This window comes from Salmo salar, chromosome 15, assembly GCF_965601325.2.
Source record: "Salmo salar chromosome 15, fSalSal1, whole genome shotgun sequence".
In the NCBI taxonomy this organism is placed as follows: domain Eukaryota; kingdom Metazoa; phylum Chordata; class Actinopteri; order Salmoniformes; family Salmonidae; genus Salmo; species Salmo salar.
This window is the reverse complement of record NC_138305.1, coordinates 103,216,061-103,504,418: the sequence shown is the minus strand read 5'-3', so window position 1 is coordinate 103,504,418 and position 288,358 is coordinate 103,216,061. Positions and strand designations below refer to the sequence as shown.

At 43.4% G+C, this 288,358-nt stretch overlaps 8 protein-coding genes across 14 annotated transcripts in view; 5 read left to right on the top strand and 3 right to left on the bottom strand.

Annotated features, from left to right (window-relative positions):
* The window catches only part of k2c8 (Keratin, type II cytoskeletal 8), a 6,269-nt gene extending 2,225 nt beyond the window's left edge, over positions 1–4,044 (top strand). Inside the window, 8 exon segments of the mRNA NM_001140215.1 lie at positions 172–380; positions 1,089–1,149; positions 1,240–1,335; positions 2,044–2,208; positions 2,381–2,506; positions 2,670–2,890; positions 3,014–3,057; positions 3,217–4,044. Coding sequence (NP_001133687.1) covers positions 172–380; positions 1,089–1,149; positions 1,240–1,335; positions 2,044–2,208; positions 2,381–2,506; positions 2,670–2,890; positions 3,014–3,057; positions 3,217–3,482 — 1,188 coding nt within the window. The 3' untranslated portion in view covers positions 3,483–4,044.
* A 5,937-nt stretch (positions 4,045–9,981) lies between these two features.
* On the bottom strand, positions 9,982–10,836 carry LOC106572766 (uncharacterized). Its single transcript, XM_014147234.3, has one exon. It carries the CDS (start codon positions 10,787–10,789, stop codon positions 10,544–10,546), a length of 246 nt encoding a protein of 81 aa, XP_014002709.1. The 5' UTR covers positions 10,790–10,836; the 3' UTR covers positions 9,982–10,543.
* A 43,378-nt stretch (positions 10,837–54,214) lies between these two features.
* LOC106572750 (keratin, type II cytoskeletal cochleal) lies at positions 54,215–59,725 on the top strand. Its single transcript, XM_014147199.3, has 8 exons — positions 54,215–54,910; positions 57,111–57,319; positions 57,403–57,559; positions 57,659–57,823; positions 58,083–58,208; positions 58,330–58,550; positions 58,714–58,787; positions 58,905–59,725. The coding sequence occupies exons 1-8, from the start codon at positions 54,332–54,334 to the stop codon at positions 59,162–59,164; spliced, it is 1,791 nt and encodes a 596-aa protein (XP_014002674.3). The 5' UTR covers positions 54,215–54,331; the 3' UTR covers positions 59,165–59,725.
* Positions 59,726–66,000: 6,275 nt separating this feature from the next.
* On the bottom strand, positions 66,001–74,079 carry LOC106572761 (mitogen-activated protein kinase 14A). Its single transcript, XM_014147224.3, has 13 exons — positions 74,017–74,079; positions 73,241–73,424; positions 71,305–71,434; positions 70,833–70,891; positions 70,192–70,303; positions 70,058–70,087; positions 69,909–69,956; positions 69,558–69,672; positions 69,331–69,402; positions 68,247–68,326; positions 68,039–68,117; positions 67,386–67,559; positions 66,001–67,192 (listed from the first exon to the last, which is right to left on the bottom strand). The coding sequence occupies exons 2-13, from the start codon at positions 73,357–73,359 to the stop codon at positions 67,131–67,133; spliced, it is 1,080 nt and encodes a 359-aa protein (XP_014002699.1). The 5' UTR covers positions 73,360–73,424; positions 74,017–74,079; the 3' UTR covers positions 66,001–67,130.
* Positions 74,080–77,302: 3,223 nt separating this feature from the next.
* On the top strand, positions 77,303–177,502 carry LOC106572747 (plexin-B1). 4 transcript variants are annotated; one of them, XR_014380707.1, is made up of 40 exons: positions 77,303–77,722; positions 141,642–141,711; positions 141,796–142,909; positions 143,755–143,937; positions 148,167–148,295; positions 148,616–148,716; positions 148,849–148,981; positions 149,181–149,337; positions 149,449–149,557; positions 149,648–149,756; positions 150,550–151,251; positions 152,119–152,217; positions 152,295–152,417; positions 152,587–152,680; positions 152,763–152,929; positions 153,025–153,176; positions 153,283–153,388; positions 153,510–153,646; positions 153,815–153,991; positions 154,078–154,312; positions 155,636–155,878; positions 155,986–156,162; positions 156,375–156,523; positions 157,278–157,378; positions 160,724–160,941; positions 161,126–161,304; positions 161,452–161,518; positions 163,028–163,174; positions 163,348–163,516; positions 163,729–163,832; positions 164,168–164,252; positions 164,641–164,807; positions 164,933–165,093; positions 170,495–170,642; positions 170,838–170,902; positions 172,729–172,804; positions 172,952–173,026; positions 174,846–175,569; positions 175,723–176,578; positions 177,328–177,502. XR_014380707.1 is itself a non-coding variant. In XM_014147187.3 (38 exons), the coding sequence occupies exons 3-38, from the start codon at positions 141,806–141,808 to the stop codon at positions 175,825–175,827; spliced, it is 6,453 nt and encodes a 2,150-aa protein (XP_014002662.1). In that variant the 5' UTR covers positions 77,306–77,722; positions 141,642–141,711; positions 141,796–141,805; the 3' UTR covers positions 175,828–177,502. The 4 variants fall into 4 exon arrangements, 1 of the variants encoding a protein (XP_014002662.1); XR_006759311.2 differs by having other exon boundaries at positions 175,723–177,502; XR_006759312.2 differs by lacking the exon at positions 141,642–141,711 and having other exon boundaries at positions 175,723–177,502.
* A 15,932-nt stretch (positions 177,503–193,434) lies between these two features.
* On the top strand, positions 193,435–210,839 carry LOC106572758 (SRSF protein kinase 3). Of its 2 annotated transcripts, none has more exons than XM_014147219.3 (12): positions 193,435–193,584; positions 202,748–202,851; positions 204,515–204,623; positions 204,725–204,812; positions 205,105–205,192; positions 205,425–205,531; positions 205,664–205,832; positions 207,586–207,662; positions 208,103–208,210; positions 208,782–208,851; positions 208,962–209,054; positions 209,603–210,839. In XM_014147219.3, the coding sequence occupies exons 1-12, from the start codon at positions 193,544–193,546 to the stop codon at positions 209,827–209,829; spliced, it is 1,281 nt and encodes a 426-aa protein (XP_014002694.3). In that variant the 5' UTR covers positions 193,435–193,543; the 3' UTR covers positions 209,830–210,839. The 2 variants fall into 2 exon arrangements, with proteins under 2 accessions (XP_014002694.3, XP_014002696.3); XM_014147221.3 differs by having other exon boundaries at positions 193,436–193,584; positions 209,645–210,839.
* A 25,625-nt stretch (positions 210,840–236,464) lies between these two features.
* LOC106572755 (cytochrome P450 2K1) lies at positions 236,465–248,874 on the top strand. 2 transcript variants are annotated; one of them, XM_014147217.3, is made up of 8 exons: positions 236,465–236,766; positions 239,507–239,669; positions 241,305–241,454; positions 241,548–241,708; positions 241,838–242,017; positions 242,144–242,285; positions 244,277–244,603; positions 245,818–248,874. In XM_014147217.3, exons 1-8 carry the CDS (start codon positions 236,560–236,562, stop codon positions 246,003–246,005), a joined length of 1,518 nt encoding a protein of 505 aa, XP_014002692.2. In that variant the 5' UTR covers positions 236,465–236,559; the 3' UTR covers positions 246,006–248,874. The 2 variants fall into 2 exon arrangements, with proteins under 2 accessions (XP_014002692.2, XP_082818359.1); XM_082962233.1 differs by lacking the exon at positions 245,818–248,874 and adding an exon at positions 245,272–245,384.
* A 13,983-nt stretch (positions 248,875–262,857) lies between these two features.
* On the bottom strand, positions 262,858–285,847 carry LOC106572763 (LHFPL tetraspan subfamily member 4 protein). 2 transcript variants are annotated; one of them, XM_014147231.3, is made up of 4 exons: positions 284,656–285,847; positions 268,210–268,449; positions 267,419–267,447; positions 262,858–267,168 (listed from the first exon to the last, which is right to left on the bottom strand). In XM_014147231.3, exons 1-4 carry the CDS (start codon positions 285,047–285,049, stop codon positions 267,109–267,111), a joined length of 723 nt encoding a protein of 240 aa, XP_014002706.1. In that variant the 5' UTR covers positions 285,050–285,847; the 3' UTR covers positions 262,858–267,108. The 2 variants fall into 2 exon arrangements, with proteins under 2 accessions (XP_014002706.1, XP_045552349.1); XM_045696393.2 differs by having other exon boundaries at positions 267,431–267,447.
* Between the last annotated feature and the right edge of the window lie 2,511 nt (positions 285,848–288,358).

Sequence of the window (288,358 nt, the reverse complement as noted above, 5' to 3'; positions counted from 1 at the left end):
TCATGGATGAGTCATGTTAACCCACCATCGATGTTCCTTTTATGGTGCCCTTTTATGGTAGAACAAAGAAAAGTCCAGAGTTGGAACAATATATTGTGATAATGTGATAAACTGGTGATCAATGTGCTTATCAAATGAATCAACATCTACCCCCTCTTGCACAACACACAGGTACGCTTCCTGGAACAGCAGAACAAGATGCTGGAGACCAAGTGGAACCTCCTCCAGGGACAGACCACCACCCGCTCTAACATCGACGCCATGTTCGAGGCTTACATCTCCAACCTGCGCAGACAGCTGGACGGCCTGGGCAACGACAAGATGAAGCTGGAGGCGGACCTGCACAACATGCAGGGCCTGGTGGAAGACTTCAAGAACAAGTGAGTTCGCTATTCATGTCTCTGCCTTTAATTAGCAGATGTCGTCAGCCACATTTTCAGAAATGACTTTGCTTGTGCCTCTGCCTGGCCAGGTTCATAGTACCATTGGAGGGGTGCAGTAAAGGATCAGGGAAAGCCTGTTAGTAGAGGGAGTTTTTGATTTAATCAGTAACACAGGACACACCAGTATTGTGTAATCTCAGTACTATAGATGGACAACACCCAACTACAGTCCATTCTCTTCACATCGTAGGGATTACTACACTGAACTGGCATGTCCTGGAGGAAACATTAGATTTTACTTGACTGGAGGTGAAAGTCATTTAGATGACTGGATGTCTTTCAGCTTCGCTTACACAGATCGCTGCATCATGGCAACGGAACACACACCAGTGCCGCCAATCTGTCAGTCCTGACAAATGATATGAGCACATTTGCAGTCTGTGTCCTCAGGAGGAAATAGCACAAAATAAAGAAACACCTCACAATCTCCGCCCAGATTGAAGAGTGCAGAGTAGAAAATGATTCCCAGGCATAGTTGTTGTGAACGTAGCACTCATGCCCCCTAGTGTGAAAACGGTATATTAACTCTATTACTATACCATAATAATAAATAGTTACAATTATGACATTGAAATATATAAAATCGAATGTTGAATATATTCATATCTGAACTAAAGCTAACATTGCTCTCAATCTTCTCCCCAGGTATGAAGATGAGATCAACAAGCGCACCGAGTGTGAAAACGACTTTGTGCTCATCAAGAAGGTTAGCTACTTAAGATTTTATCCCATCAGTTTTTCTGGCTTTCTCTTGTTGTCATCTTGTTAACATATGGATTGTGGATGTTCCTCTCAGGATGTGGACGAGGCCTACATGAACAAGGTTGAGCTGGAGGCTAAGTTGGAGAGCCTAACAGATGAAATCAACTTCCTGAGGCAGATCTATGAGGAGGTATGGCACTGAGCTCATCACTTAGCTACTTCCTGTTTACATTACTCCATAACAGTTGAGTTCAAAATAAATACCTCAAGCCATAACCTTATATAATATACCTGACTCCATCTATCTACCTTACCTGCTAGGAAATTTTTACAACAACTATTCAGTCCTTAATTAGGAAGATATTATTGACTCTTCAGTTCTTAATTAGACACTCATTCATTATAACCAGATGTGTTGTTGGCAGCTTCCAACAACCGCCTGGATTTGTTTTTTTGCTTTTATTTATTGAGTTATGGCATATGGTGTTGTTTGTTGTATACACTGGAATGGGTCTCTCTCTCTCATGCTGGATCTGCAGTTTTACTGACATCTGTTAGGCATCTTAACTTTGAAGTCAAACTGCTGGAATCAATCTGGTTGGTTTTTCATCTCTGAGGTAGGCTGAAAGTCTTGTCTGTAATAGGCCAAGTGTTTTATGGTCTCTCTATCTCTCCTTCTCTCTCTCTCAATCTCTCTCTCCTCTCTCTCTCCTTCTCTCTCTCTCAATCTCTCTCTCCTCTCTCTCTCCTTCTCTCTCTCAATCTCTCTCTCCTCTCTCTCTCCTTCTCTCTCTCTCAATCTCTCCTCTCTCTCTCCTTCTCTCTCTCTCAATCTCTCTCTCCTCTCTCTCTCCTTCTCTCTCTCTCTCCTTCTCTCTCTCTCCTTCTCTCTCTCCAGGAGCTGCGTGAGCTGCAGGGACAGATCAAGGACACCTCAGTGGTGGTTGAGATGGACAACAGCCGTAACCTGGACATGGACTCCATCGTGGCTGAAGTGCGTGCCCAGTATGAGGACATCGCCAACAAGAGCCGGGCCGAGGCTGAGACGTGGTACAAGAGCAAGGTATAGTAATGGGTTCCTCTATAGTAGCTAAACATGTTTTCTCCCTTTGGCCGCTATGTTCAGGGCTGCTAATAGCCTTTCAGTACACTGAAAAAGTTGATGTAAAGTCACGTGTTTTCCACACCGACCACCGACTAACGAACCCTCTGCTTTCTTCCTGTTGGATGTTTAGTATGAGGAAATGCAGACATCTGCCACCAGATATGGAGATGACCTGAGATCCACCAAGACAGAGATCGCTGATCTGAACCGCATGATCCAGAGACTGCAGTCTGAGATCGACTCCGTCAAGGGACAGGTACACAACCAAGACTCTCAGTGCTAATAAAGTACCATCTTAAGTGTTAGATTTGTGACATGTAGACTCACGTGATGTTGACAGAATATACTATTTTCCAAAGGCATTAACAATTTGATTATGAGCAGAAATGATGACATGCCGTGTCTTCGTCTTGTGTTAGCGTGCAAACCTGGAGAACCAGATCGCTGAGGCTGAGGAGCGCGGGGAGATGGCGGTGAAGGACGCCAAGCTCCGCATCAGGGACCTGGAGGATGCCCTCCAGAGAGCCAAGCAGGACATGGCCCGGCAGATCAGAGAATACCAGGAGCTGATGAACGTCAAACTGGCCCTGGACATTGAGATCGCCACCTACAGGAAGCTGCTGGAGGGAGAGGAGGACAGGTGAGATATTGACATCCATGAAAATAGTACACGTCAGCTTGAAAGTACAGTATTATATAGCAATGGAAATACTGTACATTACCAGAAACTAACATTTTCAATTGGTCTTATTTTCACAACCAGGATAGCAACTGGTATCCAGTCCATCAACATCTCCAAACAGAGCTGTAAGTACATGCCTTCCTCACACCATTTAGCAGACACTTTTGTCAAAATAAAACCCAGTGTTTTTCCCCTTCTGTTTTGTGGTGCATTTAAAACATCCATGATATTCATGTTTAGCCAACCTGTATTTACCAGTTGTCTCTCTCTGTGTCACCTTACAGCAAGCTACAGCTCCTTCCCTATGGAGAGTGCTAACAGCACCTACAGCAGTGGCTACTCCAGTGGTTTCGGCGGTGGATATGGCGGTGGATACGGCAGTGGATACGGCGGTGGATACAGTGGCAGCAACTACAGCTCCGGTAGCGGCTACGGTGGCGGCAGCACCTCCAACGTCACCACCCAGAACAAGAAGAGTGTCGTCATCAAGATGATCGAGACCAAGGATGGAAAAGTTGTCTCTGAGACCTCCGAAGTGGTTGATGATTGAGCGGCTGGATAATGCCCATTTGTCTACCCTCTTGATCACCATTCCACTACAGTGTAACAATTAAAGTCAAAGGCAAACAATGTTACATGAGCACAAATATAAATGTGGCTGTTAAGCAATAAACAGTTTTAATCCAACCAAAGATTTTAAGGGGACCACAGAATATTTTTCTTGTTCATACTGTATGTCTTATGCCTTTTCTAATTCTGTACTAAAACTAAATGCTTGCAGGAAATTAGCAAAAAATGAAGTTGCAACTTGTAGAACATTCTGTCCAAACCTCTGCAACCCTGTTAACTGTAAAGAGGGCCATTCTCTGAGTTCAGTTGCATGAAATGGATGATAATGTGTACTGTCCATGACAAGCGTTGCTCAGAGTGGGTGTGAATGTGACAGTGCAGCACCAGTGTTCTTGGTCAACCTGTCTAAAATGTCTGCTATGCTAGATAGTAGTGCATGTCTTCCCTGTTGTGTTCTGTTGGACCCCAAAGAAGCTTCCCACTGTTGCCTGAGGTGCTGTTTTTGCTACCAAACAATTAAATGTGTTTTTACTGAAAACTTATTTTGTTGTGTGAGTTTCACGTCTTTATTCCTGCAAAATCAAATTCTTGTAAAAGTTTCTCCCAACATGGGTTTCATACATAGTCTCAGTCGGTATGAAGTCAGTACTGAGATAATGCTGGTAAAACTGAAAAGGAAGGAGACAGAGAATCATCTGGTGGTAGAAAAGGAGAAGACACACGTTGAGGGTGATATGCACAGCACCTAAACAAACTACTTCACACCTGCACACAAGCCTTTCTTCAGCTATCATACTGTATTGCATTTCATTCCTTTCTTCGGCTTTAATACTGTATTGCATTCCTTTCCCTTGGCTGTTATACTGTATTACATTCCATTCCTTTCTTCGGCTGTTATACTGTATTGCATTCCATTCTCCAGGTGTTATACTGTATTACATGCCATTCCTTTCTTCGGCTTTAATACTGTATTGCATTCAGTCCTTTCTGCAGCTGTTATACTGTATTGCATTCATTCCTTTCTTCGGCCTTAATACTGTATTGCATTCCATTCCTTTCTTCGGCCTTAATGCTGTATTGCATTCCATTCCTTTCTTCGGCCTTAATGCTGTATTGCATTCCATTCCTTTCTTCGGCCTTAATACTGTATTGCATTCCATTCCTTTCTTCGGCTGTATACTGTATTGCATTCCATTCCTTTCTTCGGCCTTATTACTGTATTACATTCCATTCCTTTCTTCGGCTTTAATACTGTATTGCATTCCATTCCTTTCTTCAGCTGTTATACTGTATTGCATTCCATTCCTTTCTTCAGCTGTTATACTGTATTGCATTCCATTCCTTTCTTCGGCTGTTATACTGTATTGCCTTCCTTTTCCTCGGCTGTTAAACTGTATTACATTCCATTCCTTTCTTCAGCTGGTATACTGTATTGCATTCCATTCCTTTCTTCAGCTGGTATACTGTATTGCATTCCATTCCTTTCTTCAGCTGGTATACTGTATTGCATTCCATTTCTTTCATTGGCTGTTAGTCTGTATTGCATTCCATTCCTTTCTTCAGCTGTTATACTGTTTTGCATTCCATTCCAGCATGCTCAAGTGTTCTGGAAAGAAAGAAAGAAAGAAAGAAAGAAAGGATACAGATCTATAGTTTTTGACGTCAGATGAGTTGAGTGTTGGTTTCTTGAGGAGGGGAGCAAAAGCCATTTTGAAGTCAGAGGGTCGCAGCCATTGGTCAGGGATGAGTTGATGAGGGAAGTGAGGAATAGGAGAAGGTTTTCAGAGAGGGTCTGGAGAAGGGAGGTGGGGATAGGGTTGAGCTGGCAGGTTGCCGGGTGGCCAGACCTCACTAGTCTCAGAATGTCATCTAGAGAGAGGGTAGAAAGAGGTCAAGGCATATGGTAGTTCTGTGTGAGTGAGACCAGTGGACTCAATAGGCTGAGTGAATGAGTAGCGGATGTCGTCAACCTACTTTTCAAAATGGTTGACAAAGTTGTCCGCATAGAGGGAGGAAGGAGGGGGAGGGGGTGGAGGATTAAGGAAGGAGGTGTAACGGCTGTCGTCGCAAGAAAACCAAGATGCAGCGGAGGTTGTGGATTCATTATAAATATTTAATAAAATGAACCACTAATAACAAAACATCAAACAGCAACGAAAGCTAACAGTCCTGTCTGGTCAAAACGAACGAGACAGAAAAGAATCACCCACAAAACCCAAAGGGAAAACCTGCTCCTTATGTGTGACTCCCAATCAGCAACAACGAACTTCAGCTGTGCCTGATTGGGAGTCACACACGGCCCAAAACAAAGAAATACAAAAAACCTAGAAAAAGAACATAGAACGCCCACCCAATGTAACACCCTGGCCTAACCAAAATAAAGAACAAAAAACCCCTCTCTATGGCCAGGGCGTTACAGTACCCCCCCCCCAAGGTGCGGACTCCGGCCGCAAAACCTGACACTGAAAGGGAGGGTCCGGGTGGGCCTTCTTACGGCGGCGGCTCAGGTGCGGGACGTGGCCTCTGCCCCACCCTTGGCGTCGCCCTCTTAGGTGGCGCACGTGGCCGCGCCGAAGGTCTGGTGGGCGACCTTGACTTTGCCCGGCTGGCGGGCGACCCTTGTTGTGCCTGGCTGGCGGACGACCCTGGCTGCGCCCGGCTGGCGGGCGGCGATGGCTGCGCCCGGCTGGCGGGTGTCCCTGGCTGCGCCCGGCTGGCGGGCGGCGATGGCTGCGCCCGGCTGGCGGGCGGCGATGGCTGCGCCCGGCTGGCGGACGACCCTGGCTGCGCCCGGCTGGCGGGCGGCGATGGCAGATCCGGACAGGCGGGCCACTCTGGCAGATCCGAACAGGCGGGCCACTCTGGCAGATCCGAACAGGCGGGCCACCCTGGCAGCTCCTGACAAGCGGGCCACCCTGGCAGCTCCTGACAAGCGGGCCACTCTGGTAGCTCCTGACAAGCGGGCCACTCTGGCAGCTCCTGACAAGCGGGCCACTCTGGCAGCTCCTGACAAGCGGGCCACTCTGGCAGCTCCTGACAAGCGGGCCACTCTGGCAGCTCCTGACAAGCGGGCCACTCTGGCAGCTCCTGACAAGCGGGCCACTCTGGCAGCTCTTGACAAGCGGGCCACTCTGGCAGCTCCTGACAAGCGGGCCACTCTGGCAGCTCCTGACAAGCGGGCCACTCTGGCAGCTCTTGACAAGCGGGCCACTCTGGCAGCTCCTGACAAGCGGGCCACTCTGGCAGCTCCTGACAAGCGGGCCACTCTGGCAGCTCCTGACAAGCGGGCCACTCTGGCAGCTCCTGACAAGCGGGCCACTCTGGCAGCTCCTGACAAGCGGGCCACTCTGGAGGCCTAGTCCTGGGAGGAGGCACAGGACGGACCAGGATGGGGAGACCCACTGGAGGCCTGGACCTAGGAGGAGGCACAGGACGGACCAGGATGGGGAGACCCACTGGAGGCCTGGTCCGAGGAGGAGGCACAGGATAAACCGGGATGTGGGGGAGCACTGGAGTTCTGGTACGGACGCTCGACATGCTTACTCCAGGCTGAATGCCCACTTTGGCCCGGCACGGGCGGAGAGCAGGCATTGGGCGAACTGGACCCTCCCAGCGCCCTGGAGACCCAGTGCGCAACGCCGGCGCAGGATAACCAGGTGGCGAATCGCATCTCTGCATGTCTGGCAGACATATCAGTGTGGATGACGGATCACCACCTCAAGCTGAACCTCGGCAAGACGGAGCTGCTTTTCCTCCCGGAAAAGGACTGCCCGTTCCATGATCTCGCCATCACGGTTGACAACTCCATTGTGTCTTCCTCCCAGAGTGCTAAGAACCTTGGCGTGACCCTGGACAACACCCTGTCGTTCTCCACTAACATCAAGGCGGTGACCCGATCCTGTAGGTTCATGCTCTACAACATTCGCAGAGTACGACCCTGCCTCACACAGGAAGCGGCGCAGGTCCTAATCCAGGCACTTGTCATCTCCCGTCTGGATTACTGCAACTCACGGTTGGCTGGGCTCCCTGCCTGTGCCATTAAACCCCTACAACTCATCCAGAACGCCGCAGCCCGTCTGGTGTTCAACCTTCCCAAGTTCTCTCACGTCACCCCGCTCCTCCGCTCTCTCCACTGGCTTCCAGTTGAAGCTTGCATCCGCTACAAGACCATGGTGCTTGCCTACGGAGCCGTGAGGGGAACGGCACCTCCGTACCTTCAGGCTCTGATCAGTCCCTACACCCAAACGAGGGCACTGCGCTCATCCACCTCTGGCCTGCTGGCCCCCTACCTCGCAGGAAGCACAGTTCCCGCTCAGCCCAGTCAAAACTGTTCACTGCTCTGGCACCCCTATGGTGGAACAAACTCCCTCACGACGCCAGGACAGCAGAGTCAATCACCACCTTCCGGAGACACCTGAAACCCCACCTCTTTAAGGAATACCTGGGATAGGATAAAGTAATCCTTCTAACCCCCCCCCCCCCAAAAAAAAGATTTAGATGCACTATTGTAAAGTGGTTGTTCCACTGGATATCATAAGGTGAATGCACCAATTTGTAAGTCGCTCTGGATAAGAGCGTCTGCTAAATGACTTAAATGTAAAATGTAAATGTAATAACCTGGACCGAGGAGGCGCACTGGAGGCCAGACGCGCTGAGCTGGCACAACCCGTCCTGGCTCGATGCCTGCTCTCGCATGGCACTTGCGGGGGCTGGCATGTAGCGCTCCGGGCTATCAACGCGTACTGGGGACACCGTGCGCTTTACCGCATAACACGGTGCCTGACCAGTACTGCGCTGCCTCCTGTAAGCACGGGGAGTTGGCTCAGGTCTACCGCCTGACTCCGCCAATCTCCCCGTGTGCCCCCCCCCAAAAAAAATTGTGGGGCTGCCTCCCGTGTCCGTTGCACTCCCTCTCTTCGTACCAGCGCCTCTCAGCTCTCGCCGCTTCGATCTCCCACTGCGGGCGGCGATAATCCCCAGCCTGAGCCCATGGTCCACCTCCATCGAGCAATTCCTCCCATCTCCAGGAATCCTGAACGATCCTCTCCATTTTTTCAACGTCCATGAGTCCCGAAAGCTCTTCTCCTTCCTCCGCTGCTTGGTCCGTTTCTTGGTGGGGGATTCTGTAACGGCTGTCGTCGCAAGAAAACCAAGATGCAGCGGAGGTTGTGGATTCATTATAAATATTTCATAAAATGAACCACTAATAACAAAACATCAAACAGCAACGAAAGCTAACAGTCCTGTCTGGTCAAAACGAACGAGACAGAAAACAATCCCCCACAAAACCTAAAGGGGAAACCTGCTCCTTATGTGTGACTCCCAATCAACAACAACGAACTTCAGCTGTGCCTGATTGGGAGTCACACATGGCCCAAAACAAAGAAATACAAAAAACCTAGAAAAAGAACATAGAACGCCCACCCAATGTAACACCCTGGCCTAACCAAAATAAAGAACAAAAAACCCCTCTCTATGGCCAGGGCGTTACAGGAGGAGAAGGTGGAAAATAGTTTATATTTGCTGATTGCCTAGGAGAGGTGAAACCACTCCCCCTCCAATACAGCCACTGATTACCAAAACAAGTCACAAATTGCCCTGCCCCTTAATCCTGGTTGATGTGTCAACAACTATCTGCAAATTACGAGCAGTCAGTAGTTAACACACTAAGTAGGCCGCTGGGAAAACAGGCAGCACTTAAAGTAGATGGCCCTAGCTAGCAAAAAATACAGTATTAGACCACAACAGTTAAATATATATATTTTTTTACTTATCACTCCTGGAGATATCAATGAGTTTTCTAGCTATAGAATGAAGGATGTTTTTAGACATTATTGGTCTTATTACGGCAATTATTTAATCAGTTATGGTCATGAAAAATAGACCTGTATCCTTTCTTTCTTTCTTTCTTTCTTTCTTTCTTTCTTTCTTTCTTTCTTTCTTTCTTTCTTTCTTTCTTTCTTTCTTTCTTTCTTTCTTTCCAGAACACTTGAGCATGCTGGAATGGAATGCAAAACAGTATATATTTGAAGAAAGGAATGGAATGTAATACAGTATAACAGCCGAGGAAAAGGAATGCAATACAGTATTAAAGCTGAAGAAAGGAATGGAATGCAATACAGTATAACAGCCAAGGGAAAGGAACGCATTACAGTTTAACAGCTGAAGAAAGGAAAGGAATGCAATACAGTATTAAAGCCGAAGAAAGGAATGAAATGCAATACAGTATGATAGCTGAAGAAAGGCTTGTGTGCAGGTGTGAAGTAGTTTGTTTAGGTGCTGTGCATATCACCCTCAACGTGTGTCTTCTCCTTTTCTACCACCAGATGATTCTCTGTCTCCTTCCTTTTCAGTTTTACCAGCATTATCTCAGTACTGACTTCATACCGACTGAGACTATGTATGAAACCCATGTTGGGAGAAACTTTTACAAGAATTTGATTTTGCAGGAATAAAGACGTGAAACTCACACAACAAAATAAGTTTTCAGTAAAAACACATTTAATTGTTTGGTAGCAAAAACAGCACCTCAGGCAACAGTGGGAAGCTTCTTTGGGGTCCAACAGAACACAACAGGGAAGACATGCACTACTATCTAGCATAGCAGACATTTTAGACAGGTTGACCAAGAACACTGGTGCTGCACTGTCACATTCACACCCACTCTGAGCAACGCTTGTCATGGACAGTACACATTATCATCCATTTCATGCAACTGAACTCAGAGAATGGCCCTCTTTACAGTTAACAGGGTTGCAGAGGTTTGGACAGAATGTTCTACAAGTTGCAACTTCATTTTTTGCTAATTTCCTGCAAGCATTTAGTTTTAGTACAGAATTAGAAAAGGCATAAGACATACAGTATGAACAAGAAAAATATTCTGTGGTCCCCTTAAAATCTTTGGTTGGATTAAAACTGTTTATTGCTTAACAGCCACATTTATATTTGTGCTCATGTAACATTGTTTGCCTTTGACTTTAATTGTTACACTGTAGTGGAATGGTGATCAAGAGGGTAGACAAAAGGGCATTATCCAGCCGCTCAATCATCAACCACTTCGGAGGTCTCAGAGACAACTTTTCCATCCTTGGTCTCGATCATCTTGATGACGACACTCTTCTTGTTCTGGGTGGTGACGTTGGAGGTGCTGCCGCCACCGTAGCCGCTACCGGAGCTGTAGTTGCTGCCACTGTATCCACCGCCGTATCCACTGCCGTATCCACCGCCATATCCACCGCCGAAACCACTGGAGTAGCCACTGCTGTAGGTGCTGTTAGCACTCTCCATAGGGAAGGAGCTGTAGCTTGCTGTAAGGTGACACAGAGAGAGACAACTGGTAAATACAGGTTGGCTAAACATGAATATCATGGATGTTTTAAATGCACCACAAAACAGAAGGGGAAAAACACTTTCACTTATATTGTATATATATCAATCAAATGTATTTATAAAGCCCTTCTTACATCAGCTGATGTCACAAAGTGCTGTACAGAAACCCAGCCTAAAAACCCAAACTGCAAGCAATGCAGATGTAGAAGCACGGTGACTAGGAAAAACTCCCTAGAAAGGCCAGAACCTAGGAAGAAACCTAGAGAGGAACCAGGCTATGAGGGGTGGCCAGTCCTCTTCTGGCTGTGCCGGGTGGAGATTATAACAGAACATGGCCAAGATGTTCAAATGTTCATAGATGACCAGCAGGGTCAAATAATAATAATCAAAGTGGTTGCAACAGGTCAGCACCTCAGGAGTAAATGTCAGTTGGCTTTTCATAGCCGATCATTCAGATTATCTCTACTGCTCCTGCTGTCTCTAGAGAGTTGAGAACAGCAGGTCTGGGACAGGTAGCACATCCGGTGAACAGGTCAGGGTTCCATAGCCGCAGGCAGAACAGTTGAAACTGGAGCAGCAGTACGGCCAGGTGGACTGGGGACAGCAAGGAGTCATCAAGCCAGGTAGTCCTGAGGCATGGTCCTAGGGCTGAGGTCCTCCGAGAGAGAGAAAGAAAGAGAGAAAGAGAGAAAGAAAGAGAGAGAAAGAGACAGAGAATTAGAGAGAGCAAACTTAAATTCACACAGGACACCGGTTAAGACAGGAGAAATACTCCAGATATAACAGACTGACCCTAACCCCCCGACACATGAAATACTGCAGCATAAATACTGGAGGCTGAGACAAGAGGGGCCCCGGACAGGGCCAAACAGGCAGGATATAACCCCACCCACTTTGGCAAAGCATATCTATCCTTTCAAATCGCCTGTAAAGAGCATGAGCATGTTGTGTCAAGTCACAATGTCTCAGAGAGAGAGAGAGAGAGAGAGAGAGAGAAAGAGAGAGAGTGAGAGGCTAATTCATTAATCAGGGGGATTATTCATGAGCATAACAGTATGACCTTTAATAACAGACATGTTTGGATTAACCTTTAAAGGTCAACTGCACCTTAGAACCAACTTCTCTGGTTTTAAACAGCCTATGTGGCATCAATATGAGTCAGAAACATGAAATCTAGTGTCAACATTGACTACAAAGTGTAAATAGAATAATTATGCTCATAAAGTCAGTCTCGACCGAAACTGAGTTTTATAAGTCAGTTTGTCACAATTTACTGGAGGGCTGGGTGTGGATTACAGTCATGCAAACTGGCCCAGTGCCCACTAACCTGAACGAAGCAGATGTGCTGATTGCCCTCTATCAGCTGCTAATCATAGCAGCCAGAACCTCCAGACAGTGAGACAGATCTGCCCATTACGCAGCGCCTCAGACTTGTTTACATAAGACAACATGTCGTCAATGTTATGTTGAAATAACCCTTGGCCCAAAGCCTTTTATGGAGCGGCCACTTGCTGATGTGGTGGATAGTGTCAATCACTCGAGTCTACCACTTTTTGAGGCAAAATTAGAATTGAGACGATTAGAGTGCACTTGTATTCCAACTGCAACTTGTCAATATTCCAAAACTCATTCACAAGCACCTTGTGTCCCCCGTGACCTGTTTTGTAACATGATTCCCTATGAAACTCTGCCAGACAAAGGCACACTGGTAACAGATAGTGAGAATGTTGTAAACAACTAAACGGCGTCGAAGCACACGTCGCCACTCGCCAGTGACTTGATAAGCTGATTGTGGCCTGGCTGCTCAATGTGCCTGCTAGTTGCTAACTTCATTGACAAACACAGAGTTGGAACTTAGCTACCCACTTGGCAAAAACTGGTTGAATCAATGTTGTTTCCACATAATTTCAACAACAAAAATTCTACGTGATGACGTTGAATCAACATGGAAAACTGATTAGCTTTGCAAAAAGTCATCAACGTAAGGTCATTTCACATTTATTTTACCTAACTTTTAACCTAAATCCAATGACAGGGTTTTAATCAAAACTTTAGATGTTGAACTGACGTCTATGTCCAGTGGGTAGCTTAGCCTGCAAATTATATTGGGAACTAATAAACAGTGTGTAGCTTGTGCTGTATTTACGATAGTTTGACAGCTTGCAGATCCTAAAGTTGTAGACGATTCTGTGCTTCCAACTTTGTGGCAACAGTTTGGGGAAGGCCCTTTCCTGTTTCAGCATGACAATGCCCCCATGCACAAAGCGAGGTCCATACAGAAATGGTTTGTCGAGATTGGTGTGGAAGAACTTGACTGGCCTGCACTGAGCCCTGACCTCAACCCCATCGAACACCTTTGGGATGAATTGGAACGCCAACTGCGAGCCAGGCCTAATCGCCTAACATCAGCGCCAGACCTCACTAATGCTCTTGGCTGAATGGAAGCAAGTCCCCACAGCAATATTCCAACATCTAGTGGAAAGCCTTCCCAGAAGAGTGGAGCCGCAAAGAGGGGACCAGTTCCATATCAGAGGTGACCCGTCATTGGCGACCCATCTTTTTTTGTTTGTGTGTCTGTGTGTGTGTGTGTGTGTGTGTGTGTGTGTGTGTGTGTGTGTGTGTGTGTGTGTGTGTGTGTGTGTGTGTGTGTGTGTGTGTGTGTGTGTGTGTGTGTGTGTGTGTGTGTGTGTGTGTGTGTGCCTGTTTTATATGTTATTTTGGTATTAATTCATGTCACACATCAATTTGCAAACAATGTAAAGAAATATACACTGCTCAAAAAAATAAAGGGAACACTTAAACAACACAATGTAACTCCAAGTCAATCACACTTCTGTGAAATCAAACTGTCCACTTAGGAAGCAACACTGATTGACAATAAATTTCACATGCTGTTGTGCAAATAGAATAGACAACAGGTGGAAATTATAGGCAATTAGCAAGACACCCCCAATAAAGGAGTGGTTCTGCAGGTGGGGACCACAGACCACTTCTCAGTTCCTATGCTTCCTGGCTGATGTTTTGGTCACTTTTGAATGCTGGCGGTGCTTTCACTCTAGTGGTAGCATGAGACGGAGTCTACAACCCACACAAGTTGCTCAGGTAGTGCAGCTCATCCAGGATGGCACATCAATGCGAGCTGTGGCAAGAAGGTTTGCTGTGTCTGTCAGCGTAGTGTCCAGAGCATGGAGGCGCTACCAGGAGACAGGCCAGTACATCAGGAGACGTGGAGGAGGCCGTAGGAGGGCAACAACCCAGCAGCAGGACCGCTACCTCCGCCTTTGTGCAAGGAGGAGCAGGAGAAGCACTGCCAGAGCCCTGCAAAATGACCTCCAGCAGGCCACAAATGTGCATGTGTCTGCTCAAACGGTCAGAAACAGACTCCATGAGGGTGGTATGAGGGCCCGACGTCCACAGGTGGAGGTTGTGCTTACAGCCCAACACCGTGCAGGACGTTTGGCATTTGCCAGAGAACACCAAGATTGGCAAATTCGCCACTGGCACCCTGTGCTCTTCACAGATGAAAGCAGGTTCACACTGAGCACGTGACAGACGTGACAGAGTCTGGAGACGCCGTGGAGAACGTTCTGCTGCCTGCAACATCCTCCAGCATGACTGGTTTGGCGGTGGGTCAGTCACGGTGTGGGGTAGCGTTTCTTTGGGGGGCCGCACAGCCCTCCATGTGCTCGCCAGAGGTAGCCTGACTGCCATTAGGTACCGAGATGAAATCCTCAGACCCCTTGTGAGACCATATGCTGGTGCGGTTGGCCCTGGGTTCCTCCTAATGCAAGACAATGCTAGACCTCATGTGGCTGGAGTGTGTCAGCAGTTCCTGCAAGAGGAAGGCATTGATGCTATGGACTGGCCCGCCCGTTCCCCAGACCTGAATCCAATTGAGCACATCTGGGACATCATGTCTCGCTCCATCCACCAACGCCACGTTGCACCACAGACTGTCCAGGAGTTGGCGGATGCTTTAGTCCAGATCTGGGAGGAGATCCCTCAGGAGACCATCCGCCACCTCATCAGGAGCATGCCCAGGCATTGTAGGGAGGTCATACAGGCACGTGGAGGCCACACACACTACGGAGCCTCATTTTGACTTGTTTTAAGGACATTACATCAAAGTTGGATCAGCCTGTAGTGTGGTTTTCCACTTTAATTTTGAGTGTGACTCCAAATCCAGACCTCTATGGGCTGATAAATTGGATCTCCATTGATTATTTTTGTGTGATTTTGTTGTCAGCACATTCAACTATGTAAAGAAAAAAGTATTTAATAAGATTATTTCTTTCATTCAGATCTAGGATGTGTTGTTTAAGTGTTCCCTTTATTTTTTTGAGCAGTATATATATATTGAGTTAATAAAGCCGCATACAAACATGGTCTCTTTCTTGAGTAAGGCAGCTCCAAAATGCAGGTGTTTAAGCCTAGCTCAGTGCTTTTTGTGGTGGACGGGCAGCCAGCAGAATATACCAAGTGTAGGCATTGGTAATCTTCTTTAGTTGCACTGTGATTTGCTCAGTGTTCTGTCACTCATGGGGATACTACACCACCACAGAATCTACAGGGCGATCTAGGCAGTTCAAGCCCCCTTGGGTACTGCTATACATTAGAAGTGCCCTTCCAAGAAGGCTCAAGGTCATTGGCCACAGATAAAATTATGTCAAATCACGTTATATCTATCGTAGTTTTGATTGGACTGATCATGTAACTTTCAAAATCTTAACTAGCAATCTCGACAAGCAGTCATCATCGTGAATCACATCGACAATTTACTGGCAAATCCTTTTCAATCGTTGTCATATCAAGATAAATTATAGATAAAACGTATTGGTGCTAATCGGCCATTGGACATAAACATTACACAAGTCGGAAATCGCGAATTCAACAATTAGTGATTTGGAAGGAATCAGTTGCTAACTGTGATGCAAAGCAATCACTATTTTGCTTCCCCTCCCTGCTATTCTGTAGAGAGGGTGTGTGGTCCAAGTCTGGGTTTAAGGATTAAAAACATCTGTCTGCAATGGTCTCTTAAAAGGATAAATATTCCCACACAACACCATAGGCCAGAAAAGGTTGAATTCATTGGCCGTGCTGTCAGTCCAGCATGACTTCTGCCGGGTTCAAAACAACTGGGAACTGAAAATAACAAGAAACTCAAGTCTTTTTCGAGAGCTCTGACTTTTTGACCTGAAGATCACTGAAGTCGTGATCCCAGTTGTCTTGAAAGCATCATAAATGCAGAGAATGACAGACTTTGATGACAAAGTTTGATGACAAAGTTTTCCCACAACGACTGCTGTTCCAACTTCCTGTTTAAGTGGGCACAGCACAATAATGGTAAAAAAAATTACTACAGTTAATAAGCCTATGTCTTGTATGCTGCTGCATAAATTATGTAATATGCCAGGGATATATGTATACTGTAGCTAAGAAAGTAATACTAAGTTTATGTTTTGTAGTAAGCTGTTAGTAGCCCATGTGTCTCACCCTAAGAATTTGGTCCTTTTCCCCTCATAACTTAGCCTACTGTTCTGACTTGGTGGTGCACATGTAGCCTATAGCCTGTTTTAGTGAAATGTCATCATCGAATATTGTAAAAGCTTTCATTGTCTGCTTATATGCCCCTGTTATTTATCCTACGTTTCTGACTTGGTGTATAGGTAGAATACTGTAAGAACGGCCCATGTTCTGAATTCTGTCACTGTCCATTTACAAAGTGCCCCACAAATAGGCATATCATCTGTCTGATTAATATCTTAATCAAAATTACGACTTGCCTCAAGGCCGGTCCAGATGGAACAAATCTGGACCAATCTTGGGCATCTATTTCTGGGCCAAATCAAGGCCGGTCAGTACAAAAAAGTATCTTTCTTCTCTTGTTGTTTCTCCAAAAGTAGCCTAGATATGGAAGAATGTTATTTGTGCTCACAACAGAAGGACTTTAATTAGCTGTCAAGAAAGAATAATTTAAAAGAAACTGTCCGTGTAGGCCTACCACAGAGGGCTCTCTCAGTATGTCCTCTTAGCCAGTAGAGGGAGCAGCATAACCTATGGTGTACTCTGTTTTAGAAGTCAGACTGACTTATTTTGCGTTGCCCACCAGGAGGCAGCATCGTATGACAATATCTCCCACTCCACCTCATCACCCAACACTACTATGTACAATATGTTCCTTGATAGGCTTTTGAGGGCTCACTCTATCAGACTGTAAAACACAAATAATGGCCCGGCACAAAAAATTTACTTTGTGATACTGATTCACAGAAGCAGCCAATAATTTAGTTGAAGCCATGATGACTAAACCTATTTCAATTTGTCTCTTAATTTTATTCTTGCCTATCTTCATTTTATATTTCGTCGCTGTCTGATGAAAATCTCATAACTACTTTTTACAATTTTTCATTTTTTTAATATATTTATTGAAAGCAGTAACTAACCTCAATGTACTCTAAACATTTCATGACTCTAGGAACAAGAAAATGTATTCAAAATAGCTTCTTAAGTTTCACAATTGTATGTTTGTTAATAGAAAAATATGGTACATTTTCAATTTCCTGAAAAGTATCTGTTTTGAAGATAAGAGGTTTTCATCAAGCAGTGATGATTTGTATCAAAATAAATTGTCTTTACAAACTGTGATTCTTCTATTATTTTATTTGATTTATTGTAAGAAATGTGCTGTATAAATAAAGTTTGATTGATTGATAACGCAATGAGGGTCTCAGTCCATGCTAAAACACTGACATGTATCACATTAGTAAATTCCAGAGTTCTTTTAACTCCATTGCTGTCATTGTTAAGCCAAACATTGACATGACAATGAGTGACAAGCAGTTGACATGATTACAGCTCAAAACATACTGGCACTCAGGCTAGCATTCCTTGGGATCTTTATGCAAACAATGTTTCTCATACAAACATACCTGGATAAGTGCATCATTTGCATCACTGTCACGTCCTGACCAGCAGAGGGAGCAATTGTAGTAGTTTTGGTCAGGACGTGGCAGAGATTTTTATGTTACGTGTGAGTTGGGTGTTGGACTCCCAATTGAAGGCAGGTGTGTTGAGTTGCCTTTGATTGGGAGTCCTATATAGTAGTGTGTGTTTTTCCTTGTGGTTGTGGGTAATTGTTTCTGTTTAGTGTGTTTCACCTGACAGGACTGTTTGGCTGTCAGTTTTCTTGTTTTGTAAATTGTATAGTGTTCGTTCTTTATTAAATGATGATGAACACTAACTCTGCTGCATTTTGGTCCACTTCCTCAGACAGCCCTTACAATCACTCATAAATAAATCAACATATACTCAAATATGGCATGATCAATGAGGGGATCTTTCCCTTACGGAGGATGGCCTGATACCAATGAGATACATGGCTAGTTCATCAAGATGTATAATCTATTTACTATGCATAAAACATAGAAGAGATGAGAATCATGCAGCTCTTCAACCCATATCTCATAGGAATTGTTAGATGTAAAGTACCCAATGTGATTTATTCTGCTACAAGCTAAAAAAAAAAAAAAGAAGGTTTGTTGAACCATAATCAGTGTGCCAAGCCAGATAGCTACTCTACCACGCCTACTTGTTGAATGTATACAGAATGTATGGATATGCACACAGTTGAGGAGCATGATGCTGTTAACCTTCATCTAGAAGATCTACCCCTCACCCCACAAAACACTTCTCTTTCACAATCTTTTCAGCACTTAAAGGGCGACTGCACTTCCTGATTTTGCCTTTTTTTTCTGAAGATTGCTCATTAAGAAATGCTAGCGGCCATGACTGAAGCCAAACGAGAGTTGTCTTGGGGGTGTGGTTTGATGTGGGTGTGTTATGTTCGTATATCATACCCTGGCAGGAACTGTTGTTTGTTCCTCCTGAGTCACCGTAGCAACAACATAGCCACTTCATCAAAATGGTCAAAAAGATAAATCAAGAAATGTGTCATTCATTTACTTGTTTTTGCCAAGGAGGTCTTGGTCATGCAATTTTACATCTAGCTGAGATGTTTGGTGCAGTATTTCTAAAGTTAAAACATTTGCATGAAAAACTAGTCAATGCACTGCATACAGTCTATTGAGTTGGGAACGTCTGGCTGCGTGCCCAGGACTGATTTTTGAGAACAATAGCATGTCTACAACTTTATCATCTGCAAGCTGTCAAACTATCGTAAATAAAGCACAAGCTACACACTGTTTATTAGTTCTCAAAATCACTTGCTAGCTAAGCTACCCACTCCAGTTTTGATTTACACCCTGTCATTTAGGTTAAAAGTTAGGTCAAATAAACATGAAATTCACTTATGTTGATTACTTTTTGCAAAACCAATCAGTTTTTCATGTCGATTTAACGTCATCACATTGTATTTTTGGGGTTGAAATTATGTGGCAACAACTCAAATCAAATCAAATGTTATCGGTCACACACATTTTTTTTCTCCAATTATTCAACAACAATACAGTAAGAGTGAGTACTACGACAAAAGGTATTTCAACCCTCCCCACCCCCCAAAATAAACAAATAAATTACAAATTACAAAATAAATAAATTAAATTAGAATAGAAATAATACTAATAATGACTAAATAAGACAAATGACAAGAGAGACCAACCTATACACAAAGCAATGCAAACAGTACATTACAGAGAGACCAACATATACACAAAGCAATGCAAACAGTACATTACAGAGAGACAATCGCTACATCAATCTACAAGCTCACATCCACCAACCCCAAATAGACCAGGAAGGGTTGCCATATTTTCACAAAGTAGTTGAATTTATGTCTTAAAGCGTAGGTAATCTTCTCCATATGAATACACTTATTAATTTCAGAGAGCCATCTTGTAATTGGGAGAGTGGAATCTGATTTCCATGTTGATTTCCAACAAATGTTCTTGCAGTGGCAATTTCTGTAAATTTAATGTTGAAGTTACTCCTCAAATTCACATTTGTGAAGTTACCCAGAAGGCATATTTTTTTTTATTTTATTTAACTAGGCAAGTCAGTTAAGAACCAATTCTTATTTACAATGACAGCCTAGGAACAGTGGGTGAACTGCCTTGTTCAGGGGCAGAAAGACAGATTTTTACCTTGTCAGCTCAGGGATTCAATCGAGCAACCTTTTGGTTACTGGCCCTATGCTCTAACAACTAGGCTACCTGCCACCCAAGGGACAAGTGGGGAAGGGATCTCCATAAATAACCCTTGGCTTCGGGCCAATGTTATTTCAACATAACATTGACAACATGTTGTCTTATGTAAACAAGTCTGAGGCGCTGCGTAATGGGCAGATCTGTCTCACTGTCTGGAGGTTCTGGCTGCTATGATTAGCAGCTGATAGAGGGCAATCAGCACATCTGCTTCGTTCAGGTTAGTGGGCACTGGGCAAGTGGGCATGACTGTAATCCACACCCAGCCATCTAGTAAGTTATGATGAACTGACTTATAAAACTCAGAGTCTGACTTCATGACCAAAATTATCCAATTTACACTTTGTAGTATTTGACTCATATTGATGCCACAAAGTTGTTTAAAACCATAAAAGTTGGTTCTAAGGTGCAGTTGACCTTTTATATGTCAATCCAAACATGTCCTAATACGTTACACTCATGAATAGTCCCCTTACTGTTGAATTAGCCTCTCTCTCTCTCTCTCTCTCTCTCTCTCTCTCTCTCTCTCTCTCCTCTCTCTCTCTCTCTCTCTCTCTCTCTCTCTCTCTCTCTCTCTCTCTCTCTCTCTCTCTCTCTCTCTCAGACATTGTGACTTGACACAACATGCTCTTGCTCTTTACAGACAATTTGAAAGTATATATATGTGCATACAAGCAGAGAAACCTGATAACAAGCCAAGAAGTCGCCACCTTAGTACATGCACTAATCGGCACAGAAAGAGGGTGTTCCGCAGACACACACACACCTTATTTTCCAGTTGGGACTGGTAGGCTTAACGAGTATGTTCATCCTATTCACTGATTACTAGATATAGAGACCACACACTCATGAGCTCCACCACATACCGTTAGTCACAAACAGACAGTGTTTCGATCCTGCAAGGATCTTCGTCAGGACATTTCCTCTTTCAGAGCCATAGCTTAGAGCCAGAGTGTAGGAGAGGGAGTCACAGACACCCCCTCTCTCTTCACACATTTCATTATAGTAGGGGAGTACTAGTGCCACTGCAGTATACTTACTGTATATTTTAATAGGGGGAGGAATAAAGAGATTCGCTTTTTGTCCCCATGCAGTCTGCAATCTGCAGTTCAAACAATAACATAGCGGTCACCCTGTCACTGATTTGGTAAAAAAGCTGTTGGATGGGCTGGAGAATTTTAACCACTCTCAAATTCATAGACAGAGCTATGTATGCAAGGGCTAATCATCCTCAAGATGAAATGTACAATTTTGCCCATGTTTTGAGTCAAAATATTGTTTGTTTACAATGACATTGTTGACAAACATTAGCGTGAAACAAGCTAATATTTTGGATTCTGATGGGGTACGCCAGTTGAACTAGACAAATGAGACAGTTTTAAGTTATGTTTTTCGAGTATCAACAGAATCTATTATAAATCCCAAAATGTATGTACTAATCACCCCTTTAAATGCATTACATTATTACTGTCACGTCCTGACCAGTAAAAGAGGTTATTTGTTAGTGTAGTTTGGTGTGGGCGTGGCAGGGGTGTGTTTGTTTTGTGTTGTCGGTTTTTTTGGGGTTGTGTTCTATGTTTTGTATTTCTATGTTCTATTTTCTATTTTTTCTATTTCTATGTCTAGTTTATTGTTTTGACCTTCAATTGGAGGCAGCTGTTCCTCGTTGCCTCTAATTGAAGGTCCTATTTAGTAGGGCTGTTTTTGTATGGGATTTGTGGGTAGTTGTTTCCTGTTTAGTGTTTGTTGCACCTGACAAGAGTGTTTTTGTCGTTCTTTTTGTTCAGTGTTCATTTTTGTTTAATAAAGAAGATAATGAGCATTCACGTACCCGCTGCATTTTGGTCCAATTCATACGACGCCCGTGACAATTACCATATGCACATTTTTTTTATTTTTTTATTTTTTTTATTTCACCTTTATTTAACCAGGTAGGCAAGTTGAGAACAAGTTCTCATTTACAATTGTGACCTGGCCAAGATAAAGCAAAGCAGTTCGACAACATACAACAACACAGAGTTACACATGGAGTAAAACAAACATACAGTCAATAATAGAAGTAGAAAAATAAGTCTATATACAAAGTGAGCAAATGAGGTGAGATAAGGGAGGTAAAGGCAAAAAAGGCCATGGTGGCAAAGTAAATACAATATAGCAAGCAAAACACTGGAATGGTAGATTTGTAGTGGAAGAAAGTGCAAAGTAGAAATAGAAATAATGGGGTGCAAAGGAACAAAATAAATAAATAAATAAATACAGTAGGGGAAGATGTAGTTGTTGGGCTAAATTATAGATGGGCTATGTACAGGTGCAGTGATCTGTGAGCTGCTCTGACAGCTGGTGCTATAGTTGGTGAACCAGGTGAGGCAATCATTTGAGAAACCAAGGCTATTGAGTCTGCCAATGAGGATATGGTGATTGACAGAGTCGAAGGCTTTGGCCAGGTCAATGAATACGGCACCACAGTATTGTTTCTTATCGATGGCGGTTACGATATCGTTTAGGACCTTGAGCGTGGCTGAGGTGCACCCATGACCAGCTCTGAAACCAGATTGCATAGCGGAGAAGGTGCGGTGGGATTCGAAATAGTCGGTAATCTGTTTGTTGACTTGGCTTTCGAAGAACTTAGAAAGGCAGGGTAGGATGGATATAGGTCTGTAGCAGTTTGGGTCAAGAGTGTCCCCTCCTTTGAAGGCTAGTAATAGGGGTTGCAACAATTTCGGCAGATAATCTTAGAAAGAAAGGTTCCAGATTGTCTAGCCAGGCTGATTTGTAGGGGTCCAGATTTTGCAGCTCTTTCAGAACATCAGCTGACTGGATTTGGGAGGAGAAATGGGGAATGCTTGGGCGAGTAGCTGTGGGGGGTGCAGTGCTGTTGACTGCAGTAGGGGTAGCCAGGTGGAAAGCATGGCCAGCCGTAGAAAAATGCTTATTGAAATTCTCAATTATAGTGGGTTTATCGGTGGTGATAGAGTTTCCTATCCTCACTGCAGTGGGCAGCTGGGAGGAGGTGTTCTTATTCTCCATGGACTTTACAGTGTCCCAGAACTTTTTTGAGTTTGTGTTGCAGGAAGCAAATTTCTGCTTGAAAAAGCTAGCCTTGGCATTTCTAACTGCCTGTGTATATTGGTTTCTAACTTCCCTGAAAAGTTGCATATCACGGGGGCTGTTCGATGCTAATGCAGAACGCCACAGGATGTTTTTGTGTTGGTTAATATATGAATGAGTGATGGCCAAACGGCATAGGCAAGATGCAGTAGATGGTATAGAGTACAGTATATACATATGAGATGAGTAATGTAGGGTATATAAACATTATATAAAGTGGCATTGTTTCTAGTGGCCAGTGATACATTTATTACATCAATTGTTCCATTATTAAAGTGGCTAGAGTTGAGTCAGAATGTTGGCAGCAGCCACTCAATGTTAGTGATGGCTGTTTTACAGTCTGGCCTTGAGATAGAAGCTGTGTTTCAGTCTCTCGGTCCCCGCATTGATGCATCTGTACTGACCTCATCTTCTGGATGATCTCGGGGTGAACAGGCAGTGGCTTGGGTGGTTGTTGACCTTGATGATCTTATTGGCCTTCCTGTGACATCGGGTGGTGTAGGTGTCCTGGAGGGCAGGTACTTTGCCCCCGGTGATGCGTTGTGCAGACCTCACTACCCTCTGGAGAGCCTTACGGTTGTGGGCAGAGCAGTTGCCATACCAGGTGGTGATACAGCCCGACAGGATGCTCTCGATTGTGCGTCTGTAAAAGTTTGTGAGTGTTTTTGGTGACAAGCTGAATTGCTTCAGCCTCCTGAGGTTGAAGAGGTGCTGCTGCGCCTTCTTCACCACGCTGTCTGTGTGGGTGGACCATTTCAGTTTGTCCGTGATGTGTACGTCGAGGAACTTAAAACTTTCCACCCTCTCCACTACTGTCCCGTCGATGTGGATGGGGGGCTGCTCCCTCTGCTGTTTCCTGATGTCCATCTCCTTTGTTTTGTTGACATTGAGTGTGAGGTTATTTTCCTGACACCACACTCCGAGGGCCCTCTCCTCCTCGCTGTAGGCCGTCTCGTCGTTGTTGGTAATCAAGCCTACCACTGTAGTTTTGCCTGCAAACTTGATGATTGAGTTGGAGGCGTGCATGGCCACGCAGTCATGGGTGAACAGGGAGTACAGGAGAGGGCTGAGAATGCACCCTTGTGGGGCCCCAGTGTTGAGGATCACCACTTGGGGGCGGCCCGTCAGGAAGTCCAGGACCCAGTTGCACAGGGCAGGGTCGAGACCCAGGGTTAAATGACGAGTTTGGAGGGTACTATGGTGTTAAATTCTGAGCTGTAGTCGATGAATAGCATTCTTACATATGTATTCCCCTTGTCCAGATGGGTTAGGGCAGTGTGCAGTGTGATTGTGATTGCGTCGTCTGTGGACCTATTGGGGTGGTAAGCAAATTGCAGTGGTTCTAGGGTGTCAGGTAGGGTGGAGCTGATATGGTCCTTGACTAGTCTCTCAAAGCACTTCATGATGACGGAAGTGAGTGCTACGGGGCGGTAGTCATTTAACTCAGTTACCTTAGCTTTCTTGGGAACAGGAACAATGGTGGCCCTCTTGAAGCATGTGGGAACAGCAGACTGGGATGAGGATTGATTGAATATGTCCGTAAACACACCAGCCAGCTGGTCTGCGCATGCTCTGAGGACGCGGCAGGGGATGTAGTCTGGGCCTGCAGCCTTGCGAGGGTTAACACGTTTAAATGTTTTACTCACGTTGACTGCAGTGAAGGAGAGCCAGCAGGTTTTGATAGCGGGTTGTGTCAGTGGCACTGTGTTGTCAGCAACGCGAGCAAAGAAGTTGTTTAGTTCGTCTGGGAGCAAGACATCATGGTCCGCGACGGGGCTGGTTTTTCTTTTGTAGTCCGTGATTGACTGTAGACCCTGCCACATACCTCTCATGTCTGAGCCATTGAATTGCGACTCTACTTTGTCTCTATACTGACGCTTTGCTTGTTTGATTGCCTTGCGGAGGGAATAGCTTCACTATATGTATTTGGTCATGTTTCCGGTCGCCTTGCGCTGATTAAAAGCAGGGTTTCGCGCTTTCAGTTTTGCGCGAATGCTGCCATCAATCCACGGTTTCTGGTTGGGGAAGGTTTTAAAATTCGCCGTGGGTACAACGTCACCAATGAATTTGCTATTAAACTCGCTCACCGAATCAGCGTATACATCAATGTTGTTGTTCTACGCTATCTGGAACATATCCCAGTCCACGTGATTGAAGCAATCTTGAAGCGTGAAATCAGATTGGTCGGACCAGCGTTGAACAGACCTGAGCACGGGAGTTTCCTGTTTTAGTTTCTGTCTATAGGCTGGGAGCAACAAAATGGAGTCATGGTCAGCTTTTCCGAAAGGAGGGCGAGGGAGGGCCTTATATGCGTCGCGGAAGTTAGAATAACAATGATCCAGGGTTTTGCCAGCCCGGGTTGCGCAATCGATATGCTGATAAAATTTAGGGAGCCTTGTTTTCAGATTAGCCTTGTTAAAATTCCCAGCTACAATAAATGCAGCCTCGGGATGCATGGTTTCCAGTTTACATAGAGTCAAATGAAGTTCGTTCAGGGCCGTCGATGTGTCTGCTTGGGGGGGAATATACACGACTGTGATTATGATCGAAGAGAATTCTCTTGGTAGATAATGCGGTCGGAATTTGATTGTGAGGAATTCTAAGTCAGGTGAACAAAAGGACTTGAGTTCCTGTATGTTGTTATGATCACACCACGCCTCGTTAATCATAAGGCATACACCCCCGCCCTTCTTCTTACCAGAGAGACGCTTGTTTCTGTTGGCGCGATGCGTGAAGAAACCAGGTGGCTGTACCGACTCGGATAGCGTGTCTCGAGTGAGCCATGTTTCTGTGAAACAAAGAACGTTACAGTCTCTGATGTCTCTCTAGAAGGCAACCCTTGCTCCGATTTCGTCTACCTTGTTGTCAAGAGACTGGACATTGGCGAGTAGTATGCTCGGGAGCGGTGCGCGATGTGCCCTTCTATGGAGCCTGACCAGAACACCGCTCTGTCTGCCCCTTCTGCGGCGCCGTTGTTTTGGGTCGCCGGCTGGGATCCGATCCATTGTCCTGGGTGGTGTGCCAAACAGAGGATCCTCTTCGGGAAAGTCATATTCCTGGTCGTAATGTTGGTGAGTTGACGTTGCTCTTATATCCAATAGTTCCTCCCGACTGTATGTAATAAAACCTAAGATTTCCTGGGGTAACAATGTAAGAAATAACACATAAAAAAAGAAAATACTGCATAGTTTCCTAGGAACGTGAAGTGAGGCGGCCATCTCTGTCTGTTATTATAAATAACTGTAAGATAATGTCTAGTGCAAACATCATCAGATTGTGAGACCATATTGAGTTAAATGACTTTGGACATGTATGGAGCATGTCTTTAAGAAATGTACTGGAGCATGTTTTTAAGAAATGCATGAAGCATGTATTTAAGAAATGTATGGAGCATGTCTTTAAGAAATGTATGGAGCATGTCTTTAAGAAATGTATGGAGCATGTCTTTAAGAAATGTACCAGAGGGCGGCCTCCCAAGTGGCACTGCATCATAGTGCTTGAGGCATCACTACAAACCCAAGTTCGATCCCAGGCTGTGTCACAGTCTGCTGTGACTGGGAGACCCATGATTCGGTGAATAATTGGCCCAGTGCCGTGAGGGTTTTGCCGGTGGGATTTCCTTGTCCCATTGAGCTCTAGTGACTCCTTGTGGCGGGCCAGGCACCTGCAAGCTGACTGGATCACCAGCTGGACGGTCTTTCCTCCGACACATTTGGTGCAGCTGGCTTCTGGGTTAAGTGAGCAGTGTGTCAAGAAGCAGCGCGGCTTGTCAGGGTCATGGTCATGTTTCGGAGGATGCATGGCTCGCGACCTACACCTCTCCCAAGGCCGTAGGGGAGTTGCAGCGATGGGAGAAGACTGTAACTACCAATTGGATATCATGAAAAAGGTGTAAAATGACTATAAAAAATAATGTGATGTTCTTTAAGAAATGTACCTGAGCATGTCTTTAAGAAATGTATGGAGCATGTCTTTAAGAAATGTACCTGAGCATGTCTTAAAGAAATGTACCTGAGCATGTCTTAAAGAAATGTACCTGAGCATGTCTTAAAGAAATGTATGGAGCATGTCTTAAAGAAATGTATGGAGCATGTCTTAAAGAAATGTATGGAGCATGTCTTAAAGAAATGTATGGAGCATGTCTTAAAGAAATGTATGGAGCATGTCTTAAAGAAATGTATGGAGCATGTCTTAAAGAAATGTATGGAGCATGTCTTAAAGAAATGTATGGAGCATGTCTTAAAGAAATGTATGGAGCATGTCTTTAAGAAATGTACTGGAGCATGTCTTTAAGAAATATACCGGAGCATGTCTTTAAGAAATGTATGGAGCATGTCTTTAAGAAATGTATGGAGCATGTCTCTAAGAAATGTGTGTTAGAACTGCTTCTGTACTGGGTTGTTTTCATTGTCAGCTAAGAGCAGATAGACCGGACTCCATACAAAGAACATACGGCAGGCCGCTTGTTGATACCCCCAGCACAATGCAGGCTGGGACAAGGCGCACCAATCTCCTTCAACCTTTAGAACTATCACATTTTTCTACAAAAGGTTCTAGGATGGGCGTTGCCACCTGTTGGGGCCTGCCTTCCAGGAAGAATACTCGATTTGGTGCTGGAGGTGGTGTAGGCCAATCAATGAGAGACTATTTACTCCACACACAGTTTACAGTAAGTCATAAATCTGTCTGCGACCAGGGAGATAGCCTAATTCCACCTCCCCCACATCACACTGTAAAAACCCTTAACAACCTTACTGATATACAGTATGTCATGGTAGAAGCCAAAGGCATTTTTCTGCTTTTAGTTTAAAAAATGAGGACTCTAAATAGTACAGTATATACTTTATGTAACAGCTCAACCTGGTGTGGAATGAGGTCAATTGCAGAAAAAAAGTGAGCAACAATATTAGTCAGCTTCATGTAGAATTCTCCATCTTCCTTTCCATCCTAGTCTTATATTACAGTAATCATGGTATTACTCATCATCGATTCTGTCCAATATTGACTCCACCAACTCCTCACAGTGGCACAAAGGAGGTTTCTGGATTGCTTCCTCTAAATAGACTTCAGTGTATTATGATTTTACATATGCTCTGTGCTTTACAGTCAAAACAACAGCGCTAGTTCTGATCGGTCCACAGACAGATTGATGGACTAACACCATTGTCATCCAGCCAACGAGGCCTGGGAAATCAGCAACACTGGCCACTGGGATGCCAGGCTGCAGCCAACTAGATCATCTTACTCATGGCTTAGCTGTGTGAGTCATGCGACAGTGGTGTGATCGAGAGCGACTCATCTAGTCCACACCCATTTTGCCAGGCGCCGGCATCTCTACCATACTAAAGCCAACCAATGGGATGACACTGTCTTCTGGGCTTGTACCAACAGCTTCTCCATAAGCCTGGCAATGCAGGACTCCAACTGTACAGAGGAGAGACTGAAGCAGGTTGAGAATATGCGGTGAATACCTGTCACATAACGCCTCTGGAAGGACTCCACACTCTGGAGGTGTGGCTCTAGCCCACAGGCATTTGTGTTTTTGACTCACAATTCATTCAGAATGTATTCACACCCCTTGACATTTTCCACATTTTGTTGTGTTACAGCCTGAATTTAAAATGGATTACATTCAGATTTTGTTTCACTGACCTACACACAATACCCCATAATATCAAAGTGGAAGGATGTTTTTAGACATTTTTACAAATTAATAAAAATATTTGAAGCTGAAATGACTTGAGCAATCAAGTATTCAATCCCTTTGTTATGGCAAGCCGAAATAAGATCAGGTGTAAAAATGTGCTTAACAAGTCACATAATAAGTTGCATGGACTCATTCTGTGTACAATAATACTGTCTAACATTATTTTTGAATGACTACCTCATCTCTGTACCCCATATATACAATTATCTTTGAGGTCCCTAAGTCGACCAATGCTTCGCAAAAAAAGGGCACTTATTGGTAGATGGGTGTATCAATACACCCAGTCATTACAAAGATACTGGTGTCCTTCTTAACTTAGTTGCCGGAAAATAAGGACACCGCTCATGGATTTCACCATGAGGCCAATGGTGACTTTAAAACAGTTACAGAGTTTAAGAAAAACTGAGAATGGATCAACAACATTGTAATTACTCCACAATATTAACCTAAATGACAGAGTGAAAAGAAGGAAGCTGGTACAGAATACAAATATTCCAAAACATGCATCCTGTTTGCAATTTTTTTATTTTTAAATGTAACCTTTATTTAACTAGGCAAGTCAGTTCTTATTTACAATGATAGCCTACTGGAAAACAGTAGGTTAACTGCTTTGTTCAGGGGCAGAACGACAGATCTTTACCTTGTCAGTGCAGGGATTTGATCCAGCAACCTTTTGGTTACTGGCCAAATGCTCTAACCACTAGGCTACCTGAAGACCCAATAAAGCACTAACACGAGTAAAATGCAGGTAAATCTCTCATGGTTCAAGTGCAGGCTTCAGCAGTTACTTACTGAAATGAGTATGACCCCAGGGGGAGTTACAGCACAGAGTATGACCCCAGGGGAGTTACAGCACAGAGTATGACCCCAGGGGAGTTACATCACAGAGTATGACCCCAGAGGAGTTACATCACAGAGTATTACCCCCAGGGGAGTTACATCAGAGAGTATGACCCCAGGGGAGATACAGCACAGATTATTACCCCAGGGGAGTTACATCACAGAGTATGACCCCAGGGGAGCCTGTCAGTGAAGGGGTGTGGAGCAGAAGGTGAGAGTGGCTGAGGATTGTTCTGTGTAAAAGAAAAATAAGGTAGAGCTTCCAATAATAAAACAAGGTAAAGCTTCCAATAATAAAACAGTAAACACAGTTGTAGTTTTTCAGTCACTAGGTAGGCTATGCCAGCTCCTTGAAACCAATAAAACATGTAAAATAGAGTGATAACATGGTTGGAGAGTAACTGATTACATATAATCAGTTACATGTAATCGGATTACCAAAAAAAATGATAACTGTAATCAGTTACGTTAACATATTACATGCTAAATAATGTAATCAGATGACAAATACTTGTGAAAAACTAGATGATTACTTCTATGATTACTTTTACAGAAAAAAATACATTAAGACACCGTTCTGTTTTCTCAATGACATTCAGTTCAGCACTGAAAAAGGGCTCAAATTTAAGTTTGTTCCACCTGAGCGGTCGGACCACAAGTCAGAGACCACTATGATGAAACACCAAATGCGTTGGATGGATCCTTTTTGTTTTCTTGTAATTTCTCTTAAGGGGATGGTTATCCCAAAGTAACTGAAAGCAATCATATTTTGTTACATTTGTCTTCTTCGCATGCTTCTTAAGGGTGAGTAATCAAATTAAATTACTGAGTTTGAGTAATCCAAAAGTTACGTTACTGATTACAATTTTGGACAGGTTACTAGAAACTGTACAGATTACATTTAGAAAGAAACATACCCAACCCTGAGTGATAATACATATAAATACCCATTTTAGTTCAGTTTACTATATTGTCCTTTTTAGAGGAAGTATGTTTGTATCTTGAGCTCTTTGAGTTAAAAGACAATCCACATTTTCAAACCACACTGATATAAATGACAGAAAAGAGGTCAAAGACAGATACTGTTTCAGTGACGGTTGAACTATGCAGAGAGAAGTGTGAGAACCACTTTGAGAATGTAGAAGGTAAATGATCTTCTCTATTTGGTTTCGTCCCGTTGTTCTTGATTTCTTGTCTTTAAAAAAAACATTTTGTTTCTTGTTTGACATTTGACTGCATTGTTAGGTGCTAGTAACACAACAGCCTAGTCTTATAGACTAAACGTAACATAGTAAATGTAAATCCGTGACACTCAAATTATTATGGTATGTTATGTCTGGCGTGGTTACAGACAGAAGGCTACTTAAGGCAAAATAAACGAAAGTAGGGTGATTGGTCGGGGTGGATGGGTGGTTGAACGTCTAGCAACCCAAAGGCTGTGTTGGGATCTCATCACAGACAACTTTTAGCATTTTAGTTAATTAGCTACTTTGCAACTACTGGACACATTAGGGGTGTGCCGACATGGCCATACTAGTATTTGCAATCGTATCCGTATTCATAAATGTGTTTTAATATGTCTAAATAGATGTTGGCAAAATACCTCCCTGCATGTTCTCACTGCAAAAAAGCTACAAAATAGAAGCAGAGGGTATTTGGTATATTATTAAGATCCCCATTAGCTGTTGCGAAAGTAGCAGCTATTCTCCTGGCACCCACAAAAAACATAAAACATGACATAATACAGAACCTTAATACACAACAACAGAACTACATCAATTTAAAAAAGGAACACGTAGCCTACATATCAATAGATACACAAAAACTATCTAGGTCAAATGGGGGAGAGGCTTTGTGCCATGAGGGGTTGCTTCATCTGATTTTTGATACACGTTTGCTGTTTATTTTAGCAATATGAAATGGAAGGGAGTTCCATGAAATAACAGATCTATATAGTACTGTAGAGAATGCCAAGAATGTTAAAGCCTGTGCATGAGTAGACGTGTCCAAACTTTTGACTGGTACTGTATATGTTTTGAGCATGACAGTTTACAATCTAAGGTAACACCAAGTGATTTAGTTTCCTCAACTTGTTCAACAACCACACCATTCATTAGCAGATTCAGCTGAGGTCTAGAACTTAGGGAATGATTTAAACCAAATACATTGCTTTAAGTTTTAGAGATGTTCAGGACTAGTTTATTAATGGCCAGCCATTCCAAAAAAGACTGCAACTCTTTGTTAAGTGTTTCAGTGTGTATATGGTTGAATAATCAGTGTACATGGACACACATGACTTGTTTAATGCCAGTGGCAGGTCATTGGTAAAAATAGAAAAGAGTAGAGGGCCTAGAGAGCTGCCCTGTGGTACACCACACTTTACATGTTTGACATTAGAGAAGCTTCCATTAAAGAAAACCCTCTGAGTTCAATTAGATAGATAGCTCTGAATCCATGATATGGCAAAGATTGAAAAGCCATAACACATACACCACCATTCAAAAGTTTGGGGTCACTTAGAAATGTCCTTGTTTTTGAAAGAAAATCCATTTTTTTGTCCATTAAAATAACATTAAATTGATCAGAAATACAGTGTAGACATTGTTAATGTTTAAATCACTATTGTAGCTGGAAAGGGTCGATTTTTTATGGAATATCTACAAAGGCGTACATAGGCCCATTATCAGCAACCATCACACCTGTGTTCCAATGGCACGTTGTGTTAGCTAATCCAAGTTTATCATTTTAAAAGGCTAATTGATCATTAGAAAACCCTTTTGCAGTTATGTTAGTGTAACAGATGTATATCGTACTCTCCTTGCGTTGTGTTTTCTCCTAATAAATCACATCAGCCAGTGGTCCCAGTTGAGCATCATTTATTCGGTAGTTGTGGTAGTTGTGCAGGGCTTAATGATACTGATGGCTGTCGATGGCAAAAGCCCTTGCATCACATTTTCATACTGGGCCACAAAATACAAAAATACAATACAAAATATAACATGTGTAAATACCTGTTGTTAAATGAGAAACAGCACGGTAGTTGTGCAGGGCTTAATGATACTGATGGCTGTCGATGGCAAAAGCTGCAGCATGAAGACAACTGTGTTAGCAGTGGGTTTATGTGACCATTACAACGGTGTATGCTAGCTAACACTTATCTACAGCAATCATATGCCAAAGCACATTCCAGAAAGCCCCTCAATCCCTAACAGGTACCATATACCCACACATGTATAAATCAGTAACGTACAGCAAACTTGTACACATTGTAAAATATAAAATATAAAACAGTATTCAGAACGTGACCTACCCCTTGCATCACATTTTCATACTGGGAAGACCTGACGTTCGCGATCTCCCCCTATCTGCAAGCGGGGCCAATCACAACACACCTTATTGTCATCAGTTGAACCAACCAATACGAATGCTTGAACATTAAGTACACATTTCTTTAGAGGCAAGTGGAAACATAACCAACCCTGTTACATTCTCCCCTGCTGAATTACACTTGCACACTATAAAGAAACAAAATGAGGTATGCAATACCTTGCAATACATATGTCACCAAATATTCCAGTGCAAAGACTATTCTCCAAAGAGAATTAGGGGAATTCAAAGACCCCGTAGGAAAACATGCCTGTTACATGTTCAGCACACTCAGTGACAATAAGAACCTCACAGAAAAACCTTGGTCTACTTGACCTCTGACCCATGACCTCCATGGGGTCTCTTGAATGAGAAAAAATAAAAATAAAAAAAGGGGGAAAAATGGGCTACAGACTTGGATTCTAATCCTACACCCACACAGGTATTCTAATGAATTCTGTATGAAAAACCCTCTGTGTCTGCATAGTCTCTATGAGTCTCACCGGGCGTTTCTTAATAACCTCTTACATCTAGACGTTCCGCTAGCGGAACACCTGCTCCAATATCCAATGATGGGCGTGGCGCGAAATACAAACTCCTCTAAAATCCGAAAACTTCCCTTTTTCAAACATATGACTATTTTACAGCATTTTAAAGACAAGACTCTCGTTAATCTAACCACACTGTCCGATTTCAAAAAGGCTTTACAGCGAAAGCAAAACATTAGATTATGTCAGCAGAGTACCCAGCCAGAAATAATCAGACACCCATTTTTCAAGCTAGCATATAATGTCACAAAAAACAAAACCACAGCTAAATGCAGCACTAACCTTTGATGATCTTCATAAGATGACACTCCTAGGACATTATGATATACAATGCATGCATGTTTTGTTCAATCAAGTTCATATTTATATCAAAAACCAGCTTTTTTACATTAGCATGTGACATTCAGAACTAGCATACCCCCCGCAAACATCCGGTGAATTTACTAAATTACTCACGATAAACGTTCACAAAAAACATAACAATTATTTTAAGAATTACAGATACAGAACTCCTCTATGCACTCGATATGTCCGATTTTAAAATAGCTTTTCGGTGAAAGCACATTTTGCAATATTCTCAGTAGATAGCCCAGCCATCACAGGGCTAGCTATTTAGACACCCAGCAAGTTTAGCCCTGACCAAACTCCGATTTACTATTATAAAAGTTTGATTACCTTTGTTGTCTTCGTCAGAATGCACTCCCAGGACTGCTACTTCAATAACAAATGTTGGTTTGGTCCAAAATAATACATCGTTATATCCAAATAGCGGCGTTTTGTTCGTGCGTTCAAGACACTATCCGAAGTGTAAATAAGGGTCACGAGCATGGCGCAATTCGTGACAAAAGATTTCTAAATATTCCATTACCGTACTTCGAAGCATGTCAACCGCTGTTTAAAATCAATTTTTATGCCATTTTTCTCGTAAAAAAGCAATAATATTCCGACCGGGAATCTGTGTTTAGGTAAACAGACGAAAGAAAACATAGCATGGGGTCGACGCGGGCACGCGCCTGAGTCTCACAGTACTGTAACCAGCCACTACCCAAACGCGCTACTTTTTTTCAACCAGAGCCTGCAAAGCCACGATTCAGCTTTTTGCCACCTTCTGAGAGCCCATGGGAGCCGTAGGAAGTGTCACGTAACAGCAGAGATCCTCTGTAATGGATAGAGATAATCAAGAAGGGCAAGAAATTGTCAGACAGGGCGCTTCCTGTTTGGAATCTTCTCAGGTTTTGGCCTGCCAAATGAGTTATGTTATACTCACAGACACCATTCAAACAGTTTTAGAAACTTTGGAGTGTTTTCTATCCAAAGCCAATAATTATATGCATATTCTAGTTACTGGGCAGGAGTAGTAACCAGATTAAATCGGGTACGTTTTTTATCCAGCCGTACAAATACTGCCCCCTATCCCCAACAGGTTAATCACGTTGCTGCCTAGGATAAGCTCATCACGTTGGCCATCCACTACTAGAACAGGGACAGAGACACTGCTGCCATACACAGACAGATTCAATTCACACACACCTACAGGCTTGGTCTTCAACCCCCCCGCAGCCAACCAACACCACTTCAGTTGGACTGAGGGAGCCACTCTTGAGCACACCTGCTTTCTCAAGGCGTGGCACCACTGTTGAGCTCAATGTGCATGCCATAGAACCGCTGCCAATCATAGCGCTCACCTCTATAACATCCCCCAGTAACACACTAGTATAGAAGAGTTCATCGTTGTGGAGCACTCTCTGTGTATTTTGCATAACGACTTTTTCGTTCGACTTGACTTCATCACAAACATCTGAATATACTGACTCTAGATCTACACCACTAACTGATTGGGGCACCTCACAAGGCCCAGCACTTCCCCCCCATCCCGTGCGGGCCAGATAGTTTTCCTGCCGCTGTGTCGTGTCGCTGTTTGATGGAGCGACGGGAGTTACCGATGAAGTGCGAGGGCATTCTTGACGTGTGTGCCCAGCTGCATAACAGAGGAAGCATAGGTGGTTAGAATAACAATGATCCATTGTGCTGTCATTCGCATCACCACACACTTTGCATTGCAAAGACGGGTTCACCCTTCTCCTGGGCCTCCCCTGGAAACGGTTATCATAGCCGCCTACAGGTTGCTGTGGCCTCTGCTCCAAGACCCGTTCAAGCAAGCCAATCACCCGATCCAATGCCTCGGATGAGCCAGTTGTGGGCTGCTGCAAGGAGTCCGGACAGTTTGCAACAGCTGACACTGGCCTACTGACTTCCTGCGTCAGTGTGGTGACCAGTGGGGCCAGCCGCAAGGGACGTGGAGCCTTGCACTTCCTCTGGTACTCCTCCAGCCTGCCATGGACCTCCGCAACCGTCCACTCATGCAATGGTTTGCACATGAATATCAATGACAGCTCTGGGTTCGGACAGTGCTTGATGAACATGACAGTCAGAACACGTGATGGATTGTCTAGCTCCTTGTTCTGCCTCTTCAAACAGTCCTCTGCCACCTCTATAGCCCTGTTCAGTCTGATCCAGTAGTCAAATGGAGTCTCCCCTTCCATTGGCAACGTAGAATAAACATCAGCTAGGGGCATGTCGGAGTTGACTGTGTCGCTAAAGTGACGCTTCAGAATGTCAAAAACTGGTCTAGGGCCCTGGCTTAAGTCAACTGGGTTACTGCGTAGGCTTACTCTTACCACGTCACGTGCCCGCCCTGACAGTTTACCCAAAACTTCATCTGACCTCTCCTGCCCATCATAGCCCTTCCTCTGCATGTACGCTAACATGGTCTCCTCCCACTCATGCACTGTGCATTTCTCTGAACCATCCCCCCTGAAACACACTGGTTCCCTGACATCATTTTTCACCACTACATTTAGACTAGAGCTGGCCCCAGCCATGGTACCACCAACATAATCGACCTTCTGTCCTACCCCATCTCCCATAGCCTTTGATTCCAAACAAGAGGCAATATTTTCACCTATGGAGTGACCTATCTGCTTAACAATGTCTGCCAGGAAATCCATAGACACATCCTCCTTCCTAGGACTAGGTGAAACTGGCTCGAATGCACTGAGTTGAGGTAGCTCTAAATCACATGGAAAGCGCACACTTGCCTGTGCAGTTGGCCTGGCCAGAGGTGTGGAAGTAACTGGAGAAATAGCTGCCCCCTACCCACTGGCGGTGAAGGGTTAAACATGAAAACTCCCCTACCTCTCCCAAAACCTTCCATTTTTAAAATTAAATTAAACAATTTTTTTTTTTTTAATGTAAATATTTAGACAAAAAAAAAATCACAATCAATATGAACAATTCTATCAAATCAAAATGAACATAATCCACTCAAAACAAACGTTCAGTAGTAGATGTCTAACAAGACCAAGAATCAACACAGAAAAGTAACAAGAAACGCCATCATAAATAGTTGTCGCCACCGTGTGGTAGAAAATGGCGTTGCCCTCACGTTAATTAGCTTCGGAAGGTTACTAGCATAACAGCACAATTACATCACTAAATAATCATAGCATCACCACATACAAGTAATAACCAGTACATTATATTTCCCCCACTCACTCATGCTACCAGGAGCTCCCTGAGAATTCCACTTGTGCAGACTGCGAAACCTAGGCCTCTGGCGTGCATCAGCAACCACAGTACTTCTTGAAGCCGGGTCTCGGATCCCTCCACGTGACGTCCGGCGACAAGACGAGTCACGGCACCAGTGTAACAGATGTATATCGTACTCTCCTTGCGTTGTGTTTTTTTCCTAATAAATCACATCAGCCAGTGGTCCCAGTTGAGCATCATTTATTCCTGTTGTTAAATGAGAAACAGCACGGTAGTTGTGCAGGGCTTAATGATGGCTGTCGATGGCAAAAGCCCTTGCATCACATTTTCATACTGGGCCACAAAATACAAAAATACAATACAAAATATAACGTGTAAATACCTGTTGTTAAATGAGAAACAGCACGGTAGTTGTGCAGGGCTTAATGATACTGATGGCTGTCGATGGCAAAAGCTGTAGCATGAAGACAACTGTGTTAGCAGTGGGTTTATGTGACCATTACAACGGTGTATGCTAGCTAACACTTATCTACAGCAATCATATGCCAAAGCACATTCCAGAAAGCCCCTCAATCCCTAACAGGTACCATATACCCACACATGTATAAATCAGTAACGTACAGCAAACTTGTACACATTGTAAAATATAAAACAGTATTCAGAACGTGACCTACCCCTTGCATCACATTTTCATACTGGGAAGACCTGACGTTCGCGATCTCCCCCTATCTGCAAGCGAGGCCAATCACAACACACCTTATTGTCATCAGTTGAACCAACCAATATGAATGCTTGAACATTAAGTACACATTTCTTTAGAGGCAAGTGGAAACATAACCAACCCTGTTACATTAGCACAGCTGAAAACTGTTGTTCTGATTAAAGAAGCAATAAAACTGTCCTTCTTTAGACTAGCTGAATATCTGGAGCATCAGCATTTGTGGCTTCGACTATTAGCACTTGGTGACCTATAGCAACACCCCAAAAGAAAAGGCTTTAGATGTGCCAAGTGAACCTGCAACCACAACACTTCAATAACACTTGACATAAGATCTTCTCTAAACATTATAGGGATAGGGTGGGTGTGTATGTGTGTCTGTGTCTCCTCAGTGTGCAGCAGGCAGCCAAGTTTGCTGTCGCTCAGTCAGATTGAGCATCAGCTTTCATATTTTTTTCCTACCCTTACCACGCTTGTTAGATATTATGCACATTCATAGCTTGATAGCGAACATCCTCGCCATGTGATTTATCATAGTAGCAAGCAGCAGCAATCTAAATGATCAGACCAAAAACAAGCGAGTGGACAGAGAAATACAGCTTCACTCTATCCAATCAGAGCAGCAGGATCAACGTACATCCCACCCTTTTCTTTAACAGACTGGCAAACTAGCCAGTTGAGTTATTTAGACAACGCACATGACTGACTCAAAGACAGTAGAGTATGGTTTAGAAACTCTGTAGACTGACTGACATGAGAAAGACGCTTGCTGGCACTCTAAAATAACTTTTTTCGGCTCATGGGGGGGAAAAAAATACTAGGATCATAATCATATCCTTAAGATTGCCCATATCCGTTACAATACTTGTTTTGTCCGACTACTCGGCACACCCCTGGTACATATACAAACCAAAACACGATACAATACGCTTAAGATTTGGTAATGGTATTTTGTATTTATTAGGATCCCCATTAGTCGCTGCAAAAGCATCAGCTGGTCTTGGAGTCCACATGAAACATGACATAATACATAGTACAGAACTTTATTAGTCAGGGACTGAAATACATACATTTAAAACGCCACACATAGTCTACATATCAGTACAGACACACAATATCTATGTCTAATACAGTACCAGTCAAAAGTTTGGATACACCTACTCATTCAAGGGTTTTTCTTTATTTTTACTATTTTCTACATTGTAGAATAATAGTGAAGATATGAAAACTATGAAATAACACATATGGAATCATGTAGAAACCAAAAAAGTGTTAAACAAATCAAAATATATTTTATATTTGAGATTCTTCAAAGTAGCCATTCTCTGCCTTGATGACAGCTTTGCACACTCTTGGCATTCTCTCAACCAGCTTCATGAGGTAGTCTCCTGGAATGCATTTAAATTAACAGGTGTGCCTTGTTAAAAGTTAATTTGTGACTCACCACCTGGATTTGGTCTTATGTAACAAAATCTGAATTTCTGTTTTTTACATTGGATAAAAGTAGAGACTCAGAGCTACAAAATGGTATCATACACTGCATTTGAGGAACAATGGGAAAGTATTTCTGCTTTGAAAGTTGATAAACTTGTAACCTCACTTTTGAGAAAATGGCATTTTAGTGTTTTGATGAGAGAGCTCTTCTTTGTCTATACCCATTCAGATATTGTTCACATCCTCTTAAGATTTAGCCCCACCCATTTCCTTGCGTTCAGAGCGCAGACTTGACGCTCTGGCTGATGATTTGTTTACCTCTGGATAACATGAAAACAGCCTAACCAGCTCTGCTGGCAACAATTTCATTGTGCTTTTTTACCGACGTTTACTGACACCGGCCATATTCAACAGGTGTTGTACACTTTAGCTTAAGACATGTAGCTAGCTACCTAGGTAAACAATTAACCTAGCTAGGTAAACAACATGCAAGATCACACACATCACGTCACACCACCTAACGTTAGCAAGTGAGCCAGCCAGTTAACGCTAGCTAACAGTACACTTTAGCTTGAAATGAAATCACTTTCTGTCAAAATTAGAAACATGTAATATCTGAAAATGTAGCTAGCTAGACTATCTTACCCGTATACATCATCATGCATGATGGACGCGTCTCCCTGTCACGGATCCATGCCACAAATGCGCTTAGTTTGAAGACGTAATGTAGAAACAGGTGTTTTCCCATCTCTTTAGCTATCATACTCTAATTCCACTGATTTCAAAACTCGATCCTCCAGAAGGTGGAGAGCAACACTTATGCAGCTACATTTAAAAAAAAAAGCCGCATTCGACAGGATTACCAACACAGACTGACCAGCTCAAATAGACAGAAGCCTTCTATATGGCAGACCAATCCGAACTCATCTCTCGGCATGTCCAGCCCACTCATTATCTCAGCCAATCATGGCTAGTGGGAAGGTTGCTTTCTTTTTATGTGGCTTAACCAACAAGGCTCGTAATTTAACAATTGTATTCGTATTTACAGATGGCATACAAGTTTGTTATTAAGGCACATGAATGTTCACATATTCAAGAAGGCATTTCTGCTAAGAAATGCATTTTGATAAAAAAATATGTTTAAGTTGAAACTGCTCTCCTGTGAAGTTGTGACTTGCGACATAACGCAGAGTGGAATTTTTTTCCTTATTAATGCATTTTAGCCAATCAGTTATGTTGTGACAAGTTAGGTGTGGTATACAGAAGATAGCCCTATTTGGTAAGATATCAAGTCCATATTATGGCAAGAACAGCTCAAATGAGCAAAGAGAAACAACCGTCAATCATTACTTTAAGACATGAAGGTCAGTCAATGCGCAAAAGTGCTATGATGAAACTGGCTCTCATGAGGACCGCCACAAGAAAGGAAGACCCAGAGTTACCTCTGCTGTAGAGGATAAGTTCATTGGAGTTAACTGCACCTCAGATTGCAGCCCAAATAAATGCTTCATAGAGTTCAAGTAACAGACACATCTCAACATCAACTGTTCAGAGGAGACCGCGTGAATCAGACATTCGTGGTCAAATTGCTGCAAAGAAACCACTACTAAAAGACACCAATAAGAAGAAGAGACTTGCTTGGGCCAAGAAACACGAGCAATGGACATTAGACCGCTGGAAATATGTCCTTTCGGTCTGATCAGTACAAATTTGAGATTTTTGGTTCCAACTGCCGTGTCTTTGTGAGACGCAGAGTAGGTGAACGGATGATCTCTTCATGTGTGGTTCCCATCGTGAAGCATGGAGGAGGAAGTGTGCTGTGTGGAGTGCTTTGCTGGTGACACTGTAGGTGATTTATTTAGAATTCAAGGCAGACTTAACTTCTTTGGGCTAGAGGGCAGTATTCGGAAGTTCGGATGACTGACGTGCCCAAAGTAAACTGCATGTTACTCTTGCCCAGAAGCTAGGATATACATATAATTGGTAGCATTGGATGGAAAACACTCTGAAGTTTCTAAAACTGTTAAAATAATGTCAGTGAGTATAACAGAACTGATATGGCACGCGAAAACCCGGAGGAGAATCCATCCTGATTTTTTGTTGTTGTTGAGGTCACAGCCCATTAAAATGCTTGTTTATGGGATATTCAAAGGAATACCTCCCAGTTTGCAGATCCTATGGCTTCCACTAGATGTCAACAGTCTTTAGAAAGGGTTTCAGGCTTGTTTTTTGAAAAATTTGTTAGTTATTGTAATTTTTTAAGGTGGCTCTCATTTTGGACTATACTCTTGTGGCGCGCGTGGATGAGGGTGCGCCCTTCGTTATTTATCTCCGGTTTTGAACATACTACATTCCGTCTTAAATGTTATCGTTGATTTACATATTAGGGTACATGAGGATTGATTAGAAATATTGTTTGACTTGTTTGGTTAAGTTTATTGGTAACTTTTGGGATTCCTTTGTATGCATGTTGAACGAGTGGAACAGGTGGATAACTGAATCAAACGCGCCAACTAAACTGACTTTTTTGGGATATAAAGAAGGACTTTATCGAACAAAACAACCATTTGTTGTGTAGCTGGGACCCTTGGGATTGCAAACAGAGGAAGATCTTCAAAGGTAAGTGATTTATTTTATCGCTATTTCTAACTTTGTGATGCCTCTGCTGATTTGGAAAATGTTTTTAATGCTGGTGTATGCGGGGCGCTGTCCTCAGATAATCGCATGGTATGCTTTCGCCGTAAAGCCTTTTTGAAATCTGAAAAAGCGGCTGGATTAACAAGAAGTTAAGCTTTTAAATGATGTATGACACTTGTATTTTCATGAATGTTTAATATTACGATTTTTGTATTTTGAATTTCACGCTCTGCAATTTCACCGGATGTTGTCGAGATGGGGCGCTAGCGTCCCACCTAGCCCAACCAGCATGGCTACCACAGCATTCTGCACTGATACGCCATCCCATCTGGTTTGCACTTAGTGGGACTATCATTTGCTTTTCAACAGGACAATGACCCAAAACACACCTCCAGGCTGTGTAAGGGTTATTTGACTAAGGAGAGTGATGGAGTGCTGCATCAGATGACCAGACTCCACAGTCACCCGACCTCAACCCAATTGAGATGGTTTGGGATGAGTTGGACCGCAGAGTGAAGGAAAAGCAGCCAACAACACGTGCTCAGCATACGTGGGAACTCCTTCAATACTGTTGTAAAAGCATTCCTCATGAAGCTGGTTGAGAGCATGCCAAGAGTGTGCAAAAAAGCTGCCATCAAGGCGAAGGGTGACTACTTTGAAGAATCTAAAATATATTTTGATTTGTTTAACCTGTTATGGCTAGGGGGCAGTATTTTCACGGCTGGATAAAAAACGTACCCGATTTAATCTGATTATTACTCCTGCCCAGAAACTAGAATATGCATATAATTATTAGCTTTGGATAGAAAACACTCCAAAGTTTCTAAAACTGTTTGAATGATGTCTGTGAGTATAACAGAACTCATTTGGCAGGCCAAAACCTGAGAAGATTCTGTACAGGAAGTGCCCCGTCTGACCATTTCTTGGCCTTCTTTGTCATCTCTATCCATTACAAAGGATCTCTGCTGTTACGTGACACTTCCTACGGCTCCAATGGGCTCTCAGAGCCCGGGAAAAAGCTGAATGACGTAATTCAAAGCCCTGGCTGAAACACATTATCGCGTTTGTCAAGTGGCCGATCAGGGGACAGTGGGCTTAGGCGCGTGCACTGGCCGCCCCCGTCTTTCTGTTTTTCCCTCTATTTACCGAAACGCAGATTCCCGGTCGGAATACTATCGCTTTTTTACGAGAAAAATTGCATAAAAATTGATTTTCAACAGCGGTTGACATGCTTCGAAGTACGGTAATGAAATATTTAGAAATCTTTTGTCACGAAATGCGCCATGCGCACGACCCTTATTTACCATTCGGATAGTGTCTGGAACGCACGAACAAAACGCCGCTATTTGGATATAACGATGGATTATTTTGGACCAAACCAACATTTGTTATTGAAGTAGAAGTCCTGGGAGTGCATTCTGACGAAGAACATCAAAGGTAATCAAACTTTTCTAATAGTAAATCTGATTTTGGTGAGTGCTAAACTTGGTCGGTGTCTAAATAGCTAGCCCTGTGATGCCGGGCTATCTACTGAGAATATTGTAAAATGTGCTTTCACCGAAAAGCTATTTTAAAATCGGACATAACGAGTGCATAGAGGAGTTCTGTATCTATAATTCTTAAAATAATTGTTATGTTTTTTGTGAACGTTTATCGTGAGTAATTTAGTAAATTCACCGGAGGTTTGCGGGGGGTATGCTAGTTCTGAACGTCACATGCTAATGTAAAAAAGCTGGTTTTTGATATAAATATGAACTTGATTGAACAAAACATGCATGCATTGTATAACATAATGTCCTAGGGTTGTCATCTGATGAAGATCATCAAAGGTTAGTGCTGCATTTAGCTGTGGTTTTGTTTTTTGTGACATTATATGCTTGAAAAATGGGTAGTCTGATTATTTCTGGCTGGGTACTCTGCTGACATAATCTAATGTTTTGCTTTCGCTGTAAAGCCTTTTTGAAATCGGACAGTGTGGTTAGATTAACGAGAGTCTTGTCTTTAAAATGCTGTAAAATAGTCATATGTTTGAAAAATTGAAGTTTTCGGATTTTAGAGGAATTTGTATTTTGCGCCACGCCCATCATTGGATATTGGAGCAGGTGTTCCGCTAGCGGAACGTCTAGATGTAAGAGGTTAACACTTTTTTGGTTACTACATGATTCCATATGTGTTATTTTATAGTTATGTATTTCATAGATGTCTTCACTATTATTCTACAATGTAGAAAACATTTTAAATAAAGAAAAACCCTTGAATGAGTAGGTGTGTCCAAACTTTTGACTGGTACTGTACATATTACAGTAAAATTCACTCTACAATATATATATAAAATGGCTGTGTCTCTTCACAGTCCCCTTTGTGCAGTAAGGTGTTCTTTAATCTGTTTTTTGAAACTAGCTTGAGTTACTTGGGATGGCAGAGAGTTCCTTGTAGTTATGGCTCTATTTAATACTGTGCGTTTCCCAGCCTCTGTTCTGGACCTGGGGACTGTGAAAAGACCTCTAGCAGCATGTCTTGTGTTGTACAGATGAGTGTCCGAACTGTGTGCCAACTGCTTGAACAGACAGCTCGGTACCTTCAACACATCACTACCTCGCACAAAGACCAATAGTGATGCTGTCAATCTCTCCTCAACTTTGAGCCAGGAGAGACTGACAAGCATGTTACTGACACTTTCCCTCTGTGTACATTTAAGAGCGATACGTGCTACTTTTCTGGACCAACTACAATTTACCTATGTCCTTCTTTGCCACACATGACCACACAGTTGGCAAGTAGTCCAGGTGCAGCAAAACTAGGGCCTGTAGGACCTGCCTAGTCAACTGAGATGTCAAGAAGGCAGAGCAACATCCTATCATGGATAGATCTCTTTGCATTTTAGCAGCCATTGAGTCTATATGTTTCGACCATGAAAGCTTGATATCTAGGGTTACCCCATGCTATCTCTTCAACTTGCTCAATAACCACATTATTCAATAATAGATCTAAACGAGGTTTAACATTGAGCGAGTGATTTGCCCCAAAAATGATGCTTTTAGTTTTTTAGATATTTAGCACCAGCCTATTGCTAGTGACTCATTCTAAACCTGACTGGAGCTCTATGTTAAGCGTGTCAGTTATTTATTTTACTGTTGCAGCCGACGTGTATACTGTTGAGTCGTCAGCGTACATAGACACACAGACTTAATTCAAGATCAGTGGAAGGTCATTTGTAAAAACTGAAGAAAAAAACAATTTCTCTGGCAGACTACCCTGCGGTACACTACTCTCAACAGAATTTGCATGAGAGAGGCTTCCAATAATGAAAACCCTCTGTGTTCTATTAGATAGGTAACTCACAATCCATAATAAGCAATAGCTTATGATCAATGACATATAAATCTGCACTGAAGTCTAACAAAACAGCTCCCACAAGATACTTTTAATAATACAGTGCCTTCTCGAAAGTATTCATACCCCTTGACTTTTTCCACACTTTGTTGTGTTACAAAGTGGGATTAAAATCACTAGATTTTTTATTTCTTGTATTTTTTTTTATCTACACAACTGTAACTATGACTCAGTCAAATCTTTGAAATTGTTGCATGTTGAGTTTATATTTTTGTTCAGTGTACTTAGCAGGTTAGCTAACCCTTCCCCTAACCCAAACCTTAACCTAACTCCTAACCTTAATCCTAACCTGAACCCTAACCTTAACCCTAACCTTAACCCCTAACCCCTAGCCTAGCTCAAGTTAGACACCTAGCTAACGTTAGCCACAACAAATTGGAATTCCTAACCTATCATATGCTTTGCAAATTTGTAACATATTGTACGGATTGAAATTCATAACATATCATATGAAATGGATGACATCCACAAATGATTACATACCATACAATTTGTAACATATCATACTAATTGGAGTGTCCTGGATTTACGTTTACTATCTTACCTCTACCCCTGAGTCCAGGTTGAACATAAGCCTTTCCTGCACCGATATAACACCTGCTAAACTGTGTACATGACCATTACACTTTCATTTGATTTAGCCAGACACACACAAACAACCAACAGCCTGGAGCAAGTTAGGTGATGCTAATTTGCCTAAATTTGGAATCTCCAGGTGATCTGTCAGCGTTTGCTTTTGGAATGCAGTTTTTGTTGTGGTAAACTTACAATAGACAAAGCTTGGGATACACCCAGGTGAATGGACTCTCTGGCTTATCAAACACATTAACCAGTAGTACTACAGACCTTGAGGGGATACTCATAATGTGCCAAAGGCGACTTGACCGCAAGGCCACCCTCAGGCTGATGGTTGTCATGACTGGTTACTCATTAAACAAACTTTTCCCGTGGTGCCCCAGGTTACTGAGTTAATAGTTACCGGATTAATTTATTCACGTAATTGTAAACATAGTTAATCATTCAAAAAATAGCATGTCATCACATTAACGATAGTACGTCACGACATGGTCTAACATTCTACCCATAAAAAATGTAAAGCAGGTGCTGATGGGAAATGTTATATAATTATACAACTAGCTACGAACTAAGGACATGCCATTCGACCCTTATATCTAATGCAAATACACAAAGGAGACAGCTTTCACAGATGTTTTATCAATGAATCTCAGAATACTAAAAGGCCGGTAGTCAATCAATTGCAGATTCTGGATTTCGGGATAGCGCTTTCAGAAGTGTGGTTGTTATACAGTGTGAATTGCACACACACACACCTGCCAGTATTAATGCACATAATTGTAGAGAACACCAACAGGGTGTGGCAGGGCACTGCCGGCTTTCATCATTAATTTGTGGGACACTGGTCCTGTGCCAGTCCCAGGCACAGCTTTGTCTGCTCCATGCCAACTGCTGGGTGGGTATGAGTGGGTGTGGTCCCTTGGCACAGGTAATGGGACTTCATCAAGGTGATTTTTTTACACAGACTCATTGTAATACCAAAGAAATTGTTGTATGACCAGTCAACCTCTCCCCTTATGACAAATAAGAGTCAATCTTGCCCCATTCATCTCTCTACACATTACATTATGAATACTGAATGTATGTTCTCTTTTGTTCAATCCTTTACAGTCTAGCGTTCCCCAAGGGAGGATACCTTCAACCACCCCACTCCTTAATCATTCTATAATGAAATATATATCAAAGCTAATTTCAATGAGAAAGTGAACTGCTCAGAAAGGCGTTGTCTTGAAGCGGTTACATTTCATCTGAAGTACCTAGTCTTTACATCTACTGGGGTCTCTGCACCCAAATGTCCACTGTTAGTGCAGAAACAATGCAGCGTCATAAATGAGACATTAGCAGCACAAGGAAGGTGTCTTGAAACTTAGCAGCAAGAGGAAGGTATTCTGAACCTTAGCAGCATGAGGAAGGTATTCTGAACCTTAGCAGCACGAGGAAGGTATTCTGAACCTTAGCAGCATGAGGAAGGTATTCTGAACCTTAGCAGCAAGAGGAAGGTATGCTGAACCTTTTTAGCAGGTGGAAGGTATTCTGAACCTTAGCAGCATGAGGAAGGTATTCTGAACCTTAGCAGCACGAGGAAGGTATTCTGAACCTTAGCAGCATGAGGAAGGTATTCTGAACCTTAGCGGCATGAGGAAGGTATTCTGAACCTTAGCAGCATGAGGAAGGTATTCTGAACCTTAGCAGCACGAGGAAGTTATTCTGAACCTTAGCAGCAAGAGGAAGGTATTCTGAACCTTAGCAGCATGAGGAAGGTATTCTGAACCTTAGCAGCACGAGGAAGGTATTCTGAACCTTAGCAGCATGAGGAAGCTATTCTGAACCTTAGCAGCACGAGGAAGGTATTCTGAACCTTAGCAGCATGAGGAAGGTATTCTGAACCTTAGCAGCACGAGGAAGGTATTCTGAACCTTAGCAGCACGAGGAAGGTATTCTGAACCTTAGCAGCATGAGGAAGGTATTCTGAACCTTAGCGGCACGAGGAAGGTATTCTGAACCTTAGCAGCACGAGGAAGGTATTCTGAACCTTAGCGGCATGAGGAAGGTATTCTGAACCTTAGCAGCACGAGGAAAGTATTCTGAACCTTAGCAGCATGAGGAAGGTATTCTGAACCTTAGCAGCACGAGGAAGGTATTCTGAACCTTAGCAGCATGAGGAAGGTATTCTGAACCTTAGCAGCATGAGGAAGGTATTCTGAACCTTAGCAGCACGAGGAAGGTATTCTGAATCTTAGCGGCACGAGGAAAGTATTCTGAACCTTAGCGGCACGAGGAAAGTATTCTGAACCTATTCAGCATGAGGAAGGTATTCTGAACCTTAGCAGCACGAGGAAGGTATTCTGAACCTTAGCAGCCCGAGGAAGCTATTCGGAACCTTAGCGGCACGAGGAAGGTATTCTGAACCTATTCAGCACGAGGAAGGTATTCTGAACCTTAGCAGCACGAGGAAGGTATTCTGAACCTTAGCAGCACGAGGAAGGTATTCTGAACCTTAGCAGCACGAGGAAGGTATTCTGAACCTATTCAGCACAAGGAAGGTATTCTGAACCTTAGCAGCACAAGAAAGGTATTCTGAACCTTAGCAGCACGAGGAAGATATTCTGAACCTTAGCAGCACGAGGAAAGTATTCTGAACCTTAGCATTACGAGGAAGGTATTCTGAACCTATTCAGCACGAGGAAGATATTCTGAACCTTAGCAGCACGAGGAAGGTATTCTGAACCTTAGCAGCACGAGGAAGGTATTCTGAACCTTTCCTGTACTGCTCTCTCTGATGTCAAACAGTATGTGTCACTTACCACATTTAACGAGGGCTGCTTCTCCTTTAGTTGTAGCATTCTTACATCTACTATCATTTTAATATTTCATATTTATAAACGCCTAAGGCCTAACTCCTAGGGGGAAAGCACATGCCATAGTATGACAATACAAACCAACCATTTAAAATGTTTTTATCACTTCTATAGGGAGTGGCTTCACCTGTGTTTGATTGCTTGCAAGATCTATTAACGATAGTAACATACTTGTTTTCGTCTCTGTGGTGAGATTGACAAGACACTTCTATCTCAGCAGTAAGTCACTTTAACGACTCTGGAAAGACAACGCCCATCCACAGTTACAAGAGTTATAGCCGCCTGACTGAGGGGTATTTTTGCCCCTACAGAGGCTGATAGGAAGAAACATGCAGGAGAGGGTTTTTGTATCTAACCTTATACTTAATCCTGACCCTGACCTTCGTTGACATAAAGTAGTGGACTTACTTTCACGTGAACATAATGACACAATGCTCTGCAGAGATGTAGTACCACAGGTGTCCATGGTCTGAGACCATACAAATCCCTTTAGAGCATTTTCATGTGCCTTGTCCAACGGAAGTCGCCCATAATTTGAAGACAGGGTGGTGAAATGAAGTCAATCTGATCAGAATGTCTCCTTCACTAGAGTTGTAATTGTGGTTCTGAATCCAGATGCAATGTAGAGCTGATCTGGGATTACTCTTGTTCATGAGAGTGCAGGTACACTTAGGCCTATTGCAAGGTATTTACTACAGTCATTAGACATTGAGAAGGTAAACAGGGACATTAAGATGCTACAGTCATAAGACATTGAGAGGGTATACAGGCACATTAGGAAGTATTTGATGATTATTTACATTCATCCACATTAGACACAGTATCTCATGTTGAAGCCTGTAAAGTATCTGTACAACATGTATATGTACATTTTAGTCATTTAGCATATGCTCTTATCCAGAGCAACATACAGTTAGTAAACTCATCTTAAGATAGCTAGCTGGTACAACCACATATCACAGTCATAGTAAGTATATGTTTCCTTAATAAAGTAGCAATCAGCAAAGTCAGAGCTCGTAAGAGGGGAAAAAGTTAAGTGTGAATATTAGTTCACAAAAGGGGGGTTGCTGTGAGATGATTTAAGTTTCAGATGTTTTAGGAAGATGGACAGGGACTCTGCTGTCTTATCTTCAGGAGGAAGCTGAGTTCCACCATTGCGGTGCCAGGTCAGAGAATAACTTGGACTGGGCTGAGTGGGCGCTGTCCTCCCGTAGGGGTGGGAGGGCAAAGACACCAGAGGTGTCAGAATGGATTGCTAAGGATGGGGTGTAGGCTTTGAGCATAGCCTGAAGGTAGGGAGGGGCAGTTCCTCCATAGGCAAGTTCCATATTCTTGTATTGGAAGTATACCCTTGACTATTTTGAGTATAAAATATACCCAAATAAATGCCATTTAGTGAACGCTTTTATCCAAAGTGACCAGCAGTGTTACTTATTATCAGACCTGAACACCATGTGTGTACAGTAGGGCCTATGCTTTAGAATGTTCAGTTAACGGTAGAACTCCAAAATGCTGGCGCAGGTGTGAGATGCAATGATTCATTCAGACCGCAACAAAACAGTTCCTCCATTTTAATAGTACATATTCCGCCAGAGGCTCATTTTGCTCAAATAATCACTCTAGCTTTTCTCAGTAAAACCTGCCAAGTAGCTGGAGATGAACTGAATTTGAGCTGGGCCCTCAATGAAACAAGAGCAACATACCGTACCAAAAGGCCACCTAACTTGTCACATGTCATAGCTGAGAAGATCTTCTAAGATCCTGTGATAGTAGATGGGATTCAGCCTATCTTTGAAGAAGGTTAACAACAATAGGTGCACAGAGATAATGAATACAATTAAATAAAATGTTGTGACCTGATTGTGACGACCATGGTGCCAAACCTAGTGCCTCCACTACAGATTACGATTCTAGTCATTAGACATTGAGAGGGTATACAGGGACATTAAGATGATACAGTCATTAGACATTGATAGGGTATACAGGGACATTAAGATGATACAGTCATTAGACATTGATAGGGTATACAGGGACATTAAGATGATACAGTCATTAGACATTGAGAGGGTATACAGGGACATTAAGATGATACAGTCATTAGACATTGATAGGGTATACAGGGACATTAAGATGATACAGTCATTAGACATTGATAGGGTATACAGGGACATTAAGATGATACAGTCATTAGACATTGATAGGGTATACAGGGACATTAAGATGATACAGTCATTAGACATTGATAGGGTATACAGGGACATTAAGATGATAGTCATTAGACATTGATAGGGTATACAGGGACATTAAGATGATACAGTCATTAGACATTGAGAGCGTATACAGGGACATTAAGATGATACAGTCATTAGACATTGATAGGGTATACAGGGACATAAAGATGATACAGTCATTAGACATTGAGAGGGTATACAGGGACATTAAGATGATACAGTCATTAGACATTGATAGGGTATACAGGGACATTAAGATGATACAGTCATTAGACATTGAGAGGGTATACAGGGACATTAAGATGATACAGTCATTAGACATTGATAGGGTATACAGGGACATTAAGATGATACAGTCATTAGACATTGATAGGGTATACAGGGACATTAAGATGATACAGTCATTAGACATTGATAGGGTATACAAGCATTCAAATCAAATCCAATTGTATTTGTCACATGAGCTGAATACAACAGGTGTAGACCTAACCGTGAAATGCTTACTTATAAGCCCTTAACCAACAATGCAGTTCAAGAAATAGAGTTAAGAAAATATTTACTAAATAAACTAAAGTAAAAAATAAAATAAAAAGTAACACAATAACATTACATAACAATAACGAGGCTATATACAGTGGTTACCGGTACCGAGTAAATGTGCGGGGGGACAGGTTAGTCAAGGTAATTCGTACATGTAGGTAAGGGTAAAGTGACTATGCATAGATAATAAACAGGTACATTTGCATGCAAGCATACTGTAAAGACCATGCAGACCTTTTAAATTGACATGGCATTGACACTGATATGACATTGACAGTGTCTCTGATATCATGTTGCACTTTTCTGACAGTACCATGCTTGGGAGAAAAGCCCTGTGTAAGCCCTGTGTGCGTGACGGCATGAAGGGTGTGTCCCGCCCATAGTTCACTTGCACCCTGCGGACATTCTTGGTGTACTACGGAGAAAGGGATGTCTCCACCTATGGCTTAATAAGTCTGAACAAGTATTTCCCTCTCATTTTCACTACCGCTGTCCTTTCTTCTAAACTGTCAATGCGATACTCTGCCATGTTTAAGCTTCCCGTTTTTGCACAATAAACCAACAAAGTGCATTTAGTAACCCAGAAATAGCCTTTATGGTATAGGACTATTTACAGTATAATAACAAACCGCTGAATGTTGCATATAGTGTGACTCCCCCAAAAACTTTTCAAGATGTTAGCGTCTTTTGGCACCAAAGCGGTAGGTGGTATGCTTTCCCATTGCAGCCCATACAGTAGCAGGGCTAGACACAGAAGACAGACAATGCCAAAGCCATAGATCCCTTCAAATTCAACTCTGAACCTCCAAGCCAGTTCCACTAAATTTTTTTCATTGTTCCCCTCTAATCAGGGACTGACTTAGACCTGGGACACCAGGTGTGTCCAATGAATTATCAGGTATAACAGAAAACCAGAAGGTTCCGGACCTAGTAGGGTAAGAGTTGAACACCCCTTCATAGATGATGACTGGAAGGCTTGGGGCATGCTACCAGCTCACCTTATCATGCTAGTTTCTCTCCTATGCCTTTCACCAGGAGAATATGAGCCAATAAATAAATCAGATGTCTAATAGTAAGGTACTTGTCAGAATAAAAAACGAATCATAGCCTTGTTGTTATTTCTGTTATCATAATACTGTCAAAGTTCCAGTAAACTGCGCCAAAAGCACCTTCCTTACTTCATAAAAATGTATTCAGAACACCGACAACTCAATCACTCCCCCAGAGTAAATATTTTTCTCTATGCTTTATTTCCCTGGTTCTCTCAGTGGATCAAATGACTTACAGTACAGCTGTAGAATATTAATTTGAGCCAGTTTGCTACAGCAGGAAAATAATCCTGCAGCAACAGGAAATGTATATCATTATGTGGATTATAATTAATGGACAATTTTTGAAGGGATTAATACATTTTTCTTTAGGGCAAATCAAGTTTGATATTCTAAAGTGGAAATTTCAATGAAACATTTTTTATTTTTTAACTTTAGAAACCTTTTAAACCTTGAATACACTACAAGTTTGCAGTTCCCGCGGTGCAGAAAAATGATCAGGAACAAAATAGTGATCAAATTAAGATCCTACATCTGTATGTGTCCCCACAGCACTGAGCTTACAGTGTTTTGACTTCACAAGGTAACTATAGCAACACAAGGACTACAATTATAAATATATAACTCTTATATTGTCTAAGCCTACAATAAAGTTAGTCTTCCTCTATGCCTTTTCTGCATCCCCTCCTTATCTCCATTGCCCTCCCACAGTTCAGCTCTTTTTCAAACTTTTGTCATTCCCTCAACCAAGATCAAGAGTAACTCCAGAACAACTCCCTGTAACCAAGACAGTAAACATACAAGAGACAGGCTGAGACAGAGGCAGGCAGTTACATTCCTCCCAGCACTGTAACACCACCTACAGAACTTGTTGACCAGAATGTAGTGTCATACATTTCTGTCACCCCACTACGGTGTAAGAACAACCCTTAGGGTAGTGCTGCAGAGATGAAACCTACATTGTAGTTAGGGATTTATTAATCTGTAAATAAAAATGTCACAGATCCTAACAAACACTGATAAATGTGAACAAAACAGTGAACTATTCTTAGGCATTTTGATACGACCAGTCTCCCGGACGACCAATCCAGTCTGTGTATTCATGAGTGAGGCATTGAATAGAGGGAACAGAGAAGTGTTTGTGTTTTCCAGACAGTTTTAGTCTCTGTCTCCGTGGGGATGAGTGAGTTGATAGCCTCTTCTGATGAGAGATTAAGAAGCGTGGTACAGTCTCTTCAGCAAACGTTACACATTCAACAATTCCAACACAACCAGCAGGCTATACTATCCTATCCTAGTCCATGCAGATATTAGTCTTTGCTCAATCATGCAGAGTAGCTGACCTTTGGATATCACCATGAACAAAACCCCAGATTAAATTATGTGATGAACATTTAGTCTTCAATCCACATGAGAAAGTAATGACTCTGAGAAACCTCCCTTCCCCCTCTCCCCTGGAAATAACTGAATGGGTTTTCCATTTCTCTGTGTGTGCACCTGGGTGTGCCGGAAGCCTGATTAGTTTACAGCGGCTACCCGTCTGACGAGCTGGGTCGCTCCAACCCCTCAGCCTGCAGATGAGAGAACTAGGAGGCAGGCAGATGCTGGGGAGGAGCCCTGTGCCATGCAGACCCACCCCTTGAGAGGGAAATATAAGCCAGCCGCCTCCAGAGAGCAGTCACTCAGAGGGACTTGACTTTCCTCTTAGTGAGATCACCTGCACCACCAATCCTCTCTGTCTCACTCCATTTCTACTACCCCCCTCAGAGGACCAGAACAGCTGCAGCCATGAGCATCAGTTACAAGAGCAGTGGCAGCATGAGCGGAGGCTTCGGCTCCAGCAGAGGATTCAGCTCCGGCGGAGGTGGCGGCGGCGGGAGTGTGAGGAAGAGCTTCTCCAGCTTCTCCTCTTCAGCAGTTCCCATGGGCTCCAGCCGTATGAGCAGCTCGTCGGTTAGACGCTCTGTAGGCGGCAGTGGTGGAGGAGGCTTCGGCCTGGGCGGTGGTGGAGGAGTCTCCAGCTACAGCTACAGGAGTGGTGGTGGAGGCATGGGCGGTGGCATGGGCGGTGGCGGTGGAGGTGGAGGCTTCGGCATGGGCGGCGGCGGTGGAGGCTTCGGCCTGGGCGGCGGCGGTGGAGGCTTCGGCATGGGTGGCGGCGGTGGAGGCTTCGGCATGGGTGGTGGCGGTGGAGGCTTCGGCATGGGTGGCGGCGGTGGCTTTGCCCCAATCACAGCTGTCACAGTCAACACAAGCCTGCTAGCCCCCCTCAACCTGGCGATCGACCCCAACATCCAGACCGTCCGTACCCAAGAGAAAGAACAGATCAAGGGCCTCAACAACCGCTTCGCCTCCTTCATTGACAAGGTCAGTACTGTTCTATTCTCTGAAAGCCCTTTCGTCTAACAGGATGTTAAAAGTATTAAGTATGCCATAACTATGGGCCTGTCCAAGTAAATTAAATATACTGCATTGATCGTCATCTACCATATGCCAGCATAGACAGGATGCAGATACAGTATACTACAAATCAGATACTGCAAAGAGATACTGCAAAGTATCTGCAATAGCAATTGATGGCTGGGATATTGTTTTATGGTACAGGTTGCAAATAGCATGCTTGAATAGCTGCAAGACTGTGTCTGTTGTACGCTATTGTAGGGCTCATTAAATATTTCACAGCCACTCATTATGCAACACCCGGAAATCCTAACCATATAGGAACCAGTTAGGACTGGCTGTGAAAACAAATACACTGAGTGCTGTAGTGGCTGCATCCTTTGCCTTAAAGTTTTAACAAGGGGCTTATCCTTTACCTTAATGTATAGACGGGCGTATACTCTACCTTAATGTAAAAACAAGGGTGTATCCTTTGCCTTAAAGTATTAACAAGGGGCTTATCCTTTACCTTAATGTATAGACGGGCGTATACTCTACCTTAATGTAAAAACAAGGGTGTATCCTTTACCTTAATGTAAAAACAGGGGCATATCACCTTGTCACAGGTGGTCAAAGTTCCAATGTGCAGCCTGTTGCATTGAAACTGAAAGCACATCCCTGCTTAAGTAGTTTTGTTAGACTGTAATTGCCCTGGCTCTGTGAGTTAGAGGGGGGTGAGTTTGGAAACCCTAGCCCAGGCAGATCCTATAACCACGGGCCCACTCTGAGTGGAGTGAGGGACGGGATCAGGTTATAGCCCCATTCCCATGGCAGCAGGAAGGGACTCACTGGCTTTCAATAGAATGCTGTGTCTCTGATAGTGCACCTGAGAGTTTCTCCTCTCTCCCTCAGAACTGGCAGAGACCCACCTGCAAGAGTTTGAAGTTAATATGGCTAACAATATACTTTATCAATCTGTCTGAAACAGCAAGTTGTGTTAGAGGTTGTTCCTAAATACTTTAATATTTCAGACTACGATGGTATGGACAATAGTGAAGATCAAGACATCTTCTCAAGGGAGAGATAGAAATCACCTAGCCTCACCCTGTTAATGAAAATGCATCTTTTCACTGACACGGACCTGCTTTTTTTCTGGACGGTTGAACAGATCAATTTCAGTCATCTCATTTGTCTTTCTTCTGCAAAACATTTGTATTTAATAAACCCTTAATTCCGTAACTCAACCAAATGTAAATCAATGAAGACTTTGCCAAGTGGGTTGTTTTACCAAAACAGGACAGTAAATGCCCTCAGGCAGGTAATTCTCAGATTCTGTAGAATAATGTCTTATAATTACAGGGTGTGGCAGCAGGCAAGTTCATTCACTAGACCATTCCACCTCAGGCTAAGGTGGGGCAACCCAGCCATATCTGCTGGGGCTTGCCATTGGTGATAATAAGGGAGGATTGGCTCGGGTGTGGCAGGCTAAGACTCCCTCCCTCCTCAGGGATGTGCAGCCTCGCCCATGTACCTCACATGGAAGGAATCTTCTGTAAGCAGGAAACTGTTGAAACTTGTTCAGGTTAAGGCAAGTCAAGGCAACATGACCTCACTAGAACAGAACACACTTATAGTACAGAGAGATATAAAGTGGATGGATGTCTTCCTGTCTGCCCCAGCCCTGAGGGAAGAACTCAGCTCAGTACCTGCCAACAAGGGCCCACAGAGGGCTACGTGTGCAAGTCAGTCCTTTTATACAGAGGTGTAGGAGAACGGCCGCTTTGTCTGAGACCCAATAAACAACTACAAGCATACCGTCTTCATTAACTAAGTGAATGCAAGTCTTGAGACACGAAATAAATACACAAGTTAATATTGCCAGGGAGATGTTACCAAGGCAACTCATATGGCATTGCATATCAATCAAATCAATCAATTAAATGTATTTATAAAGCCCTTTTTATATCACCTGATGTCACAAAGTGCTATACAGAAACCCAGCCTAAAACCCCAAACAGCAAGCAACGCAGATGTAGAAGCACGGTGGCTTCTACATCACATGATACAAGGTGATATAATATTAGATAACACGGATTGGTATTCTGTAGTGGAAGACGTGTGCAACCCTGGTTGTAGTTGGAAATATGACACCTGATTGTAACTGTTCTATTTGCATCACAACACACAGGTACGCTTCCTGGAACAGCAGAACAAGATGCTGGAGACCAAGTGGAGCCTCCTGCAGGACCAGACCACCACACGCTCCAACATCGATGCCATGTTCGAGGCCTATATCGCCAACCTGCGCAGACAGCTGGACGGCCTGGGAGGAGAGAAGGTCAAGCTGGAAGGAGAGCTGATGAACATGCAGGGTCTGGTGGAGGACTTCAAGAACAAGTGAGTTGGCCCCCAACGTTGTATGGATGCTCTAACTGTCCTAAATGCTGGCCCCATATAACCATATGCAATGTGTTTTGTAGATATGAAGATGAAATCAACAAGCGTGCCTCAGTGGAGAATGAGTTTGTCCTCCTCAAGAAGGATGTTGATGGCGCCTACATGAACAAGGTTGAGCTGGAGGCCAGGGTCGACTCCCTTCAGGATGAGATCAACTTCCTCAGGGCCATCTATGAAGCGGTGAGGACCATGTCAAAATACAATAAGCTTTGCATTTGAACTTTTTTAATCCACATTATGGCTTTCCTGACTTCCTCCTATCTCCTTCTCTCTCTCCAGGAGCTGAGTGAGCTGCAGGGACAGATCAAGGACACCTCAGTGGTGGTTGAGATGGACAACAGCCGTAACCTGGACATGGACTCCATCGTGGCTGAAGTGCGTGCCCAGTATGAGGACATCGCCAACCGCAGCAGAGCTGAGGCCGAGTCATGGTACAAGCAGAAGGTATGAGGAGACTTCAGTATATTTCTATCACAGGAGGTTGGTGGCAACCTTTATTGGGGAGGATGGGTGCGTAGTAATGGCAGGAGCGGAATGAGTGGAATAGTATCAAATACATCAAATACATGGTTTGATGCCATTCCATTCGCTCCGTTCCCCTCAGCAGCCTCCACTGATTTCTATAGATTTCCTTTAATTAGGTACAGTACATAAAAACAAATAGGATTCACACTGACTCATGCCTGGGCCTCTATTCCTCCAGTTTGAAGAGATGCAGTCCACTGCAGGACAACATGGTGATGATCTGCGCAACACCAAGGCAGAGATGGCCGAGCTGAACCGCATGATCAGCCGTCTCCAAAACGAGATCGAAAACGTCAAAGGACAGGTACAGTAGGTTGGCAAATGACGGCCAATTCAGAATAGTATCAGGTCTGGCACGACACTAATATTCCATTAAGTGAAAATATCAATCTGATTTCTGATCTTGTCTTTCTTTTACCTTGTAGCGTGCCAACCTGGAGAACCAGATCGCTGAGGCTGAGGAGCGCGGGGAGATGGCGGTGAAGGACGCCAAGCTCCGCATCAGGGACCTGGAGGATGCCCTCCAGAGAGCCAAGCAGGACATGGCCCGGCAGGTGCGCGAGTACCAGGAGCTGATGAACGTCAAACTTGCCCTGGACATTGAGATCGCCACCTACAGGAAACTACTGGAAGGAGAGGAGAGCAGGTAATTACACGATCAAATAAAGAGATCGTGAAACAAAACGTACCAAATGCATGGATAGGAAAGCCACAACAGAAGTAATTGAAAATCTTTTAAATGAAGTCAGCTCTTTCACTGTAGCATATGCTTAGTGATCATGTCAACTAATCTATGAATCTCTTCAAAGGATTACCGGAGGTGGAACTGGAGGTGGAATTGCAACCATCCACGTACAGACCTCCAGCAGCGGCGGTGGTGGCGGTAAGAACCTCATACATATGCATTTAAATTCAGTTAGTCAAGAAAATGATAACAGTGAAGACAATCTGTCTGATTAGTCCAAGTACTGACTTCGCCCCTTCCATCTTCCTTTCCCAGGCGGTGGATTCGGCATGGGTGGTGGTGGTGGAGGCGGTGGAGGTGGCTTCGGGTATGGCGGTGGCAGTGGCATGTCCATGAAAAGCAGCAGCGGCTTCGGCATGGGCGGCGGTGGCGGCAGTGGATTCGGCATGGGCGGCGGTGGCGGCAGTGGATTCGGCATGGGCGGCGGTGGCGGCAGCGGCTTCAGCATGAGCGGCGGCGGTGGTGGTGTCTCCATGTCCCATTCCTCCAAGACCTCCTCATCCAGACGCTTCTAAACACAGAAGTCTGTCTGGCTGTCCCCACCTCCCCTTCACCTCCTCCTCTCCCTCTCTTCCTCGACAACCAAAGCAAGTTACAAACTCCTCCTGTCACATGCAGGCACAGAGCATCTATTGATCTACATTATAACCCAGGGTGGTTTGACCCCCTTAGCTGCATATGCCCCATAGTTACTGGCTGATAGGAAATACTAGATACACATCAGAGGATGCACTTTGAATGCAGCTGACAGATCTTTTCCAGCCCAATATTTCATGTGATTTATTCCTGCGCTGAGTATCCTGTCCCTCACAGATTCAGAACATACACTAACAAAGATGGAGGCAGAGAGATAGTAAGAACCGGCAGCAGAGAAGTGAGTCTGCTCACTCTACATTCAGCCTGGCTGTCTTTTAGTTGCTGGATGGTGCCTGTCATGGAGACACAATATTGGTTGACAGTGCTGTGACAGTGCATCTTCATAAGGCAACAGTAGGTTCCCTTTGCACACATAGCCTCCAAATGGGCCTGGCAGAGAGGTGCCTTGCTGTTCACTCAATGTTAACACAGCTGACAAGTACAGAGTACACCCTCCCCCCTCCCAACCCCCCACCCCCACTGCTTCGCTGCCCCCATATTGCTATGCATTGTGGGGAATGCCAGGAGATCAACATAAGCAGCCATACTAAAGTGTCGCCCTTTGCTCTGAGGTAAATAATCTAGCATTAACTCTTAACTCTCCCTATCATAGGGACAATGGGTTCTCCACTGATGTTTGCAAACAGTGTTTTTCTTTTCATTCTGACTGGTACATCCAGATTTATTGAATGTTATTGATCATGTACAACCAAAACATTGTGAATAAATCGGAGTTCTATAAAATACTTGTGTTCATTCTTTCTCTTCTTACTACATCTGTTCAACATAGACACAATGACATTACTGACAGGGCTGATAGCGTTACTAAAAGCAACCACACTTTTAAAGTCCACAAAGAGTTACCTTACTTGTAAATTAACTCTTTGTATTTGTATTGGTATTCACAGCTGATTTTGAAAAGGCCATTGATAAAGCACGACTAGAATTGATATATAAATGCCTGCACTATTTCAATTTTGGAGAATCTCTTATAAAATGGGTTAAAGTTATGTATAGTAACCCCAGGTGTAAAATAGTAAATAATGGCTACTTCTCAGAAAGTTTTAAACTGTCAAGAGGAGTGAAACAACGTTGTCCATTATCGGCATATGTGTTTATTATGACCATCGAAATGCTAGCTATTAGAATTAGATCCAACAATAATATCAATGGGCTAGAAATCCAGGGCTTTTTTCTTTTACTTTGCAAGTCAGTTAAGAACAAATTCATTTTTTCAATGATGGCGAGTAACTGCCTTGTTCAGGGTTGGAATGACAGATTTTTACCTTGTGAGCTCAGGGAAATGATCTAGCAACCTTTCAGTTACTGGCCCAACACTCTAACCACTAGGCTACCTGCTGCCACAGGCTTAAAAACAATATGGTCGAGTTCTCTTTTAAATCTGCAATTTGGAACGCTCAACAGCCTCAAAGAAGATCTAGATAATCTCACTCACCTGTCTGGATACACCTTAGCCAAATACATTTAAACTCAGTTTTTAACAATTCCTGACATTTAATCCTAGGAAAATTCCCTGTCTTAGGTCAGTTAGGATCACCACTTTATTTTAACAATGTGAAATGTCAGAATAATAGTGGAGATATTTCAGCTTTTATTACTGTCACCACATTCCCAGTGGGTCAGAAGTTTACATACACTCAATTAGTACTTGGTAGCATTTCCTTTAAATTGTCTAACTTGGGTCAAACGTTTCGGGTAGCCTTCCACAAGCTTCCCACAATAAGTTAGATGAATTTTGGCCCATTCCTCCTGACAGAGCTGGTGTAACTGAGTCAGGTTTGTAGGCCTCCTTCCTCGCACACAATTTTTCAGTTATGCTTGGGGTCATTGTCCACTTGGAAGACCCATTTGTGACCAAGCTTTAACTTCCTGACTGAAGTCTTGAGATGTTGCTTCAATATATCCACATAATTTTCCTACCTCATGATGCCATCTATTTTGTGAAGTACACCAGTCCCTCCTGCAGCAAAGCACCCCCACAACATGATGCTGCCACCCCCGTGCTTCACGGTTGGGATGGTGTTCATCGGCTTGCAAGCGTCCCCCTTTTTTCATCCGAACATAACGGTGGTCATTATGGCCAAACAGTTTTATTTTTGTTTCATCAGACCAGAGGACATTTCTCCAAAAAGTACAATCTTTGTCCCCATGTGCAGTTTCAAACCGTAGTCTGACTTTTTTTATGGAGGTTTTGGAGCAGTGGCTTCTTCCTTATTGAGCGGCCTTTCAGGTTATGGCAATATAGGACTGGTTTTATTGTGCATATAGAAACTTTTGTACCTGTTTCCTCCAGCATCTTCACAAGGTCCTTTGCTGTTGTTCTGGGATTGATTTGCACTTTTCGCACCAAAGTATGTTAATCTCTAGGAGACAGAACGCGTCTCCTTCCTGAGCGGTATGACGGCTGCGTGGTCCCATGGTGTTTATACTTGCGTACTATTGTTTGTACAGATGAACGTGGTATCTTCAAGTGTTTGAAATTCAAAAGCCACTTGCACATCTGAGCAATCTTTTTTGCAGGTGCATGGCAACAGTTGAACAAGGTGAAGGAAAGAGCAGTGTGCAGTTTCTTTTTTCCTTCACCTTCAGGCGTTTGGAAATTGCTCCCAAGGATGAACCAAACTTGTGGAGGTCTAGAATTTTGTTTCTGAGTTCTTGCCTGATTTCTTTTGATTTTCCCATGATGTCAAGCAAAGAGGCACAGAGTTTGAAGGTAGGCCTTGAAATACATCCACATCCACCTCCAATTGACTCAAATGATGTCAACTAGCCTATCAGAAGCATCTAAAGCCATGACATAATTTTCTGGAATTCTCCAAGCTGTTTAAAGGCACAGTCAACTTTGTGTATGTAAACTTCTGACCCACTGGAATTGTGATACAGTGAATTATAAGTGAAATAATCTGTCTGTAAACAAATGTTGGAAAAATTACTTGTGTCATGCACAAAGTAGATGTCCTAGCCGACTTGCCAAAACTATAGTTTGTTAACAAGAAATATGTGGATGGGTTGAAAAACAAGTTTTAATGATTCCAACCTAAGTGTATGTAAACTTCTGACTTCAACTGCATGAGAACTGTACCATATAACATATTGTATCGCAAAAGAAATTACATTTTTCATTACCGTGTAGTTTACCAATAAAATGTCCGACAGTGAAGTGGACATACTCGGTATTTATATCCGAAAAAAAGAAACGATCGAACAGCAATACATTCTTACAGAAATGTATCAAAAATGGATAGGATCTTGCTACCATGGAAAGGTAAATACCTGTCTATTTCTTGAAAAATCACCGTGATTAATTCTTTAGTCATATCCCAGTTTACCTATTTACTTAAGGCATGGACTACACCAAACAACTTGTTTTTTTTTAAATACTGCTCAAAAAAATAAAGGGAACACTTAAACAACACAATGTAACTCCAAGTCAATCACACTTCTGTGAAATCAAACTGTCCACTTAGGAAGCGACACTGATTGACAATAAATTTCACATGCTGTTGTGCAAATGGAATAGACAACAGGTGGAAATTATAGGCAATTAGCAAGACACCCCCAATAAAGGAGTGGTTCTGCGGGTGGTAACCACAGACCACTTCTCAGTTCCTATGCTTCCTGGCTGATGTTTTGGTCACTTTTGAATGCTGGCGGTGCTTTCACTCTAGTGGTAGCATGAGACGGAGTCTACAACCCACACAAGTTGCTCAGGTAGTGCAGCTCATCCAGGATGGCACATCAATGCGAGCTGTGGCAAGGTTTGCTGTGTCTGTCAGCGTAGTGTCCAGAGCATGGAGGCGCTACCAGGAGACAGGCCAGTACATCAGGAGACGTGGAGGAGGCCGTAGGAGGGCAACAACCCAGCAGCAGGACCGCTACCTCCTCCTTTGTGCAAGGAGGAGCACTGCCAGAGTCCTGCAAAATGACCTCCGGCAGGCCACAAATGTGCATGTGTCTGCTCAAACGGTCAGAAACAGACTCCATGAGGGTGGTATGAGGGCCCGACGTCCACAGGTGGGGGTTGTGCTTACAGCCCAACACCGTGCAGGACGTTTGGCATTTGCCAGAGAACACCAAGATTAGCAAATTCGCCACTGGCGCCCTGTGCTCTTCACAGATGAAAGCAGGTTCCCACTGAGCACGTGACAGACGTGACAGAGTCTGGAGACGCCGTGGAGAACGTTCTGCTGCCTGCAACATCCTCCAGCATGACCGGTTTGGCGGTGGGTCAGTCATGGTGTGGGGTGGCATTTCTTTGGGGGGCCGCACAGCCCTCCATGTGCTCGCCAGAGGTAGCCTGACTGCCATTAGGTACCGAGATGAGATCCTCAGACCCCTTGTGAGACCATATGCTGGTGCAGATGGCCTTGGGTTCCTCCTAATGCAAGACAATGCTAGACCTCATGTGTCTGGAGTGTGTCAGCAGTTCCTGCAAGAGGAAGACATTGATGCTATGGACTGGCCCGCCCGTTCCCCAGACCTGAATCCAATTGAGCACATCTGGGACATTATGTCTCGCTCCATCCACCAACGCCACGTTGCACCACAGACTGTCCAGGAGTTGGCGGATGCTTTAGTCCAGGTCTGGGAAGAGATCCCTCAGGAGACCATCCGCCAACTCATCAGGAGCATGCCCAGGCGTTGTAGGGAGGTCATACAGGCACGTGGAGGCCACACACACTACTGAGCCTCATTTTGACTTGTTTTAAGGACATTACATCAAAGTTGGATCAGCCTGTAGTGTGGTTTTCCACTAATTTTGAGTGTGACTCCAAATCCAGGCCTCCATGGGTTGATAAATTGGATTTCCATTGATTATTTTTGTGTGATTTTGTTGTCAGCACATTCAACTATGTAAAGATAAAAGTATTTAATAAGATTATTTCATTCATTCAGATCTAGGATGTGTTATTTTAGTGTTCCCTTTATTTTTTTGAGCAGTGTATATTAACAAAAAATATTACATTTGGTTTGGAACAGCAAGAAAGACCAAAAATTAAACGGGACAATTTATATAATGAATATGAATTCGGAGGGCCGAAATGATTAAATAAGAAAGCATTGACCCTCTCACTAAAGGATTCAGTAATACAAAAGTTGTACTTAAATCCTAACTGTTTTTCCAACAGATTAGTAAGAATGGCTTGCGCCGTGTTTAGAAATGGCCTTTTCCCCTATATTCAGATTACAACCTCTGGCATTCATCATTACGCGCACCTGGCATTCATCATCACACGCACCTGCGCTTCATCATTAGTCACACCTGGACTCCATCACTTCACTGATTACCTCCCCTATATCTGTCACTCCCTTAGTTCCAGTCCCCAGGCTGTATTGGCTATGTGTGTCATGTCTGTACATGACGCGTGGTTGTTATAGTGGCATTATGGTCTGTTTATTATTAAACTCACCACCTGCACTTGCTTTCTGACTCCCAGCGTACATGTTACAGATCTGTCATTCTCATTGAAAGCAAGTCTAAAAAGCGATAGATCTATGCTTCCTGAGTTTTGTTTTTGTGTCTTTTACATTCGGTTTTGTACACCAGCTGAAAATACAACATATTTGTTTATGGAAAATATATTTCAGTGTTTTATATGGTACAATGATTCTCAACACGATTCTTTCTTGTTTTGCCACATAAACTGAAATTAAGCAAACTATAAGAATTTTAGCAACCAGGAAAACAAGATGGCATCAGAGGTGAACGGCTCTTTGCAATGTCAAAGTGTGAGCTGACTTCTGAAGAATTAGATTTCAAACCACAAAATAGCCAAATGTAATGACACATCGTCAAGGCCTGTAACACAACATAGAGGAATCTATCCTCACTATAATCGAGTTAACCACCAAGTTATTAAAGGGATAGTTCATCCAAATTACAAAATGACCTTTTTTTCTTACCCTGTGTAAGCAGTCTATGGACAAGGTATGACCGCACTCCATGCATTGGTTTTGTTTACCTGGCCACTGTTTAAAAAGCTATCTTTTTAGCATTTGTAGCACAAATTAAATGCAAGTCAATGGTACCTATATTAGCATTTTTACTCTTCATGTCCGAATCCTGTAAAAATGTATCACAACTCATTGAAGTTTCTTATAGATGATATGTTCATAAAGTGCAACAATTAAAATATAGGTACCAATGACATGCATTGGATTTGAGCCAAAAATGCAAAAAACTTAGCAATTGAAACAGTGACCAGGTAAAGAAATAAACAAAGCATGATTGCTGTCATACCTTGTCCATTAACTGCCTACAGGGTAAGGAAAACAATATAATTTTGTAATTTGGAGGAACTGTCCCTTTAAATGGGATTTACAATGAATCTGACAGTATTAGATAGTGTGAACTTGTGTTATATCTCTTTACTATTAACAAATATTAACCATGTATGGATGTTTTCTGAGGAAATTGAGATAGCATTCATAGCACCCAAAACAATACAATCAAACATTCATATTGCCCTCTTTTCGGAATGCTAGTGAATCGTTACAGACAAAAGCAGTAGTACTGTATTAATTTAAATTAAATTAAATCTGATTCAGTTTAAATTCATTTAATCTACTTCAATTTCAGCAGGTGGGATACAGGCAGACAACTTTAACTAACGTAAGACACGCATACGTCTACTGTAACAGTGGTGAAAAAAGTACTCAATTATCATACTTACATTAAGCAGACCAGATGGCATAATTGTCTTCTTTTTTTATTTACGGACAGCCAGGGGACGCACTCCAACACTCAGACATAATTTACAAATGCAGTATTTGCGTTTGTGAGTCTGCAAGATCAGAGGCAGTAGGGATGACAATGAGTTATATTGATAGGCGCGTGAATTGGACCATATTGCTGTCCTGCCTGAACATTCTAAATGTAACAAGTACTTTTGGGTGTCAGGGAAAATTTATGGAGTAAAAAGTACATTATTTTCTTTAGGAATGTAGTAGAGTGAAGGTAAATGTTGTCAAAAATATAAATAGCAAAGTACGGATACACCAAAAAATTACTTAAGTAGTACTTTAAAGTATTTTTACTTATTACCTTAACACCACTGCTGTTACAGAACTGAAATGATAACTTGACCTATCTAACCCGTTCACAAAAAAAGGGCAGCATAAAAACATTATACATTATACTGAACATGTGCCGTCTACTGTACACAATGTAGATCTACTGATTGAGATTTAGTTTTCTGGCATCAAACATACTTTTTCAATTAAGATACCAAAACATGCTTAATTTTGGAAAATGCTAATTGAGTCAGAGATGAAAATGTGTTCATAGATGAGATTGATTTGAGGTGTGAGGTTTTACTCAGTCATGATAAAAACATTGTTCATACATAGATTGTAGCCAATTGGATAAACATGCAAATGGTGTGGTCGATTACCACGTTACTATATTTAATATTATAATACTACTACTATATTAAAAGTTTGTACATCATTCATATGCATTTACAAAGCGTTCTGAAAGTGTATACCTTAAAACAAGTTAAAACCGTGACCTACCCTTAAAACATGAGGGATCCATAAAAATTATGACATACCAAATCAAATTGTATTTGTCAAATGCACCGAATACAACAGGTGTAGACCTTACTGTGAAATGCTTGCTTACAAGCCCTTAACCAACAATGCTTTTAAACAATGGCACAATTACTTATGGGATCGTAAAACGACAGCCATCTCCTTCGGCACCATTCTTTCCAGTATCATGTTTCCTGAAGTCATAAAACCATGTTGTGAAATGTGATGCTTTTTACAAGATGGAGCAATGGTGGAGCCATGGGGGAGCTAGTGTTCTGTTGTGTCTGTCCGCTACATTGCAGTGGCACTGGGGTTTCTGGGGTCAAAAGTCATAATCTCCATGTGGATCAGACCTAACAGGAAAAGAGTACATATTTTTTTAATTTTACCACATGAAGCACATCATACAGTATTTTAGAATTTAATTTCCTAAAGGGGAAACTTTGCAGAACTGTAACTGTAGGGCTCTAAAAGCAGTGGGTAATTCAGGATAAATCCCATCAACATGTACAACAAAGTAATCAGTCAAAGGTAAGATATACTCACTACTCCATTCTCCCACGTCAAGCTCCATGCTTTCAAAGGAGTCGTCGTACGGTGGGGAGTTGGGCTCAGATTCTGGATCATGGAACTCAGAGAGGTAGGGGTGTGAGAGGCCCTCTTTAGCTGTCATCCTGGTGTCTGGGTCCAGCAGCAGCATGCTGTCCAACAGATCCACCGCTGGACAGAGGTACACACAGGACATGAAGAGAGAGAGAGAGAGAGGTAGGCATTTAAGCAGTAAGGCCCAAGGGGGTGTGGTATATGGCTAATATACCACGGGTAAGGGCTGTTCTAACGTACGACGCAACATGGAGTGTCTGGATACAGCCCTTAGCCGTGGTATGTTGGCCATATACCACAAACCCCCAAGGTGCCTTATTGCTCTTTTAAACTGGTTACCAACGTAATTAGAGCAGTAAAAATAAATGTTTAGTCATACCCGTGGTATACGGTCTGATATACCACGGCTGTCAGCCAATCAGCATTCAGGGCTCAAACCACCCAGTTTATAATAGGAAATAGAGCATGAAGTAGAGTTATCACAGCCCTCAACTGTTCTCAATACAAAGCAGAAAAACATCACTGAAGAACTGGATATTCATAACCACCATGCAGGACGTTCCATTGGCAAAATAATGATTGATAGACCAACTCACCATTTGCATCCAAGGAGGGAAAGACTTCCTTAAAGTTTTTCTTCTTTTGGATAGGGAGACCCTGCACATATGAACGAGCCTGCAAGACAATACCAACAATGTTCAACTGTCAATCCCATACTGACCATAACTTGTGACTTCAACACCAAGCTACATTGAATCATTGCAAGCTGAATAGTTGCCATTAGACTGATGACAGTACGCCTACATCTTTGCTCTGCATCTTCTGCAGCAGGGAAGACGGTGGTGTTCCTGTTATGTGGAGGATCTTCTTCAACTGGTCAATGCCTGAACAGGACAGTCAAGGAGCGGGTAGAGACACACAAGGCAGACAGTGGAAACCTTTTCAAGCAAAATAGTTACAGCAATGATCAGTGAACAGTCTGATTGCATGATTGGTGTTGTACTTTGTGCAACTGCACAATGATAACTACACAATAACTCCATCAGATAACTCCACCTGATAACTACATCAGATAACTACATGATAACTACACCTGATAACTACATCAGATAACTACACGCTAACTACACCAGATAACTACATGATAACTACATCAGATAACTCCACCTGATAACTACATCAGATAACTACATGATAACTACACCTGATAACTACATCAGATAGCTACATGATAACTACACCTGATAACTACAACAGATAACTACACGCTAACTACACCAGATAACGACATGATAACTACGTCAGATAACCACAATATAACTACACCAGATAACTATATGATAACTACACCAGAAAACTTTATGATAACTACACCAGAAAACTACATCAGATAACTTCACCAGATAACTAACTACATAATAACTACACCAGATAACTACATTCTAACTATACCAGATAACTACAGGATAATTACACAACATAACTGTATGCTAACTACACATAACTACACCAGATAACTGCATGATAATTACACCAGATAACTATACCAGATAACTTCCTGATAACTGCATCAGATAACTGCATGATAACTACACCAGATAACTACATGATAATTACACCAGATAACTACATAAGATAACTTCATGATAACTACACCAGATAACGTCATGATAACTACATCAGATAACTGCATGATAACTACATGCTAACAACACCAGATAACTACAAGATAAGTACATCAGATAACTAAATGATAAGTACATCAGATAACTAGATGATAAGTACATCATTAATATACACTGGATGGGGTACAGAATCTATGTGTTTGTGTTGATGTAAAATGAGTGAGTTATACAGTGGAAGTGTCAGAGGGAACATTAGAGGATACTGTCTTTGCCTGGGAACAGAACCTGGCCTGTGATCATCTCAGCCAAGATGCAGCCTGCTGACCACAAGTCCACTTGAGAGGGAGACAGACACACAGAATATATAACACATAAGATACCAATGAGCCAATAGTACAAGACTAAGATAACCCCAGAAGTGTTTGCAATGCAAGGAAAGTGAAGCCCAAATATATGAAACCGTCTTCATTGTGCGTTGGCGATAGGTCACCTGACTGGCTATAGTGCATCCAGTTGAAGATGACCTCTGGTGACCTGTACCAGCGTGTCACCACATAGCCCGTCATCTCACTCTCTGCATGTCTCGCTAGACCAAAGTCCAGGATCTGAGATAGAAAGAGAAAGCGAGGGAATGTGAAGTAAAAGTGAGGTAAAGGTTATTAAAAGAGAGGCTTATATTTAATCACAACAATCAAACAATAAAGTGTAGTCTTTAAACACCAGTGTGGCATCTTTCTAAATCAAGTACATTACATTTCCCTCACTGTCTGAAGGTTATAAAATGAAAAGTGCAGTATTATAACTACATGGACATGCAGGTTGTTGCCCAATTCTTATTTACCTTCAATTCACAGTTATCGTTCACGGCGAGGTTGCCAGGTTTTAGGTCCTAAAGAATAAAGCAAAGTATTGTAGGATGTTATACGATCTGGTCACTCAAATGTACTTAGAAATGTGTTTCATGTATATTGATAAGAACCTAATACAAACCCGATGGATGATCCCTGCAGAATGGATATACTAAGGGATAGAAAAAGATACGTTTTTGATGAATCATTTTCACATTGGTAATAGCATTATTTAAAGGCCTGTGTATAAACTTATTAATGAGTGGTAGTAAACACCTTGAGGCCACATAGAAGCTGGTAGAAGAGGTAAACGATGACGCGATCAGTCAATCTCCTCCTCTTCATGATGTTACCGAGATCCTCAGCAACGAAGGGCATCACCATGTAACTGTGACATGAAGGAGAGAGGGGGGGGGGGGATTGTAGCCAGATACAAACAGTATCACCATGTAACTGTGACATGAAGGAGAGAGAGAGAGGGGGGCAGTAGCCAGATACAAACAGTATCACCATGTAACTGTGGCAGAGAATACGAGCAGGGAAATGGAATGATACAAAACATAATGTACTAATTCTACCTCCTACAACTAAGTGCTACAGGTGTATAATAATATGACAAAACAATGCAGGGTACATCATATACTGTGTCTCATGGTAAGAATCCTAAACCAGACATCAAATCTATGTTTTATCTCAGATAAGAGAAGATATCACATACCCAAGCACAAACAAACATGAACAAACCTGCACGCCTGCAAGCACACACACACATACACACAGACACAGACACAGACACACACAAACACAAACAGAAAACACACACTATGAAACTAAAAGTCCAAGACACACTCTGAGCAGCCTGTCTCAACAAGCTGAGAAAACTGGCAGAGGAATGCTATTCACAGCTCACCACTCACAATGTCTGGAATTTCTCCAGGGAGAAATCAGGTGTGAAGACATTAAGGAGGCAGATCACCTTTAGGAAAACAACAGGGAGTAGGAGAGGAATGGAAGGGTTTATTCCCACGATAAGTGAGCACATTATACATTGCAGTAAGATGTATTCATCACCCGTAACAGAACAAGTAGGCCTGATGAACAGTTCTCTAGGTATATGTGCACTGTGAAGTGTTGAGTGAAAACACTGGCCCATAAGGGCCGCTACTCCTCTCCCCTAAACATAAATAAACACATAGGAAAGAGGCAAAGCAATACAACCGAATGCTGAATAGTGTCCATAGGACTGCAAATTATTCTGATGTGAAGTACTGTAGAATGACAATTACTTCATTGTAATGAAAAGCCGCTACATTTTTGAGTGACAGGAATCTTTGTCTAGGGGAGTGCATCTCAGATGTCTCACAATAATAGTAGGTAACAAGTACTTACATTGTCATGCTGGATGTGGCGCAACAGTCGTAGTTCCCGGTAGGCCCGTTTAGCATGGATCAGGGACTGAAATGGACGATAGAGCTTCTTAATGGCCACCTTCTCCTTGGTCTGCTGGTCAATAGCAGAACTAATAAATGAGACAAGGTCAAAAGTCAAAGTACATTAGTGCTGGATATAACAATTATGTCTCAGATGAGATAGAATGGTTTACTCTGAATAAAAACAGACTGTGGGGGATCTAGATAGAATGGTTTACTCTTGATAACAACAGACTGTGGGGGATCTAGATAGAATGATTTACTCTTGATAACAACAGACTGTGGGGGATCTAGATAGAATGGTTTACTCTTGATAACAACAGACTGTGGGGGATCTAGATAGAATTATTTACTCTCAATACAACAGACTGTGGGGGATCTAGATAGAATGGTTCACTCTTGATAACAACAGACTGTGGGGGATATAGATAGAATGATTTACTCTTGATAACAACAGACTGTGGGGGATCTAGATAGAATGATTTACTCCTGATAACAACAGACTGTGGGGGATCTAGATAGAATGGTTTACTCTTGATAACAACAGACTGTGGGGGATCTAGATAGAATTATTTACTCTCAATACAACAGACTGTGGGGGATCTAGATAGAATGGTTCACTCTTGATAACAACAGACTGTGGGGGATATAGATAGAATGATTTACTCTTGATAACAACAGACTGTGGGGGATCTAGATAGAATGGTTTACTCTTGATAACAACAGACTGTGGGGGATCTAGATATAATTATTTACTCTCAATACAACAGACTGTGGGGGATCTAGATAGAATGATTTACTCTTGATAACAACAGACTGTGGGGGATCTAGATAGAATGGTTCACTCTTGATAACAACAGACTGTGGGGGATATAGATAGAATGGTTTACTCTCAATACAACAGACTGTGGGGGATCTAGATAGAATGGTTTACTCTCATTAACAACATACTGTGGGGGATATAGATAGAATGGTTTACTCCAGTGGAGGCTGCTGAGGGGAGGACGGCTCATAATAATGTCTGGAACGGAGCAAATGGAATGGCATCAAACACATGGAAACTACGTGTTTGATGTATTTGATACCATGCCACTAATTCCGCTCCAGCCATTACAACAAGCCCATCCTCCCCAATTAAGGTGTCACCAACCTCCTGTGGTTTACTCTCAATACCAAGTCATCAAAGACTGCAAAATCTTTGATTTACTTTTATGTCAGAGTTTGACAAATTATTATCTGTAGTCCTACAAATAACATTTGATTTCAGACATTCCATTTGACCTATATCTGGCAGAGGTAAAACTGGGTTTCAAGATTACGGGGCTTGCTCCAGGTTGGGAAAGCAAAATTCTTGTCTTATCTCGAAACCTGCTTCAACTTGCTTATTTGCTTGAGGCAATACAGTAGTGCCTCTGTTAGCAATGACCAGTCTTTTCAGTATTGAACAAATTCAACAAAAAAACTGTCAAAATCAAATAATGTAGAGTTTTGCATTTTATTGAAAATAAATAAACAATTATAGGCTAAGGGAAAGTTGTTCCTTCCATTATGACTGAGATTGAGAACAACTGTATTTATACAGAGGTATATTCTAAAGAATACAAATACATGCTGGTTTGACATGAAGTTATTCCTGCAATGCCTGCCAATAATTACCCGTTCACCCAAAGGGTTTGTGCTATTCGGGATCCTTGGGATATCCCTACCCCCATTGAAGTTTACATTTTAAATGGTTAAGGTAAGGGTTAAGGATATCATTTGGTAAGGGATATGGTTAAGGTTAGGGTAAGGGTAGGGGTAAAGGTTAGGGTAGGGGTTAAGGTTAGGGTTAGGGTTTAGGGTAGTGACGTCCCAAGAATCCCGGAATGCACTGACCGTTCACAAAGTTCACTCACCATACTGTCCCGTAAGCACCTGAGCCAACAGCTTTCAGTGCAGTATATTGCTCCGGAACCTCCCATGTTGTTTTCTGTATTTCCAGTCTATGGAAACCTTTCTTCACGGGCGATTCCATTTTGTCAATACAAAATGTCCTTTTAGTTCAAACCAGTGGGGTACCTATTGGAAATCTGTAATGGCCTTAAGATTTTACATGACAGGTAAGCAAAGGTAGCTGGGAGACGCCCACCCTGAGGGTGCGTTCGTAAATTCACTCTGGTTATCTACTACGATTTGTGCCAGAGCGCAGAATAACTGCTGAATTTATGAATATGGCCAGTGTCAGTAAATGTTGGCAAAAAAGCGTAATTCAATTATTGCCAGCAGCACAGTTACAGTCACCAACGGGCTGGATAACATGAAAACAGCCTAATCATCTCTGCTAGGGCGAGTAAAATGGTCACTTCGAGAACCCAATGCTCTGAATTTAGGAACAGACAATCTGACAATGCTCTGAATTTATGAATGCCCAGAGCGCAATCTGAGCGCACTCTGGCACTCCAGATTGAATTTACAAACACACCACATCCTGTCCTTCCCGCTGCACTGCAATGTGAAAACAGTCACCTGTCAGAGGCTCTGTATACCTCCTCTCGCCTTGAATCATCAACATAAACTAATCTCTGATCACCCATACTTTTAAAAGCAACACTAAGTAAAGCAATTTGGGGGGGTAAAACAATGGAGGAATCTCTTTTAAAGCATTTCAAAAGTGCTCATTCATAATACTCACAAACATCACATCTATAGCCTTTAATGTTCCTCTCTTTTTGTAGCACCAGTCTTGTCACGTCTAGACCAGTATAAGGGGTTATTTGTTATTGTAGGTTGGTCAGGACGTGGCAGGGGTGTGTTTGTTTAGAGTGTTTCGGGGTTTGTTGGGCTATGTTCTGTTTAAGAGGGGTGTTTGTTTAGAGTGTTTCGGGGTTTGTTGGGCTATGTTCTGTTTAAGAGGGGTGTTTGTTTAGAGTGTTTCGGGGTTTGTTGGGTTATGTTCTTGTTAGTCTATTTCTATGTTAGTTCTAGTATGTTTATTTCTATGTGTTGTTTGTTGGGTTGACCTTCAATTGGAAGCAGCTGCTCCTAGTTGCTTCTAATTGAAGGTCCTAGTTAAGAGGGGTGTTTTTCTATGGGATTTTGTGGGTAGTTGTTCCTTGTTTAGTGTTTGTTGCATCTGACAGGACTGTTTCGTTTTGATCTTTTTTCTATACGTATTTAGTTGTTTCTCCTTCTTCAAAATAAAAAGAAGATGAGTATACATATTCCCGCTGTGTTTTGGTCCAATCCTTACGACGCCTGTGACAAGTCTAAATGCTACCAAAGGCTGCCAAATTCCTCTCGCTCTTCTGTTCAATCAGATGTGTAAGAAAAAGGTTTGTGTGTGAGATCAGGGATGAATAAGGCGTCTTGTTCCTGGTAAAATCGCTGTCATGCACAGATTGCACACTTATTAATGGAGTCACAAAGATCACAGGTACAGTTTTTGATTGGTCCGTGGTTGGTTGTACAGAAAGCAAAGGCTACTGTAAGGCTACTGTAAAATCCATACTGTACATTATAAACTGGATGGTTCAAGACCTGAATACTGATTGGCTGAAAGCCATATTTCTTTTTACCTTTATTTAACTAGGCAAGTCAGTTAAGAACAAATTCTTATTTTCAATGACAGCCTAGGAACAGTGGGTTAACTGCCTTTTAAAGAACAACAGATCTTTACCTTGTCAGCTCAGGGATTCAATCTTGAAACCTTTCGGTTACTAGTCCAATGCTCTAACCACTAGGCTACCTGCCACCCCATATCAGACTGTATACCACGGGTATGGCAAAACAGTTATTTTTACTTCTCTAATTACTTTGGTAATCAGTTTATAATAGCAATAAGGCTGCACAGGGTTTGTGGTATATTGCCAATATACCACGACTAAGGGCTGTGTCCAGGCACTCCGTGGTGCGTCGTGCGTAAAGAACAGCCCTTATATTGGCCATATACCACACCCCTTCAGACCTTGATTGCTATTGTAAGACCATTGTCTGAGCTCATTAAATTATTTACTATGGGACTTCTAACATGAACATTTGTGGAATATGGGCATCCTATGGACACTCCTGGAAACAAAACAAATACAACAAGTTATTGATTCAAAGCCAGCCCAGATTTTCTCATCTGAATGTTCAGATTGAATTGACCAGCAGCCGGAGTGAGGGAGACACTTACTGGTCATAAAGAATACTGCTGGACATTCTGTCAAATAGACCTTATTGGTCATAAAGAATACTGCTGGACATTCTGTCAAATAGACCTTATTGACCATAAAGAATACTGCTGGACACTCTGTCAAATAGACCTTATTGGTCATAAAGAATACTGCTGGACACTCTGTCAAATAGACCTTATTGGCCATAAAGAATACTGCTGAACACTGTTAAATAGACCTGATTAGCGTAAGGCCTACTGTTGTGGGACGGACTACAAGTGCAGGCACTTCTGAGACCGTTGCATTATTCATTTGAGTCCCTGTAATATGGTTATCTGAAAAGTCGTTTTCCAAGTTGTAGAGGCTAACCTATTCAAAAAGTTCCTGATAGCCGTTCTAGAAAAGGTGGGATTGCAACATGTTCATACGTGCAAAATAATCCCATTCCAAACATCCATCTATGGTCTTTTGTTTTGGCCATTTTTAGCAGCAAAGATAAAAACATACCAATAATTCCATACAGGCAGATATAATTACAGTAGACACATTGTGTAGATCTTCGACAACCTACTGTAGATGGAAAGGAAGGAACCATATAAACCCTACACCACCATGCACTTGTGGAGATCTGAGAGTATTGGATTGGTAGAAGCAATATGGTGAAACTTCCAGCAAGCCTATCGGAGTGCAAGGTGGAGCTGCTACCATATTGTTCACACCTGTCAAAAAAGAAAAGTGTATAGAGTGTAGGGCTTAGGGGTCCACTTGGGATTGGGTTGTATACTCTCTATGGGAGGATCTGAATTGGTTTTGCTCGACTCGTCGCATTCTCTCTTCTGTCCTCTCTCACCTCCTTTTGAAAAAGGTCAGTCTCCATTCGCGTGTCATTAGGCAAATTATGTTTACAGGGGTGGATCCCAAAATGAATGTATAAAGTGATCAAAAGGAATTAAGTTAGCTGTGGAAGACATTTTACAGATAAAACAATAAGTAGCATATTGTTTTTAAACGTGTTCATGTTTTTCTCCTCTGACAAAACAAAAGCTGATTCAAAGGGGGTGTGGCAGATCTGAAAACTGTTCTGTGGTTGGATACACATGAGTATCCTCGATGAACGGTGGCTATCGAGGAGGGGAGGAAACTCTTTCATTTCATTACTAACAAATTGACACACAGCTCGACCACTCGTCAACTTAACGGTTTCCGGGTCACTGAGGAGAGAGGATGGTCTTATGCCCAAACAAGAAAAGCCCATTCCCTCCAAACATGCGAACACATCATATAGTGGTACAACAACAACAGAACACAATCCACATTTAATTTAACTAGGCAAGTTAGTTAAGACTAATTTCTTATTTATCTACCGGGGGACAGTGGGCAGTGGCAGAATGACAGATTTGTACTTTGTCAGCTCAGGGATTAAATCCAGCAACCTTTTGGTTACTGGCCCAACGCCCTAACCACTAGGCTACCTGCACCCCAAAGGTAGACACATAGGTAGACAAAAATGTCTCATACACAATAAAGAATGAAAATCATGCTACACAATTATTAGTGGTAATCCAATCTGTTCTGTTTGTCTAAATGTGCTTTCAGTCCCACTGGCAACCACCAGAGGAGGCTCATCTAACATAGGCCTACATCACAGAAATTCTGAGAGAGGATGTTGTGAAACTATCAATGAATTGCCTCTTGTGTTACCACCTGGAACTGTGAAATCATACCGTTCTTTGTTGTTGATAATTAAATATGTCTGTGGTGGTGACAATTACTAATATTTTGGGAAGGGTATACGTAGCCTATTGGGAATCTGGTAAACCATTAAATAATTAAAAGTAGGGAAAAAATATGAATACTTTTTATTTATTTATTATTATTTAGCATGAAAGCTATTTGTAAAAATTCGACAAAATGTAGGCCTATGTCATACATTTACTGCGTTATCAAACCCCAAAAACAGAAGATGCCCACTTGTTATGCCTAAAAAGGATTCTGCCACTCAGCTGGAGCTTGTTCGTTGTGGTAACTGTTCCTCTGAACTCCTCGTGCGCACAGCCAGGCGGATGGTCAGCTGTGGGGATCCTTAAAGACACGACGAATGTACCCACACAACAACGGACGAAGTGCTGCCAGGTAAAGAATAGGAAGGAGCAACTGAGTAAAACAAACGCACGCACTTGGATTAAGTGGAGGTAACGGTCCTCCTTTTGGACAGAACAGAGACACTTTTTCTCGCTATTTAAGGTAAGAATACAGTTTGATTAGAGTGTATTTAAACAAATAATTACTAGAAAAGTTGTCTGAAGTGCCTAATAATAGTGAAGAAACAAACTTGACAATTCAGACTACTAAACACGTTTGAATGAAACTGCACTAGAATGGTTGTGCAACTAGCTGGTGGTTACAAATCTAACCGATTTCCACATTGAGATAGGAAGGTGGCATGATTTGTTATAGCAGTAGCGTTGCAAGAAATACGACGGTGGGTGGGTCTGCAGAAATGTGAGTAAAGAAACATATGATAACCAAAAATTCTACACATTTTGCCATGGTGCAAAAGAAAAAATTTGCAGTTCAATAGTTTATCTCATGCTATTCTACACATTTTGCCATGAGGCTTAGAGAAAGTGATGAATTAAAGCTAAAATATAGGTGTGTTGACTGTGATTAAGGCACTGGATCATGAACTGTCTTGTTTGCTAAATGAACAAATGAAGTAGGCGGTGGCATGGTGCGTATGTAACCGATGTGAAATGGCTAGTTAGTTAGCGGTGGTGCGCGCTAATAGCGTTTCAATCAGTGACGTCACTCGCTCTGAGACTTGAAGTAGGGTTTCCCCTTGCGTTGCAAGGGCCGCGGCTTTTGTGGCGCGATGGGTAACGATGCTTCGCGGGGTGTCAGTTGTTGATGTGTGCAAGGGTCCCTGGTTCGAGCCCAGGTTGGGGCGAAGAGAGGAACGGAACCTACACTGTTACACGGTTGTAGTTGTTGGGGGTGTGACTTTCTTTGTTATTTTGGCCACCCTTCCCATGAGAATCAGTGTCATTCCAGTTAATCTTAATGTCATTCCAATGCACTGCTTGCTATGAATTCTCTCTGATGGTGTATGCATGTTTAGGTAAAAAGACAAATAATGTCCCATTTTCAGATGTGGAAAACTACCCCCAGAGAATACATATTAAATCCACTTTTTTGTATTGAGTGAGAAATGCCTCTTTCATTTGTGTAGATCTTTGTTTTTGGTCACACTGTGTGAAGGAAGCTCTGTCATCTACTACATGTGGCCAAGTCACATTGAAACAACTAGTTCCTGCAAAGATGTTGGGAAATGCAAGATGTCTGGCAGCTAAAATGGCGAGGGAATTCCTCACTTGGCGCAAAAAGTGGATTTGATATCTTTCTGAATATATTTTTTGAAGTTCCGCCTGTAACTGGACACAGGCGTTTATGAGACAAGTTTCTTCCAAGTCGAGAACAAAGAAAGTATTGCCGATAAAAGGTTAGTTGAAAAATTGATGCCGGGATTTTACACTAGCTAAGGTGGAACAGTTCTATGGAAGAATTCACATTATCACTGTTACAATGTGTAACTAGCCATATAGGTCCATTCTACTTTCTTGATGCAGGGATTGATCGAACCCACACATTTGGGCTCCACTGTCACCTGTTATGCAGTACTGGATGTGTTGTGTGATGTTTCAAATGCCATTTTCACCTGCTGTCACAATCTCTTGGGGACAAACAGCCAACCTTTTCCTACTGTCTAAAGCTGAAGTTTGGAAATCGGTGGTGAGTATTGCAACCTAGGACAGACGATTTTTATGCCATTCAGCAATCCGCGTTGCCGTTCTGTGAGCTTGTGTGGCCTACCACTTCGCAGCTGAGCCGTTGTTGCTCCTGACTTGTTGGAAAGGTGGCATCCTAAGACGGTGCACGTTGAAAGTCACTGAGCACTTCAGTAAGGCTATTCTACTGCCAATGTTTGTCTATGGAGATTTCATGGCTGTGTGCTTTATTTTATACACCTGTCAGCAAAGAGTGTGGCTGAAATAACCGAATCCACTAATTTGAAGGGGTGTCCACATACATTTGTACATAGTGTATACACTAGCCCAAACCATTATCCTTAAGCCTTATCCTAATACTAAACTTAGCCTTTACCCTAAACCATATGGAACACCATTTGGGTCTTTGCTTGTCAAAAAAGATACAAGTCAAATAACATTATTTGACACATCAAATAAGCTTGTTGACCAATCAGGATCTGAATATGACTGCACGTCACATAATAATTTAACACGTTCATACATTTTTTACAAGTGCACACGGTCTGTGAATGTATTGTAATGTTTTTTAAATTGTATAAACTGCCTTAATTTTGCTGGACCCCAGGAAGAGTCTAGAAATTAATGGGAATCCATAATAAATACAAATGCATAGTGAATACACATTGATTACACTATCACTCGTATTTCTTATGTCACAGCGATTCACTGATACATATGCTATGATGCTGCAAAAGTTGTCTTGCGCACCTGCTGCTGCCGCATAAAGCAAACACACACTTCCCAAAGTGCTGGGACAGTGCTGGTGTCACACCCTGACCTTGGAGATCTTTTATTCTCTATTTTGGTTAGGTTGGGGTGTGGCTAGGGTGGGCATTCTAGTTTCTTTATTTCTAGGTTGGCCTGATATGGTTCCCAATCAGAGGCAGCTGTCTAGCGTTGTCTCTAATTGGGTATCATATTTAGGCAGCCTTTTCCCACCTGTTGTTTGTGGGATCTTGTTTTTGGTTAGCTGCCTGAGAGCAGCCCAGAACTTTACGTTTTGTTTGTATTCTGTTGGTTTTTCGGTGTTCAGTTAGTAAATTAAGATGTACGCCTACCATGCTGCACCTTGGTCCAATCCTTCCATCAACGAGCGTAACAGCTAGTCAGAAAAAAGCTAGCTAGCTGATGGATGCAAACAATTTCCCCCGCTAAACATAGCAAAACGACATCATATTTCAGTGGTGGAAAAAGTACACAATTGTCATACTAAGGTAAAGATACCTTAATAGAAAATGACTCAAGTGAAAGTCACCCAGTAAAATACTACTTGAGTAAAAGTCTAAAAGTATTTGGTTTAAAAAAGTATATGTATTTGCTAAAATATCCTTAAGTATCAAAAGTAAAAGTATAAATCATTTCAAATTCTTTATATTAAGCAAACCAGACAGCAGAATTTTATTTCCCTCATTAAAATGCAAATCAATTTATAACATTTTTGACATGCGTTTTTCAGGATTTTTTTGTTGTTACTCTGACTCTCACTTTTCAAATAAACCTACCATTAAAATTATAGACTGATCATTTATTTGTCAGTGGGCAAACGTACAAAATCAGCAGAGGATCAAATACTTTTTTCCCCTCACTGTATAACCCGGTCTGGTCGAGCCTCACTAGCCAGATGAAGCTAGCTGGATACTTCTAACATTAGCTTTGGGCAACAGGATTAAGTAGCTGGCTAGCTATTTATTTTCATGAACTGAAATTCAATTTCAATAGGCGGACAACAACAAGTGGCAACCTAGCTAATACTTACTCACAAGGATTCCTAAATCATTGCTAAGAATAATGAAAATGACTGCAGTTTCTACTGGTCATTGTTTTCAGGCTGGTTGTATTGGTGCTAGCTAGGTATCAAGCTAAAGCTAGCTACCCCAGAAGTTGTGGTCGAACAAATTATGCTTTATTACCAATGCGGTATTGTAAACACATCGTTCGTGGCCGGTGTTTGCTTGTTTGCAGACTTTTTTGTACAGCTTTGACAGTGCTACTGTATCTTTTTTGACACGTAAAGACCCAAACGGCGTTCCATATGTCCGTATGTCGTGAAGCTAATAGAATTGACGCTTTTACTGTGTAACTCCGGTAGGGCAACATCTGAAAAATAGAACACTTGGTAGTGTGCACCGGTGCTCAACCAGTCGGCGAAAGCCAACATCACCCACAACAGAGAATGGTTGATTGTTATGGGCAATGAATTTCATTATCTTGGCTTTAATGGTTTCGCCTTTGTGTTGTCTTGCTGAAATGTTGTTACTCTTTCAAATGACTGCTCGACTTGTTGACTGCTTGATCCACACAGCAGACATTGTGGGCTAGTTTAGGAATGCTGTGTTGCACATATAGCGCAACATTTTACGTGGCGTCATTATGCCTTGTACCTACGTTATATAGGTATGCACGTCAGCTTTGACATCGGTTTTGCACATCGACGTTAAACTAGACATCCCGATATGTTCACCAGTATATCGTGCATCCCTACCCAATACCCCATAATGTCAAAGTGGAATTATGTTTTTCGAAATTTTTACAAATTAATAAAATATGAAAACTGTAAAGTATTCAACCCCTTTGTTATGGCAAGCGTAAATAAGTTCAGGAGTAATAATTTGCTTAACAAACCACATAATAAGTTGCATGGACTCACTCTGTGAGAAATAATAGTGTTTAATATGATTTTTGAAGGATTTCTTTATCTCTGTACCCACACATACAATTTTCTGTAAGGTCCCTTAGTTGAGCAGTGAATTTCAAACACAGATTCAACCACAAAGACCAGGGATGTTTTCCAATGCCTCGCAAAGAAGGGCACCTGTCAGTAGATGGGTTAAAAAGCAGACATTGAATATTCCTTTCAGCATGGTGAAGTGATTAATTACATTTTGGATGGTGTATCAATACACCCAGTCACTACAAAGACACAGGCATCCTTCCTAACTCAGTTGCCGGAGACGAAGGAAACCGCTCAGGGATTTCACCATGAAGCCAATGGTGACTTTAAAACAGTTACAGGGTTTAATGGCTGTGATAGGAGAAAACAGAATGGATCAACAACATTGTAATTACTCCACAATACTAACCTAATTGACAGAGTGAAAAGAAGGAAGCCTGTACAGAATAAAATATTCCAAAACATGCATCCTGTTTGCAACAAGACACTAAAATAATACTGCAGAAAATGTGGCAAAACAATTCACTTTTTCTCCTGAGTACCAAGTATTATGTTTGGTGTAAATCCAATACAACACATTACTGAGTACCACTCTCCATATTTTCAAGAATAGTGGTGGCTGCAGTATGTTAATGGGTATGCTTGTAATTGTTAAGGACTGAGGAGTTTTTCAGGATAAAAAAGAAACCTAGAGGGAAACCTGGTTGTCTGCTTTCCAACAGACAAATAATTCACCTTTCAGCAGGACAATAATCTAAAACAGTTTTGACTTAAATCTGCTTGACAATCTTTGGTAAGACCTGAAAATAGTTACTTAACAATGATCAACAACCAATTTGACAGAGCTTGAAATATTTTGAAAAGAATAATGAGCATTTGTTGCACAATCCAGTTGTGGAAAGCTCTTAGAGACATGTAATCGCTGCCAAAGGTGATTCTACAAAGTACTGACTGAGGGGTGTGAATTCTAAGTGACCCCAAATTAGCTAACACAACGTGCCATTGGAACACAGAAGTGATGGTTGCTTATAATGGGCCTCTGTACACCTATGTAGATATTCCATCAAAAATCTGCCGTTTCCAGCTACAATAGTAATTTACAACATTAACCATGTCTACACTGTATTTCTGATCAATTTAATGTTATTTTAATGGACAAAAAATGTGCTTTTCTTTCAAAAACAAGGACATTTCTACGTGACCTCAAACTTTTGAACGGCAGTGTATGTAAATGAGAAATGTCTGTATTTCATTTTCAGTACATTTGCTAAAATGTCTAAAAACATGTTTTCACTTCGTCATTATGGTGTAGATGGGTAAGAACAAATTACAATTAAATCCATTTTAATTCCACTTCGTAACTCAAATAAATCTGGAGAAAGTCAAGGGGTGTGAATTATTATCAGTATCTGGTGTGACCCATTTGCCTCATGCCCCAGGATCTCGTCACAATATCTCTGTGCATTCAAATTGCCATCAATAAAATGCAATTGTGTTTGTTGTCCGTAGCATATACCTGCCCATACCATAACCCCACCACCACCATGGGGCACTCTGTTCACAACATTGGCATCAGCAAACCGCTCATCCACCAGAAGCCATACACATTGTCTGCGGTTGTGAGGCCAGTTGGATGTACAGCCAATTCTCTAAAATGACATTGGAGGCGGCTTATGGTAGAGAAATTAACATTACATTCTCTGGCAACACTACTGGTCGACATTACTGCAGTCAGCATGCCAATTCCACGCTCCCTCAAGACTTGAGACATCTGTGGCATTGTGTTGTGTTACAAAACTGCATATTTTAGTGGCCTTTTATTGTCCCCATCATAAGGTGCCCCTGTGTAATGATCATGCTGTTTAATCAGCTTTTTGATATGCCACACCTGTCAGATGGATGGATTATCTTGGCAAGCAGAAATGTTCATTGCACAAAATTTGAGAGAAATAATCTTTTTGTTTATATGGAAAATATCTGGGATAATTTATTTCAGCTCATGAAACATGGGACCAACACTTTACATGTTGCGTTCATATTTTTGTTGAATGTAGCTAGTTATTTTCATGAACTGAAGTTCAATTTCAATAGAACAACAAGTTGGTGCCTAGCTAATAATTAGTCACATGTATTCCTAAATTATTGCTAAGAATATTTACAATTATTGCAGTTTCTGGTCATTGTTTTCAGGCTGGTTGAATTGGTACTAGTTAGGTACCAAGCTAAAGCTAGCTAACTAGCTCCTCCAGAAGTTGCTAAAAACATTTGTGAGTGTCTTTGTCATACTGCAAACCGAAGTCAACTTAGTAAGGAGAAAACCAACCTCCTGTTTCAAAACTGTCATCAATGTTGACAAAATGCTTGACTACTATTCTGTATTTTGACTAGCTAGGATGAATCAGGTGCAACTGCTTGGGATATGGCTGGCTGGCAGAAGATGCAGGATCACCATCCTTTCTCCCCTGCCTGTAGTCTGGTTGTATGTCATGGAATATGTTGGACTACCTAGCTAACATTTTAGATTTTGCTCGTTTGATCCTGATCTTATTTCAAATGCTCACACAGACGTTTTGTCATTCGGTCGAACAAATAATGTTTTTTTTACCAACGCGGTATTGTAAACACATCGTGGCCGGTGTGCGTGTGCTTGTTTGCAGATTTTTTTGCTACTGACCGTAGTGGTGGCGCTTGGCTTGCTCATACAATTTCAGAGCAGACAACATTCAAACTAAAAGCTTATTTGACCCAAACGGTGTTAAATGAAACCTAGCCCTAACCCATACTTAACTCCTAACCTAACCCTTATTATAAACCTAACCCTTATTATAAACCTAACCCTAACAATTATTTTAAACCTAACCCTTATTATAAACCTAACCCTAACCCTTATTATAAACCTAACCGTAACCTTAGCAGGCAGTTGCTTATCTGTCACGTTCGTCGTAAGGATTAGACCAAAACGCAGCGGGAATGTGTATACTCATCTTCTTTATTTTGAAGAAAACCAAAACAAACACTTAATCAAAAACAACGATGAAAAACAGTCCTGTAAGGCACACAGCTAAACAACGAACAACTACCCACAAATCCCAATGAAAAAACACCCCTATTAAATAGGACCTTCAATTAGAGGCAACGAGGATCAGCTGCCTCCAATTGAAGGTCAACCCAGTAAACTAAGCATAGAAATAGAATAACTAGACACAGACATAGAAATAGACTAACATAGAATATTACCCCCACCTGTGGACGTCGGGCCCTCATTCCACCCTTATGGAGTCTGTTTCTGACCGTTTGAGCAGACACATGCACATTTGTGGCCTGCTGGAGGTCATTTTGCAGGGCTCTGGCGGTGCTCCTCCTTGCACAAAGGCGGAGGTAGCGGTCCTGCTGCTGGGTTGTTGCCCTCCTACGGCCTCCTCCACGTCTCCTGATGTAATGGCCTGTCTCCTGGTAGCGCCTCCATGCTCTGGACACTACGCTGACAGACACAGCAAACCTTCTTGCCACAGCTCGCATTGATGTGCCATCCTGGATGAGCTGCACTACCTGAGCCACTTGTGTGGGTTGTAGACTCCGTCTCATGCTACCACTAGAGTGAAAGCACCAAAACATCAGCCAGGAAGCATAGGAACTGAGAAGTGGTCTGTGGTTACCACCTGCAGAACCACTCCTTTATTGGGGGTGTCTTGCTAATTGCCTATAATTTCCACCTGTTGTCTATTCCATTTGCACAACAGCATGTGAGATTTATTGTCAATCAGTGTTGCTTCCTAAGTGGACAGTTTGATTTCACAGAAGTGTGATTGACTTGGAGTTACATTGTGTTGTTTAAGTGTTCCCTTTATTTTTTTGAGCAGTATAAATATATATATAAACCATCATTTTTTAACCTAGCCCAAAGACATCACTAGCAGAAGACTTTATAGTAAAATGGCCATGAGCATGACCTTCGATCTCTTACACACTCTTTCAGTTGTTTTGCTGTTCAAAACCCAGACGGACGTTCTTGAATAGCATGCCATCTGCTAGTCCAAGTGCAGAATATCTCATTACCCTCAGATCACTGTGCAATAGTGTGGGGCGATATGATTGGTTGGCAAGGGGGAACAGAGTCTCATTCCCTTCTTAGACACAATGTCTGGTAAAAATGTTTTTTTTACCCCCTTTTTCATCACATCCAAGTGGTAGTTACAATCTTATCCCATCGTTGCAACTCCCGCATGGCCTCAGGAGAGGCGAAGGTCGAGAGCCATGCATCCTCCGAAACACAACCCCGCCAAGCCACACTGCACGCTTAACCCGGAAGCCAGTCGCACCAATGTGTCAGAGGAAACACTGTACACTGGGCGACCATGGCAGCTTGTATGCGCCTGGCCGCCACAGGAGTCGCTAGAGCGTGATGGGACAAGGACATCCCGGCCGGCCAAACCCTCAATAACTCAGACAACGCTGGGCCATTTGTGCATCGCCTCATGGTTCTCCCGGTCGCGGCCGGCTGTGACACAGCCCAGTATCGAACCAGGATCTGTAGTAACACAGCTAGCAATGCAATGCAGTGCCTTAGACCACTACACCACTCGGGAGGCCCTGGTAAAAGGCTTTAACATTTGTGTGGGTAGCTTCTGCCCAGGCCATCTTTGCTTCCTCTAAAAATCCTGCCATCTGATTGGTTGAGAATTGTGGGCTCACTTTCCTTGGCTGGCAATGGGCACCACCTGGGATAACTCTCTGATTTGGATTGCTTTGTGCTTTTGATCATGTCTTCAAAACTGTCTGCCTATTTGGCCCATAAGCCTATGTCAAGTTTGCAGGTAACAGGGATGAAAAAAATCGAATGCTGTAGGCACTGGGACCTCTCAAACAGACTGCAGGCACTGGGACCTCTCAAGCAGACTGCAGGCACTGGGACCTCTCAGGCACACTGCAGCCACTGGGACCTCTCAGGCAGACTGCAGGCACAGGGACCTCCCAAGGGGAACTGCAAGCACTGGGACCTCTCAGGTGGACAGGAGGGCCCTAGGACCTCTCAGGAGGTCTGCAGGCACTAGGACCTCTCAGGCAGATGAAATTAAACACTTCAACAACAGTTCCTATATCAGTCTTGCTTTGTGACTGATGCTTTCTGTAAAAAGCTATTTTTACAAGCAATAGAAGGGTGGCTGTCATCTACAGGCAACATAGAGAGGGTGTTTTGATTGATAACAGTCACATGTTACGGATGTTGGCTAACCCCTTTGATTTTATCAACATGAGAACAAGCAGACAGAGGAGAGATTTGTCGGCCCTTTTGAAATAGGAATAGGGGGTTACCCAGAGTGACTGTTGCAAACAAGTATGTCCTGAGATAATAAAAAGTAGCTGTTCACATGTAACATGACCATTAATGGTGCTTTTGACATTTTTGGCTCTGCCCAACTGGTCTAGCCATTCCTCCTCATCCTCTTCAGACTTGTTGTGTAGACTTGTATGCTAGGCCCCAGAGACACAGGCGATTGACATCTCGGATTGGTGGAGATCCAAGCCACAGTACAAGTGTAGCATTGCAAAGGTGATTGACACTTGTCTTCCTCTGTAGCAGCAGTAGATGTATCTAAAGTAATTATTTTCACAGTGGAACAAACTAGCGCAGCTCTAGATGACAGAGACGTGGCAATAGAAAGAGAGAGGGTCAAAGAACTCCAAGCATATCTAGACAGAATGACACATCTTCTACTATTCTGCTTCAAGAAAGATTAGTTGGGGAGAAGATGGGCAACTTGATATTTGAGGGATGGATGGCAGATCTGAGAGGTTGGTGATTGGAAGGAGGTATTTGGGGCTTCCACCCCATCAGTCACTCTAGCAGCAGCTGCTCTGGTCTCATGGTGCATTCTTGTGCTGAGGGTGTGCTTTATGATGGTATGGAAGGTTGACCAGGGGGCATTAACCAGGGGGTACTAACCAGGGGGCTCTAACCAGGGGTATCTAACCAGGGGTATCTAACCAGGGGGCACTAACTAGGGAGCTCTAACCAGGGGGCACTAACCAGGGGTATCTAACCAGGGAGCTCTAACCAGGGGTATCTAACCAGGGGTATCTAACCAGGGAGCTCTAACCAGGGGTATCTAACCAGGGAGCTCTAACCAGGGGGCACTAACCAGGGGTATCTAACCAGGGAGCTCTAACCAGGGGGCGCTAACCAGGGAGCACCACTTTGGACATACTGCTCAGAACATCACCGTGAGAAATACAATGTCTGCTAATTGTTTGTAACACTTATGGTGTTTAACAGTCAAAAGGTTTTGATCTGATTTGATACAGTGACATAATATTATGTCCACCACAATGTGATGTCACTGATTATGATGAACATACATCCTGCTGCTTTGGTAATTACATCTGTCAGTCAGACCTGTAGCTAGATGCACTGCACAGAGGGAGTGTACATTACGGTTACCATGTAGAGCTCAGAAGCAGCCGACTCCCTGTCTGCTCTTCATCGCATCACTAAGCCCACCCAGGATGGGGTATTCATTTGCTAACGCTAACACAAGTGAAAGCCCTGCATAGTTTCCTTCTTGTTAGGCAAAAGGGTCTCTTCATGCCCTCTGCTTTCATGTCTCCCCTCTTTCATGGCGCCCTTCTCCCTCATGGCGCCCCTCTCCTTTATGGTTCCCCTCTCCTTCATGGCTCCCCTCTCCTTCATGGCTCCCCTCTCCTTCATGGCTCCCCTCTCCTTCATGGCTCCCCTCTCCTTCATGGCTCCCCTCTCCTTCATAGCTCCCCTCTCCTTCATGGCTCCCCTTTCCTTCATGGCTACCCTTTCCTTCATAGCTCCCCTCTCCTTCATGGCTCCCCTCTCCTTCATGGCTCCCCTTTCCTTCATGGCTCCCCTTTCCTTCATAGCTCCCCTCTCCTTCATGGCTCCCTTCTCCTTCATGGCTCCCCTTTCCTTCATGGCTCCCCTTTCCTTCATGGCTCCCCTTTCCTTCATAGCTCCCCTCTCCTTCATGGCTCCCCTTTCCTTCATGGCTCCCCTCTCCTTCATGGCTCCCCTCTCCTTCATGGCTCCCCTCTCCTTCATGGCTCCCCTTTCCTTCATGGCTCCCCTTTCCTTCATAGCTCCCCTCTCCTTCATGGCTCCCCTTTCCTTCATAGCTCCCCTCTCCTTCATGGCTCCCCTTTCCTTCATGGCTCCCCTTTCCTTCATGGCTCCCCTTTCCTTCATGGCTCCCCTCTCCTTCATGGCTCCCCTCTCCTTCATGGCTCCCTTCTCCTTCATGGCTCCCCTTTCCTTCATGGCTCCCCTTTCCTTCATGGCTCCCCTTTCCTTCATAGCTCCCCTCTCCTTCATGGCTCCCCTTTCCTTCATGGCTCCCCTCTCCTTCATGGCTCCCCTCTCCTTCATGGCTCCCCTCTCCTTCATGGCTCCCCTTTCCTTCATGGCTCCCCTTTCCTTCATAGCTCCCCTTTCCTTCATGGCTCCCCTTTCCTTCATGGCTCCCCTTTCCTTCATGGCTCCCCTCTCCTTCATAGCTCCCCTTTCCTTCATGGCTCCCCTTTCCTTCATGGCTCCCCTCTCCTTCATAGCTCCCCTTTCCTTCATGGCTCCCCTTTCCTTCATGGCTCCCCTCTCCTTCATGGCTCCCCTCTCCTTCATGGCTCCCCTCTCCTTCATGGCTCCCCTCTCCTTCATAGCTCCCCTTTTGTGTGTTTTTTGGGGGGGAATTGATTGATCAAACATAAACCTGCAAGCGTCTTCATCTTATCCATCTGCCAATTGAGTTAATGGATATGGGATTACTGCACTTGTACAGAGTGATGTATTGCAAAGTCAGCTTGGCTTCTCACAATTTTTTGGTTTCTCATCTTAATTAGTAGGGAATGAGATTTGGAGAGAGTCTGGGTAGATAGGAGATCGCTTTTATCCCCTTTACCTCAGACAATGAGATTGAGGAAGAGGAACTCTGCACTGGAAACAAAGGCTAAGAGTCTTGCACCATTGTCAAGCTGCTTTACTCTCTCGCTCTCTCTACTTCCCATATCTAACTGCCTGAAGCACATTGACAGGTTGTGATAAATCCTCCTCATCAATGACGTAGCTAGCTACCCTGTGGCTCGATATTGGAATATAGTGGTAATATTTAAATGAACTCCCTGCCTTGCCAAGTTGTTTTGGAGGGTTGTTTCAGTATTGTCATAGGAATTGCTATGAGATGCTCCACAGAGAGTTTATTGTTTAGATGTTAGTTAAATCCCTTGTCCCTTGATTAAGGAAAAAGTTAGAGTAATTCATTTTAAGTTGTACTCTGGCTTGGTTTAAAGATTAGATTATAATGCCACAGGCCTCCCAGTCCTGGTGCTCAGCCCAATCTGGCCCAAACTGGCTATGTCTCTACAACATTTGGGTCACCCAATAACTGACTGGCCAGTTTGTTTAGATATTTAGAGGGGAAAAACTCAGCAACAAGGAAAGCAAGATAACCAAAAATATTTAGATGTTTTTGTCTTTGCATGTTTTGAACGATTTTGACCTTAGGGCTCAAAGTCAAAGGCAAGTAATTGACATCACAAACATTCCCTTTTGATCTCAAAGGAAATGACATGGTTGTTCTGAAATGTCCACGTAGATATCAGCATTATAGTCCCCTGGTTTGTTTATCAATCCTGATAATGCACATGGATGTGCCACATTCAGAGACCAAAACTAGAGCCATTATGGTAGGAGCAGAGTAGAGGATCGCACGAGAGGCTTGTACTTAAAGGAACAGTTAACACCTTTATAAATCTAAGACCTAACTCGTGATCACAGCATCTTCCTTCCTCAGTCTACCCTCTATTGGAAATACTTCTTGGGGACCCTTGAGCGGAAGTCAAAGTTGCGGGAGAGGGACAGCAGGGGGGTATGGAAACAAGAAGGAGATTGTTATGTGTTTCTAATTAGGTAGCTAGGAATATAATAAAATGTGTTTTTCATAGAACAGTACAGTATTACAGTAGACAACACAGTCTTTGTCAAGGGGGAGGTACAATATTACAGTAGACCACACAGTCTTTGTCAAAGGGGAAGGTACAGTATTACAGTAGACCACACAGTCTTTGTCAATGGGGAAGGTACAGTATTACAGTAGACAACACAGTCTTTGTAAAGGGGAAGGTACAGTATTACAGTAGACCACACAGTCTTTGTCAAGGGGGAGGTACAATATTACAGTAGACCACACAGTCTTTGTCAAAGGGGGAAGTGAGCCACACAAAGCTAACAGATCCTCCAGCTCAGTCTAATACTTTAAACCTCTCATCTCTCTGTTCAGTCACAGCTCTGCCGCTTGCTTCTCTCTGTAAAACTTGGCAAAGATACAACTCTCTGGTGATCCAGCTACATGCTCCAGGGAGCCCTAGCCCTGTCAGCTCTCATTATCTGCAACGTTGTGTTGTCCTTGAGGATGTGTTATGGGTTAAGCGTTGAGTTATTTTCCACAACTTAAGTGAATAGTTGGAAAACTCCCATGGAAAGACAATGCCCAGTGTGTTCTGTCTTTTTTAGACTTGAATGTTAACCTAGGCAATTGTGTGTAATTGACCTTTCTAATTGCTGCTGTTTAGAAAGAGACTAGCCGCAAACCATCCATTTGGGTTTTAGATGACAGCATTTGAAGCTTTTAATGTGTTTCTTTTATTTCTAAGCACAATAAGGGAGTTTTTCCTAGCCACCGTGCTTCTACACCTGCATTGCTTGCTGTTTGAGGTTTTAGGCTGGGTTTCTGTACAGCACTTTGTGACATCAGCTGATATAAGAAGGGCTTTATAAATACATTTGATTGAATAATGATATAGGCCTAGTACCACAACGCTACTAGAGAAGGAATCAGGCATTTAAAAAATAAAAAGTATGTCTTGGCCTTTCCTCTTGACAGGACTATGTTGTCTGGATGCCTGAGGGTTTATGAAGATGGAAATGTGATCCACATAATAAAGTTATATCTAATCTATCTGCTCATCTTCACACAAAAACAGAAATACCTTATTACCATAAGTATTCAGAATCTTTGCTGTGAGACTCGAAATTGAGCTCTGGTGCATCCTGTTTCCATTGATCATCCTTGAGATGTTTCTACCACTTCACTGGAGTCCACCTGTGGCAAATTCTATTGATTGGACATGATTTGGAAAGGCACACACCTGTCTATATAAGGTCCCACAGTTGACAGTGCATGTCAGAGCAAAAACCAAGCCATGAGGTCTAAGGAATTGTCCGTAGAGACAGGATTGTGTTGAGGCACAGATCTGGAGAATGGTACCAAAAAAATGTCTGCAACATTGAAGGTCCCCAAGAACACAGTGGCCTCTATAATTCTTAAATGGAAGAAGTTTGGAACCACAAGATTCTTCCCAGAGCTTCCCTGCCAAGCTGAGCAATCGGGGGAGAAGGGCCTTGGTCAGGGAGGTGACCAAGAACCGATGGTCACTCTGACAGAGCTCCAGAGTTCCTCTGTGGAGATGGGAGAAACTTCCAGAAGGACAACCATCTCTGCAGCATTCCACCAATCAGGCCTTTAGGGGAGAGTGACCAGACGGAAGACACTCCTCAGTAAAAGGCACATGATGAAACCAAGATTAAACTCTTTGGCCTGAATGCCATGCATCACGTCTGGAGGAAACCCCATCCTTCATCCCTATGGTGAAGGATGGTGGTGGCACCACCATGCTGTGGGGATGTTTTTCAGCGACAGAGACTGGGAGACTAGTCAGGATCGAGGGAAAGGTGAACAGAGAGATCCTTGATGAAAACCTGCTCCAGAGCACTCAGGACCTGACTGGGGAGAAGGTTCACCCTCCAACAGGACAACAACCCTAAGCACACAGCCAAGACAATGCAGGAGTGGCTTCGGGACAAATCTCTGAATATCCTTGAGTGGCCCAGCCAGAGCCTAGACTTGAACCCGATCGAACATCTCTGGAGAGACCTGAAAATAGCTGTGCAGCGACGCTCCCCATCCAACCTGACAGAGCTTGAGAGGATCTGCAAAAAAGAATGGGAGAAACTCCCCAAATAAAGGTGTGCCAAGCTTGTAGCGTCATGCACAAGAAGACTCGATGCTGTAATCGTTGCCAAAGGTGCTTCAACAAATGACTGAGTAAATGGTCTGAATACTTATGTAAATGTAATATTTCCATTTTTTTATACATTTGCAAAAATGACTAAACAGTTTTTGCTTTGCCATTATTGGCTATTGTGTGTAGATGACAAAAAAAACTATTTCATCCATTTTAGAATAAGGCTGTAACGTAAAAACACGTGGAAAAAGTCAATTGGTCTGAAAACTTTCTGAATGCACTGTGACCTGCTGCTGCTGACTCTCAGGCAGTGAGGCAGTCTGTTGCTGAGTGAATGGTGGGATGGGTTGGAGGGTGGGCCGGAGGATGGGCTGGAGGTGTGTGTTGAGAACACTGCAGCAGGCAGCTTTGTCCACTATTGGCTGAGTCACGTGAGTGAGAGCTTTAGGTAGGCTATTTAGATTGTCATTATGGCGACGGCAGTTTTTTCCAACCCTTTTTCCATAAAACATTAACATGCTAAAACTGATGCGCATCAGGAAATAACGGCGACAAAACACTGGGAAAAGACTAGGCGCACAAGATACATTTGCTCGGTGGTGTTTTAAACTCCATTCTAATCTAATGTCGACTTTGCTTATGGAAAACGATATCAAGCTAAGTGTTCTTAGCGAGTAGAAATTTGAAATGGAAGTTATGGTACTCCCTCTCTGTTATGGGGGAAATTAATCTGACATTAAATGTGGAGAATGATAGGATACATTTGCATCTGTTGGCCATCAAGTAGCCTATTCATTTCTATGTCATTGTAGGCTACTGTAGGCTTCCATTTGATATAATAAATATGTTGAAAGAACTATATCATTGGAGTCATTGCAAATCAATGTGTAGCCTGCCTGGAGCTGGCAAACAGATTGCATAAATAGCCTGTATTGTTGTTGTAGCCTTGTGTTATTGTGCAATTATTAATGGCCATGTTTAGTTAATTATATTGGAAGTTATCAAAGCTCTATTGCAATTGCCGATCAGATGTTAGAACGCAATAGATTGACGATAACAGACAGACAGATTAGGCTACAGGTAAAAAATAAACACAGGCTGTTCTTGAAAAACATATCACGTTCATATATACAGTTGAAGTCAGAAGTTTACATACACCTTAGCCAAATACATTTAAACTCAGTTTTTCACAATTCCTGACATTTAATCCTAGTAAAAATTATTTCAATTGTTTAACTTGGGTCAAGCATTTCGGTTAGCCTTCTAGAAACTTCCCACAATAAGTTGGGTGAATTTTGGCCCAATCCTCCTGACAGAGCTGGTGTAACTGAGTCAGGTTTGTAGCCCACCTTGCTCGCACATGCCATTTCAGTTCTGCCCAAAAATGTTCTATAGAATTGAGGTCAGGGATTTGATGGCCACTCCAATACCTTGACTTTGTTGACCTTAAGCCATTTTGCCACTACTTTGGAAGTATGCTTGGGGTCATTGCCCATCTGGAAGACCCATTTGCGACCAAGCTTTAACTTCCTGACTGATGTCTTGCTTCAATATATCCACATACTTTTCCTGCCTCATGATGCCATCTATTTTGTGAAGTGCAGCAGTCCGTGCTGCAGCAAAGCACCCCCACAACATGACGCTGCCACCCCCGTGCTTCACGGTTAGGATGGTTTTCTTTGGCTTGCAAGCCTCCCCATTTTTCCTCCAAACATAATGATGGTCATTATGGCCAAATAGTTCTATTTTTGTTTCATCAGACCAGAGGACATTTCTCCAAAAAGTACGATCTTTGTCCCCATGTGCAGTTGCACACCGTAGTCTGGCTTTTGTATGGCGGTTTTGGAGCAGTAGCTTCTTTTCTGAGCGGCCTTTCAAGTTATGTCGATATAGGACTCGTTTTACTGTGGATATAGATACTTTTGTACATGTTTCCTCCAGCATCTTCACAAGGTCTTTTGCTGTTTGTTCTGGGATTGATTTGCACTTTTCGCACCAAAGTACGTTCATCTCTAGGAGACAGAACGTGTCTCCTTCCTGAGTGGTATGACGGCTGCATGGTCCCATGGTGTTTATACTTGCGTACTATTGTTTGTACAGATGAACGTGGTACCTTTAGGCGTTTGGAAATTGCTCCCAAGGATGAACCAGACTTGTGGAAGTCTAAAAAAAAATATGGGATTACTGCACTTGTACAAAAAAAATAAAAAATCTGAGGTCTTGGCTAATTTCTTTTGATTTTCCCATGATGTCAAGCAAAGAGGCACTGAGTTCGAAAGTAGGCCTTGAAATACATCCACAGATACACCTCCAATTGACTCAAATGATGTCAATTAGCCTATCAGAAGCTTCTAAAGCCATGACATCCTTTTCTGGAATTTTCCAAGCTGTTTAAAGGCACAGTCAACTTAGTGTATGTAAACTTCTGACCCACTGGAATTGTGATACAGTGAATTATAAGTGAAATAATCTGTCTGTAAACAATTGTTTGAAAAATGTATTGTGTCATGCACAAAGTAGATGTCCTAACCAACTTGCCAAAACTATAGTTTGTTAACAAGAAATTTGTGGAGTGGTTGAAAAACGAGTTTTAATAACTCTATCTAAGCAAACCATGGAAAAGTTTAATTACAATCATGAACCCAGATTTTAGTCTATAGCCTATGTCTATTGAAATGACAAGTCAATCTCGCAAATGGGCCATTTATAACTGTTTGTAGTCTCAACATCTGGCACATAATAATGGCACAATTGCCAAAAAATAGCCTAACATTCTTTTTTTAAGTTCATCCATGTTTCTTGCACAGAGATTTTGAGATCCTCTGTCCAACTCTCCTGTCAGATGTATCTATAGTTATGCACATGTACAAAAGGGATTTATTTAAGCAATAAGGCCCGAGGGGGTGTGGTATATGGCCAATATACCACGGCTAAGGGCTGTTCTTACGCACAACGTAATGCAGAGTACCTGGATACAGCTGTGGTATATTGGCCACATCACAAACCCCTGAGGTGCCTTATTGCTATTATAAACTGTTTACCAACGTAATTAGAGCAACAACAACAAAAAAGTTAAAATAACTGTTTTTTCATACCCGTGGTGTACGGTCTGATATACCACGGCTGTCACCCAATCAGCATTCAGGTTTCAAGCCCTGAATGCTGTCAGAAAGCCATGGTATACCAGGGGTATGACAATTTTTTTTATTTACTGTTTTAATTACATTAAGCAGTTTATAATAGCAATAAGTCACTCAGCGGGCTTGTGGTATATGGCCAATAAACCACGGCTCACAGCTGTATCCAGGCACCCCGCGTTGCGTCGTGCTTAAGAACAGCCCTTAGCTTTGGTATATTGACCATATACAGTGGTTGCTCCACTAAAAGTTTTGCAATTATGCTGCGGGGCTTAGAAGTAATTTATGGTTTAGTACGGTACCCTGCGTCCCTACTTCATTGCTCCAGACAAGCGCAAGGGGGCGTTAGAGCACTGCTTATGCGTTTAGGTCCCAAGGCACTACTGTGTCTCTGTAGTACTGTAGCCTACTCCCGACCAGTCACGTTGTACAGCGCCTTAGTATCTCAGCGGTCTAAGACACTGCATTGCAGTGCAAGGTGTGTCGTTACAGACGCTGGTTCAATACCTGTGCTGGCCTCGACTGGGAGATCCATGAGATGACTTTAGGTTTTTGGTTTCTCTCCCTCTAAAAACATAAATCATTCTAAATAACAAACTGGCTTTATTTACAAATTAGTAGCAATGTCTCACCCCATGTTCAATAATGGCTTTTTTCTCGCTCATTTTACATTATTTGAAAACAAAATAATCTCCAAAACATTGTTATTTTTTAAACAAAGCGATTTATTATTATTATTAATATTAATTTAGAAATATATATAAGCCCCTTGGATATTCTCACAGATATATTATTATCCCTGTTATTAGCAGTACAATATATATTGGTCATATTGGTCATGGCTCCCGAGTGGCACATAATGAAAAGCACACATTTATAAATCCCTAACTCTAAAAGTAATTGGAAAGGTAGATTCAAATTATTTGTGACATTGTGGTTACAATAAAGAATGTAAACAAGATGCTGTGTTTTTATTTACAGTAGTGATGGACAGCTGGTGGCATTTTGTAAACAGGTTTTCAAACACTTGTAGCCCGACTTAGCAGGAAAATAGACTCTTTATAGCCCGGCTACTGTAGGTGTGAAAGTCACACGTTTCCAGTACTCCTCACCCCTGCCCCAAACTCCACCCTCAACACAATTACCAATCAAAAACTAGCTGTTTATCTAATGAAAATGACATTGCGACCAAAGAGAACAGACGAAATGGACATAGTTTTCATGAAGCCACCTTCTTTCTATGGTGCTACCCGTTCCAGGGTTAGGACCGTAATCATGAGAGGACTTGAAAATGAGCCGGAGCTGAGAGGATCACCAGAACTAAAGGTATTTTGGTTTCAGTGCATTTTCTTTAAAAAAACATGTATATAGCCTATCAATGTTTAAGCATACTGTGTAATAAAATTGATAATTAAATAAAGGTTAAAAATAAAAATTATTCTATACTAAAAACGTGAATGTGTTCTTGCAGAGCATACAGCCTTGCCGACAACCATCCGTGGACATCAGTGGATAAAGGGCTGGACAACGGGCCGCAACGAAAAAACGCATGGTTGCCAAGGAAGCGGTTAGTTTTTCTAGATTCTTAAAATGTGTACACAGCATTTGTGTGCTGGAATTCATTATTGATCTACCGTTTCTATCATAGGTCACTGTAATCGATGGGGGCTCAGGGCGGTACCATTCTGCTCATCTGATGAAGGAGCACATGGATCAGATTCTAACTTTGAAGACCGAGATCGAGTCATTGAAGCCAGACCAGCAGAAAGATAAACATTCTCTGAGTGCAGAGATATGGGTAACAGCTGATGCATTGGTCCAGAGCCAGGCGGCATTGGCGGAGCGTCAAGCGGAGAATGACGTGTTGAAGAGGGCGAGGAACGAGATGGAGTCACAATCCATGCCAGGCACACCTGTGAGCTCTGGAACTTCACCTCAGACAGGCAGAGTCAACATACCTGGCGGGTTCATCAGGGCATTGGTTCACCCAGACATTTCCATTCCTCTTCTGACAACAGAACTTGACCAACTGCTCACCAGGCACAGCAAGGGCCGTCCGGATCGTTTTGTTCTACTATAGCCTAATAAACAAATGCAGGTGGCTTATATCTTCAAAATGCTTTATTATCCAAATGTAAAAGCATATACTGTACAGTACTGTATTTATTCATCAGCATCTTTATGCTTTCGTTAATAAAATAATTACAAAATACTCTTTCAAAATGCCGATGTTTATTTAGTTATGGATCCATAACGAATTACTATGGGAATAAATATTACTGAATTACAGAAATATTGGAACAAAGTTGTCTAATGAAGGAAAACAAATTGTTGCTTACTGGAAAATACTCTTTCAAACACACGGTCACGTTGTACAGCACCATTATGGCTATTAGCAGGTAGCTGGACAGTGGACTTGCCAAGAAGGAGGGTAGGGGGAGAATTCTATCGTCAAATGTTTTTCTTAGTTAGGTTGGCTGTATCACAAACGGCCGTGATTGGTTGCAATTTCAGTTTAATCCACCAGAAATGACAAAACAAATAATACAACACAAAGTATTATTATTATTGGAGTCCCATAGGGCGGCACACAATTAGCCCAGTGTTTCTCTCCCTCTAAAAAAAAGAAATAAATGTTTTAGCCTTAAGAAATATTATTTTGGCCTTCATTCAGATTACAATTGCTCACTTCTTATTTTTTTTTTAAATGAAATAACCTCCAAAATATCGTTATAAATGATCAAGTTGATGGCAGTCATATAGCCCGGCACCTACATAAAGCTGAGTGGCTCACTCGTTCATGGCTTTGGATCAAAATAAATAAGTACCAACATTCTTTTTTATAGTATTTAATGAAGAAATATTTGGGTTATCCTGACCTGGATACCATGTACAGTATTATAATAGCCCATTATAGTCTATTAGCAGGACAATATACCTTTACCAACACTTCTCTGTATTTCGATACTTTGTGGATGGGGCCTCCCGAGTGTTTAAGACACTGCATCGCAGTGCAAAATGTGTTGCTACAGATGCAGGTTCGATACCCGTGCCGGCCGCCACTGGGAGACCCATGAGGCAACTTTTGGTTTTAATTTACAATCCTCTAATCCTCTATGTGTAATTATTGGAGGAGAGTCACGTCATATTGTTCGATATACTGTAGGCGACATGAGTCTCACTGTTGAGCAATGTGCTGTTATAAGTGGTGTAGGTCTTATTTATTTAAAGAACATATTGAAGTTATAAGCAATTGGATTTGAAGTAATAGCCTACAGCTATTTTACCACCATTTATTTAACCTTTATTTAACTAGGCAAGTCAGCTAAGAACAAATTCTTATTTTCAATGACAGCCTAGGAACGGTGGGTTAACGTCCTTGTTCAGGAGCAGAACGACAGATTTTTACCTTGTCAGCTCGGGGACGCAACCTTACGTTAACTAGCGCAACGCTCTAACCACCTGCTTTACGTTGCCAAGGTAAGTTGCTAGCTAGCATTAAACGTATCTTATAAAAAAACAATCAATCAATCATAAACACTAGTTAACTACACATGGTTGATGATATTACTAGTTTATCTAGTCTGTCCTGCTTTGCATATAATCGTATATGCAGCAGTTTGGGCCGCCTGGCTCGTTGCGAACTGTGAAGACAATTTCTTCCTAACGAAGACAGCAGACTTCGCCAAACGGGGATGATTTAACAAAAGCGCATTTGCGAAAAAAAGCACAATCGTCGCACGACTGTAACCATAAACATCAATGCCTTTCTTAAAATCAATACACAGAAGTATGTATATTTAAACCTGCATATTTAGCTAAAAGAAATCCAGGTTAGCAGGCAATATTAACCAGGTGAAATTGTGTCAGTTCTCTTAGCAGTCAAATTAGTTAGTCCATCTATTGATGGAATCTGATCTGGCGAGTTTAATAAAGGCAAATTATATTTTCTCTTGCGACATTTTGAAATTTGTTTATTAAGTCAAGTCATAGTTCACAATAATTATTATTTTAATGAAAACCGAATTTTGCTTCTAACTTCGTTACAAGTTACGTAGATATTTTCTCTCAATTGGCTTGAAAATGTAATTGAAAAAGGGTTTATTGGAAAAATGTGGCTACTCCTCTCTTGCTGTGTGAAAACATTTTGGATGGGTTTTGAGTGGTCATTGTGCTAGTCCTGGCAACCCTGGCTGAGACCAAAAATACAACAGGAGAACAAGCAGACATAAACACTCATAAAAAAATAAAAATAATAACAAAACCATAGATACAGTTATTTGGAATATAAATTTGAATTAATAAAATGAATTTGTTATATCGCCCAGCCCTACTGCTAGGTCTCCCAGGCCTACCACTGTCTTGCCGTCGCCAAACTTGATGATGGTGTTGGAGTCGTGTGTGGTCACGCAGTTGTTGGTGAACAGAGAGTACAGGAGGGGGCTAAGCACGCCCTGTGTTGAGAGTCAGCGTGCCTGATGTGTTTTTGCCAAGCCTCACCACCTGGGGGCGGCCCGTCAGAAAGTCCAGTATCCAGAGGGAAGTGTTTAATCCCAGGGTCCTTAGTGATGAGATGGGAGGGCACTATAGTGTTGTACACTGAGCTGTAGTCAATGAACAACATTCTCACGCAGGTGTTCCTTTTGTCCAGCTGGGAAAGGGCATTGTGGAGGGCAATATCAAATCAAATGTATTTGTCACGTGGCGAATACAACGGGTGTAGACCTTACTGTGAAATGCTTACTTACTAGCCCTTAACCAACAATGCAATTTTAAGAAAATATATTTACTAAATAAACGGAAGTCAACTAAAAAAGTGACACAATAAAATAACAGTAATGAGGCTATATACAGGGGGTACCGGTATGGAGTCAATGTGCGGGGGTACAATGCAAATAGTCCGGGTGGCCATTTGATTCATTGTTTAGCAGTCTTATGGCTTGGGGATAGAAGCTGTTAAGGGCCCTTTTGGACCTAGACTTTTTGCTCCGGTCCTGCTTGCCGTGTAGTAGCAGAGAGAACAGTCTATGACTTTGGTGGCTGGAGTCTTTGACAATTTTCTGGGTCTTCCTCTGACACTGCCTAGTATATAGGTGCTGGATGGCAGGAAGCTTGGCCACAGTGATGTACTGGGCCATTAGCACTACCCTCTGTAGCGCCTTATGGTCGGATGCCGAGCAGTTGCAATACCAGGCGGTGATGCAACCGGTCAGGATGCTCTCGATTAGAGGTCGACCGATTAATCAGAATGGCCGATTAATTAGGGCCGATTTCAAGTTTTCATAACAATCTGTAATCGGTATTTTTGGCCACCGATTTGCCAATTTCTTTTTTTTTATATATATATATTTTTTATAAATATTTTTTAACTAGGCAAGTCAGTTTCGAACACATTCTTATTTTCAATGACGGCCTAGGAACGGTGGGTTAACTGCCTTGTTCAGGGGCAGAACGACAGATTTTTACCTTGTCAGCTTGGGGATTCAATCTTGCAACCTTACGGTTAACTAGTCCAACGCTCTAACCACCTGCTTTACATTGCACTACATTGTTACGCGAATGCAGTAAGAAGCCAAGGTAAGTTGCTAGCTAGCATTAAACTTATCTTATGAAAAACAATCAATCAATCAATCATAATCACTAGTTAACTACACATGGTTGATGATATTACTAGTTTATCTAGCCTGTCCTGCGTTGCATATAATCGATGTGGTGCGCATTCGCGAAAAAGGACAGTCGTTGCTCCAACTTGTACCTAACCATAAACATCAATGTCTTTCTTAAAATCAATACACAAGTATATATTTTTTAAACCTGCATTTTTAGTTAATATTGCCTGCTAACATGAATTTCTTTTAACTAGGGAAAATGTGTCACCTCTGCAACAGAGTCAGGGTATATGCAGCAGTTTGGGCCGTCTGGCTCGTTGCGAACTGTGTGAATACTATTTCTTCCTAACAAAGACAGCCAACTTCGCCAAACGGGGGATGATTTAACAAAAGCGCATTTGCGAAAAAAGCACAATCGTTGCACGACTGTACCTAACCATAAACATCAATGCCTTTCTTAAAATCAATACACAAGTATATATTTTTAAACCTGCATATTTAGCTAAAAGAAATCCAGGTTAGCAGGCAATATTAACCAGGTGAAATTGTGTCACTTCTCTTCCTTTCATTGCACGCAGAGTCAGGGTATATGCAACAGTTTGGGCTGCCTGGCTCGTTGCGAACTAATTTGCCAGAATTTTACGTAATTATGGCATACCATTGAAGGTTGTGCAATGTAACAGGAATATTTAGACTTATGGATGCCACCCGTTAGATAAAATACGGAACGGTTCCGTATTTCACTGAAAGAATAAACGTCATAGTTTACGGATTCGACCATATTAATGACCTAAGGCTCGTGTTTCTGTGTGTTATTATATTAGAATTAAGTCTATGATTTGATAGAGCAGTCTGACTGAGCAATGGTAGGCAGCAGCAGGCTCGTAAGCATCCATTCAAAACAGCACTTTCGTGCGTTTGCCAGCAGCCCTTCGCTATGCATTGCGCTGTTTATGACTTCAAGCCTGTCAACTCCCAAGATTAGGCTGGTGTAACCGATGTGAAATGGCTAGCTAGTTAGCGGGTGTGTGCTAATAGCGTTTCAAACGTCACTCGCTCTGAGATTTGGAGTAGTTTTTCCCCTTCCTCTGCATGGGTAACACATCTTCGAGGGTGGCTGTTGTCGATGTGTTCCTGGTTCGAGCCCAGGTATGAGCGAGGAGAAGGACGGAAGCTATACTGTTACACTGGAAATACTAAAGTGCCTATAAGAACATCCAATAGTCAAAGGTATATGAAATACAAATCGTATAGAGAAATAGTCCTATAATAACTACAACCTAAAATTTCTTACCTGGGAATATTGAAGACTCATGTTAAAGGGAACCACCAGCTTTCATATGTTCCCATGTTCTGAGCAAGGCACTTAAACATTAGCTTTCTTACATGGCACATATTGCACTTTTACTTTCTTCTCCAACACTTTGTTTTTGCATTATTTAAACCAAATTGAACATGTTTAATTATTTATTTGAGGCTAAATTGATTTTATTAATGTATTATATTAAGTTAAAATAAGTGTTCATTCAGTATTGTTGTAATTGTCATTATTACAAATAAATAAAAAAGAATTGGCTGATTAATCGGTACCGGCTTTTTTTGGTCCTCCAATAATCGGCATCGGCGTTGAAAAATCATAATCGGTCGACCTCTACTCTCGATGGTGCAGCTGGAGAACTTTTTGAGGATCTGGGGACCAATACCAAATCTTTTCAGTCTCCTGAGGGGGAAAAGGCGTTGTCGTGCCCTGTTCACGATTTTCTTGGTGTGTTTGGACCATGATAGTTTGTTGATGATGTGGACACCAAGGAACTTGAAACTTTCCACCCACTCCACTACAGCCCCGTCGACGTGAATGTGCGTGTTTTCGGCCCTCCTTTTCCTGTAGTCCACAATCATCTCCTTTGTCTTGCTCACGTTGCGGGAGAGGTTGTTGTCCTGGCACTGCACTAGAGATTGCGTCATCTGTGGATCTGTTGGGGCGATATGCGAATTGGAGTGGGTCCAGGGTGTCTTGGATGATGGTGTTGATGTGAGCCATGACCAGCCTTTCAAAGCATTTCATGGCTACAGATGTGAGTGATAGTCATTTAGACAGGTTACCTTGGGGTTCTTGGGCATGGGGACTATGGTGGTCTTCTTGAAACATATGGGTATTACAAACTGGGTCAGGGGGAGGTTGAAAATGTCAGTGAAGACACTTGCCAGCTGGTCAGGGCATGCTCTGAGTACACGTCCTGGTAATGGCCCTACGGCCCTGTGAATGTTGAACTATTTTAAGGTCCTACTCACATCGGCTACGGAGAGCGTGATCACACAGTCATCCAGAAAAGCTGGTGTTTTCATGCATGGTTTAGTGTTGCTAGCCTCAAAGCGAGCATAGAAGACATTTAGCTTGTCTGGTAGGTTTGCATCACTGGGCTGCTCGTACCTGGGTTTTCCTTTGTAATCCGTGATAGTTTGCAAGCCCTGACACATCTGGTAGCCTAGTGGTTAGAGTGTTGGGCTATTAACTGAAAGGTTGCAAGTTCAAATCCCCGAGCTGACAAGGTACAAATCTGTTAGTCTGCCCCTGAACAAGGCAGTTAACCCACTGTTCCTAGGCTGTCATTGAAAATAAGATTTTGTTCTTAACTGACTTGCCTAGTAAAAGAAAAAAACATCTGGCCAGTACAGTAGGATTTGATCTTAGTCCCATATTGACACTTTGCCTGTTTGGTGGTTCGTCGGAGGGCGTAGCGGGATTTCTTATAAGCGTCCGGATTTTTGTCCCGCTCTGTGAAAGGAGCAGCTTTAAATTTGGCTAATCAGAAAGTAGCACAGCACATGGCTCTGTTTCATTCTGCCACAGTGGACATGGCTCTGTTTCATTCTGCCACAGTGGACATGGCTCTATTTCATTCTGCCACAGTGGACATGGCTCTGTTTCATTCTGCCACAGTGGACATGGCTCTGTTTCATTCTGCCACAGTGGAGGAGACTGATGTGGAAAAGGAGGAACACACTGTACCAAGCAGCAGAAGGACGTGACAAGCTAGAGATTACCTGGGGAGGGAGGGTTGGGTGGGTGGCCATTGTTGCTGACCAAATCAGAGCCAATTAGGCTGGTAAATGTTTCCATATCACTTTTAAGACAGCATTAATTTCACACATTGTCAGAAATGTAACTTTGTACTTTCACACAGCTTGTTGCCTATCACCATTTTTAGACATTGGATGACATTTTGGAGATGTCAGACGTTTGCAAATATGGCAAAAGTGGAGTCTATTGGATGAGCATTAGCTGGCGACATGGACTCCCACCTCCAGCAAGAGGATATGATGCCAGATGCCAAAATAAAATCTGATTTGCTGTAGTACATGCACTGTACATGCCGATGCTGTAGCCCATCATGCATTGTGACCACACAGTAGCGCCATACAATCCATCATTGTGGCAACAGTCTGCTAACCAGGAGGAGTGTTTTCTCAGTGTTTATACAGATGAGCCTCCCCGTGTTGCGCTCCCTACAAGCAGCATATTGTTTTAATATCTTGCTTTCAGCTCAGAGTGTGTAATGGCAATTTGAGAAGGAGCGCAGCCCCCACGGTGGCTGTGTTTTAATTGGTCGCTCCAGGGCATTCAGTGGCCTCTCCTCTCTCTCCTGTTCTGAGACGTCAGTCTGACCAGGTCTGTTTCTCCAGCTGCTGGTTTACCCCCCACGCCCTTCTTACCCCCTCCACATTTCTCTCTTCCCTCTCAGTCTTTTGAATACATGTGCAATCACACACATGCATTCACGGCCACACACTCACTCAAAATCAAATCAAAGTTTACTGGTTGCCTACACAGTTTAGCAGATGTTATATCGGGTTCAGCGAAATGCTTTTGTTACTAGCTCCTAACGGTGCAGTAAAAATGTCAAACAAGTACACAAATAACAATTACATTTACATTTACATTTAAGTCATTTAGCAGACGCTCTTATCCAGAGCGACTTACAAATTGGTGCATTCACCTTATGATATCCAGTGGAACAACCACTTTACAATAGTGCATCTAAATCTTTTAAGGGGGGGGGGGGGGTTAGAAGGATTACTTTATCCTATCCTAGGTATTCATTAAAGAGGTGGGGTTTCAGGTGTCTCCGGAAGGTGGTGATTGACTCCGCTGTCCTGGCGTCATGAGGGTGCTTGTTCCACCATTGGGGTGCCAGAGCAGCGAACAGTTTTGACTGGGCTGAGCGGGAACTGTGCTTCCTCAGAGGTAGGGGGGCCAGCAGGCCAGAGGTGGATGAACGCAGTGCCCTCGTTTGGGTGTAGGGCCTGATCAGAGCCTGAAGGTATGGAGGTGCCGTTCCCTTCACAGCTCCGTAGGCAATCACCATGGTCTTGTTTCGGATGCGAGCTTCAACTGGAAGCCAGTGGAGAGAGCGGAGGAGCGGGGTGACGTGAGAGAACTTGGGAAGGTTGAACACCAGACGGGCTGCGGCGTTCTGGATGAGTTGTAGGGGTTTAATGGCACAGGCAGGGAGCCCAGCCAACAGCGAGTTGCAGTAATCTAGACGGGAGATGACAAGTGCCTGGATTAGGACCTGCGCCGCTTCCTGTGTGAGGCAGGGTCGTACTCTGCGAATGTTGTAGAGCATGAACCTACAGGATCGGGTCACCGCCTTGATGTTAGTGGAGAATGACAGGGTGTTGTCCAGGATCACGCCAAGGTTCTTAGCACTCTGGGAGGAGGACACAAGGGAGTTCTCAACCGTGATGGCGAGATCATGGAACGGGCAGTCCTTCCCCGGGAGGAAGAGCAGCTCCGTCTTGCCGAGGTTCAGCTTGAGGTGGTGATCCGTCATCCACACTGATATGTCTGACAGACATGCAGAGATGCGATTCGCCGCCTGGTTATCAGAAGGGGGAAAGGAGAAGATTAATTGTGTGTCATCTGCATAGCAATGATAGGAGAGACCATGTGAGGATATGACAGAGCCAAGTGACTTGGTGTATAGCGAGAATAGGAGAGGGCCTAGAACAGAGCCCTGGGGGACACCAGTGGTGAGAGCGCATGGTGCGGAGACAGATTGTCGCCACGCCACTTGGTAGGAGCGACCTGTCAGGTAGGACGCAATCCAAGTGTGGGCCGCGCCGGAGATGCCCAACTCGGAGAGGGTGGAGAGGAGGATCTGATGGTTCACAGTATCAAAGGCAGCAGATAGGTCTAGAAGGATGAGAGCAGAGGAGAGAGAGTTAGCTTTAGCAGTGCGGAGAGCCTCCGTGACACAGAGAAGAGCAGTCTCAGTTGAATGCCCAGTCTTGAAACCTGACTGATTAGGATCAAGAAGGTCATTCTGAGAGAAATAGCAGGAGAGCTGGCCAAGGACGGCACGTTCAAGAGTTTTGGAGAGAAAAGAAAGAAGGGATACTGGTCTGTAGTTGTTGACATCGACGGGATCGAGTGTAGGTTTTTTCAGAAGGGGTGCAACTCTCGCTCTCTTGAAGACGGAAGGGACGTAGCCAGCGGTCAAGGATGAGTTGATGAGCGAGGTGAGGTAGGGGAGAAGGTCTCCGGAAATGGTCTGGAGAAGAGAGGAGGGGATAGGGTCAAGTGGGCAGGTTGTTGGGCGGCCGGCCGTCACAAGACGCGAGATTTCATCTGGAGAGAGAGGGGAGAAAGAGGTCAAAGCACAGGGTAGGGCAGTGTGAGCAGGACCAGCGGTGTCGTTTGACTTAGCAAACGAGGATCGGATATCGTCAACCTTCTTTTCAAAATGGTTGACGAAGTCATCCACAGAGAGGCAGGAGGGGGGGAGGGGGAGGAGGATTCAGGAGGGAGGAGAAGGTAGCAAAGAGCTTCCTAGGGTTAGAGGCAGATGCTTGGAATTTAGAGTGGTAGAAAGTGGCTTTAGCAGCAGAGACAGAAGAGGAGAATGTAGAGAGGAGGGAGTCAAAGGATGCCAGGTAGGCAATAACAATAACAAATCATCAACAAGAAATCATGAATGTCAGGAGGAATCCAGTTAACAACCCACACAACTCACACACTCACTGAGAGTTTTCCAATATTCCTTTGTCACAACAGAAATAGGTTCTGTTTTTCACCTTCACACAGAGTGCCATGTCCAAAGGCCACGTCCGCCTGTCTCCCTCGGCCCCTCTCCTCTCTCCTTGTATCTTTTCTTTTCCAGGGTGCACAGTTTGACCCTGGTTACCCTGATCCAATCAATATGGCTCTCGGGGTCCAATGTCAGATGTCTCAGCACACTAATTGAATTCAACAACTCAGCTTATGCATGAATGGAGGGGCTATAGGCACATTAGGCAAATATGCAGCATTGTTGTTTTAATTTGGGACATTAGAAGAATTTCTATTAGTAGAATTTCTCCAACTTTATCATGAAAAGTGGATCGAATCATTTGTTTTGGATCCTGAATCTTGCTAACCTGTGAACAGAGGGAATATGTTAATTTAAATTCAGAGAGGAGAACCCACAGAGAGCCCAGAACAGAATCAACCCTGCTTCTCATAGGACTGAGGAATTGGTGGGTAGGAGTTATGGGGTTGGTGGTATGGGGGTGAAGGGTAGTGGGGGTAAGGGGATGAAGGGTAGCTAGCTGGCTTAATAACTGTGAGAACTAGTCGGAGCGCTCAGCCTGTCTTCTGCCTCAAAGGCCCCAGCAAAGATCCCTGGGCTCAAGAGGATATCCCCCCAGCAAGAGGAATTACATGTTGGCCCTATCATTCATAGCTATTGTATGGCATTACAGTAGTCAGCAGCACTTTGAAGAATTTAGATGTTCAGAAGATCTAAGTTATTCTGTCATTCATTGAATGTGTTCAGTTGTTTAAATATATATATAGATCATAGCAAATATACACTGCTCAAAAAAATAAAGGGAACACTTAAACAACATAATTTAACTCCAAGTCAATCACACTTCTGTGAAACAAACTGTCCACTTAGGAAGCAACACTGATTGACAATACATTTCACATGCTGTTGTGCAAATGGAATAGACAACAGGTGGAAATTATAGGCAATTAGCAAGACTCCCCCAATAAAGGAGTGGTTCTGCAGGTGGTGACCACAGACCACTTCTCAGTTCCTATGCTTCCTGGCTGATGTTTTGGTCACTTTTGAATGCTGGCGGTGCTTTCACTCTAGTGGTAGCATGAGACGGAGTCTACAACCCACACAAGTGGCTCAGGTAGTGCAGCTCATCCAGGATGGCACATCAATGCGAGCTGTGGCAAGATGGTTTGCTGTGTCTGTCAGCGTAGTGTCCAGAGCATGGAGGCGCTACCAGGAGACAGGCCAGTACATCAGGAGACGTGGAGGAGGCTGTAGGAGGGCAATAACCCAGCAGCAGGACCGCTACCTCCGCCTTTGTGCAAGGAGGAGCAGGAGGAGCACTGCCAGAGCCCTGCAAAATGACCTCCAGCAGGCCACAAATGTGCATGTGTCTGCTCAAACGGTCAGAAACAGACTCCATGAGGGTGGTATGAGGGCCCGACGTCCACAGGTGGGGGTTGTGCTTACAGCCCAACACCGTGCAGGACGTTTGGCATTTGCCAGAGAACACCAAGATTGGCAAATTCACCACTGGCGCCCTGTGCTCTTCACAGATGAAAGCAGGTTCACACTGAGCACATGTGACAGACGTGACAGTCTGGAGACGCCGTGGAGAACGTTCTGCTGCCTGCAACATCCTCCAGCATGACCGGTTTGGCGGTGGGTCAGTCATGGTGTGGGGTGGCATTTCTTTGGGGGGCCGCACAGCCCTCCATGTGCTCGCCAGAGGTAGCCTGACTGCCATTAGGTACCGAGATGAGAACCTCAGACCCCTTGTGAGACCATATGATGGTGCGGTTGGCCCTGGGTTCCTCCTAATGCAAGACAATGCTAGACCTCATGTGGCTGGAGTGTGTCAGCAGTTCCTGCAAGAGGAAGGCATTGATGCTATGGACTGGCCCGCCCGTTCCCCAGACCTGAATCCAATTGAGCACATCTGGGACATCATGTCTCGCTCCATCCACCAACGCCACGTTGCACCACAGACTGTCCAGGAGTTGGCGGATGCTTTAGTCCAGGTCTGGGAGGAGATCCCTCAGGAGACCATCCGCCACCTCATCAGGAGCTTGCCCAGGCGTTGTAGGGAGGTCATACAGGCACGTGGAGGCCACACACACTACTGAGCCTCATTTTGACTTGTTTAAAGGACATTACATCAAAGTTGGATCAGCCTGTAGTGTGGTTTTCCACTTTAATTTTGAGTGTGACTCCAAATCCAGACCTCCATGGGTTGATAAATTGGATTTCCATTGATTATTTTTGTGTGATTTTGTTGTCAGCACATTCAACTATGTAAAGAAAAAAGTATTTAATAAGATTATTTCATTCATTCAGATCTAGGATGTGTTATTTTAGTGTTCCCTTTATTTTTTTGAGCAGTGTATTTATATTTTCATCCAAGTTGGAACATTTACTACCTTACCAACCTGCACAGATATTGTATTCCTGAAAAGTTCTGTATGCACTTTTTCTGTAAATTGTCATTATGTTAACCAAATGGTCCCTCATCAAAACATTATTTGAGTACATCAAGAGAAAAGCAATCCCAGAAGGCTGTTCTATTCAGGAAAAATGCTTATGAATTGCCAGTAAAGATCTGTGTGGATTAGCTCTGAGAGTCCTGGCGAGGAGGGATTGTGGCTCAGAAAGAGTCTGCTAACTAAACTAATTAATCTCAGTCAGCACTCTGAGCATCCTCATTAATGAAGCATTCGGACTGGGTCACGACACAGTTTGGTGATTTGGATCGTTATTCAGAGGTTCAGCGGTGGCTAGGGCTGATACGGTGACCATATTACCGCCAAACCGGCAGTCATGAGTCATGACCGTTTAGTCTCGGTAATTAGGCTTCTCCAAGCTCTGATGCTGCTGATGGTCATTAGTAGCCTAACTAACTTGCTAACTGCCTGGTACTCAGCACTCTATTGTCCCTCTAATCACTCTGGCATCAATGCAAATGTAACTGAAAATCAAATCAAACACTTCATGAGAGCACATGAGCTCATGTTGCGCAGAATTTCAATGCAATTGCGTGAGGAAATGCGTGAGTTTTGAGAGCCTCTATTAAAAAGAGAAGGATCCTATCAGCTTTCTATAGGCTAGGCCTACTGTATTACATTTCTCAACTTTCCAAATATTAAGCACATTGCTTCTCTTTACAACAGAGGTATAGGCTACCTGGCTGGCATGAAAATGAACCACGGGGAAAGGATCCACCATTCACTATTTAAGTGCATAGATGACATGTCTTTTTTCCCCCTGCCCCTGTTCCGAGATGGGTGCATGATAATGGTCTATTCTAAATCAAAACTAATTCCACACTTATATTATTTAGTATATGTAAAGACTAGATTAAATCAAGAATAGTCTGATGGGTGAGAATACTAGCATATCACTTGTGAATGATATATTATCACTTGTGAATGATGCCCAGCTTGTGTGCAGTAAGGAAAGAAATAGTGCATGCCTTTTTTTGGTGACTTTTTCAAATCATAGTCACACACCTCCATGTAGCCTAGCCCATAGGCCAAATGTTTGATTGTGACTAAGGTTTGTATCACAATTTAAGTGGCCAAATAATTTCTTAAAATTAAGGACATAAATCCGCTTTACAACCGGAGTAGTGCCTAACTGGCATACATAGGCGGCCTGTTAGGGGAAAATAATTTTCCCCATAAAAATGCACCTTTATAATAAAGCATTACATTAACAATCACATTTGCGTTTACTTTTGAGAATGGTGTTTTCCTGTTAATTGATTGCATTTTGGAACAATCGCGCAGTGGTGTAAAGTACTTAAGTAGAAATACTTTAATGTACTACTTAAGCCATTTTTGGGGGTATCTGTACTTTACTTTACTATTTATATTTTTGACTGCTTTTACTTCACTACATTTCTTAAGAAAATAAAGATTACTTTATCCTATCCTAGGTATTCCTTAAAGAGGTGGGGTTTCAGGTGTCTCCGGAAGGTGGTGATTGACTCCGCTGTCCTGGCGTCGTGAGGGAGCTTGTTCCACCATAGGGGTGCCAGAGCAGCGAAAAGTTTTGACTGGGCTGAGCGGGAACTGTGCTTCCTCAGAGGTAGGGGGGCCAGCAGGCCAGCGGTGGATGAGCGCAGTGCCCTCGTTTGGGTGTAGGGACTGATCAGAGCCTGAAGGTACGGAGGTGCCGTTCCCCTCACGGCTCCGTAGGCAAGCACCATGGTCTTGTAGCGGATGCGAGCTTCAACTGGAAGCCCGTGGAGAGAGCGGAGGAGCGGGGTGACGTGAGAGAACTTGGGAAGGTTGAACACCAGACGGGCTGCGGCGTTCTGGATGAGTTGTAGGGGTTTAATGGCACAGGCAGGGAGCCCAGCCAACAGCGAGTTGCAGTAATCCAGACGGGAGATGACAAGTGCCTGGATTAGGACCTGTGCTGCTTCCTGTGTGAGGCAGGGTTGTACTCTGCGAATGTTGTAGAGCATGAACCTACAGGATCGGGTCACCGCCTTGATGTTAGTGGAGAACGACAGGGTGTTGTCCAGGGTCACGCCAAGGTTCTTAGCACTCTGGGAGGAGGACACAATAGAGTTGTCAACCGTGATGGCGAGATCATGGAACGGGCAGTCCTTTTCCGGGAGGAAAAGCAGCTCCGTCTTGCCGAGGTTCAGCTTGAGGTGGTGATCCGTCATCCACACTGATATGTCTGCCAGACATGCAGAGATGCGATTTTATTATTATTTATTTTTAATTTTGTACAAATTTTGTACACATTTTTTACACCTTCATTTAACTAGGCAAGTCAGATTAAGAACACATTCTTATTTTCAATGACGGCCTAGGAACTGGGCTTAACTGCCTTGTTCAGGGGGGATTTGGGGATTAGTTTTTGCAACCTTCCGGTTACTAGTCCAACGCTCTAACCACCTGCCTTACATTCCACTCCACGAGGAGCCTGCATGGCAGGCTGACTACCTGTTACGCGAGGGCAGCAAGAAGCCAAGGTAAGTTGCTAGCTAGCTTTAAACTTATCTTATAAAAAACTATCAATCTTAACATAATCACTAGTTAACTACACATGGTTGATGATATTACTAGTTTATCTAACGTGTCCTGCGTTGCATATAATCGATGCGGTGCCTGTTAATTTCTCATCGAATCACAGCCTACTTCGACAAACGGGTGATGTTTTAACAAGCGCATTTGTGAAAAAAGCACTGTCGTTACACCAATGTACCTAACCATAAACATCAATGCCTTTCTTTAAAATCAATACACAAGTATATATTTTTAAACCCTGCATATTTAGTTAATATTGCCTGCTAACATGAAATTGTGTTACTTCTCTTGCGTTCATTGCACACAGAGTCAGAGTATATGCAACAGTTTGGGCCGCCTGGCTCGTTGCGAACTAATTTGCCAGAATTTTACGTAATTATGACATAACATTGAAGGTTGTGCAATGTAACAGGAATATTTAGACTTATGGATGCCACCCGTTAGATAAAATACGGAACGGTTACGTATTTCACTGAAAGAATAAACGTCATAGTTTACGGATTCGACCATATTAATGACCTAAGGCTCGTATTTCTGTGTGTTATTATGTTATAATTAAGTCTATGATTTGATAGAGCAGTCTGACTGAGCGATGGTAGGCACCAGCAGGCTCGTAAGCATTCATTCAAACAGCACTTTCGTGGGGTTTTGCCAGCAGCTCTTCGCAATGCTTCATGCATTGCGCTGTTTATGACTTCAAGCCTATCAACTTCCAAGATTAGGCTGGTGTAACCGATGTGAAATAGCTAGCTAGTTAGCGGGGTGCGCGCTAATAGCGTTTCAAACGTCACTTGCTCTGCATGGGTAACGCTGCTTTGAGGGTGGCTGTTGTCGATGTGTTCCTGGTTCGAGCCCAGGTAGGAGCGAGGAGAGGGACGGAAGCTATACTGTTACACTGGCAATACTAAAGTGCCTATAAGAACATCCAATAGTCAAAGGTATATGAAATACAAATCGTATAGAGAGAAATAGTCCTATAATTCCTATAATAACTACAACCTAAAACTTCTTACCTGGGAATATTGAAGACTTGTGTTAAAAGGAACCACCAGCTTTCATATGTTCCCATGTTCTGAGCAAGGCACTTAAACGTTAGCTTACTTACATGGCACATATTGCACTTTTACTTTCTTCTCCAACACTTTGTTTTTGCACTATTTAAACCAAATTGAACATGTTTAATTATTTATTTGAGGCTAAATTGATTTTATTAATGTATTATATTAAGTTAAAATAAGTGTTCATTCAGTATTGTTGTAATTGTCATTATTAGAAAGAAAGAAGCAATCGGCAGCGGATTTTTTTTTGGGCCTCCAATAATCAGTATCGGTATCGGCGTTGAAAAATCATAATCGGTCAACCTCTACTTTTTACTCCATACATTTTCCTTGACACCCAAAAGTACTTGTTACATTTTGAATGCTTAGCAGGACAGGAAAATAGTCAAATTCAACCGAATATCCCTGGTCATCCCTCATGCCTCTGATCTGGCGGACTCACTAAACACATGATGTCTGAGTGTTGGAGTGTGCACCTGGCTTTCCGAAAATAAAAAAAATGGTGCTATCTGCATAATATAAGGAATTTGACATGATTTATACTTTTACTTTTAATACTTAAGTATATTTTAAACCGAATACTTTTATACTTTTAACTCAATTTTACTGGGTGACTTTTACTTGAGTCATTTTCTATTAAGGTATCTTTACTTTTATGTAAAATAAAAGTAAGTAAGTATGACAGTTGGGTACTTTTTCCACCACTGCATTCGCGCTTATAGCCTATTGTCGTGTGTGCATTGCTGCGCTTTTAATGTGAAGAAATAGCCTAAGAGTTTATCAACATTTTAAGCTAAACGTTCTGATCTGTTGCATCAGCCTCATTGCTTTTAAACATTTTTTTGATGCTAGTGGTTGTATTAATTTTGGATCTATTGCATCCCACAACTGTCCCAGACTATGTTTAGAATATGTTTAAAAAATAATAGGTCAACTTTTGTACTTAGGGGATACTAGATTGACATAGGCTAGTGCTTTTGCTGTTCGTTAGGCCTTTCATCTAGTTGGCTGACGAAAAGTAAATGTGGACAGTTCTTCCAACACCTTCAATATGCACCTCGGAATTCGATAAGAAGGACGTGCACAATTGGTTCCCCGATGTGTCTGTCTTCTCTTGTAGCCTACTTCAGAGCTGAGATGTGAGAAGGGCCCGATCATGTAACGGGCATTAGCTAATAAGAATTGAAATATCCGAGAGAGCCATGTGAGTAAGAGGTGCTTTGGAGCATAGGAGGACCTGTTTCTTTGTTAACCGCTCAACACAGAATAGCTGCATGTGCAGCTCCCATCATCGTTTTGGAGAAAATATCCTATTTTATTCAGCTATGTTCATTTTTATTCATCATACTATAAAATTATTTCATGGAACTCTAAGAAAATCTTTTATACTAAATGAACTAGTGTAGCACACAGCCATATGGCATAGCCAGATCCGGACCAAACATAAGGACAACTCAGTATGCTATTCTGTTCTTCTGAAATATATTTTGTTTCATATCATGTTTTTTTAGACCTGTCTAAAATAAATCATGGATTTATTGTGCAGGTGTAGGCTATATTACATGGATTTATTAGACTTTTTAAAATGTAGATGTTCCAAAGGTCTGCATCAGTGGCTTTTATGCTATGCATGGAAGCCAGGAGATGCTAAATATGTTTATGTTACAGTTTTTTCTGATTGCTTAGGCATTATCTTTAAAACTCTACACACTAATCACAAAACCTTACACCAAACCAGCAAAACATTATACATCTCTTGCAAAAGCAAACAATTCTTGCAAAACTCTTCAAACTCTTTAAAAAAAAAGTTTTTACGTCAATACAGTACACACAAACCATCATTTGAATAAGCACACGAAGCTCGAACTACGCACTGATAGTATAAATGAAAAACACTTGTGGCTTTTGCTTTTTCTGTGTGCAGGGCATAGCAGTTTGCAATAAAGAACAGAAAAACTGCATATGCTTTCCGTTCCTCCCATGTATTTTCCAGCGATTGAACGTTAGCTAGCAGAACAGAAGGCAAGCGCAGATTAGCAACTTGTCGCCTGATCCTCACAAGGCACCCTGATCTTTTGCCTCGAAATCTCAGTTTCCTTCTCCAGCGAATCATGGGGATCTGGGCCTGGTCGGGTGGCTGTAGTATATCCCTCGCATCAGACTAATTGAAGAAAAACTCCTCGTTCAATTTGAGGTGAATAATCCCAGATCTGATGTCCAGAAGGTCTTAACGGTCATAAGAGACATAAGAGACAAAACAATGTAGCACAGTACGAAAAAACAGGGATCAGTCAATATGATGTAGCTCCGTACACTTCCAGATCCAGTACCAATGATAGGATAGTATAGCTTACCTGCACATATTCATATCTCAGTTGTTTTACACTGTCTGAGTTTCTTTCCAAAGGGACTCTGTACAGCTGCTTCATCCTAATTCTATTGCGTTTCAGTAGACTCAGTGCAGAGACTCACTGTTGATGTTTTGGAATATGGTGTTATCTACCATTATGTGGTCCTGCAGTTCTCTGAGTCTGATGCAGTTATTTGCAATGACCATATTTACAATGTGGGTCTCCTGCTGTGGGGTGAACAGTACTGGTTTTCTTGCAGTTCTGTAAAAACATTTGGTTTTAGTGATAGATCCTTCTCATTATGAACGTACAGTACATATTACTGTACCAGTAAGACTACAGCACTTGCAGTTATTTACCGGTTCTCATTTCGAAATATCCGGATGATGCATGCAACAGTATAGCGGCTCAGATTTGGTTGAACCCGTTGCCCAGCCTCCCTCATGCTCATCCCATGGCTGACAACATGGTCAACCACAGTCGCTCTATTTCATCAGTTATTGTGTTCCTGACTCCCCTTCCTCTTCCCCTCCTCTCCTCCCCTGTCTTACTTCCTCTTCCTTCTCCTCCTCCTCCTCTTACTTCTTCACCTCCTCGTCCTCTTCTTCCTCCTCCTCGTCCTCCTCTAGTTCTCACCCCTCTTACTCTCCATCCAATATTGGCCTCCATTGTTGTCCAATCTAAATGCTTACCTGTGACCTATTTATAGTGCTCAATCTCTGATTTGTAAGTGAACTCATTATCTAAAAGTGTTTTCACATGTGTCGATGTGGAAAGGCAATTGGCGAAATAGTGTAGCAATGTAGAGACCAATGTTTACAGTTTTGCTAGAAGTGTGTTATTAAATTGCAAACTGAGTGTAAAGCAGTGAGTTGTGTTTACAGTTTTGCAAAAAGTCTGTTTATAAAATTACAAACTGAGTGTAAAGCAGAGAACATGCATTCAGTTTGGCACACTTGGTAATTGCATTGGCTACAAGTGTTAATGGTTTCAGAGATAGTGCTTCAAGAATCACAGCATTCAGAAAAAAAATGTGATTAACGGTCAATTACCGTGAGACCGGCAGTTATTTCCATGACAAGAACCAGCTGACAAAATGTAATGACCGCCACAGCCCTAGAAGTAACGCCAGCCCAGACCTCGCTCTGTTGTATTGTTATGGCCGTGGCAAAACTCTTCGTCAGCTCACTCTCTGCTAAAGTCCAGACACTGGTATGGCGCCTGGGCTTTCCCATGACCAGCCGCCCTAGAAGAATAAAGCAGGCTGACATTTTATTTTGGTCTTCCTCTACAATATTTTTACAGTACGTCATACAGTACGCTATAGCAGTGAAGGCGTAAAGAAAGAGTAGTACTATATCTTGCTGAGCTAAAGTTTGCTTACGCTGGGTGTTGTTTTGGAGAGGGGGGGCTGGGGAAGTGAAGAGGGCAGAGTGGCGTGGAAGAGGAGTGTACCTAACTAACCATGGCATTTCAGTCCCCGTGATGCACTGTTTATCTTTCACTGATCTGGCGTTGGCAGCATACCGGTATTTAGGGCTATGCTTTGATGTTAGTATCTACAGTATGCAGGGATTTTTTTTCTCAGACCATGTGAGTTTTGCTTGGCCTTTTTGTTTGGGTGGACTTGACTCACTGCCTTGATGATTAATACACCAACGTGGAGTTAAACCCTCTGCAAATCCCATTAAAGCCCATCCACTCCCTCACACTGGTCTGATCAATGGTTAATGCAGTCCCCAGGTGTCAGTCCTGTTAGCAGACTGTCTCAGCACCTCAGGGGGGTGAGCGCCCGGCTTGGTCTGACCACTCCCGACTCCATGCTATGTTTTTCAAGACTGATCATAAGACTTTGTATCATACATCTACAGAAAGCTGTTGATTTTTTTTATTGAAAGATGTGTATGTCATGGATTTCAGTGAAGGTCTTTTCGCTGTCTTCTGCAGGTTCTATCCTAGATTTCATCACCCAATTGTCCGCGCGTCACAATCAAGCACCTTTGCGTTAAACACAGCAAGCTCTGCACATTAATCATGAATGATTTTCTGTCAGGGATAAGAGAAAGGGGTTGTGTGTGTGTGTTTTCTGTGTGTTTGTGGCTTCTACTTAAGAGAGAAAGAGTGCACTCTATTAACCATTTGACAGTTGAAGACCTCCCACTCATAGAGACCTGCTCTGATTCTCTCCCAATTACAATGTGCCAGGGAAAAGGAAGGGGTGTCTTGAGGGCGGCCGTTATCGTTTAAATGAAGCTGTCTGTCACCTCGCACACGAACAGAAGGCCACAACAGCTCTCACCTGCCTGACTCTGCCCAAATTAAAACAGATTGGAAGGGGATCGATCCTTTTATGCTATGATTTTTATGAGAGCATAGACAATGAAAACAACGTCAAAATATGTATTTCTTTCATCAAAGCTGACCTTCTATGGCATCTTTACCATATTGAAACAACCCCTCCACTTTCAGTCACTCTTCAGTGTGGTATGTTTCTCCACAGTGTTACTGAATTATTGCCACGTTGTGAAGGTGTCAAGGTTCCATCGTGTGTAATGAGAGTATGTAGCTTAGTGTATTTTCACCTGAAAAAAAGGATGACAACGTATTGCATAGCTACATGATCATCAGTTTAGAAACATGTTTTTATAGTTTGACCAATATACTTGGTACATTTGATTACCACTGTGGGAAAGGAACGCAATCCTCCATGAGTAGTCCTATTTTGTGGGTCTCTAGTCCAAAGTGAAAAGTGAATTTGGAACGCTTCTCAAAGGACTTTTAACCATTAGAGATTATTTCTGCATGATGACTCTGGCAACCGATGAAACACGTGTGATGAAAGTAACAGTCTTTGCATACACAATCATGTCAATGAGGTAATCTGGCCAAGTTTTTTTTCTTTTGATTTAGCTACAGACCACTAAAGAGATTGGACTGTAGATCCAGAAGCTTCAGTTACTATGGGGCTTAAAGAAAGATCACTGTAGTTGGTCTTGCTTCTGTTCAGTTTCAGATTCAAACAGAAGTTTTAAAGCTGAAATATGTAACTTTTTGGTGACCCAACCAAATTCACATAGAAATGTGTGTTATAGGTCTGTCATTCTCATTGAAAGAAGCGGTAGCTCTGTTATGTGTGCGCTATTTCTATGCTTCCCGTTCTTAAGTTTCGGTTTTGTGCACCAGCTTCAAACACCTGAAAATACAATATTTTGGGTTATGGAAAATATATTTCACAGCAGTTTAGATAGTACAATGAGTCGATACACGATAATTGCTTGTTTTGTCACATAAACTGAAATTAGGTGAACTACTAAAATTATAAACACAACATGTAAAGTGTTGATCCCATGTTTCATGAGCTAAAAAAAAAGCTTATTTCTCTAAATTTTTGTACACAAATTTGTTTACATCCCTGTTAGTGAGCATTTCTCCTTTGCCAAAGTGTGGCAAATCAAGAATCTGATTAAACAGTAAGATCATTACACAGTTGCACCTTGTGCTGGGGACACAACACAATGCCACAAATGTCTCAAGTTTTGAGGGAACATGGATTTGGCATGCTGACTGCAGGAATGTCCACCAGAGCTGTTACCAGATAATTTAATGTTAATTTCTCTACCATGTCGCCTCCAACGTAGTTTTAGAGAATTTGGCAGTACATCCAACTGGCCTCACAATCGCAGACTACGTGTATGGCATTGTGTGGGCGAGCAGTTTGCTGATGTCAACGTTGTGAACAGAGTGCCCTGTGGTGGCGGTGGGGTTATGGTATGGGCAGGCATAAGCTACAGACAACAAACACAATTGCATCTTATCACTGGCAATTTGAATACACAGAGATACCGTGATGAGATGCTGAGTCCCATTGTCGTGCCATTCATCTGCCACCATCACCTCATGTTTCAGCATGATAAGCACAGCCCCATGTCACAAGGAAAATGTAAATGTCCCAGTTCTTCCATGGCCTACATACTCACCAGACATGTCACCCATTGAGCAGGTTTGGGATGCTCTGGATCAACGTGTACGACAGTGTGTTCCAGTTCCCGCCAATATCCACCAACTAAGCACAGCCATTGAAGAGGAGTGGGACAACATTCCACAGGCCACAATCAACAGCCTGATCAACTCTATGCGAAGGAGATATGTCACGCTGCATGAGGCAAATGGTGGTCACACCAGATACTGACTGCTTTTTCTGATCCATGCCCCTACCTTTTTTTTAAGGTATCTTAAAATCCATCGATTAGGGCCTAATGAATTCATATCAATTGACTGATTTCCTTACATGAACTGTAACTGAGTAAAATCTTTGAAATTGTTGCATATTGCGTTTTTATTTTTGTTTGGTATATTAGAATTTTAGCATCCAGGAAATGGCGGAGTGATTTCTGCATAGTGCATCTTTAATTACACTGCCTGGTTAACCTTCGCGAAGTAGAATGTCTTTCACGTTGAAATAACAGACCAGAAAAAAGTATTGAAACGCATACTGAAGGTAACTGAGGCTGGTTAAGCGAATGAATTATTAAATCATGCATTGAAATGTATAAACAGTGAGGTTTGACAGAGATGACTGATGTGAACATCTGAAATTAGTGCAAACACATGCACTGCACATACACTACCGTTCAAAAGTTTGGGGTCACTTAGAAATGTCTTTGTTTTCCATGAAAAAATCCATGAAATTAGTTGCAAAATGAATAGGAAATATAGTCAAGATGTTGACAAAGTTATAAATAATGATTTTTAATTGAAATAATAATTGTGTCCTTCAAACTTCTCTTTTGTAAAAGAATCCTCCATTTGCAGCAATTACAGCCTTGCAGACCTTTGGCATTCTAGTTGTCAATTTGTTGAAGTTCTGAAGAGATTTCACCCATGCTTCCTGAAGCACCTCCCACAAGTTGAATTGGCTTGATGGGCACTTCTTACGTACCATACGGTCAAGCTGCTCCCACAACAGTTCAATAGGGTTGAGATCCGGTGACCGTGCTAGCCAATCCATTATAGACAGAATACCAGCTGACTGCTTCTTCCCTAAATAGTTATTTCATAATTTGGAGCTGTGCTTTCGGTCATTGTCCTGTTGTAGGAGGAAATTGGCTCCAATTAACCTCTTACATCTAGATGTGCCGCTATCTGAACGCCTCGCCAATATCCAATGATAGAGCGTGGTGCGAATTACAAACACCTCAGAAATCCCAAAACTTCAATTTTTCAAACATATGACTATTTTACACAATTTTAAAGACAAGACTCTCCTTTATCTAACCACATTGTCAGATTTCAAAAAGGCTTTACAACGAAAGAAAAACATTAGATTATGTCAGGAGAGTACCCAGCCAGAAATAATCACACACCCATTTTTCAAGCTAGCATATAATGTCACCAAAACCACAGCTAAATGCAGCACTAACCTTTGATGATCTTCATCAGATGACACTCCTAGGACATTATGTTATACAATACATGCGTGTTTTGTTCAATCAAGTTCATATTTATATCAAAAACCAGCTTTTTACATTAGCATGTGACGTTCAGAACTAGCATACCCACCGAAAACTTCCGGTGAATTTACTAAATTACTCACGATAAACGTTCACAAAAAACATAACAATTATTTAAAGAATTATAGATACAGAACTCCTTTATGCAATCGCGGTGTCCGATTTTAAAATAGCTTTTCGGTGAAAGCACATTTTGCAATATTCTGAGTAGATAGCCCGGCCATCATGGCTAGCTATTTTGACACCCACCAAGTTTGGCACTCACCAAACTCAGATTTACTATAAGAAAAATTGGATTACCTTTGCTGTTCTTCGTCAGAATGCACTCCCAGGACTTCTACTTCAACACCCAATGTTGTTTTGGTTCCAAATAATCCATAGTTATATCCAAATAGCTGCGTTTTGTTCTTGCGTTCAAGACACTATCCGAAGGGTGACGCGCCGGCGCGTATCGTGACAAAAAAATTCCAAATATTCCATTACCGTACTTCGAAGCATGTCAAACGCTGTTTAAAATAAATTTTTATGCGATTTTTCTCGTAAAATAGCGATAATATTCCGACCGGGAGACCTTGTTTTCGTTCAAACACTGAAAATAGAAAATGGAGTCTTCACATGCATACGCGCGCCCGTGTCATTGTTCTCAGAACGACCACTTTCCAAAAGCCCTACTGTTTTTCGCCCAGGGACTGCAGAGTCATCATTCCCCGTTCTGGCGCCTTCTAAGAGCCTATGGGAGCCTTAGAAAATGTCACGTTACAGCAAAGATCCTCTATTTTCAATAAAGAGGCTATAGAAGGACAAGAAATGGTCAGAGAGGGCACTTCCTGTATGGAATCTTCTCAGGTTTTGGCCTGCCATATGAGTTCTGTTATACTCACAGACACCATTCAAACAGTTTTAGAAACTTTAGGGTGTTTTCTATCCAAATAAAATAATTATCTGCATATTCTAGTTTCTGGGCAGGAGTAATAACCAGATTAAATCGGGTACGTTTTTTATCCGGCCGTGAAAATACTGCCCCCTATCCTAAACCGGTTAAGCACTGTCCACAGGGTATGGCATGGCATTGCAAAATGGAGTGATAGCCTTCCTTCTTCAAGATCCCTTTTACCCTGTACAAATCTCCCACTTTACCACCACCAAAGCACCCCCAGACCATCACATTGCCTCCACCATGCTTGACAGATGGTGTCAAGCACTCCTCCAGCATCTTTTCATTTTTTCTGCGTCTCACGAATGTTCTTCTTTGTGATCCGAACTCCTCAAACTTAGATTCAAGATGGCGTAGCAGTGGGATATCTGTTTTGATTGTCTTGTCCCGTCCCTTGTATATAACGATTTTCTTCGTACATATTTTTATTATTTTTAATCTCATTGTCCATCTACCTGAACAAACTCTCCTGCAACCCGCCTCACCCAATGTGGTATGGATCTGCTATTTTTACACTTTTGAACCGGAACCCCCTTCAGAAGCTAGCCAGCTAACTAGCTACTAGCTAGTAGTCAGTAAGCCACTGCTAGCGGTCAGCCTCAGCCTGGGCAACTCCTGCCAGCTTGCACAGTGCGATATCTACTCAGATCATATCGGACTGGTTTTCTCTACCACATCTCCGGATTCCTACCGCAAGCTCTGAACCTTTACTCCGGATCATAGCAGCTAGTTAGCTGCTATCCGAGTGGCTATTCCTGTCTAACGTCTCTGTCCCGAAGCAAGCACCAGTTAGCCTGGAGCTTGCCTCAAACTAGGCCGAAGAGATCCATCAAGCAATTCCTGGGCTTCAATTACCTCTTTTGCCAATTGGCCTGGACCCTTTGTTGCCGACACGGAGCCCCGCCGATCCATCACGACTGGTCTACCGACGTGACCGTCCGAGGGGGTTTCTGTCCCGAAGCAAGCACCAGCTAGCCTGGAGCTAGGCCCTTCTTCCGGCTAACCAAAGAAATCCATCAGATAATTCCTGGGCTTCAATACATCTTCTTCCAATTGGCCTGGACTCTTTGCTGCTGACACGGAGCCCCACCGATCCATCATGACTGGTCTGCCGATGTAACGGTCCGAGGGGATTTCAACAGGCTCTCCCATTTGCGACGTCTCCCTGAGGCCCATCTGCTAGCCTGCTGCTAGCCCCGGCCTGCTAGCTGTCTGAATCGCTGTGCCTCCAGCTCGCCTAGCTACTCACTGGACCCTATGAACACTCGGCTACACATGCCTCTCCCTAATGTCAATATGCGTTGTCTATTGCTGTTTTGGTTAGTCATTTTTGTCTTATTTCACTGTAGAGCCTCCAGCCCTGCTCAATATGCCTTAGCTAGCCCTTATGTTCCACCCCCCACACATGCGGTGACCGCACCTGGCTTAAATTGTGCCTCTAGAGACAAAACCTCTCTCATCGTCACTCAATGCCTAGGCGTACCTCCACTGTACTCACATCCTACCATACCCTTGTCTGTACATTATGTCTTGAATCTATTGTTCCGTGCCCAGAATCCTGCTCCTTTTACTCTCTGTTCCGAACGCACTAGAAGACCAGTTATTTTAGCCTTTAGCCGTACTCTTATCCTACTCCTCCTTTGTTCCTCTGGTGATGTAGAGGTTACCCCAGGCCCTGCAGCCCCCAGCATCACTCCCATTCCCCAGGCGCTTTCATTTGTTGACTTCTGTAAGTGTAATAGTATTGGTTTCATGCATGTTAACATTAGAAGCCTCCTCCCTAAGTGTGTTTTATTCACTGCTTTAGCACACTCTGCCAACCCGATGTCCTAGCCATGTCTGAATCCTGGTTTAGGAAGGCCACCAAAAATCCAGAAATTTCCATCCCTAACTATAACATTTTCCAACAAGATAGAGCTACCAAAGGGGGCGGAGTTGCAATCTACTGCAGAGATAGCCTGCAGAGTTCTGTCTTACTATCCAGGACTGTGCCCAAACAATTCAAACTTCTACTTTTAAAATTCCACCTTTCCAGAAACAAGTCTCTCACCGTTGCCACTTGTTATAGACCCCCCTTGGCCCCCAGTTGTGCCCTGGACACCATATGTGAATTGATCACCCCCCATCTATCTTCAGAGTTCGTACTGTTAGGTGACCTAAACTGGGACATGCTTAACCTCTCTAGGCGAAGCGGGACGAATTCGTCCCACCTACGTAACAGCCACTGCTATCCTGTGGCGCGATTTTCAAAACCTTAAAAATCCTATTACTTCAATTTCTCAAACATATGACTATTTTACAGCCATTTAAAGACAAGACTCTCGTTAATCTAACCACACTGTCCGATTTCAAAAAGGCTTTACAACGAAAGCAAAACATTAGATTATGTCAGCAGAGTACCAAGCCAGAAATAATCAGACACCCATTTTTCAAGCCAGCATATAATGTCACCAAAACCCAGAAGACAGCTAAATGCAGCACTCACCTTTGATGATCTTCATCAGATGACAACCCTAGGACATTATGTTATACAATACATGCATGTTTTGTTCAATCAAGTTCATATTTATATCAAAAAACAGCTTTTTACATTAGCATGTGACGTTCAGAACTAGCATACCCCCCGCAAACTTCCGGGGAATTCGCTAACATTTTACTAAATTACTCACGATAAACGTTCACAAAAAGCATAACAATTATTTTAAGAATTATAGATACAGACCTCCTCTATGCACTCGATATGTCCGATTTTAAAATAGCTTTTTGGTGAAAGCACATTTTGCAATATTCTAAGTACATAGCCCAGGCATCACGGGCTCGCTATTTAGACACCCGGCAAGTTTAGCACTCACCATAATCATATTTACTATTATAAAAGTTTGATTACCTTTTGTTGTCTTCGTCAGAATACACACCCAGGACTGCTACTTCAATAACAAATGTTGGTTTGGTCCAAAATAATCCATCGTTATATCCGAATAGCGGCGTTTTGTTCGTGCGTTCCAGACACTATCCGAAATAGTAAAGAAGTGTCGCGCGCATGGCGCAATTCGTGACAATAAAATTCTAAGTATTCCATTACCGTACTTCGAAGCATGTCAACCGCTGTTTAAAATCAATTTTTACAACATTTTTCTCGTAGAAAAGCGATAATATTCCGACAGGGAATCTCCTTTTCGGCAAACAGAGGAAAAAATCCCAAAGGCGGGGGCGGTCGGGGTCATGCGCATAAGCCAGTGTCCCTTGATCGGCCACTTGAGAAAGGCGATAATGTGTTTCAGCCTGGGGCTGGAATGACGACATTCTGTTTTTTCCCGGGCTCTGAGCGCCTATGGACGACGTGGGAAGTGTCACGTTAGAGCAGAGATCCTTAGTAAATGATAGAGATGGAAAAGAAGTTCAACAAATGGTCAGACAGGCCACTTCCTGTAATGGAATCTCTCAGGTTTTGACCTGCCATTTGAGTTCTGTTATACTCACAGACACCATTCAAACAGTTTTAGAAAATTTTGGGTGTGTTCTATCCATATGTAATAAGTATATGCATATTCTAGTTACTGGGTAGGAGTGGTAACCAGATTAAATCGGGTATGTTTTTTATCCAGCCGTGTCAATACTGCCCCCTAGCCCTAACAGGTTAACACCCCGGCCGTCCTACAATCTAAGCTAGATGCCATCAATCTCACACAAATCATCAAGGAACCTACCAGGTACAACCCTAAATCCGTAATCATGGGCACCCTCTAAATCCGTAATCAACCTGCCCTCTAAATACACCTCTGCTGTCTTCAACCAGGATCTCAGCGATCACTGCCTCATTGCCTGCGTGTGTAATGGGTCTGCGGTCAAACGACAACCCCTCATCACTGTCAAACGCTCACTAAAACCCTTTAGCGAGCAGACCTTTCTAATTGACCTGGCCCGGGTATCCTGGAAGGATATTGACCTCATCCCGTCAGTAGAGGATGCTTGGTTGCTCTTCAAAAGTGCTTTCCTCTCCATCTTAACTTCTTGTGGATGATTGGGACGCTCCCATCTGGCCAACATCCGGTGAAATTGCAGAGCGTGAAATTCAAATTAAATTACTATAAATATTTAACTTTCATGAAATCACAAGTGCAATACTTCAAAATAAAGCTTAACTTGTTGTTAATCCAGCCACCGTGTCAGATTTCTAAAAGGCTTTACGGTGAAAGCAAACCATGCGATTATCTGAGGACAGCGCCCAGCACACAAATGCATAACAAATCATTTTCAACCAGGGAGTTGCGACACGAAAGTCAGAAATAGCGATATAATATATGCCTTACCTTTGAAGATCTTCTTCTGTTGGCACTCCAAAAGGTCCCAGTTACATTACAAATGGTCCTTTTGTTCGATATATCCATATTTTATATCCATAAAAACTCAGTTTAGCTGGTGCGCTTCAGTCAATAATCCACTCGGTTTCCCTCCTTCAAAATGCATACAAAATGAATTCGGGTCATGCATGTTTTGTTCAATCAAGTTCATATTTATATCAAAAACCAGCTTTTTACATTAGCATGTGACGTTCAGAACTAGCATTCCCACCGAACACTTCCGGTGAATTTACTAAATTACTCACGATAAACTTTCACAAAAAAACATAATTATTTTAAGAATTATAGATACAGAACTCCTTTATGCAATCGCGGTGTCCGATTTTAAAATAGCTTTTCGGTGAAAGCACATTTTGCAATATTCTGAGTAGATAACTCGCCATCACGGGCTAGCTATTTTGACACCCACCAAGTTTGGTACTCACCAAACTCAGATTTACTATAAGAAAAATTGGATTACCTTTGCTGTTCTTCGTCAGAATGCACTCCCAGGACTTCTACTTGAATAACAAATGTTGGTTTGGTTCCAAATAATCCATAGTTATCCAAATAGCGGCGTTTTGTTGTGCGTTCAAGACACTATCCGAAAGGTAACGAAGCGTTTCGTGACAAAAAAATTCTAAATATTCCATTACCGTACTTCGAAGCATGTCAAACGCTGTTTAAAATCAATTTTTATGCGATTTTTCTCGTAAAAAAGCAATAATATTCAGACCGGGAGTCGTTGTTTTCGTTCAAAGACTGAAAATGTAAACATGAAGTCGTCTCGTGCACACGCGCGCCAGTCTCATTGTTCTCAGATCGACCACTTACCAAATGCGCTACTGTTTTTCAGCCATGGCCTGCAAAGTCATCATTCAACGTTCTGGTGCCTTCTGAGAGCCTATGGGAGCGTTAGAAAATGTCACGTTACAGCAGAGATCCCCTGTTTTGGATAGAGATGATCAAGAAGGCCAAGAAATGGTCAGAGAGGGCGCTTCCTGTTTGGAATCTTCTCAGGTTTTGGCCTGCCAAATGAGTTCTGTTATACTCACAGACACCATTCAAACAGTTTTAGAAACTTTGGAGTGTTTTCTATCCAAAGCTAATAATTATATGCATATTCTAGTTTCTGGGCAGGAGTAATAATCCGATTAAATCGGGTACGTTTTTTATCCGTCCGTGAAAATACTGCCCCCTATCCATAACAAGTTAAATAAAGGTGAAATAAAAAAGATTTGTCTGTCCATAACACTTTTTTCCAATCTTCCTCTGTCCAGTGTCTGTGTTCTTTTGCCCATCTTAATAATTTATTTTTATTGGCCAGTCTGAGATCTGGCTTTTTCTTTGCAACTCTGCCTTGAAGGCCAGCATCCCAGAGTCGCCTCTTCACTGTTGACGTTGAGACTGGTGTTTTGCGGGTACTATTTAATGAAGCTGCCAGTTGAGGACTTGTGAGGCGTGTGTTTCTCAAACTAGACACTCTAATGTACTTGTCCTCTTGCTCAGTTGTGCACCGGGGCCTCCCACTCCTCTTTCTATTCTGGTTAGTGACACTTTGCGCTGTTCTGTGAAGGGAGTAGTACACAGTGTTGTATGAAATCTTCAGTTTCTTGGCAATTTCTCGCATGGAATAGCCTTCATTTCTCAGAACAAGAATAGACTGACGAGTTTCAGAAGGAATGTCTTTGTTTCTGGCCATTTTGAACCTGTAAACAAACCCACAAGTGCTGATGCTCCAGATACTTAACTAGTCTAAACAAGGCCAGTTTTATTGCTTTTTTAAAAAGCACAACCGTTTTCAGCTGTGCTAACATAATTGCAAAAGGGTTTTCTAATGATCAATTAGCCTTTTAAAATGATAAGCTTGGATTAGCTAACACAACGTGCCATTGGAACACAGGAGTGATGGTTGCTGATAATGGGCCTCTGTACGCCTATGTAGATATTCCATAAAAAATCTGCCGTTTCCAGCTACAATAGTGATTTAAACATTAACAATGTCTACACTGTATTTCTGATGAATTTGATGTTATTTTAATGGACAAAAAAAATAGCTTTTCTTTCAAAAACAATGACATTTCTAAGTGACCTCAAACTTTTGAATGGTAGTGTACATGCACACATACAGCTCTGCCACACTAATATTTCATTTCCCCGACCAACTTCCCTGTATTTGTTAATGGAGGAAAACAGAAAGGAGCCACTTTGTGTAATGGCGCTGGCCACACAATAGCCCCTTTATGAGACTGCAGAGGTGACCAATCCATCTAAGAGGACCAATCCAGTTGTCATCACATCAGGCCCCTCCCCTCCATCTAAGAGGACAAATCCAGATCAGTCATCACATCAGGCCCCACCCCCTATCTAAAAGATCCAATCCAGATCAGTCATCACAGAAGGCCCTACCCCTCAACATCTCTATCTAAGAGGACCAAGCATTTCTTGGCAGTCTGCTTCTCCTGTAGGGATAGGCTTTATGTCTGGTTGGACAGAACTGTTTTAAAAGCCCAGCGTGTCATTAAATCAACATTTTAAACAGCAGGTGTAGACTAACAGTGAAATGCTTACGAGTCCTTTTCCAACAATGCAGAGATAAAGATAAGATCAAATTAAATAGAAATAGTGACACAGTGAAAAATGAATAAAAATAACATGGCTGTATTCATATATAGGGAGTAGAAAATAACATTGCTATATCCATATATAGGGAGAAGAAAATAACATGGCTATTTACAAATATAGGGAGAAGAAAATAACATGGCTATACATATATAGGGAGAAGAAAATAACATGGCTATTTACATATATAGGGAGAAGAAAATAACATGGCTATACATATATAGGGAGAAGAAAATAACATGGCTACATACATATATAGGGAGAAGAAAATAACATGGCTATTTACATATATAAGGTGTAGAAAGTAACATGGCTATATGATGGCACCGAAGAGGATTGCTGATGTTTTACATGCTCCTGAACAATTGTGCTATTTTGTCAGTTTCTTTGCGTTGTTTGTAACTTATTTTTTGAACATATTTTGTATATAATGTTCCTGTTTCTCTTATGACCAAAAATAACTTCTGAACATCAGAACAGCGATTATTCACCATGAACTGGAAGAAGATTTTTACTTTAACTTCTTTGGGATAGGGGGCAGTATTTTCACGGCCGGATTAAAAAACGTAGCCAATTTAATCTGGTCACTACTCCTGCCCAGAAACTAGAATATGCATATAATTAGTAGATTTGAATAGAAAATACTCTAAAGTTTCTGAAACCGTTTGAATGGTGTCTGTGAGTATAACAGAACTCATATGGCAGGCCAAAACCTGAGAAGATTCCATACCGGAAGTGCCCTGTCTGATAATTTGTTGTCCTTCTGTTGCATCTCTATCGACATTACAGCATCTTGTGCTGTAACGTGACACTTTCTAAGACTTCCATTGCCTCTCTAAAGCCGCCAGAAAGTGGAATGGGGTGTCTTCCATTTTACATGTTAGTAATTTAGCAGATGCTCTTATCCAGAGCAACTTACAGGAGCAATTAAGGTTAAGTGCCTTTCTCAAAGGCACATCGACAGATTTTTAATCTAGTCAGCTCAGGGATTGAAACCAGCGACTTTTCGGTTACTGGCCCAACGCTCTTAACCGCTTGGCTACCTGCCACCCTAGTCGTTGAGGCCTCTATTGCCAGTAAACTAAAGCTTCCCCATTTTACATTCCCCAGTAGTGGAGTGTTTTGTTAAAATACACATTCATCCACATTGCTCTAGGCCAGAGCTTGGGAGAAGTCCTCACTGCCAAGCCTTAAACAAATAGTTGGCATTCTGATAGGCGCCTGTGATACCAGTCACTGAGGAAGAGGAGAGGGAGGAGTGCAATGTATCTCTGTTCTTATAGGCTTATGGGGCCCCTCTGCTGTTGCCTATGTTTACTTATGAATTGCTGAGCGCTTGTTTATTAAGTTTCCTCACTCCTCTATGAAAAATGTGTCTTGTTATTTTCAGTCCATCTCTGTAGATTCCCACATTACGGAAAACAAATAGCTATTGCTTGCATGGTGCATCGAAAATCATTCTTATTGGTGTACTTTTTGTTTAAATGTACTAATGTCTCGTCAAGTGAGGGGAATAATTCAATGCAGCACATGGAGCGTTTCTTACCATGACCTCTATTCTTAAATTATAATCCCATCAACCTAACCATGAATTATTTTGTCAGGGAAGCATCAGTGGTTGTACAGTTGCTACTAATTTAATTGCCTATGAGTTGACGCTAGGCTTTCTTTTCATCCAACCACGGGACGTCGTCAAGACAACCACAAATGACAAAGGGCTTTCTCAGTCTATTCAGCGATATGAAAGAGAGGCTGTTTTGTGTGACGGAGATCAGTGGAGGCTGCTGAGGGGAGGACAACTCATAATAATGGCTGGAATGGAGTCAATGGAATGGCATCAAACACGTGGTTTCCATGTGTTTGATACCATTCCATTGACTCCATTCTAGCCATTATTATGAGCCGTCCTCACCTCAGCAGCCTTCACTTACAGAGATGCAGTAGGTGGTAAGGTATGCAGCCAGGGTACAAACGCATGAATAAGCCTGTTTCTCCCCCTCTTCAGCCTCCTGTGATGGCAACACAAAGACGTACATTATCAATATCCTATTCACAGGATGATAATAACGCCATATGGTCTGAATAAAACATATTGACACAATCACACAACATAAATTCTTCTTAAATCTCACTTCCATTGTAGCTACTTCTGCTCTCCAGAACACTTGTGGCCGAACTGCTAAATGCCAACTATATTTCACTTGCAAATGGATTGGTCAACCTGATCATGTTGGTTTGGTCTTTAAAGTTCACAGCAGAGAAAAGAGGAAAGAGTGTAAAAGATAGATAGAAATCCAGGAAGACAGAATGTGTTTTTACTTTGTTATTTTCTGCATTCACGCGCTCCTCAAAAGTTCAAATTTTACTCAGATCATTCCCTGAAGAACCCCACAGTCAGTAGTGTTGTCTGTAATTTGGTTGGAGTAGTTGACTCCTGTCCTGGTGCTGTGGCCACAGCAGAGTCAACAGGACCTGTCCACCAGCCTCTCATCAGGACCTGAACCAGCCTCTCAACAGGAACTGACCACCAGCCTCTCAGCAGGACCTGATCACCAGGCTATCAGTCGGATCTGATCACCAGCCTCTCAACAGGACCTGACCACCAGCGTCTCAACAGGACCTGACCACCAGCCTCTCAACAGGACCTGATCACCAGCCTCTCAGCAGGACCTGATCACCAGCCTCTCAACAGGACCTGATCACCAGACCCTCAACAGAACCTGATCACCAGCCTCTCAACAGGACCTGACCACCAGCCTCTCAACAGGACCTGACCACAAGCCTCTCAGCAGGACCTATCACCAGCCTCTCAACAGGACCTGACCACCAGCCTCTCAGCAGGACCTGACCACCAGTCTCTCAACAGGACCTGACCACCAGCCTCTCAACAGGAACTGACCACCAGCCTCTCAACAGGACCTGCCCACCAGCCTCTCAACAGGACCTGACCACCAGACTCTCAGCAGGACCTGACCACCAGTCTCTCAACAGGACCTGACCACTAGCCTCTCAGCAGGACCTATCACCAGCCTCTCAACAGGACCTGACCACCAGCCTCTCAGCAGGACCTATCACCAGCCTCTCAACAGGACCTGACCACCAGCCTCTCAACAGGACCTGACCACAAGCCTCTCAGCAGGACCTATCACCAGCCTCTCAACAGGACCTGACCACCAGCCTCTCAGCAGGACCTGACCACCAGTCTCTCAACAGGAACTGACCACCAGCCTCTCAACAGGACCTGACCACCAGCCTCTCAACAGGACCTGACCACCAGACTCTCAGCAGGACCTGACCACCAGTCTCTCAACAGGACCTGACCACTAGCCTCTCAGCAGGACCTATCACCAGCCTCTCAACAGGACCTGACCACCAGCCTCTCAGCAGGACCTGATCACCAGCCTCTCAGCAGGACCTGACCACCAGCCTCTCAACAGGAACTGACCACCAGCCTCTCAACAGGACCAGACCACCAGCCTCTCAGCAGGACCTGACCACCAGCCTCTCAACAGGACCTGACCACCAGCCTCTCAGCAGGACCTGACCACCAGTCTCTCAACAGGACCTGACCACTAGCCTCTCAGCAGGACCTGACCACCAGCCTCTCAGCAGGACCTGACCACCAGCCTCTCAGCAGGACCTGACCACCAGACTCTCAACAGGACCAGACCACCAGCCTCTCAACAGGACCTGACCACCAGCCTCTCAACAGGACCTGACCACCAGCCTCTCAACAGGACCTGACCACCAGCCTCTCAGCAGGACCTGACCACCAGCCTCTCAACAGGACCTGACCACCAGTCTCTCAGCAGGACCTGACCACCAGCCTCTCAACAGAACCTGACCACCAGCCTCTCAGCAGGACCTGACCACCAGCCTCTCAGCAGGACCTGACCACTAGCCTCTCAGCAGGACCTTCTCTGAGAATTCCTTCGACCTCATGGCTTAGTTTTTGCTCTGACATGCACTGTCAACTGTGGGACCTTATATAGACAGGTGTGTGCCTTTCCAAATCATGTCCAATTAATTGAATTTACCACAGGTGGATTTCAATCAAGTTGTAGAATCATATCAAGGATAATCAATGGACACAGGACGCAACTGAGCTCAATTTCGAGTCTCATTGCAAACGTCTGAATACTTATGTAAAAATATATTTTGAATTATTATTTTAAACCTATTTTTGCTTTATCATTATGGGGTATTGTGTGTAGACTGATGAGAAAAAAAATGTAATTTAATCAATTTGAGAATAAGGCTATAACGTATCAAAATGTGGAAAAAGTCAAGGGGTCTGAATACTTTCAGTATGCACTGTATACTTTAGTTTTACACAACTATTTATAAGTATATTTATTCTGATATATAGATTATGTATGAATACATAATCCTTCAGCTGCCTCCATTCATCATTCTTGCGGAATAATCTCTCTCTTTATCTCTCTCCTGCTCTCTCTCTTTCTCACGCTCCCCTGCTCTCTCTCTCTCTCCCCTGCTCTCTCCCCTGATCTCTCTCTCCCCTGCTCTCTCGTTCTCTCTCCCCTGCTCTCTCGTTCTCTCTCCCCTGTTTTCTCGTTCTCTCTCCCCTGTTTTCTCGTTCTCTCTCCCCTGCTCTCTCTTTCTCTCTCTTCCCTGCTCACTCTCTCTCTCTCCCCTGCTCTCCCGCTCTCTCGCTCTCTCTCACCTGCTCACTCTCTCTCTCTCCCGCTCTCTCGCTCTCTCTCCCCTGCTCTCTCTCTCTCTCCCCTGCTCTTTTTCTCTCTCCCTCTCTCTTTACTGTCCATAAGGCAGACCAGTGTAGTGTTTGGCTTGATCTCAGACTCTAGAGCCAACTGGAATAAGTCTGTGTTAGTTCTGCTGCACCTTGATTCCCCCTGACAAACCACCATCAGAAACGTCTAGGCTTACATGAAGGATCCCGTTATAAGACCGACTGTGTGAAGCTCTTCACAAGGAAGTGGCTTTATTCTCCACCCGGTCAGAGAAGCCTCTTGGTCAGAGGACTGAAAGGGACACTATTCCCACCAACGGGCTACACAGACCCCCCCTTTCAACACTGGGGACATAGAGAAAGACCCTCTGTGTGTTTATGTGAGAGCTGTTTGCTATAGACCTATAGAAGTGGACGGAAATGGCAGAGGGCCAAGTGTGTGTACGTCCGCCATTGATATCAGCTCGTTTACATTGATCTTTGTCTATACCAACATTTTGTATTATATACTACAATAGAAGACATCTGTGACTGTGACTGGCCGGTGTTATTCCTTACAGAAAGACCCTCGAAGTCTGACAACTACACCCTATGCTGTGACGTTTATGCTTTCTGTAAAACAGAACATCTATGTGGTAGATTTAACTGTACTGTAGTTGGATACTGCCTTTGCCTCGTAGTCATGAAACTATGAACTATGATGGCTGTGTGTGCTCATCGGAGCCTGTCGTAAATCAAGCAGTCGGTACAGTACCATTTGGCCGTGTACCAAAGGGGGAGATGCCAGGAGCAACAGAACAATGTCAGGTCTCCGAGCCTGAGGCCCATTTCATTCAGACGGCGCCCGAAAATAATCGCACCCCTGTCTTTTTGGAGGCATTCGCTGCTGATCTCTCATTTTTATGGGGTCTTAGCCTTTAGAACCCTGTCACAAGTCATTAGGAGTTGAAGGTTCAAACATGCACTGCAGGCACTTTCAATGATTGATCAACATAGAGGAGAGTCTCTCTGTTTCTGAGGTCTCTATGCGTTGAGCAGTGGAGCTCAGTGGACTTGGCTGTCGTGTAGTGGGATTGTAAAACCCTGGTCAGACCACCAGTGCTGTTGACAGCCTAATAGTCTAGCAGTAGTTATTTATAGGTTCCTTGGACTGCACCAGGGCAGAGCCATGCATTCCAGACATGGCCCATGAACTCTGGAGGTTGTTGGCTCTGCGTGCCCTGTCCCAGAGCCCCTCTCCTCCTATTGTCTTTAATCATTACAAACTGTACTGTAGCAGTAGTAGTAGTAACAGTTAAGTGCTACATTCTTGTTACAATTTGGGCAGACACTCCACATTTCCAGAAGTACTTAGATTCAGATTGATGGTAGTAGTAGAAGTACTATAGTGGCTATTCAGCTGAAGAATCTTGTTCGGTCACTCCAGTTATGATCTAGAAGAGATAGGATGTAAAGAAAACATTGGAAATGAGGCTCCTTTTTATGTTAGTAAAAAGGAAATTATTGTTTTCCCAGTCCTGTCCTACGCTGCTACTCCTGTTACTAAGAGGAAGTTCCCATGACTATTGTTCCTGCTGCACTAAAAATATCTACAGTGGGACATCAGCCAGTCAAAGAGCAGGTGAGGACGGCAGACCAGTAGCATGGCTGTGTTCTCTATTCTTCCCAGGCCTCACAGTGCAGCTGTGTACCATGGGCCACTAGGTCTTCTTTGGGCCACAACCCCATATTGATATTTGAAAATTCTCATGACCCCAACCATGTGAAAAAAAGTATGTAATTAACAGCCAATGTTTACTTCTTTATGGGCTATGGCAGTCAGTTGAAAAACATGTTTTCTCAACTCACCATCACATACTTCTAATGTGGGGCTATAACAGTCAATTACAAATTAGTCTGACGTAATGTATCTTATCTCACCACCACTAATGAGATGGGTGTGGCTTGAGGTATGTCTCAAAGCCAGGGGGCGTGGTCGACAGTGCGCACCTCATCTCTGCTGTCACATCCAACCTGGATCGATATTTGGTTTTAATCCAGACAAGAGCAATGAATCCAGCTTCAAACAGATATGAGCTGTCGAAGGGTAGCCTACCCTGAGTTTTATGGTCCTTTCAAGACAACTGGTAACTCGGAAAAATGCGATGTCAAATCATGACTTCAATGATCTTTAGGTCTGAAAGTCGGCGTTCTAGAAAGAGGCCAGAGATCCCAAGTTAGAATTCCGAGTTGGATGACTTTTCGCAGTCGGAGCTCGTTTCTTTCAGGGTTCCCAGTTGTCTTGAACACACTGAAGTCGAAAGTCGTAGATTTATGAGTTCCCAGTTGTTTTGAACGCGGTATTAATGCTCAAAGGGAGATGGCAGGGTATTCCCTTTGAGTCAGGAACCAAAACTCCTCCGTAGTGACCTGTGAATGTGTTGTCTGTAGCATTCGGTATCGATTTCACTTACCGGCATGTCAACTGAGCCAGGATCACAGTCAAACGGATTGGGAAGTAAGTCCCAAAGTGCTCTTCCAAGCGTTGGAGGTCATCATTCGTGTGGGACATTTACTGATGCTGTTTTCTGTTAATTTATTTTCATTACACAGAAAGTCAACCAAGTCTTTTTTACATTTTTTACATCCATTGTGAATGACAACAGTTCCTCTTTGCAGCACTCCCCCTCGATAACCACCAAGCCTCACTATGAAATAGAACATTGTCATACTCTGATCCCATAACTCCACATAGTTTTGCAAACAGACGTGCACGCAGTGGATGTGGTTTAATGTAGTTTACAATCGAAGTTACTTGCTGCAGTATATCTCGCGAGTTCTGTGCTCAGCTCTTTTTTTCCGCCAGTTGCTCTCTGTGTATCATATAATACGTTCATATTGCAGAGGAAGACACTTTCATAACTACAGTGCAGAGGCCTGCCCGCAGTTCTGCCATAGATGGAGACCCGTCTTTGCAAAAGCCCACCATTCGATCCCATGGAATCTGTTTATCGTCAATATAGCCACGCAGCACACTGAACATCGCCTATGCTTTTTCATGCTCGGGAATCGTGAGACAGAACATTATGTCCTCGTGAATAGCATCCCCCGACATGTATATCGAACAAAAGCCAATGCATTGGCATCTCTGCCCTCACAGCTAACGTCCATTTGGAGAGCATAAGCTGGGGACCCAGCGAGCAATGAGGAATTAGTCCAGAAGCGACTCTCTTGGCCCAGAAGCGGGCCGGAACTGATTGAATCGGCCCAGAATCGGGTGTCGGACTTGCCCAGAATCGACCCAAGTACATCGGCCCGTTTCCGTCTACCAGAATTCTGGCATCTTACCAGAATCCCCCCAGAAGCGACCCGATTTATATTTAAATAAATGTTAAAAAAATTACCCGATTTAGTAGTTTTAAATATTACTATTATACATACAAATGATACCAATCCACAAAAAAACAAAACCATTTTGTCTCGGAGGAAACACCATAAACCTCACCATACACCTGGTGACCGTGTCAGCGTGCATGCACCTAGCCCGCCACAGGAGTCGCTACAAACTCTCCCCTAACTCGGACGACGCTGGGCCAATTGTGCGTCGCCTCATGGGTCTCCAGGTCGCAGCCGGCATGGATCTCAAACCAGCTTTTGTTGAGACGCAGTTTGTACTGCGATGCAGTGTCTTAGACCGCTGCGCCACTCGGGAAGTTCCATCCACAATGTTTTTAATGCTTATCAATTGCCTTCCACAAAGTAGCAAAATACAAAAAACCTACACAGGACTCTTAAAGAATTTCATTTAAATGTTAATTGTATTTTTTGATCACAGAAACAATGAGGAAGATATGGAAAAATAAATAAATAATGAATTATTAAATATATAAAGCAGCCTGTGTAATCATCTACCAGAGAGTTGCCCCAATTGGTCCGAGCCCCAAGTAATACATTTGGCCCAGATAACTCACACCGGAATTGGCCCGAGCTCAATCCCCGCATCCTAGCCATAAGTAATACTGCCGAAGGCTGCCCAGTCTTGGGCCACATGACGTCGGCCGAGTCTGACTCTCAGTCGAGTGCCCCGACTCTCAGCCGGAATCGGCCCAGATCCACTGTGCTAGCTGGGTAGTTTGTGAGTCATTCAGTCAGAGCATAAATTATTTGTTTAACAGTGTTATCTGACAAAGTTATTGATGTGAGTTTCTGTGCCTCTGCACATTGTTTTCCTCATATCAATTGCAGCCAGTAATATCAGTCTCTGTAATAGTGTGTGGTTTCATAGCGTAGCAGGCCTAGCCATTCACCCTGAGAATTATTCAAGTGCTGCCTTTCTCATGATCTAAGGGCTCTCTCTCGTTGAATTTTATCTTTTAGATTTGAATAATTTAGATTTTTAAGATTAACCACATTACAATGAGATACAGTACAAAGACGATATTATAATATATATATTTTGTAGATTATATATATTTTTAAGGATTTTGGAAATTCTCCAAATTTCATATCAGGCGCCCCCACATGGGTTCTCGACCCCTAGTTTGGGAACCGCTGGTCTAGACAGAAACTGAGCATCAAGGACAACAGTGGCAGGGTTTAGAGGCCCACAAATAGATGTATAGAGTGATCTTGATAGGGATAATGGCTCTATAAAGCAATTATAAAGTGACCCCCCCCCCCCCCCCCCCCCCCCCAATACTATTCTGGATATACAGGTAACTGCCAAAATAATGGGAACACTTGAATAAATGAGGGATACAGTATTTTGAAATCAGGTGCTTCCGCACAGGTGTGGTTCCTAAGTGAATTAAGCAATTACCATCCCATCATGCTCAGGGTCATGTATAAAAAATACTGGGCATGCCATTATTTTGGCTACCATAGCTATGCCTCCATAGGATGACAATGCCCCCTTCACTGAATGGTTTGATGAGCATGAAAATGATGTAAACCATGTGTCATGGTCGTCTCAGTCACCAGATCTCAACCCAATTGATTACTTATGGGAGATTCTGGAGCGGCCCCTGGGACAGAGCTTTCTCCAGTTCCAGACATGCTGTCACGACTTCCGCCGAAGTTGGTGCCTCTCCTTGTTCGGGTTGTGTTCGGCGGTCGACGTCACCGGCTTTCTAGCTGCCACCGATCTACGTTTCTTTTTCTATGTTGTTTTGTCTTGATTGTACACACCTGGTTTCCATTACGTTATAATTTACTCCCTATTTAACCCTCTGGTTCCCACATGGTTTTGTGCATGTTTGTTCGTTGTGAAGTGGTCAGTATTGGTGTGTTTCCCAGTGTAGAATATGTTTGGTTTATTTTCGAGTAAAGTTCCGTTTTTACTCAGTTCTGTGTCCTGCGCCTGACTTCGTCCGACCAGCTACACGCTGACACAAGGTGCATTGAAGCTGTTCTGACTCATGGTGGCCCAACACACTATTAAGGAACTTTATCTTGATCTTTCCTTTATTTTGGCAGTTACCTTTAGGTTTTACTCAATAAAATGTGATGCACATGGAATTGTATGTTGTATGTATTTTTCATGGACTACTTCAACCTCTTGGTGATTTCTTTCCACTTCCTGTGGCAGTGGGTGTGGAGTTACTGTCCAAGACGTGACCACCCCATGTGGCAGTGGGCCTGGAGGTTACTGTCCAAGACGTGACCACCCCATGTGGCAGTGAGCCTGGAGGTTACTGTCCAAGACGTGACCACCCCATGTGGCAGTGTGCCTGGAGGTTACTGTCCAAGACGTGACCACCCCATGTGGCAGTGAGCCTGGAGGTTACTGTCCAAGACATGACCACCCCATGTGGCAGTGGGCCTGGAGGTTACTGTCCAAGACGTGACCACCCCATGTGGCAGTGAGCCTGGAGGTTACTGTCCAAGACATGGCCACCCCATGTGGCAGTGAGCCTGGAGGTTACTGTCCAAGACGTGACCACCCCATGTGGCAGTGGGCCTGGAGGTTACTGTCCAAGAAGTAATCACCCCCTGTGGCAGTGGGCCTGGAGGTTACTGTCCAAGACGTGACCACCCCATGTGGCAGTGGGCCTGGAGGTTACTGTCCAAGAAGTAGTCACCCCTGTGGCAGTGGGCCTGGAGGTTACTGTCCAAGAAGTAATCACCCCCTGTGGCAGTGGGCCTGGAGGTTACTGTCCAAGACGTGACCACCCCATGTGGCAGTGGGCCTGGAGGTTACTGTCCAAGAAGTAGTCACCCCTGAGGCAGTGGGCCTGGAGGTTACTGTCCAAGACATGACCACCCCATGTGGCAGTGGGCCTGGAGGTTACTGTCCAAGACGTGACCACCCCATGTGGCAGTGAGCCTGGAGGTTACTGTCCAAGACGTGACCACCCCATGTGGCAGTGGGCCTGGAGGTTACTGTCCAAGAAGTAATCACCCCTGTGGCAGTGGGCCTGGAGGTTACTGTCTAAGAAGTAGTCACCCCTGTGGCAGTGGGCCTGGAGGTTACTGTCCAAGAAGTAAGCACCCCTGTGGCAGTGGGCCTGGAGGTTACTGTCCAAGAAGTAGTCACCCCTGTGGCAGTGGGCCTGGAGGTTACTGTCCAAGAAGTAGTCACCCCTGTGGCAGTGGGCCTGGAGGTTACTGTCTAAGAAGTAGTCACCCCTGTGGCAGTGGGCCTGGAGATTACTGTCTAAGAAGTAGTCACCCCTGTGGCAGTGGGCCTGGAGGTTACTGTCCAAGAAGTAGTCACCCCTGTGGCAGTGGGCCTGGAGGTTACTGTCCAAGAAGTAGTCACCCCTGTGGCAGTGGGCCTGGAGATTACTGTCTAAGAAGTAGTCACCCCTGTGGCAGTGGGCCTGGAGATTACTGTCTAAGAAGTAACAGACCTCTTATCCCTTCATGAATAAGTAAAGAGGGGTCTGACTGAGACCCACCTTCAGTATCAGAGCACACCTGCTTCAGGTCCACCAGCTAGGGCCCTCCTCACCCTCTTATGTCCCATCCTTATAACACTGGTTACAGTCACATACTGTAGGACTACTGCACTAAGTTCTTCGTAAGGGGGAGGACTGGGGAGAGCTGTTTAATTAATGAAGGGTTTCAGCTGTACTAGAGGACTCCCGGTGTCCCACTGGCCCATTGATTCACTGGGGTAGTGAGGTGACGAGTGACAAGTGTCTAAATGGAGAACGGGCTGCATCACTTTATTAAAGTGTCTGCATGGCAGGTTCTTGAACATGATCAAACCAATGTAACTCCTGATGGATTATTGGGTGATATTAGATTGTAATAATATTTTCAGGTTTTCTTTTCTCTACAGGTGGAGTGAACAAGAATGGTTTATGTTTGTGGATGAGGAGGAGACTTGAACTTAACGTCGGACACAAATGGTTAGACATTGTATAACTGTATAGAAATATATTTGTATAGCAAACATGATGTTGAGCGTCTTTTAACTGTCTTTGTCTTTGTAGAATATTTGCCATGCGACTTGGGATGTCTCTGATCTCAGCCCTGCTCGTCTTCCTCCTGGTCACCACCACATGCTCCCTCGCTGTCTGCACTTATCCCCGCTTCTCCAGAAATGACTCTTCATTTGAGCACCTGGTCCTGCACCCAGACCCCTCTGTAGGTACGGTCTACGTGGGGGCCAGGGACCATCTCTTCCAACTGGACGGGTTGGACGGCCTGCGTCTGGAGCAGGAGGAGAGGACCGGTCCAGTGACTGATAGTAAGGAGTGTCTTCCCCCTGTCACAGAGGCCAACTGCCCCCAGGCCCGGCATACCTCCAACCACAACAAGCTGCTCCTGGTGGACCCCTCAGCCATGGAGCTCATCACCTGTGGTAACGTCCACCAAGGCACCTGCCAGAAGCGCAGCCTAACCTCTGTGAAGGAGGTGCTGTTCTCCACAGAGAGACCGGTGGATACCCAGTACGTGGCGGCCAACGACCCGGTGGTGTCCACCGTGGGGCTGGTGGTGGGGCCCCGAGGCGAGGAGCGGGCCGTGCTCTATGTGGGCCGTGGTTACACAAGCAGCCATCCGCCCATCTCCACACGCCATCTGGCCCACGAGCCTGTGTTCTCATATGACGAGACCGCCAAGCTGGCCGTGGCAGAAAGGCTTTCGGAGTACGACCACCATTTTGTAGCTGCCTTCGCTCGGCTTGGGCATGTGTACTTCTTGTTCTATCGCCGTGACATTAAGGCTGTGACGCGGGAATACCGTACGTATGCTGCCCGCATGTGTCTGGATGACACCTCCTACTACTCCTATGTAGAGGTACCCCTGGTGTGTCACACTACCTCCTCCCCAGAGAGGAACTACAACCTTCTGCAGGCGGCCCAGGTGGGTCAGGGGGGCGGCAAAGAGGGGGAGAAACTGCTTGGGGTCTTCTCCACCCAGGCCAGCTCCTCCAACGGGCCCTCAGATGACTCGGCTCTGTGTGTGTACCCCCTGGACGAGCTGGACAGACACATCGACTCCACACGAGACCTGTGCTACACGCAGGATGGCCGGGTGGAGGGAGGAGGGGAGGTGGCCTACATCGAGTACGAGGTCAAGTCCAGCTGTGCCAACTTACCCACGGTAAGTTATTCAGAGGAGCAGATGTAACCTTTCACATGATTCCTCTGGTTCATCAGAATGAAATAAATGACAGTGTAGGTTTCCACTGCTCAATGTCAAGCATTTGCCTTATTTTTCCTAAGGTCAGGGTACTAGCAATGGAATGCCTTATCTAGTTAAATCCTACTTATTCTCTACCTTTGCCACTGTAATGCTTATTGGCTTCCGCATTCAGGAAGTGGACTAGATCCATGCTTAAAGCATGCCATAGAGAGAGGCAGGCCAATGGAACATATAGGGCCTTAACGAACCCTGTGTCAAACAGCCAAGAGATCCCTGATGCCTGTGAGTGAAGTACGACCCCGGGATGACCTCCAGTCTCGGCCCGGAGCCCAGAGCTCATCAGGCCTGCTTGCCTGGGGCATTTTAATAAAACAAACTGTCCCAACTCAGCTATCGGACTGTTAAATGAAGGCTGACAAGGATGGGGAGGTGCCTATTGAAGTCCAACGAGATGGACAGATGGATTGTAACAGAAAGTTAATTTGGTAAACAATGTGTCTTAAAGTAAACAAGTCCTGGAACAAAAGACATCCCAATTTACTGGAGTTAGCTGAAGACTTATTGGTAGGGATTTAAGGGTGTTACGCAAAATCAAAGGAGCAAGATTGCAGTTTTGGTATGCCTCTAATCTAATATTAATCCTCTTATTAGAACTAAGAGGATCGGTTAGATTGTGAGTCAATGATGTGAATAATTATTACTGAATGGAAGTAATACTGTTGAAATGACTAACCAGGTTCCGGTGATAATGTGAACGGAACATTCTCTAGAGAGAAGTCTATCGTTTGTTCTCTGTGTTCCAGAACACCCTGAAGGCTTATCCCTGTGGCTCTGACCATACCCCCAGTCCAATGGCCAGCAGGGTGCCCATAGAAGCTGAGGCGGTATTGGACAGCCCGTCCGCCCGTCTTACTGCTGTGGCTGTCAGTGTGAGGGCGGGGCACACAATTGCCTTTTTAGGAGACTCTAAAGGGAATTTGCACAAGGTATGCCAAGTTACAGTAGGTTATGATGCATGTTTGAGTTAATACATGAGATTTAGATCAAGATAGCAGTGTTTCAGACATACTTCTACTCAAATGGAGCTAGACATCGTCTAGTAACATTGTTAAAGCCGTTGCCAGGGGAGGTGGGGGAGCCCTCAGCCCTCCTCCCCTCGGCCTTCCTCATCCCTCCACCCTCAGCCCTCCTCCCCTCGGCCTTCCTCATCCCTCCACCCTCAGCCCTCCTCATCCCTCCACCCTCAGCCCTCCTCATCCCTCCACCCTCAGCCCTCCTCCCCTCGGCCTTCCTCATCCCTCCACCCTCAGCCCTCCTCCCCTCGGCCTTCCTCATCCCTCCACCCTCAGCCCTCCTCCCCTCGGCCTTCCTCATCCCTCCACCCTCAGCCCTCCTCATCCCTCCACCCTCAGCCCTCCTCATCCCTCCACCCTCAGCCCTCCTCCCCTCGGCCTTCCTCATCCCTCCACCCTCAGCCCTCCTCATCCCTCCACCCTCAGCCCTCCTCATCCCTCCACCCTCAGCCCTCCTCCCCTCAGCCCTCCTCATCCCTCCACCCTCAGCCCTCCTCATCCCTCCACCCTCAGCCCTCCTCCCCTCGGCCTTCCTCATCCCTCCACCCTCAGCCCTCCTCCCCTCGGCCTTCCTCATCCCTCCACCCTCAGCCCTCCTCCCCTCAGCCCTCCTCATCCCTCCACCCTCAGCCCTCCTCATCCCTCCACCCTCAGCCCTCCTCCCCTCGGCCTTCCTCATCCCTCCACCCTCAGCCCTCCTCCCCTCAGCCCTCCTCATCCCTCCACCCTCAGCCCTCCTCATCCCTCCACCCTCAGCCCTCCTCCCCTCGGCCTTCCTCAGCCCTCCACCCTCAGCCCTCCTCCCCTCGGCCTTCCTCATCCCTCCACCCTCAGCCCTCCTCCCCTCGGCCTTCCTCATCCCTCCACCCTCAGCCCTCCTCCCCTCGGCCTTCCTCATCCCTCCACCCTCAGCCCTCCTCGTTCAGCCCTTCTTTCCTCAGCCTCAGACAGAACAGAACAGAGGGCTTTGAGTCCCTCAGCATGCAGCCCACTGAAGTTACCCATTTTAAAAGGATTATCTCATCTGTGTACACCAAATTCCACAAACAGCATTCAGACACACACACGTGCAAATGCATGCGTGAACACACACACACACACACACACACACACACAATGTGGGTACCACCTGCAGGTTTCTAAACCATTGTGTCAGCTCGCTAAGATATTCTGAGAGTCCACTTGACAAGCCAAAGATATTCCTACAGCACTGCGTTCACTGGAGGCTTATGGAGGCCAACATCACATCTATGCTAATCTCATTAAACTCAGGTAACTTGAGAGTTTGAGGGTTTATGATTCACTTAGGAAAAGGTGTCTTGGTATCCTCCAGATTAGATTTACTGACTGACAATCAAATTAACTGTTCTCTTCCCAATGCAATCCTGTAGACAGTACAAATGCACCTTTAATTTGCTTTTAGCCACATATTCTAGCCACAAATGTCGCTTCTCTTTTTCAGTTGCCTTTCAGTCGGTCACTCTGTATAACATACTATGGGGAGTCAACGACCAATCCTATTCACCTGAAGCAAACGGAAATCACGGCCAACAGGCCATTGGATGCCGAGCCCGCCCTCGAAAGCCCCGCCTGGGGTCGCGAGAGAAACTCTGAAATAAAATAACTAAAATCGTACTTGGTTCATAGAACAGGGGTTATTGAAGTACTGTCAGACTGATTTGTAATAGACTGTCACATAAAAAAAGTAAACATTGGCCGTGGATTACATCACTTTTTAAATTTTATTTTACATGTTGTTGTCCTGAAATAATTATTTGATATCAAAATGGGGTCGCGAGCTAAAAAGGTCTTGGAACCCCCGCCATAGATGTTTCGAGATTTGGGTCTTGGTATCGGTTTTTGTGTTGGCTAAAAACCCACTACTTTCTGCTCTGCTTGTGTAGCCAATGCTTCCTTGCTTGACTAAGATGGCCAGTGGTAAGAATAACCAGCCAAGTTTGAACCTCCGACCGTGCCCTAGGGCATGTGGTTTTCACAATGAAAATGAAAAGATACGAGTGCGGTCCTATTTCCTGGGGTGGAAACACACTTAGGAGGCCTTGGCTCAGACCAGTTGTGTGACCATTGTCTCCGGCTGGGTCCAACTTCCATTGGGAGTCGGGCTGACTTTTTGTAGAAGATTGGTGGACAGAGTAGAGCCCTGCCAAGTGAAGCTCATTCCGGTTTCTCTGGCAGTGTTCAGAGTTAGGATTCCTAAGGATGATATACTATTCCTGAATGGCTCTGGAGGGTTTTCAGAGTGTGAATCGGATGACATCAGTCCGGGCCAACCTGAAGCCCTGGCTTTGGATTTGACAGGGGAGAGTGAACCATTTGTGTTGAACGTGGCTTTGATGGTGTTTTCTCCCCCGCAGTGGAGTTCTTCCAGTTCAACAGTTTGTTGTGCGTCCTCCTCCTTTTCGTGGCGTCACTCCGTCAATGGTCCATGTTTTCAACAAGCACCTCAAGGTTGCAAGTTTAAAATGATCACACTTCGCCGGCTATTGCAATAATTGGTTCATGTCCATAGATATAAAGGATGGATATTTTCATGTGCTATACTATATTTCATGTCCTCCCCATCTCTGCCACCATTTCTATAGTGGTGGAGGCGGCTTTGACACCGGTGTGGTACCAGGGGATCAGGGTATTGTTGGCTGGTCGTAGCGGAGTTGAGGGAACTTGTGGAGCTCCACACTGCTACGCTGGTTTCCCATATTCAGTCTCTGGGTTCATAGGGAATCATAAGACTCCGGCTCAGCGCATTGTTTCTGAGTCTCGCTCTGGACTCGGTTCTGAATCGTATTTTTGTCCCAACAAAGGACGGTCACATTCTGGATCTGTCTGGTACGGTTTCAGCTTGGGCACTCTGTGCCTTTTCTCTGTGCCTGTGGTTATTGGATCTGATGGCCTCTATGGTGCCTCTGGGACTTCTGTTGATGTGTCTGTTTCAGCGCTGGGTGATAACAGGATGGTGGTGGCTACATCAACATGCCGGAAGGGACGCGCTCACTCTCTCTGGCCTGTTATCTGCTCACATGGACCAGTGTGCATTTCATGTTGCTCAGGGCGACGTATCTTCCCAGATCTCTCAACGTGGGTATGGATCTACTTTCCAGGGGGGTGGTCCTATCTCTACAGAGTGGAGAGTGCACCGCTTGGTGGTGGCCCAGATATGAGACCGTCAGAGTCGACGTAGATCTTATGCATCGCGAGAACACACATTGACGTCTGTTCTTCTCAATAAGGGATCCAGGCACTCCATTGGGACTGACGCTTTGGCACATCACTGGACTCGGATAAGGCTCTATGCGTTTCTCCAGTGAACCTGATTCAGGCCATTTGAAGATAGGGTCCATCAGGAGGACCTGTTGTCGATTTTGGTGGCTCCCCGTTGCCCCAGACAACCCTGGTTCCCAGATATCGTCCGCCTGTTGGGCTGGGTTATTGGGATCTATTGTCCCAGGCGCACGGATCTGTGGGTTTGGACCCTGAATGGTTTTGTCAGCTTGGGGTTTACCCTTGAACGTGATTATGACTGCGTTTGAGAGTTGGTGTCAGGTTAAAGGAGTTTATCCTTTTTAAGAGATCTTTTGGTGGACATTTTGAAATTCTTTCAAGAGATTTTTGAGCAGGGCCTTTTTCCACATTGTGGCCAACTACAAGAAACGTCTGATCTCTGTGATTGCCAACAAGGGTTTTGCCACCAAGTACTAAGTCATGTTTTGCAGAGGGGTCAAATACTTATTTCCCTCATTAAAATGCAAATCAATTATAACATTTTTTACATTTGTTTTTCTGGATTTTTTTGTTGTTATTCTGTCTCTCACTGTTCAAATAAACCTACCATTAAAATTATAGACTGATCATTTCTTTGTCAATGGGCAAACATACAAAATCAGCAGGGGATCAAATACTTTTTTTCCCTCACTTTAGATGTTCTAAAGGTCTGCCTCAGTGGCTTGTAGGCTATGTGTGGAAGCCAGGAGATGCTAGATGTGTTTATGTTAATAAACAGTCAATTACCGTGAGACCAACAGTTATTTGCTTCACAATCACCGGCTGACTACATTTTGTGACGGCCACAGCCCTACTTGGAAATGATTGCTAGTTTACGACAGTAACCATCTGCTTCCCTCCAGGTGTTCCTCGGCTCTGGAGGTAGGGTGGAGAAGTACTCCTCCATACTCATCCAGCCCAACTCACCCATCAGCAGTGACCTCCTCCTGGACCAGATGGAGACGCACATCTACATCATGACCAGCACAATGGTTAGTCTGAGTGGACACCACACAGCAAAACACAGCTCAAACACATCACCACAAGCTACTTGACTCTCCTAATATAGGGCAGGAATCATCAACGAGATTTAGCCACGTGTCGTTTTTTTCCTTGATCGGGTTGGCGGAATGCAGTGAAGTAGATCAAGGGTAGGTACAGGTGTGTTTTTGCATTTTGTCCGTTGGCACTCTCCCTTTTAGATTAGAAAACCTGGCTAGGGAACACAATTATAGCACCTCTACGGCTTCATTGTCCATGTATATACTGTAGTACAGCTGTTCTTAAGAAAGGGATGTGGATAACGTTTCAGGTGGAGAAGCGGCCGGTGGCAGAGTGTGGAGATCACCTGGACTGTCAGTCCTGTGTCTCAGCCCGAGAGCCGTACTGTGGCTGGTGTGTTCTGGAGGGCAGGTGAGGAACCACCAACTGACCTTTCTAATTCTATACCACAGAGAGTCAAGTTAATAGAAGTTAACTTCTCACTTGTTCCTCTCTTTGGACCTGTGTTCCACCCCTCACCCCCACATCCCCCTGTGATGTCAGGTGTGGCCAGCGTTCCCAGTGCAGTCGGGGGGCTCTGCAGGGCCAGTGGCTGTGGAGCTTTGACCAGCAGCAGCAGTGTCTCAGTATCCAATCCCTGAGCCTGTATAACATCAGCCTTGGAGTGGAGACAGACGTAAGACATGAGAAGAGCAAGATACAGTGATTGTTTTGAGCTTGAAAAGAAATGATGAATACCCTTTGATACCTGTCTGTCTGTCTGTCTGTCTGTCTGTCTGTCTGTCTGTCTGTCTGTCTGTCTGTCTGTCTGTCTGTCTGTCTGTCTGTCTGTCTGTCTGTCTGTCTGTCTGTCTGTCTGTCTGTCTGTCTGTCAGATTGCTGTGTCAGTGAAGGGGTTGCCCAGTCTAGTGGAAGGCGAAGCATACAAATGTTTCTACCAGGATGTGGAAAGTCCTGCCAACGTCACAGACACTGGTGTGACCTGCTCTACCCCCGACGCCAGCAGGCTGCCTCTTATTGGCCAAGGAGAAGGTGAGTGACATTGGTGGGAGACCAATAAGACATTACAATGCAAAATGATTCTGCTCTCATTCTCAATTATCACCATAGTTAACTATCCTACTAATGTCCTCTCCTCCTCAGACTCCGTCACCGTCCCTCTGTCCCTTCGCTTCCTCAATGTGACAGTGGCTGCTTGGGAGTTCACCTTCTTTGACTGTGGCGTGGTCCAACAGCTCTCTGGAGGCATGCCGTAAGTTAAAATGCTGACATTTTACCTCAATACAATTGTATTTCTCTCCCTTTTAACCTCTCACTGTCTCTGTCTTCTCTCTGTTTTCAGGTGCAGAGGGTGTGTGAGCAGTCGCTGGGGCTGTAACTGGTGTATTCACCAGCACTTTTGCACCTGGAACATTTCCTGTGATGAGGGAGTCACAATTTACAACAAACACGTACGTCCACCTACAGGTTATCAGTCGGTGCAGTTACAGGACTGCTAACTGCTAAGTTCTATATCTTCTAACCAGCCTATTCAGGTTTGCTTTGTAGAGAAACTGGTAACTGCTACGTACTATATCTTCTAACTAGCCTATTCAGGTTTGCTTTGTAGAGAAACTGGTAACTGCTGCGTACTATATCTTCTAACCAGCCTATTCAGGTTTGCTTTGTAGAGAAACTGCTAACTGCTACGTACTATATCTTCTAACCAGCCTATTCAGGTTTGCTTTGTAAAGAAACTGGTAACTGCTAGGTACTATATCTTCTAACCAGCCTATTCAGGTTTGCTTTGTAGAGAAACTGCTAACTGCTACGTACTATATCTTCTAACCAGCCTATTCAGGTTTGCTTTGTAGAGAAACTGCTAACTGCTACGTACTATATCTTCTAACCAGCCTATTCAGGTTTGCTTTGTAGAGAAACTGCTAACTGCTACGTACTATATCTTCTAACCAGCCTATTCAGGTTTGCTTTGTAGAGAAACTGCTAACTGCTACGTACTATATCTTCTAACCAGCCTATTCAGGTTTGCTTTGTAGAGAAACTACTAACTGCCCTTGGGTAACTGTTAGTTTATTCATGTCTTGTCGTATTCTATTGTCTCTGTTTTTATTTTTTGTTGTTGTTGTAAACGTTTCGTTTTTTTTGGTGATGTCAGTCTTATTTGCATATATTTCTTGCCTATCCTCTCATTTTACTGTCGTTCCCTCCTCTCTCCTTCTCTGGACATTTTGTTACCATCTCAAGTTGAAACCACCAACAGCCACTCCCCCAGCAACCAAACAATCTGATACTGTAACTCCAACTGTCCTGGCTGCTCCAACACTCCCATACACAGAGGTATCTGATAGGACCACTCTCCCAGTCCCAGCCAGCATGGGGGTGCCCTTAGCCACTCCCCCCACCACACCTTTAACCACACTGGCCACCCAGGCTACGACTGCACTGAAAGTGACAGCCAGTCTGCAGGCAGGGGCCATCGCAGAAGAGACCAAAGTGGAGGGAGATGGAGACGGGAGTCTCCCCAGGACTACTGGTGGAACAGAGCAGACAACAGTCACCAGGGTTGAGCTGCTAGACTGGCCCGAGGCTCTAGAGACTGTGTTTCCTAGTAGTACTGCTGGACTGACTGGCCTCACTGGGACGGAGCCCTCATCCCCTGACACCACCTCAACCATCTCCAGTGGTGTCCCCCTGTTAGTGGACCTGCCCACTGGCTCTGACAGGGATGAGATCCCCCTGGCCCCCTTCCAAGGTACAGCCTCACCCCCCTGGACCAGGGAATGGGACAAGGGGGAGGGAAAGACCGAGACAAAGATGGAACCTGCAACATCCTCTGCCACAGTACCCTCTGGAGTTGATGACTCAAACCAGCCCTCTCAATCATTTACCCTCACACCTGACCCTGAGTCTTCACCAGACTACCAGTCTGACTCCTTTGCTCTGCAGGTGAGTGGGCCAGGGCTTCCACTGTCACTGGCTGTCTAGCTGATGCACCCAGTACAAGACGTGCGTTTAATCCGATAAGTGCATTTGCATCATGTAAAATAGGTTACTCTTAATTTGATCCCAAATTCCTACCCTCTTATTTATGTCATGATATGTGTGGTGTGTGTAAACAGCATCCCCATTATGTTGTGTGTTTTGAGTGTCATTGACGTTGTCAACTGGCTGTGTTTTGGAGCTCAAGCGATCAAAACATGGCTGTCTTCAGTTCATACTAAACCTGATGTTTTTTGTTTTACACCTTGTTTGTCAGTGTTTTTTTTGTTATTTTCCTCGATCTCATGTTATAGACCTTTAGACTATTGAGCAACATTTTGGAGTGGGATTTGCTTAATTGTTCTAATAGTAAATCTGGTTTAAAGCAGCAATTACAGTTTCAAACAATAACAAAGTGTCCCTGTTTTGGTAAACAGGGACACTGGAGAAATGTAACCACTCTCAAATTCATAGACAGCTATGAATGCATGGACTGACCATTCGTGATGTAAAAAATATAGTTTTAACCATGTTTTGAGGCTATATAGTGTTTTTTAAATGTACTTTGTTTAAAAACATTGGGGTAAAAAAAAGCTTATGTTTGAGTTCTGATGGGATACGAATTAAGTTCACGAGGCATTTATAAGTTATATTTTTCAAGAATAAAAGGGTACATATCATTAATTTATAAATCAACGAAATGTATGTAGCAACTGCAGAACGGCCATTTTAATGACTGAAATTGACGAGACATCACCTGGAGATGTAGGATGCTGTTAAGTTTGATGTCCCCTGTGTGTGTGTCCTGTAACATATGTCCTATAATGTGAGTAGGACTGCCCGTGTGTGGAGAAGGTCCAGGGCCCCTCTCTACTTCCTGTTAATGTGGAGCGGAAGATCACTCTGGTGGGGCGCCACCTTCACCTCTTCCAGGTGGGTGAGGAATGCAGGCTGATGGTTTACTTGACTTCAGGTGCGTGGTGTGTGAAATGTGGTCTGTGTGTGATCAGGATGAGGATCTGGACTATGAGTGTGTCCTGACCATCGAGGGGCGGTCAGTGGTGGTGGACGCGGACGTGGAGACAGAGGACACCCAGCCCTCTCTCTACATCATCACCTGCCAGCTACACCAGGTCACTCTATTCAATATCAGACTATGTGGTATTGTAAAAATGCTGTTAATTTGAGCAGTGTTTGTCTGTAGGATGTTTCATGTTTTTTGAAGAGTGATATTTCAGCTATGCAGGAAAGCTATGATTATGTTCACTGCTAAGACTGCCTTATTTTGTCATGTTGTTGCAGTATGCCTATACTGCCTCTGCGGAGGAGTACGATGCCGTGATCAATGTGAGGAGGAGAGACACCTTTCAGATTGATAGTGCTGACGACCTTCATGGTAGGTTACAAAGGAGAAGAACTATTGGTGTAGATCTGTGCTGTTGTTGGGTGGTTGACTTCTGGTATCCTCTTTGTTCCAGTGACGTTGTTTAACTGCTCTGTGGGCCGGTCAGACTGCAGCCGGTGTCGTACGGCTCATCAGAAGTACGGCTGTGTGTGGTGCGGTGGAGCTCGCTCCAGATGCAGTTACCGGGACTCCTGCGCTGGCGATATCAAGCAGTCCTGCCCGGGACCCGTCATCCACTTTGTGAGGCTTGATTTGTGTCATTGTCTTTTCATGTGTTTGCATCTTTAGACGGTGAAATAGACTCGTTTGTTGACTTCTCCATGACTGTGTTGCAGATGGAGCCTATCTCTGGACCAGTAGATGGTGGTACTGTGGTGACCATCTCAGGCTCCAATCTGGGACAGAAAGCTGAAGACATCCAGAACTCTGTCACTATAGCTGGTGTCCCCTGCACGGTCATCAACAGCAGATATGAGATCTCCTCAAGGTAATGTTCTTCTCATGCAAAAACGTTTATTTCTTCTATATTCTGCATCTCTACTTGTATCTGCATTCAGAGTAACAACCTGCTTTAATCCTCCATTGTCCTGTAGGATTGTGTGTGAGACCACAGCCAGTGGGGGACAGAAGAGTGGCCAGGCCTCAGTCGAGGTAAGAGGAGGAGGACTTGGATTCTCCGGTCAAAGGTTCAGCTTCCAGGTAACTATAACAGACTTTGTTATCTTCTATTAAAATGCTGATCTAGCCGAGTGGACAATACTGGCCCTCAAATGAAGTCTGATAAAGTTTTCTTTTCTAATGCCCTTTCTCTTCTCCTCAGGACCCAGTTCTGATGGAGATAGCCCCTCAGAAGGGGCCCAAGGCTGGGGGCTCTGCGTTGACCGTAATGGGCCAGAGCCTGAAGACTGGACACCTCAGTGAGGTCAGCGTGCTGATTGGAGGAGTCCCATGCCTCATGTGAGTCTCTTACGTATCTGTAACATTCAGTCACCAGATCAAACAGTGGTTTACAGTGGTGTCTGCGTTATGTGAGAGAATTCATAATTCATTTGTCAGTTTCCTCAATAAAAGCCCTGTAACATTCTGTAGCAGTAGTTGTGATATCTGGTTCAACTCATTCTCTAGCTCCTCGGAGGTCATGGATGACCAGATTACATGTATGACTGGTGGCAGCAACAGAACCGGAGCGCATAGAATCACTGTCCGATTTGGTAGAGCAGTGCGCCATCTAGAGGGAGATGTTTACTATTACACCTCAGACCCTAACGTAACCATGGCTACACCCTCCAAAAGCTTTCTCAGGTGGGTGGGACACTGTCACTCACAACACATTGTGTCAGAAATATATACCATTTTGTTCTTAAAGTCTTCTCTCTGTGTGTGTCCAGTGGTGGAAGACTGATACATGTGTCCGGACAAAACCTGGATGTAGTGCAGGAGCCCAGAATCCGGGTGACCCTTAGTCCTCTGGAGTCCCTCTCTCCGAGGAAGAAGAGGAGGATGAGGAGGAGCAGCAGAGATGGAGAGAGTAGAGTGAGATGTAAAGATATCCCACTCAAGAGGCAAAGACGGATAGTTCCTGAGCCAGACTGTCCTGAAGACATGCTCTGTGTTGTCAAACAGGTAAACTGGAAATGCGTGTTGAGTCCTCTAATATGATGTTCAGTTGTCTCCTTGTTTCCATTGAGGGACAGACACTCTTTTATTTGATAATGTCGTGTGATGTATCAGGGTAAAGTTGAGAATCATTCACTGCTTTCCCTAAATAGCAAATGGCAAAACATCCTTACTCTTTTTGCTGCAAAAGATGTCACGTTTCTATGTGCTTGATTTATAAATAAACTCCTGTGTCTCATCTCTCCACTTTATAAATCAACTCCTCTGTCTCATCTCTCCCTCTCCACTTTATAAATCAACTCCTCTGTCTCATCTCTCCCTCTCCACTTTATAAATCAACTCCTCTGTCTCATCTCTCCACTTTATAAATCAACTCCTCTGTCTCATCTCTCCACTTTATAAATCAACTCCTCTGTCTCATCTCTCCACTTTATAAATCAACTCCTCTGTCTCATCTCTCCACTTTATAAATCAACTCCTCTGTCTCATCTCTCCACTTTATAAATCAACTCCTCTGTCTCATCTCTCCACTTTATAAATCAACTCCTCTGTCTCATCTCTCCAGTTTATAAATCAACTCCTCTGTCTCATCTCTCCACTTTATAAATCAACTCCTCTGTCTCATCTCTCCACTTTATAAATCAACTCCTCTGTCTCATCTCTCCACTTTATAAATCAACTCCTCTGTCTCATCTCCACTTTATAAATCAACTCCTCTGTCTCATCTCTCCACTTTATAAATCAACTCCTCTGTCTCATCTCTCCACTTTATAAATCAACTCCTCTGTCTCATCTCTCCACTTTATAAATCAACTCCTCTGTCTCATCTCTCCACTTTATAAATCAACTCCTCTGTCTCATCTCTCCACTTTATAAATCAACTCCTCTGTCTCATCTCTCCACTTTATAAATCAACTCCTCTGTCTCATCTCTCCAGTTTATAAATCAACTCCTCTGTCTCATCTCTCCAGTTTATAAATAAACTCCTGTGTCTCATCTCTCCACTTTATAAATCAACTCCTCTGTCTCATCTCTCCCTCTCCACTTTATAAATCAACTCCTCTGTCTCATCTCTCCCTCTCCACTTTATAAATCAACTCCTCTGTCTCATCTCTCCACTTTATAAATCAACTCCTCTGTCTCATCTCTCCAGTTTATAAATCAACTCCTCTGTCTCATCTCTCCAGTTTATAAATCAACTCCTCTGTCTCATCTCTCCAGGTTATAAATCAACTCCTCTGTCTCATCTCTCCACTTTATAAATCAACTCCTCTGTCTCATCTCTCCAGTTTATAAATCAACTCCTCTATCTCATCTCTCCCTCTCCAGTTTGAGACGCGCTGTGCCGTGAGCAGCTCCTCTCTGATGCTGTGCCCTACGCCTGCCGTGGGGACGAAGGCCCACAATGCCCGGGTAAAAGTGGACTTCCTACTGGATAACCTGCACTTTGACTTCAGCGCTGTGGGCAGTGGGGCTTTCAGTTATGAGCTCAACCCCATCCTAATCCCACTGAACCAGAATGACCCCAGCAAACCCTACCAGCACAAACCTGGCAGCATCATCTCTGTGGAGGTCTCCGTTACATCCCATCTCTCCTACCATAACAGCTTCTGCAACAGTTTTTCAGAGCCTATGAGTGTTGTCTGTTTTTGTCTAATACCAGTATTGTTCTGAATCAGGGGGAGAACCTGGACCTGGCCATCTTTAAGGAGGAGGTGGTGGCTCTGATCGGGGATGGGGTGTGCTCGGTGAAGACCTTGACCCATAACCACCTCTACTGTGAGCCTCCATCCCAGCAGCCCTCAGTGATGGCCAGCAAGAAGCAGGAGGGCATGGATTCTCTCCCCGAGTTCACTGTACGTCCTCACTCCTTGGGTCACCACTGTTGGAATTGGAAATCAGAGGGCACGTGTTACATTTTGGAGGATCGTCACACCTGTAACTCTGAATGTGATGAGTAATGCTGTTGATGGATGATCTAGTGACTATAGTTGTGGCGATAGTAGGGTTGAGATGTATAAAACAGTTCAATCCTCCCACTCTAAAATCCATCGCTGTCTTGTCCCAGGTCCAGATGGGCAACCTGAACTTCTCCCTGGGCAGAGTGCAGTATGACACCCAGGTCCAGTCGACCTTCCCCCTGGAGGCCCAGGTGGGCGTGGGGGTGGGGGCCTCCATCGTAGCCCTCATCGTCCTCGTGATAGTGCTCATATACAGGTGGGTGTGGGACCTCCATCGTAGCCCTCATCGTCCACGTGGTAGTGCTCATATACAGGTGGGTGTGGGACCTCCATCGTAGCCCTCATCGTCCACGTGGTAGTGCTCATATACAGGTGGGTGTGGGGCCTCCATCGTAGCCCTCATCGTCCACGTGGTAGTGGTCATATACAGGTGGGTGTGGGGCCTCCATCGTAGCCCTCATCGTCCTCGTGATAGTGCTCATATACAGGTGGGTGTGGGGCCTCCATCGTAGCCCTCGTTGTCCTCATCATAGTGGTCATATACAGGTGGGTGTGGGGCCTCCATCGTAGCCCTCATTGTCCTCATCATAGTGGTCATATACAGGTGGGTGTGGGGCCTCCATCGTAGCCCTCATCATCCTCATCATAGTGGTCATATACAGGTGGGTGTGGGGCCTCCATCGTAGCCCTCATTGTCCTCATCATAGTGGTCATATACAGGTGGGTGTGGGGCCTCCATCGTAGCCCTCGTTGTCCTCATCATAGTGGTCATATACAGGTGGGTGTGGGGCCTCCATCGTAGCCCTCGTTGTCCTCGTCACAATGCTCATATACAGGTGGGTGTGGGGCCTCCATCGTAGCCCTCATAGTCCTCGTCATAGTTGTCATATACAGGTGGGTGCCGACACAGTCACTGTAGTCTACCAAGTATAAACCATTTAATCTGTTCAAAGTAATGCTCGGTATACTGGATGTGAGCGCTTCTGTCTGTCCATATATCTCTCTGTCAGGAGGAAGAGCAAACAGGCTGTGAGGGACTACAAGAATGTCCAGATTCAGCTGGAGAATCTGGAGACCAGTGTGAGAGACCGCTGCAAGAAGGAGTTCACAGGTAAGAGCAAGCACCATGAGCCATAAATTAACATATACAGTTGAAGTCGGAAGTTTACAAACACTTAGGTTGGAGTCATTAAAACTAGTTTTTCAACCACTCCACAAATTTCTTGTTAAAACCTGTTGGGGATAGGGGGCAGTATTTGCATGGTCGGATAAAAAACATACCCGATTTAATCTGCTTACTACTCTTGCCCAGTAACTAGAATATGCATATAATTAGTAGATTTGGATAGAAAACACTCTAAAGTTTCTAAAACTGTTTGAATGGTGTCTGTGAGTATAACAGAACTCATATGGCAGGCAAAAACCTGAGAAGATTCCATGCAGGAAGTGGAAATCTGATTTGTGGAATCACTTTCAAGCCTTTGCCATTGAAACACACAGGGACTTATTAATCATTTAGCACTTCCTAAGGCTTCCACTAGATGTCAACAGTCTTTACAAAGTGGTTTGAGTCTTCTATGGTAGAAACTGACCCAAAGAGAGGCTTGGGAAGTTGGTCACAGGGGGAGGGCCATTACTACTATGACGCGGGCGCCCATGGGAACCCTTTTGTTCCGAAACGTTTAGTAAGACAATGCAATCGTCCACCTTGAATATTATTGAAGCTCTGGTTGAAAAAGGCCCTAAAGATTTATGTTATACAACGTTTGACATGTTTGAACGAACGTAAATATATATTTTTTGCACATTCGTGACGACAAGTCCCGCGCGCTTCAGTACATTATGAGTAGCCTTCGGAACGCGCTAACAAGAAGGAACTATTGGGACATAAATTATTAACTTTTTCGAACAAACTACATTTGTTGTGGACCTGGGATTCCTGGAAGTGCCTTCTGATGAAGATAATCAAAGGTAAGGGAATATTTACAATAGTATATTTGATTTTAGATGGTTCCAAGATGGCGCTAACATGTATCGCCTAGCCTATTTTTCTGAGCATAACACGTCGTTTATTGCAAAGTGTGATTTCCCAGTAAAGTTATTTTTAAATCTGGCAATGCGGTTGCATTCACGAGATGTTAATCTATAATTCTTTGAATGACAATATAAAATTGTAACAATGTTTTCGAATAGTAATTTTGTCAATTGTAGCGCTGATTCACTGGAAGCATTTGAGGGAAAATATTTTCTGAACGTCACGCGCCGATGTAAAATGCTGTTTTTATATATAAATATGAACTTTATCGAACAAAAAATGCATGTATTGTGTAACATGATGTCCTAGGAGTGTCATCTGTTGAAGATTGTCAAAGGTTAGTGCTGCATTTAGCTGTGTTTTGGGTATTTGTGATGCATGTTAGTTGCTTTGAAAATGGCAGTGTGATTTTTTTTGGCAGGGTACTCTCCTAACATAATCTAATGTTTTGATTTTGCTGTAAAGCCTTTTTGAAATCGGACAACGTGGTTCAATTCAGGAGAGGTGTATCTATAAAATGGTGTAAAATAGTCATATGTTTGAGAAATTGAAGTTATTGCATATAGAGGTATTTGTATTTCGCGCGACGCGATTCCACTGGCTGTTGACTAGGGTGGGACGCAAGCCACGTTCCCAGACAGGTTAACAAACTATAGTTTTGGCAAGTCGGTTAGGACATCTACTTTGTGCATGACACAAGTAATTTTTCCAACAATTGTTTACAGACAGATTATTTCACTTATAATTCACTGTCTCACAATTCCAGTGGGTCAGAAGTTTACATACACTAAGTTGACTATGCCTTTAAACAGCTTGGAAAATTGATGTCATGGCTTTAGAAGCTTCTGACAGGCTAATTGACATCATTTGAGTCAATCGGAGGTGTACCTGTGGATGTATTTCAAGGCCTACCTTCAAACTCAGTGCCTCTTTGCTTGACATCATGGTAAAATCAAAAGAAATCAGCCAAGACCTCAGAATTTTTTTGTTGTTGACCTCCACAAGTCTGGTTCATCCTTGGGAGCAATTTCCAAACGCCTGAAGGTACCACGTTCATCTGTACAAACAATAGTACGCAAGTTTAAACACCATGAGACCATGCAGCCATCATACCGCTCAGGAAGGAGACACGTTCTGTCTCCTAGAGATGAACATACTTTGGTGCGAAAAGTGCAAATCAATCCCAGAACAACAGCAAAGGATATTGTAAAGATGCTGGAGGAAACAGGTACAAAAGAATCTATATCCACAGTAAAACGAGTCCTATATCGACATAACCTAAAAGGCCGCTCAGAAAGGAAGAAGCCACTGCTCCAAAACTGCCATAAAAAAGCCAGACTACGGTTTGCAACTGCACATGGAAAAATATAACTGTTTGCCCATAATGACCATCGTTATGTTTGGAGGAAAAAGGGGGAAGCTTGCAAGCCGAAGAACACCATCCCAACTGTAAAGCATGGGGGTGGCAGCATCATGTTGTGGGGTGCTTTGCAGCAGGAGGGACTGGTGCACATCACAAAATAAATAACATCATAAACCAAGAAATGTATTTGAATATATTGAAGCAACATCTCAAGACATCAGTCAGGAAGATAAAGCTTGGTCGCAAATGGGTCTTCCAAATAGACAATGACCCCAAGCATACTTACAAAGTTGTGGCAAAATGGCTTAACCTCTATGGGCTAGGTGGGACGCTTGCGGAAGTGAGAGCCATCCTCTCTTGGGGAATGCTGCTTTTTAGTTAAGGACAACAAAGTCAAGGTATTGGAGTTGCCATTACAAAGCCCTCAATCCTATAGAAAATTTGTGGGCAGAACTGAAAAAGTGTGTGCGAGCAAGGAGGCCTACAAAACTGACTCAGTTACACCAGCTCTGTCAGGAGGAAAGGGCCAAAATTCACCCAACTTATTGTGGGAAGCTTGTGGAAGGCTACCTGAAACGTTTTACCCAAGTTGAACAATTTAAAGGCAATGCTACCAAATTCTAATTGAGTGCATGTAAACTTCTGACCTACTAGGAATGTGATGAAAGAAATAAAAGCTGAAATAAATCATTCTCTCTACTATTATTCTGACATTTCACATTCTTAAAATAAAGTGGTGATCCTAACTGACCTAACACGGAATTTTTACTAGGATTAAATGTCAGGAATTGGGAGAAAAGAAAAAGGTGTCTGTAAACTTCTGACTTTAACTGTAAATGTTTTATTTCTTTATTTAACTTGTATTTAACCAGGTTAGTCTCATTGAGATGAACATCTATTTTTCAAGAGAGACTTGGACATAACAGCATCTTATATCTCAAAAACCTAAAGTGGCCTTAAATAAAGAGTTTTTCGGGTGTGGGTTACATATTCTTTTGCTAAAAAGATTCTCATTCTCTCTCAATGTGGTTTATTTCCCTCCCTCTTCCTCTGTGCAGACCTGATGACTGAAATGATGGACTGTTCCAGTGACCTGGTGGGTTCTGGTATCCCCTTCCTGGACTACAGGGTGTATGCAGAGCGCATTTTCTTCCCTGGCCACCGGGAGTCGCCACTGAGGCGAGATTTGGACGTGCCGGAGTGCCGTAGACAGACGGTGGAGCAGGGGCTGGTTCAGTTGTCCAACCTCCTCAACAGCAAACTATTCCTCACCACGGTAACTGACTCTGAATAAGTATGATGTCCAGTCTCTTTTGTTGTTGACTGAACTCGAACTGCCTCAATGGCATTCAGACTCTAAAACATCTACAGTAATATCATAGTAATATCATAATGCATATATTTAATGCTTCTCTTTCACCGTGTCACTGTTTTGACCCCTTTGTGTCCCTTCCTCCCAGTTCATCCACACCCTGGAGGTGCAGCGGACCTTCTCGCCTCGGGACCGGGCTTACGTGGCCTCCCTGCTTACCGTGGCCCTGCATGGGAAGCTGGAGTACTTCACTGACATCCTGAAGACTCTGCTCAACGACCTGGTGGTGCAGTACATGGCCAAGAACCCCAGACTGATGCTCCGAAGGTGAGGTGGATGATCAGTAGGATGTCCTCCTCAGTCTTGGTAATGACAGGCTTCTTGCGAGGTCTTCTAAAGTCTGTTGTGGATGGATTTTCTTATCAGTATCAGACACATTCACATTGAATATGTTGTCCTGTTGTCCTGTTTCAGAACTGAGTCAGTGGTGGAGAAGCTGCTGACCAACTGGATGTCCATGTGTCTGTTTACCTTCCTGAGGGTGAGTCCCTCAGACTGCCATGTCCCCATTCACCCACTGTGTCTCCTCACTAAAGAGACAGAGAACCATGTCCCTATTCACCCCCCTGTCTCCTCCATAAAGAGACAGAGAACCATGTCCCCATTCACCCCCCTGTCTCCTCACTAAAGAGACAGAGAACCATGTCCCCATTCACCCCCTTGTCTCCTTACTAAAGAGACAGAGAACCATGTCCCCATTCACCCCCTGTCTCCTTACTAAAGAGACAGAGAACCATGTCCCCATTCACCCCCTGTCTCCTTACTAAAGAGACAGAGAACCATGTCCCCATTCACCCCCCTGTCTCCTTACTAAAGAGACAGAGAACCATGTCCCCATTCACCCCCCTGTCTCCTTACTAAAGACACAGTTAGAGAACCATGTCCCCATTCACCCCCTTGTCTCCTCACTAAAGAGACAGAGAACCATGTCCCCATTCACCCCCCTTGTCTCCTTACTAAAGAGACAGAGAACCATGTCCCCATTCACCCCCCTGTCTCCTTACTAAAGAGACAGAGAACCATGTCCCCATTCACCCCCCTGTCTCCTTACTAAAGAGACAGAGAACCATGTCCCCATTCACCCCCCTGTCTCCTTACTAAAGAGACAGAGAACCATGTCCCCATTCACCCCCCTGTCTCCTTACTAAAGAGACAGAGAACCATGTCCCCATTCACCCCCCTGTCTCCTTACTAAAGAGACAGAGAACCATGTCCCCATTCACCCCCCTGTCTCCTTACTAAAGAGACAGAGAACCATGTCCCCATTCACCCCCCTGTCTCCTTACTAAAGAGACAGAGAACCATGTCCCCATTCACCCCCTGTCTCCTTACTAAAGAGACAGAGAACCATGTCCCCATTCACCCCCTTGTCTCCTTACTAAAGAGACAGAGAACCATGTCCCCATTCACCCCCTTGTCTCCTTACTAAAGAGACAGAGAACCATGTCCCCATTCACCCCCCTGTCTCCTTACTAAAGAGACAGAGAACCATGTCCCCATTCACCCCCTTGTCTCCTTACTAAAGAGACAGAGAACCATGTCCCCATTCACCCCCCTGTCTCCTTACTAAAGAGACAGAGAACCATGTCCCCATTCACCCCCCTGTCTCCTTACTAAAGAGACAGAGAACCATGTCCCCATTCACCCCCTTGTCTCCTTACTAAAGAGACAGAGAACCATGTCCCCATTCACCCCCCTTGTCTCCTTACTAAAGAGACAGAGAACCATGTCCCCATTCACCCCCTTGTCTCCTTACTAAAGAGACAGAGAACCATGTCCCCATTCACCCCCCTTGTCTCCTTACTAAAGAGACAGAGAACCATGTCCCCATTCACCCCCCTGTCTCCTTACTAAAGAGACAGAGAACCATGTCCCCATTCACCCCCCTTGTCTCCTTACTAAAGAGACAGAGAACCATGTCCCCATTCACCCCCTTGTCTCCTTACTAAAGAGACCGTTAGAGAACCATGTCTCTGTGCTGTGTTATTAGGACACTGCAGGGGAATCCTTCTACATGCTATTCAGAGCCATTAAACACCAGGTGGACAAGGGACCGGTGGACGTCGTGACAGGAAAGGCCAAGTATACACTCAACGACAACAGGCTGCTCCGCGAGGACATAGATTACAAAACCCTGGTGAGAGCACAGCACACACAATCCCTGATGTCCCTTTGCCACTAATACGCATCTACATGCAAGGCTTTCTGTTGCATTACAAAGCAGAGGCTGGAAAGGAAGGAGTTGTGCAGCATGGTGAAGTAGTCCTAGTTTCAGGATAGTGGTATAATGAGCCACCATTAACCTTTCAGACGCTGAATGTCCTCATGCCAGCGACAGGCAACGGTGGCGTGCCCCAGACGGCTCCTGCCAAGGTGCTGGACTGTGACACCATAACCCAGGTGAAGGAGAAGCTCCTGGAACAAGCATGGAAGGGCATGTCCTTCTCCCAGAGACCCCACACAGACTCTCTCCACCTGGGTGAGCCTCCACAACAGCTCTCTTATCATTCACTGTTCAATATGAAAAGGTGACATCCTCGTCCACCCTGGCATGCCAGGTCGAAGTCAAGCCAAATAACATGTATCCAAGTTAATGGACATACTATAGAATTGACAACGCCAACGGAATCCCTCCTTGGTCATGACATTTATAATAAACTGTTTCATTTTCTGTATTGTGTCCTTGATCAGAGTGGCGTGCGGGCACGGCAGGTCACCTGATCCTGTCTGACGAGGACCTGACGTCGGTGGTGCAGGGCTCCTGGAAACGCCTCAACACCCTGCACCATTACAAGGTCAGACACAGCAGGCCACACATCCCATCACATTATATCCCTCCCTATCCCCCTTAAAGGGATAGTTCGACATTTTGGCTATAAAGCCCTTTTTTTCTACTAACATGCTAGCTGCTCCTGCAGACTTTGTCATTGCGCAAACATCAGTTAGCAATGCCTCCAGAAACAACCTTGAAATTGCACACAGAGACATACAAATGGTATCCATGAATTCATCTGACTCTGGGGAAGTAGATAAAATGTCTAACAATCCCTTTAAACAGAATGACTAACTACATCACTGTAAAGTCTCCTTTTTGTTACTTTGATTTCATGATTTCACAAATGGCCTGCAGGTTCCGGATGGAGCCACTGTTGCACTGGTACCCCGGAACACTAAACACGTCCACAATGACAGCCATGATTACATTCCTGGAGAGAGTGAGTCTGCACAATGACAGCCATGATTACATTCCTGGAGAGAGTGAGTCTGCACAATGACAGCCATGATTACATTCCTGGAGAGAGTGAGTCTGCACAATGACAGCCATGATTACATTCCTGGAGAGAGTGAGTCTCAACTAATCTAGAATCTAGGGCAGCATGGTCATAGGATAGTGTTTAGCATCAATAGAACACAACAACCACATTCAGACAATTCACACAAGATGATTTTGTTACAGTGTGATACTGTATAACTAGCAATGGTGTTTTTCTGAAGAAACTGCCCTTCAATTGCATAAGGGTGCCCTTACCTTATCTACCAAGACTAGGTCAGAGATGGCTTGCAGGGGCACTGTATGACCATGCATGTTCCGCTGTCTTACAGAGACACCCATGTTGGACGATGGGGACGAGGGAGGCATGAAGCTCTGGCATCTGGTGAAAGCCAACGAGGAGCCAGACGTTCCCAAACACAGGCGTGGCAGCCTGAAGGAGAGAGAGAGGGCCAAAGCCATCCCTGAGATCTACCTCACCCGCCTACTCTCCATGAAGGTGCCAGAATGCACATGCAACACAATCCCACACACACATAGGCTCAACCACAAACAGTATTTGTAACAATTTACACTCAACCTTTGCACATATTTATTCCCAAAACGTCCTGCTCTCCTTCCCAGGGCACACTGCAGAAGTTTGTGGATGACTTGTTCACAGTGATCCTGAGCACTAACCAGACAGTTCCCACGGCTGTCAAGTACTTCTTTGACCTGCTGGATGAGCAGGCTCTGCAACACAACATCACAGACTCTGAGACCATCCACATCTGGAAGACTAACAGGTAACAATTCAGCACTAATACTGGTTCATTTGCTTGTAAACACTGAAGTGTTTCCTATCTTTTAGAATAACAGCAACCAATACAGATCAGGGCCTCGTCATTGAAGGAAAGGTTCACCCATTTTGAATGTTATATTGTTTTTGTGCATCTCTAACTGATGTTCTATCTATTCTCTGGGTCATTTCACGTTTTCATGTGTATCTGAGTTATTGGCGTTCAAGCAGGCAGAAATCCGTCCAGTATGATGTTGCAGCGTGATAAAGTCTCTCTCACTACACTGGAAGTTAATAGGAATATGACTTTTAGATGGTGAAAACATCGATCATACATGTCAGATTTCAATACTGTCCAATGTCATAACTCAGGAGGATGTTTTCTCTCGAATTAGCCATTGCCAATTTTATGAGTCACATGCGCCGAATTAAAACAGGTGTAAACCTTACAGTAAAATGCTTACTACTGAGCCTCTAACCAACAATGCAGTTTAAAAAAAATACAGATAAGAATAAGAAATAAAAAGTAACAAGTAATTAAAGAGCAGCAATTAAATAACAATAGTGAGACTATATACAGGGGGTTACCGGTACAGAGTCAATGTGCGGGGGCACCGGTTAATTGAGGTAATATGTACATGTAGGTAGAGTTATTAAAGTGACTATGCATAGATGATAACAACAGAGAGTAGCAGCGGTGTAAAAGAAGGGGGGATGCAAATAGTCTGTGTAGCCATTTGATTAGGTGTTCAGGAGTCTTACTGCTTGGGGGTAGAAGCTGTTTAGAAGCCTCTTGGGCCTAGACTTGGCACTCCGGTACCGCTTGCCGTGCGGTAGCAGAGAGCGGTCTATGACTACGGTGGCTGGAGTCTTTGACAATTTTTAGGGCCTTCCTCTGACACCGCCTGGTATAGAGGTCCTGGATGGCAGGAAGCTTGGCCGCAGTGATGTACTGGGCTGTTCGCACTACCCTCTGTAGTGCCATGCGGTCGGAGGCTGAGCAGTTGCATACCAGGAAGTGATGCAACTAGTCAGGATGCTCTCGATGGTGCAGCTGTAGAACCTTTTGAGGATCTGAGGACCCATGCCAAATCTTCTCAGTCTCCTAAGGGGTAATAGGTTTCGTCAGGCCTTCTTCACGACTGTCTTGGTGTGCTTGGACCATGTTAGTTTGTTGGTGATGTGAACACCAAGGAACTTGAAGCTCTCAACCTGCTCCACTGCAGCCCCGTCGATGAGAATGGGGGGGGTGCTCGGTCCTCTTTTTCCTGTAGTCCACAATCATCTCCTTTGTCTTGATCATGTTGAGGGAAAGGTTGTTGTCCTGGCACCACACGGCCAGGTCTCTGACCTCCTCCCTCTAGGCTGTCTCGTCGTTGTCGGTGGTCAGGCCTACCACTGTTGTGTCATTGGCAAACTTAATGATGGTGTTGGAGTCGTGCCTGGCCGTGCAGTCATGAGTGAACAGGGAGTACAGGAGGGGACTGAGCACGCACCCCTGAGGGGCCCCTGTGTTGAGGATCAGCGTGGCAGATGTGTTGTTACCTACCCTTACCACCTGGGGGCGGCCCGTCGAGAAGTCCAGGATCCAGTTGCAGAGGGAGGTGTTTAGTCCCAGGGTCCTTACCTTATTGATGAACTTTAAGGTCACTATGGTGTTGAATGCTGAGCTGTAGTCATTGAATAGCATTATCACATAGGTGTTCCTTTTTTCCAGGTGGGAAAGGGCAGTGTGGAGTGCAATAGAGATTGCATCTTCTGTGGATCTGTTGGGGCAGTATGCACATTGGAGTGGGTCTAGGGTTTCTGGGATAATGGTGTTGATGTGAGCCATGACCAGCCTTTCAAAGCACTTCATGGCTACAGACGTGAGTGCTACGGGTCGGTAGTCATTTAGGCAGGTTATCTTAGTGTTCTTGGACACAGACACTATGGTGGTCTTCTTAAAACATTGGTATTACAGACCCGGACAGGTCGTGGTTGAAAATGTCAGTGAAGCTGTCATGCTCGCAGTACACATCCTGGTAATCCGTCTGACCCTGCGGCCTTGTGAATGTTGACCTGTTTAAAGGTCTTACTCACATCGGCTGCAGAGAGCGTGATCACACAGTCTTCCGGAACAGCTGGTGCTCTCATGCATGTTTCAGTGTTATTTGCCTCGAAGCGAGCATAGAAGTAGTGTATCTCGTCTGGTAGGCTCGTGTCACTGGGCAGCTCTCGGCTGTGCTTCCCTGTCTGTAATGGTTTGCAAGCCCTGCCACATCTGACGAGCATCAGAGCCGGTGTAGTACGATTCGATCTTAGTCCTGTATTGACGCTTTGTCTGTTTGATGGTTCGTCGGAGGGCGTAGCGGGATTTCTTATAAGCTTCCGGGTTGGAGTCCTGCTCCTTGAAAGTGGCAGCTCTAGCCTTTAGCTCAGTGCGGATGTTGCCTGTAATCCATGGCTTCTGGTTGGGGTATGTACATAGAGTCACTGTGGGGACGACGTCATCGATGCACTTATTGATGTAGTCAATGACTGATGTGGTGTACTTGTCAATGCCATCGGAGGAATCCCAGAACATATTCCAGTCTGTGCTAGCAAAACAGTCCTGTAGCTTAGCGTCTGCTTCATCTGACAACTTTTTTATTGGTTTAGTCACTGGTGCTTCCTGCTTTAATTTTTGCTTGTAATCAGGAATCAGGAGGATATAATTATGGTCAGATTTGCCAAATGGATGGCAAGGGAGAGCTTTATATGTGTCTCTGTGTGTGGAGTAAAGATGGTCCAGAGTTTTTTTTCCTCTGGTTGCACATTTAACTTGTTATGGATAGGGGGCAGTATTTCCACGGCCGGATAAAAAACGTACCCGATTTAATCTGATTATTACTCCTGCCCAGAAACTAGAATATGCATATAATTATTAGCTTTGGATAGAAAACACTCCAAAGTTTCTAAAACTGTTTGAATGGTGTCTGTGAGTATAACAAAACTCATTTGGCAAGCCAAAACCTGAGAAGATTCCAAACAGGAAGCGCCCTCTCTGACTATTTCTTGGCCTTCTTGATCATCATTTTCTAACGCTCCCATTGGCTTTCAGAAGGCGCCAGAACGTTGAATGATGACTTTGCAGGCCATGGCTGAAAAACAGTAGCGCATTTGGATAGTGGTCGATCTGAGAACAATGAGACTGGGGGCGCGTGCACGAGACGACTCCATGTTTTAATTTTTTCGTCTTTGAACGAAAACAGGGTTTCCCGGTCGGAATAGTATCGCTTTTTTTACGAGAAATCGCATAAAAATTGATTTTAAACAGCGTTTGACATGCTTCGAAGTACGGTAATGTAATATTTTGAATTTTTTTGTCACGAAACGCGCCGGGCGCGTCACCCTTCTTTACCCTTCGGATAGTGCCTTGAACGCACGAACAAAACGCCGCTATTTGGATATAACTATAGATTATTTGGAACCAAACCAACATTTGTTATTGAAGTAGAAGTCCTGGGAGTGCATTCTGACGAAGAACAGCAAAGGAAATCCAATTTTTCTTATAGTAAATCTGAGTTTGGTGAGTACCAAACTTGGTGGGTGTCAAAATAGCTAGCCGTGATGGCCGGGCTATCTACTCAGAATATTGCAAAATGTGCTTTCACCGAAAAGCTATTTTAAAATCGGACACCTCGATTGCATAAAGGAGTTCTGTATCTATAATTCTTAAAATAATTTTTATGTTTTTTGTGAACGTTTATCGTGGGTTATTTAGTAAATTCACCGGAAGTGTTCAGTGGGAATGCTAGTTCTGAACGTCACATGCTAATGTAAAAAGCTGTTTTTTGATATAAATATGAACTTGATTGAACAAAACATGCATGTATTGTATAACATAATGTCCTAGGAGTGTCATCTGATGAAGATCATCAAAGGTTAGTGCTGCATTTAGCTGTGGTTTTGTTTTTTGTGACATTATATGCTAGCTTGAAAAATGGGTGTCTGATTATTTCTGGCTGGGTACTCTGCTGACATAATCTAATGTTTTGCTTTCGCTGTAAAGCCTTTTTGAAATCGGACAGTGTGGTTAGATAAAGGAGAGTCTTGTCTTTAAAATTGTGTAAAATAGTCATATGTTTGAAAAATTGAAGTTTTGGGATTTTTGAGGAATTTGTAATTCGCGCCACGCCTATCATTGGATATTGGAGCAGGTGTTCCGCTAGCGGAACGTCTAGATGTAAGAGGTTTTAACATGCTGATAGAAATTTTGTAAAACAGATTTAAGTCTCCTTGCATTAAAGTCCCCGGCTACTAGGAGAGCCGCCTCTGGGTGAGAGTTTTCTTGTTTGCTTATGGCGGAATACAGCTCATTCAATGCTGTCTTAGTGCCAGCCTCGGACTGTGGTGGTATGTAAACAGCTACGAAAAATACAGATGAAAACTCTCTAGGTAGATAGTGTGGTCAACAGCTTATCATGAGCAATAGCTCGAGACTTCCTTAGATATTGTGCACCACCTGTTATTTACAAAAATACATAGACCGCCACCCCGTCTTACCAGATGCCGCTGTTCTATCCTGCCGGTGCAGCGTATAACCAGCCAGCTGTATGTTGATAGTGTTGTCGTTCAGCCATGACTCCGTGAAGCATAAGATATCACAGTTTTGAATATCCTGTTGGTAGTTTAATCTTCCGCGTAGATCATCTATTTTATTGTCCAAAGATTACACGTTTGCTAGTAGAATGGAAGGAAGTGGGGGTTTATTCGATTGCCTACGAATTCTCAGAAGGCAGCCTGCCCTCCGGCCCCTTTTTCTCCGCCTCCTCTTCACACAAATCACGGGGATCTGGGTATGTTCCCGAGAAAGCAGTATATCGTTCGCATCGGCCTCATCAGACTCGTTAAAGGAAAAAAAGGATTCTGCTAGTCCGTGGTGAATAATCGCAGTTCTGATGTCCAGAAGTTATTTTCGGTCATAAGAGACGGTAGCAGCAACATTATGTACCAAATGAGTAAAAAAACAAGTATCAAACAACGCAAATAAACTAACAAAATAACACAATCGGTTGGCGCACGTAAAACGTCTACCTTCTTCTCCGGTGCCATTTTACTTACATTATTATTACAATTATCTCACATCTCGGAAAAGATTTGTAATGTTGAAGTTCTTGTTGAGGAAATTTGTGCTAATGTTAGATTTTTGAGCTAGCGCTCAATAGAATCCCATTCACTCCTTGAAGGAGCTTGTCCCAGAATCGCCCAGAATGCAACGAGCGGCCCATTGACATAGCATGGGCATCATTACACATCTTCTCAAAAGTATATCTGCCTTTGCGAATGTTAGATTCCACTCTGTGAGGAACATCGGTCTACAGGTTAAACATGGTGAGATTGTAGAGTCCTAAATTGATTGAGCTAATTGTTTATTTTCCCACCAGTTTACCCCTGAGGTTCTGGATTAACATCCTGAAGAACCCTCAGATCATCTTTGACGTTCAGGCATCAGACCACGTGGACGCTGTGTTGTCTGTCATAGCCCAGACCTTCATGGACTCCTGTACCATTGCAGAGCACAAGCTGGGCAGGGTGAGACAAACACGGAGAGGAGACCTTACTGAGGAGGTTAAGGGCCTAGGGGAATGGAAGGTCTAGCAGAAATGAAGGGGGGGGGGGGTGAATTAAATAAAGAAGAATAGAGAGAGAGAACGAGAGCATGTAGGTTCTCAACACTCATGGAACGGTACTGTGTTTTGAGTAAAACATTTTATTTTTTCCTTCTAGGACTCTCCTATCAACAAGTTGCTGTATGCCAGAGATATCCCACGGTACAAGCAGATGGTAGAGAGGTGAGAATACGACCCTGGGCAAGGCAGAGACGGCACAGCCAATCTGTCAGTGCCATGGAGAGGGCTCACTGAGCATGCAGGGATTCTTCTGGGGAGAGTCTGTCGGCTTGGCAGCACACACCACTGCCGTAGCTACATTGAGGGAAAAAAGTATTTGATCCCCTGCTAATTTTGTACGTTTGCCCACTGACAAAGAAATGATCAGTCTATCATTTTAATGGTACGTTTATTTGAACAGTGAGAGACAGAATAACAACAAAAAGATCCAGAAAAACGCATGTCAAAAATGTTATAAAATGATTTGCATTTTAATGAGGGAAATACGTATTTGACCCCTCTGCAAAACATGACTTAGTACTTGGTGGCAAAACCCTTGTTGGCAATCACAGAGGTCAGACCTTTCTTGTAGTTGGCCACCAGGTTTGCACACATCTCAGGAGGGATTTTGTCCCACTCCTCTTTGCAGATCTTCTCCAAGTCATTAAGGTTTCGAGGCTGACGTTTGGCAACTCGAACCTTCAGCTCCCTCCACAGATTTTCTATGGGATGAACTTCTGGAGACTGGCTAGGCCACTCCAGGACCTTAATGTGCTTCTTCTTGAGCCACTCCTTTGTTGCCTTGGCCATGTGTTTTGGGTCATTGTCATGCTGGAATACCCATCCACGACCCATTTTCAATGCCCTGGTTGAGGGAAGGAGGATCTCACCCAAGATTTGACAGTACATGGCCCCGTCCATCGTCCCTTTGATGCGGTGAAGTTGTCCTGTCCCCTAAGCAGAAAAACACCCCCAAAGCATAATGTTTCCACCTCCATGTTTGACGGTGGGGATGGTGTTCTTTGGGTCATAGGCAGCATTCCTCCTCCTCCAAACACGGCAAGTTGAGTTGATGCCAAAGAGCTCCATTTTGGTCTCATCTGACCACAACACTTTCACCCAGTTGTCCTGAATCATTCAGATGTTCATTGGCAAACTTCAGACGGGCATGTATATGTGCTTTCTTGAGCAGGGGGACCTTGCGGGTGCTGCAGGATTTCAGTCCTTCACGGCGTAGTGTGTTACCAATTGTTTTCTTGGTGACTATGGTCCCAGCTGCCTTGAGGTCATTGACAAGATTCTCCCGTGTAGTTCTGGGATGACTCCTCACCGTTCTCATGATCATTGCAACTCCACGAGGTGAGACAGTTCTTTTGTGTTTCTTCCATTTGCGAATAATTGCACCAACTGTTGTCACCTTCTCACCAAGCTGCTTGGCGATGGTCTTGTAACCCTTTCCAGCCTTGTGTAGGTCTACAATCTTGTCCCTGACATCCTTGGAGAGCTCTTTGGTCTTGGCCATGGTGGAGAGTTTGGAATCTGATTGATTGATTGCTTCTGTGGACAGGTATCTTCTATACAGGTAACAAACTGAGATTAGGAGCACTCCCTTTAAGAGTGTGCTCCTAATCTCAGCTCGTTACTTGTATAATAGACATTGATTGAGAGGGGGTCAAATACTTATTTCCCTCATTAAAATGCAAATCAATTTATAACATTTTTGACATTTTTTTTCTGTATTTTTTTGTTGTTATTCTGTCTCTCACTGTTCAAATAAACCTACCATTAAAATTATAGACTGATCATTTCTTTGTCAGTGGGCAAACATACAAAATCAGCATAGGATCAAATACTTTTTTCCCTCACTGTATATAGGGAACTCAAGTCAGAAGATTTCTAATGTATTCATTTGCATGAAATTGATGAATTAGTGTTGTATGAGACATGTAGCATATGGATATTATGGAGGGTGCAATAATCTCAGATTCCCATTCCCCCCCTCCTTTCAGATACTATGCTGACATCAAGCAGACCATTTCTGCCAGTGACCAGGAAATGAATTCTGCACTTGCAGAACTGTCTCGAGTATGTTATATTTTAAAACAACTACACCTTGGTGCATGTTTTGAGGTTAATATTGTGCTGTAGGTCTTAAGTAGTTTTTCTATAGATCACGTAGAAGTTCTGTACCAACAAAGATTTACTGAGTATTTCCACCTTCTTTCTTTACAGAATTATGCTGGCGAGGTGAACTACCTTGTGGCCCTGCATGAGCTGTACAAGTACATCAACAAGTACTATGATCAGGTGAGTCCTCCATTTCTGTCCATCGAGGCTTTTCAGCCCCTTCCTTGTAATTTCCATTAGATGTTAAGCTAGCTGAGATAAACAAAAGCAATTGTCTGTCTTAAAGTAACTGTCCAGTGTTTCCAGATTTCTCTAATATGCCCTATAATTAATTAGCATATGAGTAAAATAGTTTTTCTTCCAAATAGTTTTGATAAAGTATGTTAAAAAGAAGCGAGTAGACCGTTGAGAATGCCATCATGTTCTATGAGGAAATAGCAAGCATTTTGTAAATCGGTCTGTTTCAGATATACATGTTTTTCAATTTATGCGTTGGCCACAAAGAAGAGTATAGGATGAGTCAGCAACATTGTTTGGGTACGAGTTAACAGAATATTAACTTTTAATCAATAATGGCTTTTGATCGTCTTGAATGGCCTTTTCTATTCAAAACTTTGGAAGCCTTTAACTTTCCAGCTGAAATAATACATTTAATAAAAAATATTGTATAAACATCCTAAAGCAAAAATATACACAAATAATACATTATTGGATTTTTTCAGAATACTCAAAAATCTCAGGTTATAAAATTAACATGGAAAAATCGAAATAATGGCAATAGGAAAAAGGAAAAGAATAACTGATGAATTAAAGCCTTTAAATGGATCACAAAAAATATGAAATATTTAGGATGCTGAAAAATTACAATAAACAACAAATGTATAATGATAATTCATATTGTTGAGTAATGGAATAAAGTTGAGATTTAATTCAATTTAATAATATTCCCAAAAATCTTATAGGTAGAATAAACCTCTGGCATGGCTGCCAAAGTTTTTGTATCAATTTTCTGTATTATTTTTGGTAATAGCAATTACCCCACCGAGACATTCTTTAAAAAAGTATACTCTATCATTAAAGACTTTATATGGGCAAATACAAATCTTAGAATAAAAATACAAGTTTTACATCTTCTTATTAAGTCTGAGGAAGGTTTTAACCTTCCAGACTTGGAATTGTATCAAGTCGCTAACCAAGGCTTTTACTTGCGACATATTGTTAAATACACTAAAAAAGGAAGAATGGGCACATATTTAAGATGTGCATGCTCATCCCCAGAATCTTTTTACGTGTCTATTTTCGAAGGGTAAAGCTAAGAACATGAACAACTTCAAAGTTGAGAACACTATAACGATATGAAAGGAAATGAAAAATATTTTACAAGAACCAACATCACTCCCTAGAAACACAACCTTCCGGAATAATCCTTGGATAGCTTTTCAGAATGAATCAAGAAATAGGCCCACATGGAAATCAAAAGGCATAGAAACCGTAATTGACTTGGTAACCGAAAATACATTTATTTCCATGACAGGATTAAAAAGTAATTTTGGACGGACCAATGTAGATAGTTTCAAATACATGCAACTTAAAAGTTACATATCACGAAATTTCGATTTGAAATCTTTTGGACATCAGAGCATCCTTGAGGGAATCTTATTTGAGTCAGATAAGGATGTTCATATGAAATATCTACAAAACCTTGCAAAGACCATATCCACCTGACAATCTCTTAGAAAAAAATATCAACTGTTGGAACTGTCATATTTGTGGGTGTAGGTGGCAGGGAAGTCAGGCGCAGGAGAAACCAACTTGGGGTAAATGGAGTAGTTTAATAAATATAAAACAAACTCCAAAAAAACCAACATACAAAAATAAATAAACATGGGTAAAATAACCCGTCACGCACCAATACAAAACACGAGCACATAACACAAACAATCTCTAACAAGGGCATGAGGGGAAACAGAGGGTTAAATACGCAACATGTAATTAATAGGATTGGAACCAGGTGTGTAGGAAGACAAGACAAGACCAATGGAAAATGAAAAATGGATCAATGATGGCTAGAAGACCGGTGACGTCGACCGCCGAGCACCACCCGAACATGGAGGGGCATCGACTTCGGCAGAAGTCGTGACAGGAACCAAGATTTAAAAAGAACTGATGTTGGCATAAAATGGAGGGAAAGTTGGAGCATAACTAATGAAATTACAGTTAACGACAATGTACGCTCCAGTATAAACGAATGTTCTATAATATATTTTGTATTATACAAAAGACAAAATTCACAAATTATACAGCACAACGGCAGAGTCATGTTGGAAAAGTGTGAAACTAATATTGACTGAATAATCCATTCTGGGAATGCCATTAAGTTCAGAAGTTGTGGGAGCAGCTAGAACGTTTGCTGTCAGAAGTATTACAATATAAACTACATTTTAATCCATCTGTCTGCATATTTCAAGACATGACATATGGGGTGAAGTGAGATACCCAATGGGCTGGACGATTCGCTTCTCATCACTCATCTTGAAAAAACATATACTAAAAACTTGGAAGTCAATCAATCCCCCATCATTGACACAATGGAAAAATGTAATTATTTATTATTTAAATATTGCAATAGCATGGATGACTGAGACAACAACAACAAAAAATTCGACCAAGTGGCAAACAATAATGCACGAAGGATGGGGGTGTGAGCAGGCTGGTCTGGACAGGTGAGATGTAGTCATTGTTTGTATGTGTCTGTAAGTTGTCGTTCGTATGTATGAGTTTGTTTTTGGAATGTAAAAAGAAAAATAAAACTTTTTTTTAAGTGAGATTTCACTGGACAGTTACTTGAACCTGTTATTGGAACTCCCTCCTCCCAGATCATCACTGCTCTAGAGGAGGACTCTACAGCTCAGAAGATGCAGCTGGGATACAGGCTCCAGCAGATCTCGGCTGCCGTGGAGAATAAAGTCACTGACCTATGATGACAGAGTGGCCCTGAGACAGAGGACAGGCCACAACACTGAGATGACAGAGTGGCCCTGAGACAGGGGACAGGCCGCGACACTGAGGAGAAGACAACTGCTGAGATGAATAGTCCCAAATGAAAGAAATGTGTGAAAAGGAGGAAGACACAGTGAAAGGAACATGCATGGTAGAATTTCATACAGGGTGTGATTTCATACAGGCTGAGATGTTCCTCTCTTTTTGGCAGACTGAAGGAAGGGAAGAAGGAAGATGGTTGAGGGGCGCTCAATAGCCACGTCCTCGTGAAGTTCCTGATCATAGATTCTCTTGATGAGCTGCACAGGACATTTCCATGGCAACCTGACTACATTTTCCCTCTACTGCTCAGTGTGTAGATACATAGACATTATTCTGAGTAAGTAAGCAAAGCCGTGTTGAACTCTCTGCATGGCTGCAGAGTGAGTCTCTGTAACAGGAAGTCAGTCTTACTGGGGGGAAATGGATTTATGAAGCTTACAGCACTGGAGAGAACTGAATAGCAGTTAGTGCATTGACGCTATTGTCATTGAATGCTCCCTGTTTCCTTGAATCACGTTTTCTAAGTCTTACTTTTTATTATATAGTTAACCTTTACAGACATTGTGTAATGTTTCCGACAAGTTCAATGAGAGGTAGTATTGTTTTCACTCCTCTTCACTCCCATCAGTGTTTTATGGCTATACACAAATGTAAGTGTTTCTGCTTCATGTAGTAACTTTGCCCCTACTGGTCACCCAGCTTTGGAATTCTGTATGATTTGAATGTTCCTTGCCAATATCATGTATAATCTAGGCTACAAGTAATTGTTGTGCATGCGAAAAAGGCAGTTCTATGTTTCCCAATAACTACAGTAGTCAAACTGATTGTGTCTGACCTAATGCTGAGATTATGATAGACATCTCTACCCTAAACCTCCAGAGACAAATCTCAGCTACTTAATGTTTTATCCCCAGCACTGTGCCAGATTATACTACACATTATCTTTCAATAGCAGACCAGAAGGTGCCCTCACAGCTTTCGTGAGCAGCAGGAGGTAGTAATAAAACACAACAATTCATAGAACTAAATGTGGTGGAACAGTTCAGAAAATGCCTGGTTATCAAGCAACATTTTTGATTTAGTTCATTCTGACATTTTGATTATTCAACTATCTGTATAGTTGTAATCTTTGGTAGACAGACTACATAACATAAATGATATGTTAATGTCTGTCGAAAGACTGGAATGGGACAACTAACAAGCAACAGTTGTTCCGGCTCGCAGGTTTTTCGTCACTGGTTATTTGAACAAATCACGATTTAGCAGGGTGTAAGCATCTTTTGAAATTCAAAAGGGCAGGGGACATTTGGCCCATAGATTTGACCGAAACTTGCAGAGTGAGTGGGGTGGAGCTACCGCCCTGCATCCTCTCCTTGTTTAAGTATCCTTTCTCATACAGTACTTTATGAAAGTATTCACACCCCTTGATTTTTTTCCAGGTTTTGTTGTTACTTTTTCCACATATTGTTGTGTTACAGCCTGAATATACCCCATAATGTCAAAGTGGAGTTATGTTTTTCGAAAGTTGAAATGTCTTGAGTTGATAATTATTGAACCCCTTTGTTATGACAAGGCTAAATAAGTTCAGAAGTAAACATTTACTTATAAAAGTCACTCTGTGTGCAACTATAGTGTCTTTTTGTACGACTATCTCATCTCTGTACCCCACACATACAATTATCTGTAAGGTCCCTCAATCAAGCAGTGAATTTCAAACACCGATTCAACCACAAAGACCAGGGAGGTTTTCCAATGCCTCGCAAAGAAGGGCACCTATTGGTAGATGGGTAAAAAAACAGACATTGAATATCCCATTGAGCATGGTGAAATTATTAATTACACTTCGGATGTTCTTTCAATACATCCAGTCACTACAAAGATACAAGTGTCCTTCCTTACTCAGTTGCCAGAGAGGAAGGAAACTGCTCAGGGGTTTTACCATGAGGAAAATAGTTATAGAGTTGAAATAACGGCTATGATAGGAGAAAACTGAGGATGGTTCAACATCATTTTAGTTACTCCATAATACTAACCTAATTGACAGAGTGAAAAGAAGGAAGCCTGTACAGAATAAAAATATTCCAAAACATGCATCCTGTTTGCAACAAGGCACTAAAGTACTACTGTAAAGAATATGGCAAAGCAATTAACTTTTTGTGTTATGTTTGAGGCAAATACAAAACAATACATTACTGAGTACTGTGACAGGTTAAAGGAAATACTCATAGCCTGTTATACATTAAAAAGTATTAGTAAGTTCATAGTATCTGAGGATCTTAAAACATCTAAGGTTAAAAAGATCATGCATTCTGTATTAGTTGATAGAGATTGATAACATTCATATAATTGTGTTAAAAAGTTAAAATCCATCAAGCGTACAAAAGGTAAAAATTGTAAAAGGAATGTGTAAATGTTATATTGATGACTTTATTTTGTGGTGCCTAATTGAAGGGGAAAAGTGTTAATCTGTGATCTACTAAATGCTCTTTAATCTATGAGCCTGAGATCGATTGCTCTGGTCTCCACCCAAGTTCGCGGGGGAAATCGCGGTCTTTTCCATATTGCAGTAAAAGTTCTCCAGTGAGGAAACAATACCGTATCACACTCTTGATTATTTCTCCCCTTTTCAGGTACGTTATTGATGATAAAACAGAGTCATTTAAATGTAATAACTCGCTAACATGTCAGGAGTGTTTAAGGTGTGTCTTAGTAACATCTTGAGGAAGTTAGAGTTAAGTTTGCAGAGTAATATGAGCCCTGCTCGGTTGCAGCAAAGGCTAGCTTCGTACTGAGAGTAGCTGCCATTTTATGTCGATCGTGAATGAACATGTGCGTTGTTAATAAGATATTTTGCGGTGTTATTTGTATAATGGTTTATCAAACACTTTATTGACTGTTGATAAATTGAGTTATGGTTTACTGAGTTAAAGCTTTGTGCTTGACAGTTATATTGAAATTAGTATATGTTTCAGTGAATTACAGTGTATACTGTTGTTACTTGAATAAGCCTTGTACCCTACAACACTAGCTCTTTCCTGTAGATCTGTTGTTTTGTAAAATGTGTTACTTTGGTAAAATGATTGCAGTAAAAGTTCTCAGTGAGGAAACAATACCGTATCACACTCGTGATTATTTTTCCCCTTTTTCAGGGGCGTAACAGTACCACTCTCCGCATTTTAAAGCATGGTGGTGGCTGCATCATATTATGGGTATGCTTGTAATGGTTAAGGACTAGGTCGTTTTTCAGGATAAAAAAGAAACAGAATGGAGCTAAGCACAGGCAAAATCCTAGAGGAAAACCTGGTTCAGTCTGCTTTTCACCAGACACTGGGAAACTAATTCATCTTTCAGCAGGAAAATAACCAAAAACACAAGGCCAAATCTACACTGAAGACAGTGAATGTTCCTGAGTGGGTGAGTTACAGTTTTGACTTATCTGCTTGAAAGATCTGAAAATGGTTATCTAGCAATGATCTACATACAGTTTGACAGAACTTGAAGAATTTTGAAAAGAATAATGGGCAAATGTTGCACTATCCAGGTGTGTAAAGCTCTTACAGACGTACCCAATGACCCAACACACACCTCCAGGCTGTGTAAGGGCTATTTGATCAAGAAGGAGAGTGATGGAGTACTGCATCAGATGACCTGGCCTCCACAATCACCCAGCCTCAACCCAGTTGAGATGGTTTGGGATGAGTAGGACTGCATAGTGAAGGAAAAGCAGCTAACAAGTGCTCAGCATATGTGGGAACTCCTTCAAGACTATTGGAAAAGCATTCCTCATGAAGCTGGTTGAGAGAATGACAAGAGTGTGCAAAGCTGTCATCAAGGCAAAGGGTGGCTACTTTGAAGAATCTAAAATCTATTTAGATTTGTTTAACACTTTCTTGGTTACTACATGATTCCATATGTTATTTCATGGTTTTGATGTCTTCACTATTATTCTAAAATGTAGAAAATAGTTTAAAAAAATTAAGAAAAACCTTTGAATGAGTAGGTGTGTCCAAATTTTTGACTGGTACTGTATGTACATTTGATATTTCTGTATTTCATTTTCAATAAATCTAAAAATATTTGTTCACTATGTCCTTATGGGGTATTGTGTGTAGAAGGATAAGATACAATTCAGGAAAGACTGTCTGCGTCACTTGTTTTTATAAAAATGTATGTGTTGGAAATTCCAAATTGTTTGCATAGTCAATTTACACACAGCACTGACACATACACTTACCCCACCAGACATGGGTCTTTTCATAGTCCCCAGGTCCAGAACAAATTCAAGAGCCATGAGTGCATGGAATTCCCTTCCATCTTATATAGCGCAAGTGAACAACAAATCTGGTTTCAAAAAACAAATAAATCAAAACCTCACGGCACAACGTCTCTCCCTCATGTGATCTACATGTTGTGTGTGTGTACTGACATGTATGTGTAACTGATAGATGTGCACACACACACACGGCATGTTAATGTTTTGAAATGTATGTAAATGATCAAGTCTTTTGTCTGTAATGTCTTTTTCGTTATGTGTCAGACCCCACTAAGACTAGCTGTCGCCATTGGCGTCGGTTAATGGGGATCCTAATTAATCAAATAAATCTAATCAAATAACTTTCAAAAAAGGTTGCTGAGATGCAAAACATTTTGGGACTATATCAACAATGGACGAATGAAACAAATACCCAAAGTTGTTTGGATGAAATTGTCCTTTAAGTACATTTTCTTGATATCCGAAAAATTCATTCTCTCAAGAAGCATGTTCCTCAGCTGTGCATGTTCCCTTATGTGGAATAAACAACCATTATCATTGTCAACTTTCTCTTTCTCTGCACTCTTCTGAACAGGAATTCAGAAAATACATCTAAACTCATTATTGGAAACTATACTTCTAGTGTACTTGATCACGAGCAAATCACATTTATTTATAATGCCCTTCTTACATCAGCTGATATCTCAAAGTGCTGTACAGAAACCCAGCCTAAAACCCCAAACAGCAAGCAATGCCGGTGTAGAAGCACGGTGGCTCTGGAAAAATTCCCTAGAAAGGCCAAAACCTAGGAAGAAACCGAAGCACGGTGGCTAGGAAAAACTCTCTAGAAAGGCTAGAACCTAGGAAGAAACCTAGAGAGGAACCAGGCTATGAGGGGTGGCCAGTCCTCTTCTGGCTGTGCCAGGTGGAGATTATAACAGAACATGGCCAAGATGTTCAAATGTTTATAGATGACCAGCAGGGTCATATAATAATAATCACAGTGGTTGTCGAGGGTGCAACAGGTCAGCACCTCAGGAGTAAATGTCAGTTGGCTTTTCATAGCCGATCTTTCAGAGTATCTCTACCGCAGAGTTTTATTCATAAAATCAATGCTTAAACTGAAAAACAACTCCACGTGAATTAGGAATTAATATACCAAATTACAATTAAAGCGCATACAATTGAAGTGCGTGTGTTTTAAGTATAATGATAGTGAACATATAGTTTGCTAAAAGACTGAAAAACAAATAATTTAAAGTTCACTTTTTATAAGTGTGTAAAAAATGTTGGTATTTAATCTTAAATCTTATAATAATATTTTGTATTTGCCTTAAAGAGTGACTGCCTTTAAAACGCAACGAATCCCTTTGAAAACGCCTATGTGGCATCGATATTAGTCAGAAACAGTTATTCTAGTGTCAAAATTGACTATAAAGTGACAATCGGATCATTTTGGTCAAAAAGTCAGTCTCGTCTAAAAAAGTGTTTTGACGATGTCCATTTGCCCATTAACATGGGATGAACAGCTGCAGTGATTGCTCGCTATCCAATAGCATAGACAGTGAGACAGACTTTCCCAGCAGCTCGAACTTCATTTACATGAGAGACAACACGTCGCACATTTTTCTACTTGAGAAATACTTCACCAAACACCTTAGTTAGATATAAAACTAAAACATCCTCTGCAAAAACATAAAAATTATTACAGATTTCTTGAGTTATTTTTAGATTCATTATGGGGAAGTGAGATAGGTTTCTGTGTTTTTACATATTTGTTTTGTTAGATACAGTTTTTACATGCAAGTCAAGCTATAATAAGGAAATATCTGTTTGTTAGTAATGTAGAATAAGTTATGTGTGCGGTAAAGTACACTATATATACAAAAGTATGTGGACACTCCATCAAATTAGTGGATTCTATTTCAGCCACACCCTTTGCTGACAGGTGTATAACATCGAGTACACCGCCATGCAATCTCCATAGACAAACATTGCCAGTAGAATGGTCTGACTGAAGAGCTCAGTGACTTGGCACCATCATAAGATACCACATTTCCACCAAGTCAGTTTGTAAAAGTTCTGCCCTGCTAGAGTTGTCCAGGTCAACTGTAAGTGCTGTAATTGTGATGTGGAAACGTCTAGGAGTAACAACGGCTCAGCTGCAAAGTGGTAGGCCACACAAGCTCACAGAATGGGACTGCCGAGTGCTGAAGCGTGTAGCGCGTAAAAGTCATCTGTCCTTGGTTGCAACACTCACTACTGAGTTCCAAACTGCCTCTGGAAGCAACATCAGAACAAGAACTGTTCACCGGGAGCACACAATGCCAAGTGTCAGCTGGAGTGGTGTAAAGCACACCACCATTGGGGGAAGGGGGGATACCTAGCCAGTTGTACATTTTTACATTTTAGTCATTTAGCAGACACTCTTATCCAGAGCAACTTACAGTAGTGAATGCATACATTTCATTAAAAAAATGATTTTTCTCCATACTGGCCCCCTGTGGGAATCAAACCCACAACCCTGGTGTTGCAAACACCATTGCAAACACCATGCTCTACCAACTGAGCCACAGGGAGCCTACAACTGAATGCCTAACTGAAACGTGTCTTCCACATTTAACCCAACCCCTCTGAATTAGAGAGGTGCAGGGGGCTGCCTTAATTAACATACATGTCTTCGGTGCCCAGGGAACAGTGGGTTAACTGCATTGCTCAGGGGCAGAATGACAGATTTTTAACTTGTCAGCTTGGAGATTCGATCCAGCAACCTTTCGGTTACTGGCCTAACACTCCAACCACTAGCCTACCTGCCGTTGGACCCTGGAGCAGTGCTTGACCAGCTGGCAGTCCAATGGACAAATCTGGGTTTGACTGATGTCAAGAAACGCTACCCGAATGCATAGTGCCAACCTTAAAGTTTGGTGGAGGATGGTTCAGGCTCCTTGACTTGTTTTTCAGGCTCCTTGACTTGTTTTTCATGGTTCAGGCTCCTTAGTTCCAGTGAAGGGAAATCTTAACACTACAGCGTTCAGCATATAATTATATTTTAGACGATTCTGTGCTTCCAACTTTGTGGCCAGTTTGGGGAAGACCCTTTCCAGTTTCAGCATGACAATGCCCCCGTGCACAAAGCAAGGTCCATTCAGAAATGGTTTGTCGAGATCAGTGTGGAAAAACTTGACTGGCCTGCACAGAGCCCTGACTTCAACCCCATCGAACACCTTTGTGATGAATATGAACGCCGACTGTGAGCCAGGCCTAATCGTCCAACATCAGTGCCGTACCTCACTAATGTTCATGTGGCTGAATGGAAGCAAGTCCCTGCAGCAATGTTCCAACATCTAGTGGAAAGCCTTCCCAGAAGAATGGAGGCTGTTATAGCAGCAAAGGGGGGACCAACTCCATATTAATGATTTTGTAATGAGATGTTCGACGACTAGGTGTCCACATACATTTGGTCATGTAGTGTACATTGCAGTCATTTTTTGCCATGGACATTACTGTTGCTATGATTGTTGCCATGGACATAACTGTTGCTATCATTGTTGCCATGGACATTACTGTTGCAATGATTGTTGCCATGGATATTACTGTTGCTATGATTGTTGCCATGGACATTACTGTTGCTATCATTGTTGCCATGGACATTACTGTTGCTATGATTGTTGCCATGGACATTACTGTTGCTATCATTGTTGCCATAGACATTACAGTTGCTATCATTTTTGCCATGGACATTACTGTTGTCATCATTGTTGCCATGGACATTACTGTTGTCATCATTGTTGCCATGGACAATACTGTTGTCATCATTGTTGCCATGGACATTACTGTTGCTATCATTGTGTGTTTTCCTTGCTGACTCCAAGTCTTATTTGTATTTCATTATAAATACTTTACCGATGTAAGTAAGCTTTCTCTAACTGCTTGATATGAGACATTTAACGACAACCTAATGTGATGCAATAAAATGGTCCAAATGTCAATGTAATTTGGGGTTTTGTATTTAAAGTGATCATTGCAGAACTATGCTGCCGGTTTAGAGCCTAGAGAAACTTTGTTGTGCCCTGCACCAACCAAACTACACCAAGACCCAGTCAAGCTGTAGTTAGGCCTACCCTTTATAGAGCTGCTACTGGCATGATAAACATAGGTGGCAGAAAGGCCACCTGTCACTCACTCAATCGGTCATGAGAGTGGCTCTAATGTTCATAAGAAGCATCATCACATCATTAAGGGCAAATTTCTCTGACAGATTTTCCATTGTGCCTGCTAATTAGTGCAGGAGCTGGCTTAATCTAAGTTTTGGAAAGTGGCTCACGGAGTGGCTATATTTGATGAAGGGAACAACAGCGTATTGCAGCACACTCCTTGTGCCGTTGTCTCAAAATGTGAAGTTTGTGGCTTCATGTTGGCCGGTGATTTACAGTAAAGTGTGTTTTTTCAATAGCTTTCTGTTTTCTGATTGCTCTATTTGTCATGCTGAACTTCCAGCCAATCAATCAGCTGTTGAAGCCAAGGTATTGTGACATATTCCGTACCAGATGGCCTTTCAGTATGCCTGTCTGCTGACTGCTGTAATGAGGTGGTCAAGTCAGAGCTCATGAAAACCAGATCGCCTTGGCAGTATGTCCTCAGTGGCATGTGCTTCACTCCCCTCTAACAAGGGCCAGCAGGTTCATTGTGTTCAGAAGTGGAAAGGTCACATCAAATGAATGCAAGTAAGTGAGGTTGCGCTAATGAAGATTCTGGGTTATAGAGGGGAAGGTTGGTGGGTCTGGGTCGGATAAGTGAAGGTCAAGGGGGCCTGTCCTGTTGTTGCTGAGGTGTATGACAAGTAACCTTGATGTTCTGTTTTCTCTATGGTTGCCGTAGCGTTTTTGGATTTAGTTCAGTTAGCATTTATAGTGCAGTTACAGTACAGTAGCTGTGGTAGGAAATGCAAAAATTGGATATTGATCATGTGTTCGTTTTTGCTTTTGCAATTGGCATACAGAAAGGCAGAAATTCGTTGAAATATGAAACGTTTTTACCAGATATGCACCTTAATTAAGTTTTAAGTTGTAGTTACAGTATGTAGCCTGCCTATCTCAATGTCTACAGGGAACATGTTGGTTCCTTCTAAGTATTGAGGATCCTCTCCTATCTTCATGGGAGATTCCCAGCAAACAGGGGATGTCTTGAGGACATTCGGTGATGTTCCCATTAGGTACCTTAAGGGTTTCGGCTCCAGGTTATCCCACTGATGTTCTGAGAATGCTCTAAGAACGTTGCTTGATGGTCCCAAGGGAACGTTCTCTGTCGGAACTTTGTCTTGTTCCCTGTATGTTCCTAGGACGACCATGTCAGGACTTTTTTAGGATGTTCTCAGCACTTTCATTTTACTAGCCCCTAGGACGTTGCATGATGGTCCCAAGGGAACGTTCTCTGGGGGACAAAGGTCCCTCAGATGTCCCATGGTCGTCCCCTAGGATGTTTTTGGACATTCTTTGACAAGGATGTTTTGTCTAGTTCACAATTTGTTCCGGGGACGTCCCAAGGAAATGTTTAGGACCTTTCTTTGGGTGTTGTATCATGGTCCCATGGAGGTTTTGTCTAGTTCCCAGTTTGTCCCGAGGAAGTTTTTAGGACGTTCTTGGGATGTTGTGTCATGGTCCCCTGAAGGACCCAGAATGTTCTTGGGAGATTGCATAATGGTCCCCTGGAAGTTTTTGTCATGTGATGGACCCAGGTGTCCCATACCATTATAGGTAAAGCAATGAAATGGTAAAGGGGTTTTAAAGCGATACTTCGGGATTTTGGCAATGAGGCCCTTATCTACTTCCCCAGAGTCAGATGAACTTGTGGATACCATTTTTATGTCTCTGTGTCCAATATGAAAGAAGTTAGAGGTCGTTTTGCCAGCCAATGCTAACTAGCGCTAGCGCAATGACTGGAAGTCGATGGGTATCTACTAGCATGCTAGGGGTATCTACTAGGAGGCAAACATTTCGGGATGTCCTGGGGAACGTTTTAACGATTCATTATTGTTTGCAGGGTTCACATTTATCTCGGTTAATTTTGATCTTTTAACATGGCTAGTAAAGAGATGTATGTGGTACCATGACATCTAACTGTAATGGCTGTCGTCGGAATGAGACCAAAGCACAGCGTGGAAAGTGTTCATGATGTTTTATTTTCACCAAAAACACTCAAACAAAAATACCAAAAATGGAACGAAAGCGCACAGTTCTGTCAGGTACAGATACGAAACAGAAAACAAGCCTGGAAAACAGGCTGCCTAAGTATGATTCCCAATCAGAGACAACGATAGACAGCTGCCTCTGATTGGGAACCACACTTGGCCCAAAAACAAAGAAACAGAAAACATAGAATTTCCCACCGTGTCACACCCTGATCTAACCAACCATAGAGAATAATAAGGATCTCTAAGGTCAGGGCGTGACACTAACCTATATTTGATACGCTTCTGACCCAGTTTTCAAACACTCCGCATCACACTTGGGTCTCAGTCAACATAGGCAGCTGAGTCCTGTGGGGCTGCTCCTCGTGTTACCACACATTAGAACAGCAGTCAGCTTATGACTGACTGAGGCTTAACAGCTGTATGCTGTGCCAAGATTAGCCCGTAACTCACTCATATGGGCCACTGCTGGCCATAAATGAAGGCCAAAACTGTGGTATCTGGTCTTATAAAGACTGCATCAGAGGTTCATTGTATTTACAGTAGAACAATAATATTTAGCCTAAAGAAAATTCACCCTTAGTAACAGAATGCAACAAGATGTTCTGATTATCTCTCAAACAACTGAACAACTCTGTCTGGAGCTAAAAAGATCGTTCCTCAACTTAAAATTCCCTCTGTGTCTCTTGGCTGAAGGGCAACGTGAAACAATAACATTATCTTTAACTACTGCCTGGGAACCCCGAAGGCTCCGAACACTGTCAACAGGCCTGAGTAACCCACTCATCTTCCCAGCTGGCTGTCCTCCACCTCATCCACAAAAACCCAAACTGACAAAGATGTTCATTCAACAGCTTGTCGCGCACTGTGACTTTAGAGCACATTTTCTCCTATGCAAACTCTTTCAAGTTGCCTAAGACAGTCGGACATTTACACTTTATGCACTTCACTGAAAACATTTTGTAGTGTTTTGAAATGTTTGTTGCCCATACTGTTTAGTTGATTACATGTCACGTGGATTTTGCAAAAGTTTGAAAGGCTTGGGAATGAGCGGCTTGGGAAAGGCTTGGGAATGGCTTGGGAATGAGCGGCTTGGGAAAGGCTTGGGAATGGCTTGGGAATGAGCGGCTTGGGAAAGGCTTGGGAATGAGCGGCTTGGGAAAGGCTTGGGAATGGCTTGGGAATGAGCGGCTTGGGAAAGGCTTGGGAATGGCTTGGGAATGAGCGGCTTGGGAAAGGCTTGGGAATGAGCGGCTTGGGAAAGGCTTGGGAATGGCTTGGGAATGAGCGGCTTGGGAAAGGCTTGGGAATGGCTTGGGAATGAGCGGCTTGGGAAAGGCTTGGGAATGAGCGGCTTGGGAAAGGCTTGGGAATGGCTTGGGAATGAGCGGCTTGGGAAAGGCTTGGGAATGGCTTGGGAATGAGCGGCTTGGGAAAGGCTTGGGAATGAGCGGCTTGGGAAAGGCTTGGGAATGGCTTGGGAATGAGCGGCTTGGGAAAGGCTTGGGAATGAGCGGCTTGGGAAAGGCTTGGGAATGGCTTGGGAATGAGCGGCTTGGGAAAGGCTTGGGAATGAGCGGCTTGGGAAAGGCTTGGGAATGGCTTGGGAATGAGCGGCTTGGGAAAGGCTTGGGAATGAGCGGCTTGGGAAAGGCTTGGGAATGAGCGGCTTGGGAAAGGCTTGGGAATGGCTTGGGAATGAGCGGCTTGGGAAAGGCTTGGGAATGAGCGGCTTGGGAAAGGCTTGGGAATGAGCGGCTTGGGAAAGGCTTGGGAATGAGCGTATCCATTGTAGCCACGGCGATGGTGGAGTTTACTTTTGAGAAGAGTTTGTAATTCTCATAATACTTTTTATTGCCATGTTCTCTTTCCCTGATACATAACTGTTATCATTCAGGCACACATCCATGTATTGAGTCGTTTTCCCTGACTGTTATCATTCAGGCACACATCCATGTATTGAGTCATTTTCCATAACTGTTATCATTCAGGCACACATCCATGTATTGAGTCGTTTTCCCTGACTGTTATCATTCAGGCACACATCCATGTATTGAGTCGTTTTCCCTGACTGTTATCATTCAGGCACACATCCATGTATTGAGTCATTTTCCATAACTGTTATCATTCAGGCACACATCCATGTATTGAGTAGTTTTCCCTGACTGTTATCATTCAGGCACACATCCATGTATTGAGTCATTTTCCCTGACTGTTATCATTAAGGCACACATCCATGTATTGAGTCATTTTCCATAACTGTTATCATTCAGGCACACATCCATGTATTGAGTCGTTTTCCCTGACTGTTAGCATTCAGGCACACATCCATGTATTGAGTCGTTTTCCCTGACTGTTATCATTCAGGCACACATCCATGTATTGAGTCGTTTTCCCTGACTGTTATCATTCAGGCACACATCCATGTATTGAGTCGTTTTCCCTGACTGTTATCATTCAGGCACACATCCATGTATTGAGTCGTTTTCCCTGACTGTTATCATTCAGGCACACATCCATGTATTGAGTCATTTTCCATAACTGTTATCATTCAGGCACACATCCATGTATTGAGTCGTTTTCCCTGACTGTTAACATTAAGGCACACATCCATGTATTGAGTCATTTTCCCTGACTGTTATCATTCAGGCACACCCCATGTATTGAGTCGTTTTCCCTGACTGTTATCATTCAGGCACACATCCATGTATTGAGTCATTTTCCATAACTGTTATCATTCAGGCACACCCCATGTATTGAGTCGTTTTCCATAACTGTTATCATTCAGGCACACATCCAGGTAATGAGTCGTTTTGTGACAACATGGTAATGTTAAAGGAAAGTGGGGATAACATAGGCCTACCTACCTGAATCCACCTGTTTATATATGGGGGTAGTATATTCCACTAGCGCAGGTTTCCTGACACAAAGGCTATTTAAATCATTTGGTTTCAGTCTTTCGGGTCGGGACTTGGGAGAGGAGGATATCAGACCTGTGTGTGGGAGAGGAGGGTACCAGACATGTGGGGTGAGGAGGGTATCAGACCTTTGTGTGGGAGAGGAGGGTACCAGACGTGTGGGAGAGGAGGGTATCAGACATGTGTGGGAGAGGAGGGTACCAGATGTGTTTGGGAGAGGAGGGTACCAGATGTGTGGGGGAGAGGAGGGTACCAGATGTGTTTGGGAGAGGAGGGTACCAGACGTGTGTGGGAGAGGAGGGTACCACGTGTGTGGGAGAGGAGGGTACCAGATGTGTGTGGGAGAGGAGGGTACCACGTGTGTGGGAGAGGAGGGTACCAGATGTGTGGGGGAGAGGAGGGTACCAGACGTGTGGGGGAGAGGAGGGTATCAGACGTGTGGGGGAGAGGAGAGTACCAGATGTGTGGGGGAGGGTACCAGACGTGTGGGGGAGAGGAGGGAACCAAATGAGTGGGGGAGAGGAGGGTATCAGACGTGTGGGGGAGAGGAGGGTATCAGATGTGTGGGGGAGAGGAGGGTACCAGCCGTGTGGGGGAGGGGAGGGTACCAGACGTGTGGGAGAGGAGGGTATCAGACGTGTGGGGGAGAGGAGGGTATCAGATGTGTTGGGGGAGAGGAGGGTACCAGACGTGTGTGGGAGAGGAGGGTACCAGACGTGTGTGGGAGAGGAGGGTACCAGACGTGTGGGGGAGAGGAGGGTACCAGACGTGTGGGAGAGGAGGGTACCAGACGTGTGGGGGAGAGGAGGGTACCAGCCGTGTGGGGGAGGGGAGGGTACCAGACGTGTGGGGGAGAGGAGGGTACCAGACGTGTGGGAGAGGAGGGTACCAGACGTGTGTGGGAGAGGAGGGTACCAGACGTGTGGGAGAGGAGGGTACCAGACGTGTGGGAGAGGAGGGTACCAGACGTGTGGGAGGGGAGGGTACCAGACGTGTGGGAGAGGAGGGTATCAGACGTGTGTGCGAGGGGAGGGTACCAGACGTGTGGGAGAGGAGGGTACCAGACGTGTGGGAGAGGAGGGTATCAGACGTGTGGGGGAGAGGAGGGTATCAGACGTGTGTGGGAGAGGAGGGTATCAGACGTGTGTGGGAGAGGAGGGTACCAGACGTGTGTGGGAGAGGAGGGTACCAGACGTGTGGGACAGGAGGGTATCAGACGTGTGTGGGACAGGAGGGTATCAGACGTGTGTGGGACAGGAGGGTATCAGACGTGTGTGGGACAGGAGGGTATCAGACGTGTGTGGGACAGGAGGGTATCAGACGTGTGTGGGACAGGAGGGTATCAGACGTGTGTGGGAGAGGAGGGTACCAGACGTGTGTGGGAGAGGAGGGTACCAGACGTGTGGGACAGGAGGGTATCAGACGTGTGTGGGACAGGAGGGTATCAGACGTGTGTGGGACAGGAGGGTATCAGACGTGTGTGGGAGAGGAGGGTACCAGACGTGTGTGGGAGAGGAGGGTACCACACGTGTGGGACAGGAGGGTATCAGACGTGTGTGGGACAGGAGGGTATCAGACGTGTGTGGGAGAGGAGGGTACCAGACGTGTGGGACAGGAGGGTATCAGACGTGTGTGGGAGGGGAGGGTACCAGACGTGTGGGACAGGAGGGTATCAGACGTGTGTGGGAGAGGAGGGTACCAGACGTGTGGGAGAGGAGGGTATCAGACGTGTGTGGGAGAGGAGGGTATCAGACGTGTGGGGGAGAGGAGGGTATCAGACGTGTGGGGGAGAGGAGGGTATCAGACGTGTGTGGGAGAGGAGGGTACCAGACGTGTGTGGGAGAGGAGGGTACCAGACGTGTGTGGGAGAGGAGGGTACCAGACGTGTGTGGGAGAGGAGGGTACCAGACGTGTGTGGGAGAGGAGGGTATCAGACCTTTGTGTGGGAGAGGAGGGTACCAGACGTGTGGGACAGGAGGGTATCAGACGTGTGTGGGACAGGAGGGTATCAGACGTGTGTGGGACAGAGGGTATCAGACGTGTGTGGGACAGGAGGGTATCAGACGTGTGTGGGAGAGGAGGGTACCAGACGTGTGTGGGAGAGGAGGGTACCAGACGTGTGGGACAGGAGGGTATCAGACGTGTGTGGGACAGGAGGGTATCAGACGTGTGTGGGAGAGGAGGGTACCAGACGTGTGGGACAGGAGGGTATCAGACGTGTGTGGGAGGGGAGGGTACCAGACGTGTGTGGGAGAGGAGGGTACCAGACGTGTGGGAGAGGAGGGTACCAGACGTGTGTGGGAGAGGAGGGTACCAGACGTGTGTGGGAGAGGAGGGTACCAGACGTGTGGAAAAGGAAGGTATCAGACGTGTGTAGTATAGCCTATGTTATGACCACAGAGATTATATTGACACTGTCTTTTCTTCAATCATTTTTTATTTGGTCTTGAGTACATGGATGCAGTTGTCAGTCATTGCTCCCTACACCTTTATTAAGAAGTCCTCCATCTATATTAATTATCTCACCTGTGCTTATAATGTCTTGGCTAGGCCTATTGTAGTATTTTTAAGCTTATCTCACCCTATGCCTGTTGCCCTGTTCTGATCTAGGCATACAGCAGAAGGAGAGAAATGTCCCAGTAAGGTCACCTGCGTCCATTTGAACAGAGTCACGTCCATCCGTCGTGCAGACTAGTGACCCCAATCTGGAACTGTGGCCTCCATCACCTCTCTCTCAGCTTACCGGCGTGCGCCTCGTGGTTTCTGAAGTGTCATCGGGTGGCGTGTTAGAGCAGAGTGTTAACAGCCGTGTATTAAGCACAGAGAGCAGAGCCGAGCCTGAGACCTCTCCCTGCTGTCCTCTGGACACAGACTGGGGATATTTTTACCCTCTCTCCAACTCCACGGCTGGTGTAGAAACATACTGATGAAAGTTGAAGAAGTGTTGCCTATCAGTTTCCATCATATCCAACAACTGCCACACAAGTGACCTCTATGACACACATTCACTTGTCTTTATATAGCCCATATATCGTAGAACTTTTGAGACATCTACTTTTACAGTGCATAATTACATCAAATCAGAGATAGGCTAGCTATATTAGGCCTGTATCATTATATACATATCTTGATGACTGCACTATAGGACAAATCTACTGTAGTGTACAGCCAATTTACCGGGTTGAGAAGCATAAACTGTTCATAGAATTGTCAGTGTTCTGTACAATACGCTGGTGCTTGCTTGTGTTGATATACCTTGGCTTGCCTGTGAGATCACGGTCTGTTGGACTGCAATTCAACTCCAAAGTAGCCCCACACAGCTGTCATATCCTCTCCCATCTACCCTCTCACAGCTGCCCACAAGAAAAAAATACTATAGTATACTACGGTATAAATACTACAGTATTCACTGTAGTGATTTTGCAGACTTTACTGTAGTATTCACTGTAGTGTTTACTGTAGTATTCTGTAGTGTTTACAGTTAACTATAGTAATTCATGTAGTGTTTTGTGGATTGTACTATACTGTAATATTTACTGTAGTGTTTTGCAGACTGTACTATACTGTAGTATTTGCTGTAGTGTTTTTGCAGACATTACTGTAGTATTTACTGTAGTGTTTTGGTTTTGTAATATTTGACATAGAAGTGGAGGCTTTCTCCTTCAGGAAACCTACTGGAGAAATACTAAAAGAAAAAGCTATTTTCTATAACCTGTAGGAACACAATATGGTCTATACTTGGCATGTAGGTTTCTCACTTATGGGTGGCACAGATTGCTTTATGGGGGAGGGAAATTAAATACTGTAGTATTTACTATAGTTAAAAAAGTGTAGTGTTTTGTGGACTGTAATGTTTTTGAGGACATTACTGTAGAATTTACAAAATTCTATAGTAAGTACTACACATGATCGAAGGATACTACAGTGTGTAGTATGGTATTCTACAGTATACTACAGTTTACTATAGCATTATATAGGAAGTACTGTAGTATTCTATAGTAATCTGTAGAAATATTCCATATGGGTGTGGAGAGATATAATTCAAATCAAATCAAATGTATTTATAAAGCCCTTCTTACATCAGCTGATATCTCAAAGTGCTGTACAGAAACCCTCTACACGAGAGAGAGAGAGAGAGAGAGAGAGAGAGAGAGAGAGAGAAACTTAACAGAGGGTTTGGGAGGTTGGGGATTTCCATGTTGAGACCAAGCCTCCTCATACCTCCTCATACCTAAACACAGCTAACTGGTCACAGTCAGTCAGAGTTCTACTGTCTACAGGCTGTGTCCTATTCAGTCATGTGCTCAGATCGGACTTCTGTACAGGCGGCCCAGAAACCGTAAGTATAATTTATTCTCAACACTACACAGGCTCCTTTCATAAAAGTCCATTTGGATTACACTTGTTATGATCCATAGCCTACAGATTGTAGAGGGACATTCCGTACACAGATTATTACTTGTTGAAAGGTGCATCTCTGATGCAGTGTCCTCATAATGGATTGAGCCTGTTACCTAGTCACCACTCTGGATTGTGATCGATACTCACATGTATTTAAAGTTTCTGTCACAGAATATACCTCCTGTAATAGACTATTTTTTTATGATTTTGATGCAGCATTGAGATTTAACCCTGTGGTTGAGCCTGCCTCAGAAAACGGAAACCAATTTATATTTTTGCGTTAATCTTAAACTGACAGTCCCCGAAATCGGCACTATAATTATTTATGTACTGTTGAAGTCAGAAATGTACATACACCTTAACCAAATACATTTAAACTCAGTTTTTCACAATTCCTGACATTTAATCCTGGTAAAAATCCCCTGTTTTAGGTCAGTTAGGATCACCACTTTATTTTAAGAATGTGAAATGTCAGAATAATAGTAGAGAGAATGATTTATTTCAACTTTTATTTCTTTCATCAAATTCCCAGTCGGTCAGAAGTTTACATACACAATTAGTATTTGGTAGCATTGCCTTTAAATTGCTTAACTTGGGTCAAACATCTCGGGTTGACTTCCACAAGCTTGGGTGGATTTTGGCCCATTCCTCCTGAGAGAGCTGGTGTAACTGAGTCAGGTTTGTAGGCCTCCTTGCTCACACACACTTTTTCAGTCCTGCCCACACATTTTCAATAGGATTGAGGTGAGGGCTTTGTGATGGCCACTCCAATACCTTGACTTTGTTTTCCAAAGGCCATTTTGACACAACTTCGGAAGTATGCTTGGGGTCATTGTCCATTTGGAAGACCTATTTGCGACCAAGCTTTAACTTCCTGACTGATGTTGTGTCTTTGCTATGCCGGATTAAGTGATATGACATGCTATTCTATAAAATAATTTCTCTGTAATTAATATTACCTGATTGAACTAATCATGTAAATGTAATTAACCAGAAAGTCGGGGCACCACGAAGGAATGTTTATAGAGCTGTTATCTTCCGAATAAACTCTTAAAGACCTGGTAATCTTTTACATCAGTAGCAGTCAATTAATAATCGTCACCTTATTCAGTCTCATTTGAACATCGTAAACTCTTGGTTATCTTCACGAATCCTGGCTAACAAGTTGAATCAGCAATACAACATTTCATTTAATTATTTATTTACTAAATAGCTAAACAATCACACAGAATTGCATATACACAGGATGGGTCATACATTGATTACTAATTATGTCATAAAAGAAAACGTCCCTAGCGGACGGAACAGATATGACGGCTGGTTACACAAAGAAAGGGGGTTGGGTTTTGAATGAAAGCGCGGGAAGACTGAGGAACAAAGGGATGTGGTCTCTGATCGGACCTTGTAAAGCTATGCTATCGTAAATACAGAATCTTATGCATTCTAAATAACCGCCCATTTGGAAAATGAAAACGCAAGAAATATTTACTCTGAGCTGTGCTTCAATAGGTTGGTCGTAGATGGAAGGCCGTGTTGCCCAACAGAGATCTTCCTGTCCTCTGAAGAATGTCTGGTAGAACGAATGCTTTGTAGTAGCGTCGTGTGTTTGGTAGAAGAGATACTTGGTCCGTCCTTTCCTTGCTCACGTTTACAGCTGCTGCAGCTCACTCAACGGCTAGGAGGTATAATTTCTTTAGTGAATAAGAGTTCAAAGTTCATACCAAGTTGCCATACTTTAAGCTCACGCTGAAGTTGGCTTAGTTCAGTAGTTTGATATTAGCCCCTTTAACGTATGGACTGTCGTTCTCACATCCTCGGGAACATAAATGTTAATTTCGTTAATAGGGGCTTATGTAGTCGGGAGAGATGGGTGTGTTTCATAGTTTACAACAATAGTTTTCACTTGGGCGGGGCCACGGAGTGAACAGAATTTACCTTATGGAAACAATTCTCTCATTTAGAAGCTAAAATTACATTTAATCTTTTCACATATAGTTTCATATTTAAACGTTTAAATTGCACAACAATTCCATGTGGATCTGATAACTAGAATGTATAGACTTTCCAAGATACAGTTTATGTCATCCTATCATCAGTAATAATGTCTCAGATTACAACTGATCTGACATCATATTCTTTACTGTAAGTACCAACGCATATTTTCAACTGGTTGGATTACCGAAATATGATTCTGTTCACCAACCACTGGATGTTACCAGACTCTCTCTCTATGTTAAGAAAGGGCTTTCCAATAGTCACTCTGTAGAGTAGAGAGAAGGTATTTATGGGGGTCATAAACCTGACCAACAGGCCAACGTCATGACACTGATGTCTTGGGATGTTGCTTCAATATATCCACATCATTTTCCTACCTCATGATGCCATCTATATTGTGAAGTGCACCACTCCCTCCTGCAGCAAAGCACCCCCACAACATGATGCTGCCACCCCCATGCTTCATGGTTGGGATGGTGTTCTTCGGCTTGCAAGCATCCCCCTTTTTCCTCCAAACATACCGATGGTCATTATGGCCAAACAGTTCTATTTTTGTTTCATCAGACCAGAGGACATTTCTCCAAAAAGTATGATCTTTGTCCCCATGTGCAGTTACAAACCGTAGTCTAACTTTTTTTACTTCGGTTTTGGAGCAGTGGTTTCTTCCTTGCTGAGCAGCCTTTTAGGTTATGTCGATATAGGACTCGTTTTACAGTGGGTATAGATAATTTTGTACCTGTTTCCTCCAGCATCTTCACAAGGTCCTTTGCTGTTGTTCTGGGATTGATATGCACTTTTCGCACCAAAGTACGTTCATCTCTAGGAGTCAAAACACGTCTCCTTCCTGAGCGGTATGACGGCTGCATGGTCCCATGGTGTTCATACTTGCGTACTATTGTTTGTACAGATGAATGTGGTACCTTCAGGCTTTTGGAAATTGCTCCCAAGGATGAACCAGACTTGTGGAGGTCTACAATTTTTTTCTGAGGTCTTGCCGGATTACTTTTGATTTTCCCATGATGTCAAGCAAAGAGGCACTGAGTTTGAAGGTAGGCCTTGAAATACATCCACAGGTACACCTCCAATTGACTCAAATGATGTCAATTAGCCTATCAGAAGCTTCTAAAGCCATGACATCATTTTCTGGAATTTTCCAAGCTGTTTAAAAGGCACAGTCAATTTAGTGTATGTAAACTTCTGACCCACTGGAATTGTGATACAGTGAATTATAAGTGAAATAATCTGTCTGTAAACAATTGTTGGAAAAATAACTTGTGTCATGCACAAAGTAATAGATGTCCTAACCGACTTGCCAAAACTAATAGTTTGTTAGTGTGGTTGAAAAACTAGTGGTTGAAAAACTAGTTTTAATGACTCCAACCTAATTGTATGTAAACTTCCGACTTCAACTGTATATGTTTACATTAATTATTTTAGTGATTTCCCACCATTTTATAAGTCAGAAGACAGCCATCCAGACCTTCCTAGAACCATGTAAACGTCTTCTGTCAAATAAACATGTATTTGCCTCCCTCTGGTGGTTGGATGCATCATTACATCCATTTACATCACTTCACCGCAACACCACGGTCCTCAGAAAAACATTTATCCAGCTCGACCACTTCACGGCACAGACATGACAAAGCAATCGCTGAATTTGTTTCGATTAGGCGATATAGCTCTGCTATGAAGAATGCGACCTACACACTTAATTAACCTCTATGGGACCCTTTCCCGTTCTCATCCCGGTAACGGGAATGCTTGACAAGATATCATGGCGCGAAATTCAAAACAGCAAAAATCTAATCATTTCAATTTCTCAAACAATCAACTATTTTACACCATTTGAAAGATAAACATCTCCTTAATCCAACCACATTGTCCGATTTCAAAGAGGCTTTACGGCGAAAGCATATAGTTAGATTATGTTAGGACAGTACATAGACAAAAAATTACACAGCCATTTTCAATGCAAGGACAGGCATCACCAAAAGCAGAAAACCAGCTAAAATTATGCACTAACCTTTGACAATCTTCATCAGATGACACTCCTAGGACATTATGTTAGACAATACATGCATTTTTGTTCTATCAAGTTCATATTTATATCCAAAAACAGCATTTTACATTGGCGCATGTCGTTCAGAAAATGTATTTCCCCCAAAACTTCCGGTGAATCAGCACTAAAATTTACAAAAATACTCGTCATAAACGTTGATAAAATATGAAACTGTTATTCAAAGAATTATAGATTAACCTCTCCTGAATGCAACCGCATTGACAGATTTCAAAATAACTTTACTGGGAAAGCACACTTTGCAATAATCTGAGTACTGTGCTCAGAAAAATACACTACGCAATACAGATAGCCGCCATTTTGGAGTCATCTAAATGCATAAATAGCATTAGAAATATTCACTTACCTTAAATAATCTTCATCAGAAGGCACTTCCAGGAATTCCCAGGTCCACAACAAATGTTGTTTTGTTCGATAAAGTTCATAATTTATGTCCAAATAACTCCATGTTGTTTGCGCGTTCAGTAAACTACTCAAAATGTAGGACGCGCAAGGAAAATGTCACGACGAAAAGTTAAAAAAAAATGATATTTACTTTCGTTCAAACATGTCAAACGTTCTATAGCATCAATCTTTAGGGCCTTTATAACGTGAAACTTCAGTAATATTCCAACCGGACTCATGCATTGTCTTGAAAAACATTTTGGAACAGAGCTACCTCTCACGTCAATGCGCGCCAATGAACTGACATCCTTCCTTGGGTCACCAACTTCCCAGCCTTCTCATTTGGTCTCTGTTCATAATAGACGCCTGAAACAACTTTCTAAAGACTGTTGACATCTAGTGGAAGCCTTAGTAAGTGCAAAATGAATCCTTAGTCACTGTGTGGTCGATTGGCAATGACTTGAAAAACCTACAGGCACCAAATTTTTCATTTCCTGGTTGTATTTTTCTCAGGTTTTTGCCTGCCATATTAATTCTGTTATACTCACAGACACCATTCAAACCGTTTTAGAAACTTCAGAGTGTTTTCTATCCAAATCTACTAATAATATGCATATTCTATTTTCTGGGCAGGAGTAGTAACCAGATTAAATCGGGTACGTTTTTTATCCGGCCATGAAAATACTGCCCCCTATCCCAAACAGGTTAACCTCCCTGGGCAAGGTGGGACGCTTGCTATGGTTATGTTACTTAACTTCTGTCCCACCCTAGTCAACAGCCAGTGGAATCGCGTGGCGTGAAATACAAATACCTCATAAATGCTATAACTTCAATTTCTCAAACATATGACTATTTTACACCATTTTAAAGACAAGACTCTCGTTAATCTAACCATATTGTCCGATTTCAAAAAGGCTTTACAGCGAAAGCAAAACATTAGATTATGTCAGGAGAGTATCCTGCCAAAAATAATCACACAGCCATTTTCAAAGCAAGCATATATGTCACAAAAACCAAAACCACAGCTAAATGCAGCACTAACCTTTGATGATCTTCATCAGATGACACTCCTAGGACATTATGTTATACAACACATGCATGTTTTGTTCAATCAAGTTCATATTTATATCAAAAACCAGCTTTTTACATTAGCATGTGATGTTCAGAACTAGCATACCCACCGCAAACTTCCGGTGAATTTACTAAATTACTCACGATTAACGTTCACAAAATACATAACAATTATTTTAAGAATTATAGATACAGAACTCCTTTATGCAATCGCGGTGTCAGATTTTAAAATAGCTTTTCGGCGAAAGCACATTTTGCAATATTCTCAGTAGATAGCCCGGCCATCATGGCTAGCTAATTTGACACCCACCAAGTTTGGCCCTCACCAAACTCAGATTTACTATAAGAAAAATTGGATTACCTTTGCTGTTCTTTGTCAGAATGCACTCCCAGGACTTCTACTTCAACAACAAATGTTGTTTTGGTTCCAAATAATCCATAGTTATATCCAAATACCTCCGTTTTGTTTGTGTGTTCAGGTCAGTATCCGAAGGGTGACACGCGAGTGAATTTCGTGACAAAAAATGTCAAAATATTCCATTACCGTACTTCGAAACATGTCAAACACTGTTTAAAATCCATTTTTATGCTATTTTTCACGTAAAATCGTGATAATATTCCAACCAGGCGACGTTGTATTCATTCAAATACTGAAAGAAAACATGGAGTCGTCTCATGGACGCGCATCTCCAGTGTCATTGTTCCCCGCCTGACCACTCACAAAAACTCCTGCTGTTTTTCGCCCAGAGACTGTAGAGACGTCATTCCACTTTCTGGTGCCTTCTGAGAGCCAATGGAAGCCTTAGAAAATGTCACGTTACAGCAGAGATGCTGTATTTTTGATAGAGATGCCACAGAAGGAGAACAAATTGTCAGACAGGGCACTTCCTGTATGGAATCTTCTCAGGTTTTGGCCTGCCATATGAGTTCTGTTATACTCACAGACACCATTCAAACAGTTTTAGAAACTTTAGAGTGTTTTCTATCCAAATCTACTAATTATATGCATATTCTCGTTTCTGGGCAAGAGTAGTAACCAGTTTAAATCGGGTACGTTTTTTATCCGGCCGTGCAAATACTGCCCCCTAGCCCCAACAGGTTAAGTTCACACAGGACACCAAATAAGACAGGAGAATTTCACCAAATAAGACAGGATAATTTCACCAGATAAGACAGGATAATTTCACCAGATCGGACAGACTGACCCTAGCCCCCTGGCACATAGACCATTGCAGAATAGATACTGGAGGCTGAGACAGAGGGAGTCAGTGTAACTGTGGCCCCGTCCGTCAATACCCCTGGACAGGGCCAACCGGGCAGGGCCAACCAGGTAGGATATAACCCCACCCACTTTGCCAAAGTACAGCCCCCACACCACTTGAGGGATATCAATAGACCACCAACTTACTGCCCTGAGTATAGCTGAGTATATCCCATGAAAATCACCTCCACCGCATGAGCCCGAGTGGGCGCCATATCAGATAGGAAGATCACGTCAGTGACTCAACCCACTCAAGGGACGCACCCCTCTTAGGGACGGCATGGAAGAGCACTAGTAAGCCCCCGTAATAGGGTCAGAGGCAGAGAATCCCAGTGGAGAGAGGGGAGCCGGCCAGGCAGAGACAGCAAGGGTGGTTCGTCACTCCAGTGCCTTGCCGTTCACCTTTGCACCCCTTTGCCAGACTACACCCAATCATAGGACCGACCTTCAGTAAAGATTTAAAGGTCAAGCCCAAGTCTGCATCTCTCACATGGATAGGCAGACCATTCCATAAAAATAGAGCTCTATAGGAAAAAGCGCTGCCTCCAGCTGTTTGCTGTAGGGACAATAAGGAGGCCTGCGTCTTGTGACTGTAGCGTACGTGTAGGTATGTACAGCAGGACCAAATCGGAGAGATAGGTAGGACAAAGTCCATGTAATGCTTCGTAGGTTAGTAGTAAAACTTTGAAATCAGCGCTAGCCTTAACAGGAACCCAGGCTTGCACTGGAGTAATATGATACATTTTGGGGGTTTTAGTCAAGAAACACTACTACATTAATAAAATATTGCCCTCTTGCTAGATTGATGACTAAAACCACAGCGAAACAGTGCAAAATGTCTGTCAGCCAACTGATAACGTTTGTTTCCATGGCCAAAGAGGCAGGAGGTCCATGTTTAGCTCGCCTGGCGCACATTGAGAATATGTGGATTATTTTAGTGCCTGTGGAGGTGACATTATTTCACTGGGTCTGTCACCGTGTCAAGGACCTGGGCCAATATCAACGCTCTAAACTGGAGCCAAAACATGCTGAGAGACAGTCCTGCAGAAGATAGTTGACTGTAAATAAATGTTTCAAAAAAGCTGTGTTTTTTTATAGATAGATCTGCACAAGACAAACACCAAGGCAATATTTATAGTACACCAGTGGAGGCTGCTGAAGGGAGGACGGCTCATAATATTGGCTGTAATGGAGTCAATGGAATGGTATCAACCATATAGAAACCATGTGTTTAATACCATTCCATTCTCCATTCCAGCCATTATTATGAGCTGTCCTCCCCTCAGCAGCTTCCACTGTAGTACATTTACATGATACAGCATATCTTGTTGAATTATTTATAGAACACTTACCTGATACAACATATCCTGTTGAATTATTTATAGAACACTTACCTGATACAACATATCCTGTTGAATTATTTATAGAACACTTACCTGATACAACATATCATGTTGAATTATTTATAGAACACTTACCTGATACAACATATCCTGTTGAATTATTTATAGAACACTTACCTGATACAACATATCCTGTTGAATTATTTATAGAACACTTACCTGATACAGCATATCCAGTTTAATTATTTATAGAACACTTACCTGATACAACATATCCTGTTGAATTATTTATAGAACACTTACCTGATACAGCATATCCTGTTGAATTTTACCGCTGGCTGAAGATATAGTTTAAAGTCCAAATCCCATTCTGAGTCCTGTAAACAGCAAGGGAAGTGTTCCTGTCTGCTCCCAGCAACCAGACATTGATAGAGGGGTTACATCTCTGCTCTGTGTAGGATCAGAAAGGCTGACAGAGGGGTCACATCTCTGCTCTGTGTAGGATCAGACAGGCTGACAGAGGGGTTACATCTCTGCTCTGTGTAGGATCAGACAGGCTGACAGAGAGGTCACATCTCTGCCCTGTGTAGGATCAGCCAGGCTGACAGAGGGGTCACATCTCTGCTCTGTGTAGGATCAGCCAGGCTGATAGAGGGGTCACATCTCTGCCCTGTGTAGGATCAGACAGGCTGACAGAGGGGTCACATCTCTGCACTGTGTAGGATCAGCCAGGCTGACAGAGGGGTCACATCTCTGCTCTGTGTAGGATCAGCCAGGCTGATAGAGGGGTCACATCTCTGCCCTGTGTAGGATCAGCCAGGCTGACAGAGGGGTCACATCTCTGCACTGTGTAGGATCAGCCAGGCTGACAGAGGGGTCACATCTCTGCCCTGTGTAGGATCAGACAGGCTGACAGTATGTGTGTACAGTAAGTTTGAACAGTATGTGTATTGGCATGTGTGTGTTACAGCAGTAAACCTGGGACATCGAATGGACTTGATAAGCTGAATCGTTTGGAACAGATGGAGCAAGAGGAGTCACTGGACAGAGAGGACCCCAGAGAATACTGCCATGGTCCGTTTGGTCATATAGCAGACGCTCTTATCCAGAGTGACTTACAGGAGCAATTAGGGTTAAGAGCTTTGCTCAAGGGCATAAACAGATTTGTCACCTAGTCGGCTCAGGGATTCAAACCAGCTACCTTTTGTTTACTGGCCCAATGCTCTTATGAGCTAGGCTACCTGCTGCCCTACCTACCGATATACTAACTCTGTTACTGGACCAAAGCTCTTAAGAGCTAGGCTACCTACCTACCGCTATACTGACTCTGTTACTGGACCAAAGCTCTTAAGAGCTAGGCTACCTACCTACCGCTATATTAAGTCTGTTACTGAACCAAAGCTCTTAAGAGCTAGGCTACCTACCTACCGCTATACTAACTCTGTTACTGGACCAAAGCTCTTAAGAGCTAGGCTACCTACCTACCGCTATACTAACTCTGTTACTGGACCAAAGCTCTTAAAACCTGTTTGGGAAAGGCGTGCCGCTAGCGGGACACCTCGACAACATCCGGTGAAATTGCAGAGCACCAAATTCAAATTAAATTACTATAAATATTTAACTTTCATAAAATCACAAGTGTAATACATCAAAATAAAGCTTAACTTGTTGTTAATCCAGCCGCCGTGTCAGATTTCAAAAAGGCTTTACGGCGAAAGCAAACCATGCGATTATCTGAGGACAGCACCCCGCATACCAACACATGAAAAACATATTTCAACCAGGCAGGCGCGACACGAAAGTCAGAAATAAAGATATAAAAAATGCCTTACCTTTGTTGATCTTCTTCTGTTGGGACACCAAATGGTCCCAGTTACATCACAAATGGTCCTTTTGTTCGATAATGTCCTTCTTTATATCCATAAAAACTCAGTTTAGCTGGCGAGCTTCAGTCAATAATCCACCCAGTTTCCCTCCATCAAAATACATACAAAATGAATCCCAAACGTTACTAATAAACTTTTCCAAACAAGTCAAACAACGTTTATAATCAAACCTTAGATATCCTAATACGCAAATAAACGATAAAATTTAAGATGGAGAATAGTATGTTCATTACCGGAGATAAATAAGAAAGAACGCGCTTTCTTCCACGCGCTTGGAAACACTACAGCCAAAATGGGAGCCACCTAGAAAAACTATAATTTCTGGGTCATTTTTCCAAAAATCAGCCTGAAACTCTTTCTAAAGACTGTTGACATCTAGTGGAAGCCCTAGGAACTGCAATTTGGGAGGACTTGGGCTTATCATTATAGTACTAGCCAATGAAAATAGTGGTAAACTGAAATACATTTTTTTTGGAATGGTTCGTCCTCGGGGTTTTGCCTGCCGTATCAGTTCTGTTATACTCACAGACATAATTCTAACAGTTTTAGAAACTTTAGAGTGTTTCTATCTAAATCTACCAATTACAAGCATATCCTAGCTTCTGGGCCTGAGTAGCAGGCAGTTTATTTTGGGCACGTTTTTCATCCGGACGTGAAAATACTGCCCCCTATCCCAATGAAGTTTTAAGAGCTAGACTACCTACCTACTGCTATACTAACTCTGTCTTTCTCCTTACATGTATTTCTGTCCTATTCATTCCATTCCAGCATAGAAATAGTCTGTTACCAGACAGTAAATACAGCAGTTGGAGGTGTAACATCTATTGTTCTCATCCTGCATGTTTCAATAGGGGGGTACCACCCTGTTCACATTGGAGACACCTTCAACAGGAGATACCAGGTTGTGTCTAAGTTGGGCTGGGGATACTTCGCCACTGTTTGGCTCTGCTTGGACCTCAGGTACATTCACTATGTTGCAGTGTCAGCATATACTCAAATCTCCCCTTCTTGGCATATAGTGAAAGCTGCAGTGTGATTAAAAGTCAACTCTATGTGTACAGGTTGGGCAGGCGAGTGGCTGTGAAGGTTTTGAAGAGTGGAGAAGGATTCACACAGGCTGGGCAAGATGAACTGACTCTGCTACGTTGTGTGAGACTCTTCTTCTCTCTGATTTCTAACCTTAGGTTATTTATTGCTTCCTCAATCTCTTTCTTGTCCTCAACCCCTAAGGGCAAACAGTAGTAACTATTTTTACTCTTAGTCCACCTCATGTTATTTATCTTTCTCTGCCAGACTTATTCACAGCCACCCCATGTTTTCAAGGTTTATTATTTTTCTCCCTTGTCTCATACAGACCCATCTCTATCTTTCTATTTAAACAAGTTCTTGTCAGTATAGTCCGGACTGAGTCTGAACTCTCTCCCCCCCTCTCCTCCCTCAGGCCAGTGGTCCCACGGCTCGTCACCCCCACAGCCGGAGAATAGTCCAACTGTTGGATGAGTTTAAGATAGCTGGGGTCAACGGAGTCCGTATCCTTCCCTAGACTGCACAGTCATCACACACACACACACACACACACACACACACACACACACACACACACACACACACACACACACACACACACACACACACACACACACACACACACACACACACACACACACACACACAAACATGTAGCAAAATCTGACAGTCTCACAATGAGGAGTCAAAGTTCAGAGTTCAGATGTGTTTGGTTCCTTGACCTCCTGTGTGTAGATGTATGCTTAGTGCTGGAGCTGTTAGGACCAGACCTCTGCTGTTGGCAGGTCTGTTTTGGGAACCCAGGACTATCGCTTTCTTGGGTCAAACAGGTCATTGCTCAGGTCAGAGAGTGACAGAGTTCATAGAAGATGAGTAGAAACGTCATTATCGAAATCACCACACTGTCTGGATGCGTCTTTAGTTTGATGCAGGAGTTGTTTTGGGTTAACAGTGCCATCACCCGCTCCTTGTAGGTTCTTCAGGCGTTGGACTACCTGCACACTCAGTGTAAAATCATCCACACAGACATCAAGCCTGAAAATATACTGCTTTGTTTGGAGGAGCAGAACCCAAAACAGACAGCAGGGGGCAGTGCATGTCCTCCATTCCCTGGGAAAGATGCCAAGTCGATGAGTTTAGCAGGTAGTATTCACTGTTCAGCTACATAATACAAACCCGCAATGGAGGTGTCATAATACCCATAAAACCTAGCTGTCAAACAGGGAAATGGTTCCAATCGTTTTTCCACCATTCATTTTTCCCATAGGAGATTTTAGGAACACTTAAAATAAGGGCTGTGTTTCAAGTAGGTTTACCCTGGCGTGACGTTTTCATACACATGTAAATCTCCATCGTAAAAGGTGACTTTATTCAATATAAGCGGCTCTGTAAGGTCATATGACTGTTTTGCTACAGATGTTCCAGAACTCTGTAAGGTCATATGACTGTTTTGCTACAGATGTTCCAGAACTCTGTAAGGTCATATGACTGTTTTGCTTCAGATTTTCTAGAATTCTGTAAGGTCATATGACTGTTCAGCTACAGATGTTCTAGAATTCCATAAGGTCATATAACTATTTAGCTACAAATGTTCTAGAATTATGTAAGGTCATATGACTGAGTACTGTTCAGCTACAGATGTTCTAGAACTCTGTAAGGTCATGTGACTGTTCCGCTACAGATATTCTAGGACTCTAATGTCATGACTGTACAGCTACAGATATTCTAGAACTCTGTAAGGTCATGTGACTGTTCAGCTACAGATATTCTAGAACTCTGTAAGGTCATGTGACTGTTCAGCTACAGATATTCTAGAACTCTGTAAGGTCATGTGACTGTACAGCTACAGATATTCTAGAACTCTGTAAGGTCATGTGACTGTTCAGCTACAGATATTCTAGAACTCTGTAAGGTCATGTGACTGTACAGCTACAGATATTCTAGAACTCTGTAAGGTCATGTGACTGTTCAGCTTCAGATATTCTAGAACTCTGTAAGGTCATATGATTGTTTTGCTACAGATGTTCCAGAACTCTGTAAGGTCATATGACTGTTTTGCTACAGATGTTCCAGAACTCTGTAAGGTCATATGACTGTTTTGCTTCAGATTGTCTAGAATTCTGTAAGGTCATATGACTGTTCAGCTACAGATGTTCTAGAATTCCATAAGGTCATATAACTATTTAGCTACAAATGTTCTAGAATTATGTAAGGTCATATGACTGAGTACTGTTCAGCTACAGATGTTCTAGAACTCTGTAAGGTCATGTGACTGTACAACTACAGATATTCTAGAACTCTGTAAGGTGATATAACTGTTCAGCTACAGAAATGTTTGGACTCTGTAAGGTCATGTGACTGTTCAGCTACAGATATTCTAGAAGTCTGTAAGGTCATGTGACTGTTCATCTACAGATGTTCTAGAACTCTGTAAGGTCATGTGACTGTTCATCTACAGTTACTCTAGAACTCTGTAAGGTCATGTGACTGTTCATCTACAGTTACTCTAGAACTCTGTAAGGTCATATAACTGTTCAGCTGCAGATATTCTTGAACTCTGTAAGGTCATGTGACTGTTCATCTACAGATGTTCTAGAACTCTGTAAGGTCATGTGACTGTTCATCTACAGATGTTCTAGAACTCTGTGACGTCATCACTGAGCGCACCAGATGATACATCTGTTTACTACACTTTACTGAAGGCTAGTATTCTGTTTCTATGTCACTTTTAGATTTAGATGTACTGTGTATTCTGCCTGTTTGTCACTTCAGGTTGACTGTGTCCAGTATGCTGTTGAAGTGTTTCAATCAGATCATAACATTTACATTACATTACATTTAAGTCATTTATCATAACCCTCTACTGTATGTTGTTCATCTCTTACTATCTATCCAGAGAAGGACCTGGTGACTCCCATCAGTCTGAAGGAGGTCACAGTAAAGATTGCTGACCTGGGAAGCTCCTGTTGGGTGGTGGGTATTGATCTGTCAGCTATAGCGGAGGTTGCATAAAATTGAGGGCCCCCATGCATTTATCACAAATACGTATTTTGCTAAGTTTGCCGTATTTTACATTGATCTCCATTACTCTGTTTTTTAAATCGTCATTAGCACAGTATACATGATTTCAATTTTAGCTCCAAGACGAGGCCAAATTGAAAAACTGAAAGATTTGATTGTGCTGATTTACTGGCGCATTGAACCATGTTGCGCGCTATAGTTTAAAAACTCTGTGGATAGTGCTAAAACAATGACGTCATACTGATTTCCGACTTCTTTATGAACCGTTGCCATTGCTGAACCTCCATCCATACTCAGTAGTTGGCTGCAAAATAAGAGGGACTAGTGTGGAATACTGCCCTGGGATCAGAACTGTATTTTACTCTGTGCCTTTGCTCTGTGTGACATTCCAGTACAAACATTTCTGTGAGGAGATCCAGACCTGTCAGTATCGCTCACTAGAGGTTCTACTGGGCTCTGACTACGGCCCACCAGCAGACATCTGGAGTGTAGCCTGCTTGGTGAGAGAGTCAACGTCCACTCAACCACCATAAAACCACCATACAACCACCATACAACCACCATAAAACCATCATACAACCACTATACAACCACCATACAACCAGCATACAACCAGCATAAAACCACTATACAACCACCATACAACCACCATACAACCACTATACAACCACCATACAACCACCATACAACCACTATACAACCACCATACAACCACCAAACAACCACCTATAAAACCACCATACAACCACCATACAACCACCATACAACCACTATACAACCACCATACAACCACCAAACAACCACCTATAAAACCACCATACAACCACCATCACCAACAACACTTATGTCTGCATATGTTTGCAGCTTCACTGAAGTACAACCATGATCTCTCCGGTACCCTCTGATTCACTAGGATCATTTAACTCCTGCTGTTTAGTTACTCTTCCAGTTCACCCCCCCAGTTCATCCCCCCTCATCAAGACAAATTGACCCGTCCTACTAGCACTAAGCTAAGTAGGTGCCGCTGCAGAATAGTTCCTGGCCATTCAACTTCTCTTCTTTTTATTCTAGGCGTTTGAGTTGGTCACTGGAGATTCATTGTTTGAGCCCAAAGCTGGGAAGACCTTTTCCTTAGAGGAAGGTAGGCGTGAAAAATATTGACACAGGATTCGATGGAGACAACATTGTGTCCACTTTGTGACTTTTGCTTAGTTGTTTTATGCAGTGGGATTTTGGTTCTGTTCCCTCCAGACCACATCGCTCATATAATTGAACTCCTTGGCAAAATCCCAGCAGCAGTAGCCTTGTCCGGGAAATATTCAGTGGAGTACTTCAATCGCAGAGGTGAGTGAAGGACATTGCATTGAAAACAGTCAAATTATTCCAACTTAGATAAAGGACTCTGATGTGACGAATTATTGTGTTTTATTTAAGACAAAACTACATCAAATACTTTTTCTCTCCAAGTCAAAAAGCTTCCTTCTATTCACCTCTCTCTTTCCCCTCCTCCTCTCTGTTTCACCCTCTCTCTTTCCTATCCCCCCTCTCTGTTTCACCTCTTCTCTCTTTCATCTCCCTCCTCTCTGTTTCACCTCTTCTCTCTTTCATCTCCCTCCTCTCTGTTTCACCTCTTTTCTCCTTCCTCTCACTCCTCTCTTTCCTCTCCCTCCTCTCTTTTTCACATCTTATCTCTTTCCTCTCCCTCCTCTCTGTTTCACCCTCTCTCTTTCCTATCCCCCCTCTCTGTTTCACCTCTTCTCTCTTTCCTCTCCCTCCTCTCGGTTTCACCCTCTCTCTTTCCTCCTTCCTCTCTCTTTCACCCTCTCTCTTTCCTCTCCCTCCTCTCTGTTTCACCTCCTCTCTCTTTCCTCACCCTCCTCTCTGTTTTACAGTCTCTCTTTCTTCTCCCTCCTCTCTGTTGCGTGGTCTCCCAGGTGAAATGAATCATATCGGGGTGCTGCGGTCCTGGGGTCTGTATGAGGTGCTGGTGGAGAAATACCACTTCCTGCTGAAGGAGGCCTCTCTGTTCTCTGACTTCCTGTTGTGCATGTTGGACTTCCAGCCCGAGAGGAGGGCCAATGCTGCCCAGTGTCTCCGGCACCCATGGCTTAGCTCCTGAGCCCTGGCCTTGGAGACCTGATAGCCCTGCCAATGGGGACCCCCCCAGAGCCAACTTGATACGAAGTTAGTAGATACATGTGTATGTTAGTGGACCTGCAGAAACAAACCGAATGGTGCTCAGTCGCTAAGACTAGGGGAGGATGTAACGTAGAGGCCCCATGCCAATGTTCTCTGTGATATGTAATATTTTGTATACATTTTTTAAGTAATGCTACATTTATCTTCTTATAAATGTATGGAGCATTTGATTATCTGTAAAGCAGTGGAGACTGGTGGGAGGAGCTATAGGAGGACGGGCTCATTGTAATGGCTGGAATGGAATAAATGGAACAGTTTCAAACAGATCATACATATGGAAAGCACATGTTTGACTCTGCTCCATTAATTCCATTCCTGTAAGGGGTGCGTGATGGTGGCAGGGAAGTCAGGCGCAGGAGAACGAACTTGGTATAAACGGAGTTGTTTAATAAATACTGAAACTCCAAAACAACCAAAATGTACAAAATAACAAGTGGGTACAAAACCCGTTGCACACCAATACTAAAATGCACATCACATACAAACAAAACAATCTCCCACAAGGACATGAGGAGAAACAGAGGGTTAAATACACAACATGTAATTGATGGGATTGGAACCAGGTGTGTAGGAAGACAAGACAAAACCAATGGAAAATGAAAAATGGATCAATGATGGCTAGAAGGTCGGTGACGTCGACCGCCGAACACCGCCCGAACAAGGAGAGGGACCGACTTCGGCGGACGTCGTGACACATTCCAGCCATTACAATGAGCCCATCCTCCTATAGCTCCTCCCACCAGCCTCCAATTCTGTAAAGCATAATGAACGCACGACGTAAAATATTATTCAAGTTTTGTATGATTTGCTTAAATGTAAAGCTTGTGCTCAGCCTTTCCACAGCTGTGCTGTACAGTGCACTGTGCCAATAGTAATATGTTTTTAGCTCTTTTTTTACAACATCCAATAAATAAAGTATTGATAAAAATCTATTGTTTCTGTTGTCTCTTTTGGGGTAACACCTCCACGTCTGCAAGTCCGGACTCTGGCTGGGCCGCTCAAGGACATTCAGAGACTCCTGCGTTGTATTGGCTGTATGCTTAGGGTCGTTGTCCTGTTGGAAGGTGAACGTTCATCCCAGTCTGAGGTCCTGAGCACTCTGGAGCAGGTTTTTATCAAGGATCTCTCTGTACTTTGCTACATTCATCTTTCCCTCAATCCTGACTAGTCTCCCAGTCCCTGCCGCTGAAAAACATCCCCACCTTGTATGCCTCAACGAATTGAGGCTGTTCTGAGGGCAAAAGGGGGAGGTGCAGATTCAATATTAGGAAGGTGTTCTTAGTGTTTTGTGACTTCAGTGTATGATTATGTTGCTACCTAGGGGCACGGAAGGTTAGTTTGAACAAAGTTGACCAGATGGTGACATAATCGATTCGATATATACATAAAACAATTATTGAGGATTAACACAGTAACACACTAATAGACTTTTATCCTCAAATAGCCTCAAATAGCCCTTTATCTGTTCCTTATATCTGTTCAGCTCTTACGGTTAAATTTGGACGCAAGAAAGAGGTCATCGGGCAGCATACAAGATGGTCAAGCAAGCGCTGGTCAACCATGCAGAGGAATCTGGGGACATATTTTTGGATAGTTTACTAATATTTCACTTATGCTTTATCACACATTGTTTCCTTGAGATAATTCCAACTCCCTTTTGTCCACAGTGATTCTGTTTGCCAATGGAGACTCATGGAGAGAGATGAGCCGCTTAGGAATGTGCAAGAAAGGGGCATTAGAGAAAATCATAGAAGAGATTCGCTACTTGGTTGAAGTATTTAAGAAACACAAGAGTAATACTTACAAGCCTGCGGATCATTGACAAAATTATAGCATGGACTGATCATAGTCTATCTAAGGCTACTATACCTGTCCTCATCCTGAGAGATGTTCCTCTTTATTACACCCTCGTTAAAACACTGAACAGAACTGCAGACAAGGAGATAAAGAATGAGGAACAACCTGTTGGGGGGGTAGCTTGCTTCCTCTGTAACAGGGTGCCTCCTACACCACCCTATAGGTCAGGAATGGACATCCCCGGCTCTTACTATTTCATGTAAGAGCAAATAGTATAAACAATAGTAGAAGGATTAGATTTTATGTAAAGCTCTACCAAAATGTTACTCTGTTGTCTGCCTTTGTAACAGGTAAGATATTTGACACAACAGCCCGTGAATTACGCTGCCTCCAACATAATCTCTGCCATTGTGTACGGCAGCAAATTTGAATTCTCTGACGCCCAGTTCCAAGGCATGGTGGACTGCGCCAATGAGAGCCTACGCTTTACAGGTTCTGCATCTATTCAGGTACTGTCTTCACATTCACTCTAAAGTTGTTATAGAATACTGTACTTAAAACATTGTATTATTCACACTTACTATTTGTATGGTGAGATAAACTGTACAACATGTTTCCATGGTTGGGCCCGTAGATAAACAGTCAAAAGCTTAATGCTGAAAAATGTTGATAGCAACCAGAAGAATGTAAAGGAGTTGGTTAGTGAAATGATGGAGACTCCCAACCAGGAGGATGTAAAGGAGTTGGTTAGTGGAATGATGGAGACTCCCAACCAGGAGGATGTAAAGGACTTGGTTAGTGGAATGATGGAGACTCCCAACCAGGAGGATGTAAAGGAGTTGGTTAGTGGAATGATGGAGACTCCCAACCAGAAGGATGTAAAGCACTTGGTTAGTGGAATGATGGAGACTCCCAACCAGGAGGATGTAAAGGAGTTGGTTAGTGAAATGATGGAGACTCCCAACCAGTAGGATGTAAAGGAGTTGGGTTGTGGAATGATGCAGACTCCCAACCAGAAGGATGTAAAGGACTTGGTTAGTGGAATGATGGAGACTCCCAACCAGGAGGATGTAAAGGAGTTGGTTAGTGGAATGATGGAGACTCCCAACCAGGAGGATGTAAAGGAGTTGGTTGGTGGAATGATGGAGACTCCCAACCAGGAGGATGTAAAGGAGTTGGTTAGTGAAATGATGGAGACTCCCAACCAGAAGGATGTAAAGAACTTGGTTAGTGGAATGATGGAGACTCCCAACCAGAAGAATGTAAAGCACTTGGTTAGTGGAATGATGGAGACTCCCAACCAGGAGGATGTAAAGGAGTTGGTTAGTGGAATGATGGAGACTCCCAACCAGAAGGATGTAAAGCACTTGGTTAGTGGAATGATGGAGACTCCCAACCAGGAGGATGTAAAGGAGTTGGTTAGTGAAATGATGGAGACTCCCAACCAGTAGGATGTAAAGGAGTTGGGTTGTGGAATGATGCAGACTCCCAACCAGAAGGATGTAAAGGACTTGGTTAGTGGAATGATGGAGACTCCCAACCAGGAGGATGTAAAGGAGTTGGTTAGTGGAATGATGGAGACTCCCAACCAGGAGGATGTAAAGGAGTTGGTTGGTGGAATGAGGGAGACTCCCAACCAGGAGGATGTAAAGGAGTTGGTTAGTGAAATGATGGAGACTCCCAACCAGAAGGATGTAAAGAACTTGGTTAGTGGAATGATGGAGACTCCCAACCAGAAGAATGTAAATCACTTGGTTAGTGGAATGATGGAGACTCCCAACCAGAAGAATGTAAAGGAGTTGGTTAGTGGAATGATGGAGACTCCCAACCAGAAGAATGTAAAGGAGTTGGTTAGTGAAATGATGGAGACTCCCAACCAGTAGGATGTAAAGGAGTTGGGTTGTGGAATGATGCAGACTCCCAACCAGAAGGATGTAAAGGACTTGGTTAGTGGAATGATGGAGACTCCCAACCAGAAGAATGTAAAGGACTTGGTTAGTGGAATGATGGAGACTCCCAACCAGGAGGATGTAAAGGAGTTGGTTAGTGGAATGATGGAGACTCCCAACCAGAAGGATGTAAAGGAGTTGGTTAGTGGAATGATGGAGACTCCCAACCAGAAGGATATAAAGGAGTTGGATAGCGGAACGAAATTTCACCACTTTTCAACTCTCATAGTCGTTATCTCCAGCATCACAACAGTCTACTGATGAACTCGTGGATACCATTTTTATGTCCCTGTGTCACGTATGAAGGAAGTTCGAGGTAGTGTCGTGAGCCACTGCTAACTAGCGTTAGCGCAATGACTGGAAGTCTATGGGTATCTATTGAGGCTTAACAGCTGTATGCTGTGCCAAGGTTAGGCCTTAACTCACTCATACAGGCCATTGCTGGACATAAATGAAGGCCAAAACTGTGGTAGCTGGACTAATATCTATCTATCCAGGCGAAGCGGTAGGCAGTGCTCATAAATGTGAAAGCTGCATGATGGAGGCCAAGAAAATAAGAATCTGCTCTTTAGCACTTTCTAGACAGGAAGCAAAACTCCGGAGTGGAGTTCGCCAAAATAGAGCAGATTCCTATTTTCTCTGCCTCCACTAGGCGTCATTCACATGCAGATATTCGTAAGCAAATACCCATAGACGTCCAGTCATTGAGCTAACGCTAGTTAGCATTGGCTTGCAAAATTCCTCTGACTTCCTTCAAGCATGGAAATATGTAGCTATGATACGTCCCTACACGATTTCCTGATTTCACTGACGGACCACTTAGAAGTTAAATCATAGCTAGAAATACATTTTTTACCCACTGATAGAACATAGGCTTTCACCAAATTGACAGGAGTTTCATGGTTTATATTTCTGGGGGTGGATTATCCCTTTAGGTACTTATATGTTACCCATGAGTCTGTGTCTTTCAGGAATTAGGAAATATGGACACTCACTATCAAGAAAACAACCGGATATCTTCTGCGACCAACCTGTTTGCTGCTGGTACTGACACCACAAGGACAACCCTTCGATGGGGTCTGATGCTTATGGACAAGTACAACCATACATTGTAAGTTCACGAAGGGACCTTTACTTTACTTGACACCCAGTGTCATAACACGTTAACCAAGTGTTATACATCGGCTTAAAGATTAACTTCTTGTTAATCCAGCCTCTTTGTCAGATTTCAAAAAGGCTTTACGGCGAAAGCATACCATGCGATTATCTGAGGACAGCGCCCCACTTACAAAAGCATACAAACATTTTACAACCAAGTAAAGGAATTACAAAAGTCAGAAATAGCAATACAATTAATCACTTATCTTTGAAGATCTTCATATGGTTGCAGTCACAAGAGTCCCAGCTACAAAATAAATGTTTGTTTTGTTTGATAAAGTCCCTCTTTATATCCCAAAAACTCAGTTTTGTTGGCAGGTTTTGTTCAGTAATCCACTGGCTCAAAGGCGGTCAAAACATGCAGACGAATACATCCTAATAGTACCGGTAAAGTTTGTGGAAACATGTCAAACGATGTTAATAATTAATCCTCAGGTTGTCAATTGTCTAAATATTAGATAAACAACGAAGGGCACGCACTCGGTCACGCGCAGAAACCAGCTCTGCATTCTTCCTCAGTCCACAGACAGAAAGATCTCATTCTTCTTAATTTTACAGAAAACAAGCCTGAAACAATGTCTAAAGACTGTTGACATCTAGTGGAAGCCAAAGGAACTGCAATCTGGGTCCTAACCCATTAGATACTCTATAGGCATTCAATTGAAAATACCCACATCAACAAAATCCCACTTCCTTGATGGATTTTCCTCAGGTTTTCGCTTGCCATATCAGTTCTGTTATACTCACAGACATTATTTTAACAGTTTTGGAAATGCATATCCTAGCTTCTGGGCCTGAGTAACAGGGAGTTTACTTTGGGCACGCTTCTCATCCAGACGTCAAAATACTGCCCCCAAGCCATAAGAAGATAAATTATTAAGACATGGTCATAACCTGTCATTATATGGTCATAACACTGTCATGACCCATATATTTACACCTGTTGTGACATATGCTGTGTTATTTTATGGCTGGTTATCCCAAAATTACACTTTATATACATTATAGAAGGCTGAAATATAACAAAATCATTTGACATAAAATCACCGGATTTTCTGCGGCTTTAAAAAAAATCATGTTTATTAATTACGAAATCATGAAAAATATTAAAAACATTCCACCCATGAGGCCACTAGGTCATTTGACTGCAGGAAAGATCTACACTGCATGAAAACCATCCAAGACCTTTAATATAGTGACACAAAACACAGAGACAATTAAGGTGTTATTATCCATAAACATTGGCAAGAGGCCAACCTTTTAGTACAGGTCGTTGAACTGATACCAGGCTAAAGATCATTCAGATTAATGTTTCACCTCTGGGTTATAGTAACATTGGCACTTCCTGTCTTTCTCCAGACCGGTTCAGACATCCTGAATCAGCTTAACTAAAGATATAAACACAGAGAACAGAGAATTGTTTACCTTAACGGTTCACTTCAGATGTTGAGTTATTTGAGTTGCATGCACTAGAATCCCAGAGAAAAACCTTGGACCTGACAATAAGCTGTCAGAGGTGATTACTGTTATTCTGAATACACAAGTAACAGCTCACTGCAGGGGATGTCTGTGATTCCTCTATGCCTTTTATGCAGGTGCACTGATTTTAACATGTTTTTTTTGCATGGAGTAGGGAAATTTAGGGCAGCTTTCATATTATTATTATTATTATTATTATTATTATATGTTTTAATAATCTCACTGGGATCACCCTCGCAGGTCGTAGGGTGTGTCTAGGAGAGAGTCTGGCCAGGATGGAGCTCTTCCTTTTCTATTGTCCTCATGCTGTCTTCCTCATCTTCCTCTTCAGGTCGTAGGGTGTGTCTAGGAGAGAGTCTGGCCAGGATGGAGCTCTTCCTTTTCTATTGTCCTCATGCTGTCTTCCTCATCTTCCTCTTCAGGTCGTAGGGTGTGTCTAGGAGAGAGTCTGGCCAGGATGGAGCTCTTCCTTTTCTTCACCTCCCTCCTGCAGCGCTTTCGTTTCTCTCCTCCTCCCGGGGTAACAGAGGATGGTCTGGACCTCACACCATCCCTGGGGTTCACCCTCACTCCTTCACCTCACCAGTTGTGTGCTGTCTGAGATGAGAGTCTGTGTCCAATGTATATTACACATGGCTTTAGACCAACATAAAATGTTATTGTTATTGCAGATTGATTCAGTGTATTTTGAATAACATATGTGAATGAGCTCTAAGTCCCTTTGGATAACTGCGTCTGCTAAATGGCACATATTACCTCAGTCAAGTTGTAAATATTAGGGGTAAATATGTATGCTGTTTGATGCAAGAGGTGTAGACCTTAACGTGAAATGCTTTCTTACAAGCCCTTAACCAACAATGCTGTTTAAAGAAAATGTATTTAAGAAAATATTTACTAAATTAACTAAAGTAATAAAAAAAAAGAAAGACAATAAAATAACAAGAATGAGACTATATAAAGGGGGTACTGTTCTCTGTTCTCTGTGTTTATATCTTTAAGCTGATTCAGGATAACTGTACCCTATTGGTGACTAATCAGACCAAAATATGGACAACCAGGACTTTTACCTTCTTTTGAAAACTCTCAAAACCGAACTAGCTTACATAAATTGCAATGAAAATCGGTGGTCAGCTAGCTAGAAGGGTGTCTTTAGTGGCAAAACTTTCTATTATTTTCCAGTTCATTTAAATGTTGAGCTCGAGGTGATTTAGTCCTCAAATTGCTAGAGATTGTCCGAATTTAGGGGGTGTCCGATGTTGGGGGAAAATAAGCAATAACCCAGTGTTGAAACATTAATATGAATGATCTTTACCCTGGTATCTGTTCAGTGACCTGTGTTTCAGGTTGGCCTCTTGCCAATGTTTACTGCTAACAACACCTTAAGTGTCTCTGTGTTTTGTGTCACTATGTAACAGGTCTCGGGAGGGTTTTTATCAGTGCCGGTCAGTGTCATTTAAGAGGAGGGAGGCTGACTTTTTTTAAATTAAAGTTTACAACGTAGGTGCACACAGGTTGAGAGACAATTTTGAGGTGACAGACAGTGACACATGGACAGACAGTGACACATTTAATACCGCCTTGCACACTCTGATCTAGGGTGTAATCATTAGTCCAAAAGTTGTAAACCAGTGTTTCTATTGGACAAATTCAGGTATATTTATCCCAGTTTCATTCTGTTTGCTTCCGTTTAAGAAACGTTTTTTAACAGAATCGGGGGAATGAATACATCCCTGATCACGCTAAACATAGTTCACTTTCATAGCGGTCACATTGTATTCTTTATCGCATCTATGTGCTCCCCTCGTCTGAAATTTTCCCTTCGCTTGTGGACTTCAATGCACAACACAGCAGCTGTATGTGACCAGGTCAAGAAAGAATTCCAAGCCAAACCATATCATAACTACTATACACAGCCTACATCATTGTCACCATTTTAGCTAAAGTAACTTCATAGTCAAAATAGCTAATAGAACTAACGTGTTAGTAAACTTGCTACAATCATGCAGTAACGTTACAGTGTACAGTCAGTGAGCAGTTTAGCACTTACACCAGTGGGCCCCGGTGGCAATAAATTAGTAAAACCAAAAGCTTACCTTGACTTTGAAGAGTTCCAGTGTTGTGTTGGATAGTCATAGCCAGCTAGCTAACATAGCATCCTTCTGTTTGACCAGCGTGTTTGAGTAGGCTAAACTAGCTAGCTGCATTTGCTAGCTACAGTAAGTAGCTAAGTGAAACTGAAAGTTAAAAAAAGACAATCTCACTATCTCTCTCTTGTTTCTTCGTTTTGGAAGAAATGAATTTGTTCTAAACTGTTGAACTATTGTCTTTTGCTTTCTTTGAGTCAACTACTCACCACAATTTATGCACTGCAGTGCTAGCTAGCTGTAGCTTATGCTTTCAGTACTATATTCTTTCTCTGATCCTTTGAGTGGGTGGACAACACGTCAGTTCATGTTGCAAGAGCTCAGACAGGTTGAAAGACGTCCTCCAGAAGTTTTCAGAATTACTGTGGAAGTCAATGTACCCAGAGGAGGATGGAAGCTAGCTGTCCTCCGGCTACACCACAGCGCTACCCTACAGAGTGCTGTTGAGGCTAATGTAGACCTTCATTGCAAAAAAGAGTGTTTTAATCAATTATTTGGTGACACGTGAATATATTTAGTATAGTTTTATCTAAAAAGGATAACTTTTTTAATATTTCAACATTTTTATTTTTAGGAAATTCCCGTAATATGGTCGTCCCCTTCCTCCTCCGAGGAGCCTCCACTGGTTTTTATGCAGCGTAAAGTTCCCTACTGTAACGGCTGTTGTTAGAGAGGGGACCAAAGAGCAGCGTGTTGATTGCTCATGATGAATATTTATTTTAACTCAGAACACTAAAGAAAAAATAACAAAGAGAAAACGAAAGCGCACAGTTCTGTCAGGTACAGAAAACTAAACAGAAGACAACTACCCACAAACACAGGTGGAAAAAAACCCTACTTAAGTATGATCTCCAATTAGAGACAATGAGGACCAGCTGCCTCTAATTGGAGATCATCCCAAAAAACAACAACATAGAAATAGAAAACGAGAACTTAAACATAGAAATACAAAACATAGAAAAACACAAAACACCCCCTGTCACGCCTTGACCTACTCTACCATAGAAAATAACATCTTACTATGGTCAGGACGTGACACCTACATAAAGGCTGTGTGTTTCTATTGATCCTTCCCCTAAATTGGACACTGTAACACTGACGTCAGTACTGGTCGATCAAATCAAAACAAAATTGTATTTGTCACATGGCCTAACACAACAGGTGTAGAACTTACCGTGAAATGCTTACTTACAAGCTTACTTACAAGCCCTTAACCAACAATATTTACTAAATAAACTAAAGTGAAAAATAAAATAAATTTAAAAGCAACACAATTAAACCACATTAACGAGTATATACAGGGGGTGTGTGGGGTTAGAGGTTTGTAGAGATAATTTGCACATGTAGATAAAGCCCCTATCACTATTACACTTTTCTGATGATGTTTTAATATTTTCACATTTTACATTTAATTTATTAGGAGTCAGTGGTTTGTTCCCTTCAATTGTTCCCTTCAATCTTCACTATAGAAAATTGTAAAAATAAAGAAAAAAACATGAATGAGCAGGTGTGTCCAAACTTTGATTGGTACTGTATATATATATATATATATATATATATATATATATATATATATATATATATATATATATATATACACTGCTCAAAAAAATAAAGGGAACACTACAATAACACATCCTAGATCTGAATTAATGAAATAATCTTATTAAATACTTTTTTCTTTACATAGTTGAATGTGCTGACAACAAAATCACACAAAAATAATCAATGGAAATCCAATTGATCAACCCATGGTGGTCTGGATTTGGAGTCACACTCAAAATTAAAGTGGAAAACCACACTACAGGCTGATCCAACTTTGATGTAATGTCCTTAAAACAAGTCAAAATGAGGCTCAGGAGTGTGTGTGGCCTCCACGTGCCTGTATGGCCTCCCTACAACGCCTGGGCATGCTCCTGATGAGGTGGCGGATGGTCTCCTGAGGGATCTCCTCCCAGACCTGGACTAAAGCATCCGCCAACTTCTGGACAGTCTGTGGTGCAACGTGGCGTTGGTGGATGGAGCGAGACATGATGTCCCAGATGTGCTCAATTGGATTCAGGTCTGGGGAACAGGCGGGCCAGTCCATAGCATCAATGCCTTCCTCTTGCAGGAACTGCTGACACACTCCAGCCACATGAGGTCTAGCATTGTCTTGCATTAGGAGGGACCCAGGGCCAACCACACCAGCATATGGTCTCACAAGGGGTCTGAGGATCTCATCTCGGTACCTAATGGCAGTCAGGCTACCTCTGGCGAGCACATGGAGGGCTGTGCGGCCCCCCAAAGAAATGCCACCCCACACCACGACTGACCCACCACCAAACCGGTCATGCTGGAGGATGTTGCAGGCAGCAGAACGTTCTCCACGGCGTCTCCAGACTGTCACGTCTGTCACATGTGCTCAGTGTGAACCTGCTTTCATCTGTGAAGAGCACAGGGCGCCAGTGGCGAATTTGCCAATCTTGGTGTTCTCTGGCAAATGCCAAACGTCCTGCACGGTGTTGGGCTGTAAGCACAACCCTCACCTGTGGACGTCGGGCCCTCATACCACCCTCATGGAGTCTGTTTCTGACCGTTTGAGCAGACACATGCACATTTGTGGCCTGCTGGAGGTAGTTTTGCAGGGCTCTGGCAGTGCTCCTCCTGCTCCTCCTTGCACAAAGGCGGAGGTAGCGGTCCTGCTGCTGGGTTGTTGGCCTCCTACGGCCTCCTCCACGTCTCCTGATGTACTGGCCTGTCTCCTGGTAGCACCTCCATGATCTGGACACTACGCTGACAGACACAGCAAACCTTCTTGCCACAACAGACACAGCAAACCTTCTTGCCACAGCTCGCATTGATGTGCCATCCTGGATGAGCTGCACTACCTGAGCCACTTGTGTGGGTTGTAGACTCCGTCTCATGCTACCACTAGAGTGAAAGCACCGCCAGCATTCAAAAGTGACCAAAACATCAGCCAGGAAGCATAGGAACTGAGAAGTGGTCTGTGGTTACCACCTGCAGAACCACTCCTTTATTGGGGGTGTCTTGCTAATTGCCTATAATTTCCACCTGTTGTCTATTCCATTTGCACAACAGCATGTGAAATGTATTGTCAATCAGTGTTGCTTCCTAAGTGGACAGTTTGATTTCACAGAAGTGTGATTGACTTGGAGTTACATTGTGTTGTTTAAGTGTTCCCTTTATTTTTTTGAGCAGTATATATTATTAGTGCATATTCAACAAATACCAGGCTACGCAGTGCTAGGTAAGGTAAATGTGTTTAAAATCTTTATTTTGAATGAATTGTCACAATGTCCTATAATTTCAAGTAGTTGTGGTAAACTATTCATTCCTGCAAAAAGCAATGAACTGTACATGTTGACAATATTTTTTTGCGTCACAACACATGAAAGTAAGAGGAGTCCAATTGAAGGGAACAAACCACTGACTCCTAATAAATTAAATGTAAAATGTGAAAATTGTCACAGCTGTCTGAAGGATTGGACCAAAATGCAGCGTGTTTGTAGTTCCATATCTTTATTTATTCGTGAAACGTAATGCAATACATTAAATACATGAACTAACAAAAAACAACAAACCGTGACGCAGAGAGAAAACACACTACTCAAAATATAATCACCCACAAACACAGGTGGGACAAACATCAACATAAATATGACCTCCAATTTGAGATAACCCAAACAACACCAACATAGAAATACAAAACTTGAAACTGAACATAGAAATACAAAAACAGACAAACACCCCCTGTCACGCCCTGACCTACTCTACCATAGAAAATAACAACTTACTATGGTCAGGATGTGACAAAAATATTAAAACATCATCATAAAAGTGTAATAGTGATAGGGGCTTTATCTACATGTGCAAATTACCTCTACAAACCTCTACCCCCACACATTGACTCGGTACCTCGTCAGTGTAACAGTGTCCAATTTAGGGGAAGGATCAATAGAAACACGTAGCCTTTATGTAGGGAACTTTACACTGCATAAAAACCAGTGGAGGCTTCTCGGAGGAGGAAGGGGAGGACCATACTCCTCGGTGAATTTCCTAAAAATAAAAATGTTGAAATATTTAAAAAGTTATCCTTTTTAGATAAAACTATACTAAATATATTCACGGGTCACCAAATAATTGATTAAAACACTATTTTTTGCAATGAAGGTTACATTAGCCTCAACAGCACTCTTGTCACATCCTGACCAGTAAAAGGGGTTGTTTGTTATTGTAGTTTGGTCAGGGCGTGGCAGGGGGTGTTTGTTTAGAGTGTTTCGGGGTTTGTTGGGCTATGTTCTATGTTAGTATATATCTATGTTTATCTAGTATGTCTAGTTCTATGTTTAGTTAATTGGGTTGACCTTCAATTGTAAGCAGCTGCTCCTTGTTGCTTCTAATTGAAGGTCCTATTTAAGAGGGGTGTTTTTTCTATGGGATTTGTGGGTAGTTGTTCCTTACTGGACTGTTTCTCGTCGTTGTTTTTTTTGTATTAAGTTTTTGTTTCGTTTTCTTCTTCATTAATAAAAGAAGATGAGCATTCACATTCCCGCTGCGCCTTGGTCCAATCTTTACGACGTCTGTGACAGAACTACCCACCACAAACGGACCAAGCAGCGGAGGAAGGAGCAGCAGGTGGACTATAAGGAGTCATGGACATGGGAGGAGATCCTGGACGGGGCAGGACCATGGCACCAGGCTGGGGAGTACCAACGCCCTAAGGAGGAGCTGGAGGCAGCCAAGGCGGAAAGGCGGCATTATGAGGCGTTATACGCGCCGATTGGCAAGTGCGAGAGACAGCCCCAATAATAATTTTTTTGGGGGGGGACACACGGGGAGAGTGGCTAGGTCAGGTAATAGACCTAAGCCAACTTCCCGTGCTTATTATGGGGAGCAAGGGATCATGAGAGCACCAGTGTATGCGAAAGTGCGCACGATCTCGCCCATGGCGCACGCACAGTCCGGTGCGAGTGATCCCAGCCCCTCACAAGTATCGTGCTAGAGTGGGCATCCAGCCGGGTAGGAGTATGTCTGCACAGCACATCTTGCCACCAGTGCGCCTCCTAGGCCCAGGCTATCCTACGCCTGCTCTACGCACGGCAGCCATCAGGCCTCTGCACAGCCCAGTTCGCCCTGTGCCAGCACTCCGCTCGTGCAGGGCTACTGTTACCATCCAGCCAGGACGGGTTGTGCAGGCAGTGCGCTCCAGACAGCCGGTGCCTACTCATGACCCAGTGTATCCAGTTCCCGCTCCTCGCACTAGCCTTGAGGTGCGTGTTTCCAGTCTGGCGCCTCCAAAGCCAGCACCACGCACCAGGCCTCCAGTGCGTCAGCCCAGTCCAGTACGTCCTGTTCCGGCTCCTCGCACTAGCCCTGTGGTGCGTGTCCCTAGTCTGGCGCCTCCAAATCCAGCCCCACGCATCAGGCCTTCAGTGCGCAGTCCCCGTCCAGAGCTTCCGACGACAGTTCCCGTCCAGAGCTTCCGACGACAGTTCCCGTCCAGAGCTTCCGACGATAGTTCCCCGTCCAGAGCTTCCGACGACAGTTCCCCGTCCAGAGCTTCCGGTGACAGTTCCCCGTCCAGAGCTTCCGGTAACAGTTCCCCGTCCAGAGCTTCTGGCAACAGTTCCCCGTCCAGAGCTTCCTGCGACTGTGCCCCATCCAGAGCTTCCGGCGACAGTACCCCGTCTAGAGATGGCCCACAGTCCGGAGCCTGCAGAGACGGCCCACAATCCGGAGTCAGCAGAGACGGCCCACAGTCCGGAGTCAGCAGAGACGGCCCACAGTCCGGAGCCTGCAGAGACGGCCCACAGTCCGGAGCCTGCAGAGACGGCCCACAGTCCGGAGCCTGCAGAGACGGCCCACAGTCCGGAGTCAGCAGAGACGGCCCACAGTCCGGAGCCAGCAGAGACGGCCCACAGTCCGGAGCCAGCAGAGACGGCCCACAGTCCGGAGCCAGCAGAGACGGCCCACAGTCCGGAGCCAGCAGAGACGGCCCACAGTCCGGAGCCAGCAGAGACAGCCCACAGTCCGGAGCCAGCAGAGACGGCCCACAGTCCAGAACCGGCGCAGCCAGAGTCGCCCACAGTCCAGAACCGGCGCAGCCAGAGTCGCCCTCCAGTCCGGAGCCCCCAGAGTCGCCTTCCAGTCCGGAGCCCCCAGAGTCGCCCTCCAGTCCAGAGCTCCCAAGCGAAGCGCATCAGCCCGAGGTCCCCAGCGTCGCGCATTAGCCCGAGGTCCCCAGTGACGCGCATCACGGAAGCAAACAGAATGAAACTGTGATAAATATACCTGAATTTGTCCAATAGAAACTCTGGTTTACAACTTTTGGACCAATGATTACACCCTAGATCAGAGTGTGCAAGGCAGTATTGAATGTGTCACTGTCTGTCCATGTGTCACTGTCTGTCACCTCAAAATTGTCTCTCAACCTGTGTGCACCTACGTTGTAAACTTTAATTAAAAAAAGTCAGCCTCCCTCCTCTTAAATGACACTGACCGGCACTGATAAAAACCCTCCCGAGACCTGTTACATAGTGACACAAAACACAGAGACACTTAAGGTGTTGTTAGCAGTAAACATTGGCAAGAGGCCAACCTGAAACACAGGTCACTGAACAGATACCAGGGTAAAGATCATTCAGATTAATGTTGCAACGCTGGGTTATTGCTAATTTTCCCCCAACATCGGACACCCCCTAACTTCCGGAAGTCATCAGGCCTGGTAGAGGACAGGAAGAACCTGCCCTCATTGCTGCTATCCCTGCATTTCAGTTGCATGCCTCCTTGCAATTTCAATTTGCCTTCATTGTATATTTAGACGTGCCATTTGTACTTGCCATTTGCCTTCATTGCACATTTATACATCCCACTTAATAACATACATTTTACTTACTTGTTTCACTTGTACATTTTTTGTGCTCTTTTATTTGCACTTCTGGTCAGATGCTAACTACATTTCATTGTACTGTACTTATTCAATGACAGTAAAGTTGAATCTAATCTAATCTAATCTAATCTAATGAAACCCATAGACTTGCCAACATTGTACCCATGTCCATCCCTCATGCCACCAGCCGAGACGTCATCTTCCAAGGCAATACTGAATCGTTGACCATAACAGTTCCCTTTTGATGTTATATGTTATAAGAGTTTGCAGGTTTTTTTATTGTTATTGCAGATTGATACAATGTATTTTGAATAACATATGTGAATGAGCTGTAAGTCACTTTGGATAAAAGCATCTGCTAAGTGGCACATATTACCTCAGTCAAGTTGTAAATATTAGGGGTAAATATGTATGCTGTTTGATTTCAATTCAAATCAAATTTTATTTGTCACTTGCATAGAATGTAAGAGGTGTAGACCTTAACGTGAAATGCTTTCTTACAAGCCCTTAACCAACAATGCTGTTTAAAGAAAATGTATTTAAGAAAATATTTACTAAATAAAATAAAGTAATAAAAAAAAGAAAGACAATAAAATAACAAGAATGAGACTATATAAAGGGGGTACCGGTACCGAGTCAATGTGCAGGGGTACCGGTTAGTCGAGGTAATTTGTACATGTAGGAAGGGATGAGTAAGGTAAGTGACTATGCATAGATAATAACCAGTGAGTAGCAGCGGTGTAAAAACAAAGGTGTGGGGGGGGGGGGGGGGGGGGGTCCTTCAGCAGTCTTATTGCTTGGTGGTAGAAGCTGTTAAGGAGCCTTTTAGGACCTAGACTTGCCATGTGGTATTAGAGAGAACAGTCTCTGACTTAGGTGACTGAAGTCTTTGACCATTTTTTGGGCCTTCCTCTCACACCACCTAATATATAGGTCCTGGATGGCAGGAAGCTTGGCCCAAGTGATGTACTACGGCCGGATGCCGAGCAGTTGCTATACCAGGCAGTGATGCAACCGGTCAGGATGCTCTCGATGGTGCAGCTGTAGAACTTTTTGAGGATCTGAGGACCCATGCCAAATCTTTTCAGTCTCCTGAGGGGGAAAAGGCGTTGTCGTGCCTTCTTCACAACTTTCTTGGTGTGTTTGGACCATGATAGTTTGTTGGTGATGTAGACACCAAAGAACTTGAAACTCTCGACCCACTCCCCTACAGCCCCTTCGATGTGAATGGGGTGTGTTCGGCCTTACTTTTCCTATACTCCACAATCATCTCCTTTGTCTTGCTTACGTTGAGGGAGAGGTTGTTGTCCTGACACTACACTTCCAAATCTCTGACCTCCTCCCTATAGGCCGTCTCATCGTGATCATGCCTACCACCGTTGTGTCGTCAGCAAACTTAATGACGGTGTTGGAGTCGTGCTTGGCCACGCAGTCGTGGGTGAACAGGGAGTCCAGGTGGGGACTAAGCACGCACCCCTGAGAGGCCCCCATGTTGAGGATCAGCGTGGCAGCTGGGAGGTGTTTAGTCCCAGGGTCCTTAACTTAATGACGAGCTTTGTGGGCACCATGGTGTTGAACGCTGAGCTTAAGTCAATGAACAGCAATCTCACATACCGTAGTTGTTGCTTTTGTCCAGGTGGGAAAGGGCAGTGTGGAGTGCGCTTGAGATATGTGCTGGCTACGTCCCTTCCGTCTTCAAGAGAGCGAGAGTTGCACCCCTTCTGAAAAAACCTACACTCGATCCCTCCGATGTCAACAACTACAGACCAGTATCCCTTCTTTCTTTTCTCTCCAAAACTCTTGAACGTGCCGTCCTTGGCCAGCTCTCCTGCTACCTCTCTCAGAATTTCCTTCTTGATCCTAATCAGTCAGGTTTCAAGACTGGGCATTCAACTGAGACTGCTCTTCTCTGTGTCACGGAGGCTCTCCGCACTGCTAAAGCTAACTCTCTCTCCTCTGCTCTCATCCTTCTAGACCTATCTGCTGCCTTTGATACTGTGAACCATCAGATCCTCCTCTCCACCCTCTCCGAGTTGGGCATCTCCGGCGCGGCCCACGCTTGGATTGCGTCCTATCTGACAGGTCGCTCCTACCAGGTGGCGTGGCGAGAATCTGTCTCCGCACCATGCGCTCTCACCACTGGTGTCCCCCAGGGCTCTGTTCTAGGCCCTCTCCTATTCTCGCTATACACCAAGTCACTTGGCTCTGTCATATCCTCACATGGTCTCTCCTATCATTGCTATGCAGACGACACACAATTAATCTTCTCCTTTCCCCCTTCTGATAACCAGGCGGCGAATCGCATCTCTGCATGTCTGTCAGACATATCAGTGTGGATGACGGATCACCAGCTCAAGCTGAACCTCGGCAAGACGGAGCTGCTCTTCCTCCCGGGGAAGGACTGCCCGTTCCATGATCTCGCCATCACGGTTGACAACTCCCTTGTGTCCTCCTCCCAGAGTGCTAAGAACCTTGGCGTGATCCTGGACAACACCCTGTCGTTCTCCACTAACATCAAGGCGGTGACCCGATCCTGTAGGTTCATGCTCTACAACATTCGCAGAGTACGACCCTGCCTCACACAGGAAGCGGCGCAGGTCCTAATCCAGGCACTTGTCATCTCCCGTCTGGATTACTGCAACTCGCTGTTGGCTGGGCTCCCTGCCTGTGCCATTAAACCCCTACAACTCATCCAGAACGCCGCAGCCCGTCTGGTGTTCAACCTTCCCAAGTTCTCTCACGTCACCCCGCTCCTCCGCTCTCTCCACTGGCTTCCAGTTGAAGCTTGCATCCGCTACAAGACCATGGTGATTGCCTACGGAGCTGTGAAGGGAACGGCACCTCCATACCTTCAGGCTCTGATCAGGCCCTACACCCAAACAAGGGCACTGCGTTCATCCACCACTGGCCTGCTGGCCCCCCTACCTCTGAGGAAGCACAGTTCCCGCTCAGCCCAGTCAAAACTGTTCGCTGCTCTGGCACCCAATGATGGAACAAGCTCCCTCACGACGCCAGGACAGCGGAGTCAATCACCACCTTCCGGAGACACCTGAAACCCCACCTCTTTAAGGAATACCTAGGATAGGATAAAGTAATCCTTCTAACCCCCCCCCCTTAAAAGATTTAGATGCACTATTGTAAAGTGGTTGTTCCACTGGATATCATAAGGTGAATGCACCATTTTGTAAGTCGCTCTGGATAAGAGCGTCTGCTAAATGACTTAAATGTAATGTAATATGTGTCTCTAATTGAAGCCTATGACATTTGTGTTGTGCATACCAAATAAAATACAATTGTATTGGTCACATACACTATCAGAGCTATCAGAGCAGCTCCCAGATCACTGCACCTGTACATAGCTGTCATAAAATAAGTCGTACTCATCCTTGAAAATGTCGTACTGGAGAGAAGAGGACCAAAACGCAGCAGGTGTGTGTATGCTCATCGTGTGTATTTATTTACAGACTAAATGAACATCAAAACAACAAAACGAACTCACGAGAATGAACGAACAACCAACAGTCTGGCAAAGCATAGGCTCAACACAGAACAATTCCCCACAACCCCAAAGACAAACACACACACCTATATAGGACTTCGAATCAAAGGCAACTATACACACCTGCCTTCAATTGGAAGTCCCAATCATCAACCCAACATTTAACAAACACAAACCCCCTGCCACATCCTGACCTAGACTAAGCAATACGCCCTCTGCTGGTCAGGACGTGACAGTACCCCCCCCCTCAAGGTGCAGACTCCAGGATGCACCTAAAAAAGAAAAACAAGAAAATCCCCAATACCCCAACAAAAACCCAACAAACAATAACCCCTAAACCATAAGGGAGGGAAGGGAGGGTGGCTGCCGTCAACGACGGCACTGTGCTACACCCTCCCTCCCCAACCCACCTATCCTGGAGGTGGCTCAGGTGCAGGCCGTTCCAGGCAGTCGGGCCACTCTGGCAGCACGGGACAGTCTGGGCAGTCTGGCAGCTCGGGACAGTCTGGGCAGTCTGGCAACTGGGGACAGTCTGGGCAGTCTGGCAACTGGGGACAGTCTGGGCAGTCTGGCAACTGGGGACAGTCTGGGCAGTCTGGCCACTCCGGCAGTTCAGCGCAGTCTGGCCACTCCGGCAGTTCAGGGCAGTCTGGCCACTCCGGCAGGTCAGGGCAGTCTGGCCACTCCGGCAGGTCAGGGCAGTCTGGCCACTCCGGCAGTTCTGCGCAGTCTGGCCACTCCGGCAGTTCAGCGCAGTCTGGCCACTCCGGCAGTTCAGCGCAGTCTGGCCACTCCGGCAGTTCAGCGCAGTCTGGCCACTCCGGCAGTTCAGCGCAGTCTGGCCACTCCGGCAGTTCAGCGCAGTCTGGCCACTCCGGCAGTTCAGCGCAGTCTGACCTCTCTGGCGACTGTTGACTGGCGGGCAGCTCTGACGACTGTTGACTGGCGGGCAGCTCTGACGACTGTTGACTGGCGGGCAGCTCTGACGACTGTTGACTGGCGGGCAGCTCTGATGACGACTGTTGACTGGCGGGCAGCTCTGATGACGACTGTTGACTGGCGGGCAGCTCTGATGACGACTGTTGACTGGCGGGCAGCTCTGATGACGACTGTTGACTGGCGGGCAGCTCTGATGACGACTGTTGACTGGCGGGCAGCTCTGGCGACTGTTGACTGGCGGGCAGCTCTTGCCCCGTCAAACAGCCCTTGTGCCCCCCCCTAAAAAATTATTGGGGGTGTCTCTTGGTCTCCCTTACCTCGCCAGCCTTCTTCCGCTGCTTGGTCCTTTGTTGGTGGGGAATTCTGTCATAAAATAAGTCGTACTCATCCTTGAAAATGTCGTACTGGAGAGAAGAGGACCAAAACGCAGCAGGTGTGTGTATGCTCATCGTGTGTATTTATTTACAGACTAAATGAACATCAAAACAACAAAACGAACTCACGAGAATGAACGAACAACCAACAGTCTGGCAAAGCATAGGCTCAACACAGAACAATTCCCCACAACCCCAAAGACAAACACACACACCTATATAGGACTTCCAATCAAAGGCAACTATACACACCTGCCTTCAATTGGAAGTCCCAATCATCAACCCAACATTTAACAAACACAAACCCCCTGCCACATCCTGACCTAGACTAAGCAATACGCCCTCTGCTGGTCAGGACGTGACAATAGCCCATCTATAATTTAGCCCAAACTACTACCTCTTCTCCTACTGTATTTATTTATTTTATTTATTTTGCTCCTTTGTACCATATTATTTATATTTTAACTTTGAACTTTCTTCAAATAACAAATCTACCATTCCAGTGTTTTACTTGCTATACTTTATTTACTTTGCCACCATGGCCTTTTTTGCCTTTACCTCCCTTATCTCACATCATTTGCTCACATGGTATATAGTCATAATTTTTTTTCTACTGTATCATTGATTGTATGTTGTTTTACTCCATGTGTAACTCTGTGTTTTTGTATGTTGTCGAACTGCTTTGCTTTATCTTGGCCAGGTCGCAATTGTAAATGAGAACTTGTTCTCAACTTGCCTACCTGGTTAAATAAAGGTGAAATAAAAATAAATAAAAAATAAAATAAAATAAATAAATACACATGGTTAGCAGATGTTAATGCGAGTGTAGCGAAATGCTTGTGCTTCTAGTTCCAACCATGCAGTAATATCTATCAAGTAATCTAACAATTTCACAACAACTACCTTATACACACAAGTGTAAAGGAATGAATAAGAATATGCACATAAAAATATATGAATGAGCGATGGCCGAACGGCATAGGCAAGATGCAGTAGATGGTATAGAGTACAGTATATACATATGAGATGAGTAATATAGGGTATGTAAACATTATATAAAGTGGCATTTTTTAAAGTGACTAGTGATACATTTTTTACATCCTATTTTTTATTATTAAAGTGGCTAGAGATGAGTCAGTATGTTGGCAGAAGCCACTCATTGTTAGTGATGGCTGTTTAGCAGTCTGATGGCCTTGAGATAGAAGCTGTTTTTCAGTCTCTCGGTCCCAGCTTTGATGCACCTGTACTGACCTCGCCTTCTGGATGATAGTGGGGTGAACAGCCAGTGGCTCGGGCGGTTGTTGCCCTTGATGATCTTTTTGGCCTTCCTGTGACATCGGGTGGTGTAGGTGTCCTGGAGGGCAGGTAGTTTGCCCCCAGTGATGCGTTGTGCAGACCGCATTACCCTCTGGAGAGCCTTACGGTTGTGGGCGGAGCAGTTGCCATACCAGGCAGTGATACAGCCCGACAGGATGCTCTCCATTGTGCCATGTAAAAAGTTGTGAGTGTTTTTGGTGACAAGCCAAATTTCTTCAGCCTCCTGAGGTTGAAGAGGCGCTGTTGCGCCTTCTTCACCACGCTGTCTGTGTGGGTGGACCATTTCAGTTTGTCCGTGATGTGTATGCTGAGGAACTTAAAACCTTCCACCTTCTCCGCTACTGTCCCGTCGATGTGGATAGGGGGGTGCTCCCTCTGCTCCCTCTGCTGATGTTGAGTGTGAGGTTATTTTCCTGACACCACACTCCGAGGGCCCTCATCTCCTCCATGTAGGCCGTCTCGTCGTTGTTGGTAATCAAGCCTACCACTGTAGTGTCATCTGCAAACTTGATGATTGAGTTGGAGGCGTGCATGGCCACGCAGTCATGAGTGAACAGGGAGTACAGGAGAGGGCTGAGAACACAACCTTGTGGGACCCCAGTGTTGAGGATCAGCGGGGTGGAGATGTTATTTCCTACCCTCACCACCTGGGGGCGTCCCGTCAGAAAGTCCAGGACCCAGTTGCATAGGGCGTGGTTGAGACCCAGGGTACTACCAGCTTATTGACGAGTTTGGAGGGTACTATGGTGTTAAATGCTGAGCTGTAGTCGATGAACAGCGTTCTTACATAGGTATTCCTCTTGTCCAGATGGGTGAGGGCATTGTGCAGTGTGATTGCGATTGCGATTGCGTCGTCTGTGGACTTATTGGGGCGGTAAGCAAATTGGAGTGGGTCTAGGGTGTCAGGTAGGGTGGCGGTGATATGATCCTTGACTAGTCTCTCAAAGCACTTCATGATGACAGAAGTGAGTGCTACGGGGCGATAGTCGTTTAGCTCAGTTACCTTAGGTTTCTTGGGAACAGGAACATTGGTGGCCCTCTTGAAGCATGTGGGAACAGCAGATTGGGATAGAGATTGATTGAATATGTCCATAAACACACCAGCCAGCTGGTCATGTTTCCAGTCGCCTTGCGCTGATTAACCTCTATGGGCTAGGTGGGACGCAAGCGTCCCACCCGTGGTGCACTCCATCAACAGCAGGTGCATTTCAAGAGCGGCAAATTTGAATCCAAATAAATGTCAAAATTCAAATTTTTCAAACATACAACTATTTTACACCCTTTGAAAGATAAACATCTCCTTAATCTAACCACGTTTTACGATTTCAAAAAGGTTTTACGGCGAAAGCATAAATTTAGAGTATGTTAGGACAGTACATTTACAAGAGTTGTGTGTAATGTTGTGCCAATTCAAAGACAGGCGTCACCAAAACCATAAAATCAGCTAAAATTATGCACTAACCTTTTACAATCTCCAACAGATGACACTCCTAGGACATTGTGTTAGACAATGCATGCATTTTTAGTTCTATCAAGTTCATATTTATATCCAAAAACAGCGTTTTACTGTGGCGTTGATGTTCAGGAAATCGTTTCCCTCCAATAACCGGCATTCAAGTCAGCACCACAAATTAAATAATTAAAATTAGAAAACATTGGTAAAATATTATATTGTCATTTAAAGAATTATAGATTTACATCTCTTGAACGCAATCAACTTGCCAGATTTAAAAATAACCTTACTGGGAAATCACACTTTGCAATAATCTGAGCACTGCGCCCAGAAAAATACGCGTTGCCATACAGACTAGCCGCCATGTTGGGGAGATCTAAAATCGAAAATACTATGTAAATAATCCATTACCTTTGATTCTCTTCATCAGATGTCACTTCCAGGTATCACAGGTCCATAACGAATGTAGTTTTGTTCAAAAAAGCTCATCATTTATGTCCAAAAATCTCCGTCTTGTTAGCACATGATCTAAGCCCGCCGGACTTCACTTCATGAACGAGGGGAAAAAATATATTTACGTTCGTTCAAACATGTCAAACGTTGTATAGCATAAATCATTAGGGCCTTTTTTAACCAGAACATGAATAATATTCAAGGTGGACGAATGCATTCTCTTTTATAACGTATTGGAACGAGGGTACCCAACATGAACTCGCGCGCCAGGTGTCTAATGGGCCATCATCGTTCCATGGCTCTTGTTCGGTCAGATCTCGGTCAGCTTCCCTGTAGCTCAGTTGGTAGAGCATGGTGTTTGCAACGCTCAGTTGGTAGAGCATGGTGTTTGCAACGCCAGGGTTGTGGGTTCGATTCCCACGGGGGGCCAGCACAAGAAAAAAAATGTATGAAATGTATGCATTCACTACTGTAAGTCGCTCTGGATAAGAGCGTCTGCTAAATGACTAAAATGTCAAATGTAAATCTCCCTCCAGAAGACTCAAAACCCTTTGTAAAGGCTGGTGACATCTAGTGGAAGCAATAGGAAGTGCCAAAATATTCCTCAGCCCCTGTGTTTTTCAATGGCATAGGTTTAAAGGTAATACAACACATCAGGTATCCACTTCCTGTCAGAAAATGTCTCAGGGTTTTGCCTGCCAAATGAGTTCTGTTATACTCACAGACACCATTCAAACAGTTTTAGAAACTTTAGGGTGTTTTCTATCCATATATAATAAGTATATGCATATTCTAGTTACTGGGTAGGATTAGTAACCAGATTAAATCGGGTACATTTTTTTATCCAGCCGTGCAAATACTGCCCCCTAGCCCTAACAGGTTAAAAGCAGTGGTTCGCGCTTTCAGTTTTGCGCAAATGCTGCCATCAATCCACGGTTTCTGGTTGGGGAAGGTTTTAATATTTGCCGTGGGTACAACATCACCGATGCATTTGCTAATAAACTCGCTCATCGAATCAGCGTATACATCAATGTTGTTGTTCGACGCTATCCGGAACATATCCCAGTCCACGTGATCGAAGCAATCTTGAAGCGTGGAATCAGATTGGTCGGACCAGCGTTGAACAGACCTGAGCACGGGCGTTTCCTGTTTTAGTTTCTGTCTATAGGCTGGGAGCAACAAAATGGAGTCGTGTTCAGATTTGCCGAAAGGAGGGCGGGGGAGGGCTTTGTATGCGTCGCGGAAGTTAGAGTAACAATGATCCAGGATTTTGCCAGCCAGGGTCGCGCATTCGATATGCTGATAAAATTTAGGGAGCCTTGTTTTCAGATTAGCCTTGTTAATATACCCAGCTACAATAAATGCAGCCTCGGGATGTGTGGTTTCCTGTTTACATAGAGTCCAATTAAGTTCTTTCAGGGCCGTTGAAGTGTCTGCTTGGGAGGGATATACACGACTGTGATTATAATCGAAGAGAATTCTCTTGGTATATAATGCGGTCGGAATTTGATTGTAAGGAATTTTAGGTCAGGTGAACAAAAGGACTTGAGTTCCTGTATGTTGTTATGATCACACCACGTCTCGTTAATCATAAAGCATACACCCCCGCCCTTCTTCTTACCAGAGAGATGTTTGTTTCTGTCGGCGCGATGTGTGAAGAAACCAGGTGGCTGTACCGACTCTGATAACATATCCCGAGTGAGCCATGTTTCCGTGAAGCAGAGAATGTTGCAATCTCTGATGTTTCTCTGGAAGGCAAACCTTGCTCGGATTTTGTCTACCTTGTTGTCAAGAGACTGGACATTGGCAAGTAGTATACTTGGGAGCGGTGGGCGATGTGCCCGTCTACGGAGCCTAACCAGAAGACTGCTCCGTCTGCCCCTTCTGCGGCGCCATTGTTTTGGGTCGCCGGCTAGGATCCGATCCATTGTCCTGGGTGGTGGACCCAGGACAAACATCTCTCTGGGAAAGTCGTATTCCTGGTCATAATGTTGGTAAGTTGACGTTGCACTTATATCCAATAGTTCCTCCCAGCTGTATGTAATAAGACCCAAGATTTCCTGGGGTAACAGTGTAAGAAATAATACATAAAAAAATGAAATACTGCATAGTTTTCTAAGAACGCAAAGCGAGGCGGCCATCTCTGTCGGCGCCGGATGTAACACAACTATCAATTGTGATAATGTGCTCATATAAGTATAAATTCCTGCATATAGCAATGAACTATACATTTTTACAGTGTTTTATTTTGCATTACAACACAAGAGAGGAAATTTATGTCAATTGAAGAGAACAAACCACTAACTCCTAAAACATTAAATGTAAAATGTGCAGTTCATTGCTTTTTGCAGGAATTCAAACTTTAGAGGGTATTGGCCAGTATGGGGAAGGACCAATAGAAACACGCAGCCTTTATGTAGTGAACTTTACACTGCATAAAACTGTCCGAGACCTTTTGTACAGTGACACAAAACACAGTTACAGGTGTTGCCAACTGTAAACATTGGCAAGAGGCCAATCTGAAGCACAGGTCATTGAACCGATACCAGGCTTAAGATCATTCAGATTATCTCTCTGTTCCTGTGTTGGGTCTTTGTTTTAAATCTTATCAACAGATCACTATTAATGAATTGAATGGGAAATTATTTAACTGAACTGGTGAAACTGAATTATTTATGGAAAACCACACTCAGCCCCGCCTTAATAAAACATTTGTTTGGAAACTGTTGTCTGCCTCTACTTTGTGTAGTTTGACTCAGAGCTCTCTATACTTATTGGCATTCACATAGGGTGGTGTGGGAGGCACCCTGTTACAGACGAAGCAAACACACAGAGCTAACCCCCCCAACAGGTTGTTCCTCATTCTTTATCTCCTTGTCTGCAGTTCTGTTCAGTGTTTTAACGAGGGTGTAATAAAGAGGAACATCTCTCAGGATGAGGACAGGCATAGTGACCTTAATTAAATTATGATCAGACCATGCTATAATTGAGTCAATGATCTGCAGGGAATGTGTTGTGCAGGCTTGGCACTACTATTCTTCTGTTTCTCAAGATGCCTAGCTCCTCCCCCAAGGCGGTCCGTCCTCTACATAAGAGGAGCTCCATAGGCAGGCAGCTTTGTTGAGTGACTGTTGTATATGAGCACAAGCGGTTTCTCTTTTTAGCCCAGGGTAAGGTGTAAGAGCTCCAATCGAGGATGTCTCTTATGGAAGGTCTTCTCCTCCAGGCTCCCAGCACGGTGACACTGCTGGGGGCTGTGCTGTTTCTGCTCGTCCTCTACCTCCTCTCCTCTAGTTCCAGCTCTGAGGAACATGGGAAGGAGCCTCCAGGACCCAGGCCGCTGCCCCTGCTTGGTAACATGCTCCAGCTGGATCTCAATAGGCCATACCAGACTCTCTATGAGGTGAGATATTAATAAGTCAAAGCTTGCTTGCTTGAACTATTCAATTTCAAGTACCTCCTTTCAAGATATTGACTCACAGTACCCACCTAGCACATTTGGTTTATTGGAAGTTGTGGGAAAGTATGTTTTTTGTTTCACATTATTTGTGTGAATGAAGCCATACGTTTCCTGACCGGTAAAAATAATGTTTTTTTAACCATTGTGTAGTCTTAACATTCTGTACACTCCCCTTGTCCTAAGGGTAAAAATGGACCCGTCTTCACTAAACCACTCAAATAAAGCAGCTCAATTGAATTTTAAACCCCAAATCTATTTTGCATGAAGAAACCGGCTGTCATTCGTCATAAACTTTGTGAATCTCTGGGTTCTTCCTCTTCACAATGCAGAAAGACTGATCAGTGGACACCATCCGTTTTTATTACATCACACCTGTCATCATTGTTTTCTTTACTAAAGTAGAGCTTTATTATTATTATTATTATTGTTAAAGGTACTGCATAGGTGTAAACATATTTTGTTTTGCAAGAGATAGCACTTGTATAGTCTAAGAAAGTAGCAGAAATGTGCAGAAAGTAGTTTTGAATGCATTTTATTGAATGGAAACAATAACAGTCTTGAACTTTTTTGGAAACATAGTGATATGTTCTTATATTCTGTACAATGAGGAATTCAACTACACAATACTAGTCTTCTCCCATTTGTTTAACCATTTCCCCCATCCACAAGGTGTATAAACAACAACAATACAAAATAATAAAATAATATAATAGATACAAAACAAAAACATGAGGAACATAAATCAATCAACTCTAACTGCTCCAGGAACACCCGCCTCTTGTTCTGCTTATCAGGCATCCAGGTAGGGTTGATCTTGTTCCATATCACAAAGGCATTGTATGCGGACACATCAATGATGTTATGGAAGATGACCAGGGGTCAGCGGGCAGTCATCCTCCTGCAGCTGTAAGTTCCAATCACCTTGTCCAGGTTGTCCACGCCTCCTTTGTTGTGGTTGTAGTCCAGGATGATGGCTGGCTTCCTGTCCTCACGATCACTGATCTCAGCCGTTTTGTGCATTGTGCCCAGGACGACCACATTCTTGTTCCTCTTTGGGAGGTAAGAAACTAGAGTGGTGTTGGGGGTGAAGGCAAACGTTGATGAGAAGGCCTCTCTACCCCTTGTTGCGAGGAGTGCAGGGTGGAGCTTAGGCTTGTTCTTTCTAACTGTGCCAACCATGGTGATCTTCCTCTTCAGGAGCTGCTGGCTGATTTTAATCAGTAGCACACATAATCTCAATTTCTCATTGTGTGTGTCTTTGTGGTTTTTGTGCTGTGTAAATTATTTTATAACTGCCGGGTCAATAATTACAATCTTTGTACCCTGGTGGTATACAGCTTTCATGGAAATATTAACAAAGGCAGTGTTTACATTTTTCTAATGTTGGGGTCACTTTAGAAAAAGTAATCACATTTCAAGTTGAAAAAATATAATTCAGGGAGTTCTCTCTGTTAAACATAGTGGCGGGTCATTTTTTACCCTTAAGACAACACAGGGTTAAACATTCTGAGAAGAGAAGTGAACATTTTGCAGAAAATGTTGGTTATTTTTAGGTTTTTTAATAACTTCTGTATAAATTTAGCTGAAAGTTTCAATAAGACTTTTAATAACACTGCTTGCTTATTTTGTGTTTGCTTTTTTGAACTTTTTGAGCACAGACAGGACGCATGGAATTCCATTTCATAAGGCATTAATAATGAAACACATTTATTTTTTATTGTGACAGCATCAGTGAGATTCAAACCTTTAACCCTCTGTTCTCTATCAATGGAATTAGTCCACAGCATCACCAGGATGGAGCTAGCATGCCATGTTTTTTTAAATCATACAAATCTGTTAATTGTAGCGTATTCAAACAAACCCCATTTCAAAGGAAACAAGCACTCATTAAGATCAGGTGTGGCCAATTAGTGGGTGCAGCCATCACACCCAAACACACTTAGCAAGACAGAGGAAAGATAGAGTTTTGTTGACGCTGAGAATGAAATGCATGTTTTTAAATAATATTCTTAGAACTTTCTCTGAATGTTATTAAAGTTTTCTTGTGGTTTTTATGGAAAGTTTTTTTTAAACGTTCTCAGAACATTTTGAGAACATGACTTTAAATAAAACCACGAGGAAACCTGTATGAAACATTATGATGAAGTACTGAAATTCCCACAGAAGAACGTTGTTTCTTAACGCTCTTGGAACAATTTAAGAACATGATGTTAAATAGAACCATGAGGATATCTATGGGAAATGTTATGCTGAAGTACTGAAATTCCCACAAAGAACGTTATTCCTTAATGTTCTCTGAACTATTTGAGAACATTCCCAATGTTAAACCAGTTTGAGAATGTTCCTAGAACACTACCAACATGTAACTAATTTCTTAAATGGGCTTAGAGTGTTCCAAAGCCAAGCAACTATACAGCACCATTGCCAGAAATATGTGGAAGGTTGTTTTAAAAATAACCATATGATAACCACGCTCTCACCAAGCTCTATGGTTCTCAGAACATGTGCTAGCTAGGTATTTACATGATCAGTCATTCATTTCTGGAAGGTAACACATTCAAATTGTTTGTCAAACACTGACCTCAGAAGTTCATAGGCTCACATTTTACGAGGCATTTTTATTTGAATGGAAAGGATTTTATCTGTCTAAACCTGGTCTTTTGGCTTATTTTATGTTCTACAGCTGTCCAAGAAATATGGCTCGGTGTTCACAGTTCACATTGGACCAAGAAAAGTGGTTGTTCTCGCAGGATACAAGACAGTCAAGCAAGCACTGGTCAACCATGCAGAGGAGTTTGGGGACAGGAGCGTTAATCATTTGTTTAGTGAAATAAACAAAGGACACGGTAATGTCAGATAACTTAACTGATTCTCAGTCCTACTACGCTGCAAACCTTGACAATGGACAGTTAAGCAGGCATGCTTGGTGCCATACTGTAAAAACCAACAACAATATACAGTACCAGTCATTCAACGTTTTTTCTTCATTTTTTTACTATGTTCTACATTGTAGAATAATAGTGAAGACATCAAAACTATGAAATAACACATATGGAATCATGTAGCAACCAAACAAGTGTTAAAAAAAATCAAAATCTATTTTATATAAGAGATTCTTCAAAGTAGCCACCCTTTTCCTTGATGACAGCTTTGCATTCTCTTTGCATTCTTTCAACCAGCTTCACCTGGAATGCTTTTCCAACAGTCTTGAAGGAGTTCCCACATATGTTGAGCACTTGTTGGCTGCTTTTCCTTCACTCTTCGGTCCAACTCATCCCAAACCATCTCAATTGAGTTGAGGTTGGGTGATTGTGGAGGCCATCTGATGTGGCACTCCATCACTCTCCTTCTTGGTCAAATAGCCCTTACACAGCCTGGAAGTGTGTTTTGTCATTGTCCTGTTGAAAAACAAATGATAGTCCCACTAAGCTTAAACCAGCTGGGATGGCGTATCGCTGCAGAATGCTGTGGTAGCCATGCTGGTTAAGTGTGCCTTGAATTCTAAATAAATCACTGACAGTGTCACCAGCAAAGCACCCCCACACCATCACACCTCCTCCTCCATGCTTCACGGTGGGAACCACACATGCGGAAAATCATCCATTCACCTACTCTGTGTCTCACAAAGACACGGAGGTTGGAACCAAACATCTCAAATTTGGACTCATCAGACCAAAGAAACGATTTCTACTGGTCCATTGCTCGTGTTTCTTGGCCAAAGCAAGTTTCTTCTTATTATTGGTTTCCTTTAGTAGTGGTTTCTTTGCAGCAATTCGACCACGAAGGGCTGATTCAGGCAGTCTCCTCTGAACAGTTGATGTTGAGATGTGTCTGTTACTTTTTTTGTATTTGACCTACCATGTCTTAAAGTAATGATGGACTGTCGTTTCTCCTTGATTATTTGAGCTGTTCGTGCCATAATATGGACTTGGTCTTTTACCAAATAGGGCTGTCTTCTGTATACCACCCATACCTTGTCACAACTAATGGAATTGCATTCCAGGTGACTACCTCATGAAGCTCGTTGAGAGAATGCCAAGAGTGTGCAAAGCTGTCAGCAAGGCAAAGGGTGGCTACTTTGAAGAATCTCAAATATAAAATGTATTTTGATTTGTTTAACGCTTTTTTTGGATCCTACATGATTCCATATGTGTTATTTCACACTTTTGATGTCTTCACTATTATTCTACAATGTAGAACATAGTACAAATACAGAAAAACCGTTGAATGAGGAGGTGTGTCCAAACTTTTGACTGGTACTGTACATGGTGCTCTTCTGTGTTCAACCAACTCTAACAACAAATATCTTACAAATATTTTATTTTCTCCTGACTTCATAAAAATATGAAGAAAAAAACTGATTTTGTTTGAAACCTCCTACTTCCATTAATCTGCTCTTCTTAAAATTGATTTGTATTCCTTTAAGAATGTCACTCAACTACTACATCAGAACAATATTGTTCTACTGTACTTTTTAATAGGTATTGTATTTGCCAATGGAGACTCATGGAAAGAGATGAGACGCTTTGCCCTGACAAACCTTAGGGACTTTGGCATGGGCAAGAAAGCGAGCGAGGAGAAGATCATTGAGGAAGTTCGCTACTTGATTGAAGTGTTTGAAGAACACAAGGGTAAAGTTCTTATATCAATAACACAACCAAAATAGGTCTTAATCTTTTCTCAGTTTTTCTCATTTCAGTTCTGTTTTTTGCTCTTTGTCACAGGTAAAGCATTTGACACAACCCAGGCAATGAATTACGCTGTCTCCAACATCATCTGCAGCATTGTGTATGGCAGCAGGTTTGACTACTCTGATCCACGGTTCCGGCGCTCGGTGGATCAAGCCAATGAGTCCATCCGACTCGGAGGATCTATTTCAATACAGGTACGATACCGTGCTTATCATGTTTACTTTGAGAACAATGACAGACTGGTCACACTAGATTAAATTAGTCCAAGTATAATATATACAGACAAAATAGATGCTCATTTTTGCTTTGCTTTTTATTTAAAGTTGTACAACATGTTCCCATGGTTGGGCCCATTGGTGAAGAACAAGACACTTATCATGAAAAATATTGGCGACAACAAGGAGGAGATGAAGGAGCTGGTGAGGGGGCTGAAGGAGACTCTCAACCCGCAGATGTGTAGAGGCTTCGTGGACTCGTTCCTTGTCCGAAAGCAGACCCTGGAGGTATAAAGGGTTATTACAGTTAAAAGCATGTCATTTCTTGGAGTGAATAACTAGAGGGTCCAGGGGGAGATGAGTTAGAAATAACTGCTCTTGTTTACTGAAACATGTTTGTTTATGTATTAAAAGGAATCAGGCAACATGAACTCTCTTTACCACACTGAGAATCTCATACAGACTGTGGCCAACCTGTTTGCTGCTGGTACCGACACCACCGGGACAACCCTGCGATGGGGTCTGCTGCTCATGGCTAAGTACCCCGATATTCAGGGTAAGGGTTGATACTCACACACTCACCTGACAAACACACCTCATACAGTGCATTTGGAAAGTATTCAGACCCCTTCGCTTTTTCCACATTTTGTTACGTTACAGCCTTATTATAAAATTGATTAAATTCTTTTTATTTCTCATCAATCTACACACAATACCCCATAATCACAAAGCAGCAAAAACTGGTTTTTAGAAATTTTTTCAAAAAACTGAAATAACACAGACTATGCTCCGTACTTTGTTGAAGCACCTTTGGCAGTGGCTACATCCTTGAGTCTTCTTGGGTATGACGCTACAAGCTTGGCACACCTGTATTTGGAGAGTTTCTCCCATTCTTCTCTGCAGATCCTCTCAAGCTCTGTCAGGTTGGATGGGGAGCGTCGGTGCACAGCTATTTTCAGGTCTCTCCAGAGATGTTCTATCAGGCTCAAGTGCGGGCTCTGGCTGGGCTAATCAAGGACTTTCAGAGACTTGTTGCGAAGCCACATCTGCATTGTCTTGACTGTCTGCTTAGGGCCGTTGTCCTGTTGGAAGGTGAACCTTCGCCCCCAGTCTGAGGTCCTGAACACTCTAGAGCAGGTTTTCATCAAGGATCTCTCTGTACGTTGCTCCATTCATCTTTTCCTCGATCCTGACTAATTTCCCTGCCGCTTAAAAACATCCCCACAGCATGGTGCTGCCACCACCATGCTTCACTGTAGGGATGGTATTGGCCAGGTGATGAGAGGTGCCTGTTTTCCTCCAGACGTGATACTTCGCATTCAGGCCAAAGAGTTATTGGTTTCATCAGACCAGAGAATCTTGTTTCTCATGGTCTGAGAGTCCTTTAGGTGCTTTTTGGCAAACTCCAAGCAGGCTGTCATGTGCCTTTTACTGAGGAGTGGCTTCCGTCTGGCCACTCTACCATAAAGGCCGAATTGGTGGAGTGTTGCAGAGATGGTTGTCCTTCTGGAATGTTCTGCCATCTCCACAGAGGTACTCTGGAGCTCTGTAAGAGTGGCCATCAGTTCTTGGTCACCTCACTGAACAAGGCCCTGCTCCCCCGATTGCTCAGTTTGGCCAGGCGGCCTGCTCTAGGAAGAGTCTTGGTGGATCCTATCTTCTTCCATTTAAGAATGATGGAGGCCACTGTGTTCTTGGGGACCTTCAATGCTGCAGACATTTTTTGGTACCCTTCCCCAGATCTGTGCCTCAACACAATCATGTCTCTATGGACAATTCCTTCAACCTCATGGCTTGATATTTGCTCTGATATTTGCTCTATTTGCTCTGACAAGCTCTGTCAACTGTGGAACCTTATATACACAGGTGTGTGCCTTTACAAATCATGTCCAATTAATTGAATTTACCACAGGTGGACTCCAATCAAGTTGTAAAAACATCTCAAGGATGAAAACAGGATGCACCTGAGCTCAATTGTGAGTCTCATAGTAAAGGGTCTGATTACTTATGTAAATAAGGTATTTCTGTTTTTTATTTTTAATACATTTACAAAAAAATCTATAAACCTGTTTTCACATTGTCATTATGGGGTATTGTGTGTAGATTGAGGACATTGAGGAAATGGTTTTATTTAATCAATTTTAGAATAAGGCTGTAATGTAACAAAATGTGGAAAAAGTTAAGGGGTCTGAATACTTTCCGAATGCACTGTATATCCACAACTCAATCTCTTATAGCTCACTTATATAATGTGTGCAAACTCCTCTATCTGTATTCTGTCTCTAAATGTTGTCTGTCACTAGCAGCATCATATTAAAATTCTGAGTATCTGTCAAATAAAAGTGATTCTTATTTGAAGGACCTTTGTACAGACAGTATATGAATGCAATTATGTAAGACAATTACGGTTTTACTCGCTGTAAACATTGGCAAATTTCCCACCTGAACCACAGGTCTTTGAATTGGATCCAAGTTAATTAACAGATACAGGCTGAAGATCATTCAGATTTTATAGTAACTTTATCCCCCTCTTCCTTTTTTTTCCAGACCGGGTCCAAGAAGAGATAAGCAGAGTCATAGGATGTCGTCAGGCCTTGGTAGAGGACAGGAAGAACCTGCCATACACTGATGCAGTGATCCATGAGACCCAAAGACTGGCCAACATTGTACCCATGTCCATCCCTCACACCACCAGCCAAGACGTCACCTTCCAGGGATACTTCATCAAAAAGGGGACTGATGTGTTACCTCTGCTGACGTCTGTCCTGCGAGATGAGGGCGAATGGAAGAGCCCTCACACCTTTAACCCCACCCACTTTCTGGATGAGGAAGGTCGATTCGTCAGGAAGGATGCCTTCATGCCCTTCTCTGCAGGTGAGTCCCACTGTGTGTTTCCTTATTAACACTATCATTCAGCAATTAACTATATCTGATATCCTTCTATGTTGGTCAATTAACTACATCTGATATCATTCTATGGTGGTCAATTAACACATTTTGATATCCTTCTATGTTGGTCAATTAACTAATTCTGATATCCTTCTATGGTGGTCAATTAACTAATTCTGATATCCTTCTATGGTGGTCAATTAACTAATTCTGATATCCTTCTATGGTGGTCAATTAACTAATTCTGATGTCCTTCTATGGTGTTCAATTAACTAATTCTGATATCCTTCTATGGTGGTCAATTAACTAATTCTGATATCCTTCTATGGTGGTCAATTAACTAATTCTGATATCCTTATTGCTTTGGGGAGGGGATGGAAATGACGTTGAAGCAATGTGGAATAGAAATTGAATTGACTTCTGTGCCCAGTGGGAATATTGATATTTGTTAATTATTGGAACCTATAGCTACACATCTATTGTCTTCATGTTGTCTTCCTCATCTTCTTCTTTCACCCCGTAGGGTGGTCGGGGGTCTGGCCAGGAGGAGCCCCCAGTCCTCGCGCCCCACCCCCGGCGAGGGTGGCAGGGGGCTGGCCGGTGGGCTCCCTTTTCTATTGTCCTCATGCTGTCTTCCTCATCTTCCTCTTCAGGTCGTAGAGTGTGTCTAGGAGAGAGTCTGGCCAGGATGGAGCTCTTCCTTTTCTATTGTCCTCATGCTGTCTTCCTCATCTTCCTCTTCAGGTCGTAGAGTGTGTCTAGGAGAGAGTCTGGCCAGGATGGAGCTCTTCCTTTTCTATTGTCCTCATGCTGTCTTCCTCATCTTCCTCTTCAGGTCGTAGGGTGTGTCTAGGAGAGAGTCTGGCCAGGATGGAGCTCTTCCTTTTCTATTGTCCTCATGCTGTCTTCCTCATCTTCCTCTTCAGGTCGTAGGGTGTGTCTAGGAGAGAGTCTGGCCAGGATGGAGCTCTTCCTTTTCTATTGTCCTCATGCTGTCTTCCTCATCTTCCTCTTCAGGTCGTAGAGTGTGTCTAGGAGAGAGTCTGGCCAGGATGGAGCTCTTCCTTTTCTATTGTCCTCATGCTGTCTTCCTCATCTTCCTCTTCAGGTCGTAGAGTGTGTCTAGGAGAGAGTCTGGCCAGGATGGAGCTCTTCCTTTTCTATTGTCCTCATGCTGTCTTCCTCATCTTCCTCTTCAGGTCGTAGAGTGTGTCTAGGAGAGAGTCTGGCCAGGATGGAGCTCTTCCTTTTCTTCACCTCCCTCCTGCAGCGCTTTCGTTTCTCTCCTCCTCCCGGGGTAACAGAGGATGATCTGGACCTCACACCATCCCTGGGGTTCACCCTCACTCCTTCACCTCACCAGTTGTGTGCTGTGAGCAGGGTCTGAGATGAGAGTCTGGGTCCAATGTATATTACACACTAAACTCTCAACTTTAGACAAACATACTGCAGGAATATGCTGAAAAACTATTTTGTCACTGCCCATGGACATGAATGATATGAATATATACCTGGCTACTGGGATCTGAGGTTTAAAGTTGATTGGACCAAAATGAACTGAAGCAGCTTTTGTAAACCATTCAGAGGGATTTTGCAGTCCTAGATGCTGACACCTTTATGATGTCTGAGGGGCGTTTGTTTAAAACCATCAATGTTGATCTAGAGACATACACTCAACCTTTTAGGGATACCCTAGGTGGGGTCCTCAGTAAAATGTCAATGTCCGCAGGAACGTTATGATTGAGAGACCAAACTTGGACGTTAGGATCCTATTCTTAGACTGCAAATACCCTTATCCCCACTGAGGTCCATAGAAGTCATATTCTTGCCCACCACTCCCGGGATAATATTCTTGGTTTGTAATTCAAAAATACAGTCCTAAGAACAGTCACATTTGTAATCTGAAAGTGCCCAAAATATGGCCTAAAATTGTCATCTAAATGTATAAAAAGTGTAAACTCTAATCTAATGCCCTCTATACTGCTAGTTGTACTGTCAATACTTGGCACTTTTTTACAGGACAACTGTATGACCTATAGCTCAGTTTTTTTCCACAGGTCCTTTTGACCAAAGACACTCAGGCATTTCAATTTTGTTTTACCAATCAGGGGGAAATTATGCAAATGTTTAATATCTTTTACTTTTTAGTGCTGTCATTAATTTATTGAATGACAAATATTAAGTGCTAGTTAAGGAAAGGTAGACACATTGGCACTTTCTGAAAGCTTTTCTAACGATATGAAAATAGGTACAGTGGGGGAAAAAAGTATTTAGTCAGCCACCAATTGTGCAAGTTCTCCCACTTAAAAAGATGAGAGAGGCCTGTAATTTTCATCATAGGTACACGTCAACAATGACAGACAAAATGAGAAAAAAAATTCCAGAAAATCACATTGTAGGATTTTTTATGAATTTATTTGCAAATTATGGTGGAAAATAAGTATTTGGTCAATAACAAAAGTTTATCTCAATACTTTGTTATATACCCTTTGTTGGCAATGACACAGGTCAAATGTTTTCTGTAAGTCTTCACAAGGTTTTCACACACTGTTGCTGGTATTTTGGCCCATTCCTCAATGCAGATCTCCTCTAGAACAGTGATGTTTTGGGGCTGTCGCTGGGCAACACGGACTTTCAACTCCCTCCAAAGATTTTCTATGGGGTTGAGATCTGGAGACTGGCTAGGCAACTCCAGGACCTTGAAATGCTTCTTACGAAGCCACTCCTTCGTTGCCCGGGCGGTGTGTTTGGGATCATTGTCATGCTGAAAGACCCAGCCACGTTTCATCTTCAATGCCCTTGCTGATGGAAGGAGGTTTTCACTCAAAATCTCACGATACATGGCCCCATTCATTCTTTCCTTTACACGGACCAGTCGTCCTGGTCCCTTTGCAGAAAAACAGCCCCAAAGCATGATGTTTCCACCCCCATGCTTCACAGTAGGTATGGTGTTCTTTGGATGCAACTCAGCATTCTTTGTCCTCCAAACACGACGAGTTGAGTTTTTACCAAAAAGTTCTATTTTGGTTTCATCTGACCATATGACATTCTCCCAATCCTCTTCTGGATCATCCAAATGCTCTCTAGCAAACTTCAGACGGGCCTGGACATGTACTGGCTTAAGCAGGGGGACACGTCTGGCACTGCAGGATTTGAGTCCCTGGCGGCGTAGTGTGTTACTGATGGTAGGCTTTGTTACTTTGGTCCCAGCTTTCTGCAGGTCATTCACTAGGTCCCCCCGTGTGGTTCTGGGATTTTTGCTCACCGTTCTTGTGATCATTTTGACCCCACGGGGTGAGATCTTGCGTGGAGCCCCAGATCGAGGGAGATTATCAGTGGTCTTGTATGTCTTCCATTTCCTAATAATTGCTCCCACAGTTGATTTCTTCAAACCAAGCTGCTTACCTACTGCAGATTCAGTCTTCCCAGCCTGGTGCAGGTCTACAATTTTGTTTCTGGTGTCCTTTGACAGCTCTTTGGTCTTGGCCATAGTGGAGTTTGGAGTGTGACTGTTTGAGGTTGTGGACAGGTGTCTTTTATACTGATAACAAGTTCAAACAGGTGCCATTAATACAGGTAACAAGTGGAGGACAGAGGAGCCTCTTAAAGAAGAAGTTACAGGTCTGTGAGAGCCAGAAATATTGCTTGTTTGTAGGTGACCAAATACTTATTTTCCACCATATTTTGCAAATAAATTCATTAAAAATCCTACAATGTGATTTTCTGGATTTTTTTCCGTCATTTTGTCTGTCATTGTTGACGTGTACATATGATGAAAATTACAGGCCTCTCTCATCTTTTTAAGTGGGAGAACTTGCACAATTGGTGGCTGACTAAATAATTTTTTCCCCCACTGTAGCTATGTAGATGTATATGCAGATGATTGTTTATGTATCAGTAGTGTCACTTGTCACTTCAATCAGGGACGGGCTGGGGTGGGGTGGGTGAAACAGTGTCAATCACATCCAAACATGGGAAACCAGGTGTTTGGTGTCATTCCAGTTGTCCCATTCCGGTCATCACTATGAGCCATCCTACACACATCATTTTCACGTGAGATATATGTTAACCAGTTTAAATACTTACACACCCGTGCCCCCATCCTTCACTTTCCCCTTATTCAAGGATAACTGTATTATATATATATACATAATAGCTGTATGTTTTTTAAAGTACCTAATCCATTGCTGATGCTGTATATTTAGCTGGAGGAAAAGAAATGCAATAGAAATATCAAATAAATAAATATATGACAATCTTCTTTATTTCAAATGTTATGCACTCTTAGAAAAAAGGGTGCCAAAAGGGTTCTTCGGCTGTCCCCATAGGAGAACCCTTTCCGATTTCAGGTAGATCCCTTGTGGAAAGAGTTTTACATGGAACCCAAAATGGGGGTTCTACCTGGAACCAAAAAGGGTTCTTCAAAGGGAAGACAGAATAGGTTTGCACGTCATTCTTGAGCAGGGGTGGCAAAGTTCTCCCCAAATTTGTGTATCCAATTGGTAGTTACAGTCTTGTCCCATCGCTGCAACTCCCGTACGAACTAAGGAGAGGCGAAGGTTGAGAGCCATGCGTCCTCCAAAACACATCCCAGCCAAGCCCCACTGTTTCTTGACACAATGCCCGCTTAACCCGGAAGCCAGCCACACCAATGTGTTGGAGGAAGCACCGTACACCTGGCAACCGTGTCAGCGTGCATGCGCCCGGCCCGCCACAGGAGTCACTAGTACGTGATGGGACAAGGAAATCTCTGCCTGCCAAACCCTCTCCAAACCCAGACGATGCTGGGCCAATTGTGCGCCGCCTCATGGGTCTCCCAGTCACGGCCAGCTGTGATACAGCCTGGGATCGAACCTAGGTCTGTAGTGACGCCTCAAGCAATGCAATGCAGTGCCTTAGACCGCTGCACCACTCAGGATGACCCCAAAAATTGATTTTAACAAACAATTGGTCCCCCAAAAAATGCGTCCCTCTGTTGAATTTCAAAATCCCGATGTGGCCCTCGAGCCACAAAGTTTGCCCACCCCTGATCTAGAGGTTATGTTAGAAGATAGTATTAGGTATGGAAGATGAACCTCAGGGCTATGTCAGAGGGAACTTTTCATGGAAAAATAATAATAACTTTGAATTTACAAGCATATACATATGAAATATTTAAATTCCCTTTATGTTCCCTTTATGTATTTGCAACAACCATTCATGAGCAATCTCATTCTTGAGTGAGCATTAACAATGGAACAAAGCCTTTGGGTGTGAACATCAGAACAGATAAGATCACTATCTGAATAAACTTACTCTATATTGAACACAATATACGGGAACTGAATGCAAGTACAGCATTTAAATAGGTTCAGGAAGAAAATAAATATATGACACTTATTTAATTAGGAAAATATCAATGCGAAGCTGTACAGTAGATTGTCCATCTCTAAAGTGATAATGACAGTTCTTGCTGTCTATATCATTTTACTGCAGTGAGTTAAATCAGGGTCACAGGGTCACTCCGAGTGTTCCTTGGTAGTCTTAAACAAACCTACTTTGAAACAAAAGTATACAGCAAACTCTAAATGTAATACATTACATCTCTATATCTGACATGGTACAGGTGTCTTCTTTTTTTAATATAGACAGCAAGAACTGTCATAACCATGTGTGTGAGGATCCCAATATTACACTTTTTATACATCACAGAACACTGAATATAACAAAACTGTTTGACACAGAAACCCCAGATTTTCAAAATATTTTAAATGTTTTTATTAATTATGAAATTATGACAAATATTAATAACATTCCAACCATGAAGCCACTTTGGTCATTCGACAGCAGGAAAGGGCTACATTGTGCAGACAGAGGCAAAGAGGTGCCGACACTCTAGCTCTGGGTTGTGCTGGTAGACCATCCTGCCGCTGACACTTACTAGGCCACGACATGGGCTTATTACAGTCCATACACAAGAGACATGAGGTCTTTATGCAACAATAACATGCTGGTGTGATAAACAATTGTTCAAAATGACTGATCCCTTCAAATGGACAATTAGGACTACATTTTAATGATTTGGCACAGTTTTACTCACGAAAAACAGAAGATGTACTGTCATGTACTGTATGTACTTTATTAGGCATTCAAATGTCACTCATTTGGGTTTCCTTTGGCTGTCCTCCTCATGCCATACTATGGTTCAACACAGAGACTATTTCCATTATGGGAATTATCTATGTCTTTCTGTCTTTCCCCTCTCTGTCTTTCTTTCTTTCTCTTCCTCTGTCTTTCTCTGTCTTTCTCTTTCGCTCTGTCTTTCTGTCTGTCTTTCTTTCTCTCTGTCTTTCTCTTTCTCTCTGTCTTTCTCTCCGTCTTTCTCGTTCACTCTGTCTTTCTTTTTATCTGTCTTTCTTTCTGTATTTCTGTCTTTCTTTTTCTCGCTGTCTGTCTTTCATTCTTTCTTTCTTTCTGTCTTTCTTTCTCTCTGTCTTTCTGTCTGTCTTTCTTTGTCTTTCTTTCTCTCTGTCTTTCTCTTTCTGTCTGTCTTTCTTTCTGTCTGTCTTTCTTTCTGTCTGTCTTTCTCTTTAGCTCTGTCTTTCTGTCTTTCTTTCTCTTTCTGTCTGTCTTTCATTCTTTCTGTCAAACTTTCTCTTTTTCTCTGTCTTCTGTCTGTCTTTCTTTGTCTTTCTTTCTCTCTGTCTTTCTCTTTCTGTCTGTCTTTCTTTCTGTCTGTCTTTCTTTCTGTCTGTCTTTCTCTTTAGCTCTGTCTTTCTGTCTTTCTTTCTCTTTCTGTCTGTCTTTCATTCTTTCTGTCAAACTTTCTCTTTTTCTCTGTCTTTCTGTCTGCCTTTCTTTCTCTTTCTCTGTCTTTTTCTCTCTCTTTCCCTCTTTCATGTACACACACAGCACACACAAACCACACAAATAGACAAATACACACACACCGCACACACATTACACCCACACTGTAGGTAAATCATTATGACTTGGTGACAGAGGCAGCCTGCATAGGTCTTTCTCAATGAGAATGTCTCGAGTCATTATGTTTAATTACACAGACAAGCTGTCTGGGAATGAAGTCAGGACTTTGTTGAGGAGAGACTGGGTTATGTTGTTGAGGGAAACTAAACAATGGTCATGGATTCTAGTCACATTTAAGAAATGGGTGAGTGAGTTTGAATTGAACTCCATTTGTTACCTCAGCTGCGTGAAACAGTTTAACTGTCAGGAAGTCATAGAGCTGAGTTGAACTTATTACAGTAATTGTACTGTAATTGTACTGTTCCTGGAGTGCCACAGGTACTGCAGGATTTTGTTCCAGCTAGGCACCACACTTGGCCAACTGAGCTAACTGATCAGTTCAGTTCAGCACACCTCGTCTTCCAGGTTGATTTAAATCAAAAACATGAAGTGCCTACGGCACTCCAGGACCAGGGTTGCCTACCTCTACGGCACTCCAGGACCAGGGTTGCCTATCTCTACGGCACTCCAGGACCAGGGTTGCCTATCTCTACGGCACTCCAGGACCAGGGTTGCCTACCTCTACGGCACTCCAGGACCAGGGTTGCCTATCTCTACGGCACTCCAGGACCAGGGTTGCCTACCTCTACGGCACTCCAGGACCAGGGTTGCCTATCTCTACGGCACTCCAGGACCAGGGTTGCCTACCTCTACGGCACTCCAGGACCAGGGTTGCCTACCTCTACGGCACTCCAGGACCAGGGTTGCCTATCTCTACGGCACTCCAGGACCAGGGTTGCCTACCTCTACGGCACTCCAGGACCAGGGTTGCCTATCTCTACGGCACTCCAGGACCAGGGTGCCTACCTCTACGGCACTCCAGGACCAGGGTTGCCTATCTCTACGGCACTCCAGGACCAGGGTTGCCTACCTCTACGGCACTCCAGGACCAGGGTTGCCTATCTCTACGGCACTCCAGGACCAGGGTTCCTACCTCTACGGCACTCCAGGACCAGGGTTGCCTACCTCTACGGCACTCCAGGACCAGGGTTGCCTACCTCTACGGCACTCCAGGACCAGGGTTGCCTATCTCTACGGCACTCCAGGACCAGGGTTGCCTATCTCTACGGCACTCCAGGACCAGGGTTGCTTATCTCTACGGCACTCCAGGACCAGGGTTGCCTACCTCTACGGCACTCCAGGACCAGGGTTGCCTACCTCTACGGCACTCCAGGACCAGGGTTGCCTACCTCTACGGCACTCCAGGACCAGGGTTGCCTACCTCTACGGCACTCCAGGACCAGGGTTGCCTACCTCTACGGCACTCCAGGACCAGGGTTGCCTACCTCTACGGCACTCCAGGACCAGGGTTGCCTATCTCTACGGCACTCCAGGACCAGGGTTGCCTATCTCTACGGCACTCCAGGACCAGGGTTGCCTACCTCTACGGCACTCCAGGACCAGGGTTGCCTACCTCTACGGCATTCCAGGACCAGGGTTGCCTATCTCTACGGCACTCCAGGACCAGGGTCCTCTGGCATGCCTCACCCCTGACCAACCCACCCCTCACCCCAAACCAACACACCCCTCATCCCAGACAAACGCACCCCTCACCCCAAACCAACCCACCCCTCATCCCAGACAAACCCACCCCTTACCCCAGACCCACCCACCTCTCACCACCAGACACCCCTTAACCCAGACCAACCCACCCCACAACCGCTAAGACAACTGTTGTGGTCACATCAACATCAGGCTGGTGTTTTTTTGTCATCAGATCATGCTGGAATGTGAGGCAAACATAGTGTTGTTTTTGCCCATGAATGTACAATTGAAGTCGGAAATGTACATACTGTCAAGTGTCAGTTGTGCAGAGGTGAGGACGGAGTCAAGCGCAGGACACAGAACTGAGTAAAATAACGTACTTTACTTGGAAAAATAATCAGCCAATAAATCCACGCAGGGATAACAAACCCTAACACAAAAGACTAACACAAAAACCAGGAAACAATCACGCACAAAACATAATGAGAACCAGAGGGTTAAATAGGGAAATAATAATAACATAATGAGAACCAGAGGGTTAAATAGGGAAATAATAATAACATAATGAGAACCAGAGGGTTAAATAGGGAAATAATAATAACATAATGAGAACCAGAGGGTTAAATAGGGAAATAATAATAACATAATGAGAACCAGAGGGTTAAATAGGGAAATAATAATAACATAATGAGAACCAGAGGGTTAAATAGGGAAATAATAATAACATCATGAGAACCAGAGGGTTAAATAGGGAAATAATAATAACGTCATGAGAACCAGAGGGTTAAATAGGGAAATAATAATAACATCATGAGAACCAGAGGGTTAAATAGGGAAATAATAATAACATCATGAGAACCAGAGGGTTAAATAGGGAAATAATAATAACATCATGAGAACCAGAGGGTTAAATAGGGAAATAATAATAACATAATGAGAACCAGAGGGTTAAATAGGGAAATAATAATAACATAATGAGAACCAGAGGGTTAAATAGGGAAATAATAATAACATCATGAGAACCAGAGGGTTAAATAGGGAAATAATAATAACATAATGAGAACCAGAGGGTTAAATAGGGAAATAATAATAACATCATGAGAACCAGAGGGTTAAATAGGGAAATAATAATAACATCATGAGAACCAGAGGGTTAAATAGGGAAATAATAATAACATAATGAGAACCAGAGGGTTAAATAGGGAAATAATAATAACGTAATGGGAACCAGAGGGTTAAATAGGGAAATAATAATAACATAATGAGAACCAGAGGGTTAAATAGGGAAATAATAATAACATAATGAGAACCAGAGGGTTAAATAGGGAAATAATAATAACATCATGAGAACCAGAGGGTTAAATAGGGAAATAATAATAACATCATGAGAACCAGAGGGTTAAATAGGGAAATAATAATAACATCATGAGAACCAGAGGGTTAAATAGGGAAATAATAATAACATAATGAGAACCAGAGGGTTAAATAGGGAAATAATAATAACATAATGAGAACCAGAGGGTTAAATAGGGAAATAATAATAACATAATGAGAACCAGAGGGTTAAATAGGGAAATAATAATAACATAATGAGAACCAGAGGGTTAAATAGGGAAATAATAATAACATAATGAGAACCAGAGGGTTAAATAAGGAAATAATAATAACATAATGAGAACCAGAGGGTTAAATAGGGAAATAATAATAACATAATGAGAACCAGAGGGTTAAATAGGGAAATAATAATAACATAATGAGAACCAGAGGGTTAAATAGGGAAATAATAATAACATAATGAGAACCAGAGGGTTAAATAAGGAAATAATAATAACATAATGAGAACCAGAGGGTTAAATAGGGAAATAATAATAACATAATGAGAACCAGAGGGTTAAATAGGGAAATAATAATAACATAATGAGAACCAGAGGGTTAAATAGGGAAATAATAATAACATCATGAGAACCAGAGGGTTAAATAGGGAAATAATAATAACATAATGAGAACCAGAGGGTTAAATAGGGAAATAATAATAACATCATGAGAACCAGAGGGTTAAATAGGGAAATAATAATAACATCATGAGAACCAGAGGGTTAAATAGGGAAATAATAATAACATAATGAGAACCAGAGGGTTAAATAGGGAAATAATAATAACGTAATGGGAACCAGAGGGTTAAATAGGGAAATAATAATAACATAATGAGAACCAGAGGGTTAAATAGGGAAATAATAATAACATAATGAGAACCAGAGGGTTAAATAGGGAAATAATAATAACATAATGAGAACCAGAGGGTTAAATAGGGAAATAATAATAACATCATGAGAACCAGAGGGTTAAATAGGGAAATAATAATAACATAATGAGAACCAGAGGGTTAAATAGGGAAATAATAATAACATAATGAGAACCAGAGGGTTAAATAGGGAAATAATAATAACATCATGAGAACCAGAGGGTTAAATAGGGAAATAATAATAACATAATGAGAACCAGAGGGTTAAATAGGGAAATAATAATAACATCATGAGAACCAGAGGGTTAAATAGGGAAATAATAATAACATCATGAGAACCAGAGGGTTAAATAGGGAAATAATAATAACATAATGAGAACCAGAGGGTTAAATAGGGAAATAATAATAACATCATGAGAACCAGAGGGTTAAATAGGGAAATAATAATAACATAATGAGAACCAGAGGGTTAAATAGGGAAATAATAATAACATCATGAGAACCAGAGGGTTAAATAGGGAAATAATAATAACATAATGAGAACCAGAGGGTTAAATAGGGAAATAATAATAACATCATGAGAACCAGAGGGTTAAATAGGGAAATAATAATAACATCATGAGAACCAGAGGGTTAAATAGGGAAATAATAATAACATCATGAGAACCAGAGGGTTAAATAGGGAAATAATAATAACATCATGAGAACCAGAGGGTTAAATAGGGAAATAATAATAACATAATGAGAACCAGAGGGTTAAATAGGGAAATAATAATAACATAATGAGAACCAGAGGGTTAAATAGGGAAATAATAATAACATCATGAGAACCAGAGGGTTAAATAGGGAAATAATAATAACGTCATGAGAACCAGAGGGTTAAATAGGGAAATAATAATAACATAATGAGAACCAGAGGGTTAAATAGGGAAATAATAATAACATAATGAGAACCAGAGGGTTAAATAGGGAAATAATAATAACATCATGAGAACCAGAGGGTTAAATAAGGAAATAATAATAACATCATGAGAACCAGAGGGTTAAATAGGGAAATAATAATAACATCATGAGAACCAGAGGGTTAAATAAGGAAATAATAATAACATAATGAGAACCAGAGGGTTAAATAGGGAAATAATAATAACATCATGAGAACCAGAGGGTTAAATAGGGAAATAATAATAACATAATGAGAACCAGAGGGTTAAATAGGGAAATAATAATAACATCATGAGAACCAGAGGGTTAAATAGGGAAATAATAATAACATCATGAGAACCAGAGGGTTAAATAGGGAAATAATAATAACATCATGAGAACCAGAGGGTTAAATAGGGAAATAATAATAACATAATGAGAACCAGAGGGTTAAATAGGGAAATAATAATAACATCATGAGAACCAGAGGGTTAAATAGGGAAATAATAATAACATAATGAGAACCAGAGGGTTAAATAGGGAAATAATAATAACGTAATGGAACCAGGTGTGAACAATCAAGACATAACAAATGGAAAAAGAAACGTGGATCGGTGGCAACTAGAAAGCGGGCGACGACGACCGCCGAACAAGGAGAGGCACCAACTTCGGCGGAAGTCGTGACACATACACCTTAGCCAAATTCATTTAAACTCAGTTTTTCACAATTCCTGACATTTAATCCTACTGAAAATTCCCTGTCTTAGGTCAGTCAGGATCACCACTTTATTTTAAGAATGTAAAATGTCAGAATAATATTAGAGAGAATGATTTATTTCAGATTTTATTTCTTTCATCACATTCCCAGTGGGTCAGAAGTTTACATACTCTCAATTCGTATTTGGTAGCATTGCCTTTAAATTGTTTAACTTGGGTCAAACGTTTTGGGTAGCCTTCCACAAGCTTCCCACAATAAGTTGGGTGAATTTTGGCCCATTCCTCCTAACAGAGCTGGTGTAACTGAGTCAGGTTTGTAGGCCTCCTTGCTGGCACACGCTTTTTCAGTTCTGCACACAGGGCTTTGTGATGGCCACTCCAATACCTTGACTTTGTTGTGCTTAAGCCATTTTGCCACAACTTTGGAAGAATGCTTGGGGTCATTGTCCATTTGGAAGACCCATTTGCCACCAAGCTTTAACATCCTGATTGATGTCTTGTGATGTTGCTTCAATATATCCACATAATTTTAATGCCTCATGATGCCATATAATTTGTAATGTGCACCAGTCCCTTCTATTGTTTGTACAGATGAACGTGGTACCTTCAGGAGTTTGGAAATTGCTCCCAAGGATGAACCAGACTTGTGGAGGTCTACAATTTTTTTCTGAGGTCTTGATGGATTTCTTTTGATTTTCCCATAATGTCAAGCAAAGATGCACAGAGTTTGAAGGTAGGCCTTGAAATACATCCACCGGTACACCTCCAATTGACTCAAATGATGTCAATTAGCCTATCAGAAGCTTCTAAAGCCATGACATCATTTTCTGGAATTTTCCAAGCTGTTTAGAGGCACAGTCAACTTAGTGAATGTAAACTTCTGACCCACTGGAATTGTGATACAGTGAATTATAAGTGAAATAATCTGTCTGTAAACAATTGTTGGAAAAATTACTTGTGTCATGCACAAAGTAGATGTCCTAACCGACATGCCAAAACTATAGTTTGTTAACAAGACATTTGTGGAGTGGTTGAAAAACGAGTTTTAACTGTGACTACAATTCCTCTGCTTCCATCTTTTTGTATTTTACGCTTTGGTTATGATAATCTACCTGTTTATCATTCTAATGGACTGTCAATCTGGTCTAAACCTGCATTCCCTTAAAACATAGCTCTTCTTGTGTGTAATTGCCAATATTGATGGGAGGAGGTGAAAGAAACGACCACATATTGAAGCGCAAACTGATGTGACAGAGTGAGCATTTCTTCCTATTGCCGCACTTCTCCATGGCCTTGACTTCCTCCATGGTGACTCACTTCCTGTTGGAGTGGCACAGGCTTCTCTATACACTGTTCCTGTCAAACACTGTCCCTGTCCAACATTGTCCCTGTCCAAAGCATGTCATCAGGATAAGGATTACCAGCTCCACTACATACTCCAAAACTTTATAACAGTCAGATGGTGAATTTGATCTACAGGTAACTGCCAAAAATAAAGGAAATACTTGAGTAAATGAGGGATAAAAAGTATGTTTTAGCGTTGGACAAGGTTGCAAGATCGAATCCCCGAGCTGACAAGGTAAAAATCTGTCGTTCTGCCCCTGAACAAGGCAGTTAACCCACTCTTCCTAGGCCGTCATTGAAAATAAGAATTTGTTCTCAACTGACTTGCCTAGTAAAATAAGCAGGTGCATCTTGTGATGGGGACAATAAAAGGCCCCTCTAAAATGTGCAGTTTTTTCATGCCACATATGTCTAAAGTTTTGAGGGAGCATACAATTGGCATGCTGACTACAGGAATTCCACCTGAGCTGTTGCCAGAGAATTGAATGTTCACTTCTCTACCATAAGCCGCCTCCAACGTCATTTTAGAGAATTTAGCAGTATGTCCAACCAGCCTCACAACCGCAGACCACCTGTAACCACGGCAGCCCAGGACCTCCACATCCATCTTCATCACCTGCGGGATGGTCTGAGACCAGCCACCCCGACAGCTGATGAAACTGTGGGTTTGCACAACCAAAGGATTTCTGCACAAACTGTCAGAAACTGTCTAAGGGAAACTCATCTGTGTGTTCATCAATTTCACCAAGGTCTTGACCTGACTGCAGTTCCGCGTCGTAACCGTCTTCAGTTGGCAAATGTTCACCTTCGATGGCCACTGGTACACTGGAGAAGTGTGATCTTCACAGATTAATCCCGATTTCAACTGTACCGGGCAGATGGCGTTGTGTGGGTGAGCGGTTTGCTAATGTCAATGTTGTAAATAGTCCGAATGGCCATTTGATTAATTGTTCAGCAGTCTTATGGATTGGGGGTAGAAACTGTTAAGGAGCCTTTTGGACCTAGACTTGGCAACCGGTCAGGATGCTCTCGATGGTGCAGCTATAGAACACATGCCAAATCTTTTCAGTCTCCTGAGGGGGAAAAGGTGTTGTCGTGCCCTTGTCACGACTGTCTTGGTGTCTTTGGACCATGATAGTTTGTTGGTGATGTGGACACCAAGGAACTTGAAGCTCTTGATCCGCTCCACTAGAGCCCCACCGATGTTAATGGGGGATTGTTCGGCCCTCCTTTTCCTGTATTTCACAATCAGTTCCTTTGTCTTGCTCACATTGAGGGAGAGGTTGTTGTCCTGGCACCACACTGCCAGGTCTCTGACCTCCTCCCTATAGGCTGTCTCATCGTTGTCGGTGATCAGGCCTAACACTCTTTTGTCATCAACAAACTTAATGATGGTGTTTGAGTCGTGCTTGGCCATGCAGTCATGGGTGAACAGGGAGGACAGGAGGGGACTAAGCACTCACCCCTGAGGGGCCCCAGTGTTGTGTTGTTGCCTACCCTTACCACCTGAGGGCGGCACGTCAGGAAGTCCAGTTGCAGAGGGAGGTGTTTAGTCCCAGGATCCTTAGCTTAGTGATGAGCTTTGTGGGCACTATGGTGTTGAATGCTGAGCTGTAGTCAATTAATAGCATTCTCACATAGGTTTTCCTTTTGTCCAGGTGGGAAAGAGCAGTGTGGAGTGCGATTGAGATTGTGTCATCTGTGGATCTGTTGGGGCGGTATACGAATTGGAGTGGGTCTAGGGCTTCCAGGATGATGGTGCTGATGTGAGTCATGACCAGCCTTTCAAAACACTTCATGGCTACCGATGTGAGTGCTACGGGGCAGTAGTCATTTAGGCAGGTTGCCTTTGCTTCCTTGGGCACAGGGACTATTGTGGTCTGCTTGAAACATGTAGATATTACAGACTCAGTCAGGGAGAGGTTGAAAATGTCAGGGAAGACACTTGCCAGTTGTTCCGTGCATCCTCTGAGTACACATCCTGGTAATCTGTATGGCCCCGTGGCCTTGTGAATATTGACCTGTTTAAAGGTCTTGATCACACAGCCATCACCTCATGTTTCAGCATGATAATGCACGGCCCCATGTCGCAAGGATCTGTACATAATTCCTGGAAGCTGAAAATATCCTAGTTCTTCCATGGCCTGCATACTTAACAGACGTCACCCATTGAGCATGTTTGGGATGCTCTGGATCGATGTGTATGACAGCGTGTTCCAGTTCCCGCCAATATCCAGCAACTTCGCATAGCCATTCAAGAGGAGTGGTACAACATTCCACAGGCCAGAAACAACAGCTTGATCAACTCTATGCGAAGGAGATTTATCATGCTGCATGAGGCAAATGGTGGTCACACCAGATACTGACTGGTTTTCTGATCCACACCCCTACTTTTTTTTAAGGTATCTGTGACCAACAGATGCATATCTGTCTCAGGTATGTGAAATCTATAGATTAGGGCCTAATGCATTTATTTCAATTTACTGATTTCCTTATAAACTGTAACTCAGTAAATCTTTGAAATTGTTGTATGTTGCATTTATATTTTTATTCAGTGTACATCTCATCATACTTAGGGTCTTATATAAAAATGCCCAGTTGCTCAATATTTGGGCTACCATGGCTAGAAGAAAAGCTCTCTGACTTTTTAAGAGGAGTCTCAAAGGAGCATAGGGGGTTTAAAGGGTGTGTTTGTGTAGAAGTGTGTGTGTGTGTGTGCGTGTGTGTACATGTCCGTGTGTGCGCACGTGCGTGTGTGTGTCTCAGTCACTTATGGGAGATTCTAGAGAGGCGCCTGAGACAGCGTTTTCCACCACCATCAACAAACAATAGACGATGCAATTTCTCATGAAAGAATGGTGTGGAATCTTTCCAGTAGAGTTCCAGACACTTAGAACACGTAAAATCTAGGACTGTTCTGGTGGCTCGTGGTGGCCCAACTCCTATAAATACACTTTATGTTGGCCTTTTCTTTATTATGGCAGTTACCTGAATATTCACACATTTGACTTGAACATTTCAGAGAATCCTCAATAAACGTGGTAAAAAAAAATTGGCACGTTTATGTCTTTGGACACACATTAAACAATGGTAACATGTTACTTGATTAGTTGATAGTTATTGTTGTTGTTGTTTTGTTGTAGTTCATGAACCAGCACTCTTACCAATTCATTTAGCCTTTGTAGGTTTAAGACATTTTACAAAGTGAGAGACTGAATGATCATCATTACACTTTCAGTGAAAATCTCACAATACATAACTGCTTCATTCCATAACACAGACAACTAAAATGTCAGCAGAAAATCTCCACAATATTGTATACAGTTAGGTATTCCCAAACTGGGGTACGCAATGCTGTCGGGGGAACGCCAAATAGAAATGTGATTCACATTTATTTTCCAACAGGGCTATACATCTGGGTGGTTTTTTTCTCACTTGAGTAGCCTTGTTTCACTGCCAAAAATAAAATTAAACCATCTAGTGTTCAGCAAAATAACAACACAATATCAAATACAGGTAGCCTAGTCAAATAATGAACTTCCAATCACATTAACTGTTACTCTCTCGCGGGACGTAGCTGCTGCTCATGTTGGTATCTGTACTGATGGCGCAAAAGCCATGACGGGGAGACATAGTGGAGTGGTAATGCACGTGCAAGCACTTGGGTACACTGCAGCATCCACCGAAAAGCTCTTGCTGCCAAGGGAACGCCTGACAGCTTGAAAGACGTTTTAGACATTACAGTGAAAATGGTTAACTTTGTTTTCTGCATTATGCAATGATATGGGCAGCGACCATGTAACGGTTTTACAACATACAGAAGTGTGCTGGTTATCAAGGGGCAAAGTATTGACACGTTTTTTTGAGTTGAGAAACAAGCTTAAAGTTTTCACTGCCTCCGTCTGACCGCTTGCATGATGACGAGTTTCTCACACGACTGGCCTATCTGGGTGAGAGAGAACTCAAGCTTACGGGCAACGTCAAATGTGATATAGCGAAGCACCTGAGTGCGTTGGGTACGTAATTACACAGGTACTTTCCCGAAACAGATGACACAAACAACTGGATTCGTTATCCTTTTCATGCCCTGCCTCCAGTCCACTTACCGATATCTGAACAAGAGAGCCTCATCGAAATTGCAACAAGCCGTTCTGTGTAAATTTAATTTAATCAGAAGCCACTGCCAGATTTCTGGATTGGGCTGCGCTCAGAGTTTCTTGCCTTACTAAATCACGCTGTTAAGACACTGATGCCATTTGCAACCACGTACCTATGTGAGAGTGGATTCTCGGCCTTCACTAGCATGAAAACTAAATACAGGCGTGTGGAAAATGATTTAAGACTGAGACTCTCTCCAATACAACCCAGCATTGCAGAGTTGTGTGCATCCTTTCAAGCACACCCTTCTCATTAACCTGTGGGGAGTTATTCACAATTTTCGATGAACAAATAAGATTTTATATGTAAGATGGTTAAATAAAGAGAACAATTATTAATTATTATTATATTATTATTTGTTCCCTGGTCCTATAAGAGCTCTTTGTCACTTCCCACGAGCCGGGTTGTGACAAAAACTCACACTCATTCTTATGTTTAATAAATGTATCGTATAGTGTGTGTGTGGCAGGCTTACAATGATGGCAAAAAACAACATTTGAGAGTGTGCTGACCCTGGTGCTAGAGGGGGTACGCAGCTGGAGGTTGAATGTTTGAAGGGGTACGGGACTATAAAAAGTTTGGGAACCACTGGTATACAGTATTATAGTTCAATATACAACAAATCCACAGATTGTCATTAATACATTTTTCAGATGATGGCAACATGTTTTGTCAACATTTTTGTTGTTAAATATATTTAAAAAAAGTACAAACTGATATCTAAAATCTCATAATAATTTTGGGGTTGAAATGATATATCTGTAATATACACTCACCGGCCAGTTTATTAGATACACCACCCTTTTCACGAAAATGGTTCGCTCCTACAGACAGTGAGTCACGTTGCCGTGGCTTGTTATATAAAGCAGGTAGACAGGCATCGAGGCATTCAGGTACTGTTCAATTGAACGTTAGAATGGGCAAAACTAGTGACCTAAGCAACTTTGAATGTGGTATGATCATCGGTGCCAGGCGCACCGGATCCAGTATATAAGAAATGACCGCACTCCTGGGCTTTTCATGCATGACAGTGTCTAGGGTTTACCGAGAATAGTAGCAAGAAAAAAAAGAACATCTAGTCAGCGGCAGTCCTGAGAGGTCGAAGGAGAATGGCAAGAATTGTGCAAGCTAACAGGTGGGCCACAAACAGGCAAATAACGGTGCAGTACAACAGCGGTGTGCACAGCGGCATCTCAAAATGCCCAACTCGTCGATCCTTGTCACGGATAGGCTATTGCAGACGACCACACCGGGTTCCACTCCTATCAGCTGAAAACAAGAAGAAGCGGCTCCATTTGGCACGTGATCACTAACTCTGGACAATTGAGGAGTGGAAAGACATGGCCTGGAACATGACAGCGAGTTCAGTTTGAGTGGCCTGGTCAGTCCCCAGACCTCCACCCAATAGAACAGAATATCCTTGGGATGAGATGGAATTAACGTATCGCCGTCCAATCCGCAGCAACTGCGTGATGCCATCGCGTCAGCATGGACAAACATCCCTGTGGAATGCTTCTGACACCATGTAGAATGCCCCAAAGAATTCAGGCCATTCTGGAACCAAAGGGGGGGTCCAACCCGGTACTAGATGGTTGTACCTAATAAACTGTCCAGTGACTGTATATTCCAGTGTTACTTTATGTGTGCTTGTGTTGAAGCCCACTGTTCTCCTTGACTCTGTTAATTGACTGTAATTCAAAGAGACCTCCCACTGAGTTGAGTGATGGGGCAAAGACGGCACTCAGAGCTCAACCTTACTTTGGAGCCAGATGAAAAAAAGAGTTGTTGATTATGTAACCCATCTATGGTTATGTAAACCATCTATGGTTGTGTAACCCATCTGTAGGTACAGTAGTGTACTCATTAAGTTAAGGTATAACAAGTTGTCAAGCTCTCAAAATAACAACACAAAGGAGAGAAACAGATATTTACAAAAGCAATGCTTTGTCCGATCAGACCCAAGGCTCTATCTGGAGTAAGAGTAGTGTTTGATTTAGTGTACAGTGTCTTACAGTAGGGGAGAGCGGGGTATGTTGAGAATTTTTTTACATTTAGCATCACTACGTCAAATTAAATATAGTTTTCTTTCTAATAAAGATATATGCATATATTTCCGGATGTTGTGACATAATCAGAATTCCCGTAACCATAATAATTTTAAAAACATAGCTTATCCTAAATACCCGGGCACAACTTACCCCGGGTATGGCGTAAATAGAGCATAGGAACAGGGTAAGCATAGGGACATATTTCTTGGTACCATACTTGGTACTTTTTAAAGCACTTTTAACATAGGCTCAGACCCTGGTGTAACCTCATATGCCTTGCATTACGCCTGAGAAGAAAACACTTCGATTGTGGCCTAGAGGTGGCCGAACCCAGCTGATGAAGGCATTTTTCATCGTTTGAAAATCACATGAATATGAAGTGTCTTCAAAATACTATGCATATTATGCATAAAACTTACAAAATGTAATCATCATTTGTATTGGCTCAACTTGCCCCTGGTAAAATGGCACAATTTACCCCAAAGCAACCCTTTTTACTCTATTAGCTCACATTGCTACAAGGATGCACTTTCATGCTAAATTTAGGACCACATATTGTAGCTTCTATAGACCCCAACTGATGTATAAAACAGTCTTAAAATGATCTACTTTGGTTTAGATACAAGCATCATGAAACCTGTAAGACAATACATTTATTTGACTTTGTGAAAATCTGTTTTTTTGGACCTAACTTGCTTACCACTTTTTCCATGTGGTTTCTTCCTTCACAAACTTCCTACATATTTAGTAACATGATTTATTTTGTGTATGGTTTCCTAGAAACAAGGGGTGGCATGACATACCCCACTCTCCCCTACAGTACAGCTTCCTGAGAATTGGCTGCCACCTAATAACATAGGCATTTAGCTTCTCAATTTACAACTCTGTACAGTGTTGCAAGGATTATGGACAAGAAGTACACATGTAGTTCTTCACTAGATGCCATTTGATATATATTTTTTAAAGTTGGTAGAAATTCTGCCTCTACATAGATGATGATTTTTCCAAGTATTCTTTCCCCATTGTGGGGTTAACAGGTTAAATCCACACAGGCCCAGTGCGTGTTGGTCACTGCAATGTGCAGTAGAAAGCCTGTTAGGACAGTGTGGTGGAGATGTGGAGACCTGTGGCCCCAGTGTCTCGGTGCTGAGGGACCTGAGGGGAATGCAGCATACAGGGCTTCCTTCTGAGAGGACTAATATCTCAAATATGTTTTCCTGACATCTACTGTATCTAGTGTACCAGATCATTTCTTTAGCTTACCCTGTTTCAGGTGAACCATTTATTCAGTCTACCCTGTTTCAGGTGAATCATTTATTCAGTCTACCCTGTTTCAGGTGAATCATTTATTTAGTATACCCTGTTTCAGGTGAATAATTTATTCAGTCTACCCTGTTTCAGGTGAATCATTTATTGTCTACCCTGTTTCAGGTGAATCATTTATTCAGTCTACCCTGTTTCAGGTGAATAATTTATTCAGTCTACCCTGTTTCAGGTGAATCATTTATTCAGTCTACCCTGTTTCAGGTGAATCATTTATTTAGTCTACCCTGTTTCAGGTGAATCATTTATTTTAGTCTACCCTGGTTCAGGTGAATCATTTATTACGCTACCCTGTTTCAGGTGAATAATTTCTTTAGTCTACCCTGTTTCTTAGGTCTACCCTGTTTCAGGTGAATACTTTATTAGCCTACCCTGTTTCTTTAGTCTACCCTGTTTCAGATGAATCCTTTATTTAGTCTACCCTGTTTCAGGTGAATAATTTCTTTAATCTACACTGTTTCTTTTGTCTACCCTGTTTCTCTCGGTCTACCCTGTTTCAGATTAATAATTTCTTTAGCCTACCCTGTTTCAGATTAATAATTTCTTTAGTCTACCATGTTTCAGATTAATCAATTCAGAAAATATTCTCAACTTTGAATTGCTTGACAGTAAATACCTTTAAAAAGACTCCAAATGCTTCAGTTTTATGGGGTCTATTAAATGTTTAGAAAATATTTGTTTTGTTCTGCTTTACTCTACTTTTCGTACTCAAATCGTTATGCAAAGGGTAGAAATACACTGAACAACATTTCCATTGAAGGGTTATATTGTTTGCTGCTCATTGTACCGTTCCAAATATATACATTGCCTTGTATGTACAGTATCTAAATTCCCAGAGAGGTCTATTTCTGTAAAGCTGCAAAGTATAGTTCCATTTGGACACATTTTATTTACAAATATTGTCTCTTTCTTTTTAAGTAGTGTTAATGCACTTTACAACATCATTCTATATAAAATATAGTTTCTTCCAGTTTTATATTACAGAATGCTGTACATGTGCTCTTCGCATGGAGCCAGGTTGGATATTAGCCTGATGACTGGATGAGAAGGAGTAGAGGAGAGGGGGGTCATCCAAGGCAAGGATCCCCTCAGAGGGAGGTCATCCAAGGCAAGGATCCCCTCAGAGGGGTTCAACCAAGGCAGCGATCCTCTAAGAGGGGGGTCACCCAAGGCAAAGATCCGCTCAGAGGGGGGTCATCCAAAGCAAGGAGGCTCTCAGAGTGCGATCATCCAAGGCAAGGAGCTCCTCAGTGGAACCTCTGGACTGCAACATACCTTGGGTCGCGTCTTCTGTCCCGGACCTCAATCTAAAGGCAAGAAAAAAGTATCCCAGCAGTACATTATGTAAGGATATTGAAATAATAAACATTATATATAAGCCTTTTACAATAAACAACAAGACAGTGCTTGGAGCTTATTCTGACAAACATATATTGTACAAGATGGGGTAACGGGGCTAACACACTTATCCATAGAGACAAACACTGCCAAGGATGCCTCAACAACAACCACAGACCACGGTGCACAAAGTCATGACACAGTTAACTGTTCACTTACAAAGTCACTTACCCTGGACACAGCGAAATCTGCAAGAACAAAGTCAAATATTATTGTACGCAGGATGTAATTAATTGTGCAGAACTCAAAATATTACACATGGTATAATCTCTATCAGTGAGTTAGTACAAGGTTAATCAGATGAGCGGTGAGAGAGACACGGCAGAGTAGGCTATATCCCACTGGAATCTGGTGCGTAACCATGGAAACCACTATAGAGAGTATGGTACAAAGAAATCCTATTTTCCAACCAAACGATGTAATCCTCTGATCTGACAGTTGACAACATCATGAGGGGTCTATTACATTTCTGTAAGATTGAGTTAGAAGACTTCTAACAATGTTCTGACGTCAGTGTCTTCAAAAGTCCCCTGAATGAACATCTCCCTGTTCTGATCAGTCAATATGAACAGACCAGTCTGATGCAATCCTGTGCAAACAGTGAGAACAGACTTTGGTGGACATTCCTACCCTCTTTCATGCAGTTCCATGGTGAGTGCAATAGGCTACAATAACTGAATTACAATACCAGATCCTATTTTATCATTACGAAAATATGTCAACTACGAGGGCCGGTTGTGCAATCTATCTCTCGTCTATATAGAGGAAAACACATCTGACTTTGGAAATCAACGGGCATCTAGTGTTGATTAGTTATTGATGGGTTTTGGTGATTGCTTGTGTGTGTCTGAAATGACACCCTATTCCTGAGTGCACTACTTTTGACCAACCCAATGTATCGAGAAAAGAGTGCCATTTTAGATATAGACTTGGTCTAAACCATCCCTTACCTTTATTGTTGTCAGCCTTGAGTTCCTCCAGGAACATGTCATTCTGTCTGTTCCCCAAAACGAAGGCCAGGAAGGACAGGATCAGGGCGTCCAGGATGCCCATAATAGCCAGGATGTAAGCCCAGCGGACAGAGCAGTTACCCAGCGTATACTTCCCCGTCTCCTCCCCACACAGGTCCCGCACCACCTCCGCATCCCAGCCGTTCGGAAAGATTATACAGCCCAACACCAGGCATACAGCTGGGGGAGACAGAAGAGAGAGAGTACGTTGGAAGCTGTAGTCTATGGAAAACAAAGATGCATGATTCAAATGAAGGTAAGTTCAACATTATTTTATATTGAAATCAAAGGTCAGTCACAGCAAGTACAAATACAGTATAAGCAATGGGTGTTGGATAACAAAATGTAACTGTAATTGCAATCATGTTTTATAACAGACATGGTGGAGACATAGTGGAGACATGGTATAGACATGGTGGAGACATGGTGGAGACATGATGGAGACATAGTGGAGACATAGTGGAGACATGGTGGAGACATAGTGGAGACATAGTGGAGACATGGTGGAGACATAGTGGAGACTGGGGAGCTGGGGTGGGGAGACATGGTGGGGACATGGTAGAGACATAGTGGGGACTGTGGAGACATAGCGGAGACATAGTGGAGACATGGTGGAGACATGGTGGAGACATAGTGGAGACATAGTGGAGACATAGTGGAGACATGGTGGGGACATGGTGGGGACATGGTAGAGACATAGTGGGGACTGTGGAGACATAGTGGAGACATAGTGGAGACATGGTGGAGACATGGGGAGCTGGGAGACATAGTGGAGACGTAGTGGAGACATGGTGGAGACATGGTGGAGACATAGTGGGGACATAGTGGAGACATAGTGGAGACATGGTGGAGATATGGTGGGGACATGGTGGAGACATAGTGGGGACTGTGGAGACATAGTGGAGACATAGTGGAGACATGGTGGAGACATGGTGGAGGTGGAGACATAGTGGGGACATGGTAGAAACATAGTGGAGACATGGTGGAGACATGGTGGAGACATGCTGGAGACATAGTGGAGGCATAGTGGAGACATGGTGGAGACAGTGGACACATAACCATCCACATCGCTTCAGCCAAATGCCAAGCCCACTAACATTTCTTCTCCACCATGATTCTGGATTTGCCTCCTTCCCTGACGACTTCTAGAATGCGAACACATTCTGACCATTCTGATTGGTCCCATAAACCGATGACGTTATCAACTTAAAAACTCTGATTGGTTAGATTTGTTGGAGACAATCCAATCGCTGATTTATTTGTGTTGTACAACGCCCGTAATTTTGATGTCACGCAAATGACTTCTAAGAAAACAGATTTAGACTGAATGTACGCACCTATCGATAGAGCAGCGGATTCAGGATAAATTCAGGATGAGTCGTCAGAAAAGAAGACATAAGCCTTGACATTATGAAGTCATGAGTCACTATTCCTTGGGTGAGAGAGTAAGTAAGATCCCTGTTCCTGGCTCTCAGGGAGTTGGAACAGGATATTTTCTGCTGATGTTCCTACTGCTTCTTATCTTTCAGCTCTGGGCCTCTGTGTCTCTCTGAGTCCCCACCTCTCTCTCATTCTCCTGTCCCTCAGTCCCTGAATCGCCCACCCCTGCCTTGCTGCTGCTGCTGCTTCCACTGCTGAGCTCACTCCAATCTCTGCTGATGTCATAGTAGTGAGCCTGTAAGACAGCCTCCCATATGCACAATACTGCTGAGCAGAGCCAAACACTGGGCCTCCCATCATTACCAAACACTAGGCCTCCCATCATTACCAAACACTGGGCCTCCCATATGCACAATACTGCTGAGCAGAGCCAAACACTGGGCCTCCCATCATTACCAAACACTAGGCCTCCCATCATTACCAAACACTGGGCCTCCCATCATTACCAAACACTGGGCCTCCCATATGCACAATACTGGTGAGCAGAGCCAAACACTGGCCCTCCCATCATTACCAAACACTGGGCCTTCCGTCATTACCAAACACACGGCCTCCCATCATTACCAAACACACAGCCAACCGTCATTACCAAATACACAGCCTCCCATCATTAGCTCCAGAGTGTCGCAGTGGTCTGAGACACTACATCTCAGTGCAAGAGGCATCACTGCAGTACCTGGTTCAAATCCAGGCTGCATCACATCTGGCTGTGATTGGGAGTCCCATAGGGTGGCGCACAATTGGCCCAGCGTTGTCTGGGTTTGACTGGGGTAGGCTGTCATTGTGAATAAGAACTTGTTCTTAACTGACTTGCCTGGTTAAATAAAATTACCAAACAGCTCATCCATCAATGGAAAATTCTGGTTGATAAAGATGGCATTATACAAATGCAAAGAAAGACAGAGAAATGAAAAGACACATGCCTGAAACTCTCCAATAATAACTTTGCTGAAAGTAGACAAGCCTGTACTAAATTTTGACTATAATAGATATTCTAATTTACACCCCCTCCCCTCTCCTGGTGTGCATCCTCAAGGGCTCTTCTTCCCCAACATGTTTGGATAACAGTCATTTGTTGCCTGTAGAGAGGATGCCATTAAGGTGAAACGATACCCTTTTTCTCTGATGCTGTTGTTACTAGGACTTGGTGTGTTTCTCGGGCTTGGTGTGTTACTAGGACTTGGTGTGTTTCTAGGGCTTGGTGTGTTACTAGGACTTGGTGTGTTTCTCAGGCTTGGTGTGTTACTAGGACTTGGTGTGTTACTAGGACTTGGTGTGTTACTAGGCGGGGCGGGCCTGGTGTGTTACTAGGACTTGGTGTGTTTCTAGGGCTTGGTGTGTTACTAGGACTTGGTGTGTTTCTCGGGCTTGGTGTGTTACTAGGACTTGGTGTGTTTCTAGGGCTTGGTGTGTTATTAGGGCTTGGTGTGTTATTAGGGCTTGGTGTGTTATTAGGGCTTGGTATGTTATTAGGGCTTGATGTGTTTATAGAGCTTGGTGTGTTATTAGGACTTGGTGTGTTTCTCGGGCTTGGTGTGTTACTAGGGCTTGGTGTGTTTCTAGGGCTTGGTGTGTTATTAGGGCTTGGTGTGTTATTGGGGCTTGGTGTGTTATTAGGGCTTGGTGTGTTATTAGGGCTTGGTGTGTCATTAGGGCTTGATGTGTTATTAGGACTTGGTGTGTTTCTAGGGCTTGGTGTGTTATTAGAGCTTGGTGTGTTTCTAGGGCTTGGTGTGTTACTAGGGCTTGGTGTGTTTCTAGGGCTTGGTGTGTTACTAGGGCTTGGTGTGTTACTAGGGCTTGGTGTGTTTCTAGGGCTTGGTGTGTTTCTGGGGCTTGGTGTTACTAGGACTTGGTGTGTTTCTAGGGCTTGGTGTTTTACTAGGGCTTGGTGTGTTTTGGGGGCTTGGTGTGTTACTAGGGCTTGGTGTGTTAGTAGAGCTTGGTGTGTTTTTGGGGCCTGGTGTGTTTCTAGGGCTTGTTGTTTGACCTGGACTTGGTGTGTGTTTGGGACTTGGTGTGTTTTTGGGGCTTGGTGTGTTTCTATGGCTTGTTGTGTTTTGGGGGCTTGGTGTGTTTTTGGGGCTTGGGTTTTTTTTAGGCTTGGGGTGTTACTAGAGCTTGGTGTGTTTCTAGGGCTTGGTGTGTTACTAGGACGGTGTGTTTCTAGGCCTTGATGTGTTTCTAAGGCTTGGTGTGTTACTAGGGCTTGGTGTGTTTCTAAGGCTTGGTGTGTTTTGGGGGCATGGTGTGTTACTAGGACCTGGTGTGTTACTAGGGCTTGGTGTGTTACAAGGGCTTGGTGTGTTTCTAGAGCTTGGTGTGTTAACAGGACTTCATGTGTTTCTAGGACCTGGTGTGTTTTTGGGGCTTGGAGTGTTTCTAGGGCTTGGTGTGTTACTAGGACTTGGTGTGTTATTTGGGGCTTGGTGTGTTTCTAGGGCTTGGTGTGTTACTAGGGATTGGTGTGTTACTAGGACTTGGTGTGTTTCTAGGGCTTGGTGTGTTACTAGGACTTGGTGTGTTACTAGGACTTGGTGTGTTACTAGGACTTGGTGTGTTTACTAGGGCTTGGTGTTTTACTAGGTGTTGGTGTGTTTTGGGGGCTTGGTGTGTTACTAGGGCTTGGTGTGTTAGTAGAGCTTGGTGTGTTTTTGGGCCCTGGTGTGTTTCTAGGGCTTGGTGTGTGACCTGGACTTTGTGTGTTTTTGGGACTTGGTGTGTTTTTGGGGCTTGGTGTGTTTCTATGGCTTGTTGTGTTTTTGGGACTTGGTGTGTTTTTGGGGCTTGGTGTGTTTCTATGGCTTGTTGTGTTTTGGGGGCTTGGTGTGTTTTTGGGGCTTGGGTTTTTTTTTAGGCTTGGGGTGTTACTAGAGCTTGGTGTGTTTCTAGGGCTTGGTGTGTTACTAGGACGGTGTGTTTCTAGGCCTTGGTGTGTTTCTAAGGCTTGGTGTGTTACTAGGGCTTGGTGTGTTTCTAAGGCTTGGTGTGTTTTGGGGGCTTGATGTGTTACTAGGACCTGGTGTGTTACTAGGCTAGGACGGTGTGTTTCTAGGCCTTGGTGTGTTTCTAAGGCTTGGTGTGTTACTAGGGCTTGGTGTGTTTCTAAGGCTTGGTGTGTTTTGGGGGCTTGGTGTGTTACTAGGACCTGGTGTGTTACTAGGGCTTGGTGTGTTACAAGGGCTTGGTGTGTTTCTAGAGCTTGGTGTGTTAACGGGACTTCATGTGTTTCTAGGACCTGGTGTGTTTTTGGGGCTTGGTGTGTTTTTGGGGCTTGGAGTGTTTCTAGGGCTTGGTGTGACACTAGGACTTGGTGTGTTATTGGGGCTTGGTGTGTTTCTAGGGCTTGGTGTGTTTCTAGGGCTTGGTGTGTTACTAGGGCTTGGTGTGTTTTGGGGGCTTGGTGTGTTTTGGGGGCTTGGTGTGTTACCAGGGCTTGGTGCGTTACTAGGGCTTGGTGTGTTTTGGGAGCTTGGTGTGTTACTAGGGCTTGGTGTGTTAGTAGAGCTTGGTGTGTTTTTGGGGCCTGGTTTGTTTCTGGGGCTTGGTGTGTCACCTGGACATGGTGTGTTTTTGGGACTTGGTGTGTTTCTGGGGCTTGGTGTGTTTCTAGGGCTTGGTGTGTTTCTATGGCTTGTTGTGTTTTGGGGGCTTGGGGTGTTTTTGGGGCTTGGGGTGTTTTGAGGCTTGGGGTGTTACTAGAGCTTGGTGTGTTTCTAGGGCTTGGTGTGTTACTAGGACGTTGTGTTGCTAGGGCTTGGTGTGTTTCTAAGGCTTGGTGTGTTTTTGGGGCTTGGTGTGTTACTAGGACCTGGTGTGTTACTAGGGCTTGGTGTGTTACTAGGGCTTGGTGTGTTACTAGGACTTGGTGTGTTTCTAGGGCTTGGTGTGTTTCTAGGGCTTGGTGTGTTACTAGGGCTAGGTGTGTTACTAGGGCTTGGTGTGTTTTTGGGGCTTGGTGTGTTACTAGGACTTGGTGTGTTACTGGGACTTGGTGTGTTACTGGGACTTGGTGTGTTACTAGGACTTGGTGTGTTTCTAAGGCTTGGTGTGTTACTAGGACTTGGTGTGTTTCTAAGGCTTGGTGTGTTTTTGGGGCTTGGTGTGTTACTAGGACCTGGTGTGTTACTAGGGCTTGGTGTGTTTCTAAGGCTTGGTGTGTTACTAGGACTTGGTGTGTTTCTAAGGCTTGGTGTGTTTTTGGGGCTTGGTGTGTTACTAGGACCTGGTGTGTTACTAGGGCTTGGTGTGTTACTAGGACTTCATGTGTTTCTAGGACATGGTGGGTTTTTGGGGCTTGGTGTGTTTCTGGGGCTTGGTGTGTTTCTATGGCTTGGTGTGTTACTAGGACTTGGTGTGTTACTAGGGCTTGGTGGTTTCTAGGGCTTGGTGTGTTACTAGGGCTTGGTGGTTTCTAGGGCTTGGTGTGTTACTAGGACTTGGTGTGTTACTAGGACTTGGTGTGTTACTAGGACTTGGTGTGTTTCTAGGGCTTGGTGTGTTACTAGAGCTTGGTGTGTTTTGGGGCTTGGTGTGTTTCTAGGGCTTGGTGTGTTACCTGGACTTCGTGTGTTAATAGGACTTGGTGTGTTTTTTGGGCTCGGTGTGTTTCTGGGGCCTGGTGTGTTTCTAGGGCTTGGTGTGTTTTGGGGGCTTGGTGTGTTTCTAGGGCTTGGTGCATTACTAGGATGGTGTGTTTCTAGGCCTTTGTGTTTTTCCTGGGCTTGGTGTGTTTTGTGGTCTTGGTGTGTTTTTGGGGCTTGGTGTGTTACTAGGACCTGGTGTGTTACTAGGGCTTGGTGTGTTAAAAGGGCTTGGTGTGTTTTGGCGTCTTGGTGTGTTTTTGGGGCTTGGTGTGTTACTAGGGCTTGGTGTGTTACTAGGGCTTGGTGTGTTTCTAGAGCTTGGTGTGTTTCTAGAGCTTGGTGTGTTTCTAGGGCTAGGTGTGTTTTTGGGGCTTGGTGTGTCACTAGTGCTTGGTGTGTTTCTAGAGCTTGGTGTGTTTTTGGGGCTTGGTGTGTTTCTAGGGCTTGGTGTGTTTTTGGGGCTTGGTGTGTTTCTAGGGCTTGGTGTGTTTCTAGGGCTTGGTGTGTTTCTAGGGCTTGGTGTGTTACTAGGACTTGGTGTGTTTCTAGAGCCTAGTGTGTTTTGGGGGTGTGGTGTGTTTTTGGGGCTCTGTTCTATAGGAATTTTCTTTCTCCTCCTCGGTCAGCCCTGTAAAGCTTCTCCTGAGGTTTGGTTCACTAGTGAGTAACACTTAGCAGTTTGTACTAGATCACTCCCTCCCTGGCCTCACGAGCCTCCCCAGCCTCCCTGGTCTCCCCAGCCTCCCTGGGAAATGTTGAGTGATTTGAATGTTAATTAAATGAGTTACAATTTTGACTTAAATCAGCTTGAAAATCAATGGCAAGACTTTAAAAAGGCTTGTATAATTTGTTTAAGAATAATGTGCAAGTATTGAACAATCCAGGTGTGCAAAGCTCTTAGAGACTTACCCAGAAAGATTCACAACTGTAATCACTGCCAAAGGTAATTCTAACAGGTATTGACTCAGGGGTGAGATATGAGATATTTCTGAATTTCATTTTCAAAAAATGTGCAAACATTTCTAAAAACATGTTTTCACTTTGTCATTATGGGGTATTGTGTTTAGAGGGTTATGAATAATTTCTAAATGCATTGTAAGTTGCTCTGGATAAGAGCGTCTGCTGAATGACTCAAATTTAAATGTAATCCCCCGGAATAAACTCTCCTCTTTATTTCTATGTAAACTAACTCTTACAATACCTCCCTTTGCAACCTTATGGAAAACACTTTCACCTACATGCACTTATACAGAGCAAACCTTCCATAACAATACCATCAGCTAAAGAGAGATGAACCCGGAGAAGAGTCCCCTAGGCAAGCTGGTGCTGGGGCTCTGTTCACAAACACAAACAGAGAAGACAGGCTATGTGCACACTGCCCACAAAATGCAGTGGAAACTGAGTTGCACTTCCTAACCTCCTGCCAAATGTATGACCATATTAGAAACACATATTTCTTCAGATTACACAGACACACAAAGAATTAGAAAACAAATCAAATTTTGAGAAACTCCTATACCTATTGGGTGAAATACCTTCAAAGCAGCAAGACCTGTTGCCACAAGAAAAGAGCAACCAGTATTTATTTTCCCTTTTGCACTAACTATTTGCACATAATATGACATTTGAAATGTCTTTATTCTTTTGGAACTTCTGTGAGTGTAATGTTTACTTTTAATTGTTTTATTCTTTATTTCACTTTGCTTATTATCTACTTCACTTGCTTTGCCAATGTAAACATTTATTTCCCATGCCAATAGAGCCCTTAAATTGAAAGTCAGCAAGAGAGAGGGAAAGAAAAAGAGAGATAGATGGGGAGAGAGAGAGAGAGAAAGAGAGAGAGAAAGAGAGAGAGAGAAGAACAGGGGGAATGGGAGGTACACGTGGGCTATGTTGCTAACGCAGTGACACAGTGTCATTCTCAAACACACACCCCATGGGAGCCTACAGCTCTTGTCCGTGAAGGGTCCACGGGTGAAGGGAATCCCATTGTACAACAAGCTCTGTTGGTTCAGAGCTTCTCCTCTCATCCAGGGTATGTGAAAGCTGATCCACATTTAGTTTTATTCTGTTCCATTCTCCATTGTGTCGACTTGGACTTGTTTTCTATCTGATTAGAGGTCAACCCAAACATGAAACTATTTTCACAGCTCTGCTACTTTCGCCTTCAAGTTTGATAATCCCCTGTCTATTGTCAGGCCTTGTGTGATCAATAAAATACTACAATATACACATCCTGTAGAAACTGCTGCTTCCTTTTCTCTTCTCTCTCTGAAGGCCATGATATATTGGCAACTTTGAGAGGTAATATTGCTGAACAATGTTGCCAGCAATGGTCAATAGCGTGCAACTGCAGCCCACAATTCGTGGTGTTCCTGCATATGGACATTCCTGCATCTTCAGGAACACACTCCCCTAAACTATCCCATTGGTTCTTCACGAACAACCCCGCCTCGAGAATCCCATTAGTTCCTGCTTGAACGACCCCTCGTGCACCCCATTGGTTCCTATATGAACGTTAGTTAGCGACTCCGTGTGCTAGCTTGCTAGTTAGCACATGGTGTCGACCCCTGCCTTTTGTGTCCCGGAGAACTCCTCAGGACTAGACGGCTAAGCTAGCACAGTGTGCTTTACTCCCACCTTATCCCTTGTATAAGTCTACCAATAATCCCTCTGTGTGATCCTGATTTAGCCCACTGCAGTAAAATGTTATTTACTGCTGAAAATATCTATTAGCATGCTAGCCGCAACCTATGCTAAGTCAATGGGACAAACAGGCTAATTCGCTAGCTAGCTAGCCATGTAGATTTTACATTTAGTTTTAGATTGTTTTTGTAAGTTTAACTAGCTGGCTAACTTGATGAATGCCATTTATACTTCCTTGATTAGATTTGTGAGGTAACTAGATTTAGAACGTTTTATCTTTATATCTGCGTTGCCATTGACTGGCAGTAGGTTGAGTGGATGCCCAGGGCAGCGGCAACACCTCTTTGTTGCTTGTTTGCTGATAAATTCCAGTACAGATGTGTCAGTCAACTGGCAACAACAAGCTATAGTAGATTAGTAAATAAATAGGGAAAGTGATATGTGCTTCTTCATATGAAATCTATTATTCATGTCCATGTGCTCATTGCTACAGTGTCTCACCCCACTCCGTTGCCAGCAACATTGCTCATCAATATTACCTCGATGAATTGCCAGTGTATCTGTCACGGCTGTTTGAATGAGCGGACCAAAATGCAGCGTCGGTTTCGTTCCACATATTTATTATTTAGTGAAACTTAATGCAATAACAAAGATAAACTTACTGACAAAACAAACCGTGACGCAGGAGGAACAAACACTCACAAAATATAATCACCCACAAAACAGGAAGAGAAAAACCCCAACTTAAATATGATCTCTAATCAGAGGCAATGAGGATCAGCTGCCTCCAATTAGAGATCAACCCCAAACAATCCCAACATAGAAATAGAACTAGAACAAACATAGAAATAGAAAACATAGAACCAAAAACACCCCCTGTCACGCCCTGCCCTACTCTACAATACTATAGAAAATGACATCTTACTAGGGTCAGGACGTGACAGTACCCCCCCCCCCCCCCCCCCCAAAGGTGCAGACTCCGAATGCAAACAAAAACCCAACAAAATAACCACAAAAACACAAAGGGAGGGTAGGGTGGGTGACTAATATCTATGGCGGCGGCTCTGGTTCAGGGCGTAGTACCCCCACCGCCCGCTGATCCCCCCGCTTCTGTATGTCCGGAGGAACCAGATCATGGATCGTCGCCGGACCACCAACCGCCGCTGAAGACTCTGGGCTAAAGGCCGCCGCTGAAGGCTCTGGGTTGCAGACCGCCGCTGAAGGCTCCTGGCTTGCAGACCGCCGCTGAAGGCTCCTGGCTTGCAGACCGCCGCTGAAGGCTCTTGGCTTGCAGACCGCCGCTGAGGGCTCCGGGCTGAGGAGCGTCGCTGGAGGCTCCGGGCTAGGGATGCGTCGCTGGAGGCTCCGGGCTAGGGATGCGCACTGGAGGTCCGATGAGTGGGACTGGCATAGGTGGCGCCAGACTGGTAACACGCACCTCAGGTCAAGTGTGGGGAGCAGGAACAGGACAGCACGGACTGGGCAGGCGCACTGGAGGCCTGATGCGTGGAGCTAGCATAGGAGGCGCCAGACTAGTAACACGCACCTCAGGGCGAGTGCGGGGAGCAGGCACAGGACGTACTGGGCTATGGAGGTGCAGTGGAGGGAGAGTGCGAGGAGCAGGCACAGGACGTACTGGGCTATGGAGGCGCACTGGAGGGAGAGTGCGAGGAGCAGGAATCGGTCTCACCAGACTGGGGAGATGCACTAAGGGCCGAGTGCTCACAGCAGGCACTGGCTGTACCAGGTTAAGGAGGCGCACTGAAAGGAGAGTGCGAGGAGCAGGCACAGGACGTACTAGACTATGGAGGCGCACTGGAGGGAGAGTGCGAGGAGCATGCACAGGACGTACTGGGCCACAGATGCGCACTGGAGGTCTGGAGCGTATGGCTTGCACAACCCGCCCTGGCTGGATGCTCACCTCAGCTCGACAACTGCAGGGTGCGGGTACAGATCGCACCGGCCTGTGAATGCGCCCTGACGACACAGTGCGCATCACCGCACAACACGGTGCCTGCCCCGTCACTTGCTCCCCACAGTAAGCACGGAAGTTGGCTCAGGACTCCACCCTGACTCTGCCCAACTCCCCGTGTGCCCCCCCAAAAACATTTTTGGGGCTGCCTCTCGCACTTGCCTCTGGGTGGATATAGCGCCTCATAGTATCGCCGCTCTGCCTTCGCTGCCTCAAGTTCCTCCTTCGGTCGGCGATACTCCCCAGCCTGCCTCCAGGGTCCTTTCCCCATCCAGGATTTCTTCCCAAGTCCATTTCTCCTGCTGCTCCATCCCACACTACTTGGTCCTTTGGTGGTGGGTGATTCTGTCACGGCTGTTCGAAGGGGCGGACCAAAATGCAGCGTCGGTTTCGTTCCACATATTTATTAGTTAGTGAAACTTAATGCAATTACAAAGATAAACTTACCGACAAAACAACAAACCGTGACGCAGGAGGAACAAACACTCTCACAAAATATAATCACCCACAAAACAGGAAGAGAAAAACCCCTACTTAACCTCTATGGGCTAGGTGGGACGCTTGCGTCCCACCTACGTAACAGCCACTGGCAGCCTGTGGCGCGATTTTCAAAACCTTAAAAATCCTATTACTTCAATTTCTCAAACATATGACTATTTTACAGCTATTTAAAGACAAGACTCTCGTTAATCTAACCACACTGTCCGATTTGAAAAAGGCTTTACAACGAAAGCAAAACATTAGATTATGTCAGCAGAGTACCAAGCCAGAAATAATCAGACACCCATTTTTCAAGCCAGCATATAATGTCACCAAAACCCAGAAGACAGCTAAATGCAGCACTCACCTTTGATGATCTTCATCAGATGACAACCCTAGGACATTATGTTATACAATACATGCATGTTTTGTTCAATCAAGTTCATATTTATATCAAAAACCAGCTTTTTACATTAGCATGTGACGTTCAGAACTAGCATACCCCCCGCAAACTTCCGGGGAATTCGCTAACATTTTACTAAATTACTCACGATAAACGTTCACAAAAAGCATAACAATTATTTTAAGAATTATAGATACAGACCTCCTCTATGCACTCGATATGTCCGATTTTAAAATAGCTTTTTGGTGAAAGCACATTTTGCAATATTCTAAGTACATAGCCCAGGCATCACGGGCTCGCTATTTAGACACCCGGCAAGTTTAGCACTCACCATAATCATATTTACTATTATAAAAGTTTTATTACCTTTTGTTGTCTTCGTCAGAATGCACACCCAGGACTGCTACTTCAATAACAAATGTTGGTTTGGTCCAAAATAATATATCCGAATAGCGGCGTTTTGTTCGTGCGTTCCAGACACTATCCGAAATAGTAAAGAAGTGTCGCGCGCATGGCGCAATTCGTGACAATAAAATTCTAAATATTCCATTACCGTACTTCGAAGCATGTCAACCGCTGTTTAAAATCAATTTTTACGCCATTTTTCTCGTAGAAAAGCGATAATATTCCGACAGGGAATCTCCTTTTCGGCAAACAGAGGAAAAAATCCCAAAGGCGGGGGCGGTCGGGTCACGCGCCTAAGCCCAGTGTCCATTGATCGGCCACTTGAGAAAGGCGATAATGTGTTTCAGCCTGGGGCTGGAATGACGACATTCTGTTTTTTCCCGGGCTCTGAGCGCCTATGGACGACGTGGGAAGTGTCACGTTAGAGCAGAGATCCTTAGTAAATGATAGAGATGGAAAAGAAGTTCAAGAAATGGTCAGACAGGCCACTTCCTGTAAAGGAATCTCTCAGGTTTTGACCTGCCATTTGAGTTCTGTTATACTCACAGACACCATTCAAACAGTTTTAGAAAATGTAGGGTGTTTTCTATCCATATGTAATAAGTATATGCATATTCTAGTTACTGGGTAGGAGTGGTAACCAGATTAAATCGGGTATGTTTTTTATCCAGCCGTGTCAATACTGCCCCCTAGCCCCATATGATCTCTAATCAGAGGCAATGAGGATCAGCTGCCTCCAATTAGAGATCAACCCCAAACAATCCCAACATAGAAATAGAACAACTAGAACTATAACATAGAAATAGAAATCATAGAACAACCAAAAACACCCCCTGTCACGCCCTGCCCTACTCTACTATAGAAAATGACATCTTACTAGGGTCAGGACGTGACAGTATCATGGCCTTAGATGTCAGTTTCAGGATCTTGTTCAGTGCCAGAAACAGTAGTAAAATCCTGAGGTAACTAAACGGGCATATGGTATGCTGCTACATGAATAGCTAGTAGTACACCGAGCAGAGTTGAATTTTTTAGAGACAGGGTCAGGAAATCAGTGGAGAGATGAGTTGATGGAGGACATGTGGGAGATGGGGAATAGAGTTGGAAATCACCAGCCCATAGAAATCAGGCTATCCTTTTGTAATTATGTACTGTAGTAGAAATGTTATTTCTACTACACAATTTTTTACTACACTTTCATGGCCCTATGACTTTGTCTGTTTCTATATCTGTCAGTATGCTCTCCATCCCTCTCTCGATGTGTTTGGAATGGAATGTGTGATTTCTCCTGCTGCCGTCTAACACAGTTGCAGGGCACCAGTGAAAAGACTTAAGGGAGCGGCCGCCGGCTCTGCTGTTCTAGAAGCGCAGCTCGGAGAGCGAGAGAGTGGAGCAGGACAGACAGTGCAGAGATCATGTCATATCAACTCACTGAGAAAGAGAGAAAGAAAAGCCGCGTCATTATGTTCTGTCTTGTCATCTAACTTCTCTGTCCATGATGTAGCTGCAAAGGGAGAATGGGAGAACAGTACAGTTTATGGTTTTGTATAAACAGTACAACATATAACATTGACCTCTCCTGACTAAAGAGGAGAACCATGGGGTATGATGGTAGTCCCCATGGGCACTGGGAGGAGAACCATGGGGTATGATGGTAGTCCCCATGGGCACTGGGAGGAGAACCATGGGGTATGATGGTAGTCCCCACGGGCACTGGGAGGAGAACCATGGGGTATGATGGTAGTCCCCATGGGCACTGGGAGGAGAACCATGGGGTATGATGGTAGTCCCCATGGGCACTGGGAGGAGAACCATGGGGTATGATGGTAGTCCCCATGGGCACTGGGAGGAGAACCATGGGGTATGATGGTAGTCCCCACGGGCACTGGGAGGAGAACCATGGGGTATGATGGTAGTCCCCATGGGCACTGGGAGGAGAACCATGGGGTATGATGGTAGTCCCCATGGGCACTGGGAGGAGAACCATGGGGTATGATGGTAGTCCCCACGGGCACTGGGAGGAGAACCATGGGGTATGATGGTAGTCCCCATGGGCACTGGGAGGAGAACCATGGGGTACGATGGTAGTCCCCATGGGCACTGGGAGGAGCAGGTGGTCCTCTTAGTCCTCTGCCCAGCTCCAGCCAGCTGTTGGCACCACACACTGCCACGGCTCTCTGCCACGGCCCAGGATACAGCAGCTTATGAAACTAGCATCTCCTCAGTAGTGAGAGAGCATTATGCCCATAGCCAACATTATCAGGCCTCCCATAGCTAACACTATCAGGCCTCCCATAAGCAACACTATCAGACCTTTCATAGCCAACACTATCAGGCCTCCCAATGCCAACACCATCAGGCCTCTCATTGCCAACAATATCAGACCTCTCATAGCCAACACTATCAGGCCTCTCATAGCAAACAATATCAGGCCTCTCATAGCCAACACTATGAGGGCTCTCATAGCCAACACCATCAGGCCTCCCATAGTCAAGACTATCAGGCCTCCCAAAGCCAACACCATCAGGCCTCTCATAGCCAACACTGTCAGGCCTCTCATAGCAAACACTATCAAGCCTCTCATAGCCAACAGTATCAGGCCTTTCATAGCCAACACCATCAGGCCTCCCATAGCCAACAGTATCAGGCCTTTCATAGCCAACACCATCAGGCCTCCCATAGCCAACAGTATCAGGCCTTTCATAGCCAACACCATCAGGCCTCCCATAGCCAACAGTATCAGGCCTTTCATAGCCAACACCATCAGGCCTCCCATAGCCAACAGTATCAGGCCTTTCATAGCCAACACCATCAGGCCTCCCATAGCCAACAGTATCAGGCCTTTCATAGCCAACACCATCAGGCCTCCCATAGCCAACAGTATCAGGCCTTTCATAGCCAACACCATCAAGCCTCCCATAGCCAACAGTATCAGGCCTTTCATAGCCAACACCATCAGGCCTCCCATACCCAACACCATCAGGCCTCCCATAGCCAACAGTATCAGGCCTCCATAGCCAACACCATCAGGCCTCCCTTAGCCAACAGTAACAGGCCTCTCATAGCCAACACCATCAGGCCTCTCACCTGTACACAAGGCAGCCTCATCACAAGGCTATACCCTGTACCGAAATGGAGTTGATCCATCAGCAACTGGGAATGGGAAAGGGACTCAATCGCAAACACAGAGATGGTCAGATAAATAGACCCAGGTGTGTGCACTTGCTTTGTGAATACCAGCATTGATATCTTCATGCATGTTTTTTGTCTCATTTCATAAGAGTGCATACAGTGAGTGTTCCAGCATCCTGAGAGGAAAGAGTATGTCATGAAAACTCTGTTTCTCCATCTTGCTGATTGATCGTTCTTCCAACCTGCAAAACTGACTCTGCAGATCAGAAGGGAGAGTGGGCAGATAAAGAAAACAACAATAGAAAGTGAATAAACTGCTGATATTTTTCTTCTCTCAGTTTGCTGACTGTTGTGGTAATCTTACTCCCACACGTTGGTGTATATCACATTGATCAAGTTATACCTGCCCTGGAAGCTCCCTGACATATAGATCTGAGTGGGAGTGAGTGAATTTAGTTCCATATAGACACGCCCAATTTTCATATCCCGGAAAATGAGATCTCTCATTTTGTTTTTTTCCTTCTATTTATCAGAAGGGCAGCTCTCTGTGTGGTTAAGTTCTGGTTGAAGGAATACATCCACACCAACACAAGGAGGTCTTTTGTTGTGTGTTGCCTGTTTTTGAGATCGATTTGTTGAGCAAATGAATGCTTCATCTGCAATCTCATGAGCTCAATGTGGGTGATTGTGGCAGCCTATAGGATATCTGTCTTCCTCCCACAGCTCCATGACTCATGACTGAGAGACAATGGTACCACAGACGGATTCTACATGATGAGACACAACTTCCACTGCCAGTAAGCCAGCTGAGCCTGGAATCTGTGTAGAAATGTGAAGTATTTTTTTTTTGTGTGTGGTGAGGTGAATCTAATCTGCCTCTAGATCCAACCCAACATCCTTAGCAATAGTAACAGTACAAGCAGCATGTTTTCACAAGGTTGTTTACATGTAACATGTAACCAGTGTTACAGATCCATATGTTTTCAGTCATCTGTGGACATACCAGTGATAATCATATCCCCAAATATAATTTAAAAACACATTAACCGAACCATCTCTCCATGTGTTGTAATCTCATCAACCCAAATCCCCCACAATCCAATAGGTCACCTGGAGATTTGGCACTACAACACTATCTAACTGATTGAATTGATGAATGAATCAAACAGCCTACATCTTATCTGCAGATACCGATAATCCTCTTTAGAACGCAACGAGAATTTCATAAATTCTTTAAATTAAATTAGTGCCTGCATGAATGTCTGTGATTAAATGTGCTGGAACAAGTTGTGTAACTGAATTTCCATTGGTTTTATACATACCACATAGGAGCTGCATCCAGGCACAGGTCTTGTAGACGCTGGCGGTGTTGCAGAAGAAGAAGAGCGCCATACAGGCGATGCAGCCCAGAATCAGAATCATGGACAGCAGTACAAAGAACGAGGCCGCTTTGAAGGCACCGGAGGGGATGGAGCTGAACTCAGTAAAGCTGCCCGTGCAGTCGAGCTCTCGGTTGGGCGGTCCACTCCCAATGCACTGGTGAAACAAACCGAAGTAACCCACCTGCGGCGTGCTCACGCTGTCCCCGATCCAGTACGGCTGAATGAAGACAACAACGTTGATGATGGCAAAGCATATGGTGAATATTGCCCAGAGTACTCCGATGGCACGGGAGTTCCGCATGTAAATCTTGGCGGCTTCTTGTGAAGGCAACATGTTTTCCACTATACGTTTCTTTAGTTTATTTCAGTGACTCACTCAGTTTTTGCTCGTCTCTGGTTGTTTCCACGAGTTGCCAAAGGTGTGCTTGTAATTTGGTAGCAATATAGCTATTCAGAAGAAATCCATTTCAAAGACGTTGATTTATTATTATTATTATTATTGTTGTTGTTGTTAGTATTATTAACTAGCCTTTATTTTAATTTACCAAAACGTTGTACATTCAACCTGCGAACCTACATGGCTACACATTGTTGAAAAGAGACATGAATACATACACTGTTAATTAATCATTTATAATGCCTAACATTTCCTTTTTGGAAAAAACAAGTGGAGTCCAAAATACAATATTTCACAGTAAAACGGTCAATGGTTTTGTAATCTACTCAACCAATGCTACCTTCAAAATATGTCCTTTAGTATTCTAATTCAAGCCCAGCAGAATTGATAAGCTGTTGCCTAGTGCCAGTGGTGGATCCCCCGTTTGCGTGTAGCATTTGCTGCATCCGTGGAGGGCTTCTTGAGCGAGGTGAGCTAGATGAGCGAGGTGAGCTAGGCTACTGGAGATATCGGCGCACAGCCTGTGAAGACAGAATGTAGATCCAATTTACAGAAAATGAAAATGTCAAATATGAAGAGTCCGAGCCCGCGAAACCGACCTCTTCCGCCGCCACTCCATTATAGTGATTTCCCCTGTTTGTGTTGCGCCCTCTCCCCGTCTCTCCCCCTCTTCCTCCTCTCTTCCTCCTATCTTCCTCCTCTCTCCCTCGCGCAGCTCTCAGAAGATGCTGAGCACTGTTGATGACGGCGCGTGCACTGTACCGCACAATATATGGATTTGCATGAAAAACATTCCCCACTCCTATTTATTATTTTAATATAATTGTAACGTTGTTAGTATGCAGAAATAAACGTAATTGTATTTTATTTCAGGTTTAGGTTGACCATTTTTGATTAGACATAGGCCGGACTACAGAAGAAAGAATATGTATTTTTCTAGTGATGGTAATCAAGACGATCTATTGTCAGGTGTCCATCAGCAAGTAGAATGGGAAGTGGTTGGATTTAATATGTTGTTTGAATCTTGTTAAGTATTGTTAGGGAAAGGGGGATAACCTAGTCAGTTGTACAACTGAAATGTGTTATTTAACCCAACCACTGAATCAGAGAGGTGGGGGTGGGGGGGCTGCCTTAATCGAGATCCACATCATCGGTGCCCCGGGAGCAGTTGTTGTTGGGGTTGTTTTCTCCTCTCAAAGATATTAAGGAAAATTAATCTGTCCCTGCCATTCCCATGAATATCTAGGACAAGAGGTCATGCCTCAGTAGGCCTACACATTGTTTTACGAATGGAGGCATGCTTCCTATATGTTGATAAGAGAATCACAGGAGGACCAGAATGATCTGTGCATTAGGAAAAGCCTAGAACGTCTAAAATCGGTCAGAGGCTTCCACCTGAGGCTGCACACACGTTTTATCCACATGGTTTAACAAACAAACAGGACATAGCCAATGGAGTTCCACTGCACCCCCACCATGTTGTCTGACATACACACACACACACACACACACACACACACACACACACACACACACACACACACACACACACACACACACACACACACACCCCCCCCCCCGCTGGGGAACAGCAGGGGAGTTTCCAGCGTGATGCAGCACAGCCAGTTTGAGAGAGGCATGCATTGCAGCAGTTGACATAAGAGCAGGATACATACAGTGGTGGGATGTCTTCAGCCTTCACAGATACATACAGTGGTGGGATGCCTTCAGCCTTCACAGACACATACAGTGGTGGGATGCCGTCAGCTTTCACAGATACATACAGTGGTGGGATTCCTTCAGCCTTCACAGATACATACAGTGGCGGTATGCCTTCAACCTTCACAGATACATACAGTGGTGGGATGCCTTCAGCCTCTAGCTTTTACAGACACATACAGTGGTGGGATGCCTTCAGCCTCCAGCCTTCACAGACACATTCAGTGGTGGGATGCCTTCAGCCTTCACAGACACATACAGTTGTGGGATACCTTCAGCCTTCACAGATGCATACAGTGGTGGGATGCCTTCAGCTTTCAGCCGTCAGCCTTCACAGACACATTCAGTGGTGGGATGCCTACAGCCTTCACAGACACATACAGAGGTGGGATGCCTTCAGCCTTCACAGACACATACAGTGGTGGGATGCCTTCAGCCTTCACAGACACATACAGTGGTGGGACGCCTTCAGCCTTCACAGACACATACAGTGGTGGGATGCATTCAGCCTTCACAGACACATACAGTGGTGGGATACATTCAGCCTTCACATAGGTTGTTACTATTTCTGTACTCAACATGCACCGAGAGATGCAACTGCAACACCCACTTGTGTTTCTATGCCACAGAGTGTACTAACACTATGTTGTGCTCAGGTTTCTGTCTAGTGTTAGTGTTAAATAATATGTATATGTTAGTGTTTATATATATATGTTAGTGTTAATATGTATGTGTTAGTGTTAATATGTATGTGTTAGTGTTAATATGTATGTGTTAGTGTTAATATATATATGTTAGTGTTAATATGTATGTGTTAGTGTTAATATGTGTTAATATGTATGTGTTAGTGTTAATATGTGTTAATATGTATATGTTAGTGTTAATATTTATATGTTAGTGTTAATATGTTAGTGTTAATATGTGTTAGTGTTAATATGTGTATGTGTTAGTGTTAATATGTATGTGTTAGTGTTAACCTGTTAGGGCTAGGGGGCAGTATTGACACGGCTGGATAAAAAACGTACCCGATTTAATCTGGTTACTACTCCTGCCCAGTAACTAGAATATGCATATAATTATTGGCTTTGGATAGAAAACACTCCAAAGTTTCTAAAACTGTTTGAATGGTGTCTGTGAGTATAACAGAACTCAAATGGCAGGTCAAAACCTGAGAAGATTCTGTACAGGAAGTACCCTGTCTGACCATTTCTTGGCCTTCTTTGCCATCTCTATCCATTACAAAGGATCTCTGCTGTTACGTGACACTTCCTACGGCTCACATGGTCTCTCAGAAGGCGGCAAAAAGCTGAATCGTGGCTTTGCAGGCTCTGGTTGAAAAAAAGTAGCGCGTTTGGGTAGTGGCTGGTTACAGTACTGTGAGACTCAGGCGCGTGCCCGCGTCGACCGAATGCTTTGTTTTCTTTCCTCTGTTTACCTAAACGGAGATTCCCGGTCGGAATATTATCGCTTTTTTACGAGAAAAATGGCATAAAAATTGATTTTAAACAGCGGTTGACATGCTTCGAA

Coding starts and splice junctions, on each gene's coding strand:
- LOC106572766 (XM_014147234.3), bottom strand. CDS start 10,789: ATGGAGAGTGCTAACAGCACCTACAGCAGTGGCTACTCCAGTGGTTTC.
- LOC106572750 (XM_014147199.3), top strand. CDS start 54,332: ATGAGCATCAGTTACAAGAGCAGTGGCAGCATGAGCGGAGGCTTCGGC. Junction 57,320..57,402: donor GTGGAGGACTTCAAGAACAA/GTGAGTTGGCCC, acceptor TGTGTTTTGTAG/ATATGAAGATGAAATCAACA. Junction 58,551..58,713: donor CTGGAAGGAGAGGAGAGCAG/GTAATTACACGA, acceptor ATCTCTTCAAAG/GATTACCGGAGGTGGAACTG.
- LOC106572761 (XM_014147224.3), bottom strand. CDS start 73,359: ATGGAATCGCCCGTGAAGAAAGGTTTCCATAGACTGGAAATACAGAAA. Junction 70,088..70,191: donor AGCTTCTATGTGGCCTCAAG/GTGTTTACTACC, acceptor TCTATCCCTTAG/TATATCCATTCTGCAGGGAT. Junction 69,673..69,908: donor ACGATAACTGTGAATTGAAG/GTAAATAAGAAT, acceptor TTTCTATCTCAG/ATCCTGGACTTTGGTCTAGC.
- LOC106572747 (XM_014147187.3), top strand. CDS start 141,806: ATGCGACTTGGGATGTCTCTGATCTCAGCCCTGCTCGTCTTCCTCCTG. Junction 155,879..155,985: donor GCAGCATCATCTCTGTGGAG/GTCTCCGTTACA, acceptor GTTCTGAATCAG/GGGGAGAACCTGGACCTGGC. Junction 163,517..163,728: donor CACAGACTCTCTCCACCTGG/GTGAGCCTCCAC, acceptor GTCCTTGATCAG/AGTGGCGTGCGGGCACGGCA.
- LOC106572758 (XM_014147219.3), top strand. CDS start 193,544: ATGTGCTCAGATCGGACTTCTGTACAGGCGGCCCAGAAACC. Junction 207,663..208,102: donor TGGGAAGCTCCTGTTGGGTG/GTGGGTATTGAT, acceptor GTGACATTCCAG/TACAAACATTTCTGTGAGGA. Junction 209,055..209,602: donor GGAGTACTTCAATCGCAGAG/GTGAGTGAAGGA, acceptor TCTGTTTTACAG/TCTCTCTTTCTTCTCCCTCC.
- LOC106572755 (XM_014147217.3), top strand. CDS start 236,560: ATGTCTCTTATGGAAGGTCTTCTCCTCCAGGCTCCCAGCACGGTGACA. Junction 236,767..239,506: donor CATACCAGACTCTCTATGAG/GTGAGATATTAA, acceptor TATGTTCTACAG/CTGTCCAAGAAATATGGCTC. Junction 239,670..241,304: donor TGAAATAAACAAAGGACACG/GTAATGTCAGAT, acceptor ACTTTTTAATAG/GTATTGTATTTGCCAATGGA.
- LOC106572763 (XM_014147231.3), bottom strand. CDS start 285,049: ATGTTGCCTTCACAAGAAGCCGCCAAGATTTACATGCGGAACTCCCGT. Junction 268,450..284,655: donor CTGGATGCAGCTCCTATGTG/GTATGTATAAAA, acceptor TGTCTCCCCCAG/CTGTATGCCTGGTGTTGGGC. Junction 267,448..268,209: donor CAAGGCTGACAACAATAAAG/GTAAGGGATGGT, acceptor TTGTTCTTGCAG/ATTTCGCTGTGTCCAGGGTA.